Source organism: Leptinotarsa decemlineata, unplaced genomic scaffold, assembly GCF_025532065.1.
Source record: "Leptinotarsa decemlineata unplaced genomic scaffold, Ldec_3_MD MMD2_tig00003335_RagTag_RagTag, whole genome shotgun sequence".
In the NCBI taxonomy this organism is placed as follows: domain Eukaryota; kingdom Metazoa; phylum Arthropoda; class Insecta; order Coleoptera; family Chrysomelidae; genus Leptinotarsa; species Leptinotarsa decemlineata.
The window spans coordinates 6,505,549-6,793,906 of NW_027412587.1; the positions used below are offsets into that span (position 1 = coordinate 6,505,549).

Sequence of the window (288,358 nt, forward strand, 5' to 3'; positions counted from 1 at the left end):
TTTCATACCTATATCAGGTTCATTACAGGTATTCACATTGTTTTTAGTTGCTTTAGATGATTAAATAATTCTGTACGTATTTTACTGCTATGACGACGGTGATAAATGTCCTCAAGCGTACCAATTTCAACTTTTCATTTACCAAGGCCGTTTCCTGAAGAAAATTCTCAAGCAAATCACCTTCATGCACGCCACTGGGTAATATTGACCACTTTCATTGTTGAAATGCAATCTAATCACTCTCTCTTGTGCGGGTCGCGATCGAGGGGTATCCTGAGAAATTCAGAATCTAGTTGGCACGAGAAACAAGACATGTCAGTGCTATGGGCACCAGTGCGTCGCTCAAACTGCTGTTACTCTCCGAAGTGCTGCACTTCTGTGGGTCAATGTCGTCCTCGCACCAAGGTAATCGCTGCGACTTGTGTTACGGTAATCGACCCGTAGGTGATCGCGAGAGTGTAGTGGTTTATGGCTGTGTGTTGCATAAGCAGGAATCGAACTGTAGGCCATAGGGCACGAATTGAGTAGCTTTGTCGCACGATCATATAATGTCACTGGATCAGGTTACTTTTGATTCTGGAAAACACAGTATTTTTGTTTGCTTGAAATCTCTTCTTTGTGGTCCTTATAAGGAAAAATGGACTACTGATTCATCTTTCAATTCGCCCTGAGTTGTATATTTCTCCAAAAGGGCTCTTTAGTTTATCAAGGCAGGTGTTTTTCTCACAGAACTGCAGAATAATATAAAATAATGGTGGAATGATGAATATATTTTTTTTTTTATTTATAAGTCTTCTGAATTATCCTATTTTTCCAAGTCTCCAGAAGACACTGTATCCATAAATACTTAGGTTTTTGAAGCGGGGTCTTTCCTTATTGAAATGTAGATTCAGAAACCACTAGCTCATCAGGTGTTGGAAAAGTTTTTTCTGAAACCAGAATGACAAATGATTCCATAGGAAATTGATATTTTCTACTTGCATCTCTGCTATCTTTTCAGTTCGAGAGCCATCTGACTGATTTATTTCCTTCAGATCCCTGGAGAAACTTCTACCCCAATTGTTTCCTTTTAGTGTATCATAACAACCATTCGAACAACCTTTTCAGGTGTACTACGTTGTCCTTTGCAACAAACTGCGTTTGTCCTTTTGCTGCAGTGTCTGCATTTGAGATTTTGGTTGCACGACTCTATTTCATTCACTATGATCATTCAAATTCTATTCTCATTCTGTTGAAGCAATTTCTTTGTTTTGACCCGCTGTAGATCTCATCAGTGGTGCCAGGCTAAATCACTAATGTATTGCTCTAGTCAATGCTCCCTCAAATGATGAAGTAGAGGCAAAAGTGTCATCTATGATATCGACAGAAGACCCAATCTACAAAAATTGAAGGTGATTAAGGCTCTTCAAGACGATCTGTTTCAAAGTTAAGTGTCGATATCGACCAAAATTTGTCCTCCGTCTTTCACAGCAGCTTTCACTTTAAAACTAGTGAAAACCAGAACCTGAAAACAAAACTTTCGTGATCCAACACCAGACACGATGTATTAGCCCGCCGTCAATGGAACCGACTTGGAGATACTTGTTCATCTTCGTTATTTGTGGATTGAGCCATCTGTCGATCACATAGGTGGGTGTTCGTAAGTCATCACACCTACTTATTTTCAGACTAGTATTTGTATCACTTTGTGTCCGTAAAAGCCTTGGGTATCTTTGGCTAACTTCATCAAAAAAGTGTTACAATAATGGCTTTATTCGAATTTTGAATAGCTGAAAAAGTAACAGAAGTTTTTCACATAAATATTCCAAAAGTGGAGTTATTTTTTGAAATATCAAAAGGAAAAGATGAGTAAGTCCTGCATTTTCGAATCCTATTCCCGAGTTGTGGTTGCGTAGGATACATTTTATTTTTTGTCAAATTTTTGAAGTTGCAGTAAGCCTCAACGCAACCAACATAAATCTTGTGAGTTTTGATATTGCTTCATTCCAGGCATATTTTCTTTTTTCGAATGCCAAGACAAATTTGTTTTTTCTACAATATCCAAATAGAGGTACACAAATTTGGTCACATCTGATTCAACTTTTATTTGGTTTTTGATTCTATTGTTTTTATATTCCGTATAAGGTCATTTCATAAAACATCTATCTTTTGAAACACAATTCGTATCTTGAAGTAATTCATATTGGTATCGAAAAGAAATTAATCAATAGCCAAATTTTCTGACTGGACTCGATGAACTTTTCGTAATGTTAGAGGTGAATTTATTTTATACGTAATGCAGACCATAGAACTATGTATTTTTTCTTCATCATATGTTACATTCACTCTTGACTAAACCACTTTTTCAAAAATGATCATATTAATGTTTTTTAATACTAGCAGTTTCGTAAAAATAGTCATTTTCAGATAGATAATAATAGTTTGATTGATAGCTATCCGCTCTATTCTATTCTTCATATATAATGAAGTAGGCTCTTTGATTTTGTTTGTGATTGACAGGTTGATTTGGGTTTCTTCGAATTAGGGGCGATTGATATTGACTTTGGTTGTTTTGAAATTGGGCTCGAGCTTGATTTTGGTTCGTCTGTGGTCTATTATTACAAACATTTGCATGGAAATTCATTTTGTCTTGGAATTTTTTGCTTTGTCTGAGGGTTTGCCTGACTAACAAAATTTTGATTGAAACATTGGGGACCAATTAGAGGTCGTTGATGTCTCATTCGATATACTGGGTAAACGTGACTTGTATGACAAGTATGGCAAGTCCTTGGGGGTGTCGGTTGATTTTGTCTTATGGTCTGTTGAAGCGAGTTTGTTTAGGTCTTTAAATTTTTTGAAAAATATGAAAGATGCTTTTTTCTCCTGATTATAATCTGGGATTCGAGTGAATCTGCCCGATCGGTGGCGCGGATTACTTGAACTATTGACCTGATAGTGGTGAGATCGTTTACTCACAATTCAACATATATTTTATGAGGTTTCATCATACATAGTGTGAAATTATTCAGTTTTGCACTACATATAACCAAACATTTTAAGCTTCACTCAGATTTTGTAGAAAAACACCCCACCCATCGTTATTTTATGTTGTCAAATGGACGAGCAGGTCCATATGACTGTTTCCCTGGAAGATAAATGAATATTTCGATTTTTCCATCAAGAGATAATCAACCAATTTGAAATAAGAATACTGAAATGCTTTACCTTTATTGGTTCTCAGATATTACTTTCACATTATTCATGCACGATATAATTGAGTGAATGAAATATAGAGTATCTTTTCAAACCGACTAGAATGAGTTTTATTGTGCAGGGTCTATTGCTTGGTCACTTGGTTCACGAAATCTTTATCTTTTAGAATACTCATTTTGTAGACATATATAACGTTTCATATATTGGATCCTATATTATTTCGGAGATGTTCAATGAATTTGAAGGCTGGAATTTATAGTGCTTGAAAATACTGACCCGAAAGATAATCATTCAGATGGCTTGCTACAAAAAGTGAAGTGAAAAAATGTCAATGATGGAAATGAATATTGGAAAAAGTAAACCGAAAAGAAATGAATCATTGCGAACTGACAATAGAGAATATTCAATGTTATGAGTTGAAAAATGGAACTACAATCGCTGATGAGTTATTACTTGCTTGCTTGCCTACAATGGGTTGCTAATTGTTATATTCTCTTCTATCGTTTCAATTATTTGATCAATTGATAGTCCTCCTTTTTTCGGTCAGGGATGCCTTCGATTTAGTGAAACTTTCACATCTACCATCTGTCAACTATTAAATGGACTGAACTATTCGAATATTTATCAATATCAAAGTAGATAGTTGAAATTCTCCGCTGCCAACACTATGTGATGGTCAGAATTTTATTTTATATTAGGAAATAGAGGCTATCAAAACTCGGAGAGAGTTTGGCAATGAATCTCATCGAACAAATGATTTGTTTCGGCAAACTCCAGTGCGAATTTCGTGATGATGAATAATATCCTATAAACTTTCTCCAGTGTTAGCCTCATCGATTTAAAATTTGACCTCTCATGATGGATTCGGCTAGTTCTTACCCTTGGTCCAGATACGCCCATTCGTATTATCAAAATGTTAAGTGATGAATCAACAGAATGGTTACGCTACTGTGTTAAGTGAGAGTGAAATCAATGCAAAGTGGATTTGTAAGAACGCACGAACACACGTATCAATCAACAGGGCCGGCATTAGGCCTCTGAATATGGCATAGAACATTCTCTCATTTGAAACGTGAAAAAAAATATTCATTTTCCACAGTACTATTTGATGCATTGAATATAATGAAAAATAAAACTTGGATTTTCTTCCTGATATTTTGATGAGTCAGTTTACACAATTCTATGAATAAAATTGATATAATTACTGAAAAACTCCATCTGTAAAAGTTGTTGAAAACATTTCCTACAGAATACTCAACTTATTTTTCATAGTTTTTTATATAATCATGTCAAAAGAAATCATTTCGAATAAGTAATTTGATATTGGGACTGTGAAAACACATCCACTTCACTTCTCAGCAGAGTACATTTCTACGTGAAAATCAACTCTTCCACTGAAAAATTTCTGACATCACAACGATAAATGATGTCAGGAAAAAATTGAATCATAACAATGAAAATAATAGAAATAAGAACTCACTGAGTATACAATATTATCCCGAATTTCATCACCAAGTTACTGCTGAAATTGTTGATATTGATGTCAAAATTATTCTGAAATAGTGACTGTCGCCTGTCACTTATAAGAGTTTTTAATTCTTGCCTTGTTTGATCTAGATTATTAGATTGAATCGTGGGTTCATACCATGAACACGAGAAATCAGCAAAATCCACTGATTATATGTTTTCAATAAAATCGTTGCGATTTCTGTCCAATGGAAAATACGTAGTCTTTGAGTAAGTTTTCCCAGGAATCAGGACTAAATCGTACGAACGTTTTCAGAATTCAGCAGTATTGAACACATCAATTTTCTCTTTGTTCTCTTTGTAGTTAAATAAAATCTATCTATAAATTGATGGATGTAGCCGTTAACTATGTGATAGGAGATAATGATGAAAAGAGAAATGAAAATTTCTTTGTTTTTTACCACTTTTATTTTTGTTTAAGTTTGAAAATGTCCATATAGGACGAAACTACAGTAACGTTAGTTACAAATAAAAGTGGCAAAAAACATAGAAATTTTCATTTCTCAAAATCTATCTATCTATCTATCTATGATCCTTGGAAAAAATTATGAATTGGCTCCAAATTATAATATTATTGTTTGCATGTCGTTCTGGTTATACTACCATAATATGAATACTTCGTTTACGATCAAATGAAACACTGCAACCAAATACGTGGTAGGAATCCCATGTTGAAAGGTGGTACTTCGGTTATCCTAGTGGGAATGACAGCTGATTAACATAAAATCCAATTTCAACCCATTGCTAATCCATCTATCATCTGAATTTTGTCGAACTCATTGTAATGTAATATTATATATGTAATATATATATTTTCAGCATAGCCAAATCTCGAAGTTATTTGTGGTATGACAAATCAAGTTGACCCATCTAAAATTGGGTAATACATAGATATTTTATAAATTCTTTTCGTGATGGAGTAATCGGGTGCTAATCCCAAACAGGTAACACCCAATGACAGCTGTCCTTTCCTCCAGTTATGCTACTAATCCGTAGAGGAAATTATTTAATATTCAAGTTTGTATGAATATTCATTGAAATATTTCTTCCGAATGATCTCCATAGTAATCTCTGTCAAACCACGAATTATTGATATGTGATATAGAACTGACCAAGTATCTAACCCTGTGGCACACCGTTCAATATCACTTATATCTGACTGAAAGTTCTAGAGGAAACCGTAGCAAACTTCGTCTATTCTTCAAATCTAGCCTATGGACCCAGAGTTATCCGTGGAGTCGGCTCTGTAAAAATCTTCATGGAAATAAATATCCAATGAATTATTTATTTGTTCATCAAGGTTGTATTTTTGATGGGATAACTGTAAACGGGCTGTTTTGTTATTGACTAGTAGAAATTGAAAATAGGTTCCTATTCTTTTGAAACCGATATCTAGCCCTATAATGATGGAATAATTAATTGATTTTAATTAAATTCACTTGTATCTATAAAGGAATAAATATTTGCCATGAGAGAACTATATTTAACTTCCAATTATTTTATCACGTCACTGGAAAATAATCAGGGTGGGACATCGAAAACGGAACAGATCGAATATCTTCAAAACACATGTTTTCTGAAAAAAAAAAGAGAAAACACGTCGATTTGTAATCCAAGGGGGACATCTTTCTATCATAACCTCAACTGTCATACCTCTCCCCCACTTTTCGGTCACCCAAACAATTTGAATAGGGAAAGTAGTAAGTGTGACACATCATTAAAAAATAATTTCATAAGGAATTCGGCTATGTCAATTTTCCATACCTAACTTTCTATTTTGGCGCCCTCTTGCGGGAAAAAACTGTTCCGTATTCCAAATTATAATACTACATTTGCAAGCTACTTTGACATAAATTCCGTGACAATGCATTATGGAATTTTTACATTGGAAAAAACAAAATGTCGGCTCCACAATAGCGGACAAGATTTGCAATTTAGGTCCGATTTGATTCGAAATTGATAAGTGGTGGTTTCCAGGGTCGAAATGCAAATTGTTTGTCAATGCAAAAAACAATATAGTACCTCCAATATGGCGGACGAAATTTGTAATTATGTTGTGATTTGAATCAAAATCAGTAAGTGGGGATTGTCAGGGTCGAAAATTATGATTTTTTTGTCAATGCAAAAAACAATAAGGCGGGCGAAATTTGTAATTATGGTTCGATTCGACCCGACACCGAAAACGAATTCTTTAAAACACATGTATTGTGAGAATAATGCAAAAACACGTCGATTTTAAATCCAAGGGGAAAAATCTTCCTATCATAACCTCAACTGTACTACCTCTCCCTCCTTCCCTCGGTCACTATCACCCAAACAATTTGAATAGGGGAAGTAATAAGTGTGACACATCATTAAAAAAGTAATTTCATAAGGAATTCGGCCATGTCAATTTTCTCTACCTAATTTTCTATTTTGGCGCCTTCTTGTGGAAAAAAAAACTGTTCCGTATTCCAAATTATGATACTTCATTTTCAAGCTAATCTGACATATATTTGGTATTTTGGAGATATTCGATCTGTTTCGTTTTCGGTGCCCCACCCTGTATGTGAAGCAAAGTTTCCGATACTCTATTCAACACTCAACGAATTTAAAATGTTAGTTTCAATACTCAGGAAAGGTTGGCCCTCAAAATACATTCATGGTACGTGGTTTTGTTGTACAAAAAAGTGATGAGGAGTTTTACTAAAAATGGACAATATTATTATTTTTCGCTGCCTCTTATGTATAGCCATTGTATTTTGACGTTCATTCCTTAATAAACAAAAAGCTTTCGATTGGGATATGCGGGTATATACGAGGGCTTCAAGTTGCAGAAACGGGCGGAGTATTGGGAGAAGCCGACGAGTGAACAAATAAAACGGTGAAATACTTTCAAAGAGTTATGAATGAGTTTAGCTTGCTGCTGGATGAAGAAAACTGTGGGGTAACTTACATAAATGTCTGTCGTATATAATTCAATGTTTATCGCGATATTAGCCAGGAAAGTAGTTGTTTTCTGACAGTCATTTTTCAGTACCTTCCTTGATAATTTTTTTTAAATTCTCATAATCAAAGTGTTGAATTGTATTTCGAGCTGTTATATTTCAGTATGCATATAAATTGCTACTTTACAGAATCCACTTGAATTTAATAACAGTGGTAGGACGTGACATTACTTTGCACAATGGAATTAGTTCAATAAAAAACTTCACATTTTTGTTCCAGAATGTGGTCGGACTTTGAGGAGGTCAAGACAACCCAGACTAGGGATGGTCGGACGAATTATTCATGGCAAGCAGAGTGTTAGAGGAGCTTGGCCTTGGCAAGTAAGAATTTTATGTAACATTCCCATAATGATAAGATTGATAAAATACTCTATTGTCGGTGAAATAAATCATAGTTACAAAGCGCAAGTAATGTAGTAAAATATTCAATGCCGAGTAAAAAACTGTACAAACCCGAAAAATTATTATCAAAAAAATTGTGTGAAAGTCTAGAACTGTTGAAAGTCTTAATAACAAAATTAAAAAATTAATAAAATGAGGAATTTCCAAAATATTCTCCAAGATTATAGTAGACTTTTTTTACCATTTATTCATTGATTTTTAATTCGAATATGAGATTTTATTGACTTGATTTCACGAGGTGAGTAATCATATGCTCGTGTTTTACACCCATTGTAAATTATCAGAGTTGTGAAAAAAATATGGAGTTCAATATTGTTATTTTGGCGGATATTCTAGTGAGTTGGATGAGAGCTAAACCTGTCTATATAGATAATTTTTTGTAATCAGTAAAAGTATTATTTTTGGAATATACAGTGTCATCATTAAAGTGCGCACCATATGGGAAACTTTTTTTTTTGATAAGTTTCAATGAAGTTCAACTTCGGCACTTGTTTGTGCTTTAAATTTAACTTGAAATAATGCGGCCAACTGCGAACCACTGACGTTCAGTGTTTGTCAAATTCAACTTTTTTTTGAAGAAAATTGAAAAAGTGCATTTCTAGATCGAATTTAACAAAAAGTTACTTGAAAAAGTTGTGTCTACGGCAATTTTGTATCCATATGCCATAGGATAAAGTTAACAATTTTATGCAACTAGGATGAAGTTAACGTTTTGCTTATTTTTGACAGATATCCCCTTTAGTTTAAAAAACAAGTTCGGTTAATTATCATCAATTCATGTATACATAACAAACTCATCATGGAGTTTAACTTTTCTGATAAATTTTTAATTATACGAACATTTTTAGAGATAAATTAAAAATGTGCTATAAAAATTTTTATTTCTGACCGGGATATTATAAGCTTATATCGTCATAGTTACGCTATCAATAAAGAGGGTCATAACTCCCTTGGGACATTATAGATTTTATAATTCCCTCTACCTTTCACAAGTAAATATAAATAGAAATGAAAACTGAACCATATTTTATTTATTCACGTCATTACAAATAATAAATGTACAATTTTGAAATGTTCCCTGAAAATTACTTCCGCCACTGGAAACAATTTCTTCTTTTGTATGGCTGGAGCTTCTGTTCACTACAGTCGAGGTACCTGCCTCTTCTGATGACAAAGTAGACAACATACGCGCCGTTTTATTTCTCAATTCGATGCTATCCTCCAAATACCCCTCCGCCACCGTGGAACTTTTCCAACCTCCGTGTCTTTTTAAGTTAGTCATAGTTGCTCCTGCATTGGCTAGAGCAGTAGCAGAAGTGCGACGAAGGCAATGTCCCGTATAGGAAGATGAGTTTGGCAATCCTAAATACATTGCGATTTTGCTGGGGATTTTCCCAAACATGTTTTTTCCAATTGGCTGAGATGTACATTTATTTTGTCGGAAGCTCAAAAAAATCGTTCAATACCTTTAGGACGCAAAGACATATAAAGTCTTAATAAAGGCAAAGCGGAGAACTCTTTTTCATCCACAACTGTAAATTTCTTCGATACACCAGTTTTTCCGGTACGTTCACTACCATAACGGAATCCCGGTCCTCTATATCCGATATCTTCATATTCAAAAGTTCCTCCAAAATAACCCATAATCAAAACAACCTATAACAAAAAAAAGGAAATAAATACACACAAAAAGGAAAATAAGAAAAAAATTACCTTATGCAATAAATGAATATCATTAGGAGCGTCCTTTAGGAATCTGATAACATCTTTAGGAGATAAAACAGCAGACTTTTTCGGCTTATAACTCTTACTCTTCCGTTTAAAAAAAGCCTAGCATTGACCATTTAGTCCATAAAGAATTCGGACTATACATTTCTGACTGAAACGAATAAACACAATTACTACCAAATCTACCGAAAAACATAGAAAATTCCTTACCAGTTCTTGAAAATATGCCAGAAATACAGTTTCAGTGACATCTTTTGGCATAACATTTTTCCGTGTCAGCCAGTCCAGATATATCTTGTATTCTTTTTGGTATACGGCTTCACTTTTCGATGGAATTAATGATTCTCTTGCTTGTTCAGCTTTTTTTCAAAATATCCTCCATTATATTTGGGGTAGAAAACACGTTTTCACCGCACTTGTATTTTATTCCCCAGTAATCATTTTATATAATATTAGACAATGGGAAGTCCGAACTATTGAAATTCATCATGAAACATTGTTAATCACCTTCAAACAAACCTACATTAATTAGTTGATTCTTCAATTTGGAATTCAGATTTTTTGCGATATGTATAATGAATTGCGTTTACAAAAACATCCAAGACACTCTTCGTCACTCAGTTAGAGGTGAATAATTCCGTTGTACTTGTAGAAGTGTAGAGTTTGAAAAGTTTCCAAGAAACATAATCCCTGTTGTTATCCCCAAAGTTGAATTACTAAATATTTGTTGAATAATAGATTCCCTGATTCTCTCTATCTCTCTCTCTCTCTCGTGTATTTGGGAGATATTTGATAACATTCTGCCTACTTTCTGTTCGTTTGATGATTATTTTCTTCACAGATACCGTATAAACTCGTTTAGAGTTCATACGCTTCATAATAGGGTGAACAATTAGAGGTTGCCGGATTCGGCTTGCTGGTATAATGAAATGAGACATTCCAAGAGTTGCTGCTCAAAATACGATCACATAAAACTATTTGGGAAACTTTCACTTTCGGATTTATGAAAATATTCAGTGAAAAAATCTACATAACTTCTCCACAAAAATGTGGGAAACTTCTGAAGAAAGGAAGAACGAGAATAACTGCAATATGTGTATGTAGGGCATACACAGAAGTTTTTTCAGGTAAAAACTCAAAGAAACAACTTCCATGAACATTGAATCACAGAAAAATAATTTTTTTTCATTTATTTTGTACTACAAACATTCGTTATGGATTCGAAGTAGGTATCATTTATAGGAACACTACGTTAAGTAATAGGAGTAAATCAAAGAGTATTGATGTAACATTTTACTCAGATACTGGTAACAGTATCATTATTAATGGTGTACTTCGAAGTTTCGGGACCAAACACTCATTTTATCACTTATCAGCAACGTTCTGGATAACATTAGAAGACGAAGTACTCATTTCTCTCATAACATTACGACATTTTGTCGCCATCAGAAACAAATCTATTCTTGCAACAATGGCATTAGGTATACACATGCATGCGGTTAGTTAATCCCAGCCTTGAGAATTTTATTTGATTGAAAATGAGACTATTTTAATAAGAGATTATTTTTTTGAAAAAAAAATGTATTGGATTTTCACTGCTCCATCATTAAATCTGAAGAACTTTCAAAGAAAGGAAAAAAAAGTGCAACGAAAAACTCTTCATAAAATTATGAAGAGCATACGCGTTCCACCAACCAAGTTGACCTCTTCAGGAGGTAAAGACGCCAACTTGGTAGGTGAACAGGGCATCGAGAGGAGTATTTCATTTCTGGTGACTTGAAAAAATGCTTGATTTTGTATTTATCGTAGGCAAGAAGTTTCAGTTTGGCCTTGTATCAAATATTGGAAATCATTTAAAACTATGTATTATTTTCCATATAAGTGCATTCTCATAAAGCTCAAGATCGAAATGAAATCAATAATTATAGACCTATTTCAATCCTAAACAACTTTCCCAAGCTTCTAGAAGCAATTCTGTATAGTCGTATTTATCAATCCTCTCGACATATAATATCTGATCACCAACATGGTTTTGTGAACTCCAGATCCACCGTAGTGGGCAAATAGATATGGTGTACACGGACTTCTCTAAAGCATTTGTTGGAGTCAGTCATAAATTACTAATTTGTAAACTTTCCTGCATGGGTTTCAATGAAATTCATTGTCAACTTTTGGAGTCATACCTTAGCGGCCGTAATCAATACATATATTATCGCGGCTTTTCTTCAGATGTGTATTTAGCAACCAGCGGAGTCCCGCAAGGATTCAATATTGGTCTCTTATTGTTTTTACTATTTATTAATGATCTGTGCAACTCAATAACTTGCAATAAATTGATGTTTGCTGGTGATTTGAAACTGAATACATCTATAAACAGTTTAGATGATTTAACATTATGCAAAAGGAGACTGATCTGGGAATATGGGTCTATTATTTGGAATCCCATATACCATCAATACACATCAGAAGTTTTTAAAATTTCTTACTTTTAGAATGACCGGAACTTATCCTCGAAGAAACTGTAATTACCCTGATCTGCTATACAGATTTGACTTTGTAGCCTCAGAAAAAAGAAGAAATCAGGCATCTGTTTCATTTCTATATAAGCTATTGAATGGCAAATTGGATTGTCCTGTAATATTATCAGAAATTGATATCTCTGTTCCAAGAATATCTTCTAGGCACATCGATACTTTTGTATGCGAAAGGGCACAAACTAACTTAATGTTGAAATCACCAATCAATCTGATGTGTCGTAATGCGAACAAGCTCTCTACTAATATCGATAGTTTTCGTTGCAGTGTTTGTGAAATTAAAAATAAGTCTCGTGCGTACTTACCTATAAGTCATTTATGTTTTTTATATCAAATAGTATTGATCTTATATCAAATAGTGTTAATCCTTTAAGTATGTTAGTTTTGCTCTATAAATGGGAAACTGTTGGGCAATAAACGCTATTTTTTTTTTTTTTCACCGTAGTGTGCGCTGGTCAGGCCCTATCCCCCAAAGCCCCGATACATTCGGGAGGGCGCGCCAGCATAATCAACCAATGACCACTCCCCACACCGTGGGGTAAGTGATCATTGGGTCCGAGAATCATGTGCCCTGAGCAAACGCAGTGAGCCAAGAATGACAGCCTTCTGCATCTGTGCGGCTGAGATTTCTGCCTTAGTGCGGCAAGCCGGTATGATTTTGAGATTCGAGAGTAGAGAAGACATCATTCCACCAAGGACTCCAATAATCAGAACGACCATCTTGACAGAGTGATCTGGATAGAGTCTGCGGAGTTCGAAGAGAAAATCTCGATATTTCATCCGTTTTTCCTCCTCTTTTCTGACGATATTCGTCTCGCCAGGAGCTGAAAACTCCACGACAAATATCGTTTTGGTCTGGTGGTCGAGAAGGTGTACATCAGGCTTATTAGCTAGTATGAGCCTGAGGGTGGGGAACGAATAGTTCCAATAAATTCGGCACTTCTCGTTCCCCACAACGGATTCAATATCCCCGGAGCGTAGGGCAACACCGGTGTCTCGTCAATACCGTAAGAGTGCCGTAGATGGTAATATAGCACTCTTAGGACCGCGTTATGTCGATGGATATAGGCCGAGACCGCATATGCTGGACATGCTGATAGCAAGTGCATTAGGGTCTCGGGCGCCTCGCGGCAGGCCCTGCACCTTGTGTCAGGAACCTCTATACCCATCACGCGACTGCGGTAGACTAAGGTGTTGAAGACACCATCCTGGCAAGCCATGATGAACCCCTCAGTTTCCGACTTCAGCCCACTCGACCTGAGAAAAGCGAACGTCAGGCGCTTTGATAAGCCAAGGTCTTCGATGTTATTGAAGAAGACCCCATGCATCGGCTTATCCCTGTGTCTCCGCAGAAGTAAGGTGATCTCTGCGGCTTTTATCTGAGCTTTTTGCTGAACGGGTTCCAACTCGGTGACAGAGTTGTAGTCACCTCTATTATTATTATTATTATTATTATTCTGGAAAAAGTCAGCAGACTGACTGAAAAAAATCTAAAAATAATCACCTATTATGAACTGATATATTATTATCAATGTCATCATATCTTATTTAAGTGAATCCGTTGAAGTTTCCAATGTTCTTTTCATATGTTTTCTCAATATAAAAGTTGCATATCTCTAACGGGTCCATATCCTTCTGGTCGGTAGCTAAAGCTGTTAATCATAACTTTACTAAACCCACAATTCCACCACTAACACACACTGGAATTCACAATGCCGGAAATCACTTTTCGAAAGCGTCTTTTGTTACTTTAATAATTCACTTGTTATTAAAATGGCATACACAAATGAGGAAATGGCTGATATGCATTACGTTTACGGTCTGTCGCAGGGGAATGGGTTAGAAGCTTCTAGAAGATATGCTGAAATGTATCCTCAACGGCAGCATTCTTCACATAGAATATTTGCTCGACTTCATCAACGTTTACGAGAATATGGTTCACTTGACAAAAGTACGCAGGATTGTGGTCGCTATCGAGAAGTACGAACACCACAGCTTAAGAAAGCATTACCTAATTTGATTGAAGAACAACCTACTACCAGTATTAAAAAGATCGCTTTCCAGCTAAATGTTGATCATATGACAGTATTTCGAATTTTAAAGGAACAACTCTTATACCCTCACCATCTGCAACGAGTACAGGCATGCACTGTTACCGCGAGACTTTCCGAACCGTCTTGAATTTTGCAATTGGATGCTGGAAATGATTCGAAGAAATTGTGACTTTCTGAAGTTGATAGAATTCACAGACGAATATAGTTTTTCTCGGGAAAAGATTATTAATTTTCATAATCACCACATATAGGCTGATGAAAACCCTCACGCTATTGTCGAAACTAACCATCAAGAACAGTTTTCTCTTAATGTGTGGCTCGGAGTTATTGGGGATGATTCAATTGGGCCTCGTTTTCTACCTCCTTGAATAAATGGTGAGGCATACGTTCAATTTTTAAGAGAAGTGCATCCAGTACTGCTGGAGGAACTTCCGTTGGGCGTTAGAAGGGATATGTTTTTTTATGCATGATGGGGCTCTCGCCCATTTTAGTCAAGTAGCACGTCAGCATTTAACTGAAACATATGCAAATCAGTGGATAGGTCGAGGAGGACCACAGAACTGGCCCGCTCGATCCCCGGATCTCAATCCTCTCGATTTCTCTATTTAGGGCCATTTACAGCATTTGGTTTATCGTACTCCTGTTCGCGATGTAGAGGACTTAAGAAACCGAATGATCGATGCGTGCAGGGTAATCAGAGAGACTCCAGGAATATTTGAGCAAATACGTGGCTCAATGCGCCGACGTCTAGACGCATGCGTAATGTCTGAAGGTAGACATATTGAACATTTACTATGATTTCTACATGTTGTGTGTTTTGTTATTAATAAATTAGTATTGTTCATTACCCTTTAATCGTTTAATGCAGATACTAACTACAAAATAACAATAAATCCAGTTCGCATTTATGACGATGTATCTCTGTAGTTGTTCGTAAAGTAATTTTTTGTTGCGAACTGGTTTATTTTGGGCAAAACTCCCAGAAGGCATTTTTGTTTAGAATGAAACAGGCTATCGGAAATACATTTTCAAATAATAAACAATTACTAAGACAAAAAGTTACATTGGAAATAAATTTTAGGGGTTGCGTTTTCCACCCCTTACAACCATGGGGTAAAACAAATAAATTACTGGCTAAGTGTCTTTTTGGTACTACAAAACGTCAGGTCAATTTCAATAATGTAACTTCTCCAGTGCTTGTGAAAAAAATTGTTATACAGATTTTATGTACCCCCTTTAAGGGGCTGTTTCTTTATATTAAGTTTCTTTATATGAAAGATCCTATCTTTTTCTTCGATGAGGAATCACTTCCTTAAATGTTTTACTCTTATTCAGTTACACCCTGTATGCAGAAGTAATTCAAATGGTAACAATTTAAATACCTGCCAAGAGAAATTCGACAGCTTGCAGCTAGAATTAGTGCTACTGTGTTGGCTGAGCAAGTCGAAATTGAACAAAATAAACGTGAAAAATATGCCTTCTGTAAAGATTGGAAAACAAGATATACATGCCGGTTTTGTAAAAAATATATATGCCTAGAACATTCTGTATCTGTTTTTCAAGCATGTACAGCAAATTTTTCGGAATAATTGTTATACCTGGTGTTTAGTGCAACGATACCAAAAATGCAAACCGTTTTTATTTTGATTCGATATTTTTTTGTTTCAAAAATAGGACATTGTTTTCCGTTCTTTTCATAACTATTTGTCCATATAAATGATTCATGTAACACCTTATCAGAAAAGAAAATTTATTCAGAAAGTTTGATTGATGTAAAATTATTGACACGTCTCCTGCAGGGTTAAGGGTTTTCCTAGTTTAGTACTTGGAAAAAAATTGATCTTTACCACAAACTTCAATAAAATATTGTTATTAAGGAGACTAGTATTCAGTAAACCATAGTACATACAGTGTATTCATCTGTAACTCACTATACAGAATAGTGAATCAAAATCATGAATCCATATTTTGAACAAAGTATATATAATAATCGCATAAATGCGATGACAACATATACATAATACAATGAAATGAAATTATGTGATAGACAGTGAAACACTGAAAAGTAATTAGTCCTGACTAATTTAAAGTGATATTTATTTGCCGATATTTGCATTCTATGGGTGTGAGGTAAGAAATTGATTACATAAATAGGAACTTCAAATGTATTAGTATTTGTATGCGAGATAAGCAGCCGTTTTAAGTAAATCGTGTTCTGAACATTAACAATGATAGAGAGTAATTAGTAGAGAGGTTTTCGCTACTATTAGTAAACATGTAATCATTTTTCACAGAGTTGTCTTGTAAGGCGTTTTTATGAAAAAGTATCATTACATTTACAAACTATTATTACAAACTTCTTGTTTATTTTTAAATATCTCTTACATCTTATAACGGCTACAGATTCAGTTTAAAGCTGAATGGTTGCCTATTCTATTCCAAATCACGTGTTACAGTGAATTGATGAGTAGCAATTTTAAAGTTTCACGGCTCAAAGTCGAACAAGAACATACCTCCAGAAGTAAAATCCTGTTTCCGGCAAAAACTTTACATCAATACGGTTTTTTCAAAAGTTTACAGTAATATTGCCAGTTCTAACCAGGCAAATCCTGGTCATATTTTTGGTTTTTCTTGATCAAAGTGAAGCATTCCACTAAGTAAACTTCAAATTATTGTCAGGTAAACTCAAATTTTGGTGGTAGTCCTTTAGATTGACTAAAAAGTTCTCTTACAGGTAAAGCTCAAAAGGTTGAACTGCTTTGCAATACTAATTTTTCATGAAATTAGTTCAGGTGTACCCTAGGGTAGTATCTTGGGGCCTCTAATATTGTCGCTTTTGATTTTTCAGTAGTGTTATCCCAATGTAACACAGTTCAATAAAATCACCAGTATGAACTTGAATTTGTAGAATACGCTTATATTCTCCACGAATCACGTTCTTTGGATCAATGTAAATGAAATAGTAGATTTATACTTAGGATCCAAATTGCAAAAAGTACCAAGAAATTTTCATTTTTATTTTGATAATATTTCGATCTAGTGGGCGGATTCAGCGAAAATTTAGGCTAATATAATATATCAAATGCTTGCATGTGTGCTGTATAGATAGCCAGATTTCTATTTGATCTCATTATGAAGATACATCTGAGACAAGTCATAATCAGTTGGTACTAATTTGTGTACAAATAGTGTTAACGATATGAAGAATTTATCATTATTATTATTGAAGTGATTTACAATACGGAGTCAAACTACAGATAATTTCGGAAATATATAAATACATGTACCTATATGTAAGAAATGAATGATATCAACAGCCTATCCAGTCTGAATATGTACTTTACATAAAGTAACTACAGAATAAAGAAAATTTCTTAAAATGGACTATTTGACTTTCCTTTAAAAAAACACAAGACTCAATTCAGTAACAATATATGAAAGTTTGTTGAATAATTTACCATACAAAGAATTTTTCAATAACACATCAAGTCTAAGTATAGGCTGTCTGAATTGACCCGCATTTCTAGTCTTATAATTTTGATGATTTGGATACTTGTAGAGCAGTACTTTGTTTTTAAGTATTTCTAACAGTGAGTAGAACGTTAACATAGAGGGTGAAGATATTATTCCTAATTTTATGAAAGTGGTTGACAGTGTGCGTCGAATGGAGCTCCAGCTATAATTCTGATCATGTGACTCCATACCTGTTGAAATTAGAACAACTAGATTTTGAGTTCAGAATTCATCATCTAATATCATTATTGTTATATAATACGTGATGGAATCGCCAGATACTTGATAAAAATCTATAAGGTATTCAAGAAACACTTCATTGTGAGATTTTCACGGGACAAAATATAAGCACTACAAGAAAATCCTTAAGGCGCTCCTAGAGCTGGAGATTAAATCGATTTGGAAAAACGTTCTCAGGAAGTTTATTTCACATAAACGCAGTTCTTCAGATGAAAAAATTCTCAAATAGTGAAGTTCGAGGTGTACTAAGTTGAACCTCAAAACGATGAGCAGCCACAGTTCGTCGCGTATTTCTGATATGTACCGCTCTTGATGAAATCTAATGTGCTGAGTCACTTGAACACTTCCGTGAAAGTATCTATAGGGAAGAGTTGAATCTCCAATCTTTCTTCGGTGTTCCTGGCTATCAAGATCGCACCTGATGTTCGCATCTCCAATTAGGCGTATCGATCTTTTCTGGATGGAATCCAGCAACTTCAGGGTATGTTTAGGGGCAGAGCTCCATACACGAAAACAATACCCAAACAAGATCTGATCTGAGCTTTATGAAGCATCAGCAGTTGCTGAGGTTTGTACGGTTTTCTGGTTCGAAACAGTTTTCCAAGTTTTTGAGAAGCAGCGTTTGCAATTACAGCGACATCATTGTACAAAGACATACTGGTGTCTATTTTAACCTCCAACAAACTCATCGAAGCAGAAAGCAGAATTATCTGACCTGACATTTTTTTATCCGATTAGTAGACATTTATATCCTTGGAGAAAACCGATGCCTGGGTTTCTGTGGCATTGAATTGAACCTGGTTATTCTCACCTCAAATTGAAATCACTTCTAGTTCTTCATTAAGATATGCAACCTCCTGCTGCCGGTGAAGATGTGACTCCGTAGTCGATGTCCTGGAATCCGAAAGGAATGACTACACAAGTATGCTGTTGTCAGCAAAGGAATATATTGAATGCTTGGTTTTTTCCGATGAGTCGTTGATATACAATAAAAAGAGGGTTGGAAACAATATGGATCCCTGGGGAACACCAGCGTTCATGGTGAAAGTATTCAAAAGATATCTATTGACGGCCAATTGCAGGGAACGTTCTTTCAGGAAGCTGAAGAGCTATACACAAACATGAGTCGACAAGCCATAGCATCGAAGTTTGGCAAGCAAACCGTCATGCCCCACACGGTCAAATGCTTTAAAAATATCAAGCACAACATCTCTTGATTCCCCATGTTTCTCGATTGCGTTATTCCAAATATGGGTGACATATCATAGACGGTCGCTTGTTGATCTTTGTTTCAGAAAGCCGTATTAATGATCGCTCAAGATGTTGAAGCCGTCCAAGTATTCAAGGATATAGTTTTAAAAAAATCTGTTTTAAAATCTGTTTTTCCGTTAATCAGCTGTCGCCCCCATACGACAACTCTCAGAAGTTGAGAAATTTGTGTGAGCTAAGGAATAACGAGGTCTTACCTTTCAACGTGTGATTTCTAAAACGTTAGTGTTAGGTTTACAACTTTCTCCATAATTTTTCATATCACTGATAGCAAAGCGACTGGTTTATAGTTATTTGAAAGATTTTTCTTGTCCTTGTTGGGAATAGATTGAACGCGAGCAATCTTCCAACAAGAAGAAGAAACCCCTTTCTTGTAAGACAGGTTGAAAAGTCTGCAAAATACTGGTTCAAGTTCATTTGCGCACTTTTCAAGTACGATGACGGGCACTTCATCAGGGCCAGACGCCTTGTTATATTGGGCTGTTTCAAAATTCGCCTGACTCGACTTTGTCGAAAAGTAATTTCCGGCATTGTGGATTCTAGTATGTTATATATGCTGTTAAAGTTACCTATACAAGTTACCCGCACTCTTGCACAGTTACGCATGGCCAATCATTTTAAAATCAAGTTCACATTGAATGAAATTGTGTATGCGATCGATCCAGGTGTAATATGCACTGTTTGCATTAGTAATATCGCCGAAACTTTATTTCATATCATCTTTGAATGCCCGATTTGCACTGTTATGAAACAAAACAAACAATGCCTTCAGAATTTGGATGAACTTATTCATGCTTTAGAAAATATAACTATCCCGGTAGCCTAAGAAATCTCAGAATATATCTGGAAGATTATCAGGTTACGTTCATTTATATTGAGTGAATGATGGTTAGTTTATTATACTTTTAATATTTTACAATCCACTGTTAGCAGATTGTCATTTGAATAATTTATCTTTAGACGTATATATATATATATATATATATATATATATATATATATATATATATATATATATATATATATATATATATATATATATATATATATATATATATATATATATATATATATATATATGTCCCACATTTTATGTGACAGGCAATATCTGGTTTGTTGAAGGAGATACACAAAAATGTTTCATACAAAAGTTTTAGGAGTTCATGAGAGCTATATTTTGATATAATTTTTAAATATACAGGTTGTTTGGTGTAGGTGCTACAGACCAAAATTCCATTTTTTAAAATAGAACGCCCTGTATATCATTACATATTCAGATGCTACGTTAAATTCTGATATCATTTCATGTTTGGTTTTTGAAATTCCGTTACGGCGTTGTTGAGTTATTGCTTAAAATGTAAAGTCTTGAGAACGACTATTATTTTTAAAAATATGTCATACAATTATTCTCTCTGCATCAGATCACATGAAAATTAGTCAAAATTTTGGGTGTTCGAAGTAATGGTTTCAATTTTGAGTTGTGGAATTCAGTCAGGAATCATTTTGAATATGAAACAATTGCGAAATTGAAAGAGGTGTATTCGAAAACAAATCTTTAATTAATAACAATGTAAATAATATAACTTGATAAATCATTTCATGAAAATGGTAGGTACCTAGAAATAAGTAATAAAAATTGTTCAAAGTGATGCCCATTAGATATTATACAGGCTTCGAAATGTCGAATCACTTCTCTCGTACAAGTCGCTCTTATAATATCAGGCGTAATATCACTGCACGCTAGTCGAATTTTCATTTTCAGATCATCCACATTCAAAGGGGGAGTAGTGAAAACAATATCAGGGGATTTTCTTGAGACCAATAATGACTGTTATGTCGATTCACAACTCCATTATTGTGGAATCGCGATTCATCGCTCCACAAAATTTGACTGAATATGTTAGGACTTTCATGTAATATTACCTGAATACAAGCAATGAATTCAAGTCGTCGGTCAAAGTCCGTGGGTTTCAAACCTTGTACCAACTGAATTTTGAATATCGTATCGTATCGTAGAGGTGAGAATAATGGTTTGTATTCAGTAGTAGTCTAGTTCAATTTAATAAAAGATATAGGCTGGATTCGTGTACAAATAAATAAGTTTTTTTGAAACTTTATATTTAAGGAAAAGTGCAATAACTCAACAACGCCGTAACCGAATTTCAAAAACCAAACATGAAATGATATCAGAATTTAACGTAGCATCTGAATATGTAATGATATACAGGGCGTTCTATTAAAAAATGAAATTTTGGTCTGTAGCACCTACACCAAACACCCTGTATATTTAAAAATTATATCAAAATATAGCTCTCATAAACTCCTAAAACTTTTGTATTAAACATTTTTGTGTATCTCCTTCAACAAACAAGATATTGCCTGTCACATAAAATGTGGGACACCCGGTATATATATATATATATATATATATATATATATATATATATATATATATATATATATATATATATATATGGTATATATGGTATATATATATGGTACTGACGATGCCCAATAGGCTGAAACAGTTGTATACCGGTGAAATCAATATGGGAATGATCAGAAGGTACTTACCTATTTATCTTTTGATTTTCATGGAGTTATTTTCCAGCAGCTTGACTGCTTTAACCTATATATATTGTATTCTCACACACGCATTCTTCTTGCTGCAAACCCGTTTTTTAGAAGCAATAAAATTATTATTATCATTATCATTATTCAATTCATATATGAATTATCAAAGACGAAAATACCAGATTATGTATATAGTTCACACAGAAACAAATCCGATAACCATCCTGGTAACATTAGAAACGACTCATTCCCCATACCAATCATATTACGGCTGAATTTGAGAAATGTTTTTTTAAACTTTGCACCTAACTTTCTGAATAACGTACCCTATATCCATGGCCCCTTATATCAATTCGAAAAACTAACTTCAAAAATTCATTTTTTATACCCAAAAATGTCATTGACTGCTTTCAGTGTAAAGAAGACATCTTTGACTATTTCTTCCTGATGATATTTATTTTATCACTTTTTCTCTCTGTTGTTTATATGTTACTTGTAGTCCACACGATAATTTTTGATTTATCATGGCACAGGTAATATATAGCATCCCGCTAACCCTTCTTTCTTTGTGTACAACGTTATTATTTTCATTATCATTTTTCAGACTAGGTAGCAGCGGTCTAATGGAAAGAATGGCTCCGAACGTTTTCACTGTAACTGAGATGGTGATTCTCAATGGAAGTTAACCAGTTCATTCACGAATGTACTCACCAGGAGGTCGCAACTCATTTATTTGCAAAAGGTTCTCTCCATTAGACCATGGCTACCTAACCCGGAAAATCACAACTCTCATTTGATAAATCTATGACTTCAAGATTTGATTTACCCTAATTCGCTTTCAATTTTATAGGTTTCGCTGCAGCTGCTGCATCCTCAATTCGGATTTTTGGGGCACTGGTGCGGAGGCGTGATGATATCCCCTGAATGGTTATTAACTGCCGCTCATTGTATCAACAAGTAAGTATTGAAGTTATTTTCCATTGTCGGCTCCTGTAGAAAACTAGGACACTTTTGACATTGTAGTGCAAGTTTGATTAAAAAAGGATAATTTTCCAAGAAGAGATTAGTTTCTGGAAAAAAATGTTTGATTTTTCACTTCTCCACTATACAGAAAGAGGAAAAATGAATACAGTAATTGGATACATCCAACAAAGACGTTCAAATCCTACAGTTTTTTTCAGACGGAAATCGGAAGGTAAATACATACGAAACAAAATCCTTTGAAATAGCTTACGAATGAATCAATCAAAAAATGCCAACAACAATTACAGTAGGTGAAGATAAAAAACTGATACAGCAAGTGCCAAACTTGATGGCGAGCCCGCCCCCATACGCACAAACATATGTTCAATGTGACCCCCCTACAGCTCTTGCAAGACGTACAAATTCTCTGTTGTAACAAAAACCAGTCATTAAGAGTCAGGTACGTGAAATAATTTTTAAAGTGTTTAATTATCTTCAAAGTGTTAAATATGACTCGGAAACGTTATCAAATATAAAAAATGAAACATCTCTCGCTGCAAGTAATGGTAAATAAATTTGAAAAATAACTATCTCAACAAAAATCTTTATTTTGTATTGTGAGAGTATCTAGTTAAAGAAGATGAGCAATTAATTTCTGCAAATAAAATTTTCCACCCCAAGAAAGAAGCGGCCTAGAAGAGCACCAGTAACTGATATTCCCGAGTATGAGTATTCCAATATTAAACGGATTATTTACGATTTTCATGAGACGGAATAACGGTAAATGAGTTCCAACACGAAATAATGACGTTTTGGGAATTGTGGTTTCCGAAACATCCCTTCGTAGAATTTTAAAGAAAATAGATTTCTAATGAAGAAGGACTAAAAATAAAATAAAAATTTTAATAGAGAAAATGAACATTAGAACATTGAGGATTAGGTATTTACAAAAAATCAATTATTTTCGTAGCCAACAGCGACCAATTGTGTTTCTTGATGAAACATACCTTCATAGTGGACATACATTTTCCAAAAGCTAGACGGATGAATCAATTAAAGGGTTATTTTAAAATCCTGCGAAGGGACCAAAATTCATTTTTGTCCATGACGAAGGTGACACAGGCTTTATACCTAATTGTCAGCTTATATTGAAATCCAACACATCAGAGGATTATCATCCAGAAATGAATTCTGAAAATTATGGTAAATGGTTATAAGAAACGTTAATCCCAAATTTACCTGTTCATTCATCATGGAATATCATTGAATTCACTGTCTTGCACTGACGAGTAGCTAATGAGTCCGTTGTATCGCTAATTGCATATACAGGAAATTTTTTGAAAATTACTGCATCGACGCCTGTCGGATATAATCCAACGCCCTTCGTGATATTAGCCAGGGGAGTAGTTGTTTTCTGATAGGCGTCAGCCCATTCAACCTACAGTGTAGGTATATCCGAGATTGGCTTGAACGTTTAAAGTTCATTTCTTTAGATTTCTCAAGTTTTTTTCCACGTACTTTCAAAAAATTCAGAACCCATCCTTCACTTCCTCCGCAATGCACAAATATTAGTCGCGATATTTTGTTTGCGGGCATGTCATGCGTACACATTCTGGAACCATCAGTCCACCCTTTCGTAACTGTGTCGTAAGTGTCACACCAAGTTTCGTCCAAATAGAAAAATTGCCGTTGTTCATGTCTTTATTTAGTTATTCGTTATGAGTATTTGTTATGCAATTCCACTTTTCTTCTGCTTTCCATAACTGCTTGACGTTTGTTTATTATTTCAAATCTAAATCCTAGTTTCTTCATCTAAGAGTTTTATTACATCAGCTCACGTTATGGCCGGAAGTATTCAATTTCTTCTTTATGATTTCAGTTGTAGGAATCTTGCTTTTGTAACAGTCGTATGTTGTTTTTTCAATGATTTTGATGTTAATACCATTAGTACTTGTCCAAGGATGCAACATGTTGAACAGATAACAAAAATTTTAAGTAATTATAACTTCACCAATATCGAAGTTCAACACTCAAATCGCGATCAGTTCCTGAACTGAACATTGACGACACAACGGCGATACTCATCCCCACATTCTATTCGTCACTGTAACATGACTTCAATTTTAATTTTATGACTCTTCAGCCAATCATAAAACTCGATTAGTAAAAGTTATCCAATACAAACCGCCAATTCTTCAATCCACGTAGACTAGTTGACAGCGGAATCATTTCTTTGTATTGTTCTTATCCTTTGAGCTCACCCATAGCTTTAACTATTCACAATACCGGTTACTTCGACTATGAATCCAATGATTATAAATTTAAATGACGGTAGCAGCACAAGCAGCAGTGAAGATGAAGAAAATTTGTATTAAGATAGTGACTGATTATAGTTTATGTTTGGGTAAGTGTATCATTATATAACATATCAATGAACTTTTTTGAATTGAAGGGGTTATATTTTTTAAGAGTGATTAATTTTTGGGAAAGAAAGTTTTTGGCTTTCTATCAAGATGACGTATCAAGATGGAGTAGTAGAAAGCCAAAAACTTTCTTTCCCAAAAATCAATAAACTGTACTACCTATAATACTAAATGAAATATGAAAATAAATTACAAAGAAGTCATGTTTCATTTGCTATCCTAATTAAAACTAATTAGAGTAATACAATAGTAATTTAGTTGGGAGAATCTATACCTGCGCGATCGTTCGCCATCAGCCGTGGCGTGTACTGTATTTCAGTTACGCTATATTCTCTGCTTGAGATAAAAGAAGATCGCATATAACAATCGATCACCAAAAAGGATGATGAAATCCGACCCAATGCTGCCAGCTGATGGGAAAAACAACTCAAAAATTTTCGCTTAGCAACTTCAGATATTGAAACCGCCGCTCCCCAGATGTGAATGGCTTCAAAAGTACCCACAGCTTTCTCACTTAGCAATACCTCCATTCAACTCTATGAAAATTTAAAAATTCAAAATTCATGGCAATTATATTTCTTATTATGATTCTCCTTTCCTTTTATTTTCGGAAAATGGTTCTTGAGGTCGCAGCATTAGATCTAGCAATTGTTTCATTCAGTAAAATCCGATTTTCTCTAACAGTGCTGATGATCTCAAATTGAAACAGAAATCACGACATTCTACATTCGATTCTGATTATGAAGAAAATGTGAATATGATTTATGAGATATTTTTTGCAAATACATCCCGGACATTTTTCCCAGTGTACTGATATATAAACTTACTGAAACAATAAATTCAGTAAACTAATTTCAACTGCTTCTTCGAATAATTCTATTCGATTACAGGTTACATTTTGATAGCATCAAATTTCTGCCAGCTTCATATTTTTCCATGTCCCAAGAGGTGTTTCATTACTGCCTAACTCTATTTGGTCTTTTTGTCAACTCTGTCACCGATGGTAATTGAATTAAGCTTGGAAACATATTGAGAATGACACAAACTGAGTTCGTATGAAATTTCGTTGAAATTGAGAATGTCACTGTGATCTTTGTTATTCCAATTGAATTTTATGATTCGGAATAAAAAATACTGAGGTATTATTGGATTATCAATATTATTCTTCGTCGGTAGCTGAAATTATTTATTAGATTTGGCTTTGTGAATAACTGTTGAGGAATTAGGGTTCAACTTTTTCGAAATACCAACATTGTTTGATTGATACAAATATTCTTCATTCGTTATAGATAACATTCCTATGTGGATTTGAAATATTTGTTAATTCCTGTTAATTCCTGTCGAAATCAAGAAGGATACTTTGACTGGCTGCTGAAAATATCATTGAATATGACAAAATCTGGGCTGGTGCGTAGTGGTCAAATGGGACCAAAAGAAATTAACGTTTCGTCTGTTTCTGCGGCACACACCATCAATGGTTTATGCGTTGACTGTGTGGACGAATGTTATACACATATAAAATGTGAAATTCAGTTTTTTCATTTCTTGAGTCTGTTGGTAAAAGTCTTTGAAATAGATTCCCGTTGAAAAAATCATGATATTTTGATGATCAACCTGATTTTTCAACTGTATGATGAATAATCTTCCTTAAATGTTCCCATTTCTGTTGCTGAAAGAATGTTATTAACAAATACATCGTTTGTATTCATATTATTTTCTGAGAATTTAGTCAATAATAAAAATAATGATTTTCTAAAACAATTTCCAAATTTTTTTTATTACTCAAGGAGCCATTTGTCAACTTATTGATAGTGAATATTGAAAATAAAGGATCATTATTGATATTGCTCATTCATCTTCCCTAGAAAAAAATGTGGATTTTTCATTTGTTCATTTAACGAATACACTGATACAGTTATTAATCTTATATGCAATTATATGTTAATATTCTTTCACCAAAATCTGCCTGTTTATACCAAAATTATTCATTTATTTAATTGAGTTTTGTAAGGACATACTGTTATGTAAAAAAATCAATTGATATACCAGTCCAACTTTTTAAGATACTGTAAAGCGAAATGCGCATTAAATAAACATTCTCTGGCAAAAGTTGTATAATTCGTATCATATATAATTTATCAAATTCAACAAGAACTATTATAAACAAAAAAAAATGTGCAATTTTTTCAATTGATAAGTATTTAAAAAAATTATTGATATTCATTATTTCCAGCAATGAATAAATTCTCAGAAAAAAAATTGCCAGCAATACATTAGTTTATAACAATTTCAAAACATTGGCATTGAAAAAAATTAAAGATTATATAAATTGATGGATGTAGCCGTTAATTACTACGTGGTAGGAACTCATCATGAAAGATGGGAAATGAAACTTTCTGTTTTTTACCACTTCTATTTGTAACTAGCGTTACTCTCCCACCACTGTAGGTGAATATTATACTAAACCGTTATTGTAACACCTCGACACGTGTTTCGATCACCAAGTGATCAAGAGGAAGATCAGTTTGATCTTCCTTTCGAAGATGAAGGTAATGACAGTGGTACTTAACTTAATTGAGTACCTGCATTTTATTTACCTTTGCCAATGTGGGTACACTCATTTGAAAACCAGTGAGTAAACTAGATCGATTTGATCTTTCAACAAGTTGTACCCGCAATGCTTTTGCTTACCTATGAATTTCCAAAGATTCCAAATAATTGAGTTTACAACCCTTCCTTGCATAGTGCAGAATTCCCGTATCATTTAGATTCGGGAACTTGTTGTTGCATCCCAACAAATGGTATGAAAATGTCGAATCTGAAACGTCTGAAGGAGCTTTCATATTCAGCATACCGTTTTAAGAAATATCGATCACATTATCCCACATAAATACTACTAAACTCCGAACATAGAAAGTTTCATGTCTCATTTTTCATAAAGATAACATTTATACAGTATACCGTTATTACAAAATGGAACAGAATATTTTTCCAACGTAAAATTTTTACACAATATACTCAAAAAGTATAAAAGAGTGAAAAATTACATGTTTTCTACGTGTATTTTCAAATTGTTCGTTCATGCATCTGAATGAAAAATGAAGTTTTCCATTCCCTATTTATATTTTAGGAGTTGAACATATATTTTTTTGAAAAGGTAGCGGATCAGCCAGCGCGTTCGGGAATGTCGTCACTCTTAGTTAGTTGAATTAATGTTGATATATTGATATAAATACTGATAGTTCAATTTGAGATGTTGTAACTTTCTTATTGAGACTGCCTCTTTCAAGATATTTTTTTCATGTTCCGGATATTCATAACACTTCTCGAGATTAACTTGAAACGGAGAAAGATTAATTTCCGGGAAAGTTTTTGGCTTTCTACTTCTCCCTGTTCAGACAAAAATTATAGAAATCTAGGTATATACAAAAGCCCTCCTGAAACAGCTACTTTCATATAAACTTTGTGATTCAATGGATTTTTTTTTCAGTTTGTGTAGAGTTGATTTTTTGAAATTCAATGCTTCGCTCCTTTCTTTGGAAGATTCCCACTTTTTTTTATAAAGATGGAGTAGAAGTAGAAATCCAAAACCTTTCTTTTCCACTTCTCGAGATAATTTCAACAAAATTCGTTTCATATTTTCTACATAATGACTTTAATCAAGTTAATGAGGAACCTAAACCGATTCTAATGAAGATTAGCGAAAAAGCACAAGAGTCATAGCTGATTTATTCGGGTACAAATAACTCTAAGATTGTAGATAATTTCGTTAGTCAAATAAAATCCACGATGAAGTGCACCACTGTGGACATTCATCTATAACCTTGGGATATGTCACTCCCCATACCACAAAGAACTGGCCAATTGAGTTTATCACAATGCTTGGATTTCTTCACAAGAGAGGAAACTTTGGATGGACATGAAAAACCGACGTGTTTGATTTGCAAGGAAAAAATAAAATGCACAAAGTCTCTATTAATCCATAAGTTTCCCCGTATTTTAATCATTTATTTTGAAAGATTCCCTCTAACAGAAAGATTTAGAGGCAAGTTAAATGTTGCCATTGAATTTCCTCTAGATGAATTAGATATGAACAATTATCCAGCAGACAATGTGACTCTTTGTCGTTATAATCTATATGCACTATCGAATCACAGTGGGTCTACCTACAGCGGACATTATAAAGCATTCTGCAGACATCTCAATACTGGCACGTGGCACAAATACAATGATTTACATGTGTCACTAATTTCACCAAAATCGCTTGTGACTGGAGATGCATACATCCTCTTTTATGAAAAGGAGGAAACGAGTTTGCACCTTTGGGCGTTTTGAAAAGTTATTTTTGAACTGTCAATTTTAATGTTATAATGATTAAACAGGTTTTTCATTATTCGAATGGGTAATCAAAGTCAGATTTCAAGCGAAAGTGATTCATTATATTGATTAAATAATATTATTTACTTGTATGTTTATATATGATGAGCGGTACCTTGAATTTTTCTAAAAGTTCCTAGATTTTATTTTGAATCAAATGACACCTCAGTCATAATTTCTACTGAAGGTGAACAGGAAATCGTTGGAAATGAACTTGTTTCTTGGGCTATTACATTCGCCACAAAACACGTATCACTTTCCCCATCATCCAGATCTGGTTTGGTTCAAACATGGTCAATGTCCATCACAACGGCCTTGATCGGTATGTCAATATCCTATACCGTAGTACCTTATTGACCTCATTAAAAGGAATTACATAAAAATGCAGTAGCAGCGCAACTAGTTTTAAAAGAGGCTTTGGAAGTTTAGAAAAAATATTTTCTCTAAAGTGTAAAACTGAAATTTTCCCGTTAAATTTATCTAGTTTGATAGTTGGAAGTTAATATCACTTTCAAAAACCTAAATGATTATCAGCTTAATTTTCACGTTTACTTTTTTAGAATTTTTAAGAACGGGAAAGAAATATTGAACAAAAGTAATTTTTTGTTTTTCATTGACCTTTCGGAGAATTTCACAATTTTTTTCAGGTTGGAAATGCTGACTATTAAAATAAGTTGAATAATTATTATTGGAATAAAATTTGAATAATTCTGAATTATAATTCCAGAAATAATCTTCATTACTGGAAGATGGGCTGGTGATGGTTCTCATTCAGACTGATATGGAAGGTTTTCATTAAATATCTCTAATATCTTCTAATAGTCCAATCATCGAAATTGAAACAAGGCGATATAAATTTGCCAAACAACAAACACCACCAAAAATTTTGATTGAAGTTCTACTTCAGATTTAACCCTGTTCTGGGGAGACTTCCAACTTGGGGGTGGATGCCTTCCCTGTTTGAGTTTTCATTCTATTCAGTTCAAGCTTGTATGATATTTCAGCTTTATCTTCGATTTGATTGATAGTGGTACGGAGACAACAATATTTTTTGTGATGAGACACCGCATTTGACACCATATCATAATTTAAAAGTTCAGGTCAATAAAATGAACGATGAATAAGACCCCTGTGAATTTTTCTGTATTTTTGATTTGCCGTTCTTTGAAGATAGATAGATATTGTTTCTTATCGGTCAAATATGAAGAGAGTCCATTGTGAAGTGATAATGATTATTATCACTAGGGGAAGATTTTCATATTTCCTTTGTCATAAAAAAACGAACCGACATTATTTCCTTCATAATTCGCTTGGTTTTGATGCTGGGCATTTTTATGAAAAAATCAAAATATAAATTGTTTTTCCATTACTTCACATGGAAACTTTCAAAAATTTGTCATTCTGTCATTGTATACACACTCTTTGTTTTTTACAAACTAAATTACTTATTTTACTTATTTTTGACTTATTCGGAAAAATTATAGGATAAATGGTTGAAAAATTGTCACTTCCACTCGCGAATAAATAATTTTTCCCTCCAGAGAAGGAAATGCATTTACCGTCAGGGTCAACCTCAACACAAGGTCAACTTTTAAGTACAAAATAAATTGAACCTGAATCTGAATTTATATGAACATTGGTGCTGTTCATATAAATCATACGGAAAAATGGTCATTCTCTGAATTATAACTGATTAGTTCGATTTTATAAACAAGTTGTGACAATTACGAAATGACACTCCCTTTGTGAGGATTGAAGGCTTTGGAATATGTTTTTGTCCTGTTCACACATCCTGCTTAGAGGCGTGTCCACTAGCCCCATAATATGTAGGTGTTTCCTTAGTTGACAGTGACCAGTCAGAAATCCTGCTGTTAAGCGTAGGTTTTTCCAGGTTTATCGCCAGATATTTCTTCGGTGCCAGCTTCCCAGGGTCGCCCATAGGATGCAGGATGTGTGAACAAGAAGATGAAACTGTCAAGCATGTCTTATACGAGTGTTCGGAGTTATCGTCAATAAGAGATTGTGTGTTCGGTGAGTCTTGGCCTACACCTGTCGATATAAAGATGTTTCCTAGTGACCTGTTCATCTTCCTGGAAAGGACAGGTTGGACGATGACCTAGGAGGACAACTCCTCGGGAGGATGTACAATGAGTCACATGTGGCCTAAGTGCCTGAATCAGAATTTCTGGTGACCAACATTATGTAAATGTATTTAACTACGAATGAATCATATTAAACAAGCTATGCAGGCATAACTTTTGGTACGATCGCAAAGAAGACGTTTTTTGGGAATTTTCTTTAGTATAATGGTGATAATTGAAATAACGTCACCTTATTGATTGTTGCACTTCTTCTGATTACCCTTCACCTTTTTTCAATTCCAGCGACCTTTTCAATCTCCCCCTGGCCGCCTTGTGGACCGCCGTCGTCGGGGACTGGGACAGAGAAGTCGAGGAAAAATCCGAAGAGAGGATCCCGATCGAAGAAGTGATAATGCATGAACGATTTCACAATTTCCAACATGACATCGGTAAGTGAAATTGCTCTCCATTATTATGGGCATCACGATGTTTATTTATGTTTGTGGCAGGTAATGATACGAATCGGTTTCACTGATATTAATCTCGCGGTTTTTTCTCTTTGTGCGTTGGCGTTGTCTTTGTGGTTTTGTTGAACCGATTTGAAAGTAACCACGAGCTGGAGAGCAGTGGAGTGCGTCATATGAGTATGTATGAAATTAAATCACCATGTCACTGTTGACAAGGTTAATTGCAAGAGGTTATATGTGGGTTGTTCAAATGGTTCGTGTTTTGTAGAGGATATAAACAAACAAATGGAGTATATTATTCATATCAAGGTTTCGCTTACAAACATCAAGTCAATAAATTGAACGAAAGGAACCAGGCCAGAAAATCTGCTCCCATAAACAAAATAGATGACAAACTTTAACATTATGATTATCGAAGATAACATAAGATTTATTCAACATTCGAAAGAATGTTAGTAGAAAGCCATATAAAAGATGCTAATTTTAAATACAAATCTTCAAAATACACAGAGATATGAATAGATATTTGAAATAGTTGAAATGAAAAATTAAAGACATATAAAATATGTTGAGAAACTAATGATATATGTATGTTTCGATGTGAGTATGTTACCGATTAGAATCATTTGGAATGTAATCATTGACCGAGTAAAAGCAGTTACTCAGAAGGAATTCCTTCAAGTGTTTCTTGAACTTCACAATACTCAGTTTTTATAAGTATAAGTTAGTCTACTCTTTGTCTTTCAAAAGTCAATGAAATTATCATTGTTTAAGAAAAGACTGAGTTTGTGTCGATATAACAAATTATACATCCCGACACGGATTTATCGAAGAAAAATTTATAAGAACAAATTTCCATTGGACATTGCGTGATTGAAACTAGTCGCTCTTATACATATACATCTATACTAATATAAATGTGAAAGTTTGTGAGGATGGGAAAATGTATGTAGGTATGTTTGTGGCTCTTTCACGCCTAAACGACTGAACGGATTTAGATGAAACTTCACATAAATACAGCTTATACATCAGTATTACCTATAGGCTAAAATGGGCTTGTTTCATGATTTTTGGTTTATAGTTCACTTGATATAAATTTCAAATTGAAAAACAGTGCACTTTGTTTCAGCTCTCGAATGTGGTAGGGCGGTGACGTCACGACCCTATTCTCGCTTCTTGTTCGATTGACTAATAGGAACCATAGAAATAATCAACATTGCCAAATCGTAAAATTTACGAAGCCTATAATTATCAATTCAATTATGAAAGTGTATGTGAACCCGTTAACGTTTCAATTAATGAAAAATTTTTCACATGGAATAAAATCTACACGAAAAATCATATTTGGAAATGAATTCTATATTTAAAATCAGTACACAAAGTCGAAAGATCACCAAATATTCACCTAAACTATGATTTTATGCATTATTTATACAGTTATGAAAATGAAAAAATTTTGCGAATTGGATTAAAAAATCGTTTCAAATATTCAATTCATTCTAGAATCCTCAATCTTTACAACTACAATTTATTATAAAAAAAGATTCCTACATACATACCTGTGTCTAATATTGCTAGTAAATTCAAGCATTATAGGCTCGCTTGGGTAATCTGTTGAATCTTCCAAAACTTGAGAGGAAGGTTGAATGAGGTCAAGTAAAGACAGAATTGATTGTACTCGAACTGATCCAATAAAAGTTTCTGAGGTAATACCATTTATCATATGATAAAATGAAATGAAATGTATCATACTTTCAGAAACAATATCAACTCCAGATAATACTTTCTGTGGAGGATACTTGGAGTTGAAATAAAAAATTGTGTTATCAAATTCAATATTTTCGTCCACCTTTCATTTATAGTCACTTTTCAAATGATTTCTATAAAGTCTTGGAAGAGTAGAAGGATTGTAGTTCTTTCTTTTCAATACTTTCACCCATTTTTTCTCATCATTTTATCCTTTGGGAACCTCATTATATGAAATAACTCACTTATAAACCAATGCGCTTTCTGTTTCCTTGTGCTCTCCACACAATGAAAATCAGCACAGAAATGCACCATATTAATATTCAAATATATCTCTGAAACACTTTCAAAACATACACAAACTAAACTCGATGAAAAAACGAATTGTCCCTACGCGAGCTGTCAGCTAAGAAAAAGTTGAAACTCAGTGTTGCAAAAACAAGCAGAATGGATCCGATATGACATACATTTTCAATGCCGAATAAACCAATAAATTGTGATATGCGATTATTTTCCTGAGAAAATGAACCATCAATTAAAATTTCCTGTAATTGTTCATTCATTTCTGATAGGAATGCAACCAGATCCCTCGAATCCGCGAATTGAGCATAAAAATGGACAATAATATATGCCTTGATAATTGATATAGTATAAGTTATATCTAAATATGATTCTGAATAGAATCTAACGAGAATCTAACTAATGAAATAAATCAATTATTTATGCATTCATGCCACCCACCAAAAAAAGAAATTCAACGTAACTGGTATATTAGCCATATTGTCATCCAGTCAGCCAGCGCCCCCTGTAGTGTACGCGAAAATGTGCTCTTTCTAATGTCAATGGTTTCTATATATAATTTCGTATTTTTGTCAAAATAATTTCAAAATGAATGTTGAGCCTAGTTTTGTTAAAGCTGACTCCGACAACTTACCAAGAGTCGATTTTGAAGTGATCGATGAATTTTACTTGAAAAATTTGCAATACTTTGGTACCGAAATGAAGAATGAAAAATTTAAACAGTAGGTGGTATATTTAGTAGGTTCCTTTTATTCATATGACATTCATTTCAGACTTTGTATTTTATCGAAGGATGGAAAGTTATGATTTGATTTTTATTTTAGCTCGGCCAAGATAGTAATGGTGAAATTCAATTCAAAAATAGCCTGAGAATATATTTTTCGGAATGTAAACTAATGACACGGAATATGCAGCAAAATAGGCACCCGCCGAGACCTACCTTTCACAAAAAAAACGTTATTTAATTAGATAATTGTAACAGTTGTTTTCACACCCAGTCTGTCTGTCAAATTGGATTGATTGGATAATAAAAACCAATACATTAGGCAACTCCGCTCTAGACACGATCAATTTTATTGGTCAACAGACACGCGGCCGATTTAAATTCTTGCTTTTCGAGTTATTCTTTTTTCTGCAAATATAAAGAGATCATGGGACGGATAAGGCTTGATAAGTATAATATACCCCTAACTCGATCAGTCTATAAGCAAACCAGTATCATTTTCCATAGCATGAAACAAGCCCATTTACAGAGGTTTCGTGTAATTTTGGTAATAATATGACGATAAGTATTGAGTAAATCGGAAAAATTCTTTCTCCCTGAGATCTATCTTGGCATGCCTTGTCTATACCGTTGGAGTAACATGAAGATAATGTGCCGTAAGATTGTTCATCTTAAATATTTCCGAACAAAAGTCCGCGATAGCATATGTGGTTGCCACTATATGCAAAATACTGAGTCATATATGTAATTAAATTGAAGTGTTTCGAACAGATTGCAGCGCAGAAAGCCATTATACGTCGCGTTTACTGTAAGACGACGGGGGACGATGCGCGGTAGAGGGGCGGTCTGAGCAAAGAAGCGCAATCGGCAAGAACGCGAACCGAACGCGGGCAGACACTTGAGGGCAGAAGTCATTGACAGTTGTGTTAGTTTTGTGAATTCCTTTATAGGTCACATTATTTGATTCTCGTAGCTTTTCATATGTTGAGCTGTTTAGACGCGAAAAATTAAAAAACATGAATACATACATTACATTCATCCATCCCCACAAACTGTACGCATTCATAATATTAGTAGGAGTGGGAGTGGAATTAGTAGGATTACCAATATATTTCATTCTAATCCTTTCAGTTCTTTTTGCTGATGCTATTCAATATTGTATAAGTGGGTACCTATTGACTAATACTTATAATAACGTACAGCCGAAGCTACTGAATCTAGAATCTTTAAATATGTAGATAGGTTCTTTGTATAGCGTAAATGAGCATCTCGAAAGGGAATCAAGAATTTCCAACCCCCAAGAGAGATGATGGGGGTTAAAAGGTTGTATTGAATTTCGTCAGATTTGAAGTTGGAAATCTGAAGTTTTGGGCCAATGAAAAATATTGAAACTATTTGTTCAAAATGGTCTGTGACGGAACTTAATGTGACAAATCAAATTTAACGCGAGAGAAGCCGCCAGAAACAACTAATATATACATATTTTGCGAAAGCTTTGGATTCCTAGCAGGAGTCTTTTGTATGAACATAAATTCGTCATTCGATTGAAGCTTCCTTCTTGGTTCACAGACTGTACAAGTAGGCAAATTATTCTCCTCCAACATTACAATCACAAATGGTGTACTACAAGACTCTATCACTGACCCACTTCTTTTCAGAACTCATCTAAGTAAAATGCATGTATCACATGAAACGTTACCGGACTTTCTACGCTGAAAGCACATTTCACTCCAATTCACTAAATAGTTAACACATACCCACTTATAACTAGTGTTTTTTTTCCACTGAACATAGTTAAATGCATCGTTTCATCAAACAATCAAAACCTTCCTCACATACTTCAACACAGTTATTCAAAAAACATATTCTGCTAAAGTTGACTAAGATATCATCATCTCATCAGACTCCACCTGATCAACGTGTGAAAGTAACCACTGATCTTCCTCATTTGCAAGCCTTTCTCCCAATGAAACTGTATAAGACCTATGTTCGTCCTTTTGAATATGTCAAACCTATATGATGTCCTATGACCTATAACTTCGCTGAAAACCAGAACAATTTCCAACATCCAAGATTTCAAGAAGAATTATTATGTCATCTCAGTTCGCTCAGGACAGTCTTCCCTTACCTACACAGTAGGTTTATGGACTCACACCTATCGGAAAACACTATTTTCCTGGCTAATACCACGAAGCGCGTAGGATTCAAGTGAAATTTATTTGCATATATGAGGATTTGGGCCATTAGGATATGCGGTTGGTTAGTACCTTGTCTACAGCCAGATGGGGCGATGGCAGATATGTTGCTTGTCGTTCGCTTCAGCTTTGTTCGAAGTATGATACTCTGAAAGGATTTGATTTTCAATTATAGAAAATCATCGACTTCGTGTGATGTAGGACACATTGCACTGACACTACATTGCAGAATATAAATATCAGAAGTAAGGTTCTGAAATACTTGAATATGTGAAGATAATGACATTATGTTCTACATTCAAAAAGTGATATAAAAAATATTGTGAAATGTACATAGAAATTGGTTCATGAGATTTATATTATCAGATTTCGGTACAACGAACGATTATGAAACACATCAAGGTTACGTTCAAAAGAAAGCAGGTTTGGGTAGAATTGACCGATAATATAATTAGCAAAAAAGAAAACGAATTAGAAAGGGTAATTTATAAAATCATTAAATGGTAAACGTATGAGGAATCATGTCACGAAACTAAATTTGGGAATGAGGGAAACGGGGTGAATTCAGCTGAATGAACTAAGAAAAAGTTTATTAAAAATCTCACAACATCTTGAAATGAAAAAATGAGCTACTAGTTGGGAAAAGCGGAAGAGGAGACACAGAAAAAAAATTGGAATGATATTGAATGAAGTAGCTGAAAACTAACTAACTAAAACTAAAAGTTTTGGTTCCGTCATTAGAGATCCAAATATTACAAAGAATCACTCAAAAAGTCGAAATTTATCCCGACTAAGGGTTAAAGAGGTATTGCGATTCCTAGCTATATAGGTCAACTAGCGTCATATTTTGTTCAATAACAACCGTTCAAACTGGAAAAGAAGTGTTTTCATTTTGTTCTGGAAAGTTTTCGAAGAAATTTCGAATAAAATATCAAAGTGTAACTTTCTTTTTCAATACGAGTATCAATGTATATTTGCAATTATGTCAATTATGTCAATTATGGCCCATTTCAAAGTTCATTTTAATACAAACGCCGTCCACCTTTCTTTCATTAAGTTTTCCATTCATAAAAAAGCATCACTGATGTATTCATATCCCTACAAAATTTTTGGATATTCTTCATGTATTTATGCGATAAATATTTATCTTCAGTCGGTTGAAATAGAAATGTAATGCATGTTCAACTGCGTTATTAACAACATTTTTGTGAATTGATGCTATAGTGAAGAAGAAATTTCTCTTTGACGTCGTTGATTTTTTCCCACATTGCGATTATATTTCCATCAGGCCGCTCTCACTAGTGAAACTTAACATAGTTCGCTTTCAAGGATATACGGAACCAAAAAACAAAGAAGATATATTCCAATGAGTTTCATTTACCTATCTGTACTGTAGTATTTTTAAAACCCGCGGCTTCAACTACTTAAAACAGAACGTAAAATCAGTGTTACTGAATACCACTATTAGGTATAATTACTTTATTTGTGACTCTCAAATATTTTATTATATTTCAAAGAGGAAATTCACACATGGAACTTTATCATCAATAATGGTGAATTTCAAAGTTTCAGGACACCCTTCTTACCTCCTCTTTTCAACTATAAATATCAATCAAACTAATTTGATTTTTTTGGCTTCTATTGATAACTGTCCCATTACTATCAATAAAAGCATTGTCAAGAATAAATTAAGCACTGAATTCTTGGGTATTATCATAGATAATGACTTGATATTTGAAGATCACGTCAGAACACTCACTAAAAATTTTTCTTCAGGTTGTTATGCGGTGAGAATTACTTCTAGTGAATTGGAATCTTCTGCAGCTAAATCTGTATATTAATCACTAGTAGACTTAGACATGAGTTATGGAATTCTGTTCTGGAGAGTATGGTCTAGAACAGGGGTCTCCAAACTACGGCCCGCGGGCCAAATCCGGCCCGCCAGTGTCATCAATCCGGCCCGCGACAGCCAATGATTACCTAATTGTTATTACTATTGCTGTGATAAGTTGAAGAAGAAAACACAGAATGATAATTACTCGGTTTTATTTACTTGCAAGGTAAAACTTAACGACAGAAATGATGACAAAGAAAACTTAACTTAAGTATCTAAGTTTAAGCATATTAATAACTAACAAATAATTGGAATGAATCACAGTAAAACAAAAACACTAATGAGATTTATTCAATTGTGATTTTTCACCGACAATACTTTGTAGTTGTGGATCAATTCTACTTGTACCAATTATCAAAAGAGATTTAAGATGCTTATCGGTTAATTGAGATCTGTAAACATTCTTTGTGTACTTCATATTGGAAAACGTTTTCTCACACAAGTAAGTAGTTCCAAAAACAGAAAAGAACCCACGAGCAAATTTATGCAAAATATCAAATTGTTCCAGTGGAAGACTCTTATAAAATTCCAACAAAGATGAATTTTGATATTTGTTCCTAAGCATACCACTGTAAGGTGCAGTCAATAATTTCTATTTGGACTTCCGGAGCCAGGGTTTCAATGTCAGAATCAAAGGGATTTTGAAAAAGCTTAATTTCATTCGCAATGACATCAAAATCTGAAAAACGAGTATCAAAATTTATCTTCAAAGCACTCAAAGTTTCGATTGCAAAATTGATGGGAAATTCAGTCTCTGTAGTGTGGCTGAATATTTCACATGTTTCAAAATGTGTGAAACATTTTTCACGTAATTGCGATTGGAATAGTATTATTTTCTGCCTGAAGGGTTTGATATTGGTGTATAAATCAGGAAGAAGCTGATTTTTTCCTTGCAATCTCAAATTCAGTTCGTTCATATGATTTGTCAAATCGACATAGAAGGCTAACTTCCACATCCATTCACTATTTTCTAAATCGGCAAAAGGGCGCTGCTTCTCATTTAAAAAAATTTTGATCTCTGCTGGAAGTTCAAAAAAGCGCTTAAGGACTTTTCTGCAACTAAGCCAGCGTACGGCAGTATGATATGGTAAATCATTTTCTCCAATATGTTGAATAAACTCGCGGAATTGTCGATGATTAAGCCCAGTGGATCTGATGAAGTTAACAACTGATATGACTGGTTTTAGAACTTCAGACATATCCAAACATTTTCCGCACAAGGACTGTTGATGAATGATACAATGTAAGACTAATTTTTTGGGAAAGAAAGTTTTTGGCTTTCTACTACTCCATCTGATACAAAAAAAATGGATGAGAGAATCTTCCAAAGAAAGGAAGGATTAATTAATTTGAAAATAAGTAACTCTATACATGGATGTGTAGATCATGCAAAGAAGTAACTTTCAGACACAAACTGAAAGAAAGTCCTCCTGAAACAGCTACTTTCATATAAACATTGAATTACACGAAAGAAAAAATTCTTTCGAAACAAATACTTCTATATGAACACTGAATTATACAGAAGATACTTTTCTCTATTCAGTTTGTATATCGAACATTCGTGGAGGAATAAGAATCAGATATCATTCACATGAGTTCTACTTTGAATGAATGGTAATAAATTGTACTCACATGGAACACTGTCACCCTAACTGGTATACACGTGTTTCGCCTTAAGACACTTGCCCTAAGGCTCTTCAGTACCAAATTGGATAACATTATAGAAAATACACACACTTCATTCATGAATTACGATTTTGAATGTCACGGAATGAGCTTGATCTGCTTATGTCATCGATGACATCGTAATGACATTCATTCACCTATTTGATTCAATCCCAGCCATGAGGAATCTTATTTGATTTCAAAGGGTTATATTTTTAGGAGTGATTAAGTTTTTGGGAAAGAAAGTTTTTGGTTTTCTACTACTCCATCTGATACAAAAAAATGGATGAGAGAATCTTCCAAAGAAAGGAAGGATTAATCAATTTGAAAATGAGTAACTCTATACATGGATGTGTAGATCATGCAAAGAAGTAACTTTCAGACACAAACTGAAAGAAAGTCCTCCTGAAACAGCTACTTTCATATAAACATTGAATTACACGAAAGAAAAAATTCTTTCGAAACAAATACTTCTATATGAACACTGAATTATACAGAAGATACTTTTCCCTATTCAGTTTGTATATCGAAAGTTACTTCTTTGCATGATCTACACATCCATGTATAGAGTTACTTATTTTCAAATTGATTAATCCTTCCTTTCTTTGGAAGATTCTCTCATCCATTTTTTTGTATCAGATGGAGTAGTAGAAAGCCAAAAACTTTCTTTCCCAAAAAATTAATCACTCCCAAAAATATAACCCTTTCAAATCAAGTAAGACTAATGTTTTTGAACCACCATCATTTTCTACAGCCTTTGACACAAGTGCAACCACTTCTTTATTTTTACCATACATATTTTTGCCTCCATCAGTTGTTATAGATTTCAAATTTCTCCATGGAAGGTTCTTTTTATTAATGGCATTTTCAACTCCCTAAAAATATCTGCCCGAGTTGTCGTGCCGTGAATACTATAAATATCAAGAAGTTCTTCATACACTTCATAGCTTTTATCTACTCCGCGAATAAAAATCAACACCTGAGCAGTATCTGACACATCCGTTGACTCATCCAATGCTTGAGAAAACCACTCATGATGTCCATTTTTGTCAGACAGTTGAGATGATATATTTTCTGCGATGATACTTTTAAATAAATTTACCTTTTCGGGGCATATTTCTTCGGCTACTGCAATCAAGCATTCTTTTATCATTTCTCCATCGGTGAATGGTTTGCCACGTTTTTCGATTTCAAGACCCACACGAAAGCTGGTGCGAGTTGCAGACTCTTGTTCAGTATTCGTTTTGGTAAACAAAGATTTCTGCAATTTGAGTTCGCGTTTCAAAGCTTCAAATTTTTCCTTCCGCAAACGTCCTGTATACTTGGAGTAACTTTGAAGATGTTTCGATTCATAGTGTCGTTTAATGTTATAGTCTTTGAGAACAGCTATGGTTTCATTACAAATTAAACATAGCGCCTTATTACTGGACTCAATCACAAAATACTGAAAGTTCCATTTTTCTTGGAACGTTCTGCATTCAGTGTCGATTTTTCGCTTCTTTTCCATACTAACAAACCACACATAAAAACAATAATTCAAATCAAAATACTTTTATTGACGGGTGTTACTTCATTTCACAATAGACAGTTTCGCTTCCTTCGCCTTTCCTACGCAGACTAACTCGCAGTTGCGCCGCTAGCCTTTTTATATGCAATTATTACTGCCATTTCGTGGTGATTGGAATACACTAGCTACAACCAGAACTTTCTCCAACCAACGCGGTAATTCCAAATATTTAATTACGCCTAATGCCATCTATCGGGTAGCTGAAAAATATAGTACATAGTACCACTACTCGCCACAAGATGTCGTTAAGTGTCACAATACACAATAATAATTGAAATGCAAAAAAAGCGTAAGTTTGCTTAGGTCACGCACTTTGCGACTATCCTAGTCTAGAAATATAGTTAAGGGTAGAAATTGGCCCTTGGAACAAACTGAAAAAATCATTGTGGCCCGAAGGCTTCAAAGTTTGGAGACCCTTGGTCTAGAAGATATGAATCCTGTATTTGTACTTGAAAACTCCTGTAGGCCTTTATTCATTACAAATTATATTTCGACAATTTTTGCCATTTTCATATTAGAAACGATTTGTTTTATGAATAAGCGTTGACATACATTTCCTTTGGTCTCCTCTAACTATTCCACTCGTCAGACTGACAATTTCAGGCTACCTATACCCACCTCGACACTTACTGAAAGCTCAGCAATTCACAAACATTACCTGCAAGTGGCCGTCGATGGATATCTCTCAAATACCTTAACCATCGACGCCGGTGTTCCCCAGAGACCCATATTGTCTCCTACCCTTCTTTAATTGCATATCAACGACTTATTGGAAATAACACTTTGCTGACAACAGCATACTTATCTCGTCATTCCATTTGGATTCCAGGACATTAGCTGCGGATGTACATCTTTATCGGCAGCAGAAGGTTGCATATTTTAATGAGCGATTTTGAATTGAGGTGAAACTAACCAGGTTAAATGCAATGCCACAAAAACCCAGGCATTGGTTTTTTCCAAAAAGATAAATGTCCCCGACCCGGATATAATAATGTCAGAACAGAAAAGTCCGCTTTCTGCTTCGATAAGTTTGTTGGGGGTTAAGATGGACATCAATATATCTTGGCACAATCATGTTGCTGGAATTACAAAGGCTACTTCTCAAAAGCTCAGACCACTTTTCCGAACCAGAAACTGTACACACCACAGCAATTTTTGATGCTTAATAAAGCTCAGATCAGACCTTGTTTTAAGATATTGTTCTCACGTTCGAAGCTCCGCCTCCAAACATAACCTGAACCTGCTGGATTCCACCAAGAAAAGAGCCATCCACCTGATTGAAGACGCGAACATCACTTGCAACCTATATGGTCTAGAACATCAAAGAAAGGCTGGGGATTTGTCTCCCTTCTATAGATACTTTCACGGGAAGTGTTTAGGTGATTTGGTACATTTGATTCCAACAAAAGCGTTATACGCGACGGCAGGTGATTGAAAATATTCAATCACCTGCCAAACGACGTTGAATGTATAGAAAGCCCTTCAGAATTTAGAAAAGCCATCAACGTTTCATTTCCTGATAGATAGGTATAGTTTGGACGCATTTTATGTTGATAACTTCTTGTGATGCACTGTTTGGAACCTTTGGTGCAGTAATGAGTATTACTTAGAGTTTTTCCCCAACACCAAACCGTTATTTCAACACATCGACACGTGCTTCGATCACCAAGTGATCATCTTCAAGAGGAAGATTAAACTGGTTCAATCTTCCTCTTCAGGATAATCACTTGGTGATCGAAACACGTGTCGAAGTGTTAAACTGGTTTGATCTTCCTCTTGAAGATGGTCCCTTGGTGATCGAAACACGTGTCAAGGTGTTAAAATAATGGTTTTGTGTTGAAGAAAAAACTCCTGTAATAATCATGTTAACTTCTACTAACACTTACTCTGAAATTCATCGTACCCTAAGTTAATCTTAGTGTCGAATCAAATTATAAGTTTCATTTAGCATCTGAAATAATTCACAGCATTTTTACGTTTTGTTTACGTTTTATTTTACGTTTTCGTATTTTTATTTCTTATTATCACATTTTACACATGTGGGCATTTTGGTAAACAACTTTTTTTAGCTAATTTTCTCATGTATATATGTGGGTAAATAAGTTTTAAATTATATAGGCATAGTATATGCTTGTATACATTTTCATCTTATTCACACACGATTTGCCAATAAGATTCATGCTTCTGACATCCAAGCTTATTTATTTTTATTATTTTTTTATAAGCGCCGTTTTCAAATCAGGAGACGGAGTGGAGGGTTCTAATTTGAAAGTTTTTCACACAATTTTTGTTTGATGATGGTAAAATAGAAAACCAAAGGGCTTTTTAATTTTTTTGTGCTGACGAGATATCTTCTGAAAAACTGTTTTTTTTTAAAAATGTTAGAGGGTTCTGATATCCAATTTTGGAGTAGAACTGAAGTGTATTTGAGTTTTGATCAATTAAGGAACATTTTCGTCATTTTTTTTTAATTACTATCTTCAGTACTACCATCCCTAAAATACTATTTTTACGTAACAGTCTGTTATAAAAAATTATCATACGTAACTGTTCAAAAAATAAGGTGAATTTTAGGGTCCAACAACAATCTTTTGTGATTTGAGTTAGTCATTACGACTTCGTTAATTATCAGAAGTTTTTATTGAAATTGAAATGATTTGGACAGGCTACCATATATAATGAAATCTGTGGAATATATTCTGAACCTTGAAACATAGGTATCGCTGTACTAAAAGGGTCTATTCCGAGCCTAATTCAATTCATTTTGTCTATGAAAAACATACATTATTTTGTAACTTTAATTCGATGTACTCGTACCACTTATTGTAATATTATTATTATTCAAATAATCGTGTCCTGAAATGAAAATTAATTTGATAATAGCTTGAACGATAATTGAAATTTCAATGATATAAAATCAATGAAAAAGCGAAATGAAAATACAATACAATGAATGGAATACAAGAAAGACATTTCAAACCAAATGACTTCCAAGACGTTTCGATTTTCAATATTCACAACCGTCTTCATATAACTTTTTTTTATTTCCATCCCATTGTATTTTTATATCACATTTTGATTTTTTCAATAAATTGACGTATGTAGCCGTTACTACGTGGTAGGATATCATAATGAAAAGAGAAATGAAAATTTCTATGTTTTTTACCACTTTTATTTATAACTTACGTTACTGCAGTTTCGTCCTATATGGACATTCTCAAACTTATACAATAAAGTTTATTGTATAAGTTTGAGAATGTCCATATAGGACGAAACTTCAGTAACGTTAGTTACTGCAGTTTCGTGGTAAAAAACATAGAAATTTTCATTTCTCTTTTCATTTTGATTGTTTGTTTTCAACCTCTGAGAAGAGTCCACCAAACCACCTGATTTGATGAATAAAAAACATATGCTTGCAACAATATCGCCACAGTAACATTTCAAGATGTGAAAAAAAAATATTTACGGATCTCATTATTGACTGAGAGTGAAAAATATACATATTTAATATTCATTGGGATGAACTGGAGTGGGTTTCGAATAATTTAAAATTTCTCCTCAAAATCATTTTTTCTGCAGATTTCTGCAAATTCTTGAAACGAATATAAAACTGGTCATTATTTGGAATCGGATAACTCGATTTCCACTCTTTTCTATATATAAAAAGGTTGTAGTACTGCATGTGATGTTTTCTACTGTTTCTTTGTCGACCCCATCGATGGCGACTCTGTAGATGGTATCAATCGAAATTTTTCCCCTTGAATATGAATACATTCTTGTCATTCGGCATTTTCGGACGCAAGTAGTTCTCAAATGTGCCCATTCATTATTTTCAGACAGATGATGGAAATACAAATTTACGGTTTCACGCTATAACTACTCAACAGATCATCATGAAATTTTGTACACATGTTCCTGTTGGTATTAGAAGTAACATAGGATACTCTTTATTAAAAAAATATCTTTTATGTAAGATAAAAAAAATTGTTTGTCAATGAAATATCAAAATTTAGCTACTTTAACGTCATGTAGCATTCCAGTAATTAAGTTCCAACCCTTAGCCCATTAGTGCATAAGGTTATACATTTTTGAAAACGCTAGTTTTTTAAGTGGAAATCGTATGTTGGGAGGAAACCAAACAACTTTTGTACACAAATTTCTTCAAAAATTTTTCTATTTGAAAAAATACAGAGTGTTCGATTTATCGAACGTCATGCTCACATATCAATATAGGTAAATGACTGTAACAAAAATTATATCCATCTCCATGGAGTATGATACTTCAGGAAACACTCTTTTGGGTGAAGAACTCTTTCGCATTTCATGTATATGAATTTTGCGTTTTTTCCACAGTCAGCACATCTTCTTTCCTTTTCGATATACTGTGGCAGATGGTTGATTTTATCAAACCTGACATTGGCGAGTGTTGCTGGAGTGATTTGCCTTCTTTTTGATGCTTAGCCGTGAGTCTTCAAGAGATTCAGAGCCAAATCTCTCCTGAATTTCAGCAGAGCAGACGACAATTCATGGGAAGGGTGAATTTTACTGAATAGCAGTCAGGCATTGACAACCGATACATCAAATGAGTACGAAAATATTGGCCACCACCATTTTCGCTGCCTCATTCTTGTTCTATAATTCGCTGCTTACCCATCCAATTTATTCACTCTCCCCATGCTTTTATTATATATAATTATCGAATATTTGGGTTGAGGCACGGATATATTCAATCTGCTTGTCCTGGAGTAACAAGTGACACTTTTGATTCCACAAGACTCGAAATTCGAGGCCGCAGTGACAACTTCCATTGAAAGACAATTACTTTCTCACTACTTGAAAAGGAATATTCACCTCGTTTTTCCCTACACATGTCTTTTTGTTGCTTTCTGAGTGGGCAATGGGAAAACTTTGCTATATACTTCTTCTGGTGGTTTTTGTAATTGCACTTTTGTTCTATGTTGAAAATGTGTACTTCATTGGTCCAAACTACTTTTTTCTTCTTTGAAGTGGAAGGTGGGTTATCCTCCGTTGGTCTATCTGCTTCAACATTCGGAAATAACTTTGCCAAAGGTATATCATCATCTTAATCATAATCTGCATCATTACAATCTCTAAGATTGGAGGGTCTAGGCGGAACAAACTGACTTTCCACCTGCAGCATAGCTGGTCCCAGGTGAGAAATATATCCTTCATGATCATCATCCGATAGATCACCATCAATATCAGTATCTTCGCCGTCTTGAGGTGGTGTAATGTTTATATCGCCAGTCTCTGTGTCGCTATGTTCATAATGTTCGATAAAACGAACATGAAATGTAAAGACTGATTTCAAGAAAAATAAAGATAGACGGGAGTTATCTGTGATACTAGTTGATGGTATGTAAGTTCATGTAAAGGGATTTACATTACCCTTCACATCTTTGTCATAAATAATATGGATATTGTATAATAACTTACCCGCCGCAGCGAGTTGAGTTCAATTATGTATCCATCGCTAAACAAATAACCAAAACTAACACGTTTACCCTTCCCACCACTCAAATGACTGAACCAACTGTTAATCCTATATGTTATGAAAACTTTTTCGTGGGAAAAAATTGAAAATATGCGCAGACACTCTCTTTGCCGACCTAAATAGGCATGTTCGATAAAACGAATAATATGCACTAATGGGTTAGTACTGTACTGTACTGTTTTATTCACAGTCACGACAATATCCAATCCAATCCAATTGACTATAGATTCAGCTGTTTGGAATTTTTTTATATTTATCATTATTTTCTTGTGTCATTTTCATTTTTAGGTTAGGTGTTATTTTTGTGCTAAATGCCACTTAATTATTTTAACATTTGTTGTTACAATTCAATAAAACATATTTTAAATTTTCGAAACTTCATCGTTTGTAACAATTTTTAAAAATTGATAATCCCAGCCAAGTATTAAAATATAGTTATCATATTAATTCATTTCTATTGTACTGACACATTTAATGGCATAAATGCGAGCAAATCGGGTAAAAGCTAGTTTTTCATACTTTTATTACGATATTTCCTTCGTTAACATTTTTGCAGCTCTGATGAAATTGGTCCGGCCCATCAAAGTTTCTAGGGAAAGCAGAGTCCGAACAGTTTGTTTACCCTTGAAGAGACTGCTCCACAACCAGACTGACTTCTGTGTTGCTACAGGGTGGGGCAGAGCATCGGAGGACAGCATGCTAGCTGGAAGGTTGGTTATTCTTTCATTTGTGTATTCATTTCAATATTATATAAAATGATTTGAAGCCCCTGAAAGACTAATACAAATGAAAAATCGAAATGAATAGCTGAAAATAACAATTATATTAAGCGAAAAAACCCCTGAAATGAAATCACGGTGAAATAAAATACAAGTAAAAAATAGAACAATTTAACAAAAAATGAAGTAAAGTGAAAAATTAAGAGATTATATTTTTTACTTGTATTTCATTTCACTATAATTTCATTTGAAATATGTTTTTCCGTTAATCAGCTGTCGCCCTCATAAGAACGACATCCAAGGTAATGAAATTCATCATGAAACATAGTCAATCATCTGCGAACAAATGATGAATTGAAAATGAATAGAATTCAAAATACTAATGACTGACAGGCAATAGTGGAAGTGCAGGAGCTACCATAGTAATTATTCGCAAAGGAAAAAAAAAGAAAAGAAAAGTGAAAAATGTTCTGAACTGCACTCTAGCCTGACTTGAGATTGAATTGTCATTCTCTCAACTAGCTCTTCCAACCCTTTCCTTGATATACAATGTCACACATAAAGTTCGCGACAAGTAGAAATTTCTTCTATTGATAGATATAATGAAAATTTGACTTCGCAATTTTGTCATGTGCTACAGTGAACCTGTTAAATTCCACATGTTATTCGAAAATCTTCAAAAAATCTGTTTTTTTGTAAATTTCTGAAATGCAAAAAAATAGCTCGATTTCCAATTTTATACTCTTTCACGAAATTTGTACTCTCTACTGCCACTTCGACTTTTTCCATTTTTTTAAATTTTTCGAATCTTTTGCCCTATCGATTCGAAAGAAACATGATTCAAAATTCATATCTTCGATGTCATATCTTGCCCAGAAAATATCCGCATTGTCCTGTTACCAGAAAAAGGAATACCAGTGAGGATGCCAGTGTTCTATGTAAGTGCAAAGTGTTACCATTCATTTAAAGTAGAACTCATGTGAATGATATCTGATTTTTATTCCACAACGAATGTTTGAAATACAAACTGAGTAGAGAAAAGTAGCTTCTGTATAATTCAGTGTTCATAAAGAAGTATTTGTTTCGAAAGAATTTTTTCCTTTCGTGTAATTCAATGTTTATATGAAAGTAGCTGTTTCAGGAGGACTTTCTTTCAGTTTGTGTTTGAAAGTTACTTCTTTGCATGATCTACACATCCATGTATAGAGTTACTTATTTTCAAATTGATTATCTCTTTCCTTTCTTTGGAAGATTCCCTCATCCTTTTTGGAGTAGTAGAAAGCCAAAAACTTTCTTTCCCAAAAATTAATCACTCCTAAAAATATAACCCCTTCAATTCAAGAAATCAATATACTTTCAGAAATTTGTCTTGGTTGTTGCAAAGTTCATCTAGTTTTTTCAATTCATAGTTAAAATAATTCGGATTTTCAATAATGGACGTTAATATGTCAGTAATCCAATAAACACTTTTTTCATTTTTATTACACTCGTATTTCTTTTTCAATGTATTTTTATCTAATTTGGTTATTTTTCTGACCAATAATTGAGTGAAAACTAACCCGAAATATCATACTTCTCTGTAAACTACACATTGAACTTACAGTTTCATGACTATTCAAAAAAATTTCATTCTAGCGATTTGCACTTAACATGATATGTAATTTCGTGATTTCAAACATTACAAGACTAATGCAACATATCGCAAATAAAATAGTAGATACTGATTAAATCGAAATAAAATTTTCCCTAATATCAGGAATATTAATGAAGATACAGAGGTTGGCAAAGAAACTGCGAGAAGAATTTTGCAAAAAGTAAATTCCATTCCTATAAGCCAAAGTTCATACACACTCTCAAAGAAAGATATTTCGATGTTCGAGTAGGATTTGTTACGTTTTCCGTAAAAAAGGTACCTATTTATTGTCGCTTACCCACCTACTAATAGCTCATTTCGAGATCCTAAACAACCAACCGATAGCTGCTGCCTCTAACGGAAAAATTAGAAACCTTGTTGGTCTTCGACCAAGGTATTTTAATCATTTTCAGTTGGAAATTGACAATGATACTCGAACTGTGAATTTAAATTAGGGATGTTTGTAAAACGCTATAAGCGGTTGTAATTCACATGTTCACAGAAACGGATTCGTAATAGTGCTGATTTGGAAGGTTGAGAATTCCGTTTTCTTATCTCTTCGGAGGATATTTATATCAGTTTTTTTTCAACTATATATGAAAACGTCTTCGAATTATTAGGGTTCGATATTCGGAGGTGAGTTTTCAAGTAGTATTCCTTGTGTCATCACAGGACTACAATTTATCCCATGATACGAGCAATCCAACAATAATTTAATTTCAGGCGATTTTTTTTAATAACTTGTGTATCACCCAGAAAACCCGATATAATTATACAAACAGTCATTTGGGGGCAAGGAAATGAGGAAATGTCACATGGGTTTTCATCCTCTTCCTTGATGGAATAGCGCAATAGTGCCGTATTACAGTTGGCCCTTTGGAATCGATGCTAAGTACCGCATAGCGGCATTAAGGGCTTTCCTTTTGAGTGAAAATCAAATATATATTTTTTATATCAATACCTTCACATTTCACATTACCAATATCATGTCTAGAGAATAAGTGGGTGGTTTTCTTTTTCCCAAACACCTTGTCCAGTTTTATCTGTCGTGCACGACCCCCCTCCGTGGTTGGCTATTATTTATAAGTTACGGTTTTTCTTGCACATTGCCAAACCCTGTGTAGAAATATTTCATTATATCCATTTGCCAAATTTTTAGTTTTATTGGGGCATTAGTGTACCGTGGATAATTTATAGATTTGGATCTGCTTGCTATTACGTTATAAAGGGTTAATAGTAAATCTGTTGGAGCCCTTGGAACATAAATCATTTGTATAACTCACCCCCCCTCTCGCTGTCTGAAAGCTAGCTGTGAGTAAATAACCCTATCCCGTTTATATCTAAAATACCCCACATATGAACTAATGATTGAATAAGTAAGAAGGAAAAAAAATTACGTAACAAATTTCCATTTTGGTTTCAATGTGAGGGAAAAAATGATTTCGCATTCTGCTGCAGGATTTAATGGACAGACGAGGCAACATTTACATTTAATGGAACAGTTAGCTCCCAAAATTGTCGCTGGTGGTCCAACAATAATCCAAATTTTGTAATAACGCCGTGACTAACATTCAATCAAGATAAATGTGTGGTGTGTGTTATTAAATCACCAAATAATTAGACCATAATTTTTTAGGTAAAATTTAAACGCAGAAATTTCATTATAAATCAGTTGTCTGAAGTTTTGGATAATCGCCTCTAAGTGTTAGACGTGGTATCAGCTTGACGGGGCACCGATTAAAAAAATGGTAGAAGTGACGAGTCATCCTGATTTCGTCCAGGTTTGGAGACCAGCTCCCCTACCCTTTTGGCTGATTATTGGCCTTGAGAGGGGCCAATGGGTACACAACTGATAGATGACGACATGAAGTCCTTAGACATCAGTGCCGCCCTTCACGGGATACCCCTACCTGGCTGGGGTGGGATGGATGAAAAAGTTATTCATCCTTTAACGGGGGACATGAGGGCCTCATTCGACAGAGTGTCGGGGCCTTCTATATCGGGAGGGGTCGTCTACAGCATAATCTGTGGCTTCCCTAACTAACGGGTTTTCATGAGTTTCCGTTTTTTCGAAAACTCTCTCAACGATAGAAGTGAAACAGTGTTTCAGTCAGATGTTTAGAGGCAAAGTGATAGGACGAAATTGGTAAGATTATTGGCCACCGAGTTCACGGGACTTATCTCCAATGGATTTTTTCTATGGGGTTATCTGAAACAAAGTGTGTAAGCACAAACCATTCGCAAACGAAAAATATTTAGAGAATACCATTCGGGAGTGTTGTGTTAACATAAATTCCCTATTTTTTTAAAATGCCACAAAGTCTCTGAATGAAAGTACTATAATTTGTATAGAATGGGAAGGATGGCATAATGAATGATGAATTCGGGTTCTTTATAAGATTATTGAGGTACCATCAATGAATGTTATAATGTTTTGTTGTGATTTGATTATACCTAGTTTATTTGGTGTAACGTTATTCTTACATCTAATGGCGAAAAGAAGGAAAATAGGATTTATGGAATTAGCTCAAGAAGCGTTATTATTTGCTCGATAACTATGTCTAACAGATTATATCTAACAGTCACACTTTTGGGTGTAAACTGAATCAAAATATTTCGAACTAATCTGCAGCTAATGGGATACACATCTGCTAAATAAGGAATTCGAGTGTAATAAGAATTAATAGAAAAACTTTTATTCGATTACGGACATTTTAACGTCCAAACATTGAAAATCCGAATCAGTTTAACAATGAATTGAAAAAACTAGATGAACAACAAAGAGGAATTTTCGAAGGTGTATTTTTCTGGTAACAGGCTCTATTCGAATTGATAGAGCGAAATATTCGAAAAATTAAAAAAATTGAAGTAGAAGTGACAGTAGAGAGTCCAACCTGCGAGCAAGGATATGAAATTTGAAATTGGGCAACTTTTTTCTTTGGCATTTTTTGAAAAAAATTTTGACAATTCAAATGTATAATTTATGTATCACACTATATATAATGGCAACATTATTGATTTATTTCTAGGTTACTGGAATCTAGAGTTCCAGTTCACGACAATGCAGTTTGTCGAAAAAAGTACGGGCATGCAGTTCACATAAGATCTGGACACTTGTGTGCGGGACACCTGGATGGATCCAGTGGTACATGTGTGGTGAGGATATTGCATTTTTTATGCTTACATCTATATGAAAAAATAAACCTGATATGATGAGGTTTTGTTTTCCGTATTATTTCTTTTTTTAATGTTCAATCTTCGTTTTCCATCACTTTGATTTGAACAATTTGCCACACTACATAAAAGAAGGGAACTCACATGGGGAAGATCACTATGTCAAAATGGTTGTCCGGCTATTTTGGCCGTGGTTTGCAGAGTTTTATGCCTGAAGTTTCATATACAACAGCAGTTTTTTTTTATTGATTCGGTCGTTACTTGATGAAGATCCATAGTAATTTAAAAAACTACACTTCACGATTTGATCTCCAAAAACTTTATTTGATTGAAATAATGATAAAAAAACTTTTATAACAAGCTTGTATTTAGGTGCCCTAAAAAGATCAAGATAAAATTGTAAATCACATCAACCACATTCATTTATGACTTCACAGAATTGAAATTATAATAAAAGCTTGTCGCGATAATTTCAATTTGTAATTAGGTAGGCATCTACTAAACTTGTAAACAATTCATAATGTTTGTAATTAAATAAAAGTGCCGTGAATGCTTAAAATGTGGAACTTTAACCTTGAATAACTTTTTTGCACACATAGGATTTATCGGATTTGAAATTTATCGCAGTACCTAGTTGATCTGTCAGAATGTTTCTTAATTCAAATTTCATCTGACTGAATATGTAGAGATTTCTTCCAGGCATCGCGACAAGCTTTTATTAAAATTTCAATTCTGGAAACTCATAAATGAATGTGGTTAATGTGATTTAAAATTTCAAAACTATCATTAGGATGAATTATATTCTATAGAAGTAGGTAGGTACCTACTCCTTCGGGATACCTTATAAAAGAATTAGCTTGTTATATTTCTTAGTCTTTTCATTTCATTGATGGCGTCATTATTACATGGCCGAGTCCCAGTTAATTTCGAACAGTCTAATTCTTCTATAAGGAGGCCTTCTATTGATGTGACCCTACTCAAAGCCACGTACGCTTAGCCGACAGCGAACAACTTTGAACCCAAGTATACAACAGCGTGATCATTTTGTGAATTTTGTGAACTGTCCAGCATAAAACAATTGGCAACATTCTACGTTCAGCTATATCATGGCGGAATTTAGCTGGAAATTGCACAGATTTCGGTTGAATAACGTGGATCCCATCTTTGCCGAAGTCGATACGAACTGATGGAATGTCCGTGTCATACATTTGTGCTCTCCGGAAACAGGGCTATATAATTTCTATTTTATGACAGATGACACCATTCACTATACCCTTAGACACATCAACATTGTATCGCAACATCACCCTGGCTCTCACAAATATTTCCAACTCCTTAGGCAACCCCCAGATTTGTTTATATCAGATAGTATAATATTATTTAAATCTATATTTCATTTCTTCCAGTACAATCTATTAGACTATCTCGTGCAATTATTTCATTACAATGCAAATAAAAATGGGTTCTTACAAACTACTACACTATTTATTGTCCTCTTTTTAGAGTCGGGATGTAGGTATTTGAAGGTAAAAGCTTGTTTTAATTTTTTCTCTAGAAATATATCTTTTTATTGAAGCCAATCCTGGTTGTGGCATCTATTTCATGGTTGACCTAACAACGCATTCAATAAATGAATGCGTATACAAAATTTCGTGTCCCTGCTATTTACCGCTGAGGAGATCTCCCGTACGGAGCCGATCCTGGCAGCACCATCAGGTCACGTTTATGATTAGCATGCATTGTCATCGTTTCTGGACCAGCATGCAAAATTTCAGGTCAATCGGATACCATGAAGTGGGTCAAATTAAACTTGCAATATTTGTTAACATACATACAAGTCAAGTTAAATAAAAGCTTTTATCCAAGGCAAGGTTCATTTGAAATGTATTTATTGTTACGTCATTTATCATGCTGAAAATTCACGGACTATCATTTAAGAACAATTTTTTCTCTGCCTATGCTTCAGAAAAGCAAGATAAATCTCACATTTGAGTGTGTTTGTTGAATATACAAGTTAAATGAATGCAATTAGTTTTCTCTACTGACAGTATTGAAAGCCAGATAACATAATCACACTCTACCAATTACATATTCCTTCACTATAATTAACACTCGATTAATTTCAAGGCATGCCATCGATAAAAAAGATGATTTAATGATGCTAAAGCCGGTAGTTCTTTATATGCCAATAAGTAATCTACAACCGTAACACGAATAGACAAATTGCTTCTTTGAGTACAGCATATATATGTATGCATATAAGAAGTATTGATGTTATGTTTCCCAGCGGCTATTCTGCGTTTCTATTATATTTGTTTTCGATTTCAAATCCAATTGACGAGAAATGAGCTTTTGCTGGTCAACGTTTCAAAGATATACAGTGCTTTTCTATAATGTCCCTCCTTCTTTTATTTTTTGAATGGGTCAACTCAAAAAATTGGATGTTTGGATATTGAAATTGATGCATGAATACTTTATTCTGAAACACATACCCAATATCCAGAAAAAATTAACGTTTGGGCAGGAATATTGAGAAACCATATTATAGAACCTCTATTTATTGATGAAAATTTAAGAGGGGAACTCTATTTGAATATGCTGGAAACTACTGTTGGCCCTCTCATCACTGAGATCATCGAAGCGAATCGTAATGAATTCGATATGGATATTGTATCCATATTGTATATGGAGCGCACCACCACATCACTCCAGATAAGTACGATACTATTTGGATACCTACCACTTTTCCCAATCGTTGGATTGGCCGTCGAGGTCCTACAGAATGACTAGCCTGCTCGCCAGATTTTACGAAACTGAACTTGCTTCAATATTGGATATACGGCAGAGAATAAAAAATATTTGTACAGATATTGACGCTACTGTGTTCGAAAATGTTCGGCGTGAAATATCGGATAGGCTGTTCAAATGTCAAGAAGATCAAGGCAACCATTTCGAGCGAACTAACCTCAATTTATTATCTGATATTATGCAGTTAAATGTCAATGTATTCAGATAATTATTAAAAGTTGAAGATATTGATATTATATTCTAGGGTTGTTTCCGTCATGATTTCGCAAAATTCTGTTCTTTGATCAGGGTCATCTTCAGTTAATTCGTGTACCATTTTAATTTTATATGATTGATACCTATTCCTCTTCAAAAGTCTCCACACAGTAGATGGAGACAACTCACAAACATTCGCGACGGAATAAGTAGACTGTTCCGGATTTACTACCATCTCACCAATTATTTGCACTTGCTGTTCTTCCGGAATGGACGGATGACCTGGAGGCTTTTTGTTATGTAAACTACCGGTAGTTGTGAATATGGATACAAGTTCCCTCAAATATTTTCTACAAATAGGACGATTCGGAAAACGTTCATTGAAAATCCTTTCGGTCTCGTGAAAGTTACGCGTCGCACCGTAAATAAAAATAATATATATATATATATATATATATATATATATATATATATATATATATATATATATATATATATATATATATATATATATATATATATATATATATATTATCTGCCATGTGGCAGATGAAAAGGAATATTTCCAGAAATATCTATTTATGTGTTTGTCTTCAGGAACTTATTAAATGTTCCGCCATTTTGTAGTAGGTAGAGATATTGTCTTCATATGTAGGGTTGTGAAGTATTCGTCAGGAGCTTCAAAATGATGTGTCACAAGACCCCCCCTTCCCATTTAATTTTTTTCCCAGATAGTGCCCAGTCGCCATCTTGAAAGTTTCATCAGTTAATTTCACTTCAAAATGAAGTATTCATGCATTGATTTCATTATCCTGAATTTCAATTTTTCGAGTTGACCCGTTCTAAGGGGAGTGACATCAAAGAAATACAATGTATAATGGTTTCTTTGTGTTTAGAATTTTTCCTATCCCTTTTAGGCTATCCAGGTTCGCTTTTAAATGATTTTTTTCAACTTCAGTTTATTCAAATAACAAAGATTCATGCGACTACATGCTTTTTCATGCGATATTTTCATTTCAAAATTGAAACTGTTCATATTTCATATCCTTGCACTACAAGATATTCTTGGAGCAGAGACGATCAGGAATGTGTTACCAAAATACAGGGTGACCACTTGATAACTTTCTATTCTGAAAATGTTAGTTGAGTCGTGCATGAATTTCCGCCTGAAAATTGATCTCGCAAAAAGTGCAAAACAATTGAAAAACGGCACAGAATGTGTTCTGTACTACCAAAACGTGAAATGTTCTCTTGAAGAATAGTCCCCTCCGTAGTTGATGGACCATGCTGATTTTTTTTTCAATCTAGTGAGGTCCTGATCGGTGGTCAGTCAGATTGGTGATCAAGAAAAATTTCTGGCTTGGAAATTAGGTCTCCTTTAATGTATTTTAGGGAAGCGCCCTCTTTTGACTGCAATATATTAACTGCATTCTCAATCAGGAGATGCTCTCCTGACTCTCTTAGTTAACCTTCAGCTATTCAGACCGGACTGTATAGCTATGGAATCGTACTTGAGTACCTGGAATTGTACGTGTCTACCTGTTGAATCCCCTACTGTAGTAATATTGACATACCGTAGACATTCTGGTTGACTGATTGATACGAGGTTGCCGGATATTCAAAGTGCAAGATTTCTACCTTTATGACCACAGTGACCTTCTTCTAAGAGAACAACTTTAAGTCAGCTATGCCTGACGATGCATTACATTCAGACAGACTTTTTTGTCTCTAATTTGGGTCTATCATAGTTTGAGCGTAGTTTTTTGCAGATCTGCGCAAAGACCGTCTGTTTCATCTCTTGATAAACATTTTGTTTCTGTTGCTTCAGAATTTGGTGCAATGCAGGTTCATAAGATATCCTGTTCTTTCAGAAACGTCTAAGTTGCCCCTGTCACAGCATTTTAGATTCCTGAATAGAATCAGGAGAGCTGAGAAGCTCTCGCTCTTGAACCGATGCTACAGAAAAAACAGTTGAGGTTATTTAGCCGACAACCATCTCTTCTGTAGATTCAGGGGCAGATGTTTAGGTTACTTCAGTGTTGATGAAGTTTTCTTCATCTGCTGAGACGCCAAATTGGTTTGTAATGACGTCGAATCATATACTCCACATGCATGAGTGATAAAAATTAAAAATTATCGTCGCATCGTTTTCTGTCGCATATCCTTGTTTCGCTCATTAAATAGGGCTCCGATAATGCATACTGGCCATATATGAATGCATATCCAGATTTTTCAAGTTTAGAATCGAGATAACTCAGAATCGGTGCTTCCCAAGAAAAGAAGTTTTAAAATCATTCTTGTAGGGAATTTGTTACTAACTCCTTTCAACTCGGTAGGAACTTTTGACATTTCATTTATAATAACGTATTTAAGGTTCATGCAAACTGAAATGGATATTTTGTCTGTGCTATTTCAACTGTAGAGTGAAGATCAATGACTGGAAATACTATTATTGACGTAAAATTTGTCATTTTACTGTCGACATGGAATCATGCAATTTTCCATCGCACCCTAGTCAATCACATCTTGATTTCCATCCTTTGCAAAAGTATATTTCCGAACATCACCTTCTTTGAAGTTCGTTCTGAAGGGAATAATCTACTAAGATAATTAGATGATCAAAAAGCAATTAAGTTAGTACGTGTAGATACATATGCAAAAGCTTTCTGTCAGAGACACCGATTAAATTCAGTTGGCAAATTGGGGAAACTGTGTAATTATAATTCAATTCAAACGATTTTTCACCTCCAATAGACAAATCGTAACAATACGTAAGTTGTATTTGAAACACTTGAGGATCGTTTTAGGTAGGAACAGTGAAAGTGAGGTATAAATCATTTCGTAGTTCATTTTGAAATCAGCATAATATACTGGTATAAAATTATGTGAACCATTAGGAATTGATGAAGATTTTGGAGAGTTATGGCGTAAAAGGTATATCATTAAACTGGATTTTATCCTTTTCAACAAAGAGAAAACAAATAGTAACGCTACAGTTTCAACATAATAGCTCGGATAGTAGGAAAATCAAAATGGGCGTTCCACAGGGATCGATCTTGGGTCCAATTCTATTAATTTTGTATGTGAATCATCTTGAAGCGATAATTGGTACTGCTGATTATACTGTTTATGCAGACGACTTTTCATGGTTTCTGTCCTCTACGGATAATGAATACCTACGAACGATATGTATTGGAAGAATTCATGCAGTTTCATCTTTTTTCAATAGTAGGAACCTATTTGTTAACATTCAAAAACCCCAGATGTTAAGATTTCACTGTCGCCAAAAAAATATTGATGATTTTGAAGTCAAAATTGGGGAAATTACAATGTAGAATAGACATGCAGAGGTTAGATTTTTGGGAGTATCTCTGGATGAACATCCTCTTGGACATTCCATTGCCAACAATTGCTATTGCCAATTATCTTCCAAACTGAATTGTTTAAAATATCTCTTTATTAATGTACGATCTGTTCCTGCCAATTGACAATTCCAAAACATGTGAGCCATATAGAAAAAATGGAAATAAATATGGATTGATTGATAAAATGTGGTCAAAATATTTTCTTCGATTTGAAATACAGGGAGAAAAGGAAAGAGACATACTTGCCTGGTTGACAATGGTGCCGTCAGCAGCCATGTAAATGTATTAAACCAACATCTTTCTTGAGAGAGAGACTAAATGGACAACATATAAAATTGTGCGTTAAGGCCTTCCGTTTACTAAAAGCGGAAAGCTACGATGTGCGAAGCAACGAATTCGTGCGAACGTCGTTTCTACGAAATCCTGCAATGCACATCGTCCATTGCCTCAGTTGTCGTCCTGAATCGTAGTAGGTGAGATAGGTTTTTGGAATGGGTTTTCTAGTTGATATGATGAAGAATTTTTCGCTTTGGAATCATCACCTTCGATTCATAGTCGTACAGGCGATATCGACGAAGGCGGAAAAAGAAAAGAGTTCGGTGAATTTTCTCGTTTGTGGAATGATCTTCAAATCGGTTTAAATGTAACACCCTGTAGTTTGCTACATGTTTAGAGTAATAAAAATGAGCTGTTTCCAAACATGTTTGGTACTTGTGGTCTAGCAGACAGAATATGAAAGAAATTATTTCTTATCTACATTTATAAAAAACATAGTCGTATAGTTTTTTGTGAAATATCATTATTTGTTTAGTAATTTATTGATGTTCAGTGACAGTTTAGTACTACAATACTACAATATTTTTGGTATTCGTGAATATTCGAATGATTGCTTAGATTTAATTGGAAGTAGAAATGGAGTTGAGTGTAAAACAAAGAATTGAAATACTTATGATGATTGGGTTTGGAGACAGATCGCGAACTCAGATGGAAGTGTGCAATTTGTTCAATGATAAATATCCAGAAAGACATATAACGCGTTCAACAGTCAGTAAGCTGGAAACGAAATTTCGAGAAACTGGTACGGTTGCAAATGTACGCAAATCAGGCCATCCCCTGCAAATGCTGATACAGCATTAGATGTTTTACTGATTTTTGAAGAAGATGCGCACACTTCTGTTCGTAAAGTTAGTCGCGAAATCGGTGTTGGCAAAACAACGGTACACAAACTATTGAAGCTTGAAAAATGGCATCCTTATAAAATCAAACTTGTGCAAGAATTAAACGAAGATGATCCCGATAGACGACTCCAATTTTGCGAAGAAATGATGGATAAATGTCACCGAGACCCTCTCTTGATACAAAACATTATTTTTTTTGATGAGTCCACTTTCACGTTAAATGGTGAGGTTAACCGTCAGAATTGTAGATACTGGGCAGAAGAAAACCCCCACTGGATGCGTGAGCATCATACACAATACCCTCAAAAGGTAAATGTATGGGCTGGAATTGTACGAAATCGAATCATTGGATCCTACTTTATCGAAGGTAATTTAAACGGGGCAAAGTACCTTGAGTTTTAAAGGGAGTATCTCGTACCTACTTTACGTAATTTATTTCCCAGCAGACGTAATTCTGGAGGTTTTGATGAAAGTTTATGGTTTCAACAGGATGGTGCACCTCCACATTATGCTGTAGATATTAAAAGGTACGTAGATGAAATTTTTCCGAACAGGTGGATTGGTAGACGTGGACCCACTGAATGGCCAGCGAGGTCACCAGATTTAAATCCTTTGGCTTATTTTCTGTGGGGCCATCTGAAGAATGTTATTTATAAAACGAAACCAGCAAATATTGAAGATGTACAAGTGGAAATTCGAACAGAAATAAACAATATTACGCAAGAAACCATACACAAGGTTTAACAAGAATTTGTACACCGTTTGGGTTACTGTCAAATACAGCAAGGGCTGCAGTTCGAACATTTAATATAAAGTCATGTATTCCAGCATATTCTGTCCGCTAGACAATAAGTATTTTTGATAATATTGTTAATTTACCTAATAAAGAAAGTTACGCGTTACTTTATTAGCACACACACAACTACTGTATTTTTGTCCACCTTGTACCAATTGGAATCAACATGTGATACATTTTTGGAATCAGCTCAGCTAGGGTAATCCGAAAATTGAGACAAAATGGGGGTGTTTCATTTAAAAAAAATGACGGTGACGTCATTACTCGAACGTAATTCACCCTGTATATTAGATTATTATTTTGAAATACGGTAAATTAACATCAAAAATCGATTAGGATTATTTCTTAAAATGACCTGTTTAGCTGAAAATGAATTTGTTCCATATTTTACGGACCCAGTGTATAACATGCTTATGCGGAGAGAAACCGACTACTGGTTGACAGTGCATTCTGAAAATGAGCTGCCACTCAATGTCTCCTACAGTCAACTACGACGTACTCATACATTCCTAATCCCCAATAGATCCTTTGGTGAAAATACCTAGGCTCAGTTGTACAATCAGGGTTTGACTGTTATTCATGTTTTAAGGTTGGTTTGAAAGAGATTATAAGTTTCGGAGTTCAAACCGAGCTTTATTCACTTGATAGGGAGTACTGAAACTTCTGACGTGACAATAATCTATTTAAAAAAAATCATACACCAGAATACTGTTTCTCAACGCGCTTTTTGCTAAACAAGCTAGCATCCTCAGAAGATGACAAGAAATTAATTTTATTGGCAATGTTAATTGTTTTATACACATCTGGAGAATCTATCCCCACACCTGATAAAGGTCGATAATGAGGGTTATGAAACGGATAACAAATGAATAAAAATTCATAATGCTTGGAGCTGAGAAAATGGATGACTAATCGAAAAAATATCAACATGGCGAAAAATCTTTCAAAAAAAACTCTGAATTTCAGTTCGACCTCTGCGAGGAAAGTCTTAGAAATCGTGGTTTGTGTTGAGAGTGTAATTCAGCGATCACCGGAGACATCGAAAGGGTTTTTTTGTGAAGCACTCAGAAAACAAATGAAAGGGAAATTTTCAAAATTTTCTGAAAGCAAAAAAAGGCAATGAAGTTGTTAACCTGGAAAAATCGAATTACTATGAGGAAATTGACAAGAATTCAGGGCCTAAGATGATTTCAGATATGAAAACTAAACTCTAAAAGTATGAAAATTTGAATTTACTGGCGTTGAGAAAAGGTCTGTAAGAATTTGATAATAAAGAACCAAAAATATAAGATTTGCTAGGCAAGTCGGCAAGCTATCAGTTATAGTTTTCCTTATGTATAAGATCCCCAAATGGTTAACTAAACAGTTCGACTTCCTATCAATGCCGAAACCCAGTTCGAGTGTTGTTAGTTGACAAGAGTCCATCAAACATATCAAAGATGTGATGTTGTGAACGAGACAGTATGACTTTAGTATCCTGTGACGTATCCTCTTTACTTCAAAGTGTCACCATATCAAAAACAATCGGATATCTGGAAGATGTATGAACACAGAGTACATCTAGCTCACATCAATTTGCATAGAACAGAATTGCTTTCAGCTTGTTAACTGCATTGACAAACACCATGAGGTACAGCAATGGGTATCACTCCTTTCATGACTGATCTCTCCATCAGGAGATTTGAAATGGACGCTAATGAACACTTTGATTACTCTCTCCACGGACTTGGCTTCGATACGTGGATGACGTATTTTCCATTTTCAACACGAATAGAAGTGATTTGGAGAATTTTGCGTTTTGTCTCAACAACATATCTTCAAATATGAAGTTCACTTATGGAATTGAAAATAACGAGGAATTGCCATTCCTGGATTTTCTAGTTATAGGAAATACCGATGAGAATTCCATTATTATAACTTTCAGATATATACCATTGTCTACAATGAAAAAGCAAAGCAATAAATAGGCAAAGAAATATATGATATCAAGGAAAAAGTTATTTAGAAAGTAGCTGAAAGTAACGAACATTCATCATAGATAGTGGATAGGTTGATTAGAAAATTCAGATTCAGAGATCGTTTTCGTAAATCCTGGACTTTTTCATAAAGCCGAACATTTAAAATATATAGTTGTTCCATAACAATCACCAACAATATGCCATCATGATTATAGGAGGTAATGGTTTGCTGAAATGCACAAAGAAGCTTCAAAGTTAGTTGCAAGATTCAGTTGTAGTAATCTTCTGATGATGCTAACTTGGTTAGCGAAATAACCGTTGATAAGAAGTGTTTAAAAATTCTCATAGTTTTTATCATCAAAAGATTTGAGTCTTCATTGTTTTTGTGAAATCAAAAGTATTCCTTATGTGCTATAATATAAAAAACGAACAAATACTCTTGGAGGACATAGCATTTGAAGTTCGACAGTCATCTTTCAAAATTATTTTTTATTGACTGGTGTTTGAAAATTTGGCATTATGAAACTTCGACAATATAATTTGTACGTTAATGAAAAAAAATATGTAGTGCAGTATAACCAATAATTACACCCAAGTTTTGCAAAAATGGTAATGAATTTTTCAACCTTAATGTGGGACGCAAGATGATCAAAACTATAACTGAACGAAGGCCCCATTTTTTGAATCGTCAGGAATATTATATTGCACTCCAACATTTCATGACGAATCATGTTTTATAGAGGATTGTTCTGAATATCCATTGAATCCTTCAAATGTAGATTCGATCTGTGAGAAGAAACGACAGACTCATTCAACTCGAACTGATAGCGGTGAAATCTGACCCAATTTCGTATATTCCAATCCATTTTATACTATTGAATTGATATATTTTTTTAAATAATGACGTGCTTAGAGATTTACTGGAATTCAAAAATTCACAGGATTGCTACACAATATAGGTATCTGAAAGAGGTTTAATTTCACTTACATGAAACGCTGTCATCCTCGATGGTGGACCTCGATGTTTCGGAATGACATTTACCTTATTACCTCTTCAGCATCTCTCTGGATAACATCGCAAAAAGAAGCACTCAATTCATTTATAACAAAACGATTTCATGTTACGAATGACTTGAATTTACTCATGTCATCGGTGACAGTACGTAATGACATTCATTTTTTTATTTGATTCAATCCCAGCCATAGGAATCTCGTTTAAGTTGAAAGGAGTATATTTTTAGGGGAGAACAACTTTTGGGAAAGAGAAGTTTAGGCTTTCTACTTCTCCATCACTGTACTAAATAGGGGAATCTTCCAGAAAAGATGGAGAAGTAGAAAGCCAATAACTTTCTTTTCCATTCTATTTGAGAAATTTATATTTGGTACACATGGTACTTCTTCGAATGCATTGGTCAAATTAAACTATTCATTCAACTTTGTTTTGTACAGGGTGATTCCGGAGGTCCGCTTCAATGTGCCATGGCAGACGGTCGTTGGATTTTAGCCGGAATAACATCCTTTGGATCTGGATGTGCCAAGCCAGGTTTTCCAGATGTGTACACAAGGTTATCCTACTACCTCCCTTGGATTAAATCGAAAATAAAATCTTTGCGGAGGTCCCCAAATACCTGATAAGATTTATGAATTGTAAATATGTGTAAATAAACAGACAGTCGTTAATGATATTATTAAATAAAACAAAAATTTATTGTTATGACTTTTTGCGACTACCTTAGAAATAAATGAGTTTTGAATTTCATAATTGTCAATGAGGATATTGAGACAAGAATTTTCAACACAATAAAAGAGGTGTTATCGAGTCTCAATGATTTAATTAAAAAAGAAAAGATTGGTCGGAACAGCACTCAAAGAAACATTTTTGGCAAACCGCGTACACGTGTTTCTGGCTATTGGCCTCATTAGCGCGGTGTGGTAAAGTGCAGGGATGGGCAACACTTGGTTGCCAATAACCACAGACTCTGTGCCAATAACGGGAGAACACCACAAACGAACGGAGTCACCAACAGGAGCCTGCATTACCACGGAGGCAGCCATAGCTACCTGCGTGACTTTCGAGTCCAGGATATGAATATAAAAGAGAAGGTGTGGTCGAGTGTCTATGATTTAATTCAAAAAGGGAAAAGAATAGCCGAAACAGCACTCAAGAAAAATTATAAAGCTTCAAATCCTTTTTGTGACATATGTTAATATTAAAATACTGAAAATAAAGGAAAATTATTTGAATGATGCAACTAATATTCCTTTATTTTCAGTATTTTAATATTATTGTATGTCACAAAAAGGAATTAAAGCTTTATAACTTCTATTTAATGTATGCGAGCGCTTTCGACAGCTGGTCGTGCTATCATCTTCAAGGCTCTATTCAAACAACGTTTCATCCTCTTGTTTGTTCTTTTATGCGGTCAGAACAGCTTAGTGCAGGTACTGTAGGTAAATTTGACTGTATTTGGGTTACATCAGGTAATATCCTTTGTGTTGGATTTTCTCTAGGTTTACTGTTTCTAGGAGTGTGTATTGTTTTGTGTAGTATATTGAATATTAGGTTTTGATTCAAAACACAACATATATTTTAAATATCATTTTAAATTATGTATTCACTTGTAAATATTAGATTTCTGCATTCTTCAAGTATGAATGTCTCCACAATCTGCAGTGGCAGCTGCAGTCCGAATATCATTCGGTGGTCGATGTCAAAGCTTGGCTTTGCGAAACATCACCACCAATTCCGTTCGTGGATTGAGACCTCTGTCAAGTCCATACATTTCGTTTCGGTAAGGGGAGATGTCAATGCCCTATCCACTCAGGTTTGTCTTTCATGGACAGTTGAGATGCGCAATACATTCATGATTCAGCTTAGCACCATTGATGAGACCTAAAGCGGGTCGAACCAGCACTGTCTGGTTTTGGATCACGGATGAATTGTCTGTGGGCTTTGGTTTCGTCTGCCAATATTTATTTTCCCTCATACAAGTTAATACCATAAGAATTGGTCTGCTATGCATTAGATTGTTTCGAGCAAGAGTTAACGTGAAAGTCCTTAAGTCAACATTTAAGATCTAACTTCTGAAAACTCTTATTTTTCAACCTACCTCTGAGTCTACAAAACCACCCCAGGCACCCCATGATGTGGGTGCCTGATTAAATCGATTGAAAATATATTTTAAATGAAGGCTAACAATGAGTGAATTTGTTGAAGAAGTTTGGTCAGGAGTTCAAAAAAATCTGTACTCGGTAACTACTCCTACAATTCATTTTACCAATGAATATGAAACTTCTGCCATCTATTGAATATCACAGAAAGTGCGAGAAGTATTGATTTCTCAAACTCTCATGCCGATCTTTAGAGAATCCTCTCAACTGTTGGTTTTGAATTTGTGTGTGTCCTTGTTCGTCTCCTCAACGGAAGATGTCACTTTATGACAACATTAAGAAAAAATAAAGTAATAATAATTGTATATTTCCATAAACATGATTTTGTGATTCAATAAATGTATAAATAAATGAAGTTATCACAGAATCAAAATCAAATTGCAAATAGACATATTAATGAAACGAGTGAATTTATTTTCAAGAGATCACTGTCGCACCTAGCTTTTGCTAGGTGCAATTCACACAATCTCTGAAATGCTTTTGAAGATTGGTACTGGAAAAGCAGCTAATTGGCGGTGGGACACGATTTGTATAATAATTGATTTAACTCTTACAAAATTCTATTCGACGTATCACATAATGACCTCAAATTTCTTCCAGTATTCTGATTCCTTTTCAACCGAATGGGACGTAACGAATATAAAAAGCTCTAATGATTTTCCTAGCATACGTTAGAAATAAATTCAATTTCAAATTATATTCTCTGAAATGAATTGTCAAATACTTTTTCAATATCTGTAACCTTTACAACTTTTCAAGTGTTAGTTCATTGAGAGGTGAGGCCAAAATATTTGTTTCAACTCTTAATGACTTATAATTCGACAACCCCTCAAAACCAAAAAGTGAATATTTATGATGTATATGGTTGAAATTAAAAAAAAAAGATTAATGTTATATCAAAATCTATTTGAATGAGATATCAATGTATTGATTGCTGTTACACGTTAGTCATTTCAAATTCCAATAAATTGATGGATGATGCCGCTACTACGACCACACAACGACCAAACGAAATTAATTTTAGCTTTTCATATGGCTTTTCATATGTATGAAGTTACTTGCATTTTATTTCATTTTTCGGTGCGGCATTAACTGGTTTAGTTGTTGTTTTTCCTTTGGCTATCTACCACACGTATCTACAAAATCGTAGGTTCACATGAAAGGCAAGTGGAAGGTACTTTTACCTGAATATGTTTATTATTCGTACTATTTCGGAGTATTTGTTTGTGGAGTTGTTTCCGGACTTTGTCTGCAGGTGGCGCAAAGGTACATCCTACTGAATCAACTGCAGATAGTGCGGAATAGTTGTAATTATTTTGTTTGTTCGGGTTCTACCCGTTAGTTAGGGAAGCCACAGATTATGCTGTAGACGACCCCTCCCGATATAGAAGGCCCCGACACTCTGTCGAATGAGGCCCTCATGTCCCCCGTTAAAGGATGAATAACTTTTTCATCCATCCCACCCCAGCCAGGTAGGGGTATCCCGTGAAGGGCGGCACTGATGTCTAAGGACTTCATGCCGTCATCCATCAGTCATGTACCCATTGGCCCATCTCAAGGCCAATGATCAGCCGAAAGGGTAGGGGAGCTGGTCTCCAAATCCTGAATGAAATGAAGATGATCGTCAAGCGTTCGGGTTCTAAGCGACCTACATAACGCACTGAAAAGGGATGACCCCAGATCCCGAAAGAGGGACAAACACAGGAGGCCAACGAAGCAGAACCAAAGACCACCCCCCAAGAGTCGCTGTCAGGCGACTCCGGTAAGTATAAAATTTTTTTAAACAGACTTCAAATTGATCTCATTTTCAGATTCACTGAGAACCAACACTTGCTCGCGACTAAAGACACTCGTCTCCGGCAAGTTTTTGGGGACCCCATGCAATAATTCAGTTAGGAAAGTTATGAAAAAACAACACAATACATTAGAAAGTAAAAGCACCCAGAGGCTGCCTTTGAACCAAAGGTCAGATGTCAATCTTGCTGAAGTGACCATCAGTAAGTTGATGACCACTTCGGAGGAGCAGGGGTGGATGGCAGAGATGAGATGTTCTGCACACATTGACCGTGTGGTGAGGATTTCAACTCAGGGCACTCAACCCGAAAGGGGTTTGTTCGTGCCATTTGTCCTTCTGACAAACGCCAGTTGAAAGGGTAAGGGAGCCAGGCTCCAACCTGTTTGAAATCATGATGACTGTCGATGTTTGTTCTGGACGTGTATGGAACGAAGGCCTTCTCCACAAGTTAATCGCGTTCCACCTGCCTCGAGGCCTGATCCGGTGGATTGGGTCTTTCCTGAAATGCAGAACATTTCTGGTTAGAATAGAGGGCTCTCTGTCTGATAACAGGGAGATCCTCGCCTGGAGTGCCACAGGGGGATGTGTTCTCTCCCATGCTGTACTCCCTTTACACCAGCGACCTTTCGAGTTCCGAGCGTGTGAAGATATATTTCTACGCCGATGACACGGCTCTTCTCTCATCTTCCTTCGGACGAGAGCTTGGCATCGTCTACATGCAACATGTATTGGACGACCTCGAGCGCTGGTACCTCGAATGGAAGATCCGAGTGAACCCGGACAAGACTCAGGCGATAACTATGGGTAGAATGATATCTTCTCCGGCCAGAAAAGTGAGAATCTCTGGAAGGAAGATCGACTGGCAGGTGCGGGTAAAGTACCTCGGTCTTCTAATAGAGTGTAGGCTCACCTGGAACCCACACTTCGAATCCGTGAAGGCAAAGATCGAGGGTTGGATCAAAAGTCTGTACCCTCGGATCAATAGAAGATCCAAAATGAGCCTCAAAAACAAAATTACGCTGTATAACATGATGTTCAAGTCTGTCATCATGTACGCTTCAGGCGTCTGGGTACACGCAGCTCCAAGCAATATCTCCATTTTGTATTAACTTCAGAATAAGTTAATACGGATGATTGTGAATGCTCCGTGGTTCGTGCAGAGATTTGCAGCTTCCTTCCATTCAGCAGTCCATTCAGTCGAGGAATCGGCCAGTTTTCGATTGCGCGGGAGCTCACGATAATCCATTAGTTAGGGAAGCTATAGATTATGCTGTAGACGACCCCTCCTGATATAGAAGGCACCGACACTCTGTCGAAGAAAACCCTCATGTCCCCCGTTAACGGATTAACAATTTCCTCATCCACTCACCCCAGCCAGGCAGGGGTTCATCGTGAAGGGCGGTACTGATGTCTGAGGACATTCATGCCGTCATCCCATGATCAATTATGACCCTTTTGTCCTTCTGACAAACGCCAGGGTGGGGGTAAGGAAACCTGTTCAAAACCAAGATGGGTGTCGAATGTTTGTTCGGGATATTGACAGTTCACTCCGTCTGAAATGACCCTCCCGGTACTGACGAGAGGCTAGTACCCGAAACCGGTCTATCGGTGATCGCCCCAACCAAAAAAAAATATTTTCAGATTTTCATATATCTATAGGTATATGCGACGAACTTTCCAAATGAAAGACGTTGCATAATCATGCATCAATATATGGACGTCATATGGATCTATATTTTATACGACATACTACATCAATAATGAATGTTTTGCTTTGAGAGTGCTATTCGGAAATCCATAATTATTATTTCTCTCAAATAATTTCATATCCACTCAGAGAACTTTTATACAAAAATATTTCTGTATAAAAAATCTGAAATATGAATATACGAGTGATAATTGTGAATAATATTCTAATGTTGTTCACTTTTTATTTTTGTTTATAGATATGTTCAGAATTCTCAGACCTTCAATAAAAGTACAGATAGCAATTCTTCACAGTTTATTTCAAATTGAGATAATTCAATTGAAAATTGAATATATTATTCTTTTTTGTTTCGAATAGTTCGGAAGAATAAACCAATGAAGATTAACAATCATGGAAAAACTATTTTTTTTCTGTTGATAGAGGAGTCATGATTGGAGATATATGATAAAAACAATATCATTGAATAAAGATTTTTTTTTCAACTCATTACTTAAAACTAGAAAGGACACTTGAAAACCATTTATAAATAATTAATTCTTAAATCTACATTCTCTCACTAATTATGTACAATATACAGACGGTCTAAACACTCACAATATTTTTATAACAATAAAATTCATCCTACAAACCTCTTGGCCAACCCTGTACGAAATAATTTATTTCAGTCTCTAATACGTCACAGACGTAATTACTAATTACTGTAGGCAACTGAATTATCGAATCGCAGATTATTTACATATCCTTAGTTCCTTCTCTCTCAGATACTGCGCTGGAATGCTTATGAGAGGTATGGCTGAGTAGTCTGGGGATATGCTTAGCGACCTTGGTACTGCTTTGGAGAAGAACAAAGTCAACAGAGCAGCTCCTGATATTATAGCTAATCCCACAATCCCCAGGAAGTAGCTGAGTACATCCTGACAGACAGGAAGAACGTCAAAAACCAATGTTAACAACCAGTCAACGAAGGAAGGAAGTTTAGTACAACCGAGTTCAATCCAAAGTAGGGGCAAAGTAAGACCGTTGAAAGGCCTGGTTTTGGAATTAAACCTGGTCTGACTCACTCCAAGATTGACCTGTATTCTCAGCATGGATCCATCCATAGGGATACCTACATCAGGTTGAATCTTGGCAATACTTCCATGTTTTTCCTCAATAGGGTCTATACCATTGAAGGAATTTATCACTGCAGGATCTCCATTCAGGAAATGAGGTTGCGACAGCACAATAGGCAGACCATAGTAGCAGGGTGCGATGTTCTGCAGTCCCTTCTCCGGGCATTTGCCGTTGGAACAGAAACATTCGTTGAATGGATTGATATCGGGAGACGAGAACAAGTCTTCACCCATCTTGTAGTTGTAGACTTTGATCCCTTGTGAATTCACATTTTCGTTAACAAACATCAGAGGGACGGGGCGACAGAAGGCATGTCTGTATATCGTCACGTTTCTGTATTTCCTCAAAGGTGTAGGAAATATCGTACCATCGAATGCTCCTTCGACAAGCTGGCATTTCTTGGTGGATTTGGCAGACTCGTTTTTTTCATCGAAGCCCCACTCTTTGAGGCCATGGAGGCCATTCCATTTGATAATGTGGTATTCTGACATCAGTTCTTCTTGGGTTAGTTGCTGAGCGTATTGAGAAGAGCTCTGCCCTGGTTTGACGCTGATTGTGACTTCGTTGTGGTTATCTCTGTCCATCAGCTGCAACAAAATTCAGTTATTTCACTGACATTTTCACTGAAAGAAGTATTTTTGAGAACTTCAAAATTTGCAGCGATTGAATACTGTGTGACTGTTTTGCAAATGTGAATAAAAACTGGTCAATAAAATCTCTATTGGAAAGAGGATATGTTTATTTTCGTGAGAAAACTGTTTGGTTTTGAATTTCTCCATTAACATAATTGATTGTTTTTTCTTTTTTCGAATGTTTCCATTTTTCTGGTGCAGCCTTTTGTCGAAACAAGACAATGAACCGATTTCATTTTGTCCCTACTAACCGAAAAAAAAATTCTCATCATGAAAAGAATATCATGTGTCCCGACCTGATAAATAATGTATTCGCAAAAAATCGGTCATATATTGATTGATTTTCGAAAGACGTCTGCAGATAGAAGAAAATAGTTTGGAACAATTTCGTTCATAATAAAATGAACACAGAAATGATAGGTAAATAGATAATATTTATTTGAATTGAAGGGGTTATATTTTTAGGAGTGATTAATTTTTTGGGAAAGAAAGTTTTGGCTTTCTACTACTCCATCTGATACAAAAAAAGGGATGAGAGAATCTTTCAAAGAAAGGAAGGAAGTAATCAATTTGAAACTCTATACATGAATGTGTAGATCATGCAAAGAAGTAACTTTCAGTCACAAACTGAAAGAAAGTCCTCCTGAAACAGCTACTTCCATATAAACATTGAATTACACGGAAGAAAATAATTCTTTCGAAACAAATACTTCTATATGAACACTGAATTATACAGAAGATACTTTTCTCTACTCAGTTTGTATTTCAAACATTTGTTGTGGAATAAGAATCAGATATCATTCACATGAGTTCTACTTTGAATGAATGGTAATGAATTGTACTCACATAGAACACTGTCACCCTCACTGGTATACACCGATGTTTCGCCTTAAGACACTTGCCCTAAGGCTCTTCAGTACCAAATTGGATAACATTATAGAAAATACACACACTTCATTCATGAATTACGATTTTGAATGTCACGGAATAAGCTTGATCTGCTTATGTCATCGATGACATCGTAATGACATTCATTCACCTATGTATGTGACTGAAAGTTACTTCTTTGCATGATCTACACATTCATATATAGAGTTTCAAATTGATTACTTCCTTCCTTTCTTTGGAAGATTCTCTCATCCCTTTTTTTGTATCAGATGGAGTAGTAGAAAGCCAAAACTTTCTTTCCCAAAAATAGTTATTTATGTATCAAGGGAATTAGGAGGGCCTTAATTACCGATGGCAAAGTTTGCGTCCCGAGGGCCTCTGGCCCGAGGGACAGCAATTGCCTGAGGTTATTAAGGCTAATTAATTCCCGTGGTACATAGATAATTTTATTTCTGACCGATTTCAATAAAATTTTGTTCATTTTTGAAACGGAAAAATGTACCAATTCATTACCTTCCCGGTATATTTGAATCAGGTACCGTTGATTATAGTAGAGTTTTCTTGTTGCTAGGTTGTTGCTATGTTACTTGTTTATAAACAGAACTTTATCAAGCTGTGTTTACGGTGAAAACGTGTTTTCTACCCCAAATATAATGGATGCTATTTTGAAAAAAGCTGAACAAGCAAGAGAATCATTAATTCCATCGAAAAGTGAAGCCGTATACCAAAAAGAATACAAGATATATCTGGACTGACTGACACGGAAAAATGTTATGCCAAAAGATGTCACTGAAACTGTATTTCTGGCATATTTTCAAGAACTGGTAAGGAATTTTCTATGAGAAATAAAACGGCGCGTATGTTGTCTACTTTGTCATCAGAAGAGGCAGGTACCTCGACTGTAGTGAACAGAAGCTCCAGCCATACAAAAGAAGAAATTGTTTCCAGTGGCGGAAGTAATTTTCAGGGAACATTTCAAAATTGTACATTTATTATTTGTAATGACGTGAATGAATAAAATATGGTTCAGTTTTCATTTCTATTTATTTTTACTTGTGAAAGGTAGAGGGTATTATAAAATCTATAATGTCCCAAGGGAGTTATGACCCTCTTTATTGATAGCGTAACTATGACGATATAAGCTTATAATATCCCGGTCAGAAATAAATAATATTTATATGATCGTCATTTTGGTGACATTTCTTATGGAACACATAGATAGATTTTTTTAGTCCTTTGTGCTGCATTATGTATAATATAAATGTGTAGGATTATAGGATGAGTTATTTTCAATGAAAAAAGCACGTGACATACATTGTAAAACAAGCACATACATATTAAAATATAAATAAAAAACAGAATAGATAAATAAAAATAGAAAGATATCATATATACATTTTTTTTCATGATTGAGATATTTGGTAAAATTTTGTGTGTATATCTTATGTTAAATCATATTCTCTAAGCTGAAGGGTGCACGTATTTTTTCAATGAGAGAAAATCTTTATATCTGCTACTGAATTGAAAATGTTTCACTCTCATATCACTTCAAACAGAGCATGTGAAAATATTTGTAGATTAGTGATTCAAAGTAACTCCATTTCAACTATTATATTTCAACATTTCCATCAAAAACAACATTATTTCAAAACTATATTGAAGATATCATTTTATAAATGGAAAGCTATTCCATTAATCCAGTTATTTGGATGTCTTGTTAAATGGATTTTTTAGTATGTGTGTATTTCTTTCACCTGAAAGACGTTTTTTTCGGGGTGTTATATGTACATTATTTTCATGGAAGAATATCTTGTCCTGGTGGCAACACTGCAGTCGCATACTCAACAATCAAACGATCAATTTTCAAATATTTGTGTCTTTGTCTAATGGTAGATTCAAATATGTCATGGAATCTATGTGATTTCAGATATTTTTTCAAAAGCATATGATTGTGAAACTTCACACCGAAGTTCGTAGTTGTTGAGTAAACATCTGTATTTGAAATATTAGATACCTAATAACCAAATGTTTCAATGTAGAAGAATCATATGATTCGTGGAAGAGGGAAACGAAGAAATATTTCAAATGTAGACCAATTGCTCGAAAACCTGCATTTGGGGAGAAACCACTTTTTAATAGGTTCCAAATTGGTTTTATCAATTTCATAAACATTATCTTTGCCTGTAGAGAATATTTTGAAATAATTTGATCGTCAAAGTCGATTAGTCAATTATCAAGAACATTCTCGTTAAGTTCTGACTCAGTTGAACTGGAAAAATGATTTTCTTTTTTTCGGAACACGTGGAACTAAACTCCTACGTTTTAGACGAAAATTTTTGCCGGAGGGTTTTGTAAGCTCTTTAATCCTGAGTTTCGAAAAAAAAAGAAAACTACATCTGCTTGATATATCAAAACTTCCAGAAAACTTGAAATTTGAAAAAATATCAGTTCACAGCTTTTGTGAAATAGGTTCTCTTCTTTTCCAGGAAAGTTAGCCATGTTCGCTAGAAATTTTCTGAACATGATGATGATCCGGCATATCAATTTGCTATGTAATTTTCAACTTGATTTCTTTTCATTCTGGAGGATCCTGAAGTTCCTCTAAAAAATCGATGAAGATCTCAGACTATTTTGGGTTCAGACATTGAATTTAAAACCGAATTCAGTATGACCAAGGAAGTGACATTCAAGAAAAGTGCTTTTTTTTATAGATATTGCGGTGGAGGTTGTAGATGTAAGTGTTCTAGTGACGAATGTGGTTATATCATTTTCGTTTTTTGGAATTGTCTCATTCACAAAATTTTTGAAATGAACATTATTCGAAGACAACTTTTCCTGCGAAATTTATTGTTGGGAATAAAATCACTTTGGTTCTATTATAAAGTGTTTCAGCGATACCACTTTCTGAACTCCTTTGATGATTTCAACACAATTAAGATATTTTTCTGTATCACACATCTATTATAATTTAGTTCCTTTGATAATAATGAGTAACAACCATTTTGTCAATCTGGAAACTTACCCTCTCGAGTATTCCAAACTTTCCAAAATCGATCCAACTTGGTATGAACTGATTTGCCAATGAAACCAGCTTATCCTCGTAACCCCAAAGATATTCATTGACGGTTAAGTTGACGAAAGATGGTGCACCCATTGATGCTGCCAAGGTTGAGAAGCCTATGTTGGTAACAAATGAACTATCGGTAAGAAAAGATTGTATACCCTGTGAAAAAAAAAATTATGAAACTGTAATCTTGAATCAGCATTTTTCATTGTGATTGTTCATTATGCTAAATCATTTTTGGGACCGTTTTGAGAAAAAAATTGATACAACTAGATAACATAAAGGTCCTAACTTTTGAACTATAGCGTGCTATAGTTTTTTTAAACGAATAAGATAATTTTGGATACCCCTAAAATATCTTGAGAAATGTAGTATATACTTTTCATGCCTCTAATGATATTTTCTGCTGTGCAACTTAATTTTTATTGGTGTCAGTACACGATTTGCATTGAATAATAATAATAAAAATAATAATAATGTTTATTTCCAAAAAAAAACAGTACAAATATATCAATAACAAGTTGCTAGAGTAGAATTTTATATAGTGAGTTGAATAACATTATTCAATACTATACAAAAATTTCATTTTGAAATGAACCAATGAACCACTAAGGCTGGGAAGCCAGCGCGTGGTTATGGTCCGTTTTATGTTTTAACACAATTTAGTGTAATTGTTTGAAAATAAATTTTCACACTTAAACAAACCAACAGAATTATAATGATAATATTCTGTCCTACTTATACAGAATAATAGAATGATAATAACATACAATGAATGATTTGTTAAAAGTTGTACACCAATATGTATGTGCACCATTTATTGTGACAATGTGTATAGTTTTCCCAGCTTTTAATGAATACTACCGCAGATAATTCTATTCGGGCCTATCAGATTATGTATTTCTTTTCCTTTCTGTTTCATGGAGGTACTGCTTTGTTTTTTTTTATATAAAACAAATGATGTTGAGTCTTTGATATTCCTAGGAATATTGTTAAATATTCTCGTGCTTGGATGGGTAGGTATATCCTCTCTGACCAATAGTTTTGGATGAGTACTCAGTTCGCATCATGTTTCCCTTTTTTTGCCCTGGTATTTTTATTTCCAGGTAGGTAATTGAAATCTGGAATGAGAGATGAGTAACAAGCGAAAGGTAGAAATGAAGTTTTTTCAAAGTTCAGTGTTGATTTTTTTATTGAAATAATATATAAATATACTCATATCACGTTCGACTTTCTTTTTCGGATTTTCCCAGGATGTATCTTCATAGAATATTGCCGTGTCATCTGCAAAACTAACGATAGCTCTGTTGGTCTGTGGGGTGAGTATATTATTCATGTAGATAATAAATAATACCGGTCCCAATACTGAACTTTGCGGTACCCCATATTGTACTATTCATTATTCACTCAGTGTATTATCGATTATTACCTGTTGCTTTCCGTTTCCCAGGTAGTTTTTAAATAACTTGTGGACATTTCCCCTAAATACTAGGTCATGCAAATCCTTCACAAGCTGTTTATGGTCAACAGTGTCGAAGGCCTTTGCAAGATCCATAAAAACAGCTAGGGAATGTTTTTTGCTGTCCAGGCTGTTATATATTTTTATGTGAGCGCGCAAATTGCATCATTTGTAGATTTTCCTTTAACGAATCCAAATTGATTTTCAAATAAAATTTTATTTTTATCAAGATAACTGACCATTCTGACTTTCAATAGTTTATCGGAAATTTTTGCGATATTACTGATTAGCGCAATAGGTCGGTTATTGAGAATTTCATCATTCTTTCTACTTTATTATCCTAAGTTTGAGTATTTCAGACCATTTTCCATTCTCCATGATTTTATTTATCAATAATGTGAGAGGTTGTGAAATTTCGTTTCTGATTTCTTTCAGTAACTCTGCTCTCATCCCATCAAATCCGGGAGCTTTTTTGTCTTTCAAATTATGTATAATTGCGTTTGCGTTCCTTTCAGTGGTGGTATTGCAGGCGTCCTAATTTTTCAGCGATTTTTTTTCATAGCAATGTATAATGTTCATTGAATAAGTTTACTATTTCAACTTTATCAGAATTGTTCTATTCTCATGTTGTATTTGGTTAATAATATTTTGTTTTCTGTCAGCTGATAGTTCCTATACTGTATTCCAAATGATTTAACTATTACATTTACTGAGGTCGATTTTTATTCCATAATATGACCACTGAAGCATTTTCAATCAAATGTAGTAGCTTTTCTTTTCGCTTGAGAATGTGAGTTCATTCAATGGTACGTCATCCTGAAATTGGGTATTATTTTGAATAAAAAAAAATCTGTTTGAAATCTGTTTTTCCGTTAACCATCTGTCGCACCCCTACGAACGATAACCCTCAGAAGTAGAATTATGTGCGAGCTAAGGATTAACGAGGTCTTACTTATCAACGTGTGATTCCTAACACGGGTTGGACAATAGCAAGTGAAAATCGATCCTTCAGATTGGGGCTAGAACCACCGACCAACACGGCAGTCAATTCGAGTGAGTGAAAAAAGCAACCACGTCGAACCGCCTGGCTACCAACTGCAAAAAAGCAGTTGTTTCTGTGAATATGACAAATGCTTACCTAGTTTAGCTGTTATGTATTTGAGTCATTAAAATTGACAATATTATTAGGCAGCATGATTTGTTATACGAATTCTGAGTATTCAGATATGCATTGCTTGCATGGGGTTGTAGAAGTGATGATATCTCCTTATGGGAAGACTGAAGAACAAGACTCCCTAATGTAGTCCTTTACAAAGCCAAGCTTCGATATCAAATGCCGAACGAGATTCGTGTTCTGTTTTTTCCTGCAGCTTTCACTGCAAGACAGCTTTTATCACCTACTGATTGAATTTTCCGAGTAGAGTAAAATTAATTTCTTGTAATATTACCATCATAGATAGGAGGAAAAATATATGAGTATGTTTTTATATTTTGATTTACAAACCTGAATTATTCTTTATTCGAAATTCAGATGAAGATATTTCATTCACGACCATTATTTGTTCAAGGTTTATGTTGTTTCTGGAATATTTACCAAATTGTTTTTAACTCAACGTTAAAATTGAACTATTATTCATTTTTGAAACATCCATACAAAAAGCAATATCGGCACATTTGATTCAGTACTCAATGAACTAGCCAAATAGCAGATAATAGGACATATGTATCTATAATTACCAGTGAACGTCAACATAACTTACGTGTTTTCTTGTGATTACCCAACTATTTGTTTCTGAAAAAAAGAAAAATTTGGCAACAGCATTTAACAAAGATCAATGGATCCCAAAAATAAATAGAAATATTGACTATTGACACCTAATAACGATAATAATCATAATAACCGTAGTTTTTTCGCCCAACAGTTTTCCATTCAAAGGGCAATATTGTTGTAGATCATGCCCGAAAGAAATAATGCCGGCCGCCACTGGCAACCATAAACCAAACGCGACGTAGCTAAGAGTGCGGGAATGCCCAATGTTCCCTGCCGCTCGAGAATCAGTGAGAGTTTGCTACCGATGTTGATGGAACAGTCAAGACAGTCAAGTACACAGTCAAGTGAAAGATACAGTGCCATACGCGAAGTGATATAGTAAGGCGATAGACATTAAAATAATAGCTGAATTTTTAGTTGATGTGTTCGTTGTATTTAAAGTGAATTAAAGTTGAATTTGATTATTCAGTGTTGTCAATTATTGGTCTACTTACGGGAAAAAACGTAACAATATACATATTATTTTTCTGATTGACTAGATAAAAATCGATAGTAATTTCACATAATTTATTGGATTTTCACAAAGATAGGGTTTTGAAGATCATAAGTTTGTGAAACTCAAATCATTGGGTGTATTTTGTGAAAAGCAATATACATAGTAACAAGCAAATTTAATTGATAGGATACACAAAGTGGAGCTAAAAATAACTTGAGAAAAATATAAACAATTTTGATGAAATATTTGTTTTAGACTTGGAAAATTTAATTCTCCTCAGATGCAACGTGAAAATTTCTACTAAACTTCCACATAACTCTTTATTGTCTATGCGACGTTCGGGGTATAGGTACCCCATCTATTTCAAACATCAGATATTTGAGGAACTTTCTATGAACATTTTCTATAGTCTCAACAGAAAAGTCACACAAACCATACCAAACCTTGATACAACGTCAGAACAAAAGCGCCTATCAGTCACTACCAGCGTATAGACTTTTCATTCGCGGAAGATTACAGGAATGTAGGATCTTTATAAAATATTAGGGTCCCAATTCACACTGAAGAGGTTAACATTTTTAACATCGTTTTCTGTTAGGAATAATTTTTTGTTGGCATTTCAAAATGTGTTTAAATTATTTGAAATTCATCATTTCACTGTTGGGGAAATATTATTGTTGTAAATCATGCCCGAAAGGAAATAACGCCAGCCGCCACTGGTTACCATAAACCAAACGTGACGTAGCTGAGAGCGTGGGAAAATTCAATGTTACCTGCCGCTCGAGAAGCAGCAATAAACATGCTACCGATGTCGATGGAATTTTGGCAAAAATTCTACGATGTTCCATTGCGATATTTAAACGCTGGCTGCAAGCGTATTCGGACAGACAAGTACACAGTGAAGTGGACGCAACAGTGCGGTGTGCGAAGTGATCTAGTAAGGCGATAGACATTCAAATAATAGTTGACGTTTTAATTGAAGTGGTTGTTGTAACTAAAGTGAAATAAAGTTCAGTTTGATTTTTCAGTGTAATCAATTATACTGATTAACTCACGGGGAAAAACATAACATTATTTTGAACAAATTATTTTTCAAACTTTCATGAATTTTTTTTCGCAGGAATTCAAACGAAATAAATCAAGGGGCCAGATTTGCTTTTTTTTGTAATGTTTCATTGCAAATCCCGCACGAAACGACTCTGATAAAAATGGAAAAATGTGTTGTACAGCGGAAAATAATTCATAATCTAATAATTTTCACAAAGATATCTGGGGTGCTACACAATTTCATAAAATTGACCCAAAAAGGATTTAAGTGTATGTTAGTATGCGATTGTATGACATTGTATTCACAAGTTGTTATTGGAAAGGTGAAGGTACGATAATTGGAGTTATACTTACAATTACAGGTATATTGGGCACAATAATCCTCTCAGTTAACGGATTGGCAACTGAATTGGCTTCATCAGGATGGAAGTCCCTATAGGGTGAATATGTGACTGTACCGTCATCGTGGAATGTTGCATTGTTGTTTGTCAATACCTCCCTGCAAAAAAAAAGATGATATATTCAATTAAGATCTACCGAGGTGGTAGGACAGCTAATCAGAAAGAAATACAGAAAAAACCCGAAAAGAAATCCAACTGCTATATTTCGTGACCCTTCTATGATTCAATAATTAATTTTTGATGACCTTCTCTATATACAATAAGGTAATGAAGTAAAACATAGAACAGGACAAACCTAAATAGTTATGACACGAAAATAATTGAATGAGTCAGATTTGACAAATATTTAGAAAATACGTTAAGTTCAGAATACAGAAAACAAAGCATTCGTGTGTCTTCTGTCGATCCCATTGATGGAGTCCTTTTGAGGGGAAATATCATCCCTTTCTCTCTTTATGCCTTTTCTTTAGGAGCAGTTGAGTCCTACGAGATATTATACCGTGTTCAAATTACAAATTCGACTATTGTCCACCAGATGGCCTACTCTTCATTAACAAGGCTCCTTTTGTGATTGTTTAGTATGTTATTTTCTTAGAAATTGTATAGTTAGGTGTCGTCACTTGTTTTGAGATTTTTGGGCAAAATCGAAGTACTCGAGGTAGCCATGTTTTCTTGCCTTTTCGAGATTAGTGTAATCCGACAGAAAAAGCAAAATTTGTCAGTAAAATTATATCCAGAGTGGATTATTCATGACTTCAAATGTTCCTGCATTAATTGGGCACTGAGTCTAGTGACCATATTTTGTTGTTCGTGTTGAGACCTGCATTTAACCTCGGGACGAGGTGAGTTTTTGCAATTTTTTTTTGTAACCACATTTCTGAATTTTTCGTTCCTTCAAAATGTTTTATGGAGGAGGAATTTCTAGAAAACCTTGATCACATCTAATTTGAGTTAATCTTAAATGTACGAGAAGATTTCCTTTATTTTGTCGATGGCAGTTACTACTTTGTTCCTGTCCGCCATTTTGTCGCCTTGGACTGAAACCATTTCCATGAAAATTTGATAAATTTTCTCAACGAAATGTTTCAAAGATGGATTATTTTTCTGCTCTAATCGTCTCTTGTTATGGAAATATAGGATTTTTATCTCTCCGTTCCTTTTTCAGAGAAGACGAAAGGAAGATTGTTCAACTTTGCTACCCGTTTCAACCACTCAAGATGAACTACTTTTCCCAGATTTTACCTGGTCATGAGAATTGAGAGGGTGGTCCATTTGAAGAGCCTGTCAAAATTATTCAGCCCAAGGATACTTCATCTATTCCCCTAGTTGTATTTCCTTCTGTTACTTGGTTATGACGTACCTACCTGAATGGAGTGGATGGTACAACCTTTGACTTCAACCAACTTCGTGGGACACTTGACTACTGCCTAGTCTCTACAGGATAGTATACATAAATCAATCTCAACATTTTTCATGTTTTACCTGCCACCTTTCTTATTTAGATCATAATTATGTGTAATAGCCCTCGTACAGTACTGGACGATCGATCTCATATTTTCAAAACCTTGAAAAAGGTCCTCACTTGATAAATTGATATTCTATATTGGTTGAACTGATTTGAAATCATTATTTAACATCGCAATGTCATTCCCACTAAATTGCTTGTGTTACTGTAATTTAGCATTTTGTGTATGTCATGATATGTTATGTTATTTTATTGTAACTAAGGAAAGTATTTGTTTGATTCCATATTCCTCCCTTGGTAATCGATGACATATTACACGAAGTATACAACAAGTTTTTCTGCACCTTGTTTTCCTTTTCCAGACAAGATCTGAGTAATATTTTGAAAAGAATTGGGTGGCGTCCAAATTTAACTTCAAACATAGTCATTTAATGAACCTCGACCACATGCTCTACCTATTTCAAAAGCTAACGGCACATACATTTCCTACAAAAGAACGGAAAGGTACAATATTCATGGTTCAGCCTAGCATCTGATGACACCATCGATGGTTCAAAATAGCGCTACCTGGACCAGTTTTTCGGCTCTGGTTTCAATGTTGAGGATATAGGTGATCATATATATTTGAAATACATTTTTGAATATTCAAAAACAATTTATTTACGGAGAATATGCGAAATTCAGAAACGAGCTTTTACATGCATCTCGTTATCAGTTAAAATTTTCAATGAGGGGTTTAATCACGCAAATTTGGTTGAAGAAGTAGGTCTAAAGCTATGAAATTTGATGAATGTGAATGGCGTGAAAAATCAATTTATTCACTATTTCGGTATGATAGAAAAAAAAAAGTTTTATATCTCACTTGTAAGCGTACGGTCCAGATTGAGTGAAATTCAGTTTTTCTTCTCCCCTCAAGAATTCTTCAGCATTTGTCACGTTGAATATGTAGATCTTCATGACGACGTCATAAGGTGGGGTTTCCCAGAGGGAGAAGAACATTGATCCGGGACTCAAGGTAAGAAACTGAAAATAATGTTTGATTCATGATAATTTAATCGAAAAAATGATTCAAAAAATTCTACAGGCTAGGATTCAGTAATTGCCAGCTAGAAACAATTATTTTCCAGCGCACTCCACAACAAATATTGTACAGACAGACATTTCCGCGAGGAAATTTCTTGCGGGTTCTACTGATTCTTCAGCGATGAAATTAAACGAACGTAAGTTGAGGAACATTCTTGCAGGTGCTTCTAATCCTTCAGCGATGGAATGAGTTGAGCAGTTCATGTAACGGGTAAAGACATTCAATGACAAATTTTGAAGCTGTGTATGCCGACTCTCATATAATTTCAACGGTCATCAACAACAACGAAAAGAATAGTAAGTTCAACACAGAGTCTGGAACCTTCACTTGAACATCATTCACTTGATTTGAGGAGTAATCTCAAGTCTGTTGAACAAAACATTTGTTTTTCGAAACCCAATTGTTTGGGGAAAGAAAGTTTTTGGCTTTCTACTACTTCATTTGGATACAGAAAAATGCAGAAATCTTTCAAAGAAAGTAATCAATTTTAAAAGAAGTAACTGTATACATAGATGTGTAGATCATGCAAAGAAGTAAATTTCAGACATAAATCTGAAAAAAAGCCTTCCTGAAACAGCTACTTTCAGATAAACATTGAATTACACGAAAGAAAAATTCTTTCGAAACAAATACTTCCATATGAACACTGAATCATACAGAAAACTCTTGTTTTCTACTCAGTTTGTATTCCAAACAGATATCATTCACAGAGTTTCTACACCATACACTGAATAAAAATAAAAATTTCACCTACATGGAACACTGCCATGCTCACTGGTAGACATCGATGTTTCGCCGTAAGACACTTGCCTTAAGACTCTTCAGTATCAATCTGGGATAACATTATAAGGAAAAACACACCTTTCATTCATAAATTACGATTTTTATGTCACAGAATAAGTTTTGTTTGCACATTGATCGCCACATTGATTTATTTCACCTTAATTTCCCTGCTGTAATGGCGTTTACTACCTAAATGCTTTGTTTCTCCTTGGTATCCATCAGCACGTGCTGAATTTGCTGATTGGCATTTGGTTCATATTTGTTTGAAATTATCAATAGGTCGTTTTGCATAACCAGCAATGAAAATCATTTTGTAGTTATCATCAACATAAAGATCTAGCTTACATTGTTTCAATCCAGATTTTTTCAATTCAAAGTCCAATTCCCCATTCTACTCTCTGCTAGCCATAGCATAAATGACGTTTCTCAGTTTGCAGACATTCGTAAAAATTTAGCTGAAAAAAACTCTCCAAGTTGAATCATGTTGATTCTTCTATAGTTTGTTTTGTCCTTAAAAAAGCTATCGGAAAGATATGTATCTGATACTATGGAAAAAACTTCTTCATAATCGAGCCCAAGCCGTTCTTTGTGGTGTTATATCTTTCCTTTTCTTTCAATGTTGATGTGTTTTCTTCTCGATGGAGAATCTGTTTGAATCCATGTGTGATTTCTCTTTTTTCCAAAGCTCAGCATCTTATTTATATCTCGCCTCTTCAATTATCGGAGAATATAGGTAACAGAGTTTTTTTCGGAGCTTTCCATACAAGAAGCGTTATCACTTTTTGCACCCACTTCAACATCATCAAATCCGTTTTCTACGAAAACTAATAAATCTTCAAAAATTAGGTGATTCAAATTATCAATTGAAATTTTGTTTTTTCTGGAAAACTGTAATTGATGAATACATCTTTGCTATACACAATTTTGTGAACAAATGAAATAATATGATCCAGAATCCTGATAGTATAAATCTTGATCCCACTTTTGACGTTTCTGTTCCTGGACATGCATACAAATATACGGAGATGACTCACATTTTTTTCCGGCGATCTATTCTTGACATAAACATTACTTACCCAACCCGAAATAATAAAGCATGTATATATTCTTTCCAATGATGGTGTAGACGGTGTGGATGGTGGGTTCTGCTACACTATTCTGGAGTTGTGGTTCGATGTTGAATTCCACATTTTCACAGAATTTTTTTTATTCTGAACCATTATCTGTTCGTAAAATTTTGATTCTTATGACTTTCTGAATGTTTTTGGAAAAATCATCTACCTATTAATGTTAAGAAATATCATACTACTTCCATGTGACCACAGATATCATTATGAATTCTTCTCAAAAAGTGTTTGCTCTTTTGCCTCTTCAATCAAATTGAAATGCTACACAAGGCATTGTGTAGATGTTCAGATGGTAGAAATTGATGAGAGCCTTTCTACGATGCCACAAAAAAGCCCCAGAATTAGGGGAAATCACGTATTTGAATTTTTCTTCAGTAAGAGATGTTCAGAGGAGCTGGAGTTGACTAAATGGAAGATGAACAGTTTGTGGAGCGAACATTGAAACTCAATAAGAAAACTTGAACAATAAAACAATATGCAATGTGATGGCTCCACTGCAGGATGATGTTATTGTTTGTAACATTCAGCAGCTGCTAAAACTATACTAATGATCACGTCCAGAGCATTTTTGGAGGATTACTTTCCACTAGTGTGGGGTAGATCTAACCTAAACTGCCATCTAGTTTTCAACTGAATTCTTCAACACAGATAATAATGAAACTCCAGGGATTCGTATCAGAGACTATACTGCTGTCATCTTGATGGAGACCATTCTATTCTGGTGAGACATATCTTGTCAGAGTGATATGTATGTGATCACTTGATGTTTTTCAGAGATATTTTTTAACCGAATGAACCAGAATCATCTGTAAGAATTTTATCTATGAGGGAATTTAAACAAATGCCTATCGCATGTCCAATGTCACTCGTATTGTTATCCAGAAAAGTAGTTGTTCTCCAGTAGGCCTTTGCTATATCCTAGCACGCAGAAGAGGTGAAAGTTTTGAATTTTTGTTTAAAATATTGTTTTTTTGGTGCAACACATAATCACACTTTTCAGTATCAATCAACTCACCTTCCTCAATATCATCTGAAGGGGATTGTACAGGAACACCAGACACGATACGCAAACCATGATGACTCCCACCAATGCCATGGTCATCACCCCTAGAACAAATGTACAAAAATCATACTGAGTTATTTGAAATCATGAACGTAAAACGGCATTTCATCAAAAATACAATTTGATTCAATTATCAAAACAACATTATGATCATAGCAATAAAATCAGTACAGAGGTACAGGTAGACCTTCGTCTAAAAGAAAGATTGTTAACTAGTAACAGCTCCATCTCATGAACAAAGCTTCAAGCGGAAAAGAAACATTTCATGTACCAATACTCTAACAGAGATCAAACAGTGTGTGAAGACTGTATCAAGGAGAGATACAAAAAATGAATATTTTGAAATGAAATCTCTCCCAGCTTCGTACACCTTAGGTTCTGATAAATGACTGCCTGAACATACCTATCCAATAGGCAAGTGATATCAGATATTATATTTTGACAAAAATTGTAACTGGTTTGAATATTACTGGAGTTTTTTCCAATACCAAACCGTTATTTCAAGATTTCAACACGTGTTTCGATCACCAAGTAATCATTTTCAAGATCAAACTAATCATATTTACAAAGCTATTCTCATTTAAACCATAGATACCTGTTCTAGGTACCTGTTCTGCGTCTTGATTATCTTGAATCAATTTCACAATATTGCCTTATCTACTGATCTTAAATTAATTTTACAATGTGTCCCTATGTAATAGCTAGGTGAATCTAATAATTGAAATATTATGAGCTATATAAAATTAATTTCACAATACTGCCCTTTCTACTAGTCTCAAATTAATTTTACAATGTGTTTTTATGTAATAGTCAGGTAAATCTAATGAATAAAATATAATTTTAACAAGCTATGAGGTATACTATTTGGTATTCTTCCGCCATCGTTATTCATAATATAATTATGTTTACTTATTTCTACACTATCATAGGCATCTAGATGCCTTTTGTTAACTTTTCTAACTAATCCTAATGAACTGAAATCTATTTAATGGTTTCGTTGCAATGATGATTATGGACAACTGCTGATTTTTCAGGTCTTCCATGTTTCAAGGATGCAAAGTGTTCTTTATATCTTATTTTATTAGATATTTTTCTGTCCAAATTATTTTGCATCGCAGTCTTTACATTTAATTTCGTGAATTACAGACTTTCCCGAATTCTCGACTTTGTCTTTTGGACTTCCTGAAAGGCTCTGTAGTGTTTGACTTGTTTTAAAAACCACCTTCGTACCTAGTTCCTTGAAAATATTTCCAAAGTCCTTCGTTTATTGGTGGTATGGAACTGAGATATATTTCATTTTAGTTTTTATCCTTTCTAAAAGTCGGGATTTGGGTCATTCTTGATCTAAACTTCTTTTTCCTTATTATGTCATCTATAATAATTCTTAACCTAATCTTCTTTTTTCTTATTGTCATCTATAATGCCCCTCAAGAAACCGTTAGTGGCTGCTATTTCCTGAATTGTACGTTTTTCTTTTGCGAACCTATCATGTGTTAGAGGGAAAGTCAAAAGACGATGTAACCCAGCACGAACATGCTGGGTTGAAAACACTCCAGTAATATTCATTAGTACACCAAAGGTTCCAAACAGTGTATTACAAGTATAAATGGTTTCATAAATAATTACAACTCACTGCACTGAGTTTATATGCAGTCGAATTCAACATTTTACTTACACACACACAAACTTATACAGTTAGTACATTTCTCACCCTTCCTCCTGTCAACAAGATTCAGTATACATATTGTTTATCATTGTCATTTTCATAAATGTCAATTGCTGTCATTATCAGTGGTACAATTGTAAATGTATATTGATATTATATGTTACAATAGTAGTAACTAGAATAGTAAATACTTTATTAGACGTGTTTTTATCTCCACGAATTGAGAAATGCAGGAACAATGAAAATACATTTTTTCAACAAACACATTAGAATTCAATAGCTATTGATGATATTTCGTTTATGTACCAAAGAATTCGACTTCAATATATTTTTATGATCGTGAAGGCTATTAGAGCTTCATAAATTAATAAATTCCACTCCCAGAACAAAGCCAATGGCTGGAATTGTAATAATTTATTATGTTTCACTATCTTGCGATTTTTTCATTTTAATTCATAGTAAACCTTCTCCCTCAATTCTAATAATTTCTAAAAGTTACCTCAATTTCAATATGTTAAAAATCTGATGAATTATGACATCTGCAATCGTGCTTCTGGATTTTACTTCATTGAAAATCAAAAATATTCTGAAAGAAACGAGTGGTTGAATATTTATGAAAAACGGTATATTCACTTGACATGAAGAGTAACAGAAAGTGACACAAAAGGCCATGCAGTTTGGTCACCTCCAGATTGCGTCAGTGACATATGAATTTTGTTTCAGATTTGAAATCCAAGGATATCGAGTATGTTTGGAAATATTGAGTTGAACATGTGATTTTGCGCTTACAAAGAAAGTAGATCTTCTTGTTAGTGTTTCTGGTGAATTTACATTTTGATCAGCATTGCACCCGTGCGGAGAAGGGGCGTGTCGCTAGACGATTACATACATCAACATGTGAATGAAATGTCCAAGCATTAGTTCTGCTTGTCATTCAGCTCAGTCACGAAAGAATATAATACTACAATACGTTGCAAAACATACAGAACAAGTATGAAATAACTGATTCATTGTCGTTTCCACTCGAATAATATGTCTATAAATGTCTATAACTCTATCGATGAATTGACACACGTTGAGTAGAATAGCGTAAGATAAGCTCCGCCAAGATAAAAATAAAGACCGTTTATTTTTATTATTATTTTCACCGTAGGGTGCGCTGGTCAGGCCCTGTCCCCCGAATCCCCGATACATTCGAGAGGGCGCGCCAGCATTATCAACCAATGACCACTCCCCACACCGTGGAGTAAGTGATCATTGGGTCCGAGAATCATGTGCCCTGAGCAAGCGCAGTGAGCCAAGATTCGACAGTAGAGAGGACATCATTCCACCAAGGACTCCAATAATCTTGTTCTGATTATCTTCCACGTTTATGTTCCATCTTGACAGAGTGATCTGGATAGAGTATGCGGAGTTCGAAGAGAAAATCTCGATATTTTATTCGTTTTTCCTCCTCTTTTCGGACGATATTCGTCTAGCCAGGAGCTGAAAACTCCACGACAAATATCGTTTTGCTCTGGTGGTCGAGAAGGACTACATCAGGCTTATTAGCTTGTATGAGCCTGGGGGTGGGGAACTAATAGTTCCAATAAATTAGGCACTTCTGGTTCCCCACAACGGATTCAATATCCCCCGGAGCGAAGGGCAACACCGGTGTTTCGTCAATACCGTAAGAGTTCCGTAGATGGTAATATAGCACTCTTAGGGCCGCGTTATGTTGATGGATATAGACCGCAGTGCTGATAGCAAGTGCATTAGGGTCTTGGACGCCTCGCGGCAGGTCCTGCACCTTGTGTCAGGTACCTCTATACCCATCACGCGACTGCGGTAGACTAAGGTGTTGAAGACACCTTATTATTATTATTATTATCATTTTAAAGTTACCTTTCCATCCTTGTTTCTCCATGCCCTCAAATTTCCGCTGGGTGAATTTAAATTAAGTATCAGCATTGCACCCGTGCGAAGAAGGGGCGTGTCGCTAGTCAATTACAAACATCAACATGTGAATGAAATGCTTAAGCCTTAGTTCTCCTTGTATTTCAGCTCAGACAAAAAAAAAATGGAAAACAATACGTTGCAAAACATACAGAACAAATATAATTTATTCAATCGACCAAGACGCGTCTTTCGAAAAAACAATTCACTAATCGAGGGGGGATTTAAAAAAAAACAATCTTGGAAGATTATTCATAAACTTTGATGAAAGAAAGAGGAAGGGAGGGAATAACAAGTGGCTCGATGTTGATCCTTTCAGATTTCCGATATAACTTAGCAAAGATTTTGATACACTGTTTCTGTTTTGTCGTTGTGACATCGAATATTTATATAATTATTATCAATGGGATTACAAGGATAATTGCTGAATCTGAAGTGTTTGAGGTTTTACAAAACGAAACTATTAATTTCATCGTTGGAATAGAGGAATGGCGTGCTGATAATGATGTATCATTTTCATACGTAGGTATCTGTTTTTCTTTTGAATCGATATTACGTGTGTCCTGTACATGTGTGTCCTACATAAACTTTCACCAGTTTCAAACTAGTCCACAAAGAACTCCAAGGTTTTCAAATTCAACTGTCATTTAAGGTTTTCAATTAGTATTCATCAATTCAGTTCGACAATCCTCATTTCGGTGAACAACCAAGATTGACGACCTTCTCCAATAAAGATACGTATATTCTGAGACTTCTGTGAGATTCATTGCGCTACCTGTTCTATCCACTCTGACAGTATATGTCAAGGTCTCCGAAAAAACTAATTTGGTTAGATATAATTTAGCTCCGTCGGTTTTATGTTAAAATGGTCCATTAAGGAGATGGGTTTCGTTTTTCCTATCTGACAGATTTCATTTCAAGATGTGAATAATTCTGTTTCTCTGCTAATGTATTCGTAGACGAGAATTTTAATTAATGAAACTCTGTGATATGCAATAAACAAATCAATTTACCTGAATGTACAGAGCTGGTTTCATAATTCTGATTCGAAAAATAATTCGAAGAAAACTTGAATATCATAGAGTTCAACGTCCATCAAGCTAATAGGTGAAGAAAAAGTTATATAATCAATGGAATGAAACAAAAATATTAGTGTTCGAACATTTCAGTAAGCTATGCAACTATGTTATTATTGAAGTGGTATTTCCAATTCATAGCGACAAGTCAAATGTTTTTTAAATCTCAAATCATCGGTTGAGTTAAGTACATTCTTTGAGGAAGGAAATGCGGTCTATGAGATCGACAGGAGACTCGATTCACGGATGTCGAAGATAAATGAGAATCACGAAGGCATTGATCAAAGAACAAGATTTGTCCTATGCCTTTCACTGCAAGACACCTAGATGGGTATCGTCTGTGGTGCTAGGCAAACCCACGATTGTATAACTGGACTTGAATCTCTCCTCATGAACACGGCAAGTATGGGATCTCAATTCAATCTCAAAGATCAACGATGCATCCAAAGGTGGTCAGTGGCAAGTTTTGATGTTGACCGTCGAATGAGATTCGGTTGTTGTATTTCACGGTGTCTTCGCAAGGGAAGATGTCATCAACTTTCCTAACTCATGCTTGTCCTTGAAGGAAAGGTGAGTCCTTGAGTGTTGAGCCTAGTACCCCTGATGAGACGAGTCGTAACAGCTCTGTCTGATATTGGATCACAAATTTTTTGGTTTTATCTACATTCTTTGACATTGATCCCTTTTTCAGTATTGTCATTATCATCATCAACTATACAGAACTGTTGGGATGTAAAGTAACTTCTCTGCAATACTGTTTCCTATTAGTTGTCGCATTTTTCAATGTGAGAAAAGTTTTAGAAAATAAACTCAAAAAAAGTAGGAATACTGTTGAAATATTAACGAAATGGTTTTTTCAAGGACAAAACACAAGCAGTACAGAAAAAATTTTGAGGCGCTCTTAGATCGGTGCCTGTGCGAAAGTAGCGATTCACATTGGATTTGGATCGCTGGAGATTAAACCCATTTGGAAAAACGTTCTCAGGAAGTTTATTTCATATAATCGCAGTTCTCCAGATGAAAGAGATCTTAAACAGTGAAGTTCGAGGTGTACTGAGTTGAATCTCAAAACGACGAGCAGCCACAGTACATCCCGTATTTCTGATATGTACCGCTCTTGGTGATATCAAATGTGCCAAGTCACTTGAACACTCCCCGTGAAAGTATCTATAGAAGAGAAACAAATCTCCAACCTTCCTTCGATGTTCCAGACTATCAAGGTTGCAAGGTTCGGAGACATTTATCTTCTTGAAGAAAACCGATGCCTGGGTTTTCGTGGCGTTGAATTGAACCTGGATATTTTCACCTCAATTGGAAATCACTTCTAGATCCCCATTAAGATATGCAACCTGCTGCTGCCGGTGAAGATGTGCCTCCGTAGGTGATGTCCTGAAATCCGAATGGAATGACTAGACAAGTGTGATGTCGTCAGCAAAGCAATCTATTGAATTTTTGTTTTTTTTCAGTAAATCGTTGATACACAATAAAAAGAGGATCGAAGACAATATGGACCCCTGGGGGATACCAGCGTTGATGGTGAAAGTATTCGAGAGATATCCATCGTCTGGAAACGAGAGGAAATATTCTTTCAGAAAGCTTAACAGTCATACACAAAAAAGATCCGACAAGCCATAGCATCGAAGTTTGGCCAGCAAACCCTCATGCCACACATGGTCAAAAGCCTTAGAAATATCAAGCGCAACAGCTCTTGATTTCCATTTTTCTCGATTGCGTTATTCCAAATATGGGTGACATACGATAGAAGGTCGCCTATTGATCTATGTTTCTGAAAGCCATATTGATTATCGCTCAAGATGCTGAAGCCTTCCAAATATTTGAGGATATGGTGGTTTACGACTTTTTTCATGATTTTTGATGTCACTGATAGCAAAGAGACTGGTCTATAGTTATTTGGGAGATTGTTCTTGCCTTTTTTGGAAATAGACTGATCGCAAGCAGTCTTCCAACAAGAAGGTAAAACCCTTTTCCTGTGAGCCAGGTTGAAAATGCTGCAAAATACTGCTGCGAGTTCATTTGCGCACTTTTAAAGTACGATGACGGGCACTTCGTCAGGGCCAGACACCTTGTTGATATTGAGCTGTTTCAAAATTCGCCTGAGGTGACGCTGTCGAAAAGTAATTTCCGGCATTGTGGATTCTAGTGTGGGAATAGTGGGTGGGGCCTGGATAATGAATTTTGTCAAATTGTAGCTAGCCAAATAATTGCAATACTTTTTGTTTTCCCTATTTCTACTTTTTTTTTAAATAAGCTTCAGGTATATTGTTGAAAATTACCTAAAAATACAGCAATTTATTGAAATTATTACCTTTTCAATATTTCGCACTGTCCAGAGAATCATTTTTCCGACAACAAAAAAACAAAATGGAACACTAAAAATGGGAGTGTTACCTCAACCGCTGGTGATGCAAAAAAACACAACGCAACCACCTTGTAAAACTGATATACATTATTCAATGAATAAAAAAACCTTCGACAGTGAGATGCTTATACGGTGTAATTTCTGCAATTATCAGATGACAAACAAAAACTGATATGCCTGCTGGCGAGTGAATTGTTTCCAGTGATGGCGGTCAGTTTTCAAGGAAATTGAAACGATGTTATGTGGTCAAGGCAGTTGAGTGAACTGTTCGATTTCTGCGAAAACTAGATGTAATTGGCTATCAGATATTCAGCGCCAGTGATTGATGCTACTTCCTGTTTTTTCTTGCATTTTGAGCCAAATAATCCAAGGAGTTTCTTGAGTGCCTGTATTTTGTAATTTTTGTGGTGTTGTATCGATCCATTTCTATGTGTCAACGCTGTGTGTCCTTTTAGTCATTTACTGAGGTTTCTCTTCAATAGATACATCATTAGTGCAAATAATTCAACAGCTTCTATATGCGATCTTCGAAGGCCATCTTTATCGATGGATAACTGATTTTTTCATACCTTTTAAAACCTGAACGCCTTCATATTCAATAAAAAATCTATAAAGTGATCTCGACAGACTTCAAATCGAATATAAGTCATCGAAACATTCTTGAATCGGTGGCAAAGTTTTCAGAAATTATTTCAGGAAGGAACCACTGAATGAGAAACCGCATTTTTGCTTTCTCTGCAGATAAAACCAGAAACCGAAACCTAACAATGATGCTTTTTCGACCGGATACATGTCTCATCAGTATAACTAGGTTGAATCATGCATGCTTTGACTGACTCAACTATCCTTGAAAGACAGTACCACGTACTGTAACAAATATTCACTAGAGCCAATTTATCATCTAACACTTACCTGTGGGTATAGGCGTCTCAGATAAAATTGGTCTTCCGTGCATACATTGAAGAAACGTCAGTTTTCCAAAAAAACGATGAAATGAGGATGTTTCCATGATGCATTTCTTTAAGAGGCGATAAGTTCCTACAATGCAAAACCAGCTCAAAGACAATTATGGGATTTCAGATATACTCGAGGATTATTTCCACAACGTTTCGGAAAAGTCCCATTTGCCATCTTCTGGTGATGACTGGAGTTTAGAACTGGACTAATTCACTAGAACTCTTCCTTGATTCAAAGGGTTGCTCTCATCACCTGTGTTGGCCCGATTACCTGTGTTAGCCCGATTACCTGTGCTATCCCGCCTGCCTTTGTCATTATACTTGAATTATCATATGCTAAGTTTCACTTTTGGGGTTGTGCGGACTGTTTGATTCTTTGGAATGATAAGATGGATCTCTATTCTGTTGGTTATCTTTGCGCGTTATAACTCTTGTCCATACCACACGGTCGTATTTCAATTTAGATATCATCTCTGATTGTTCGAGTACAAGTTTTCATTGCTTGCTAGTGTTTTTGTGTTCTCGAAATTGATGTGTTCTGTCGTCTATATGTGTTGAAAAAGAGAAGACGTGGTGACTTTTCTTTTCGCTAATAATTTGTGTTCATCCTGACGTATGTTGATTCGCCTGTTGGTTTGGCCGATTTAAGTCTTATCACAGCCTTCACATGGTACTTCGTATACTCCTTGGGACTCCAGTGGTATCTGATCCTTTGGATTACGGAGCATATTGTACAGTCCGGTACGAATGATGTTGCTATGTTGTGTTGGCGGAGAATTATGCTGATTTCGTCTATGGTCCCTTCAATATATGGTAGTACGGTTGTTATAACCGGTGTATCTTGGTTTTTTTGCTGTTTCTGTGTGATCATGGAAGCCGGTTCTATAATTTTCTCCAATGTTTTTGCCACTACACCTAATGATTTGATCTTCACAAATATTATTTATAAAAATATCACGTGTTTTGCTATCACAGTAACTTTTTCGAAATTACTGTGGATCTTTATCAAGTAACGGCCGAGTCAATCATAAAAAAAAGGTATTTTAAGATTCTGTAGGCAATATATTTCAGATGTTAACTAAAAGTTATAGGATTTTGCCCATTTGAATCAGGTGCATGGGATTTCCCATCAGAAGGATAACAACTGATGAAATTTCTGAATATTATCGGTTTGGACCAGATTTTAAATCTTTGGAAGAAAAATGAATGAATTATATTGGTTAAATTATTGAAAATACTAAAATTAACCAAACTAAACAGAAATAATGTTGACAAGTTTAAAAAATTCGAAAAAATATAATGAAAGTTAAAAATGTCGGAATGCCAATTAGTAAAAAAGAAATAATTGTGACAAGAAATGAACATAAATAAATGAATGGGCCGAGCAATTAGTAGAATTTCAATTAAATTTTTATCTCTTTCATTTTTATTGGTTCACATGAAATTAACATTCAACACAATGTTTATTCCATTCATCAATAAATTTTTACTCCAGGTCTTCATAAATGTGAGATTTCCATTTTATTTTTCAATTTCTCAATTTTTTCTCATTTTGCCACCATTTTTGTTGAATACCACTTAATTTGGCATTTTCAATAATATTTACATTTCATTCATTTCAACTTCATTTTTTCTTCCATAGATTTCAAATCTATCAACACTTTTGTTTCGGGTGGTGGTGTGAATTCATTTTTTGTGCAACAAAAATCGTACCTCCATGTAAATGTAATTTTTCAATGAAGCATGATGATTTGAAAGAAGAATCATAAATTCTGAAGAGAGAGTTATTGAATATTACTGAAGTTTTTCCCAACACCAAACCGTTATTTCAACACCTGGACACGTGTCCAGGTGTTGAAATAACTATTTGATCTTCCTCTTGAAGATGATCACTTGGTGATCGAAACACGTGTCGAGGTGTTAAAATCACGGTTTGGTTTTGAGAAAAAACGTCAGTAATATACATTACTACATCAAAGGTTCTAAACAGTGAATCACAGGAGAGTTATTGATTGATGATGGTGTAGTTCCAGTAAGTTACTATATATGTTGCCGAGATTTTCAATGTCAGTTTCGTTATTAATACAATTGGAAGACGTTTTGATTTCGACCATTTCAAGGAGATGTCGTATGGAAATATTTTTTTCTGTACGTAAAACTTTGATATTGTTTTAATTTTGTTTAAGTATGTCCTGTTTCTATAGTGTTGTGCTGTTGCACATGCTTTCTTTTATGTGACATTATTCGTGATTTTGTTCAGAAATAATATGAGTTACAGTTGATACAAAAACGTTATGAACTACTTTTGACTTTTTGTAATGTATTATATTCTGATCACCAACATAACGCCAGGCCTCATCTACTTGTCAAATGAAACATCCAGTGATTACTTAATATTTTGAAACGATTAATAGCATTTCGATATGGCCAACCAAGCCAGCACGACTGCTATCGACTTCATATACTGATAATAAAATACTTTGTTACATTAATCATTTGATGTGAATCGATTTATTGTGACTTATAGCGTTAATGATCATATTTGTTCGGACTAGTGAACAATTTCCAGTTGATTAGGTTGATAACCCATACAGAAAATGTTATCGAATATCCCCGAGAAGAGACATCAAACAAAAGATCAATAAATGAATGTGTTCATCAGTAGAAAATAATTATAACCCATACAGAAAATGTTATCGAATATCCCTGAGAAGAGACATCAAAAAAAAGATCAATAAATGAATGTGTTTATCAGCAGAAAATAATTATAGTGAGGAGAAGTTCGGAATGAATCAACAATGTGACTCATTTTCGAAGTAACAGAACCGCCAAAGAAATATTTTCAATTGAAATTCTGCATACAAGTGGTTTGACTTGAACGAAGTAATTTTTGACTGATTTGAGAAGCAAACAATGCAATTCATTTGTTCAAGTGAAATTTACAAAACTGATTATTTACTTTCGATGACAATATAATCACCTGTAGAAAAAGTTGACTTGTATCTTCATTATATCAAAAAGTGAATAGTGGACTGTTTACGTCAAGTTCATTATTGATTTTCATACTTTTAATGCCAATTATTCATATTTATTGGGTACCAAAAGCATCTAGAAATACAACGATGAATTAGGCCACTGCAAAATATAAAAAACTTCATCAATAAATTGATGGGTGTAGCCGTTACTAAGCGGTACGCGATCGTCTTGAAAAATGAGAAATGAAACTTTCTATGTCCTTCCTTACAGGACGAAACTGCAGTAACGTTCGTTACAAATGAAAGTGATAAAAAACTCTATCAATCGTCTGATTGAAAATATCAATTGACAGTTCCCGAATCTGTGCTCAGGTGCTATCTTTATGCGGGAGATCTTCCAAGGTTATAGAACCTTGCCAGATTCCCACATTTTTTTGAATGAAGGGAAGAAGTAGGAAACCAGAAACTTTCTGTTCGAAATATCAATAACCTTCAAAATAATTCATTCAACCAAGGTAGAATATCTTTTGAAGTAACATGTATATCGATGCGGATTAATGCCCTGTTGCAATATTCTGCAACTTTAGTGGATCCTTCGATTGATGAAAATATTGGAGAGTTATGGCATAAGTGGTATACCATTGAATTAGATTTCATCCTTTTTAACAAAGAGAAAACAGTTTTAACATAATAGGCAAGTTAAAACCATGCGCTCGGATAGTAGGGAAATCGAAATGGGTGTTCCATTGGGATTGATCTTGGGTCCAATTCTATTGATTTTATATGTGAATCATCTTGATGCGATAATTGGTACTGCTGAATATACTGCGTATACAGACGACTTTTCATTGTTTCTGTCCTTCACGGATAATGAATACCTACGAACGGAATGTATTGGAACAATTCATGCAGTTTCTTTTTTTTTTTTCAATAGTAGGAACCTATTTTTCAACATTCAAAAAAGTCAGATACAGAGATTTCACTGTCGCCAAAGAAATATTGATGATTTTGAAGTCAAAATTGGTGAAATTACAATGCAGAATACACATGCAGAGGTTAGGTTTTTGGGAGTCTCTCTGGATGAACATCTCTCTTGGAAATTCCATTGTCAACAATTATCTTCCAAACTGAATCCGTCAAAATATCTCTTTATTAATTCACGATCTGTGCTAGAAGTGAAACATATGGTGAATATTTATTATGCCCAAGTCAAATAGAGACTCAGATATGGCATTTGCCTATGGGGCAATGCATCAGGTGCGAAAGATATTTCCATTGCACAAAAACGAATTTTGAGATTTATCGCGAGAGTTTCTAACATAGAATCGTGTAGAGCTATTTCCAAAACATTTCGTGTTTTGGCGCTTCCATGTCTCTTCATTTTCGAAACGTGTGTCCATATTTTCAAAAATAAGAACACTTTCTTTCGCAATTCGGATATTCATGGTTATGGAACAAAAAAATGCAAAATTTCCATGTTTTTTTTTGCAAAAAAAAAAAAGAAATTCATCTGCTTCCGATCATTTTGATCAATTAAAAATTCATAATATGTGATTATAGTCTATTTCAAAAGAGTGTAGAGTAATAAATCATGAAGTGTCATAAAATTTGCCTGAATTTCGTTGTCGTCCATGGGCGTAGGCAAATCTTAGGATTATTAAACTTAATAATTAAAGTAAATTAAAAATTACAGACATAGATAATAATAAAAGGCCATTTTTGGGAAGTAATTTGGTCTAAAACTAAGTACCTACATGTATTTAGGTAAGTAAAATTTCTTAAAAAAAGATTAAGATTAATTTTAGTGGTTCTTGTAAACTTATTTAATATGCAATTTGGGTTCATATACTTGAGCATGATTTCTCAAAAAAGGGTTAACACTTAGTTCCGAGGTGCCATGTCATTATAATAATCCCTTTTTGACCCTGCCCACCAATCATGCAATACCTATTAAACCCAGGTAATTAAGAAAAAGGGTTTGAATATATTGTAATGGTGTCTTAAACATTCGAGTTACTACACCAATTAAACGTACAGTGATATTGTGATATAGAAATAGTGAAGAAGTTATAAAATGGGGACATTTACTCCAAAGAAAAGAAGTGTAAAAAATTCTCCGCTATCTGTTTGCGAAAAAGTTATAATTTTAAATGTATATGATTGCATAAAACACGATCACCCTAGTTTGTCTGTGCAAGAAAGTGTTGAGCGATGTGCCCGAATGAATGGAATTGGACAGTCCACGATTTTTAAATTATTGCGAGAAAGAAAGATATGTAGCAGAAAAGTATAAAGTAACTGTGCTGCACCTACCGCCATATCATTGCGAATTAAATCCTATAGAACTTATATGGGCACAAGTTAAAGGATATGTTGCAAGGCACAATACCACATTTAAAATGAAAGATGTCAAGGTATTGTTTGATCAAGCCATTATGGAAATCACATCAGAAAACTGGCAAAAAGCAATCCAGCATGTTTTAAAAGAGGAAGATAAAATGTGGGAACTGGACAACTTGGTCGATCAGGTGGTTGACCCTATAATTATAACACCAGGGGATGATGACAGTTCTTCGGATGAAGACTATACTGATGTAGAATAATTTAATTGAATTGTAAATATACTGTAGCGGGATAAGCAATCTGGACAGAGACCAGTGTATCAGTGACAGTGACACTTTTGCTTAGGTTAGGGTTTAGAATCAAGGGTAGTCTGAATAATTATTTTCTCGGAAGGTTCTCGAAAATTGTACCTAGTAATCTCTAGAACATTCAATTAGGGTATAAATAGAGTGTTGTTAAACGTTAAGGGAAGTTCACAGTTTTAGTATTGTTCAAGTGTCAAATTGTAATAACGTATCCAGTAAAGTTCTTGTCGTTTTTGTGAATAAATTGATTTAAAGTCCCCACAAGTGTTTCAATACGTAAAGTTCGTTCGTGTGTGTTTGTGAGTATTTCCCGATTTCGGTTCGTATATATTTTATTGTTACATTTTATATTTTTTCAATAACACTGTTCTGCTGTATTAAATTTTTATTTCCTTTAATATAATTTTTATGAATGCATATTCTTTTGGCAATTATCCCACTAGCGCGCCTCTGGCTCAGTATTTATCCGTCGATAACAATGGACAAATCCCTTAAAACAGGGTGATACCTACCTGCTCTTTATGAAACGACATAATTTTGCAATGCGGACTAGGGAAGTGACAGAATTTATTGACGGATCACCCTGTAGCGCTTTTGAATACTTAATGAGATTTTATTACTCTACACTCTTTTGAAATAGACTATAGCTAGGTGTAATGTAAATTTCAGTGTTAGTGTATTTTAGCCTTTTTATTTTTCTTTTTTAATGTAAATCTTTATTTTATTTCAATGTACTAATTAACCTGCCAATTGACAATTCCAATACATGTAAGCCATGTCGAAAAATGGAAATAATTATTGATTGATTGATTTCTCTTCCAACGAGCGATGTTATTGGTGAGTTCACCAAAGTTAATGTCCTATGACGTTTACGATATTACCGTTTCTTGAAGTGAAGAAGACCTGGTGGAAGGTAACGTAAATAGATAAAATGAATTGAGTGTTTCAAGTGTTATTGAAATGGAAAGTTCAATTAAAGAAATAAGTGTACTATGTATTGCATTCTGAAACGTTCACGATTTTCTATTAAGAGTATTAGTGAACTTCCAATATGTAGGATTGAAACTAGAAAATTTGCACTTTCGTTAATGGTACATTCAAATGTTAGACTTCAACAATTTTTAGCTCGCCCGAGTTTAGATTTCTAATGGCTGTCGTTCGTGAGAAGACTAGAGCTACTACAGTACAACATCTACCACTGTTCAAGATGGGATCATTATTTCCACGGTCACCACCATGGTCTGCCCCCAGAGCATGTCTCCTTCTGCGGTCACTTCTGAAGGATAGCATGATTACTTGATGACCTTGATAACAGAGAAGAAGATCTGCATGCCTATGCAGGAGACCTTGTACCTTGTCATAGCTGCAGGGAGTACGTCATACAGGTTAGCTAGTAATATCTCCCGAAGAACTCTGGACGATATTCTTAGTTGCCATTTGACAGGAAAAACGTGTGTAAGTCCCAGCTGGACTGTGATACTCTCCACCACCAGAAACAGGAATTTGAATAATTTGAGGAGCAGGTCTCCTATTGCGGTCACTCCTAACGGATAGTCTGACTGCTTGATGCCCTTGATAGCAGAAATGATGATCTGCATGCCTATGCAGATGACCTTGTCATCGCTGCAGGGAATACGTCGTACAGGTTAGCTTGTAATATCTCCCAGAGAAATCTGGACGACATTCATAGTTGCCATTTGACAGGAAGAAAGCCTGTAATTCCCAGCTGGACTGTGATACTCTCCACCACCAGAAACAGAAATCTGAATAATTTGACTCCACTCCATTATTAGCTTGCCAAAGTTTAGATTTCCAATGGTTGTCATTCGTATGAAGACTACAGCTACTATAGTACAACATCTACGACTGTTCCAGATGGGATCATTAATTCCACGATCACCAGCAGGGGCTGCCCCCAGAGCAAGCCTCCTGTTGCGGTCACTCCTAACGGATAGTCTGATTGCTTGATGCCCTTGTTAGCAGAGAAGATCTGCATATATATGCAGATGACCTTGTCATCGCTGCAGGGAATACTTCGTACAGGTTAGCTTGTAATATCTCCCAAAGAACTCTGGACGATATTCATAGTTGGTAGAGAAATCTGAATAATTTGACTCCACTTTTCATGAAGGGTGAAGTTGATTCTTTTGTATAGGAAGCCATACTACTGAGGATATGTCGAAGAATTCAAGGAGAATTCCAGAGCCTAAGCACTAAACGAATTCATTGTGTATATACTTCATTGATTTGTGTGTGAAAAGATTGACAGGAAGCAACCTCACACATAAATCGAAAGAATTGTTTTGTTCGATCGATGACCTATTTATTCTGTAGAAACTTATATTGAATATAAAATAAAGGAAATAACTTTTGTCCTATTCTACTTAGTTTATTATTTGTTATGACCTGTTACGGTTTATTAACCATTTACAGGTAAATAGTAACTAGTCTAGTTACTTTGAAATGGTCTAATAAAGCGAAACCGGTCGTGAAAAATGATAAACTCAGTAGAAATTAGACAAAAGTTATTTTCTTTATTCTATATTCAATGAAATTGTATTTGATAATGCTGAGAATGCCAATAAAGTCATTGAAGATAGGGAAAACACTAAGAGGAAGAGCGATTTCAATCAGTGCTGATTTGAACCGACTTCAAGACTTGGATGGAATTGAAAGAATTGTAAACCAGAAAAAGAGCAGATAATAATGTTATTCTCAGATGTACCAATGGCCTGTCATGTTTTACTAGGAGGTTCGTGAAAAAACTAAATAAAGACCACGTGAGCTTTCCTTTTGATGGATTGCGCATGGAATTATTCAACTTTCATGAAACAGTGCCGTATTTCAAATGTTTGAGTGCAATGTTTCAATTGATTTTAAGCGTTTTATTTCTACCAGTTTGTTAGATACGAATAATAATATTGGGCATAACTATATCAAATTATCTTCTAATAGAGATGTAATTCAGATATCGAATAATGTCAATATAGTTCTGATCACGAATTACTGTAGATTATAATACGATTATACCAAATCCTGAGTAATATACTGATGATCTTGGTCGTAATGTTAACTATCTAGACAACTCTCCTACTCATGTGCTATTGAACTATTCATTCATCTCAACTTGCATCGTGTTAACTATATACCAAACCTCGAAAATATATTTTTGGATTCAATGTTTTCATCAAACCATGAAATTAACAACAAAAATCGAGACAATTTTTTTTTCAAAATATTAAACATTACAATGGAGCTGTTCTTGAACTGAAAAGTAGAAAAAAATGTTGAATTGCGAGTGATAAATGATTCCTCTACTCTGTCCCAATTCATCAATAATGATGTGAATCTGTCATCAACTAAGTTTCACAAGGTATTACGATGGACTATAAATCAATTTGTTATTTGGAAAAGTGTCAGTCTTCAACGTCTCCAGCATAGTTCAATGCCACATTGAAACATGATTTGATCATTGAAGAGAAAAAAAAAAAGAAGAAAATTACGAAGGAAGTCACATTGATGAATTCGAGCAGTCTGAACATATCAGGGCTCGTTATGAATCCTCAAGCGAAGAATGGCATACAAATGGCATTTCCAATAATCCACAATATTTGTGGAGATTTTTATCGACCTTTTTTGGGTAATTGTTACCTTCCACAATCTAAAAAAATATAAAAATTATAATGGAGAACTTTATACAAGTGTAGAAGGGCAAACTTTTTAGTTTACCCCGATAAGTTACTGCGTAAAAATCAAAGTATTTTTCACAAAGAAAAATCTTCAGTAACTTGTCGTATTTAACAATTTTGCCTATCAAAAAAATTATTAACAAAAAGTTTGATCTTCTGCACTTGTATAAAGTTCTCCATTATAATTTTTATATTTTTTCAGATTGTGGAAGGTAACAATTACCCAAAAAAGGTCGATAAAAAACTGATTTTTTCCTCCACAAAAAATGACTTTCGTTGAATATTTGTGGAGAGTTTTACACAAAAGGAATACAATTTCTACAAGAGGATTCATTAACATATCCCACAAGTTTGTGTGATTTTAACAGAAGTAATTTTTTCGGAGAAAATTTGAGGTTTTTGTCGACATTTTTGGGAATTTTCACCTTCCACAATCTGAAATGAATGGAAATCGTAATCCCAAAAAATGATACACCGAAAACTGTTATTTCATCCACGAAAAATGAATTTTGTTCAAATCAAACAATCTTCCGTTTTGTTGAATATATTATAATTTCTCTAGTTGAAATTCTGTTGGAAGAATCAATTTATTTTCTGATTACTTTTCTATACTTAACAGTGAAGTTGATTGAATTTCACCTTCTAACTTCAATTGAACTATTTGCACTCACAAAATTATGGTAAAAGGAAGAATAGATTCAGCACATTCACTTACATTAAAATTGTCAGGCGTTTCAGATGATATTCCTTTACATTTAAATTACATTAAGATTTGCATCTACACTTCATTATCTTCTTCGGTATCTCTTTGCTGGGGATGATACCCGATCTTTGGAAATAACATTCTTATGTAGTTATCCTGTTATCCGCTTTATTAGTGACCGGGAGAATAAAAGTTTTAGAAATTATATTTGACTGCAAAATGACCTTCGAATATCACATAACAGAAATTTCATCAAGAGCTCGATTACATGGCCGACTTGTTTTAATGTTAGATATTGACACAAAAACGGGTATCCGAAATGAATTTTCATAGTTCATGCTATTCGAATGGGATTCAACAGAGAAGATAAAAAGTCAGAAATATTGAATACTAGCTCCACGGCTCCGCACGTGTGCATTGCTGATACTAAATATAAATTCACCCACCGGAAGTTCAAGGACATGTAGAAAAGGTAACGTTGAATACCAAAATATGATACTATCAGCGAAAAGATGTTCATATGATGACTTTATTTTAAATTCAGAAAATAAAGTTAGAGAGAGTTGGAGAGTTATCAATTTTGAAAAGAATGGAGATGGTAATAAACATCGTGAAAGTTACTTCAATACATATTTTGTTAACGTAGGTGTGAGAATATCTGAGGATCTGTCACCCTCAAATTCCCGTTATATTCTTCTATCAATAACGGACAAACCAAATACACCAAAAACTTTTTTCATGGAACCAATTTTGAACAGTGAAGTTGCTGGGGCAATATCTGATCTGAAACACTCAAACTCGTTTGATGCATATGAACTTAATAGTAGAATTGTCAAAGAAACGGCCTCGTATTTTAATTGAACCGCTTGGAATACTCTTTAACGCGTGTATCGAAAAAAGTATATTTCCAAGTGGATTCAAGGTGACCCGAGTTGTCCTAATCTTTAAGAAAGGCAGTGAGGATGAAATTGAAAATTACCGGCCAATATCGATCGTCCCAATTTTCGGCAAATTTGAAATCCTAAAAAATGGGCTTTATGAGTATTTTTATAAGTACAAGCTATTCAACACTAATCAATTCGGATTTAGGAAATCCGAATTGATTAGCCGAACCGCTTGGTAGCCAAGCGGTTCGGCGTGAGTGCTTTGTTCACTCACTCGAATTGACTGCCGTGTTGGTCCGTGGTTCAAGCCCTAGTCTGAACGATCGATCTTCACTTGCTATCGTCCAACCCGTCTTAGGAATCGCACGTTAAAAGGTAAGACCTCGTTAATCCTTAGCTCGGACAAGTTTCGAGTTCTGAGGGTTGTCGTTCGTAGGGGTGCGACAGCTGGTAAACGGAAAAACAGAAACAGAAATAAGTGCGGTAAAGAAAGTAATCGAAAACATAATAACTTGCTTTGAAAAAGGAGAAGACACTATTGCTGCTTTATGTGATCTAACAAAAGCATTCGATTACGTATTCTACTGAAAAGATTAGATGACTATGGCATAAGAGGAACCCCCCTGTCTCTTTTTTCTTCATATTCAACAAATAGATACCAATATGTATCAATTGACTTGAACAATGTATCCGACTTAAAAATCTGTTACATGTGGAGTTCCCCAAGGCTCGGTTTTGGGGCCTTCTTCATTCATAATCTATATAAATGATCTCTTCTTCTTCATGTCACCCCATAATTGTTTTGCCGATGATACTACTCTTAAGGCATCCGGAAAAATTAAGGGTAATTTGGTGCGCGATATAAATCAAATTCAAAAGAATGCTATTTTCAAAAAAAATAATCTAATATTAAACTAAAATAAAACTCAACATATCATTTTTACATCAAACACTTCTTGGGTTGATGGACACAGTGTTAAACTTTTAGGCATACATTTAGATGATAATTTGAACTGGTTAGAGCACATTGAACGACTTAACATTAAACTGTCGAAATACACATTTCTTCTTCGGAAATTGGAAGATATAATCTCTCAACAGGCGTTATTATCAGCTTACTACGCTTTTTTCCATTCTCACATATCATATGGAACAATTCTCTGGGGAAATAGTACTAACGTCTCATTTTCTTTCGATGAAAATAATGACAGTACCCTCTATTTATCTATATCAATTTTTGATAGATATTCATAAAAATCAGTCAACATCAAACAGAAATTGTGATTTCCACGATCATGAGACTAGAGGATGTGATTTGTTGAGGGCCAGTAGATTCAGACGGAAAAAGTCAAGTAGAAACTCTATCGATGTCAACTTATACAATATTCTACCTCCCCATGTCAAAAGTATCTTGTTCGAAAAGTGTCTGAAATATCTATTGATTTCGAATTGTGTTTATTCTACTGACGAATATATAGCTGTCCTATCCAGAGAAATACAAATAAACGGCGAAACAGTATAATATTCATTCTTGGGTAATAATGTATGTGTGTATATGTGACTTATCTTATTTGTATCTAAAAAATCAAAAGATCAATAAATAACTATTGATAATTATTAAAACAACATAAATCTAACCTACATACAAAATTTCAGGATCCGAAAATATAGCGGTACGGAGAAACAGTAATAAAAAGTTACCTTTATTTTTTGAACGAGCCTTAAAGCCCCACGGTTAGCGCCCCAATTAAATTATTTAAAAACCTTTTTTACTGCACCATTACAACATAAAATGAACCTTTTTACAAAATTTCAGCCTTCGAAAATATAGCGGTTCGGAGAAAGAGTCATGAAAAGGTAAATTCATTTTATGAACTCGCCTTTTCCCCCGCAGCTGGCGCCCCTGTTGGAATATTTGAAAATTTTTTCTTATTGCACATCTACAACATAAAACGAACCTACATAAAAAAATTCATTTCTCTAAAATATAGCAGTACGAAAAAATAGTGATGAAAAAGTAAATTTCATATGTAAACGCTCCCCTTTAATCCCCAGGGAGAACCACAGTTGGAATATTCACAAATCCTTCATTTTCACACATCTACAACATAATACGATCCTACATACAAAATTTCAGCCTTCGAAAACATATAAACAAATGTAATTTTCACATGTAAACGCGTTCTTTTCATCCCCACGGGGAGCGCCCTAGTAAGAATATTCTAAAATTCAAATATTAGTCAAATTATATTATACCAAAATTTAGCTTCCTAGGACTTACCAGTATGGAAAAACAGAGATGAATGAGTGTTAAGTGAATTACTTTCACATTCATAAGTATAGATTTTCAAAACAACTGCTTGGAATAGAATGTGAATTGATTTGCTATCCCTTTGAAAATTACTAAATATCAACATTGATAATAATAATAATGATAGTATCGATTTCATTGATGTAGGCCTACATATATTCAATGCAAACAAAATAGTACCAAGGTACAGAAAACAACTGAGTGAAGCATGAAGAGCGAAATAGTAGGAGAAGCGCTCTTCCACTTAACCTTGGAAAAATGATTTAATATATATGCATTCGTATATGTAAATTATATGCAGTGATACATTTTCTCGCATATAAATGCATGTAATACTAATTGTAAAACAGTTTACCAGAAATATTCATAGTAATTATTGATTTCACACTGATGATGACCAAAGAAGAGGAAGAAAAAAAAACATCAATATAATGAACTGAAAATTCATATGCTTGCGTTACTCTTATATGGGGAAAAACGTCTCGGGACGCCCAACAGAAGTGATAACTCAAACTAATCTTGGTTGGACTATTTATTATTGAAATTGTTCAACTTAAAAAAAGTTCAAGTTATTAGTATGATTCGATAAGGTTGTCCATTAATGAAACAATAAGCAAAATAGAGAAGCAGTTTCGCGAGCTTGGTCATGTGGGACAGATAAAAAAAGCAGCTGCCAATGCGATGAGGGATGAACTCAAATTAAATGTGATGCTTGGATTTGAGGAAAACCCACATACAACAAGTAGACAGGCATCCACTACATTCACTGGTAGCCATACATCGATAGTAAACATTAATAGAAAATAAAATGCATCCCTATAAAATGATACCTACTCAAGAGCTCATGAAAGACGATTTCGATAAAAGAACTTATTTTTGTTAGAGAATGATGGTGATGTTGGAAAACAATATTGTTATGTTTTCTGATGAGTGTACTTTGTCTCTTAACGGTCATGCTAATCGGCAAAATTTCCTCTACTGGTCAACGGAAAATCCTCACTGAATAAGAGAATAACACACGCAATACCCTCAAAAGGTAAATTCTGGGCAGGGATTGTAGAAAACCATATTATTGGTCCATTTTTCATTGAGGATAACTTGAATGGCGATAGTTATTTGGCACTACTTCAAAATGGTTTCATTCCAAGTTGAGCAAATTTATATCCTCATCCAGGAAATCTTCAAGTACAGTGAATGCGATATGGTTTCAGCAAGATGGAGCACCATCACATTACCAAGTTTATATCCGGCAATACCTCGATACAACATTTCCCAATCGGTGGATAGGGAGGTGAGGTTAGATTGAATGACCAGCGTGCTCACCTGATATTTCTTCATTATATTTCTCTTCATGGGGAACTGTCAAGAGCAATGTGTACAAAACTAAACCTTCCGATTTGAATGACTCAAAAGAACAAATAACGCCTGCGATTAGGTCGGTCACGCCTGATATGTTTTATTTGTGAATAAGATGTTGTCAAGACGTGCACGGTGAACATTTCGAACGTCTACTTTATCAACATCCATTGTTCTTTTTGGTAATCTACATTTTATTACGTTTTGCATCAGGTACGTTTTAATTTTTGAGTGTATTTTATCGAATTTCGGTAACCACATGATTTAAATTCATTTTATCTTAATTGTTGCAATAATGAGCTGGGATGATTCTGCAACCGTGTTAGGAATCACACTTTAAAAGGTAAGACCTCGTTAGTCCTTAGCTCGCACAAGTTTCTCAACTTCTGAGAATTGTCGTTCGTATGGGGGTGACAGCTGATAACGGAAAAAATGATTTTGAACAGATTTTAAACTGATTTTAAACATATTTAAACTTGAAAGCGGTAACAGTTTTCAATAGAGGATGAAGAGACCTTTCAAACGATATATCACAAACCTATACTTCCTATTTAAAAACTTAGGGGTTGTACCTGTTATTCGAAGAGGGTTGAAGGTGAGGGTGTCACGTTTTTGTTGAAAACTACCAATTGTTTGGGGATTTTTTTGAATATGTACAGTAACCGAAATAATGAATTTATCCTATGTGGCTTTTACACACTTCATGATACTGTTAACAGTACATGTCGTACGCACGCTGAGCACTGATCATCTGTCCGACGAGAGAAAAGGAGCCTGCCTTCCGCTGAAGTATGCGTGAGAGAAATGGAAGCCAGACAATCTCACGCAATTACGCGTTAGATAACGAAGAGGTTTACCCTCCCATAGAAAGTTATCACTTCAAAAAAAGACCAAGAGATATCAAGTAACCCTAAACATTTGGAATGGAAACCACAATAAACCTTCGCAATAAAGAGATGGATCGACACAGTTACTTTTCACCTACCAGTTAGTTAAGAATGGTTACCCACTTTGAACCCATTTTACAAAGTCAAATCAAAAGCTCGAAGCAATTTTCTAAATCGAAAAGACTTGTTATAACTATGAAAAATTGGCACGTGTTCTGTGACAATCGAAACCAGACTTTGCTACGTTTTCGTCCTTCCTTAAAATATAATAACAATGTCAAACCATAAAAAGCGTTGTCAGTTAACATATTAAATCATTCACAAGGAGACACACACGATATGGAAATGATGATCCGTGTCTAGTTGTAATAATTCTCTTTCTATTAGATAACCTTAAATACTGAAAAAACAGCAATGTCATTAACTCATTCTAATGTTTTGATCGAAGGCAAAATTGTTTGTTTGTCTCTTGAACTTGGGCAATTTGTTACTACCGATGTCAGTCGATGATTGTTATCTATCGAGATATGCATATTGAGGTGTGAATCTTTGAAGAAGAGTTTGTGTATAGAACTACGCTAGAATATGTTTTGTGTTCCTTTTTTTTTATTCAAGGATAAGACACAAGCAATACAGGAAAATCCTTAAGGCGCTCTAAGAGCGGTGCCTGTACGAAAGTAACGATTAACATTGGATTTAAATCACTGGATATTGAATCCATTTGGAAAAGCATTTTCAGGAAGTTTATTCCACATGAACGCAGTTCTCCAGATGAAAGAGTTCTTAAACGGTGAAGAACGAGGTGTACCGAGATGAACCTCAAAAGGATGAGCAGCCACAGTACGTCGCGTATTTTTGATATGTACCGCTCTTGGTGGAGTCAAGTGTTTCGAATTACTTGAACATTTCCCGTGAAAGTGTCTATAAAAGAGAAACAAATCTCCAACCTTCGATGTTCCAGACTATCATTAGTCTACCATTAGTCGGGTGGCTCTTTAACGAATGGTTAAAGAGCATACATGAGAACAATACTCCAAAGAAGGTCTGAACTGAGCTTTATATAGCAGCAGAAGTTGCTGAAGTGTGTACAGTTTTCTGGTTCGGGACAGTGTTCCAAACTTTTGAGAAGCAGCCCTTGCAATTCCAACGACATGATTGTGCCAAGACATATTGATATCCATTTTCACCCCCAAAAAACTTATCGAAACGCAACCTGATTACTTTCACCTCAATTCACCCCAATTCACCCCAATGTTCTGCCCTGTCATTTTAAATGGCAACCTATATTTTTCATCGCTTTTTTGGTTTCTACATAGAAAATGAAAGACACTTTATGTATATCTCCACTTCAAAAGTATTGATAGTTTTCGAGATATCTAGCATGACAGGTGTTTTTCCAATATTCGTCACTCAGAATATTTGAAATTATAAAGGTGTGCCAAGTCCAAGCAAATTTTTTTCTCGGTCAAATATTCTACATTGGTAACTCTCTCAAACGATATATCTGAAGTCGACCAGTGATATACAGGGTATGAAAAACCGCTTGCCACATATTGCAAATACAATTTGCAGAATATTCCTTATTTTAAATAGAACACCCTGTATATTATTGATCCATAAGGAGCGCCAAGGAAACCTCTACAAATTTCATTAGGTATTCCCCATGGCTGAGTTCAATAGTTTTTCTTGAATAAGCATTTATTTCGAAAAATGGAATAACATTTTATGGTCGGATGAATCGACATTCTACTAAAATGGATTTTTGAATCGACATAGTTACCATTATTATTCAACAGAAAATCCTCACTCATTGAGACAGGTGGACTATCAACGTAGGTGATCGATAAATATCTGGGGAGGCATCATTGGAGAATATGTAATTTGTACTCTTTTGAGGGACATATGAATGGAACAATGTATCTCAATTTCTAACGAAATTATTTACCAGGTTTGTTAAAAGATATTCCTCTTGACCTTCGCAATAGAATGTCGTCACAATATGATGGTGCACCTGCTCACTATTCGGCAGAAGTGAGAGATCATCTAAATGAAGTATTTCCCAATAAATGGATAGGACAGAATGGGCCTGTACGGTGGCCCGCTAGATCACCAAATTTAACAAAACTGGATTTTTTCTTATGGGAATACAGAAAAAATGATTTACGTCGAGCCACCAACTTCTTCTGAAAATATGCGACTTAGAATAACGAATGCTTTTCGCAGCATTACACCAGCTGTCTTGCGCAGGATAGAACAGTCTTTCAAACATAGACTTCAGCTATGCATTCAAGAAAATAGAAGACATGTTGAACATATTCTATGAAAGTTTCATTATCAACATTTATTACACTTTTCTCTTTGTAGTTTTGTAGTTTGCCAGTTAAAAAATTTAAATATCTAGAACTTAAGCTCTGAATTCATGAATATACACCATAACATGAAAAAAAAATTGTAATATTCATTATGTTTTTCCATTTGATCTTGTTTGGTTTGATATTGCACGATTTATGGGTAAAATTCTGCATCCAATAAAAAAAATGAAAAATGTTTGGATGTTTCAAAATGATATATTGAGATGGACATCTTTTAATTTCTTTCGCAAGGAACTCAATACAATTTATAATTGTTTTTTGTTCAGAATTCACAAATTTTAAAAATAAATCAGAACCCTTTTCTCACAGAAACTACTCAGAATTATTTTCTGAAATTTCTCATATACGAGAGTAAGGCACAAGAAATATTCATTTCGCAGATAAATAACAATCTCATTTTTCCATCAAGCTATTCAAAACATAATTCAAACTATTCAGTTTGGAATAGGTTTGAATATCTTCTAAATTGAGAAAAAATATGATAACATATTTGAAGTTTAAATACAGCTCTTTCATGTCCAGGGTGTTCCTATGGAACATCCTCACATTTTATTTATAGTTTTTGTACTCGTAGTTGTTTCAAGTTATGATTGAGTCAAAATAAAGATCTGAATAAAAAATGTTTCAAATGTCCTCAGTAAGAGTTAACTGTCAGTACTTGTTGGAAATCCATATGAAAACTCACTGAAACAGTTTGAAGCGACCAATCAGATGATCAATTCGAAGCTGGGTTCAACTAACTGAAAAGTGCAAATATAATTCTCAAAACACTAGTGAAAATAGATAGAAATTGATGATTATGACATAGTCAATATACAGAAGGTTGAGTTCAAACCTTCCATCTGCAAATAAAGAGTTTTATACTCATGATTGAATTCATGTCTCTATTCAAGAAGGTGAGCAGTATATCCTGAAATAATTTTTCCATTCTGGAGCTATTTAAACGGTCTTTTGAGCGTGCTTTGAATTTTCTCCCAGTTTGTCCTATATAAAGCATCGAACACGAACCGCATGACAATTTATATACTCCCAATCTATGTGACAACAAACTTTTGTTTTTGTTATATTTGACATGCATACTCAAGTTATCATTAGTTTCATACCATCTTCGGTTTTCAGTGAATTGGAATTTTTCATACTAGGTTGGCTCGAATAACTTAAGGTTCTGTAATTCTTTCCTCGTCTCTTGAAATTTGGTAATTTCCTTCATGACCTGGCTGTATAGTTTCATACCGTAAATACTGCATTAGATTGCTATCATAACAATTGTTTACCTCAATTTGTTTTATAAAATTCAGTTCTTCGTGTAAATTCTCACTCATAGAACCATTAACAAGTATGTGCATCATACTGTTGATGGAATAGGTGATGATATAGGTGTGTGAAAGAATAATGAATGATAATGTCCGTTTGTGCCGCTTTACAAAAAATTGTTCAATTAATTTTTTTGGTCATAGTTCAAATGTAGAAAAAAAAATTTGAAATACAAACATGAAGAATCGTGAAGTGACAAGAGTTTCACAATCAAATTGCTCCTCCTGAAGTTATCATCACCGATTAAGAGTCTTTTATAGAAAACCTTTAACTGTAGAAGCTGTCTAGTTTCATGGGAAGTCAATGCACTCATTATATTCGGTTTAGCACGAAACTTTCGTGTCGAAAACAGGTGAGATTTGGCAAATGGCCTGCTTGATGGAATTCAGTCGACTCGATTGGTGTGTTAACAAACTGACGATTAAATGTCACAATTCGGATTATACGTGATTGTGACATCGAAACATGCTTCATTAAGGAGGTAATTTGGCACGAATCAAAACTGTTATAGTTGGCGAACTTGATATGTTTAATATTTAAATGGTCGCTAAGCGATTCAGCAAATTATGAATTCAAATTTTATCTAAATTTATGCACTAACTTATCGAAGGACCTGACAGACTCTTGGGAAACCATAAATAGGCAAAATGTAATATACATTCTGCAGACCTTCTGGTCATAACACCGTTCACCTTCAACAAAGGTTTCTGGATCAGCACTTCTATTCGTAGGGACTTCAGGGAAATTGTTGGATCCACTCAAACGTAGACTAAGTCGACTATTTGGGTTGAAATAATAAGAGGATATTGTCTGAAATGTTATTTGAGGAGGTACACATACACACACATCCAAAACAGATAAAAACGTAACAGAGGTTTTGTGAAAATATTAAAAAAATATCACATATCATTAGTGTCCGACCGAAAGTTCGGTTTCGGTCGAGTTTCGGCAAAAAAAAGGGTTTCGGTTTAGTTTCGGTTTCGGCGGCAAATCTGCCGAAACAACGACTGAAACCGAAACTACATTCGGGAGTTTCCGCGCTGTGATCGGTAATGTTCGGCGCGTTGAATTTCATACAAGCGACGAAAACATTTTGCCGCGTCCGCGTGCCTAATCATGTCGTGACTCGATACTTACTTTGTGATTTACTTTGTTTATTACATGAATATTAAATACTTATTGTGATATTAGATAACAAATAAGTAATTTATTTATGTTTAATATTTTTGAAAACCCATCAATAATATTCAAAAGAAGGATCTACACCTACTCAAATAATCACCTCAACTATTTAAAGTATTTTTATGTTGATTATCAATAAGTAAAAATATCGAAAATTGGATAACGTTGTGATTCAAAGATAAAAAAATAAAGACTGACTGATTATAATAACGTTTTGTTTATTTTTCCCTCAAAACATAACCCTTGTAAGGAAGTTTCGGTTTCGGTCGTAAAAACCAGTTTCAGTCGGACACTACATATATCAACAGATAGAATATCTGATACCATCACATTTCAGTCCAAAAATACACAAACCACTAGTGACATTGAGACCTAAGATAAGCTCCATTGGATTACCATGAACAGATTTAGTCAAACATATTTTGAAGTTTCCGGGCAGAAAAAAGTTACATGAAAAATACTGAACAATTTCTGGTTAAAGCAAATTTTTCAAATTTGAACCAAAATAATGTGTTGGTGACCTTTGATGTTTTCAGTTTGTTCCCAAAAGTTCTTGTGCAATGCAAATATTCCATCATGTCAATTATGATATCAAACAACAAAGTCAATATTTTTTCGAGGACAAAACACAAACACTACAGTGAAATCCTTAAAAATCTGGTAAAAAAAAATCTGTTTAAAATCCGTTAACCAGCTGTCGCACCCTTACGAACGACAACCCTCAGAAGTCGAAACTTGTGCGAGCTAAGGATTACCAAGGTCTTACCTATTAACGTGTGCTTGTGCGATAAAAGCGATTTACGTTGGATTTAAATCGCTGGAGTTTGAATTCGTTTAGAAAAACGTTCTCAGGAAGATCACTCCACATGAACGCAGTTCTCCAAGTGAAAGAATTTTTGAAATGTGAAGTTCGTGGTGTACTGAGTTGAACCTCAAAACGATGAGCAGTTGCAGTCCGTCGCGTATTTCTGATATATACCGCTCAAATGTGCCAATTCACTTGTACACCTCCCGTGAATGTAGCTATAAAAAAGTAACACATCTTCAACTTTTTTTCTATGTTCCAGACTATCAAGGTTGCAAATGATGTTCGAATCTCCTATCAGGCAAATGGCTCTTTTCTGGATGCAATCCAGCATCTTCATGGTATGCTTAGGGGCGGAGTTCCATACATCAGAACAATATTCTAAATGAAGTTTGAATTGAGCTTTATAAAGCATCAAAAGTTGCTGAGGTATGTATAGTTGCTGGTTCGGAACAGTGGTCCAAGCTTTTGAGATGCGGCTTTTGCAATACCAGCGACATGATTGTGCTAAGACATATTGTTGTCCATTTCAATCCCCAACAAATTTAGCGAAAAGGAACCTAGTTACTTTCGCTACAATTCAAAATCACCCTTAGATCCCTATGGAACGCCGTTTTAATTTTTATTGTCACAAATATTCATTTCTCAATTTATTCAAGTAACAATTTATTTGTTTGAATTTATTCAAGTGACAATTTATTTGTTTGAATTCAATTGATTCATGCATTTGTTCGACACATTATAAACGATTGTTCGCAAAATTTGTTCTATTATAAATGACACTTGATTGAAAATGTTACATGAATTAATTTGTTTGACGAAAAGTTGCGAACAGTTATAATATAGATTCATTGTTTGATGAAATTTTTGGAAGGAAATGTTTGTCATATATACTTTTTTTGTAACTATCGAACAATTTACCACAATTTCTGTGAAACATGAATAAAATTGTTTGTTGATAATTAAAGTTACTTGAAGTAAAACGATCGTTGATAATTTTAATTCGGCGCTAGCGGATTCTTACAAAAGCTGAATTTTTAAATCTGACAACATGATAGTCTAGTGATAGTAACACAATATTCCAAAAAGCAACAATCAAAACAATTCATTTTTACAAAATACCAATAGAACGTTAAATGGCGTGCCATGCCGTTTTACTTTTTATTAATATTCCTTTGAAATGAACTGAATCATTTTGTTTGTTGAATTTCAGTGATACATGAATCAAATTGATTGTTGATAATTTTTATTCGGCGCCACGGTTGAACGGCGTTTTGTCGTACTTTAAATGAACTAGCATGTTGCTATATGTAGCACTTGAAGTTCTTGATAAATCCGCTCGATAGCAGCGCTGAATTAAAATTATCAACAATCGTTTTAAACGTTTCTTTCAAATCTAACAAACTTTTTAAATCATCAAAAAATTTAATTCTTTGCCAGAAATTAGATTTATAAAAAGTTGATAAAATAAAATGATACTTGCTTGAGAATGTTTTGCACAAAAGTTGTAATCAAGTTATGAATGTTGGAAATATTCAACAATTTCAATAAAATTGAAATATAACAATCTTTATTATATGTAGAAAAATATTAAGTATGCAAAGTTAATTTGCTATATTTTCAGACAAACGAAAGTCTATTTTTATTATCAACAATGTTTCATGGGAAAACTTTGACAGTCATTCAAATATATTCATTGGAATTTTATTGCCAAACTTGCTTTTAGAAACAGAATTTAAAGTTTCATTATAATTCAACAGTCATATAAATAACTAACATTTTATTCAGAGATCAAAATTATATGCGGAATTGAAACGTTTGTTGAATTTACTCTAATAATACATTCCATTGACTGTTGAATGAAAATGTTTGTTCATTTCTGAGTAAAACTATAAGTATATAGATTATTTTTCATCATAATATATAGTAAACTGACGTTCCATTTTCCAATACTCTGAAACAATATTTTTCTTCGGAATCAATAAAAGCTTCAAGTTATTTCATTAGCCTTTTTTATTCAAATAACAATTTTATTCATGTAACATTTTAAATCAAGTGCCATTTGAAATAGAACAAATTTTGCGAACAATCGTTTTTAATGTGTCCAATAAATGCATGAATCAATTAAATTCAAACAAATAACTTGTTAGGTGAATAAATTGAGGAATGAATATTTGTGACAATAAAAAGTGAAACGGCGTGGAACTTCCTGCTGTGCCGGTGAAGATGTGCATCCACAGTTGATGTCCTGGAATCCAAATGGAATGACGAGACAAGGGTGGTGTCATCAGCAAAGCATTATATTGGATTCTTGGTTTTTTTCAATAGGTCGTTGATATACAATAAAAAGGGGGTTGGAGACAATATGGATCCTTGGAAAATACCAGCGTTGATGGTGAAAGTATTCGAGATATATCTCGAGATATATCTCGAATACTTCGAACGTTCTTTCAGGAAACTGGAGAGCCCACTGAAACGGAAACTGAAAGACACAACTTGTAGAAATCTGATAAAGACATAAAAAAACATCATCCTCAATCAATATCATTCAAACCTCTTTTGAAAAAAGAAACTGAACTGAGAAGTCTCATTTCAAGTGAAATTAGAAGCATCCAGTGCAATGTGTGAGCAGGAAACTCATAATATTTGAGAGGGTTCGAAGTGTTTTTTGGAAGGATTCGAGAAAGAATAGAAGGAACGTCACTCAAGGGAAGTATATTTTCATTTTAAAAGAGGAGTGTTACCGGTCCCCTCATTTGATGAACTTCGCATTCTGATTCATTCCAGGGGAGTAAATGGAACCCATTACTGCCAGAAATTGTAGAAAGATTCATATTTAATTCAATTTGCAACGTCAAAAGTATATTCTTCACATGAAGCTAAGAACTCTTTCAGTTTCTTTTTACCAATCAGCAAATATGGGATGCTTAAGGAGTGTGATTACTCAAGCCAAAATCACTGAAAAAATCATTGAAAGGAAATCAATTCGATAAGCACTTTGAATAAAGCTGCGTTTCTAGTCAAATATTTTTTTTTGTATATGTCCTCAAAATAAAACTGATTCAAGGAAATAAACCTCTGCTTTAAGATCACCATAATACAGAAACTTCGGATTAAGTATTAGATATCTTCCACTGAATCTAATTTTTTTATACAGTAGTGACCTTGATCGTTAAACATTTTGAGTGAATGTAGTTTTCCAACTAACGAATAATTTGCTGTTTTGCAACTCTCCGAGCGGTTGATGCATTGCCAGAAGAAGTGACATTGAAAAATTCACCAGAAACGACAAAAATGTTGCTTGTGATATACTGTTGGGAACCTTTGGTGTAGTAATGAATATTACTGAAGTTTTTTCCCAACACCAAATCATTATTTTTACACCTCGACACGTGTTTCGATCACCAAGTGATCATCTTCAAGAGGGAGATAAAACTAATAACTACTCAAAACTAAAGCTACTTATACTAATCAGGTACATCATACATCAGTAATACCACCCATACAAGTGTACCACCCCAAATTAATTTTATAATTGGCCTTTCTATTATTTACAATATGTCCTGATGTATGTTTAATTGTTACAGCTATATCTAGAACAATTTTCAGCTATATAAAATTAGTTTCACAATACTGCCTATCTAAATATATTTACAATGTGTCTTTTTGTAGTAATCAGTAAACCCAACAATATTATTTCAACAAGCTATATAGTATGCTACTTGGTATTGGTCCGTTGTCGTTATTCATAATATTATTATGTTTACTTATTTCTACACTCTCATAGGCATCTAGTTGCCTGTTGTTATTAAATTGTCTAACTAATCTTAAAGAACTGAAGTCTATGGAATGGTTTTGTTGCAAAATATGATGGGCGACTGCTGATTTTTCAAATCTTCCATATTTTAAGTGTTCTATGTGTTCCTTATATCTCACTTTGATAACTTTGATACATCTTTTTGTCTGTCCATAATATTTTGTATCGCCGTCCTTACATTCAATTTCGTAAATTCCAGACTTTTCCGAATTCTCGACTTTGTCTTTTGGACTTCCCAAAAGGTTCTGCAGTGTATGACTTGTTTGTTTTAAAAATCACCTTCATACCTAGTTCCTTGAAAATCTTTCCAAAGTTCTTCGTAAATTGGTGGTATGGAACTGAGATGTATTTATCTTGGTTTTTGTCCTTTCTGAAAGTCGAGATTTCGTTCATTCTTAACCTAAACTTCTTTTTCCTAATTATGTCATCTACAATACCCCTCGGGAAACCGTTAATGGCTGCTATGTCCTGTATTGTAAGTTTTTCTTTTGTGAACCTATCATGTGTTAGAGGGAAAGTCAAAAGTCGATGCACCAAAAAATTCAAAATTCACAGTGATGTGAACTGTCAGGAATATACCTGTACGTGCTTGTTTCTTTTCTAAATATATCGTATTCTAACCCTCCATCTTTGCTCCTCATTACCAAAACGTCAAGAAATGGTAGTTGTCCCTTATTTTCTACTTCATACTTGAATTTTATTGATGGACATCTATTATTTAAAAAGGAAACAAAGTCCTCAATATTCGATTTTTTGGTATCGAATACCGCGAAAATATCATCCACATACCTTAGCCAAATCCTAGGAAAATACTTTTCTTTACTTTCCATTTCGAATCTGCTCATGAACAGGTCTGCCAGGTAGGGGGACAGGGGATTTCCCATGGCCGTTCCTTCCTGTTGTTCATAAAAGCAACCTTCTACCTGGAAACGATTTTGTTTCATACACAAATTGGTAAGAGAAACGAATTCATCGATTTCGTTGTTATTGAAATTATTTTTCTCTAGTAGTTCCCTGAGGTATTGCAAGGTCTGTGGAATTGGGAAGGTAGGAAATAATGAACTAATATCAAAAGAAACCAAAATCTCACCTTCCAGGTAGAAGGTTGCTTTTATGAACAACAGGAAGGAACGGCCATGGGAAATCCCCTGTCCCCCTACCTGGCAGAACTGTTCATGAGCAGATTCGAAATGGAAACTAAAGAAAAGTCAAAGTATTTTCCTAGGATTTGGCTAAGGTATGTGGATGATATTTTCGCGGTATTCGATACCAAAAAATCGAATATCGAGGACTTTGTTTCCTTTTCAAATAATAGATGTCCATCAATAAAATTCACGTATGAAGTAGAAAATAAGGGACAACTACCATTTCTTGACGTTTTGGTAATGAGGAGCAAAGATGGAGGGTTAGAATACGATGTATTTAGAAAAGAAACAAGCACGTACAGGTATATTCCTGACAGTTCACATCATTGTGAATTTTGAATTTTTTGGTGCATCTTCTTTTGACTTTCCCTCTAACACATGATAGGTTCACAAAAGAAAAACGTACAATACAGGAAATAGCAGCCACTAACGGTTTCCCGAGGGGTATTTTAGATGACATAATTAGGATAAAGAAGTTTAGGTTAAGAATGAACGAAATCCCGACTTTCAGAAAGGACAAAAACCAAGATAAATACATCTCAGTTCCATACCACCAATTTACGAAGAACTTTGGAAAGATTTTTAAGGAACTAGGTATGAAGGTGATTTTTAAAACTAACAAGTCATACACTGCAGAACCTTTTGGGAAGTCCAAAAGACAAAGTCGAGAATTCGGAAAAGTCTGGAATTTACGAAATTGAATGTAAGGACTGCGATGCAAAATATTATGGACAGACAAAAAGATTTATTAAAGTGAGATATAAGGAACACATAGCACACTTAAAATATGGAAGATTTGAAAAATCAGCAGTCGCCCATCATATTTTGCAACAAAACCATTCCATAGACTTCAGTTCTTTAAGATTAGTTAGACAAGTTAATAACAACAGGCAACTAGATGCCTATGAGAGTGTGGAAATAAGTAAACATAATAATTTTATGAATAACGACAACGGACCAATACCAAGTAGCATACTATATAGCTTGTTGAAATAATATTGTTGGGTTTACTGATTACTACAAAAAGACACATTGTAAATATATTTAGATAGGCAGTATTGTGAAACTAATTTTATATAGCTGAAAATTGTTCTATATATAGCTGTAACAATTAAACATACATCAGGATATATTGTAAATAATAGAAAGACCAATTGTAAAATTAATTTAGGGTGGTACACTTGTATGGGTGGTATTACTGATTACCTACCTGTATGATGTACCTGATTAGTATAAGTAGCTTTAGTTCTGAGTAGTTATTAGTTTTATCTTCCTCTTGAAGATGATCACTTGGTGATCGAAACACGTGTCGAGGTGTGAAAATAACGATTTGGTGTTGGGAAAAAACCCTAGTAATATTCAAAAATGTTGCTGCTTTCTAAATTCTACCTCATTCAGAAAAAAAAGCTAGTCATTAAGCATTTACTGATCTTGTATTCGCTCAGAGGGATGTAAATGAACAGCCGTGACTGAGATATAATAAAAACAGATGTACTGAAAAATTGGAGTACTTTATCTTACCACCAGAATTACAATACTTTTCTTGATATGCGTTTCAGTTTTCCTCATTTCCTGAAGACACCAACTTGGTTGGTGAACTGCGCGTCGAGAAAATCATGGCAATTTTGTTATTCTTCGCCAGAGGTTCCAATTTCACCTCATGCTAATGACAACAATCAAAAAATTCCTTAAAATGATTAAAATCAGTCGTTAACTCGATCCACCTGCGATTCACCTGACAAACTGATCGAATACAACTGTTTACATGAATTCGACATTTCCGTGTACTGAAAAATTAGCAATTTCAATGAAACCCATAAATTTACCAGCCAAACATACGGAATTTTTCGGATTTCACTGACAGTAGGTACGTAAATCACAGCATGGGTTCTTTCATTTATCTCTGCATGCAAATCAGTAATTGATCATCTCGTCGAAATTTTCTGATGTCATTTCAAGGCTTCATTACCTGTCAGACATTCCCAGACTCAGCAAAAACATTTCTTCGGGTCAAAATGTTATTGTCGTATAAGGTTAGATGCCAGCTTGATGAAGTGATAACCTCGAAATGAAAGAGACAATTGACAAGAGCCAGAAATCACGTTTCGAATATAAGGTAAGATACAATCTTACTACTGTTTCAGAATTTTTGTAACAGATTATATCTGGGGTAGATGTTTCGGTAATGACTTGAGTACATTCGTACACATTATATTCATGAAGAAGATAAATGAGCCTACATATTTTTCTGAAAAGCAAACTGTGAAGAATATAGGCATTGTAGAGTGGAGCCAAGAAGGCGTGAGATTTCAATGAATTTCTACGTTAATGGTGATTTCCAATTTCACCATTTCAATGTATTGGCCCTTAGTTCAGTATTTCCAATGAAAATACAATTTGAATAATTTGGTATCATAGTAAATCAAGGATGGCTACAAAATGGCGGATTACCTATTGTTTCACAACTACCACAATATGGGCATCAAATGACGGAGCTTGACTAGTAGAATAGTGGTACACTTTGAAAAAGATGCGAATTCAAGATGGCCGCAACTACAAAATGGCTGATTACATATTATCTTGTAACACTGAGGCACCAAATGAACTAAACAGAATGAGAAGAATTGAGCAACAAAATTAGTAACTAAAAAACTGAAAAATGAAATAATTTTTAAAAAATGGTAAATGTTTTTTTTCAATATGATAATGATGTAGGTAATGAACTAGAACATAATTTGGAAGATTCTTGTGGTAAATATGTAAATACTTCGCCCAACCATTCCATTATTTTTCATCTGATCAATACCGCAGATAGTTGAGGAGAGTGGTATGATGACTGCTACCTAGGACTTTCCGTATTATTTTTTATTTTCTAGTTTAGCTTCTATCTAGATCATTATCACAAAACCGTTCAAGATGAAAAATTACTCATTATATCAATAACTCGTACAGATCGTCATGATATAAATGATTTTGTGAAAAAAAATGAAAATAAAATTACCAAACTGAACACTAGTGCACAGGAGTATCAGAAAAGCAAGAGATGAAATTAATAACAGCATAAAAACACTCAGGAAAGGTGGTCAGAAAAATATCAGTGAGAATACAATTCAATGCAGTTGAAAAGTCAATTCAGCTCTCAGTGGAAATTAGGAAAACGGAAATTCGAATATACTCGTAGTTAGAGTATGTAGTTGACTAAATGACAATTGCAAGTACTAGCAATCAAATCAGTAGGAGAATAGAAGAAAAGAAGAAAATCAAAGTAAAAAGGCAGCTAACCGAAATCAGAGAAAACATTTTGCTTCAGAAGACAGGCTAAAAAATAGGCTAAAAATAAACAAAAGTTTCAAAACCAGCGGATCTAAACTAGATTTTTGTTGAATCTGATGGGTCGAATAAGATTTTTGATAATCGAACTTCGTTCAAAGATTGGGGGAAAGTCATGAAACTTGAAGAATGTTCACTGAAACAACATGTTCCAAAAGCACACAAATGATTATGCAGATGATGGAATTTTTGGTGGATAGCAGATCTTTGAAAGGAATTCACCATTGTAAGGGATATGAACTATTCAAAATGAATATAGAGACAAATTCTTAAAATCCAAAGTAAAAAAAAATAAGTATTATTTCATGATAAAAACTTCTGGTGTGTACTCCATACTAATTCTTATCATGTTCCATTCGGTTGTTGTTTACTTTTTTACTTCTTTTTGTACTTTTAGCTACAAAATCTTTAATATGAAAAATTCTCTATTTACTTTCACTTTACTTTAGTTCGTGACAGGTATTAAATTTAAAAATTTAAACAATGAATGTTGATGTATTGGGTAGAAGGAGGATACGTAGGATGTACCTCGACAAATTTCAAGTTGCTAGAGCAGTGGCATTGATCGAAGTAGGGTATTCAAGGCGTCGTGTAGCTCAACTGCTTAATGTGAGTTATTCTGCGGTTTCCAGAGTTTGTAATCGCTACCAAATTTACGGCATAGTAAAAAGAGCCCCTTATCCCAATCGACAACTCACAGAGAAGATCGTTTGTTACGACTTTGGGCAATTAGGGGTCGCACCGATTCTGCTAGAACACTGCAAAATCGTCTTATAGAAGCTACGGGAACGCGAATTTCGAACCAAACGATACGAAACCGACTTCACGAAGTACAACTCCATGCAAGACGACCTGCAAGAGCCCCTAGATTATAATATATATAATAATAATAAGTTTATTCATCCTGCCAATTCACATGATTTATATAAGATTTATGTATGAATAAACAAGAAATAACAGAAGCTCTAAACGTGCTTGCTAGTGATAAAATAATACTGAAAAATAATGTATATAATGAAAGATAAAAGACAAAAAAACAAAGACAACATACAAAAAAGACAAAGACAACATTGCTAAAATTACATTGGAGAAATATAAACTTAAACCTATTAAATTCAATTCAATATTGTAATACATAAGGTTACATACTAGCGAGTAGTAAATGAGAGGAAATATGATAGAGTATAGAAAGTATTTATCATTCGAGTCGACCAACAATGACTTCACGAAATTTTTTCCGGGGTTCTTTATGTATGAAAGATTTCAGTTCTTTTTTTTTTGATGCGATGCGACTTCTTAATCAATTTGATTTCATGTGGAAGTATGTTGTATAATTTTGGAGCAGAGTATTTATGAACGTTGGAATATTAGTTTTTGCATTTGTGGTGTGATATGTCGATTTCGTTGAAGTGTATCATATTCATGTGTGGGTAATTCCAATTTTTGTTTTTGGTGGTTATACATATTTATTTTCAGGAAAAAGAGTTGGTAGACATCAAATACATGACATTCCGAATAGAGAGCATCAGATGGAAAAGTGGGTTCTTTTTTAAAGATAATTTTAAAAAACCGTCTTTGGAGGACTTCTATAAGATATAAATGAGATTTAAGGGCACCACCCTATACTAATAATCCGTATCAAAGATGGCTTTCTACAAGGACATGATACAGTGTTTTTACTTGCTTTAGTGGTAATGAGGATGTCAGACCTTCAAACTCGTAGAGAATGAATCTCAGCTTTTGGCATAGAGATTGGACATGAATGTTCCACTTGAAATGCATATCTATGTGTACTTCCAAATATTGTTGCTGATTTGATAACGAACTGTTCCTTTGGAATGTTAACTTGGATTTTATCGAAGTTAGGGGAAGTTGTCCTATTGCAGCAAAATGGTAGGAAGTGTGTTTCATCCACATTAATTGTGAGTACTTTATGATTGAGCCATTTCCAGGATATATGAAAGTCTGTTGCAACTATGTCCCTAAGTTCTTCCTAAGAATTACCTTTAAGAAAAATGGCTGTATCATCAGCGAAACCTAGGATATCCCCCCTAGCCTTCAGCAAAAACATATAGTTCACGTAAATATTAAAGAGAAGTGCTCCCAGGATTGTTCCCTGGGGTACTCCATACTGAATAGTGCCGGGATTGCTGCAGTTGTTGTCTATCTTCACGAATTGGTGTCTGTGTTGGAGATAAGATCTGAATAATTTCAAACTATTACTTCTGACTCCAATATTTTGTAGGGTTTCAAGCGGTAATTGATGACTCACCGTATCGAAGGCCTTGGAAAGGTCCACGAAAACACATAAGCATGGTTTACTTTCCTCCATGGACTCATGGATTGATTTCAATATAGCATCTTCAGGTGATTTTTGTTTTCCGAATCCGAACTGTTTTTCGGAAAGTAGATTATATTTCGCAATGTATGAACTGGGACGTTTTTCAAGAATCTTCTCGAAAACCTTCGCCAAGTGAGTTATCAAAGTTATTGGTCGGTAGTTTAACATATTATTTTTGTCCCTTTTTTTATAGATGGGCACCACTATACTTTCTTCGAAAACTTGTGGCCAAATTCCAACTCTCATACATTCATTGATTATATAGGTGAGTGGTTCATTGATATATTCAGAAATACATTTTTAGGTTTCAGCTTGTATGCCGTCTACCCCAGGAGACCTGTATGGTTTGAGCTCATTAATGACACTTTTCATTTTAGATGCATTCGTCGGTACTAGGAAGAACGAGTTCAAAGTGGACGTTCTTTAGGCAACATAGTGTGGATCGTGCCTAATTTTATTTGCTAATGGCAAATCAATTTAATTTCACTAGTTTGGACTTCCATTGTCTACTTTATAAAATGATTTGAAATCCCTGAAACAACTAAAAAAGAAGAATTGAAAATGAATAGCTGAAAATAACAATTATATTAACCAAAATAAACCTGAAATGAAATAATAGTGAAATAAAATACAAGTAAAAATAGAACAATTGAATAAATAAAAATAAAGAAATGAAGAAACAAAATAAAAATAAAAAGTAGAGAGATTCCAAGTCACGTTAGTTCACGACGTTTCTATTGTTAGTATCTACAATCGTCTTCGGGTGATGACCCCAGTCATCAGTCATGAGATAGATAATGAATCAGAAAAAAAATCACTTGTTCATTTACCGACGAAAAAAATATATTAAAAGTCTATCTCGCGTTCAATGTCTCGTGAAATATTATTATATCAAGAAATAGTATACCAAAATTGAAGATAGATTAAATATACAAATGAAATATTGAGATACACTGGTTGAGGGAAAATGAGTACAACCTGCAGGTAGTAATTTTGGGAACTGAATAAAAACTTTACAAAATAGACAAGTCATTTTAAGGATTTTAGGTTTATTGGAAAACATGTTGAAAAAGAAGGGGTAACTTTTGACAATATGATTGACGTGATGAACATATTCATCGATTATACCTCACAACTGATTCGGAAATAGGTGTCTAGTGGATGTGCCGGGCTATGTTGACGCAAATTAGAAACATGATTTGAATAATGATTGTTAGATATATACCGTTGAAGAGCTCCCAATTATGACTATCTCTTCGAAAATATCAATTCACTGTCACATTGTATTTGATAGTGTTAAATTTTGAATTGGCCTTGTTTCAAGGTGAATAAAATCGAGAAAGTTGATTATGTTATCAACCTAAATGACTCCTGATGAAAGACTATTGAGATGTATCTTTCAGAAACAATGAACGTCTTGCTGAGAATGTATCTTGATCAGAAATATACTTAATATCGAAACAGGTTGGATAAACTGAGTAGGTAACACCTAAACGAAAATTGCGGCAGGACATTGATGTGAATAATGAACTTTTGGTTTCATTGTTGAGTATGGAAATGAAATTCTTCATGTAGCACTACTTTCACACATTTGGGACTTTTGAATTATTAGCTATCATCTGATTTATTTCATCTATCCTAAATTTTTGGAAAAGGTTCAATGTCAATTTAATTCACACCTATATTTCATGGCGAATTTTTTCACAACTTCATAGCTCATAAACTAAAACTTTACAACAACTTGAAAATACCTCACATGAGCCTCATACAATATTCATGCATTGTTTTTTGCGTTACATTGTTTATATTTGTCATTCGACGATGTCGTCAAATGAATACTTTAAAGTGCACTTTGGTATGCATTTTTCAACTTTTAGACGGAAACAAAATTACAATCAATTTATTAAATTACCTAATTCGAGGTAAGGAAGCGGAAAAATAACCCATTTCAATAATTGCCATGCTTATCGATTCAATATTCTGGAAAACACACAATTTCCTTATTTGCCTGATATTTTGTCGAATACTGGTTGGATTATAAGATATTTTCAGCAATGATTTGTCAAGCTTGATTTATTTTACACTTCTTCAACTATTGCATCCTAATCTCAACACCTATCTTCAATCTCATGGCTATACATTTTCAGAAAGCTCGGTTTCACGTTGTTTGATGTTTAAAAGAAAACGCATTCAAATGAAATTCTGGCAACAAACTTGGGGTCATTGGAAAATTCTGAATGAAAGAGTAAAATAAAATTACTTCAGTTACCGAGAAAAGTAGATAATTACATATGCACAACTACGAACTGCCTTATAAAGTACTGTTCCCGAGTGGAGACTACTGGATCCTCCGGGAGAAAGAAATATCAAGAGCAGATAGTTGTTGGTTCACCTTCCGGTTCTGGTGTAGGTGTTTTCAGTCGCAGACCCAGGACGGAGTTGTCAACGTGCCTAGGAATCTATGCAACTGTATTTCAAGCGGAAATTTACGCTATGTAATTGTGTGCAGAGAGATTGGAAGAATCCAACCTCATACACAAGTCAATGAAAATATTCTCGGCCAGTCAAGCGGCGCACATTTCATAGAATTTTTCTGTTGAAATTTACAGTTTTAAGTGATATTTTATGAATTGTTACAGATTGTGGACCTTCTGTTATATTCATGACAAGAAAAAAACTAGACGAGCTTGTGAGAGCAAGTCCACAGCGACGGCTTGACAGAAATATCCAGGATTTGGAAAAAAATTGGTTGAAATAACCAAGTGCCCCCGGAAAAAAGTGATGAACTTCAAAAAGTCGTTAAGACTTTTAAAGTGGGATGTAAACGTAAATGGCTTGCTTGTGATAGAACAGAAAGTCGATTCTTAGAAAAAGACCACGAATGGCCTAATGGTGGGATGTCACTACCTACTGGCCCAGTTCCTGAAAGTTCCAAAGTTCGCCCGAGCAAAGAATTCGCGGAATCAAGTGAACGCACAAAACGTCGCAAAACAAAGTATCTTAGAGAAAATCGGCTGTTGATGAACCGACTTATGCAGCACGGATGAGTCATTGAGCTAGTGGAAATTGAAAAAGTCGTGAAAGATGTAACCAACCAGTGCGGAGCAGCTTCGTAAAGCAGCGGCTGTAAGACTGTGGCTCAAAAAAAAAACACACGACCGAAGAAGCTTCAATAATATATATTGAAGCCGATTTGACCTTGAATCAATATGAGGTGATACATCAGGCCAATAAAGATGTATATCATTGCTATCCATTTATACAAGAAGTAAAACAAAATTGTTACACTAATGACAACACTAATGACAGTAACACTTGACGCAGATTCTTCCAAAACGCTAAAAGAGCAGCTTCGATAACGGGCATCGACATATAATCAATAAAAAGAGTCAAAACAATATTGGAGGTTTTGTCATCTGGCTTTGAAATGAACTTATAAAAATGTTCAAGCTTCGCTAAGAGTACAGCAGAAATGTTCATAAATTCATAATCTTGGCAACCTTGTTACCGATTGGACAATTAACGGAAGAAGCTGCGGAAGCTAGAAATAAACACTTTCGACAGTACAGAGAGATTTTCTAGAAAGTTTTCCAGAAGAGAGTGCAATGAAGATATACTCAATCGACTTTTGCTTACCTCAGATCCATATATTAGTAGCATGAGGCGAAAACAAAACAAACCAAAGCAAACATTTAGTGCTGAGGCTAAGCAGTTTTTTAAATTAGATGACAGCCTTCCTCAGGAATGATATTTATTAAAACTCATGTGGAAGTGAAATCTATTGACTATGCTAATAAGATCCATATTTTTTAAAATTTCATTTATTTGTAATAATGTTATTCTTTGCCTTTGTCTCATTTTATGTCTTACATAATGAATCTTTTTTTCAATACAAAATAGTTATTTATTATACAAGGGAAAGAAGTATTAGATTTTAGCTCGAGATTGTGTTGTCTCCCGACACGAAGCGGAGGGAGACAAAAAACCGAACCGCTGAAAGAGTTCAAGGACATACAAAAAAGTGCACGTCAGAACTGCTTCGAGTATTGGAAAGAACGCTGGCATGAGTGTATCATATCTGAATGGTCTACTTTGAAGGAAACAAAATAGAAATTGATGAGTAAATACATATTTTTCTGCAAAAATCAAAAATCACCTTATGTTTTGGACAAACATCTTACATCGACCACTGAACGAGATTCTTTCTCTGTTTCTCACTGCAGCTCCCACTGCAAGGTAACTAGATGTAACCAGAGCCCAAAAAACAAAGTATTCATAATCCAACACCAGACAACGCTACCTGGGACAAACTCATACTATAAGGATAAGAAAATCCAATTGACTTTCCAGTTTCACGGCCCAGATGATGCTAGTTGAGCTTTTTTATTCTGAAATGTTTTTAAAATTATTTCATCGTCTAATCAAATAGGATGCGTACAGATTTTTTTGTATTATAATTGTGTATTGATGCTCAGTTGCTCTATAAAAATATTATATTCTTCATTGCAAACTGTGTAAGTGAACAGAGTGAATAGTTTCAGTAAATGTTTAATTTTTTAGGCGAATCTGCCAGGAGACAAAATTATAATTTTTGAATTATTCTCAGTCTGGATATGAAGTTTCGTATAAAAATAGTTATTATCAACCCTTTTGTAGAATTTTATATAACTTATTATATTAATTATCACCACTTTTATTTTTGAATTTATTTACATTCCTCAAACTTCCGATCTTGTATTTACTCTTCATATTTGTAATTCAATTCGTTAAATAAGTATCAATGATTGTGATAAAAGTTCTAAGTAATTGTATATATACAAACCAACTGAGGGAAACAACAATGTCGATAGTAAAACCTGGCAGAAAAATGCTCATTGACTGACTGTCCTCAATGAAGACAAGATCTGAATTCCTAATGAGTTACAGACATGATATTCAATAATCTGCGATTATTTTCTTTGCCGATTAACGAGTTGGTCGTACTTGGACATTTCTTGAAATTTCAGTATGGGGAAAGTTGCAAGGATGTTTGTTCTCCAGTTCCAAGAGTACTAAAATATATATTTGCATATATTATTTGGAAGAATACTGTCCCCAGTCAGCTTGGTAATTTTTAGGAAAATAACAGTGACCTTAGAGGTGTTTACACTGTTTCCATGTGGATTTCTAAAAATATCATTCAAAGATATAACTCGTATATTGATAACAAATGAGTAGAGTAAAAAATGCTATGAATTATAGTCTGACATTTGACTGGGCTCAATTTTATGCAATTGATCCTATCTTGAATTCGGTATAAAGTCTAAACATTCACCTTTTCAACCTTCAAAGAGAAATGGAATAGAAACAATTTGTTGTTCAAATCGAAAGCACATTTCTTGTCATGTAAAAGCAAATATAATTCAACAAAATGGTTAGGGCTTTCGCGACTGAGGTTTTCAGTGTCATTATAAGTGACACTCATAAACAATTCTCCTGTTACTACGTTTCTCCAAATTAGTCCATTCCCACAAAAAAAAACAGATGCGACGAAAAGACACAATAGCTTAATAGGCAATAGCCTAATGACCAATAACTTCTCCAGAGTTTGGGATAAACTAATTCGGACTGTAAGCGTTATAGAAGAAACTACATATTTAATGACTGATTATTCTGGAGTTAGGGCATGAAATAATAAAAAATTCAAACATTATAAAAGAAATTTCATCAAGTCATCCAATGGACATGTGGATAATTGATGACTAGTTTCCACATTACAAAACAGAATCAACAGAGAGAAGTAATACCGTTCTATTTGGTCATTGGGCGAATTTTTCAAATTCTCGAATCTAGTGAAGGCTCAAAATATTGAATTTTGAGCCTTTCTCTTTCAAATGTGATGCTCCATAGTCATGGTTAAACTCCTGTCCCTCTGCGAAAACCTGGTTTGCGAATGTGGAATAGGTTCTCAAGAAACTACTTCTATTCTATTTCATTCTGTGGCAAAATATTCTTCCCGTTTTGCCAATATAAAGTCAACTTAAATACAGGTGATATTTCTAACACTGAAGTTTTTTCTTCATAGTTTTTGCTCAAAATTTCATTTGTTCTGTAGGCCACGTTCAATTCATTCTTAAAAAAAACGAACGATGTCATCACATTTGATCAGATTGGTGTCGACAAAATAGGAAAAAAACGCAAATGGAAATTATCCCATTTCATTTTCAGATAGGAGAATATTGAACATATTATATATCCCTACATATTATGAAAATAATCGCTTCGTCGGTCACGTATATCTAAACTTGATTAACGGGAAAACTAACGAATGTATTTCCATTGGGTTATTACTGATGGAGAAAAGAAAAATTTTTGTATATAATCCATTGATATTGTGAATGATGCTACCCGTTAGTTTATCGAAAACGATGTTCTCGTCCCATCGATATAAAGCAAAACAATTCACTACATATTTTGTTTTTCACAGGTCTACAGAAAATCCGCAATGAAAAATGTCAACCTTTCAAGGACAGCTGACTAAATCCATTTGGATGTTTTAAATGATGGTCACGTGGTAGTTGGAAACCTATATAGATGAATACGGTAGATCAGTCGCTTTGCTGTTAGTGATATCAAAAGTCATGGAGAAAGCCTTAAATTACAATATCTTCAAATATTTGGAAAGCTTCAACATCTCGAGCGATCATCAATATGGCTTTCGGAAACAAAGATTAACAGGCGATTGATTTTCTATCGTTTGTCACCCATATTTGGAATAACGCATGGGGCACGAGGGTTTGCTGGCCAAACTTTGATGATATGGATTGTCGGATAATTTTTGTATATGGCTCTCCAGCTTCCTGGAAGAACGTTCCCCTGCAAGTGGTCGTCAATGGGTATCTTTCGAATACCGTCCACAAACCCAATTTTCATTGAATATAAATGACTTATTGGTAAAAAACAAGAATCCAATATATTGTCTCCGAACCGGATATAATAATGTCAGGACAGACAGCTTTCTGCTTCGATAAGTTTGTTGGGGCTTGAAATGGGGCTTAAAATAGTACATACCTTAGCAACTTTTAATGCTTCATAAAGCTCAAAGCAGACCTTCTCTTGGATCTTATTATGAAGCTCCGCCCCCAAGCATACCCTGGATTCTATCCAGAAAAGAGCTATACGCCTGATTGGAGACACGAACATCACTTGCAACCTTGATAGTCTGGAACGTCGAAGAAAGGTAGATGTGTTACTCTTTTATAGCTACTTCAACGGAAGATATTCAAGTGACTCAGCACATTTGATTCTACATATCAGAAATACGCGACGGACTGTAACTGTCTTGAGGTTCAACTCAGTACACCTCGAACTTTACTGTTCAAGAACTCTTTCATTTGTAGAACTGCAATTGTGTGGAATAAACTCCCTGGGAACGTTTTTCCAAATGAATTTAGTCTCCAGCGATTCAAATCTAACGTGATTCGCTACTTTCGCACAAGCACCGCTTTCGGAGCGTCTTCAGGATTTTTCTGTAGTGCTTGTGTTTTTTCTTCGAATAAAATCCTGAATACTTTCGTTACTTTAAGCATTTCGTAGACATTATAATTGACTTTCACATCATACAATTTGATTGTATGTCTTTCAAATAAATATTATCGCAAACTTGAATATATTGATCGAGAAAATCAGCTCGAGTTACTACACACATCGATGCAAAACGTGTGATGCAGAAAGGTTGCAATTGCGTGGGTTCTAATTCAGGTAGATAGTGAATCACTTCGGAGGCTCAGGCCCATTTTCATTCTGTGTTGGCTTGAGAGGAATAAGTATTATGACAGAAATATAAATGTAGACATTTATGCTCCGCTACCTGTGCGCAGATGCGTGAGGTCGCTAGTTCACTATAAAACATATGTATGACAAATATATGCAGAAAAAAAAGCACTTTCATGATTTATACATTTCAAAAATTAGGAAATTGTTCAACAAGGTATCATGGGCATCTTTGAGAAGTGAAAAAATTAAATTTGGACATCGGGTAATGAAGCTACTAATGTTTTGATGTTTCAGAACATGTGAAATAACGAAAACGGTTCTACTAGACAAGGAGCGAGAGTATCGTCATTGAAATTATTAAAAATCATATATATTTAAAAAAGGCATCTCATTTCGAAGAAAAATTCTGCTTGAAATGAGAAAAAAAATTATGAAAAATGAGAATGAAAATAAAACTTCTTATGTTTTTTTACCACTTGTATTTGTAACTATATAAGTGGTAAAAAGACACAGGAAGTTTTATTTCTCATTTTTCATGATGATTTCCTACCACGTAGTAACGGCTACACACATCAGTTTATTGAAAAAAAATTATGTGTATATAAACTCGAATTCATGAAATAATATATTTGGAGAATTCGAAGGAAAATAGAAAGGAAGCGGGTGAGGTTTTCAACATCGAGGTCTATGAATTGTATTCATGATAATGAATTTTGGAGAAAGAGTCAAAGTGATAAACATTTATGAAACGTATAGAGCATACGCAATGCATACGCATTGTAATGAAACCGGTATGTTACTAGGCACTCAAAAGCGCTTTCAGTCTCTATTGAATCATGCTTTATTTTTTATTTTATATTTCTGTTTATTTTCATTTATGAAATTTTTGTTTTGTTAAGCTTGAAATATATGTTAGAATAATATTCTAGTAGTTAATGTCAATTTTGGGGAGTAGCTAAACACGAAAAATCACCAATTATTACCAACAGTTTCCTACAAGGTGTATAGTCTTATTCTTTCATATCTTGAAATATATGAAAAAATTGATTGAAAAAATGATTCATTACCTGAAATAATGTATTGGAAGGGTTTTTTTTTTTATAAAAAAATCCAGCTGATTACATTTATCAGCTTTTCGTGTAGGTACTCTGTATGGCTCATTATTAGGACTCTTCTAATATACAATCCATTTTTATTCTTTGAAAAAACTTTTTTTTTCGGTGATGTAGTTGTATTAATTTTTGTGAACGACGGAAACATTGCGACTTCTCGTTTTTTTTTTACCACACTTGACAGATGTAGAATGCTGCCTATTTGAACAAGCTCTACATTGGAGATCAACAGTAGGTAAGTATAACTTAAATTTTATCGGCTGCCTAATCTTTTCAATTGTTGTTCATTCCACTTCTTTCTAGAAGAGCAAGCAATCTAGGGGTAAGCCTTTCAATATTCAGAAATCAGCAGCAATATTTCGTATTTTTCCTTTTCCAAACAACTTGGATATACAAATATTTTTTCAAGAAAATAAATACCTATATCGTACAAGATGTGAAGTTTTGTATAATAAATTAATTTTCAATTTTTTTCATTATTTTTCAACATGACTGATTTTAGTTTTGTTCACAATGTTAATTTATTATTTGTGAATCTTCAGAATCCCTCATAGGAAAAAAGAAATAAGAATATTTCTGCAATTGAGTTGCGTGATGGAAATATCAAGCCAAAACTTCGAGCCGACATTAAAGTTACAAATCAACCCTTAGAATACTCACGTCCGGTAATCCTATATCTGAGTTCCACCTTCATTCTTCACGCCTCCACCCACTCAGCACACAAATAAATTGTTACTAATAAAAACAGTCCGCACTTGTCAGTAAACCGATTTCACAAATATCAACAAACTGAATGTCCAAGAAGTATTAGCGCATAGTAGGCTTTTCTTGAATAATGTATCCAAAACAGTTGCGAACGGTTTTAAACATCGCGCTATGCCGTGCTATCAGCCCGTGGTGGGACAAGAACAGGACAAACGTCAGTATCTTCGCGCTTGATTGGATTATACAGATACCTGTAATTATTGTGTCTACGGGGGAGCGCAAATATACGCATGAATGTGTTTGATGTCAGAGGTCTCAGGGGTAGAAATGTCTGATATTGGACAATATCAGCAGGAGAAAGAGACACAAGTCAACGTATATACTCCTGATTTATTTGACACTGGACTTCTGTAGTTTTTGTTTTCAATATTCAAGCAATTATACAGGGTGATTCAAAAGTACTTTGACAAATTTCACAAACTACACTTAAACGATTTGATCTCCACTAACTTTATTGAAAATAATCATAACATGTTTCGCTAAAACATTAGCTTTTTCAAATGATTAATACATCCAAGCATCCTTACATTCATATTTATATACTACAGGTAACCACAATCGAGACTACCTGTAAGAAATTACCTGAATCTCTACATCACATACCTGCTCGATTATGCTTACCTAAAGCAAATTGCCTACCATCTACATCAATAATAATTCTTTATGGGTTTTTAAGAAAACAAGTTCAATAATGGTGATCTATTCAAATCTAATTGGTCATTCATTAGAATATTTGAATTTTTAAGTTTATTAATTTCCATTGCTTCTAAATGATTCAGTTTGAAACCTTTATTTTCAATGTGCAAAATTTCGAATTCTTCATTAAAGATGTGATTTTCTTCTAGAAGATGATTTGAATACGTTGAATTTGTTTTCTTGTTTACATAGCTCTTATGATGTTCCTGGATTCGATTCCTAAATGTCCTGCCAGTTTGACCAATATATACCTTAGGGCACGTTCCACACTTTAATTTATATACCCCTGATTTCTCGAATTTAGATGTCTTATCTTTATTATTTTTAACTAGCTTTCCCAACGTATTACTTGTTCTATATGCAATTTTAATATCTCTATTTCTCAAAAATGAAGCCACTTTTTCCGTTGGTTGTCCAAAATAGGTTAAAGTCCACAGTTTGGAGAATTATCCACGATCAACAGTTTTATCCATACCATATTCAAAGGGTACAAGCTCTTTTGCCACGAGACTTTCCCCAACGCATTACTATGTGCAATGGTTTTTGAGAAAATTGGCTGGAAATCCTCAATATTTAAGATATGTACTCTTCACGGACGAGGCAAACTTCTCCCGAAATGCTATCACAAACTTTCATAACAACCATGTTTGGGCTCTCGAAAATCCGCACGTAGTTAGTGAAAGGCATTATCATTATCAATTTTCTGTAAATGTATGGGCGGCAATAATTGATAATTACTTGATAGGTCCTTTCTTTCTTCCGCTCCGACTGAATGGCGCAACTTACATACACTTTTTAGAAAATGAATGGCCGGGACTACTTCAGAATGTACCATTAGAAATTCGTATCCGCATGTGGTTTATGCATGATGGGGCTCCGGCCCATTTTAGCGTTGTAGCCAGGGAATTCCTTAACACAGTATATCCAAATCGATGGATCGGTAGGGGTGTAGAAGAACCTAACCAGGCGTGGGCACGAAGGTCCCCAGATCTAAACCCGATAGATTTTATTTTTGGGGACATTTGAAGTCACTAGTTTATAAGACTCCAGTAGTGAACGAGGAAGATCTTAGAAACCGAATAGTAGACGCCTGTGAAACAATAAGAAACACACCAATAATTTTTGAGCGGGTACGAGATTCAATGACTAGACGACTGACTGCCTGTATCTTCGCTGAAGGTGGACACTTCCAACAATTTATTTGAATACAATTTAGTTTCGTTTATTTTAGTTTATTCTACATATTCAAAATTTCCTGAAATAAAATGTTGACATTTCTTGCAAATTTTATTAAAACAAATACTGATTATGCACCCTTGATACAAAAATAACTATTTCGCTTAAGGATGTCATAAAGGAACATACCTCTTCAAACGATGACCTCTTGAAACGAGTAAAACGTCAAATTCATTTCCAAAGCATTCTTGTGAAAAGAGCAAAATATTCGTAATAACTTCAACATGCATCGATTATCAAATAATCGACTTGAAGTTTTCAAGTCCAAACATTTAGAAAACGGTTGCTTACAGCGACTAGTAACAAGGGTAGCTTATTCACGTAAATATGATAGAGGAATCGATTTTTTTACTGAAAATGTGCTAGAAGTACGCCCAAAAAAATTATGAATCTTTAAAAAAGAAAGAGACATGTAGGTGGCGCCCCTACGAGTAAGAGCAATAAGAACATCAGGTTCGAATTCGACACCTCAAAAACCTGCTATTACCAAGTTTCGTTTAATTAAGTTCAGTATTTCAGAAGTTATTTGAGAAAAACGAAAATAAAAATAAAATTTCAACATCCTGTATCTTAGAAACGAAGCGTTTTCGGACATTTATTCATTTGAACAATTCATATTAGAATATTGTGAGGAATCACCTCCTGAAGTTTGTCAAAGTACTTTTGAATCACCCTGTATGGGTGGAGCATCAAAAACGAAACAGATCGAATATCTTCAAAACACATGTGTTCTAAAAAAAATGCAAAAACAAGTCGATTTGTAATCCAAGGGGGACATCTTCCTATCATAACCTCAACTGTCATACCTCATCCCCCACCCCTCGGTGACTATCACCCAAACAATTTGAATAGAGAAAGTAGTAAGTGTGACACATCGTTGAAAAGGTAATTCCATAAGAAATTCAGCCATGTGAATTTCCGCGCCCTCTTGCGAATTATTCTTTTTTCGTGAATTGTTCACATTACCTTTCAAATAAAATGAGAATTGAAAAACGAAACAGTTGTTTTTCCTGCAATAGAGCGCCGAAATTGAAAGTTAAGTAGCGAACACTCACATGTCTGAATTCCTTATGGAATTACCTTTTCAATGCTGTGTCACAGGTAGTACTTTCTCTAATCAAATTGTATGAGTGACCAAGGGGTGGGGAGAGATGTATGACAAATTGACTTGTTTTTGCATTATGTTCACAATAAATGTGTTTTGAAGAATTCGTTTTCGGTGCCGGGTTAAATCGAACCTCAATTACAAATTTCGTCCGCCATTTTAGAGCCACCATCTTGATTTTTTGCACTGGAAAACAATTCATAATTTCCGACCCTGAAAACCACCATTTATCAATTTTGAATCAAATCGGACCATAATTGCAAATCTTGTCCGCCATTGTGAAGCCGCCATCTTGTTTTTTCCCCTAGAAACACTCTATAATGCATTGTCACCGAATTCATGTCAAATTAGCTTGCGAATGAAGTATCATAATTTGAAATTAGGAACAGTTTTTTTCCTGCAAGAGGGCGCCAAAATCGAAAGTTAGGTAGCTAAAATTGACATGGCTGAATTCCTTATAAAATGAAATTTTCAACGATGTGTCACACTTACTACTTTCCTTATTCAAATTGTTTGGGTGATAGTCACCAAGGGGTGGGGGAAGAGGTATGATAGTTGAGGTTATGATAGGAAGATGTCCCCCTTGAAAAATCGACGTGTTTTTGCATTATTCCAGAACACATGTGTTTTGAAGATATTTGATCTGTTTCGTTTTCGGTGCTCCACCCTGTATATTTGTAAACAATAAGGACAACATTTCAGCCTCGAATAGATCAGCAGTTTATGAATTGAATTTTGGTTCTTGCTGAAAACTTTATTGGCCAAACAGGTAGAACATTTTCCCGAAGAATAAAGAACATTGGAGTAGTTTCTTGGATGTGTAATTCCACATTTGCAAACCATCTTTTGACATATTCAAGAATTCTGATAATTCACTGAATGATCGGATAGGATAGAATTCTCTTCTTCTGAATCCGTTTTCCGATAAAATAATAATAATAACAATATATTATTTACCATAACATAAAATATCCATCAGATCGCATAACGAGGTAAATGAATGGATTATGCTAGGTCTTAAAACCAATTCTTCCACATAAACCACAACTAAAATAAATAAACATTTCAGCTATAGTTACATCAGGGTATAAATAGAACTCAAATATAATTTAGGAAGTATTCTAAAAAAAATCTTGTTTCATTACTTCTCAAGCAAATGTTTTTTAGCATTTTTTTAAGTGTAAATTGATGTAGAGGAATCGGGAACATCCAGGAGATTGCCGTAAAGAGATATCTGGTAGGTAAATGACCTTTCATAAATTTCTTCATTGTGTGCAAGAATATAGATCATATTGTTTCTCCGAAGATTGACGTTATGCACATCTGTCCTATATACATATAACTTTTCTATATAAATATTCAGGATTTTTGAGTTTCAGTATTTTATAGTATAAAGTGAAAGCATGTAATTTGCGTCTGTTACACATACTCAACCATCCCGCGTCTTTCAGCTTATGGGAAATTCTTTCTCTCCTCGTAATGTGATACATCATTCGAAGACAAAAATTTTTAACTTTTTGGATTCGACATATGTCACTACAATCTATACATGAACCATACTGACCATACACAATGTCACAGTGATTGAAATGGAACAATATCATAGTATCGCTCAACATTTTCTTCACTTCCAAACTTAAATACATTATCTGCTGATATACCAACTTTAACGACGCGTAGGCCTTTAAAAGTTTTTTCGTAACATGTGCGTCAAAATGTAATTTAGAATATATGAGTAAACCAAAATTTTTGCAGCTGTCTCTGAAAAACAGCATATCAGGCTCTGCCACTCAAAGCTTCATGTTTCTGAGTAATGCTACCAAATAATACAGTAGAAGATTCATTACAATTTATAGATAAAAGATGATCATTAGAAAGATTAAGGAGAAGATCTAAATCACGATAGATGAAAACGCTCGAGAAAGCTTTTATATAGCAGAACACGTGTTGGAGTTTTGTTAACTGTCCAGTGAAAATCTCACAATGAAGTATTACTTCGATTTGGCAATTTAGTTCAGGTTGAGTTCAGAGAAATCGCAACTCAGATATTAACATAGAAATTGATTATTAAAAAAAGTATCAAACTATTTCCTGAAATAATCGTAAAAGTTGATAGTAGGCATGAAGATTTCAACTTGAAATTTATGTCTGTGCAAAGTTCACTATCATTTTCAAAAATACAATTTTTTCAACATCGCGGTAAATCATTGGCCATCTCTTAAACAGCTAGTGAGTTTTCGATCCAAGTGATTAAAAAAGTAAGACTTTCATTAAAAACTATGCAAGATTTTCAATCCATACGCTTGTCTCTGAGTCTTGTGGCAATCAATACTATTATTATTATTTGAAAATCTCTGATTTCATGCCAAGATATAACTGTCACGTGTTCTATTTCAAATAAACAAATATAAAAAATACCACCACAGATTGGAAGTTACGACTGACGTTCAAGTATTTTCACACTCAACTTTATTTTCTCAATTGCGACAAAAATATACCTGAAATATACCGAATCAAATGAGTGTGGAAATATCAAAAAAGCTAAGTTAGATCTTTTAGTGACTTCAAAAATTTGTGGCAAATGGATTAACTTCAATCAGAAAAAAGAAAACCGGTCATGATAATCATGAGAAATGTTCATGAAAACATCTGCCCTTACTAAGTCGCCATCTACAGGATCTACTGAGAACTTAACCCTCGAATATCAAAGATAAACGAGGCTCCCCAAGGCGATCAGTTGCAAAGCCAAGCTCCGACATCGACTGGCAACGAGATTCGTTTTTTGTCTTTTACTGTAGCTTCCACTGCAAGGCAACTTTTGGATAACCATTGATATTCGAGAATTGGATTATCTGTTAATCCCATAGATGGCGTTTTCGTGAAGGGAGATGTCATCTTGCATTCTCAGTCTTCTCTGTCTTCTCTTATAAGGACATATATATATATATATACATATATATATATATATATATATATATATATAATATGAATAGATGAGGACTCTCTGATCATTCCCATATTGATTTCAATTTAAGAGACACCGTTAGACATATGTTTCAGCCTATTGGGCATCGTCAGTACCGGGCAGGCGGTCCTCGATTGAAGACAAAATGTGAAAAACCAAAAAAGTACTTGATAAAAATAGCTGCGTAAACGCAAGCGAAACATAAGTGGACCCACCTATTGGTGTGGCACCCAAGTCAACTTGACAAGTTTTTATGTCAGTGTTGGTGGTTTGAACAATCAACCGACAACTGCGGTAGCAGAAATTTGGGAAGCTAACCTGAAATACCATCGGAAAATGATATATACATATATATATATATATATATATATATATATATATATATATATATATATATATATATATATATACATATATATATATATATATATATATATATATATATATATATATATATATATATATATATATATATATATATATATAACTCAAATATTCTCACGGATGAAGTATGATGAGCTGTTTTCTCGGATTTCGCTCCGTATTCTGTGTGTGACTATTTTCACAACGTTTCGGCAAAGTCTCATTTGCCTTCTTCTGGTGATGTCTGGTTTTTTCAACCAGACTGATTAGTTCGAACTCTGTGTCTCAAACATGCCATTCCGGCAGTATTCAATTTCAAAGAACTCGAAACTCGTCCATCACTTTTTCCGCAATGCACAATGATTATTCCCGATTCTTTGTTTGCAGGCATGTTAGGCGTACACATTCTCTAACCGTCAGTCCACCCTTTCGTAACTGTGTCGTGAGTGTCATGTCAAATTTCGTCCAAATAGAAAATTTGCCGTTGTTCTTGTCTATATTTGATTATCTGTTCCAAATATTTGCTACGCAAGTCCACTATTCTTTTGCTTTCCATAACTGCTTGACGTTTGTTTATTAATTTTAATCTGAATCCTAATTTCTTTATCCAATTCTGAAGAGTTTGTCACAGCAACTCACGTTATGGCCAGAAGTATTCAATTTCTTTCTTATGATTTCAGTTGTAGGAATCTCATTGCTTTTGTAACAGTCGTATATTGTTTTTTTCAATGACTTTATCACATGAACATCTAAAGATTTCCGTAATCCTGTATCACATCGCGTCTTGCGTTAATCAGGTTTGTTTTTGACTATTTTACAAACAGTTGAGAAAGAAATTTTGGTCAAATCTGATGTTGCTTGTAACAGTTCATTTCCTTCAAAACTAAACTTGAGATATAGATTATTATATACATTGGAACATACTTCTTGTATATCCAAATGCATCCGAATCGTATTCACTGGTATCTTTTTTTCGCATTGTTCACCATTGCTATTGGAATCACTACACTGGAGAAAGTCTGCGTTGTTATCACACTCGTTATTACTATTAGTACTTGTCCAAGGACGCCAAATTTTAAGTAATAATAACTGCACCAATATCGAATTTCAACTCTCTAATCACGATCAGTTCCTGAACTGAACACGACGGCAATAACCATCCCCGCATTCCCGATTTCCATTTGTTACCGTGACATGACTATAATTTTATTTTATGACTTTTCAGCCAATAATAAAACTCCAATACGAACCGCTAAGTGTACAGTCCACGTGGACTAGTTCGCTGCCAGTTTATTTCTATGTATTGGTTTTTTGGTCTTTGAGAGTGCCGACAACTTTAAGAGTGCACAATATCGTCACTTCGACTATAAATGCGTTGTGTTTGGGCTCCGGTATACCAATAGTTGTCATGCGGTGAAACTGCAGCGGAAGAGAGTGCGAATTTTGTCGGCGGTTGATGATGAAGTCTTCGAAACAAGTTTTAATGGCTCGTTTAGTCTGACCGGTACACGCAGTACATCTGATTTTGAAGACCGGGAAAGTATAGTGTCGCCTTGGAGACTGGTCATAGAATAAATGGAAGCTGTCTGAAATTGTTGAGATCGGTACATGACACTAGATTTTTTGAATGCTTTCGAAAATCTGGAAACAGCAAAGTGTGGCATCAGAACGATGAATAATGACAAAGGTGCCATTTTAAGAAGCCCATTGTATTCCTTTTCATGAATCACTCTGCGATGACATTTGCGGAAACTTTGAAAAGTAAAAAACCCACAAATTTTCAGACGAAATTATTGACATAATTGAGAGTTGTACAGTCCGCAATTAGCTTGGTTCTACCCCTAAAGACGCCAACTTGGTTGGTGAAACGCACGTCGGAAAGAGTAATTCATTTCAGAAGTTCTAGTTTACCTTTTTATTGTATCTTAAACAAAAACTTTTACCTTCCATTTGGGAAATTTAAATTGTTGAATATTTGAATAGGGTTTTTGAAACATTTGTTAGTAATATTCCATTCGAAAGTTCAATTCGCACTTGTCGGATCATTAATTAAAAAGTTCACATTTTGTCCTCGCGTTTCTTAGCTTATTTATGTTGAACTTCAGAACATGTGCGTTTTTGAAAATGTGACTAAAACACGTGGAGGTGACTTTGAATGAGCAGAATACAGTACGAATGAAAAAAAAAAGTTTGTACAACTGTCAAAAAAACTTGACATTTCTGCATCTCTATTGATGCGTAAATGTTTTATTTTCACTGCCAAAATAATTCACTAGGGGAAAAGGGGGTAATGGGAGTCACTCAAGCAAGATATAGAATTAAACACACAATTTTTACTTCATCTTAATTTCAATCAACTTTTGAAGTATTTTAATCATCATACTATCAGTCTCATATAGTTTCATTATCTTTGGAATCATAAGTGCAGGGCGTATATCTCGACATCACCAAGTGAACGACATATTGAAAAGAGCTATGTTGTCAGCGGATGTTCCTGCAATTCTGGAACCCTTAGGTACCAGTCGAGATGATGGTAAACGACCAGATGGAATGTCTCTCATACCATGGAAATACGGTAAACCTGTGGTATGGGACTTTACTTGCGTTGACACGGTCGCGGCTTCCCATCTAGCCGAAAGTTCCAAGTCTGCTGGAACTGCAGCATTGTCTGGCGAGAAATTGAAAAGGAAAAAATACCTAAATCTTGGAAACAACTATCTGTTCCATCCAATAGCGGTTGAAACTTTTGGTGTTTATGGCCCGGAGTCTCTGTTATTCGTTCATGAACTCGGAAGGAGAATAGGCCAAGCAACGAAAGATCACCGTGCTACCTCTTTTTTGTTAGAAAGAATTAGTATTGCTATTCAACGTGGCAATGCTGCTTCAGTACTTGGAACTATTCCTCCTTCACATAATTTTGATGAGATCATGCATTGCCCTGATTTCAGTACGGAACTGAAACCTCTTCGAAACAAGCCAAAATATGTGGATATTTATCAGTCTCCTATCAAGGTTAATTCACAAGTGATTGATCCACCTTCTTCTTTTTTAGTGCGGTCAGTGGACTCAGGTCATTCTTGGCCCCAAAAAATGAGTTGCATTCCTCGTAGAATTGGTACCATTTCAGTGGAAGCGCTTCTTGAAGCAAGAGCCGAATCGATCCCTCTACGAAACCCTTTTTCACTTGGAAGGATCGATCGCAGCTTGAGAAATGGTTCTTATGGAGATTCTGTGAAACGTGTTCTTCCTTACGAATCAGTAGAGAGTTGTCCTGAAAATCTAGAGAAGAAAATTGGATTGGATAATTTAGGAAACACTTGTTACATGAATAGCATTTTACAAGTGTTGTTCATGACGAAGAATTTCAAGAACGAAGTTTTAATGATGAACGAGAACGAGAATGTTTCCTGCTTATTCATCAAACTCAAACAACTGTTCATGCAGCTGCAGTTTCGTAAGAAGGTATCATCTTTCCCTCCAACCGATTTCCTGGAGTCTTTGAAGTCCACTAGATACTCGTTAGGACAACAAGAGGATTGTTCCGAATTCTTGGGGTTCTTGTTGAATACTCTTCGTGAGCAAAACAATAGCAAAATCAATACTCCCAGCCGCTCTGGACTGAATGATTCCGTACAACCCATCTCGTCTTGTGTTTGTAAATCTTTTGCTGGAAAAATCCTCACTTGTTTACTTTGTGGTAAATGTTCAAGAGGTACTGAAAACTTATGTGAATTTCTGGAACTTCATCTAGCTTTTCCTAATACGACTAATTACCAGTCCGTGCAAAGCTTATTGTTAAATCATCTGAAAATGGAATTTTTAACAGGAGATGATCAACTGTATTGTCAAACATGTGCCAAACTAACTGACTGTTATAAGGAAACAAGTATAGCTGAGGCACCAGTCAATCTAATAATAACACTGATGATTTTCAAACAAGACTCAACCTCTAACGGAAGCAAGACAGTCTTTGGAAGGTTCGAAATAGATGAACATTTCAACCTAGCAGACCACTGTTATAATATTCATGCAGTCATTGTTCACTGTGGTTCTGGCGTTGAATGTGGTCATTATTACGCCTTGGTCAAAGAAGAAACGGACTGGTTTAAGTTTGACGATAGTCGTGTCACGAAGTGTTCTGGCGATGCATTGAATTTATTGGAGCCTCTGGAGACACCCTACATTTTGTTTTATGAGAGAGAGGACATTGTTAGATCAAGATCTTCAGATGATGTGGTGCTGCAGGTTTTTCCGGGTTTTCCTGCAGCTGAAAAAGCAAATGCGCCACTGGAATCAATGAAGTCGCCCCGGAGCGCCAATTAATTTTTATTGTTGTATTTATTTCATTTTTATCGTTGTTTTAACACATTGTAATAATTTTTTATAACTAATACACAATATCAACGATAAACTTCTTCTTTTTCAACAGGGCTATGTTTGACGGGTGTTGATGTCATAATTTTTGCATGTTGCTTCATTCGTCCTTTTCTTATGGGCTTTTCAGGAATCATTTTGATAGGTAATGGAAGCAGATCTTCATTATTGGAAATCAATATTCCAGGAGCTGACGTTGCCAATGAAGTCGATGGTATTGAGTCAACTGCTATGGATGATATTGATAGCAAATGATTTATTTCTGCAGACGATGTAGATGGTGGTAAATTCGTTTTAACCGATGAATTACACGTCATTGGATGTTGAAGATGATATTGGATCTGTTGGAGCAGATGTAGATGGAATGGCGATTGAGGTATCTTGAATAATTACTTCAGGTTGGTTTAAGACTTCAGTTGCGGTAAAATCTTCATAAGAAAAAATATTCGGATTTCATGGGACAATACCTGATGCTCGGAATCCTGATTCACCTTCATTTATAGGTGCCACGGTAGAATATACTCTATTTAAAATAGCCGCCACGTCGTATGGAGATCTAAAGTCTGCACATCCTGTGAAATGTATGTGGAGGCAGTGACAGTATATGAATATTATTTCGTTTACAAAAATCATAAATCATCAAAAAAGTATGACCGGCGTGATTGTCAAGTATTAATAAAAAAGGCGCCTGTGACGATGGCTTGGTGTACATACCAAAGTGTTGTAGCCATTCAAAGAATATATGTTCATTATTCCACCCATTATCTGAACATTTGTATATAGCTCCTGCAGGACCGTCTTTCTCAAGTTGAGGAGTCATTTTTAGGAAGATGAACATTGGTGGGGCAAACTACAACCAGCGCTCATGACACACAAGAGTGTAATATTTTTTCCTCTTTCCCAACTTGTTATGGAGCCAACTCATTTCATGCCTTTGGGAGCTAATATTTCTCCAGGATCTTACATTGTGGAAATACCTGTCTCGTCGCAGTTATAAATATTATCAGCAGTAAATTTATATTTGTCGATTAGATCTCCTAATAGTCTGTAGAACAGTTGGACTTTATTGGAAGCCGCTATTCTGTTGATACTTGTAGCTTCAGGTGTCCGAACAGAGATGCTATTCCTTTTTAAAAAGCAATCTAGCCAATCGCGTCCAGCCATTTTAGCACTCTTGTCATAAAAAAATAGGAGATAAGTATTTTATCCGGTCTGACAAAACTATTTCTACATCGACTGTGAATATAGGAAGTCGTCCAAGACGTGGTTCCGATGAATTGTTCTTCTTTAACCGCCTCTGGAGGCTTGAGAAATGTATAGTCATAGCTTTAGCAGCACTTCTCATACAGTGGCCTTGACTCCTGAGAGCCTTAGCGTTTGACAGTGTTTCAGATGACCACTGAGCCTTATTTGTGGACATGTGACGTATTTTTGGCATTTCTGGAATAGTAATTAATGAAAATCAATTTTTTAGGTATGTTACAATGATTGCGGGCAATGGGAGTCAACTCTCATTGCCCGCACTGCAGTGACTCTCATTACTTGATCGTACTAAATCTGTAAAAATCTAGTAATTTCCAGCCATCGCCACGTTTTGTGGATGTAATGTTGCTCCCTGTGTTGGCCAGAAGAGTTACAGAGCTTCTCTTGAAACAGTGACCTGTGTTGCTCTTATACATGTCTTTTCCAAACCATTTCGCAATCAAGTTGGGCATTTCTTTTATTTTATTCATCCCCACATGTTGGTTAATATATTTTCCTCTTGAATATTTCAAAATAATCTATTATTTTTTGTATGAGGTGAACGTAATGCTCTATACTTGAATAAATACTCCATAACGTAGGAGGTTTTATAGTTTTTGACTTTTCCTCAAAATAGCATAAGAGCACATTCTCAGAAACCTTTCTTACATGTTTCTTGTCGCATCATTCACGAAAATGGTCATATGTTTTATCATATACTAACTTGGATTTGGACGGTAACATATCAGATATTATTGAATTCGCTTTCTCCGATACATCTAATGGGGCATCACTACTACTAATATAATCAAAATACATTTTCTTGAAAATAACTTGAAATTGAAGCAACTACGAGCAAACACATGCAATCAACCACGCGGCCTGTCAATAAACCATTTCTATAGTAACGCCACAGAAAGACCACTGGATGTTGTGAAATTGTATTGGAAATATTGATAACATTGGGGATGAAATGTATTAAAAAGAGTATTATTTAGTTATTTTAGACTTATTGTTCTCAGAAAAAATTTTTTTTGAATACATTGAATTCATTGAAAACATTGAATAATATTATCAAGACAACAGTGTTTTGAAAGCAATAACTTATCGGAAGAAAAAACCACGTCGAAATTATCAGAAGTAAAACGATGGATGCAGCCGTTACTACGTGATAGGTCATGTGGTCTACTTTGGCTTGATCTAATATGTCTAAAGTAAGGGGCTTACACTCATTATACGGTATGTTCGAGAACATACTCATTACATCGAATGAAACTCCAACATACCGTACAACGAGTGTAAGCCCCTCATTTTAGACATATTAGATCAAGCCAAAGTAGACCAGCTTTCGATGTGTGCCTAAATCAGAGCTACCTGAAGTTCAACAACAAATTTTATAAACAGAATTCAGGTTTACCAATGGGCTCACCGATTAGTCCACTTTTAGCAGACATATTTATGAACAGCTTGGAGACCACTACAGTAAATTCCGACATGGGTAAAAAACATATTCATTTTTGGTACAGATATGTAGACGATATTCTCGCCTGTTTCAGAGGTACTACACGACAGCTGAACCAATTTTTGACATTCATGAATAATCTCAATAGCAACATTCAGTTCACACTCAAAACAGAGATAGAGAATCAGATAAATTTCTTAGACCTGACCATTACACAAATCAGAATAAATTTGATTTCAATGTTTTCAGAAAACCTAGCTATACAGACATTACCATCTCAAGCGATTCTTTCCATCCAGACAGTCATAAATTAGCAGCCTACAATTCAATACTGCACAGAGCATTCTCACTGCCTTTGTCTGCTAACAATCTAGCTAGGGAAATTGATATAATTCCACAAATAAGTCATAATAATGGTTTCAACGCAGATACTATCCAGAAATTGGTCAGAAAACAAAGCCGTAAATTCATTTACAGATTAATATACCCTCAGGTCAAACAACCAGAAATCAAAAAATGGGTAACTCTAACATATTTTGGAAAAGAGATAATTGCGGGTTTCTTCAGAAAAAACAATGTGGAAGTGGCATTCAGACCACATCTCATTTCCTTTTCAATACCAAAGAGAACGTGGACAAGTTGGAGAAATCTGGAGTTTATAAGCTTTAGTGTCCGGAGTGTAATAGTGTTTATTTGAGACAATGTGGTCGAAATTTTCAAAAACGGTATACTGAACATGAAAGGTCCTTCAGACTAGGAAAAAACCATTCGTTGGCATGCAACCACAAGTTCCCGAATCTAAACGATATGGAAATTTTGCACTATGCAAGGAAGGGTTACAAATTCAAGTATTTAGAATCCTTGGAAATTCACAAGCATAAACATTGCGGGTGCAACCTGTTCAATGATCAAATCGATTTAGTTCACTCACCGGTTTTCAAATTGGCACATCCGCATTGTGAATTGTAAATTCAGGTACTCAATTAAGCCAAGTACCTCTATTATTACCTACAGGGGTGATATACAAGGGCTAAAGTAATAAATCATCGTTAGTTCAATGTATAAGTTTGAAAATGCAGTAACGTTAGTTACAATTGAATGTGGTTAAAAACAAAAAAGTATTTATTTTCAATATATTTCAGACGACGTAAATTCAGATTCACAGTTTTATTCGTATATAAAATACGTGTTTTCATGTGCCTTTAAAAAACACCCATTTCACGCACCTATTATACAAAATAACTATTTTCAATTTCTTGACGAGTCTTACTTTGTTCTTTATTTCGAACAGGTATCCTTCTAATTAAATTCTCTGAATTTCATCGATGAACGCTATTACTGGATTGGTGGAACCACAATTAACCTTCGCGATGCCATTAACACCACTTGAAAAGTTGTTTTACATTGTATATATTCCCAGAAATAATTGTCTTATCAGTTATTGATAGAATTTCCTTGAGCGAAATTATTAGTACTGAACGAAAATAGTGTTCCGCTTTCATCAATTATTTATTGCATACTTCAAAGGAAAATATACAGGTAGTTTGAACATTTGCCCTAACGGTTTCCATTCTCCAACTGATGGAAAAATAAAAGAATATTATTATTTGAATTCGTTGAAAACAGAGCCTAAAATAAAAGCATTCATGGCTCAACATGAGACAGCGCTGTTTCACCGTAGGTCCTGTTAGTGGTGCTAGGCAGAACAACAAATGGTGTGCTGGACTCAACCGTCGATGACATGTCTTCTCACGAAGTCACAATCACGAATATTTTGATTCCATCTAGACAGTTTGCATCACGAATACTTTGTCTTTGGATTATGACTCCAACTTAAGGCCTCGCAGCGAAACTGCAGCAAAAGACACAAAACGGATCTCATTTGATGGTCTATCGATACCATAGTTGGCATCGGGAGTCTTGATGATTCCTCTTTTAGTCGATTGATGGTGATTAGATTCGTGATTCAGATACTTTTTTTTATATTTATTTTCCTTTTGACATCTAAAATGTATAGGAATAGTCATTAATAAACTGTCTCGCATGAGTGGGTTTTTGGTGTACAGATCGCGGAGGTGGTGGAAGGTTTTTCGCCCTTGTTAATTCCTTTTTTCTCATGATTTCATACTATGAAGGAGTCATCAACGTACCTCAAGTAGATTCGGAGCTTCTTGTGGGCTTCTTCAATGGCCACAGTTTAAAACCACTCCATATATATGTTGGCTATAACTGATGAAAGTGTACGGAACTGCTATTTTCAACGATGAGGGACTAACAATAGGATCGCCTCTTTATAATTTTTTTTTCTAATGTCTTCTTTGATTTTTTGCTCATTTTTGTTTTCCTTTTTTTTATTCCTGTTTACTCTGTGGCTATTTTCAATTTTTATCTTGATTATTTTATTCGTTTTATTGAATTTTAATTTCACGTTTTATTGCTCACTATAATAGCTAATAGAAGTTCCAACGGATAAAATTCATAGTTCGAAACAATTCGCAACTGCTAGTCTGATTTTAGTACTAATTCATCAATCTGTTACTCCATCATATTTGTTGAATGTCCGTTCAACAGTCAGGGGTACCTACTATTTTTTAATATTTTATCCTAAAAATCTGACTTCTAGTTGAACATAAACTGGAAATCATTTCACGAAACATCTATATTCCAATTTATGACGAATGCAATGGAAGCTTACGCAAATAATGATCATATTTGACAGTAACGAATGAGAAGTGAATGGTTATCTAGAAATTCAATGACAATGAAATTCAACAAGTTAATTACTTTTGAAGTATTTGGAATATTGATTTCGTTTGTGTCGATGAAAACTGGGCAAATGTCAAGAGCATTTCAAAAACTTTAATGTTGTTAGTTGTATCAGATGTTTGTCTAAATGAATGTTTTTTCATGGGTCCTCGACCTAATCGAGTTTAAAGAGGAAGGTAGATCCATAAATATATTCAAGTTGCGTCGAAGAATAATAAACATTTGTCTAGTTTTTAATTTCTTTAATGATGATATCTCTTTTTCGAGAATAATAAATTTGAAACCATGAGAAATATCCTTGAAAGGAAATTTAATAAATACATGAGATAATAAATCTGAAGAAATGAACTTTAAACGTTTGAGCCAGTCTTGAATATACCCACACAGTAGGTTGAATGGACTGACGCCTATCAGAAAACAACTACTTCCCTGGCTAATACCATGAAGGGCGTTGGATTATATCCGACAGGCGTCAGTGCAGGAATCTTTACAGAAAATTTGCTGCATATGCAATTGGCAATACAACTGAAGGAGTCGACCTTCAATTTTGGAACGGGCACACTTGCAGATTCCACCCAATTAGTACCTTGTTTCGATAAAGCTTTGTTGATTTCTCAGATTGTGAGGTTGATCAACCTAAAAACACTAAGAAAAATGGATTTATCTACAAAAAATGAAAAGGATGTATATATTTCGAATTGGTATTCCATATATTTGGATTTGAAAAAACAGTTCAATTGGTCACTTTTCGGCTGGACTACGGAAGAAAATTGCCTTCAGTCCCAATTGTTACTGTCAAAAAGTTGATAAACATATTTGCAGTGTGAATATTCGAATGTGAGAGACTGAAGTACTGAAAACTACCATATCCTTGAATATTTGAATGGCTTTCACATCTTGAGCGATTATCAATGGCTTTCGGCAACAAATATCAACAGACGACCTTCTATCGTATGTCACCCTTATTTGGAATGCTGTTGCTGTTGCGCTTAATATTTCTAAGACCTTCGAATGTGTGTGGCATGAGGGTTTGCTGGCTAAACTTCCATGCTATGGCATGTCGGATCATTTTTGTGAATGGCTCTTCAGCTTCCTGAAAGAACGATATCTGCAAATGGCTGTCGATGGATATCTCTCGAATACTTTCACCATCAACGCTGGTTTTCCCCAGGGATCCATATTGTCTCTAAACCAATTTTTGTATAAAGTACTTATTGAAGAGAAACCAATATATTACTTTGCTGACGACAGCACACTTGTCTCGTCATTCCATTTGGAATCCAGGACATCCACTGCGGATGCACATCTTCACCGGCAGCAGAAAGTTACATATCTTGATGAGGACCTAGAAGTGATTTCGAATTGTAGTGAAAGTTACCAGGTTCAGTTTTCTCCAAAAAGATAAATGTCGTTGAACCGGATATAATAATGTCAGAACAGACAATTCCGCTTTCTGCTTTGATGAGTTTGTTGGAGTTTGTAATGGACACTAATATGTCTTGGCACAATCATATCATTGGAATTGCAAAGGCTGCTTCTCAAAAGCATGGAATACTGTTCCGAATCAAAAAACTGTAGACACCTCAGCAACTTTTGATGCTTCATAAAGCTCAGATCAGACCCTAAACATACGCTGAAGCTGCTGGATTCTATACAGAAAACTCCATTCGCCTGATTGGAGACGCGAACATCACTTGCAACCTTGATTGTCTGATACTGATAGTAGATACTTTCAAAGGAAGTGTTCAAGTGATTTGGCAAATTTGATTCCTTCAAAAGCGATTTATATAAGAAATATTCGACGCACTGTGGCTGCTCATCATTTGAGCTTCTACGTAGTGAACCTCGAACCCCCCTATTTGAGAACTCTTTCATTTGGAAAATTGCGTTTATGTGGAATAAACTTCCTGAGAACGTTTTTCCAAATTAATTTAATCTCCAGCGATTCAAATCCAATGTGAATCGCTACTTTTGCACAGGTACCGCTCTTGGAGTGCCTCAAGGATTTTCTTGTAGACTTGTGTATTTGTCCGTGAAAAAATTAAGGCTATGAAGATTCTATTTTCGCCACTCATGCATGGACTTTAGATTCAGGGAAAGATTCAAAACAATTTTTGGATGTTTATAGTACTTTTTGGTAAGAGACGCAATGGTGTTGCATCACTCGTCGCTGAAGGGGTGCTTTCTTTTTAAATAGAAATAAAGGTCTTGTGATACTTGGTTTCATAGGTATTTCAATTCTCCATCCAACACTTCTTCATTTCATAGAATCAAATGAGCCATTCCTAAGTGATGCGACTGGAAATACCTGCACCAGAACCGGACGGTTGTTTTTGATTCATCTGTGAACCAACAACCATCTGCTCATAATATTTCCTTCTCCTGAAGGCTCCAGTCTTCTCTACTGGGGAACAGTACTTTATAAGGCAATTTGTTGTTGACAGTTGGAGGCATAAAGTCAGAGGTCATTTCCAGAATGCTGTGACTTTCAATGTCAACTAACAGCCTGTTGTACTCTACATTTGATTGATTTGTGCAATTGGCAATGTGCACAAGTCTATATGCAGTCCATCTAGCCTTTCTCTCCTGAAAAATGTGGAGAGGAGGTAGATTCAGAAGGATCTTCATGGCTGCTAACGGCGTGGTACTGATGGCACCACTGATGGTCAGACAAGCCTGTCTCTGTTAGCCAGAGAGCTTCGCCTGGGACGTTTTCTGTAAAGCCTTCGGCCACCAGGCAATTGCACCATGAGTAATCATTGATCTGACAATCATCATAAATCCAATGAATTTGTTTGGGACCTAAACGCTAAATTTCACCAGAAATTCTTCGATATGTCCATAGGGACAGTCTGGCTTTGTGTAAAACTTTCTCCAAGTGAGCGTTCCAGGTGATTTTTTCATCAAGAACAATGCCAAGATATTTCACCCCGTTCCAAATGGAATGACCTCACCATTGAGGGAAAGTGTCGTTGGATTATTAAATTCTCTCCCCCTGGTGAAGGAGATCATCACAGTTTTCCTAGGGTTGACAAACATCTGCTACCTCAGGCACCAACTGTGAACAACGTCCATCGTGCTTTGGAGAATATTACAAGTAACTCTTCCCGACGTGGACCTAGCCAAGATGACAAGGTCATCTTCATAAGCTTGCAGTTATTCAGATGAGTCATGATATTATACAGTTACAAAAAATAAATAGTAGGTATTTCAAATAATTGAAATGGAGCAATCTGCAGCTGTTTCTTTGACTACATATCCATAGATGATTTAATAAAGTATAAGTTATATATCTACAATTATTCCAATATACTTCAGTTTAGAATTTATTTGATGAAATATCGTTATTATCATCATTTTCATAATACAGAAAAGTGAAAGATGCCATTTGCAAAAAAAATCACACTTGTTAATGTTGTCAATGACAGCCGCCATAAAAACGTCAATTTTTAGTATAACTGATCAAAAACAACTTAAACATTTGTGCTGTATCTTTCACGCCACTATCTGAGCACTCTTATTATATTTGCATGTTGTTCAAAAATTACAAATGATTCGGGAACATCAAAAACTTTCCATATTATTTCTGAACATTCAGAATATTCTGGAATGTTGTACATTGCTGGGCTATTACGACACATACCAACTTTCATCGTTTCGACAGTTTTTTTCTGAACATTAGGGATGTTAGGAAGTGTTGTGAAGTTATACCGAATACTTTTGAATGTTCTGGACTATTGTAGAACTTTCTAGAGCGAAACTATCAGCTTTCTTATCTTCAAACACACACGTTTCAGGTGAAAACTTTTTGTAGAGGTACTACATCATATATCTTTCCTTATCATATCACAGTGCTTTGGAATGTTTCAGGATTTTACCGGACTTCCTGACTATGGAATGTTGAAGAATGCTATCAAATACTCTCAAATGTTCTGCACTGCTATAAATCTCATTTAATGGACTGGAAAAGTGTGGCTTATGATGCCAATACAATTTGTAATGAATATGCGATTGGACTTCATGGTACCAGAAAAAAAAACGAAAATTGAAATGCTTCCAAAAATTCGACATCCTTCTGAATACACAATAGTTTGAAAACTTGGTGCCCTAGAGGATTTCGGGAAACCTTCTATAGTGATCTAGTATTATTTCTTGTGGAAGAATTGACGAACCTGAAGACACTGCTGAGATATCCAGATACCACAGAAAATGTAGAAGCTGGCAAAATAAAAAAAAAAATTGTCGACCCTAATTATGGTTCAAGTACTGTCAGTAGGTCAATCCAAAAAATCAATATGGTTATTGTGCAGGAGTAAATGAATGATAACATAAAACAATGAAGAGAAAGAGACTGAGACTTTCAGTAACTTGGTAACGAATAATCACAGTACTCACAATGGAATGCCTTTTTGGTTGGAGAAGTGAATAAGAATATTACGGAACCTTAATTAAAATAAATGAAACGAAAAACTGGAAATAGACCTTTTGTGAGGTGTCCGGAAAATACAGTTTGTTAAAAATTTGTGAAATACTTGTCCAATGGAAGGTATCAAGAAACAAGTACACATCAATTTCCATAAGAATGTTTTTTGACTTGATATATCGAATAGATATTCAAAGCAAATTTTTTTGACATAACAGAAATTCAAAATTATATTTCGATGGGTCCAATTGGTAGTTTTGTTTTTACAATTAGAAGAACGCCGTTCTTTGAAAAAAATTCTGAATGAAGTTTATTTTTCACTTGTGATGATTTCCAGTTATTTCTTCATGTTTCAGACAAGGTCACGATATTATAATATAAAACTGAAAGTAAATCAAACAAAACAGAAAGATGAACAGGTACAACAGGGGCAATTTTCACATATTATATCTCTTTTAAATTTTAAGGTGTTCACTGCAAACCGTCATATAAATCTTAGGTTTTTTATTGAGAGGAGATTCGTATTTTTTTGTGTCGACTAGAAATTCGAGTTGCCCGTAAATTATTGCAATGACGTCAATGAAGAACTACTTCTTCAGATATCAACGTACAAAAAGGCGGAGAAACAAGTTGCCTCGAGAAATTCTTCCTTAATTAATGAGTTCGATGTTAATTTGAACGTCGGTGTTTGATTTTGAGTTCAAATAAAAACTATGTTGGTGATACGTGAAGTGAAGAGAGATTAGTAAAAATATTAACAAATAATTAATTCATGAGCAGATAATATGAGTTGAGGCCACTGAAGACATCAAAAGATGTCTCTGCAAATTGTGTTGCCTGTTTTTCTCGAGATGAATTTTTGAATTTTGCTTTTGGTTTTCCATCTCAAACGTTATAAGCCCTTGATGTTGCAGACTTGGAAGAAATGGACTGGTCAGACGGATTTTTCCGCAGCTACATTCGTTTTTTATTGTTCTTCAAATTCAAGGAAATAATAGATCCTTGATATCCATATCAGGGGTTGAGAGACCAACAATTGCCTAATTAATTGTTCAAATATCCTTCATTTTATGATTTGTCTTGCTATTTTCTGTTGGAAGCACTCGTCTAAATGTGTACATTTTTGAAGAATGATCCTCAAAATGCCCTTTGAAGAAAGGTTATCAAATTATCGTATAGAGAAACATATATCACTTATACCCTGGCTACACCAGTATCAGACAGACATTCAGCAGATTGTACTATGTAGAAAGGTAAAGAAATGAACGACAAAGCAAAAATAGCAAATAAAAATAGTCATTTCATATTCAAGAAACACCCTATTGTAAAATTTTCACCAAACAGTTTTACAGAAAGGCAACAAGTGTTTCGCTATACAATATATTCTTTATAAGAGTATCTTTACTCAGAAACATTTTTATAGCGAAACACGTGTTGAGTTTTTGTGAAACTGTTAAGTGTTTCTTTAGTATATTAAAAATTTCCATCAACTATCGCTGGATCCAATATCCAGCAACTCATCCACACAACTCATGGTGTGGCGTTTGGTAACTGCGCCTTCTGAAATGTACCGGGATTTGAAGATCGGGTCCGATCGGCTCAATCTTCGGAAAAAAAAACTATAATCATTGTAACAACAACAATAAAAATAATGATGATAATGATAATAATGATAATAATAATAATAATAATAATAATAATAATAATAATAACGTGTTGTGGATAATCCGCCGACCGCTGATCAGGTGGAATCCTTCTGGAAGGATATCTATGAACACCCGCAGCCACTCAACTTAGACACTCCAGCCCTAGCGCAGTTCGAAGCTTTCAACAGAGAGCTTCGACAGCCTGAGCCCAATGAACTGCGCAACCCGATAACCCCGGATGACGTTCGAAGGGCCCTTGTTGGTTCCAAGAACTTTGCTGCTCCAGGCCCAGATGGGCTGAACACTTATTGGTGGAAAAAACTACCAAGTACCCACCGCCATCTGGCCAGAGTTTTCAACTCATGGCTGGATGGAGAGCAGCCGATTCCGGATTGGTTTGTCGAGGGGCGGACCGTTCTTATCCCCAAAAACGGAGATTTGTCGGTTCCTAAGAATTACAGACCGATAACATGCTTGAATTCGTGTTATGAGTTGTTTACAAGCATCCTATACACACAAATACTCACCACAGTTGACCGAGTGTTCGAACGGATATATGAGTAGAGAGGGTCGAAGAGAGGAGTCGCTGGATGTAAAGAGAACCTGCTGGATGCAAAGAGACGATAGATGTGTAACGCAGGACTCGATACAATATAGGCGTAACCTCTCTATGGCCTGGATCGATTACCGTAAGGCATTTGATACAATTTCACATGAGCTCATCTTGCATTTGCTCAGATGTCTTGCGGTACCCAATAACATAGTGAGATGCATTGAACAACTGATACCACTTTGGCGAACTCGCTTCACCATAACATCTGGTCAAGCAAGAGTCCAAACAGGGTGGGTCACTTTCAGAAGGGGTGTATTTCAGGGTGATTCCCTCAGTCCCCTTCTCTTCTGCATCTCACTATTGCCATTATCCGTTGCGCTCAGAAATACTCGAGGGTATAACTGTGGCACCCCCGGAAACCGGAGGCACAATGTCACCCATTTGTTTTAAATGGATGATCTTAAACTTTATGCCTCTGGAGAGAAGGATCTCCATCAGTTCTTGAGGGTGGTGGAAGAGTACACGCATGCTATCGGTATTAAATTCGGGATAGACAAATGTGCAATGGTTCATCTCAAAAGAGGACGATGCGGAGACTACGGAGAGGATGTGCAGCTCGTAGATGGAAGCATTCTACATCATCTGGATGCCGGAGAGACGTATACTTACCTCGAGGTGGAACAACGCCACTCACAAGAGGTAACTGCAGTGAAAAACTCTCTCCGCGGCAAGTATCAGCACAAACTTCGACAGTTCTGGTCATCGGAACTGTCGGGGAAGAACAAAGTGGCTGCAACAAATATGCTTGCCGTTCCAATCTTACTCTCCTCGTTTGGAGTAGTGAAGTGGACTCGGGAGGAGCTGTATCAACTCGACGTAAGGACCCGAAAAATGATGCATCTCTATAGGAGTTTGCATCCCAAATCGTCCGTTCCACGGTTATACTTCCCCCGACAACAAGGAGGTCGTGGACTTTTGAGTTTGGAGTGTCTACATGACAGAATGGTACTGGATACAGCCTGTAAAGTCGTCAGGAGTTCGGATCCCCTTCTCTACATGGTCCGTGACCATGAGAGAGCAGGAATTGGAGCATTTCTCCTCAGGGCAGCTGCTCGAGCAGCTGATGAACTCGGTATAGTATTCGACTCTGAACGAGGTGACTACAACTCTGTCACCGAGTTGGAACCGGTTCAGCAAAAAGCTCAGATAAAAGCCGCAGAGATCACCTTACTTCTGCGGAGACACAGGGATAAGCCGATGCATGGGGTCTTCTTCAATAACATTGAAGACCTTGGCTTATCAAAGCGCCTGACGTTCGCTTTTCTCAGGTCGAGTGGGCTGAAGTCGGAAACTGAGGGGTTCATCATGGCTTGCCAGGATGGTGTCTTCAACACCTTAGTCTACCGCAGTCGCGTGATGGGTATAGAGGTTCCTGACACAAGGTGCAGGGCCTGCCGCGAGGCGCCCGAGACCCTAATGCACTTGCTATCAGCATGTCCAGCATATGCGGTCTCGGCCTATATCCATCGACATAACGCGGCCCTGAGAGTGCTATATTACCATCTACGGCACTCTTACGGTATTGACGAGACCCCGGTGTTGCCCTACGCTCCGGGGGATATTGAATCCGTTGTGGGGAACGAGAAGTGCCGAATTTATTGGAACTATTCGTTCCCCACCCTCAGGCTCATACAAGCTAATAAGCCTGATGTAGTCCTTCTCGATCACCAGACCAAAACGATATTTGTCGTGGAGTTTTCAGCTCCTGGCGAGACGAATATCGTCAGAAAAGAGGAGGAAAAACGGATAAAATATCGAGATTTTCTCTTCGAACTCCGCAGACTCTATCCAGATCACTCTGTCAAGATGGTCGTTCTGATTATTGGAGTCCTTGGTGGAATGATGTCTTCTCTACTCTCCAATATCAAAATCATACCGGCTTGCCGCACTAAGGCAGAAATCTTAGCCGCACAAATGCAGAAGGCTGTCATTCTTGGCTCACTGCGTTTGCTCAGGGCACATGATTCTCGGACCCAATGATCACTTACCCCACGGTGTGGGGAGTGGTCATTGGTTGATTATGCTGGCGCGCCATCCCGAATGTATCGGGGCTTCGGGGGATAGGGCCTGACCAGCGCACACTACGGTGAAAAAAAAAAAAAAAAAAAAAAAATAAAGAGTGCTATATTACCATCTACGGCACTCTTACGGTATTGACGAGACACCGGTGTTGCCCTACGCTCCGGGGGATATTGAATCCGTTGTGGGGAACGAGAAGTGCCGAATTTATTGGAACTATTCGTTCCCCACCCTCAGGCTCATACAAGCTAATAAGCCTGATGTAGTCCTTCTCGACCACCAGACCAAAACGATATTTGTCGTGGAGTTTTCAGCTCCTGGCGAGACGAATATCGTCAGAAAAGAGGAGGAAAAACGGATAAAATATCGAGATTTTCTCTTCGAACTCCGCAGACTCTATCCAGATCACTCTGTCAAGATGGTCGTTCTGATTATTGGAGTCCTTGGTGGAATGATGTCTTCTCTACTCTCGAATCTCAAAATCATACCGGCTTGCCGCACTAAGGCAGAAATCTTAGCCGCACAGATGCAGAAGGCTGTCATTCTTGGCTCACTGCGTTTGCTCAGGGCACATGATTCTCGGACCCAATGATCACTTACCCCACGGTGTGGGGAGTGGTCATTGGTTGATTATGCTGGCGCGCCCTCCCGAATGTATCGGGGCTTCGGGGGATAGGGCCTGACCAGCGCACACTACGGTGGAAAAAAAAATAATAAATGCTTTTATTGAAAGGTTACTCAGTACAAGGGATACTAATCTAACCTAACAAATGGCAGAATTCAACGTCTGCGCATGACGAATCAAGGCAGAAATTGCTCTTCCATCCAACCAGTAAGAGATAACTTATAATAATACACATTGTTTGCTTAATTAAAACTAGAAAGAAGAAAAAAAAAAGGAAAAAAGGGAGAGAAGCAGAAGAAAAGAGAGGCAATAAACGAATAAATGAAAATTATATGTTCTATGTGTGGAAAATCATGTTACAAATATGATGATAAATTTGATGATTTCTTCATATTTATTGTAAAAACATATGTATAGGTGTCAACTGATAACTGTTATAAAAGAAGAGAACCGGATTGTAGCATGAATCTCTTCAAATTTTTCTTGAAACTAAGTGGTGATAGGGATTTGAATTCAATGGGTAGCCGATTATATAAGTGTGCAATGTTATAAGAAAAAGATCCTCGAAAAAAAGAAGTTTTATGTTTAGGTGCAGTCAAGAGATGTTTAAATCTCAAATTTAGATTATGTACATCGGTTCTAAAGGACAGTTTCGTGAATAGGTAGGCAGGTTTCCCAGTGTATATGACCTTATGGAATAAACTAGCAGAATGTAGTGTGCGCCTAGCATCCATGTTCAGCCACCCGAGTTGTTTCAAGTATTGAGACACATGCTCACGTCTCCTCACGCCCGTACTTGTATTTATAAGAAAAAAATGTTTAAAAAAATGCTCAAAAACATTTCATTTTTTTATATCAATTGATTATTTGATGAATGAAAAAGAAATGAATTTTTCTATGTTTTTACGATTTTTATTTGTAACTAACGTTACTGCAGTTTCATCCAATAATGACATTTTCAAACTTATATATTGTATAAGTTTGAAAATGTCCTTATAGGACGAAACTGCAGTAACCTTAGTTACAAATAAAAGTGGTAAAAAACATATAAAGGTTAATTTCTCTTTCCTTCATTATGATTTCCCACCATGTAGTAACGGTTACATCCATCAATTAATTGATTAATTATTCATCATCTTCATCACGAATGGGTCTCTGTGATCAGATGTGATTGCGTCATGGCAACAGAATTCAGAGTGGGGACGGGGTGAGAGAGTAATAGATAGAGAAAAAGTAAATAGAGAATAAAGGAATAGAAACACGGAAAGGGAAATATAGGTATCACACAGCTGCACGCATTAAACTTTATCGACGAATTTTTGTTATTTCGGCTTGCGGAAATCGTCAGATTATATATTTTTCGTTATCCTTGAATTATTTCTTTCAAAATAAAAAAAATCAGCTACGCTCGAGAATGTCGAAATGACGTATTTTTTTCACAACTTTGCTGCCCTCCCCTTTCTTAACTTCACCCTCAAATTGTCAGATTACTAGAATATACAATTTTTAGCAGGTTAATAACTCACCCTACCTTGATCTGACGAGCTCGAGAATTTCTGATGATCAATTTTTTTTCACTAATCTGATCCTTTATCCCTCACAGGCGGCCTTATATATGGGACTAATATTTGGTGGAGGTACTTAACCGGGTACAAGGTATCCCCCTGTATATTAATCTGCCGCGCGTTAGTAAATCTCGAAATTCCCGCTTGGGCACCCCTATTATAATAAGCCTGATGCAATTCTTCTCGATCAACAGAGACTGTATTTGTCGTGGAGTTTGTAGCTTTTGATTAGACGAATATCGACCGAAAAGAGGAGGAAAAACCGATGGAATATCGAGACTCTCTTTTCGAACTTCACATATTCTATTCAGAACATCATGTTGAGATGGTTGTTCCGATTATTATTGGTGTCATTGATAGAGTGATGCCCCTTCTGCTGTTGAATCTCAAGGTCATGCCCGTTTGTCGCAGTAAGGCGGAAATGGGGATAGTGATAATAATAATAATAATAATAACAATAACCATGAGATTTATTGATTTCTAGGAACAAAAGGTTTATCGACAAGACGAAATGAATAACGCACCAGAAAAAGTAACAAGTACATTAGCATATATATTTAAAATGAAGTTAGTGTAAACAACTGAATAACTCGCAGGAACATCACAGAAACTATATAAAAATATTTTATTATTTCAACCTCGACAGTAATAAACGTAACCCAAAAAATTTTGTCACGTTATTCGCACCATCTATCAATTTTTGTCCAAACATAATTCCTGAAATGGGTTGATTCCCAAAGGATTGAAAAAAGTAATTGATATAGTTTTTTATGCAAGAGTTCTTAAACAGTAAAGTTCGATGTGTACTGAACCTAAATAAAAACGATGAGCAGCCACAGTCCATCGCGTTTTTCTGATATATACCGCTCTTGTATAACCCCTTCGATTCTCTTGGCTGGGATTAAATCAAATATGTGAATGAATGTCATTACGATGTCATCGATGACATAAGCAGATCAAGCCTATTCCGTGACATTAAAAAATCGTAGTTCATGAATGAAGTGTGTGTATTTTCTATAATGTTATCCAATTTGGTACTGAAGAGCCTTAGGGCAAGTGTCTTAAGGCGAAACATCGGTGTATACCAGTGAGGGTGACAGTGTTCTATGTGAGTACAATTTATTACCATTCATTCAAAGTAGAACTCATGTGAATGATATCTGATTCTGATTCCACAACGAATGTTTGAAATACAAACTGAGTAGAGAAAAGTATCTTTTGTATAATTCAGTGTTCATATAGAAGTATTTGTTTCGAAAGAATTTTTTTCTTTCGTGTAATTCAATGTTTATATGAAAGTAGCTGTTTCACGAGGACTTTCTTTCAGTTTGTGTCAGAAAGTTACTTCTTTGCATGATCTACACATTCATGTATAGAGTTACTTATTTTCAAATTGATTACTTCCTACCTTTCTTTGTAAGATTCTCTCATCCCCTTTTTTTGTATCAAATGGAATAGTACAAAGCCAAAAGCTTTTTTCCCAAAAATTAATCACTCCTAAAAATATAACCCCTTCAATTGATATAAATTTATTCGAGAACGAAATAGTTTTTCAGCAGGATGGTGCGCCTCCTCATTATGCAAATCCAGTGCGACAATTTTTGAATGATCATTTTCCTGGTCGCTGGATTAGCAGAATGGTCTACAGAGTGGCCGCCAAGGTCTTTGGATCTCACTCTTGTAGATTTCTTTCTATGGAATCATTCGAAGTCTAAAGAGATAGAATCAACAACATTAGAAGATTTGAGAGAGAATATCATGGGGCATTGCAGAGAAATAACTCCCATGAATCTCAACCATGTGAGGGTGGCAATGGAAGCTCGTTTGTACCATTGTATGGAAGTTGGTGGAAACGTTTTTGAACATTTACTATTGAAATTTTTCTTCTTCTCATTGTCCAGTTATAAGATTTTGATTCAAGAATTAATAATATATCTCTCTAATTTATTGCTTCCATATTTGTCTCTAGAACGAGTATTTCAAAATGAGGCCTCCTGTATAATTGTTGACCTGTTTTTTTATTTTTCCTGCAAATCATTGTTTCAAAAGTTATTCAGGGTGTCTCGTTTTCAACTCAAATGATTTGTAGCTCCTGAACCATAAGCTTCAGACAATATGTTTTATTCTTTGTTGAAATCTGTTCGTCATGGAGCATCTGATAATTCGAAACAATATAGGGTGATCTGTTGAATGAATACTGTTTTCAATTATGGTAATTTTTGAAAATTCTTGAGAATTTTCTGCTTCGTTTCAGATCGTGATATTGCGATTGAGATGAGGATAGGCCATGGCGAAATGAATACTGAGTAGAGCAGATTAAACTTGACCCAATCGCGACAAATTTGACTCAAAATTTGGCGTACAATGAATTCCAACAAGCAGAACTGGTTTCACCAACCAAGTTGGCATCTTCAGGAGATGAAGTGGACTGATGTAGTCTTCTTTTGATTGAACATAGGTAATCAATATGCTGATGGCGTTTTGAATTTGCATTCGGATGAATGTCGAGAATTTTAAGTTGATTTTCTCGTTGAAGTTCACCAAGTACATGAATGTCTTTTGTTACAACTTTTCCGAAATTGAAATTTACTAAAATTGATTTGGTAATGTTGGGAACGAGTTTATTTGGGGTAATAAAGTTATTTTTACTCTTATTTCGAGAATGCAAAAAGACCGGTCAATTTAAATTACTGTTATCTTCAAATATTTGTTCATTTTATGTTTGCAACGATATGTTAATGAAATAATCCCTTTTTGTCTTTTATAAAATTCATCGAAAAGTATACAGATTCTCATTGATAGAGAAAAAAAAAACAAATAATTATATCCGTCATCAACATAACTCTCATATATGTATATTATTTATAAATTAATTCTATGATCATCTCGTTATGAACGTAATCGTTCAGAAATAATTTGGTCTTCTAACGAAAACCATAATCTGGCCAATATTTTGCAAAGAAAACATTTTATCGCTGGGAGTTCAAAAATAAAAAACTCCATTAGATAATCCAAAACACATTATGAATAGTTTTTATTGTTTGTTTTCCTTTTTGGATGTAATTGACAATATTATCTGGCCATAAATTTGTTATTAAGATTTGGTGCTATTAACGCTACATGCTTGTCACTCATAATTGTTTGATATTTGACCAATTTTCTAATCATAAAAAAGTCATTCAGTGAGTTTGCAGAAATGAAAATTATTATTGCTTGTCTTTCTTTGCCATTCATCACTCGTAATTATATAAAACAAATCATTGATTGATGTCATTCACAGAAACAATGGGCAAAGCAATTCATCATTAATGCAGTGGTAGTAAAGTGTAAATTGATCTGACATGTATAGAAATGAAAGTACTCATTAAATAGCTATTTTGTCACTTGAAGATGAACTTTATAACAATCCAAATTATAGTTCCGAGACCTTCAACTTAAGAATTTGTTCCGTTTGCAAAACTGTGTGAGTACTTGAACCAGCCAGAACTCTTTCAAATATCGTTCTTCTTCTATAAAGTTTTTCACACTACTACGTAGAGAAGGTAATAAGTATACCGTGATCTCGGAAATATATTTTTCTGTCTGTATATCTGTCGTGTGCATGAAAGTTTCCGCCGATTACAGAAACAGATATCAAAGAATGTAAACTATCACGTCCGGAGATAACTGTGTGAAATAGTCCGGATTTTTTGGTCTGCAGATTTTTAAAATTAGTATAATTAATAAACTTATTGATGAGTGTTTGGAACAGTTATGGATAAGAATAACATATAGTAAGAAATATAAGGCAGTTGGAATATTATATAGACCAGGTTCTACATCAAAATTTGGCGAATTTTTCAATATTCTAGAGAGAAATCGTTCCTGACTCTGATGAAATAATATGTGGAGGTGACATTAATATCGATCTCTTGTGTCTTGCTGAAAATAATACAGAAAAATTTTTAGACTGCATTGATAGCTTCAATTTGAAACAATTAATTGATACGCCAATGTTACTTCAACTTTAGTTGACGTTATTATAGTATCCAATGAAGCAACAGTTAATCACTACGGCACTCAGGACATATCTCACATTTCTGATTATAATTTAGTGTTCGGTGCAATTCATCATGAAAATTATAGAAATGATTTTAAGCGAATCGACAGAGATCATTTGCTGCAGCTGCTGTTACTATCACCCTTTGATGACATTTTGTTTTTTCAGGATGTTAATGACAAGGTTAAATATTTTACTGATTTGATGCTTCTCATATTTGATACTGTTTCGCCTTCAAAAAAGTAAAAGTGAGGAAGGTTAAACAACCATGGCTCTCTGATAATGTGAAACTGATAATAGGTCTGAGGGATAAAGCTTTTAAAAATTAAAAAAAAAACTCAGAACGTTACTGATTGGAACTATTATAAATTACTAAAAAACCAAACCAATATCATGATAAGAAATGGGAAAAGAGCATATCTCAATCAGGTTATAAGTGGTAACCATGAGAGTGAATTATTATTGAATAAACTTAAAAACCTTAACATATACCTATACTAAAAAAAATAATTTCCCAGAAAGACTTAATGATTCTATTAAAATCAATAAATGTTTTTTGAGTAATTCCGACCACCATTTTGTACCTAGTAATGAGTTATTGAATTATTATAACAGTAATTAAAAAAATAATATATATTATCTTCTGACAAATTCCGCTATGAGCCGGTAACAGAAAATATTGCTTATAAATGTATTTTAGAAATAGAAACAAGAGCCATAGGTTCAGATGAAATTAATATAGATATGCTACTTCTTTGCTCTCATATGATACTACCATATCTCACTAATATAATGAATTCATGTTTGCAAAATAATATATTTCCTGAAATGTGGAAGATTTCTAAAATACTGGCTCTTCCTAAAATATATAATCCAAATTCTCTTAACGATCTGCGCCCCATTAGTCTGCTACCTACTTGTTCAAAAGTACTGGAAAAAATAATGAGTTTTCAAATCGAATGCTTTTCAAATTCCTTTAATATTTTAACAATCAACCAGTCAGGATTTCGTAAAGAACACAGCTGTGCAACTGGTCTTTCGAAAATAACTGATGATATTTTCGAGCTGCTGACAAAGGTAACGAGACTGCTTTGATACCTGTAGACTTCCCCAAAGCTTTCGATACTATTAGTTATCCAATTTTATTTTCAATTTTGAACTTCATCGGGTTCTCTGAACCTGCTTTAAATTTAATTAAATGATCAAATGATAAGTATTTCAAAGATCGTTTACAGTTTGTAGAAACTTCGAAGGGAAAATCAAGCAGTGAATTCATTAAATTTGGAGTGCCTCAGGGATCTATACTTGGACCTTATTATTTTGCATATACACTTGTGATTTAGTTTCTGTTTTAGGACATTGTAATTCACATATGTATGCGGATGGCACTCAACTATATGTATCATTCAACCCTAATGACGTTGCTACTGCTAATCGAAAATTGAATAAAGATCTAGCTCGTCTTATTTCAGCATCTGAAGCTCATAACCCCAAAATCAATTCAAACAAAACTAATCTGCTTGTTTTTGGTACTAATCGTAGCTTGGTGGAAAGACATATCAATATTGTTATTGGTGATACAGTAATATACCCCACGAACGTGGCAAAAAATTTAGGTATCGAAATGGACGTGAATTTAGGGTTTACAAAACATGTCACAAAATGTGTTCAAAGAAGTTACATGAGTTTGAAAATGCTTTAGCCTCATCGTCATTTATTACCAATAAGTTTGAAAATAAAATTAACAAATGCGCTTGTGTTGAGTCAGTTTGCATATTGTGATGTTGTGTATGGTTCATGCCTGGATGAAAAAGACATTTTAAGAATTGAGAGAGTTCAAAAATCATATCTTAGGTATATATATATATATATATATATATATATATATATATATATATATATATATATATATATATATATATATATATATATATATATATATATATATATATATATAGAAACAGAAGTTAATATTGGACATAGCACTCATGAAAGTGGCAAACCATAGACACGTGTTTCGGGCTTTTGGCCCATCATCAGTATGGTGCAGCCAAGTGTAAGGATGGGCAACACTTGGTTACCAAAAGATAGAAATACAAATGCACGGAGCCACCAACAGGAGCCAACCGCACATTTGTGGTTTCAGTTGATAGATCTCGTGTTCACAAGAAAACTATCAAAATCACCACGGAGGCAGCTATAGCTACCTGCGTGACATCCGGGTCCAGGAAATTATACAAATATGAAAGTTATTGAGTGTCTTGATATAGAAACAGAAGTTAATATTGGACATAGCACTCATGAAAGTGGCAAACCATAGACACGTGCATTTGTATTTCTATCTTTTGGTAACCAAGTGTTGCCCATCCTTACACTTGGCTGCACCATACTGATGATGAGCCAAAAGCCCGAAACACGTGTCTATGGTTTGCCACTTTCATGAGTGCTATGTCCAATATTAACTTCTGTTTCTATATCAAGACACTCAATAACTTTCATATTTGTATATATATATATATATATATATATATATATATATATATATATATATATATATATATATATATATATATATAAAATCTAGAAAGGTTAATGCAGTCAAGCTGCATATTGATTTCAATTTAAGAGCCACCGGTATACAGCTGTTTCAGCCTATTGGGCATCGTCAGTACCGGGCAGGCGGTCCTCGATTGAAGACAAAATGAGAAAAAACCAAGAAAGTACTTGATAAAAATAGCTGCGTAAATGCAAGCGAAACATAAGTGGAACCACCTATTGGTGTGACACCCAAGTCAACTTGCCAAGTTTTTATGTCAGTGTTGGTGGTTTGACCAATCAACCGACAACTGCGGTAGCAGAAATTTGGGAAGCTAACCTGAAATGCCATCGGAAAACGAATCCACATGTTTCTAGAAATGATATGAAATCTAGAAAGGTTAATGCAGTCAAGCTGCTGGAAAATAATTCCATGAAAATCAAAAAATAAATAAATAAGTACTCTTTGATCATGCCCGGTACTGACGATGCCCAATAGGCTGAAACAGCTGTATACCGGTGGCTCTTAAATTGAAACCAATATGGGAATGATCAAAGAGTACTTATTTATTTATTTTTTGATTTTCATGGAATTATTTTCCAGCAGCTTGACTGCATTAACCTTTCTAGATTTCATATCATTTCTAGAAACATGTGGATTCGTTTTCCGATGGCATTTCAGGTTAGCTTCCCAAATTTCTGCTACCGCAGTTGTCGGTTGATTGGTCAAACCACCAACACTGACATAAAAACTTGGCAAGTTGACTTGGGTGTCACACCAATAGGTGGTTCCACTTATGTTTCGCTTGCATTTACGCAGCTATTTTCATCAAGTACTTTCTTGGTTTTTTCTCATTTTGTCTTCAATCGAGGACCGCCTGCCCGGTACTGACGATGCCCAATAGGCTGAAACAGCTGTATACCGGTGGCTCTTAAATTGAAATCAATATGGGAATGATCAAAGAGTACTTATTTATTTATTTTTTGATTTTCATGGAATTATTTTCCAGCAGCTTGACTGCATTAACCTTTCTAGATTTCATATCATTTCTAGAAACATGTGGATTCGTTTTCCGATGGCATTTCAGGTTAGCTTCCCAAATTTCTGCTACCGCAGTTGTCGGTTGATTGGTCAAACCACCAACACTGACATAAAAACTTGGCAAGTTGACTTGGGTGTCACACCAATAGGTGGTTCCACTTATGTTTCGCTTGCATTTACGCAGCTATTTTTATCAAGTACTTTCTTGGTTTTTTCTCATTTTGTCTTCAATCGAGGACCGCCTGCCCGGTACTGACGATGCCCAATAGGCTGAAACAGCTGTATACCGGTGGCTCTTAAATTGAAATCAATATGGGAATGATCAAAGAGTACTTATTTATTTATATATATATATATATATATATATATATATATATATATATATATATATATATATATATATACACTCGGCTACCCTCTTTCATAAAATATTGATTACCAAATGTCCATCATATTTGCATAACAAAATGAGATTTCGTAGCGATGTACATACTTTGAATTTGAGGTTTAAAGAGTTACTTTCTCCTCCGCCCCATCAAACCACTCTATATCGACGATCCTTCACTTATAATATAAATAGTTTGTATAATAATATTCCACAAAAATATAAAGTTAGTAAAGTTTCTTTATCTTAGTGCTGTTACAAAAAATATCTCATCGCTGCTCAATCAGAAAGCGATTGATTTCATAGATTTTATACTCCTGAAAAATTTTCAGTAATAACATTCAACATGTTTTCCCTCCCTCTTCCCTCTCTCTCCTTTCCCTTTTTTTTCTCTTCTTTTTTCTTTGTTTTTTCTTTAGTTTAGTTTTCTTTTCTTCAAGGCTAGAACTAAGATCCACAGTACCCTTCCGGTATATGTTGTTTCTAGCCTTATTTGTAGTTTTTTTTATAATTTTTATAGATTGAGTATTTATTGTATTTATATGTGATAAGAAACTACAAATAAATATTATTATTATTATATTATCAGAGCCGATAAGGTAGAGGTTGCAGTGCTCGAGGGATAACTACAATAGGAAATAAGAAGCAATGAACAATAATAAAATTTGGCTACCTGTTCAAAATTGTACACAAACAAGGCCAGGTAGTCCAATTTAGAGAAACCAGAGCACACCCATCAATAATAAAATCGGAGTCAAATATCAGCAAAAACTCGAGCAGCAACTTGAGCAATGCGACCATTTCCTCATCGTCTATGATAATGTCTACCGCAGAAGTAGACGAAACGTCAGGCAGAAAAACCTGCAAACTGCGGCCAAAAAACCCGGAAAATAGCTCTCACACAAAAGGGATATCATTCTGAAATTTCTATTAGAACTCTAATGTTCCATGAAATTGTAACCATTAGAATTTGAGCGAAATAGAAATATGTGAAAATGTATTTCTGGACGATTTTTTGAAAAATTTTCAAATCGAACAATTTGAAAACTACTGAAGATATAAAAAATCATATAGAACAAATTCAGTATATGTTCAAATATACTTTTCACTTACTATGATGGTACAGGAAATATGGATAATTTTTTTTCGATTATTTCTCAAAAAACTGGAAATATAAATATCAGTGAATTCCACAAAAAAAATCTGAGAATATTTTTTATGACTTCAGGAAAATGTTAAAGGAAAACGAACTTTTTTGTTGTCATTGAAAAGGAAAACATTTCATGATAGTGTTTTCGTAATCGCTATGGTTCAGGAATTATTTCAGTGAGTGTGAGTGGCTTTTATCTTTCGATCGATCTCTATATGGAACGATGGTTCGATACTGATGGTCAGACGATCCATTTTCATCGCATATCAAACTTGCTAGGAATTGTATGTTGGAAAGTAAGACGTCGTTAATCCTTCACTCGAACAGGTTTCGACTTCTGAGGGTTATATTTCGTAAGGGTTATCTTTCGTAAAAGGGTGACTGTTGATTGAGGTAGAAACAGATTTCAAATGGAAAAAGGAATAAAAGGTTTTTTTGTAGTATAGAAATCAGCTTTCAGTAAATTTTACCTTCATACTTGTATTTGTGGTGACGGTTTCATGAGGAGTCATTATCAAACTTGAACCTTTTGAAATCATACTTGGATAATAAAAACCTATATCTAATACATTGATTTTGCTCACTAAACTATATTGCATCCAGTAGATTCCCCCAAGGTTCCAACTTGGGGCCAATGTTATTCTTGGTATTCAATAATAATCTTTGCGATACATTAGATTGCAGATGATTCAAAATTTTTTGTTTTTGTTTCTGATTTAGATGATTGTATTATACTACAGGAACAAATTAACTCTTTACATAATTAGTGTTTGAAAAATTACCTTCTCTTGAATATTTCTGAATGTAAAGTTTTGACTTTCACTAGAAAATCCAATACCGTTTTTTACCTATACACAATTGATAATACAATTCTTGAACATATTGATAATATTAGAGACTTAGGAGTTCACTTCGACAATCAGCTCACATTTAACTTGCATATAAACGAAATTACTGAATCAGAATATCGTATATATGGTTTCATCTTTAGAAATTGTAGGAACTTCAATGATATCACTGCACTCTCAACTCTTTTTTTCAGTCTAGTAAGGTCTAAATATGGAGTCCCATTTATAGTCAATGGTCAATAACCATCAAGAGATAATTTTTTTTTTGAAATTTCTATGCTATGATGGAGTTTATCCTTCATGAGAATCTGAATATACCACGCAGATTCGATTACGTATGTTTATAAAAGCGCAGAAATCGAGCTATTGAGCTACATAAGTTATTGAATGGTGAAGTTGACTCCCCTGTACTTTACCACAAATAGATTTACATGTATCGAGATTGGAGTCTAGATCAAATATCACTTATAAGTGCGAAAGAACTCAAACAAATATTATGTCAGAAGCATCAATGAATGTGATGTGTTCTAATGCTAACAAATTGTCAAATATGTGTGATATTTTTAAATGCAGTAAGAGTGAATCGAGAAACAGATCTCGTGCATATCTATAAGCAATTTGGGAATCAATCATAGATGTAATTTCCTTTTTCTTTTTATGTTATATCCATGTATATTGTATATTGTATTTTCTATCCTTTTAAAATTGCCTGGTAAATGGTTCCTGTTGGTTTCTGTTATTATTTTTATTATTATTATCAAGAGATTATCTGTATCAATATCTATTCAAATTGATACATTTCAGAGATCAAGAGAGTTGGAGTTCAGAAATGAGTAAAGTGGTATTACATATGGCAAACATTCATCTCCTCACAATTATCGAAAGTAAAATTCGTTTTCACTATTGAATAGTTCACCAATAATGGAAAGTACATTTAATTATCAATGGATAAAACTTGTGAACCTCTCACTGTAAGAAAATGAGAAAAAATTTACAAAATTATTTATAATATTTTGCCTGCAAATACTCACTTTTCATTCTTCACAGAATTCTTCCATTCATTTATGACCTCATTCACTTACCATTCTTGGCTTCCTACTACTTTTTTTATAACTTAGTGTTTTACAAGTAGACCGTAGTTTCGAAATACTCAATTCATTCAATAATTCACTTCCATTATCGTTCCAATGCAATATCTCATTAATATATTACGACAAAGGTCGACAACCTTTGTAACTGCGATTATTATTAAATATCAGCTATATTGAAAAAACTGCTCTCATTTGTTTGTTCATATTCAGAAGGATATCATCACAATGTAACTCCAAGGAATGTATAAGTATCTGATCTATACACGTTTTTAATGTTGTTATTCACATAACATTGTATTAAAAATATAAGATGCCTTCTCTGCCGTTCACAAATTATCTCAACTGAGGATGAACGTGGGTGCATTCAAAACCATTGGTATTTGGAAATAATCTTCAACTACTTGATTCAAACTCTGTGTTATAAATTCACTACCTACTCTAAGTTATGTTATTCATGACTTCATTCAAATACCTGAACACCATTTGATAGTTATTTATCTGATCTAATTCCCTTCCTATTGTCGTCGCCGTCAAACTGACACTTTTCTGTACTACTACGTGCCAAAGTAAGTGAAGCAAAGCTTTCAGTAAAATCTCATTTTTTTTCTAAAGTTTTTATATAGTTTCCGAAAATTACGATCAAGGTGTCATTCGCTTCGTATTGTCACGCAGAAAATTCAGAGAGAAGTTCGAAAAGGCGCTGAAAAAAATTACAAAAGTTATAAACAAATCAGTAAAAAGAATTCGAGGTTTCGTTTCTTTCCAATATCTCGATAAATATTTAAAAACTATCGAATTTTCACAGAGCCCTGAAACTAGAGCCAAAAACGGGCAGTCTGGCTTTCGCGCGCGATGCACCGCGCGCGACCTAGCAACAAAAAAAGTATTTAAACATATCAAATATGAAAATTAAGGAATGAAAAATTTCATGTAGTTTTGGAATACATCAATGAACAATAATCTGCGGTTAAAATATTTTATTTTGATTTTTCCGATAAATATGCATTTGTTAATTGATACTTTTTTATAAAATGAAAGTTAACATAAAAATTCTGACGATCAACAAACTGAAACCCTAGAGTTTTGTTTCACTTCCTGAAATTATTCTCAATAGGCTAATGAATAGGTCGCTGTTGCAAAAATTACAAAATTTCGATTTTTCACTTTTTTATTAACAATTGGAAATAAAAATGAAAAAAAGGGAATGATTTTTTTTTCTGAATCTTGATTATCTCGATGTCGAACGGTTGAAAAATTGTTACAAATACATTGTTTGAGTGAATCAAAAATTTCTTTTTTCGCAATATGTTTATTGAAGGAAATTATGATTTTCAGAAAAAAAAAGATTAATTGAAAAAAATTATTTGTTGCTAAAAAATGCGTTCATTCATTAACAATCATTTTTTGCGACCAAATATCAAAATTGTGGAATAATTTTCTTCTAAAACTCATAAATTCTATTGTTTTTTGAGATAAAAAAAATTTTTTTTCGTATTTTATTTGAAAAACAATTTATTATAGATGAATAAATTATGTAATGAAAGTAGCCACGTTTTATTTTTCTATTTTTTTTTCTATTTTTTATGTAGCTTTCAATATTATTATGCTTTGAAAGTTGTCTTTTTCATCCGCGCTTTTTTTTTAATTTGAATAACTCTCAAACTATTGCAGATATGACAATAATGCTTCAAGTCTTTATTGTTTATTATCAATTCGTTAACAATTTCAAATTTTCATTCAACTTCTAGCTCTATGGCATTGAAACCCGAAAAATTAAATATTACAATGTAGAAAACGCGAACTTCAACGAAACAGCTAGATGTTATTTACGAAATTTATCATAATCAACACTTGAACAATATTGTTCTGTGGGCGCATGATTTCACAGGATGCGATACAACGAGCACTAATTACGGCAAGGGAAAAAAAGATTTTTGAATATAATTAATAAAAATGATTAGCTGATGCAATACGTGGAAGTCTTCTACAATCCCGATGCATCCTTTGGAGATATCAAAGTTGCCGGAGAACAAATTATCTTGACCTCATACGGTCAATTTGGTACAAATTTACTTTTAAGCCAGTGTCGTGTTTTCCGATTTTCAAGCACCATCAGTAAATCTAAAACAGCAATCAACTCAGCAACTTCACCTCCAACATCAAGAGCAGCCTATTTACACTCATTCAGGACGTATCAGCAAGTTCAGCTTTAGCTGGAAGAAGAAAACAACGGAAAAATTGGCACCTACTTCATTGTATCTGAACAAAAGAGTGTATTAATCGATGTGGGTGCGAAAGAGCTGGACTTCCATGCTCATCGTTATGCAAAAATTGTGACGGTGAAACCTGCTCTAAGCCATCAATTGATGAAGACAATGATGATACTGATGGCTTGATCGGTCGATTACATGCAATCGATCAAAATGAAGACGACATTGAAAATTATCAAGAATCCAATGGGTGTTTGAAAATACTGCCAACCAACACTGGAAGACAACAATGAGGTAGTTCAAGAAACATCAGGACTAGAAGATATAGCAGAAAAAGTAGATGATGAGCCGCCGGTACAAAAACTATCCAAAAGATTGCAAAAAAGTAGTCAAAAATAATTGGGAACATTTGTTAACTGTACATATAATTATTAAACAAAAATTTGAAAATAATATTCTTTTAATTTTCGATTTTCTCAATATAATTCTTTATTATAATTTCATAAGATCTATGAGACTATATTTCTGAAAAAAACTTCATTACAATTGTAAATTAAACAGTTAATAAAAAATACTACTTTTTTCAGCCGATAATGAAAGATGAAAATGAAATGAAAATATAAACAATAGTCAATAACAGAATGAATAATAGATCTAGAACTCAAATAAGAAGCTGAAATTGTCAATGAATTAATAATAAACAAAAAAGACTGGAAGCATTATTGTTATATCTGCAATACTCTAGTTAATATAATTTTAAAAACAGAAGAGCAGATGAAAAAGACAAGTTTCAAAGCATAATAATATTGAAACCTAAATTAAAAATAAAAAAAACATACATAGCTACTTTCATTACATAATTAAATTGAAAAAAATAGAAAAAATTGATTTATATATGACAAATTGTTTTTTAAACAAACAAATAAAAAAAGGAAAAAAATTATTATTCTTTATTCCAAACAACAACGGAATTTTTGATTTTCATTAAAAAAATCGTTCCTTAATTTCAATATTTGGTTGCAAAAAACGATTGGTTATAAATGAACGCATTTTTAGCAACGAATACATTTTTTCAAGGAACCGTTTTCTCTCTGTAGATCATAACTTCCATCAATAAGTATATTACGAAATTTTTTTTTCAGATTTACTCATAAACAATATATTTGTTTGTAACAATATTTCAAACAATAGCAGTGAAATATGAAAAAAATATTCTCAAGTAACTTTTAACTGTTAGACATCGAAAATCGAAAAATATTCACTTTTTTTAATTTTTAATTTTCAATTGTTATTAAGAAAATGGAAAATCAAAATTTTTGTAGTTATTGCAACGGCAATATATTCATTGGCCTATTGAGAATAACTGCACGAAGCAAAAAAAATCTAGGGTTTCAGTTTGTTGTTATAAACTTTCAGTTTATAAAATATTATTAATTAACAAATGATTAATTAATGGGAAAATTGGAATAAAATTTTCTACCCGCGGATTATTGTTCATTGATGTATTCCAAAACTAAATGAATGTTTTCATTCCTCAATTTTCATTATTTGAAGTGAACACTTGGTAAATTTCCTTGAAGGAAATTAATTTCCACATAAAGATAGAGATTAGTTTTTGTTAATATAACCTTATGATACAGACATGAACAGTCTAATGTTCATATTTTCAGCATATTTTCATCAGAACTGATCCTTATGTAGTGAGAATAGTTTTGAATCCGTTAATATGTAATGTAATTTCTTGGAGATCGCAGAATGACTTCCAAATTACGGGGTAGAATGGAGTGTTTTCTACACAGAATTGTGAATCTTAATGATGATCATGCAATTTTTCTTAATGACTCAAATAAATTTCTAAAGAGTGTACTTCTTCTGAATCATCCGGTATATCAATATGTCCATATCACAATCTCACGATTGAAACCCTCCTTGCGAACACACATCGCAAAATATCAAAACTGAAACAATGAGGTTAATCTTAAAACGAATTCAGCCAACAAGAGGGAAACAAAAAATAAGAACAAAAAAAGTAAAAGTTGAACTGACATTCAATTCAGAAAAGAATTAGTACACATAGATTAGATGCGAGTTCAATAATATCGATACCAAGAAATAGAAAAAGGTTCGGAGAAAGGCGATAGTAGTGAAGAGAATAGGATATTCAATGTCGAAGGAAACAGGTAACAGAATAGTAATCAAGTGACAGAAGTTGCAGAGCTGGATCACAAGTATAGATGTCAGAAGGAATGTAATAAACCAAAACCCCAAGAAAAAGTTCAATACATGCTATTGGATATTAAAGTCATATTTTGGAGATCCTCACAAGAAATAAACTCTCTGCAAATCATTCACCATCAGTTGAAAAACCAGCAGTAATACTTTCCCTGTAACCTGTTGATCTCACGGTGAGCCACCTCCAATGATTCCTCTGGCCTGAAGTAAGATTATTATCAGTGTTCTTTCAAATAACATTAGAACTTATTGGAATAACATTAATGCAAATCAATGAATTCAAAATCTATATTATATCCATGCCAATACGAATACTTATCGCTACCATTCCAGCCTGTTAGCCTGTTTAAAATGCCATTTACAACTCAATCTAAACTAGTTATTATGCTACTTTACTGGCGTTCTGAGATTTGGTGTGACCTTCAATATTTTTGGAATCAATTCATGAAAACTAGAAATGGATATTTTACGCTCACTTACTACTTATACAAGAATACGAGTATTCTGAGAACTATTTTTCTCGGAAATTTTGGTGCGATTTGAATGCACTTTGTCCAACATGTTGTCATTATCATTGAATATATCACTTCATTTCTGAATTTTTTGCTCACTAACAAGCAAGTTCTCCGAACTTTATTTAAAAAAAAAAACTAGAGGTTTGGTAAATGTTTCATAATTTTTGATAATCCGGTAAATGTTTGTGAATATTTCACATTTGAGATTCTGTATTTGAATATTTAAAATTAATTTCATAAGTACAAAGTTTTATAAAATTTCAATGTCAGGTTATCTGAAACATGCAAACTGTGAAAAGTTTTCAAACTAGCATAATGAAAATGTTTCTGATTTTTTTATAGAATCGAGATGTTAACTCAATACCAGTGCATTACAGGTTTCTTCTTCATAAAAATTCAGGACCTTATCGTTTGAAGAACACGAATTATCGTGAGCAATAGGTAAACTGGGTACGGTTGTGACAATTTTCATTTGATCACCCATAATTTTGTTAGTACGCCAGTTAGATGCAGCCAGCCTTTAAAATTCCAGCGACATGATTGTGCCAGAACATATTGGTGTCCATTTTAACCCCCAACAAAATTATCGAAGCAGAAAGCGGAATTGTCTGATATCCGGTTCAGAGACATTCATCTTCTTGGAGAAAACCGATGCCTGGATTTTTGTGGCATTGAATTGAACCTGGTTAGTGAACATTTTGAAATCACTTATAGATCCTCATTAGGATATGCAACTTCCTGTTGCCGCTCAAGATGTGCCTCCGTAGCCGATGTCCTGGAATCCAAATGGAATGACGAAACGAGTGTGCTGTCGTCAGCAAAGCAATATTCTGGATTCTCGGTTTTTTCCAATGAGTCATTGATATATAATAAAAAGAGGGTTGAAGACAATATGGATCCCTGAAGAGCACCAGCGTTGATGGTGAAAGTATTCGAGAGATATCCATTGATGGCCACTTCCAGGGAACGTTCTTTCAGGAAGCTGAAGAGACACACAGAAATGATCCAAGCCGTAGCATCGAAGTTTGGCCAGCAAACCCTCATGCCACACATGGTGAAGTTCTGATTGACATCTTTAGCTACCGACCAGAAGGATCTAGACCCGTTGGGATTGACAAGCAGTTCATCCTTAATTCTCAGATTGTGAAGTTCTTTGCTTTCATTTATCCTAAGTTTGCAGCTGTTGCGAGCATTAACAAACCTAGTTTAGTTTTTGGCACTGAGATTTTTGCGCCACTGGAGGCGACAGCTTGCTCGCAATTTTTGTTGAACCAAGGTTCGCCGTTAGAAGGTAGTTCTATTGAAAAAGGAATATATGTATCCATGGATGATAGAATAAGTTCCGTGACTCCAGAAGCACAAGTTGATGATTCTTTAGAGCTGAAATAAACATTCAGCCAGGGGAAATTTCGGAAATGGTCTTGAAAATCCTTCAATTGAACTGGTCTGTAATGCCAAACTTTGCGCGGCTTAGATTGTTCCCCAACGATCATCGATAATTCACTCAACACTGAAATGAGTTTGTGGTCAGAAGATCCCAATGGACTGTGTTAATTTCTGGATTGGTTGTTAGGTATAGATCCAGAAGACTAGCATATTCTCCATCATGGTCAGGAATCCTGGTTGGCTTATTTATAATCTGAGTAAGTCCGCTGCTTATTGCAAAAGCCTCAGCTTCGCGACCTTGTTCGTCGTTGATATATGAAAATTTGAGCCATTCGATATTGTGGACATTGAAGTCACCGAAATTTTAGCACTGGATAATTGATTTGCAGAAAGTCAATGGTGTTTGTATTTGAAGAGAATAGTGCTCTATATTGTGTATCGCTAGGTCGATAAACGCAGCATTAGAATTTGACGATCTTCTGTGATATGATTTTGAACCACATAATATCAGTTTCGAAGTTTCAGCATTTCCTCTCGTTGACAGGAGAGATTGCTTCTGATGAAAAGAGATATTCCAATGTTACGTCTGAATCGGGAGTGGAAATCATAGCCGGGATATAGAAAATTGACGAGGTTTGTTGGAGCACTGACTTTGGTTTCGGTGAGTGCAAGGATATGAGAACTATCTGATTGCAGATGTTAGTGCACTGAGTTTATATTTCAGTTGAGTCCTCTGATGTTGCAAAAATAGATTTTGAAGTTGCTAGTGAGCCTCTTAGCAACTGAAGTTACCATGCTATTTCCCTGTGGACTGATGTTAGGAAGACCCCGCTGACTGTCAGACATAGTGGTTTTTGAATTACGTCTGCAGGATGATGCCCTTGAATCAGCCCCCACCCGGAGATCCGATCGGGGTGTTATTTTACCTCCGGAGTATTTTGACCCTAGGAGCGCCATATTGCATTTTTCCTTATATTCCACTCTTGAAACCAGAAACAGCGGCACAGCAACGAAACGTTAGCACGAAAGCAACTTCACACTGCCCAAGCCGTTATCATAGTATCTCACCGCATCTACCATCTGTGGTTCAACTTGGCAGATCGAAACAGCGTTGTTTGGTGTTAAATCATGAATGCCTCTGATTTCATCTTGTTGCTCTGCGGTGGAAGCTGCAGTGGAAAACAGTCCGTTAACAAGTCTCGTTCATTTTTGATATTCTTGGATTGAGTCATCTATCGATCCCATGTATGACGTCTTTCCACACTCTGTATTTATTTATAGAGTCCACAGTCCCAATTCCTCCGATGATTATAGTAACGCAACGATGATTCTATTAACACAGAGTGAATGAATCACGCAAATACCCAACAAATAATTGACCTCATCAATATCGGCAAGTCGTGTTTCTTTGATTTGTGACACTCGAACTCGTACTTATCTACGTATGTCGTGTTTTAGTAACTCATGCAAAAAATTAATGCGATTGTTCCACTCACAGAAACATATCTAACCTTAGTGATAAGAAAATGTGAGCTGGCATTGTATACGTCAATTTTTCCGTGGAACATTCATGTTTGAATACTGCAGGAAATCCTGCTTCATTGAGAAAAGTTGAAAATATGTAAACATGCGTCACTGAGTGTTCACTTCGAGGTAGTTCTTCTATAACATCAATATGTCGTAGGTTATCATCTTATTCATTATTTGGGGTGTTCATTCGAAAATTTCTTCACTCAATATATTCCTTTCATAAAATAAAAAAAAAATTGACAGAAAATTATCCATATAAAAACTAAATAAGGGCGTATAATCAACGAACTGAAATGAATTGACAAATGCTACTTCATTTATATTCGAACTGAATGTCCTGCTTGAAGGAACTCCAATTATTAGAATTCTGTGTATCTTGAAGTGTCGGTATCCATACATTATTGATATTTGAGTACTCTTTCTTATGATTGGAAATATTTTTATATTTAAGAATTTCTATGGCCTGTATAGCGGCTGATATTACCTCAAGGATTTATCCAGAACTTGCGTTCGGTTAAAGACAATGTCATGAATCCCAGCCGGCTCCAGGACTTAGACTTAGTGACAAATTGCCAACACCGCACAATCCTGATTCGGAGGTCCTACATTATCGAATGAAGAGCTAGTAAATGGCGTGTATTTTTCAGATCATTCAAAAATTTTTGACGAAATCGCAAGGAGTAAGAGTCGTAGAAAAAAAAACGAGAAATAGTGTACGGCCTATAAACAAAAAAATCTTGACTAAAGGGGCCAGCTCATTTCCAATAAAACCTCTTTGACAAATTATAATTTTATGGAAGCTAAGAAGATTATGCTAGCTAAAATGTGACATCATCAATCTTGAAAAACATATCTCATTATATAATAGCTTCCTCGAGATGTTTTAATGAAATGAATAAAAACACTTTTGTTTAATTTCCATTAGTTATTTTATTCTTACGACCGGTTTCGGGTTTTACCTGAAGGAAGTTTTCTGGTAAGCTTGAAGGCGAGGTAGTTGAATGAACATATGGGTGACAACTATGAAATTCATCACTGAAGATTACAGGGGTTGTCAAACTTATAAATTAAAGAGTGGATACCTATATACAGTAAATGTTCACATTTATTCAGTAAATGTTCACATTTATTTATTGTATGATTATGGGAATAAAGACCTATTATTATTATTATTATTATAAATCAAGTTGCTTGTTTACGGATGAATATTTTGGGTTTTTAATTGATTTTTTAATTCCGATGGCTTTCAACAAATTCAGTTCCTTCTATCCATCACCATATGTGTAGGATTTTGAGGTTATCTTCACTTATCTTCTAGTTTAATTCTTGTAGATGTTCACGGAGCCTAACGTCAAAATTTCTACCGGTTTGGCCTGTATATATTGCAGAGCATTCGCCACACTCTATTTTATAAATGTACCTACCTCATTTTTTCATTCTATCTCGTTTTGGTTTTGCATTGAACAGAGTTATGACCAAATTAGTATTACTTATGGAAGCTGTTATTATTTTGTATTTCTAAAAGTAATTTAGAATGATTTGAAAGTAATTTAGAATATTTTACATGTATTGTATTCTCTGCTGTTTGGGTATAATTTACGTATGAGTTTTATATGATATTATATTTTCTATTAGAAAAACTGGTTCCTGATTGTTTATTCTTAGTTCATCCTGGAAATTCCTTTCAGGTAAAAGGACTGTGTACCATCGACCTAAACGCGAATAATTTATGTGAAAGTCGGCTGAAAGAGTCAAAGGGAATTGTACAGTCTGTGAATGTGTTTTTCCGGTAGATAATAAATTGAGAACCATTATTGACTTCTGAAATATTGGAATCTAGGAAGTTGCGCTCATTAGTCTGTTCGATTTCTACTGTGAATTCAATTTCGTTATGCAGACTATTGAGAAAGTTTAAAAATCGAATACTGTGTCTGTTTGATCCATCAAAACCAACCAGTACGTCATCAATGTATCTGAACCAAAACACAATATGTTTCTGAAAAATAAGGTTATTAAGGATGCGGGTATTTTCTAGTGTGTCCATGAAAATGTCTGCCAAAATGAGATTCAATTGTGAGCCCATACGGAGACCTGAGTTTTGTTGATAAAAATTATTGTTATATTTGAAGAAATTTTGTTTCATATATGGATTTATATTAGACTTATCTGATATGTCTTTCACTAGAGAAGGGCATTCGTCTGTTGAAATGTTAGGAAACAAGTTTTTTTACGTCGAATGATACTAGTTTGATATTATTTTTGATATTCAAATTTGATAATTTGCCAGTTAGGTCTACTGAATTTAGAACTGTGTTGAAACGATTACATTTTGTGAGGTCTCTGAATCATATATATGGGATAAAGGGAAGAAAATGAATTTGTTGGATGCCATGGAAATTCACAAATCAATTGAAAACCCGAAATATATAACTCCGTTGAATTTGTGAGTTTGACAATCCCTATAATCTTCAGTGATGAATTTCGCAGTTGGCACTCTTGTTCATTCAACTACCCCGCTATCTAACTTATCTAAAAACTTGGTATATGAACTAGTTTTCAAATTCCACATGTTAGTTTTATACTTGATAATGGAATAAAACCCGAAACTGGTCGTTAAACTAAAATAGTTATTCATTTCATTAAAGTAATCATGAATTTTCACAAAATCAGCTTCCACAGGTTTGTTCATAGTCAGTAATACAAACAAGCCTGGGAAAGCTATTGTTCAGTGAAAGACGTGTTGCGGTTTTGTAAACCGTTCAGTGAAAATCTTAAATCTCCTGATTCAACTCTCCTGAATCCAGCTCTTCGCTTCTTGGCATGTTCATTGATGATAATTTTAAAGATGGACAATCATGTGGATGTGAATAGTCTGAAACCTAAGCAACTGCCGATCCAAGCAATAAAGTTTCCGATTGATTTGGCCTTATACGATCAAGATCCATAGTAATTTCACAGACTACAGCTACACCTTCAAAAACTTCATTTTCAAAAAATATATCACGACATATTTCGGTATCGCAGTAACTTTTTCGTAGTGAATGACATACTAAATGTATATTTTTATATACCCCACGTAATCATAATAAGTCAGATAACCAAAATGATCAAACTTCAACATATTTTGGACAAACAACAGAAAATGTGGCTTCATTTAGAAAAAAACAATATATTAAACTTGCATATAGAACAGGTAATTCGTTGGGAAAGTTAGTTGAGAACAATAAAGACAAAACATCCAAATTCGAGAAATCAGTAATATACGAATTGAAGTGTGGAACTTATCCTACGGTATACAGGGTTCTGCAACAGTGGCGCGGTGTTCCATATCTCAATTTAGGAAACAGATAGGAATCTAAATTTGTATAATATCACCTCATTGCATGAGCTAGACAAAATGAAAATATTGGCGGTCACACATGGTGTTCAATTTTTTCTGGGCGGATCCCAACTGTGTTTTTTTAAATAGCAACCTATAGTTTTTATTGCTTTTTCGTTTTCTACATAAAAAAAAAGAAGACACTTTATGCATATCTTCACTTCGAAAATATTGACGGTTTTCGAGATATCTAGCATGACAGGTTTTTTTCCAATATTCGTCACTCAGAATATTTGAAATTATAAAGTTGTGCCAAGTCCAATTGTATTTTTTGTATCAAATATTCTACAGTGGTAACTCTCTCAAACGGTATATCTGAAATCGACCTGTGATATACAGGATATGAAAAACCGCTTGCCACATATTGTAAATAAAAATTTGCAGAATCTTCCTTGTTTTGAATGGAACACCCTGTATATCATTGATCCATAAGGAGCGTCAACGAAACCTCTACAAATTTCATTGAGTATTCCCTGTGGCTAAGTTCAATAGTTTTTCTTAAAAAAGCATTTTTTTTTTTCGAAAAATGGTCGTTCTTCCTATTTCTACGCTATCAACTCGATGAAAGACTTTTTTCAAAGCGTAATCCATTTGACGATTGATAAGAATGTACGAAAGATATCTTGGTTCAATTTTGAACATTATAGCGTGTCCAAACAAATATTTTTTTACGAAATAAATTTTTGTACCTATCACATTTTTCTAAATGGAAAATTATTTTTTTCATTGGATCAGAATTTTTTCCATAAATCGTGCAATATTAAACCAAACAAGATTAAATGAAAAAACATTGTGAATATTACTAATTTTTTTTTTCATGTTATGGTGTATATTTATGAATTCAGAGCTTAAGTTCTAGATATTTAAATTTGTCAACTGATAAACTACAAAACTAAAAAAGAAAGAGTTTAATGAAGGTTGATAATGAAACTTTTATAAAATATGTTCGACATGTCTTCCATTTTCTTGAACGCAGAGCTGAAGTCTATGTTTGAAAGACTGTTCTATCTTGCGCAAGACAGCTGGTGTAATGCTGCCAAAAGCATTCGTTATTCTAAGTCGCATATTTTCGGAAGAAGCTGGTGGCTACGTGGCTCGGTGGCTCGACGAAAACCATATTTTTTTATGTATCATCATAAGAAAAAATCCAGTTTTGTTAAATCTGGTGATCTAGTGGGTCACCGTACAGGCCCATACCGTCCTATACATTTATTGGGAAATACTTCATTTAGATGATCTCTCTCACTTCTGCCGAATAGTGAGCAGGTGCACATGCATTGTTCCATTCATACAGGCTGATTCACGGTGGATGGCACATTAGACGTTTCTGGTGAACCAGACAACGGATCACTTTGAAAATTTAATGGAGGGCATATTCGGACATTCTCTAGCCAACTAAAATATTTTCGACAATGCGGTGTTGCCGCTTCTATTAGAAAGCAGTAGCAACTTTGATTTTTCAAATGGAACACTCTGTATATAATATTATTTTTGGGATCTCCAACAATTGCCCGACAACTTTTCTGTTACCGTTTTCGAAATAAAAATTAATTTCAATTTTTTTCTTCGAAAATCTTGACTTCTAAAAATGCCGATATCTTTTAGTTAAGAAGTACTATGATATCGAAATTTGGTTTAGAGTTAGGTGATACTTGGACACTTCCCACACGTCAGCCTAATCTCCGTTACTTCAATACAGGGTGGTAAAAAAATACAGTTTTTTCGTTTGCTTGAAAAAGTTGCTGAAATTTGATTATTTCAAATGGAACTTCCTGTATATTATTGAAAATTCGGAAAGCTGCTGAAATTTGCTTTCTTTCTATGTATATCATACCTATACCTAACTAGTCAAGTTTCGGACTTATGAACATTTATTTGTGAAAATGTCCCTTCAGAATGGTATTTCCATTCGGTATTTGGTAAGCAGGCCATGATTACTATTTGACAGTAGCGTTGTGACATTCTCCTAATAATATCGACATTTTCGTCACTTCAGAAGTTGCAAATACCTTCAAAACGATGGAACAAAACTATTCAAACGAAGTTCTCATGAATTTGTTTATTATTTTTGGACAGTGTGACAAAATTATCAGCAGAACATGTAGAAAGTTCAATGAAATGTATCCGAATCTACCGCCAATGAACCTCAAGAAATTAATACGAATTCAGAACAATTTCAATGCATTTGGATCAACTTTAAAAGCACCAAGAAACTTGCCTCGACCCGTAACTTTCGAAGACAACCAGATTAATGTCTTAGCATATTTTCACGCATTTCCCGAGTCATCGATAAGAAGTGCTGAAGAAGATTTGGGTATAAAATATTCATCGGTTCAAAGAATCTTGCGAAGACATAAAATGCATGATTATAAATTCACCAAAATTCAAGCAATGAAGCCTCAAGATCCTCAACAGAAAGTAGAATTTTGTGAAATGTTGTTGACACGCATTCAAGAAGATCCACTTTTTTTAAATAAAATTATTTGGACTGATGAATCGAAATTTTCGAGAGAAGGGATTTTCAATAGAAAAAATCGTCATTATTGGTCCAGTGAAAATCCTCACGTCACAAAAGAAGCCGGATTTCAAGAAAAATTTAGTTTTAATGTCTTCTGCATGTTGATGGACAACAAATTGAGGTACGTGATATACGAGGAGTCATTAACATCCAGAAGCTACCTGAATATTTTGGAGAATACTGTAGACAGTTTCGTGGATAATCTGCCACTCGAAGATTATCGAAACTGTTGGTACCAACTAGACGGAGCTCCTGCACACTGCACAAGAGAAGTGAGCGCAAAACTGGATAGACTATTTGACGATCGGTGGATGAGGCGCTTGGGACCATGGAATTGGCCAGCGAGATCACCCGATCTCAATCCATTAGATTTTTATTTGTGGGGAATGTTTAAAGAAAAAGTTTACAAAATACCCGTGCGTTCGAGAGATGAATTGTTAGAAAGGATTGCCCAAACATTTGAATATTTGGATCCCAATGAAATCAGATCTGCCACCACGAAAGCAGTCAACACCCGCATTTTAAAGTGCTTGTAAGTGAACGGCCAGCGATTCGAACATATTTTGAGATATTCCACATGATTGTTTTACTTTTTTATAATTATTCATATCAATATTTCCAATTTCAAGTTTCTTGGTGCTTTTAAAGTTGATCCAAATGCATTGAAATTGTTCTGAATTCGTATAAATTTCTTGAGGTTCATTGGCGGTAGATTCGGATACATTTCATTGAACTTTCTACATGTTCTGCTGATAATTTTGTCACACAATAATAAACAAATTCATAAGAACTTCGTTTGAATAGTTTTGTTCCATCGTTTTGAAGGTATTTGCAACTTCTGAAGTGACGAAAATGTCGATATTATTAGGAGAATGTCACAACGCTACTGTCAAATAGTAATCATGGCCTGCTTACCAAATACCGAATGGAAATACCATTCTGAAGGGACATTTTCACAAATAAATGTTCATCAGTCCGAAACTTGACTAGTTAGGTATAGGTATGATATACATAGAAATGAAGCAAATTTCAGCAGCTTTCCGAATTATCAATATACAGGATGTTCCATTTAAAATAATCAAATTTCAGCAACTTTTTCAAGCAAACGAAAAAACTGTATTTTTTTACCACCCTTGAAGTAACGGAGATTAGGCTGACGTGTGGGAAGTGTCCAAGTATCACCTAACTCCAAACCAAATTTCGATATCATAGTACTTCTTAACTAAAAGATATCGGCATTTTTAGAAGTCATGATTTTCGAAGAAAAAAATTGAAATTAATTTTTATTTCGAAAACGGTAACAGAAAAGTTGTCGAGCAATTGTTGGAGATTCCAAAACTAATATTATATACAGAGTGTTCCATTTGAAAAATCAAAGTTGCTACTGCTTTCTAATAGAAGCGGCAACACCGCATTGTCGAAAATATTTCAGTTGGCTAGAGAATGTCCGAATATGCCCTCCATTAAATTTTCAAAGTGATCCGTTGTCTGGTTCACCAGAAACGTCTAATGTGCCATCCACCGTGAATCAGCCTGTATGTACCTTAAAAAAGTATGGACCAATTACATATTCTCCAATGATGCCTCCCCAGACATTTATTCACCACCTATATTGATAGTCCACCTGTCTCAATAAGTGGGGATTTTCTGTCGAATAATAATGGTAATTATGTCGATTCACAAATCCATTTTTATGGAATGTCGATTCATCCGACCATAAAATGGTCGGATGAAAAAATATTCGTTTTGACGAATTTTTCCCATGGCCCAATTGCAAAATCTCACTCTTTTCTCAAAATCGGTATACAGTAGTTTGAGATGGATGAAAGCGATGTTTCTTCAAAACTCGTTGCACTGATCTCTCACTTATATCTACTATTTCACCAATTTGTCGTTGACTCCCACTAGGATCTTCTTCAACAGCAAGAAGAACTCATTCATTATCTTCATTAGTAGCTGGCTTGATGCGCTCATGTTTAGAATAACACAACACAACAAAAAAATATTTTTTGAATGTTTCCTACACTAAATTTGTCAATTTATACTAATTTTGGGGTGATAAAAACGAAAATAACAATGAAAAATTTTTATTAGCTCTGGTTTTTGAGATACACAGTACTTAATCTTAAAGAGTAATTATACTATACGTGAAAAGTGAAAGTACATAAAACAATATTGTTATGTTTCTTTTAGAATATTTTAAGTACGAAATTAATAAAAAAAAACATTATTCTTAGTGTTTTGACAAATTTGACAAATAAAAGAAGTTTGTACCACCAAATTTCAATCAAGTCCATCCGATTCATTGTAAGATCGCTGTCGTTTAGCTTGTCTTCAATAAAACACTTCTGGAGCATCCCTACACACAGACCAGCAGTAGTCTGCAAGCATTGCTTCATTCCAACGGCCCTGATATCTCTGTTCCATTAAGGCAATGTCTTCATGGAATCTTTCTCCGTGTTCGTCACTCACAGCTCCACAGTTTTGTGGGAAGAAATTAAGATGAGAGTGAAGAAAATGAATTTTTAAGGACATGTTGCATCCAAGTTGGTGGTAAGCTTGAAGAAGCTCTTTAACCAATGCTGTGAAGTTATCATCTCTTTTGTTACCTAAAAACCCATGTACAACCCCCTTAAAAGCTTCCCAGGCTCTTTTTTCATTTCCTGTTAAAATCATGTCAAAAGCAGGATCATTTACGATTTCACGGATTTGAGGCCCGATAAAGATGCCTTCCTTGACTTTAGCATCACTCAACCTGGGAAACTTTGCTCTCAAGTACTTAAAAGCTTGTCCTTCCTGGTCCATGGCCTTCACAAAGTTTTTCATTAGTCCCAACTTAATATGTAATGGGGGAAGGAGAACATCCTTAGGATCTACAAGAGGCTCGTAAACTACATTTTTCTCATTAGGGTTTAGGTCTCGTGTAGGCCAGTTCAATTTTTTATAGTGAGATTTTCTATCCCGACTGTCCCACAGACACAAAAAACAACAGTACTTGGTGAACCCTAATTGCATTCCTAGGAGTATAGCAATGACTTTCAGATCACCACAGATGTGCCACTTGTGTTGTTCATATTTGATTGATTGGAGAAGTGTTTTCATATTTATATACGTTTCCTTCATGTGGACTGCATGACCTATAGGAATAGAGGGTAGCTGATTTCCATTATGCAGAAGTACAGCTTTTAAGCTTAGTTTTGAAGAGTCTATAAACAGTCTCCATTCAGATGGAGTGTGATCCAAATTCAAGCAGTCCATCAACCCATTAACATCAGAACAAACTACGAGGTTTTCTTTTTTCTCAAAAAAAGGAAGCAAATCTTTTTGACGCTGTCTGTACTGAGATATTTTCACATCATGTTTTAGAAGATTCCACTGTTGTAGTCTTGACCCTAACAGCTCAGCCTTTTCCTTAGACAAGCGAAGATCTCTTATAAGGTCACTCAACTCTGCTTGACTAATTCTGTGCGGATCACTAGACCTATCGCTTACCTCAAAATCCGGGTCATAGGTTGTAGAAGGATGGGTTGCTCCTTCTAAACAGTCTTCATCACCTTCCTCTAAAATTTCATAGTTTTGGGGTGGAGAAGGGACTGGCAAATTGTCTGAGTGTGGTACAGGCCGAAGAGCAGATGGGAGATTAGGGTATTTAACCGTTCCTCTTTTCTTCATAGATGAACCTTGCTTAATGGGAGGAGTTAAGCAGAAATAACAGTCGTCTGTATGATTGGTAGGCTCACGCCAAACCATAGGTACTGCAAAAGCCATTGCCCGGTTTTTATTTTTCAGCCACTCTCGCAATATGACGGAATAAGAATTACAACATATATGAGGAGCCCATGATTTATCTTGGTCCCCAACTTTCACACCAAAATAATGTTCATAGGCTGTCTTATCGATAGGTGTCATTTTACGTTTCTGAGCCTTAAATGTTATTTCACCACATATATAGCAAAAGCTATCGACAGAATTCACACACTTTCGAAGCATTTCAGATCAGCACTTAAATTAATTTAAAAATCAAATTCACACGATAATTTCAATAGCAACCACGTGCGTACAATTGACAAACTCACATAGGTTATGTTTACTACTTAAGAACAGCTGATGAGAGGGGTGTTATGTAAACAAACATGTGTACCAACTGTTGGTGATGAAATATTTCATTTGTTGAAAACTCAATATACATATATATATATATATATATATATATATATATATATATATATATATATATATATATATATATATATATATATATATATATATAATTTTTATGATCACTTTCGGTTTTAACACGTGGAAATACATTAAAATCATCTAATTTCAACCCCGAAACAAAAACTTTGTTGTGTTGTGATAATTGATACATCCAGTTTCAACAAATCTTTAATTTTATTTTATTCGCTGAAGGTTGTTTTAGACCGAAGAAATATGACACAAACTTCGAGATTATTGAAATTATTGTAATTATTCAAGAACGTACATTTTCGGTGTAATTCAAAACTTGTTTATCTAGCAACAGGTAATTTTAGGCATGGGGCGATATTTTGAGGAATGGCTTGGACAAAAACTATGCATCAAATGAAGAAATTGCACTTTGTTCTATTTAGAGAATAAAGGTGTTATAAACATAATATATATCTCGATCACAGCCGTCACATATGGATTTCACAGTAAAAAAATCATTGATATTATGGCGATTCAATAAAGTTGTCATTTTTAGAAAAAAAAATAAGAAAAACTATAGGACACGCTATAATGTACAAAATTGAAACAAGATATCTTTCGTACATTCTTATCAGTCGTCGAATGGATTTTCGAAAAAAATGCTTTTTTAAGAAAAACTATTGAACCTAGCCATAGGAAATACTCAATGAAATGTGTAGAGGTTTTGTTGACGCTCCTTATGGATTAATAATATACGGGGTGTTCCATTTGAAATAAGGAAGAGTCTGCAAATTTTTATTTACAATATGTGGCAAGCGGTTTTTCATACCCTGTATATCACAGGTCGACTTCAGATACATCGTTTGACAGAGTTACCACTGTAGAATATTTGACCAAAAAAAATACAATTGGACTTGGCACAACTTTATAATTTCAAATATTCTGAGTGACGAGTATTGGAAAAAAAATACCTGTCATGCTAGGCATCTCGAAAACCGTCAATATTTTTGAAGTGAAGATATACATAAAGTGTCTTTCATTTTCTATGTAGACCGCCAATATTTTTATTTAGTCAGCTCGAGTAAATAAGGTGATATTATAGAAATTTAGATTTTTATCTGTTTCCTAAATAGAGATATGGAACACCGCGCCACTGTTGCAGGACCCTGTATATTGGTCAAACTGGCAGGACATTTAGAAATCGCTTGCAAGAAGATCATATGAGCTATGTAAATAAGAAAACAAGTTCAACATATTCAAATCATCTTTTAGATGAAAATCATATTTTCATCGTAGATTTTGAAATGTTACACACAGAAAATAAAGGTTTGAAGCTCAATTATTTGGAAGCAATTTGAAAATACACAGTTGGGATCCCCCCAGAAAAAATTGAACACCTTGTGTGACCGCCAATATTTTTATTTTGTCGAGCTCAAGTAATAAGGTAATATCATAAAAATTTAGATATCTATCTGTTTCCTAAATAGAGATATGGAACACCGCGCCACTGTTGCAGGACCCTGTATTTTGGTCAAACTGGCAGGACATTTAGAAATCGCTTGCAAGAAGATCATATGAGCTATGTAAATAAGAAAACAAGTTCAACATATTCAAATCATCTTTTAGATGAAAATCATATTTTCATCGGAGATTTTGAAATTTTACACACAGAAAATAAAGGTTTGAAGCTCAATTATTTGGAAGCAATGGAAATTAATAAACTTGAAAATTCAAACATTTTACTGAATCACCAATTGAATTTTAATAGATCACCATTACACATTACTGAACTCGGTTTCCTTGAAACCGACATTGTACTATTGTTATAATATGCTCTAGGTAAGCACAATTTGTGAATGTACCTTAGGTATGAAACTTGAGCAGGTGCTTCAGGTAAATATGATTGAATAAGTACCTAAGTAGGTGTCTCTCACTCATGATCACGTGGGGTATATAAAATGAGAGCATATAATACTATGATTTTTTTAAATTAAGTTTGTGAAGATCAAACCGTTAAATGTAGTTTGTGAAACAGACAATAAAGCTTGAATAGTCAGTAGTTAGAATGGTTTTTGGGAAAGAGAGGTTTTGGCTATATACTACATGTCTTCAATAAGAACTAGTATCACGAAAACTTGTTCAACGATGCATATGTAAAGTTATTCCTGGAATCTCTAGTCGATCTCTTTTTGTTTTTATCAGACTCTCATCAGTGATATACTTGTTTATTATGAAACGATTCGCTTTCTGTCTAAAGATAGAAACTGTTTCAACAACTTCGCCGAGTCAATATATTAGATCAGGCAAAGAATCAACTTAAAATTACCGCTGCCTACTTCAACCCTAGTTGGAGGGTCATCTTTTGTCATCTCCCAAAAACCATATCTCTCAAAAGAGACTTGAAGGACCTGCTTTCGGTGAGACTTCAATATAACTCAGCAGATTATATGGTGATTATTTCAACTGAAAATGACTTACTGTAATAGTTACTGAATTTTATTTTGTTGAGTTTGTTCTGTATTTGAAAAACATTTTTATAGTTATATGATTATATCTTTGATCACAATGTATTTTTTGTACATTTTGTCCCAGTTTGTTCACTTCTCATTTATAATTTCCCAATGCTTTTTCATCATGAATTCATTTTCCAGAAAATAAAGTTTATTTTGAATTGAAATAAATGAAGGTGAAGACCTACTTATACTAGAACTTCTTACAAAAAGCAGATTCAATTATTTATTTGAATTTCGATTTTTTCGACACTCTACTCCAAATAATCATGTTGAATTTTGAGTTATAATGCAAATGAAAGATTTTGAGAGTTTGAGCAGATTTTCATCATTTTTCGTAAATAAATCTATTACACGCCCAACCGTAGATTGTTCGTTGTTCAATGTCATCTGGTGTTTACAAAATCGTTGAAAAATTGTTATAAACATCCGATAAATATTTCTACTCGTGCACGTAAATCGCTTTCACTAATTTCCGAGATCAAGTACAAGGATAGAATATTATTCGTTTGGTATTTTGAATCCGATTTGAAACAAAGCAGGATCTTGATTTCTTGTGACCTCCTTAACAAAATTAACAAATTTTAAAGTCTACACAGAACCCGTAAAGTATGGAATTTAAAATTTGTTTTCGTTTCCTGATTAAATCATTATCAAAGAATCGGTAGGCCTTGTCCAATTCAGGTTCAATTATTGAATACCATAAATTGTCAAAGCTAGTCATGATTTCAGTTTTCCTGGAATACTTTTTGAATATGTTTTTTATCTTTCTTTGTTTCATTTCATTATGTATAAAAGTGAATAATATTTGATCAGGTTCTGTATTGATCTCGTTGTTTTTTTGCTACAGTTCAAATCAGCGAAGATTGTGAAAAAATATGTATATAAACAGAAAAATTATATCAACAAGTTTTCTTGGTATGCAGATTTCGTTACATTTCAGAGTTTAAAAGACCCACAGATTAGACACTTGGTAAGTGAGTTATACAGGAAATACAGGCCGAGTAACCGGACTGAGCAATATTCCTGGTGGGGTAATAGCGTGTCCTGGGGTGAAAACCCAGAGCTTGCTTGGTCATCAGGAAATGTTTCAACTATTTTTTGACTTGACATCGATCTTATCGCTATATTTTGGCAAGACTCAAACTTTATACCAATTAGAGAGATTAAAATCTACTATTATCAACAATCCTGGTATCAAAGTTATGTTTTGATACACCCTCAACCTGAGTTAACCCATTGGAAGTGGTCATGTTGAGGTCCTTATGTTTATTATCATATTATTTTTTGGCAGCTCTTGCCGAATTGTTAACCATTCGAACATTTTTTTTCGAAGACCACATCCACTTGACATCGATCTTATTGCCTTATTTTGGCAATATTCAAATTGTATATGAATTAAATAATAGCTTCTATTACACTGGTCTACAGTGGTTTTGTTGCCCTAGATATAAGATTGATTTTGGGTGTATTTATACTCACAATTCATGAAATTATCAATGGTTTTGTAAGATTTGCTCTCGTTTTCTTTCAAATATTTATTTTCATTTTACATTACAAAAATTCGAAAACAAGAAACAAAATAACAGATATATTTATAATCTCAGTTTTATTTGGAAAAAAATATGATACTTTGAAGTAAATAGAGAGGAAAATTTCGAAAACATGTTATATTTCCATGAAACGCCTTTTAAGAGCTTTTCTTTTATAATTTTTCAGAGGACAATCTCTTTTTAAAGACCAGCAGTAATCGGCCATCATGTGACAATTCCATCGACTCTGATATCTTTCTTCCATTACTTTTAGATTCTGGTGGAACCGCTCTCCCTGTTCCTCACTATAATTTCCTAAATTACCTGGAAATGTATCCAAATGGTTGCGAAGATAGTGTTACTTGATACTCATATTTGCTCCTAGAATCTGAAAGTTTGTCAGCATATTTTGTACAATTTCTTCATAATTTGGTGCTTTATGGTTACCTAGGAAATTTTCAACTACCAACACAAAACTTTCCCAAGCTTTACTTTCCGGAACAGTCATAACTTTAATAAAATCAGTGTCTTTCATCAATTGCCGTATTTGAGGACCACAAAATATTCCACCTTTCAACTTTTCCATACTTAGTTTTGAAAATTTTCTACAAATATATTTAAAACAATCTCATTCCTTGTCCAAAGCTTTTACGAATTGCTTTATCATTCCTAACTTAATATGCAATGGTGGAAGTATAATTTTGTCTCCACTCACCAACGGCTCTCTTATTACATTAGCTTTACCGACAGTTAAAGAATTTCTTTCATGCCAAACATCTTGTTCCCAATGACGTTGTTTTGCTCTACTGCCCCACATACAAATGAAACAAGGGTATTTTGTGTATCCACTTTGTTGACCCAGTAAAAAATTAACCATTTTTAAATCGACACAGATCGACCATTGATGCTCCGAGTAATTGATTTTCTCTGAAACTAATTTGACATTTTCATATTTTTCTTTGAGTTTTGTAAAATGGGCAATTGGAATTGATGCAAATTTATTTCCATTATGCAGTAAGACGCATTTTAAACTTCTTTTACAGCTATCAATAAAAAGACGCCACTCAGTAGGTTTGAATTCTTTCAAACCCATGTCCAGAAGCATCTTCGCAATATTATTGCAGTATACCAATCCTTCATTTTCATCAAAAAATTGTAATAGCTCACTTTCTCGCGTTCTGTACGTTGTAATTGTAACTGTCGGTGCCAATAAATTTTTTTCATTCAATCTTGAAGCTAGCAGTTCTGTCCTTGTTTTGATAAATTTAGATCACGTATTAAATCACTGAGTTCATTTTGAGAAAAGAACTTTGGCGTAGATGTTTCACCCTCCCATTCACTTCCACTGGTAGACTGATTGGATTTCTGTGAATTTGGCAACATCAATTTTTCTGAGGGCATGCGAATCACTTTTGAAACATAAATAGGCCGAGGGAGATTTTCACTGTGTAAAACAGGACATTTTGTAGACTGTAAGTCTGGATATCTCCACGTTTGATTTCGATTAAAACCTTTAGCATCTACTACGCAAAAGTAACAATCATCAAAATGATTCTTAGGCTCCATCCAGATCATACGAATACCAAAGCCTAATCCAGAACGTTCTCCTTTTTTCCACAACCGCAAAGACTCAACGCAAGACTTACAAACTTTATTAGGAACCCATGATTTATCTAATTTATCCATTTTAAAATCGAAATATTCAGCACAAGTTTCCTTAACGAAGTCTGTGATATTTCTTTTTTGTTTTTTTTGATATATAAATACCACAAATATAACAGAATAAATCACTACTATATTTGCACTTCCTTCGTGACAAACTCATGTTTAAAAAGACAAGATAAATATATTAGAACGGATACTCAACAATTGAAACAAAATATTAACATATAACAACTTATCCAGATTTCCGTGTTAGTACTTCAATATTATCAAATAACTGAGTTCTCAGCCGTTTTGCAGAGCAAGGAGCCCGAGACGTGGGGATCACGTGATGTTTGTACGCGCAAAGAAGTTGCGCAGAAGCCTAATCGTGACTGAGAAAATAAAATTTTTTCCACTAACAAGCCGATTATTATTAAAAATACAAGATACGTAAAAATCATAAAAAATAGAGCACATTCAGTACTTTCATAAATATATTCGTGATTTAGGCACTCGAAAACATAAAAATTTTCAAAAATATCCAGGGCAATAAAAATTTGCAAAAATATCCAGGGCAACACAAATTTTTTTTTTTTTGTAGAGCTGTGTTATTACCAATCCAGATACTGAAGTTATGTTTTGATATATAAAAACACATCCTCAACCTAAGTTAACCCATTGAAATTGTAGTAAATATATACTAAAATGGAGTTTTTTATTTCTCATTCATGTTGAGATCCTTATGTTTGTTGTCATAACATTTTTGTCATAACTGTAATTTTTACTCAACAAATCAAAAACTTCCAGTTCAGTTTTAGAAAATTTGATAGGAAAGATAAGAGAAATCAAATACAATTCGTTTCCAAAGATTTGTTCAATTGGTAATTGACAACAGCCAAAATACTGTGAATAGATTCTCAATCAAAACGTTTCCTCCAATTCCTGACTTTTTTCACTTTATTGAAGATAACTTCTCTTGATGATTCGCAGAGGTGTTGACACATCGTTGATACATCTTATTAAAAATCGTGAATTTTTATAGTACATAGAGTGGATTACATTAAAACTTTTTTAATTTCGATTAAAAAATTTTTCTGTTCGGACAGTCCAGCAACGCATTCGTGTTTCAGCCTAGAATCTCTGAGGAGACCTATAGCGGGTCGAAACAGCGTAGTCTGGTATTGAATCATAAATGTGTTGTGATTTCCAACTTGTTTCCTGGCAGTGAAAGACATAGAACGCATCTTGTTGCCGGTCGATGTCAATGATTGAATTTGCAATTGACCGCCTTTGGGAGACTCGTTCATCTTTGATATTTGAGGATTGAGTTCTCTGTCGGTCCTATAGAGCGCATCCGCAAGGGAAAATGTCTTCGCTACTTATTTTGTAACGTAAATATCCAAAAATTTGTTTTACTTATTTTAATTTTTTGAAGAAAGAATGTAGATTATGGAACTGCATTGTCTTGCGACATTGACTTCCATATTATTTGTTGATATTCGATTTGAATTTTCCATCATTATCGAAACAATCAGATTTGAATATATGCCATACACAAATAAATTTTTCCAACTTAAGAATTTTCACTATACAGATCCCAGTCTGATAGCACACACTGTACCTACAGCGAAACCTGTACTTCCTATAACTTGTAACATGTCATGTACAAGTATCAATATTTGTTATACTAAGTGGTATTCAAATCGAAATAACAAATTCATTATTCTTGGAAAAAATTCCAACCTTTTTTTATTATTTGTTCTAGTGTGTAAAAAATAACGTTCTCTCACACGTTATGTTCAATTAGTTCTCTAACAAAATAATTATTCCTGTTGCTTTGAAACAAATAGTTTCAACCAGTACAAAGGACAATATTTACCATGTCAGTGATAAAAATTGAACTTTGCTTTTTGTCAGAAAATATATGTAACTAAGCGAAAGATTATCACTAGCGGGCAGGCGTGATATATATATATATATATATATATATATATATATATATATATATATATATATATATATATATATATATATATATATATATGCATATATATATATTTAATAATAATAATAAATCTATTTCCAAAGTCACATTTATCTGCTATTTACACACACACATATATATATATATATATATATATATATATATATATATATATATATATATATATATATATATATATATATATATATATATCGTCGACTTTTCGACAAAAAGTTATTTTGGTTAAAAGTTTGTGCATTCCCTTAAATTACACATGCACCAACAAAATATAGTGAAACATACGTAATATACGAGGAGCCTTCAAATATTTGATTTTAAGACAGGAGTAAAGTATTCTTATTTTGAAAAATCTCGGGAAATGTTATTCGAAAAAGTTGTTTAGCATTAAAAAATAGATTGAGATTTGAAGTTATGCCTATATAAGTGAAGTTTCATTCTTCACCCATTTGATTTTGAATGAGGACAACAAAAAAATGAATTTGTTAATATTGACAGCATCCTGTATACGACGGTTTATTTCAAAAGCATGTAATATTACAAATTATACAACTATGGTGTTAACCATGTTCAATTTTTTTGAGAAGTAAAATAATTTTCAAAGTTTTTGGTGCAAAGTTATCTTTATTTTTTGTAACACCGAAAATTACTCATTATTATACAATATTGTAACAAAAACTTAATATTCAATAATATGAAAGCACAAAACATCAAAATAAAATAGGTATTTCGAAACAAACTCATTAATATTCTGGGGATTCAACTTAAAATACTTATTTTGGACAAGAAAATCTCCAGAAAATCTAGTCCCCATTTTAAAAAAATTGGTAAAAACTAAAAATCTACTTAGATGGCCATGACTTCAAATATAAACATATTTTTTAATGCTGAACAACTTTTCCAATCAACATTTCCCGAATTTAAAAAAAATAAGAGTACTTTACTCTTGTCTCAAAATCAAAAATTTGAAGGGTCCTCGTATATTACGTGTGTTTTACTGTATTCTGTTAGTGCATGTTCAGTTTTAGGGGGTGCACGAACTTCTATCAGAAATAACTTTTTGTCGAAAAACCCTTAATAAATAAGTTTCCCATATGGTGCATACTTTGGTGATGACACTGTATGTATATATATATATATATATATATATATATATATATATATATATATATATATATATATATATATATATATATATATATATATATATATATATATATATAAACTATTGCAGCAAGTAAATGAATACTCTTTCAAGTTAGTCCAAGCTTTCGAAAATTTTATTTCCATCATCAGGGAAACTACAATAATATAAGTTTTAAGGTAAGATCGAAAATATTAATTGTTCATGACTTACATCTTATGTGAGGATGGTTACATTGATGTTGAAGAAAAAATGTTGATACATTGGAGAAGATGAAACTTGATATACAATTCTAAATGCTTGAGATTATTTTTTATAAAATATTGTTATTCGTCAGACCCTTATTCACATCATGCGTGCAGGATTCAAATGAACGAGTCTGAGAATAGAACGTTAAAATGCCAGAGTGACATCTGTCAATTGATAAAACTTATATATTCTCACTAGGAGTACCAAGTGTACTCTAGTGAATAATGTAAAATTTATGTTTGAGTAAAATTATTATGAAAGATTAAATTTAAGATATATTATACAATGGAATTGTTTAAATTGATATTGTTTTTGTAAAAGCTTTTATCTAGAGTCAATAAGTAGGAATAAATTTCACTCAAGTGATTAATGTCTGTTTTTTTATTCATACAATTGTTATTTTCAAAAATGTAAGACATTTCTAGAAAGGACATCTTAACTGAGGTTGATTCAGTGGTTAATACTTTCATTGAGTTATAATTCATATGGTGGTCAAACTTATTCACATGGTCTGCTAAAGAGCATCTTTCTGGATGTTATCTACAGTCACTTTTGTGCGAAGTAATTTAAAGGCATATTAAAGATCGCTCAAGTATCCCAAATATATAAGGATATGGTGGTTTAGGGCTTCCTCTATGATTTTTGATACCACTGATAGCAAAGCGACTGATCTATAGTTGTTTGGAAGATTTTTCATGACTTTGTTGGAAACAGGTTGAACGCGAGCAATCTTCCAACAAGAAGGAAAAACCCTTTCCTTGTAATACAGCTTGAAAAGTCTGCAAAATACTGGTGCGAGTTCATGTTGATTTCAAAAAACGCCATCAAAGAGTTTTTACCAAATGTAAGAGTTCTCAAAGAATTGAGAGGAACTTTCTAGTCAATCGACCACCCAGTTTCAAATTGCCAGGTTACAATTCCCCTCAAGCAAAACGGTAGTGTCATGTCAGACCCAGGTGAAATTTACTGAAATTCAGGCTGAGCAGTTTTCAAATGCAGCAAATTTTGCTTCATCTGCCTCACAGTCTTAACAAATGCATCTACTTCTATCCCTGCCACTTTCTGGAATCGAGATTCAAATAATTTCTCTATTAGAACAAAAAGTCAGTTGGACATGATGAACTGTCCGTAATCACATTGTGAAAGATATCACCAGTCATCAATAAGGCTTCAACTTATTTTATGAACCAATCTTTAATCCAGTCCTGCTTTTCTGGAGTTCCACGAAAGGCGCTAATGATACCTACTAGATTTCCTTGGCAGATTCAGTCGATATGGAAATAACATTAGGAATACAATATATTCATTTTCAATTATACAATCACGACGTTCGTTTTAGCATTTTTGCCATCTTCATTTAGTTTTCCGAATTTTAATCGTACACTGATTATGATACGTAGTGTTATCACTTTTTTTAATATTTATTGTAAGTGAAGTTATTCATTGTAGATTTCTGTGTTTGTAATTTATTGATATTTTGAAACCTGAAGATGGCAGAAATAACGAAACGTAAGGTGGCATTGTACCATTAAAAATGAATATATACTATTTCTGATTTCATTTCTATGTATATCGACCAAATCTGCAAAAGGAATCTACTGACCTAATAACACCGTTATATAAAAAAGGTAATCCTGAAGATGTAGACTATAGGTAAATTTCTTTAACATGCGGTTTATTCACAATATTTGAAAAAAATTTGTCGGCTGAATATTTGGATATCTAGAGGTGACTGGCTTTAGAGAACATACGAGGATGGTCTAAAAAGTTTCCGACCTAACAAAGATAGAAAACATTTTTTATTTTTTTTTACCATAGTCTCCTTTCAACACACTTCTCCCAGCGATACTCGGGGTTTTTCTCTGTGAAATAATTGTTCACGAAGGTAATTGCCCCTTCATTTAACGGGAATCTCTGTCGTCCGAGCGCAATTTTCAGATGAGAAAACAAAAAGAAGTCGCTTGGGGCTAAATCTGGTGAGTAAAGCGGATGGTCAAGCAGTTCAAACCGTAATTGGTGGATTTTCGACATGGCAACCGCTGAAGTGTGTAACGGTGCGTTGTCTTGGTGAAACAGGATTTTCTTCCTGCAAATGTGGCCGCGATTTCTGCCTTCAGCTTGTCAAGTAACGATGCGTAGTATACTCCTGTGATGGTTTTCCCTTTCTGAATATAATCGACTGGGATAACTCCATGACTATCCCAAAAAACAATCGGTTTCACTATCCCAGCCGAAAAAACAGATTTTGCTTTTCATGAAGCCGGTTTCCCCTATGCAGTCCCCTGTTTGGACTGTATTTTTCTTTCGGGCGTATAATGATGTATCCAAATTTCATCTACAGTAAATAACTTGTTCCAAAACTTGGATTTTTCGCGCCTAAACCGCACTAAAATAGAATTGGAAATATTCATTTGAACACGGTTTTGGTCTAACGTGAGCAAACGCGGCATCCAACGCGCGGTCAGCTTTCTCAAGCTAAGATGTTGATTTGATATGTGACAAACATGTTTTTTTGACATGTTCATTACCTCTGCTATCTCTCTCACTTCAATTCGGCGGTCGTCTAGCACATTTGGTAAACTTCGGCGATGTTTTTGTCGGTAGTTGCAGTTTTGCGACGTCCCGAACGTTCATCGTCTCCCAAGCTCTTTTTTTGTACCTTGGGAGCTGTCTGACTTATCCATTCAATCCAAGTCTTCAGAAAACACTGCAGCCTCTTGGGCTTATTGCGTTTATTCTCCCATCAGTCTCGTTCCCTATACTAGTTTGTACAGGTTCCGTGTTGGATGTTCGTCATATTCTTCTGGGCGTAATTTTGTACGTCTATATATTGCCTGCCTCCTGTGATTCAGTGCCTCACATTCGCATAAGATGTGTAGAGCTGTTTCTATTCCTTCGTTGCATAATCTGCAGCTGAGGTCTCGGTTGTACAGCCTCATTGTACAGCGGACAATAACCGGTTAATAACCCTGTAATTATTCTGAGCCGATCCCTACTATATTGAAGTAGTTCTTCGGTTCTTTTCTCGGACGGTTATCTAATGAAGGTTCTACTGTGTTTGTTTCCAGGTACTTTTGTCCATTACTCTGTATGCTTCTTATTGGTCCATGTCCTAATCTGGTTTCATACCAATGATTTTGGTACCCCCAGAGCTTGGTCAGGTCCTATATATGAAGTTGATGATCCGCGTCTAGCGCATTCACCAGCTTTATCATTACCTGTGATTCCTAAATGCCCTGGCACCTAGTACAAAGTTGATTTGTTCCGGTTTGCAAATTCATTCAGTTCTTCAAGGCATTTCCAGACTTGATGTTACCTTCGGGTTTGTCAGAGCCCCTAGTGCGCTCTTGCTGTCTGTAAAAATATTGATCCCTTCTTTTCTTTGAGGTCTCAATTTAATAAGCCTTGCACACTGCAAGATAGCATACACTTCCGCCTGAAAGACGGATGTGTATAGTCCTAGCGGATAGCGGTAGTTTAGATTTTTATCCGCTCGGTATATTCCAGATCTCGTTCCATGTTTGGTCTTCGATCCATCTGTATACCTGGTGTTTTTTCTAAACATGTTTTTGGGATCACTAATGGTCTTCCACTCTTCACCGCTTATGATTTTGGCCGTGAAGTTTGTGTTAAAGGTGTACTTTGGTGTCATGTGGTCCCTGCACATATTCAATATGTGCTCCTCCACTTGTTCCGAAATTTCTGTTCGGTCCGGTCTTTTGTAGTTCGGTGAGTTTTCCAGTCTGAATTAGCCCATCCTGGCCTCCCCCATTATCACAAAGTGTAAAGGAGGTAGATTCAGGAGTGTCTCAAATGTAGCTGTTGTGGTAGTTCTCATTGCTCCCGTCATTCCCAAACATGCAAGTCTTTGCACCTAGTTTGCCTAGTTTGTTGATGGCTTTCGCCTGCTTCATCTTTGGCCACCAGACCAGAGATGCGTATGTTATCATGGGTTTGATCACCATCGTGTATAGCCAATATACCATGTCTGGTTTTAGCCCCCATGTTTTTCCATAGGTGCGTCTGGTGAGCAGCAGTGCTACCTCCGCTTGCCTTTTCATCATGTTCAAGTGTTTGTTCCAGGTCAGTTTGGAATCTAGGATAACTCCCAGATATTTAACCTTCCCCAACACTTGTATTTCTTCACCTCGAATTTTTAGCGGTCCGAGACCCTCCGTTTTAGTCCTCTTGGTGAATGCTACTATGGTTGATTTGGATGGGCTTATGTTAAGCCCTTTTCCTTCGGTCCATCTTGTTATAATGTTAAGGTCTGCTGCATGCATCCCTTCACTAATAAAGCATCTGATTAATTTCATTTTACCAAAATTCTTCTTTGATATTGATGATTCATTTTATGTGGAAGCTGAAAAAATATGGATGGAAAAATCAAATGCACCAATACCTGATAACAAAGGCTGTCAAAAATCTTGGGATCTTCCTTTATTGCAGATGTTATCTACAGAACTCATGGCTGCAGCTAAGGACTCCCTTACAGATCAAGCTCGCCTCAAAGCTGTAATAACTAAGGAATCTGGCGCCTGGCTCAACGCACTTCCCGTTGCATCGTTGGGAACATTATTAGACGACGAAAGTTTCAGAATTTCAATAGCTTTTCGTTCAGGATGTTTAATTTGTGTTAATCACCAATGTCGATGCGGTTTCGTTGTTGATGAAAATGTACTCATGGCCTCAGTTATAAATTTAGTGCAGGTCGCTTCTCCCGACATTATGCAGTGAGTGACATAATTGAACGAGCATTGTCAACAGCCAATATCCCTTCTGTGATTGAATCTCTTGGAATTAGCCGAGATGATGGAAAACGTCCTGATGGAATGTCTCTCATTCCTTGGAGACATGGAAAACCTTTGGTTTGGGACTTCACCTGTGTTGATACCTTGGCTCGCTCTCATCTCAATTCAACTTCGCAATCATCTGGTGGGGCCGCTGAATATGCTGAGAAAATGAAACAGTGGAAATACATTTGTCTGGAAGATCGATATATTTTCTATCCAATTGCCATTGAAACATTTGGTAGCTTTGGTTCCTTTGCTTCCGATTTTTTCAGAGATATAGGTCAAAAACTAATTACGGCACCATTTCTCCTTCTCAAAATCTTGATGAAATTTTCTTTAGCCCACTAAACTGGTATGATACTGCGGATTTCTCCCCAGCTTCTTCTGTTAAAAATTATCCAAACGTTAATGAGAGTAAATCAGACTTCAGTTCTAAAAAAATTGTAGAAGAGGACTTAACAGGCAAACCCAACACTAGCAGTTTCAACATCATAAAAGGACAAATGCAGAAGAGAAAAAATGTTCAAATCCAGGAAAATTTTGCAGTGATTCAACAAACTGCCGAATCTCCACCTTTTGCCAACAACCCGCACACTATGATCTTCCCGACGATGAACCACCATCATTCGCCTATGTCTGAACCCGTCAACAATTTTGACGAAATCGCTACTGACCAGGATGCCGAAAATCTGTTCAACGACAATTTTCCCTTATGCCCCTCAACGGTAGGGCAGTGAACTTGCAGCCAAGGGGTCTGCTCAATCAAAACAATCACTGGTATGTCAACTCTATTTTGCAAGCCCTGATCGCATGTCCACCACTCTACAACTTACTAAACAGTGTGAGTAAAAACATCTCTTCGAAGGAGAGAATGTCATCTACCCTGGTTATATTTGGAATGTGCCGTTTTGTGGAACAGTTTGTTCACCTACCTTCCTACTTTTTGACGAAAGACGGGAGAGTAGATAAAAATTCCAAGAATGGCCAAAAAGTTTCAATCAACACTGGCATCCCATTCAGTCCGACTTGGATTTATAAAATGTTGCATAACATGCGGACTGACTGGATCGATGGTAGACAACAAGATGCAGAAGAGTTTCTAGGTTTTCTTTTGAATGGACTCAATGATGAAATGTTTGAGCTGAATGAGTTGGTTAAAAATTATATTAAAGATGAAAAACCTCTCGTTGACTCTGCTTTGAGCAATTATTCAAATAATTTATGGAACATAATAGAGTCGAAAAATAAAGGACATTCAACCAGAAGGATCGACTTCACCAATACACCGATAAGTGACATCTTCGGGGGGCAACTAAAGTCGAGCATTCATCGCAACGTGGACCATATTACTGAGAATACCCAGCCTTTCCTCACCCTGCCACTCAACATTGAGAAAGTGAAGACCGTCAGAGAAGCGCTTAAGGTACTTGTCTCCAAGAACATTTTAGAGGGAGTGACTTCGTCGAAAACAAACGAGAAGGTCGAAGCGTGGGAACAAATTACGCTCTGCAAACTTCCCGTTATCCTTATTTTGCATCTGAAGTTTTTCAAATACAGTACCTACCATGAAAGCAAAAATGCCAATATTGGACAGTACGTGACCGATGCCTTCCACGTCGGCTACAATTGCTGGATTAGGTACGACGATTCTTCGGTCAAGACCGTGCAAAATGAAGACGTATTGAAACCCCAGGGAACGCGAGTTCCTTATTTGCTGTTCTACAGGAAAAGCGATATTTTCCTATCTAAATAAGGTTGCGTAGAGTTACGTAGAATTCAGCGTCTGGAATCTTATGGAATTTCTCGTTTAAATTTTTATTGAAACTGATATGTTTTTTGGTTTTAATGAATTATTTTATTCTTTCATTAGTGATAGGTATTGTTCAAATTTTAATGTTATATGTAGTTTTGATGATATTCAGAATAATTTTATCTTTATTCAGCTGTACACTTCTGACAATTAAAATGAAAATTTTCTTGTGTTATTTATTCAAATATGTAATTATCACACTATTACTCAGTAGTAATTTAATTGAAATCAAACGTCAATAACGTAACTTCTACACTACAATGACAATCACAACATAGGCATAATTTTAATGGGAGGGATAGATTGACAGCAAATTATCAATATTCAGCTTCAGTTTTGTTAGGAATTATCCCAAATATCCCCTTTCTGTGATATTTAATCTGGAAATTTTTACATGTAACAGTCGCTGAGCTCCTCAAAATATTACCTGCCTACATTGATAAATGAAGTCAAGGCAACATTTTGGTTTTTCACTATAGAAGACCAGATTAATTTTCGTGGACCCCTTACAAATTGTAAACCTTCATTTTTTGGTCACGCCAACGTACACTCTCGTCGAGTCTCTCATGGAACCCTGGAAGTCCATCTGGACCACTTTGGAAATCACTGTTGTAGACGCTGAAAATATCGAAGAGGAAACTTCCAATGACTGCTTTAGTAAATGAAACCTCAACCAAAGAATTTGAAAATGTCAATCACAATGACCACATATGACCTAGTTTTTCTCAATTGCATTATTACAAAAGTGAACATACGAAAGAAGGTCACCTGTTGACCCTGATGCCAAAACGATATTCATGGTTGATGAGATGGTGAATTGTTCAGGTCCTATTCACCCAGGTTGGACAAACTCAAGCGGCTCCTAAAATATGTCGGAGTTGTGGTTTCAGACCTGAATAAAATAACCATATTAACCGCGTTCTGTTCGGGACGACTCGAAATTTCTTATTTCGCAGCATCTGAAAAAAAATCAATTGGGTTTTTCGAATAGTGTGGGAGTTTATTTTGAAAATAACTCGGATTTGGTTTCGAATCTTCATGTTCATCAAAAATCATTAACATTTTTAGATGCTTTTGAAAAACGATTCTTCCAGTTGTTGATTAATTAAACGACTATTCGACACTAAAAAAGACATAGAAGTTTTGTCACTATGATACTTCGTAAAAATCATTCACACAACTACCTAATCAATTTAGTTGGTGATATTCGTTGAGGATTGCATTGTTGGCCAATGGTTAATATTTGTTGATAATTTAGTTATCACCCCAAGACGATTGTGGCTACAAAAAATCTAAACTTTCTGATGTAGCTTGGTTTAAAATCTGTTTTCTTCTTTTTTTCCATTCTTCCATTGATTCAGTCATTATTTTATAATTATTTCTTTATTTTGCATACTTATTTTTTATATATTATCGATGTTGCATTCATTGTTCGAAGTGTTCAATTCATTCCTATTCCAGGTCATAATGAAAGTTTTTTTTGCAAACTGGCCTTCTTATATTTTTGATATCCATTGTAAATTATTGCCTTTCTAACATTATTCCACTTTTCTAGCTAACTCATCCGAATATTTCGATTCTGATGTTTTCAGTAATTTATTCTTCTTTCCCATGATTATCAAATCTGTGAATGACATTTAGGACAAAGAAAAAACGAAATTCAACAGAAAAAAAGGTTTTTTTAAACAAGATGCACTTTGAAAAATATAATTTCTCGAAGATACGATCTGTACAGAAAACGATTTTTTCAAGGAAATATAAATTTTTGTTTTTCGAATATCTTATTGCAATTACATTCAGAATTCAACGAAATGATAACATATTTTGCACTGGTTTTCCATTAGAGAAAATAAGTCCATTTTAGTGCAGTATTTTTCACAAAACACTTCTCTCTATATTAGAGTCCACGAATTTTCATTGACTGTTATATAATTTCGAAGACGGCAAAACATAACAAAATCAATAAAAAAAATATAATTTACTGAAAACCTAAGTGGAACTATGAATAAAAATGAGTACTAGTGATCTCACCTTACAACAAACCATTAATATTTCATCAATTGACGTTAGTGCTCTGACGTTACATATGTTCATTAGATTTCTACAATAACAATATTGGTAAATATCCTGATGTATTCATAAATATTCATCAAATCTTATTTTTTTGATAGGAAAATTCTTTTAAATCACAGAATAATTTGGGTTTTTCATATAATGTGACAGAAACTAATATCCTGTTGTTACTTATGAAGTTTCAATTTGCATGCGAATAAACAATGATGACATATCATGCCCTAACAACTTGTTTGTAGATGCTGTTTAATATTTAGTGAGTTTCAGAAGATTTTCTAGAAATACTCTTGGCCAAAACCCTTAAAAATCCAAACCATGATACGTGTTTCCAGAATTTTGACAGTTATCAGTATAATGTAATCATCAGTGATACAAATTAGTAAAAACATCTGACATGATGGGGAAACATTGACCTCCGGAAGACTTTGACCATATGAATACTTGAAAAAACAACTTAGCTTGTTAAATTGTTTGTTGATTAATATGGAATGAACAGGATATCAGTCAATAATATTTCAAATTGAAGCTAGAAATAGTTGAAATATTTGATAACATTTACTACTGTTTTTGGGTGTATAAATCTAAATGAACGAAGCTATATCAATTGAGAATTTATCAAACTGAATAGTTCACCCCGGAAATATGCTCCTGCGTAATATAAACCACTGACAAGTATATATATATATATATATATATATATATATATATATATATATATATATATATATATATATATATATATATATATATATATATATATATATATATATATATATATATGGTATCCCAGAGCTTCTAGGCCAGCAGATATCTCAGTCACCTGCAGAAAAAAATTGAAAAAAAATATGTATATCATAGAAGACCACCAGCACTTTCATGTAGCAGAGCAAAATCCACCCCCTCGCGAGCAACCCCTGCGAAACCACCCCTAACTTTTGTTTTTCAAATGGCAACCCCATGTTGTTTGTCGTTCAACTGACAGCTCTTGTTATTTCTCAACCAACGATATATCATAATTGTTCGAGAAAATTGAATACGTTAGTGGGTACTATTAACTGGACTGATCGAATTGTTCTGCATTGTAGACACCAGAAAAAGTGGACGCTACGCAGAAAAAGAGGCGATAAAATGGTAGAACTTTTTGTGCTTCCTTTCATTCCTCTGATATCTGGATGACACATTGCCATCAGTCGTGATATTGTTGTTATATATCAAAATGCCTTTTACCTTCACTCCCAACGAATACGTTGATATGCTTTTAATTTTTGGTGAATGCCGAAAGAATAAACGTGCTGCGGAGAGGCTGTATGGGCAGCGCTTTCCTGATCGTCGACAACCAGGTCGTAATACGTTTTCGTATGTAGAAAATACCATGCGAACGGGATCATTTCCAGGAAAAACAGATCAAGTACATCCTACTCCCGTGCGAACTGAGGAAAATTGCATAAATGTGTCGGCCTACGCCGAAGTACATCCTCATATTTCGGTTCGTGCATTGGCGGTAGAGATTGGGATCAGTAAGTCATCTGTGCAAAGAATTTTCAAACAGTATAGTATCATCCCTTCAAAATTCATTTACACCAAGGACTCAGACCTACCGATTTCGAAAGACGAACGGCATTCATTGCTCACATTCAAGTTTTAGTCCATGACAATCCAAACATCCTCAATCAAATCTTGTGGAGTGACGAATCCCGCTTCCATAATAATGGTACGGTTAATCGACATAACATGCACTATTGGTCAGAGGACAACCCTCACTGGATTAGAGAAACCAATTTCCAAACAATGTGGGGTGTGAACGTGTGGTGTGGTTTACATAATGGACGACTCATCGGGCCCCATTTTTTCCAAGACACTTTGACGGGCCACCGATATTTACATTTCTTGGAAAATTGTTTACCTGCCCTCATGGAAGATATTCCACTTGAAGAACGACAACAAATGTGGTGGCAACAAGATGGTGCTCCTGCACATAACCATAATGTAGTTACTACATTCCTCAATGATACTTTTCGAGACCGTTGGATTGGAAATAGTGGACCTGTGCGATGGCCTGCACGTTCTCCAGATCTCACGCCACTGGACTTTTTCCTGTGGGGATATCTGAAACGAGTTGCCTTCGAAACACAACCAATGAATATTGACGATTTAACCCAAAAAATTTGTCATACCGTTACTCCGGAAATGATTAGGGCTTCCTGTACTCGCGCGCTGATTCGGCGACTTGAAGCATGTGTGGCAAGTGCTGGCCAACATTTTGAACATTTTCTGTAGTATCATGTATCAAAATACAGATGACCTTAAACATTAATATTTCATTTGTGTTTTTATTTTCTATGATTCTGCATGTCATTCTACCTACCATGATACATCATTGACCGAGAAATGAAAAAGACTGTAAGTTGAACCAAAACAAACATGGGCGTGCCATTTGAAAAACAAAAGTTAGGGGTGCTTTCTTGGGGGTTGAGATATCTGCTGGCCTAAAAGCTCTGGGACACCCGGTATATATAAATATATATATATATATATATATATATATATATATATATATATATATATATATATACAAAACTTGAAATTTGTTGGTAGCCGGTTTTACAAAATGGCCTTCTCAACTGAAATATTTTCAACTTCCGGTCTCTTTCTTTTATACCGGAAGTTGAGGGTAACTTCCTTATTTCAAATAGAACCCCCTGTATTTTAACGTTTGTTTCAAGGTAATTGACAATGTTTCATGATGAATTTCAGTAGTTCGGACTTCCACTGTCTACTATATGAAATGATTTGAAATCCCTGAAACAACTAAAAAAGAAGAATTAAAAATGAATAGCTGAAAATAACAATTATATTAAGCAAAATGAACCTGAAACGCGATAATAGTGAAATAAAATACGAGTAAAAATAGAACAATTGAATAAATAAAAAATAAAGAAATGAAAAGAAGAAAATAAAAATAAAAAGTGGAGAGATTCCAAATCACGTTAGTTCACGACGTTTCGATTGTTAGTATCTACAATCGTCTTCGGGTGATGACTGGACTGACTTCTCGGAGAGATGACTATTTATAGGTCGTTCGAGTACTTTCACTTATCCCCGCTTTCCATTTTCCGCTTCACTGGTTCCATGGGAGATGACCGTTTTGGCGGGAGTTGGCCATTTTTCGCTTGATGATAGGTTTCCATATGTTGCGTATTTCTACGCTGGCTTGGCTGAATATGTTGTTGGACAACATGTATGCGGCTTCCTTGAATTTTCTCCTAAACCAATGTTCCTCTCTGTGCAAGATCTCAGCTTGGGACCACTCGATGTTGTGTTGATGGGTCCAAACATGGTCTGTTATTCCTGATTTGCTGGTTTCACCTCGCTCTGTGTGTTTCTTGTGCTCGGCAATGCGAACATTCAATGGTCTCTTAGTTTCACCAATATAGGATTTTCCGCACTCACAGGGTATCCGGTAAATGCAATTCTTGAAATCACAGTCCACGTTTGGTGGCCTGGTTTTCGTGAGGCTGCTACGGATAGTGTTACCGGATTTGAAGCAGGTTCTGATGTTGTATTTGGAACCAATTATTCTTATCCTCTCCGATAATCTTCTGATGTAGGGAAGTGCAAGCACTGGTTGTGACGGCTTCTCTTCCTTGAAGATAATTTTTGATGATGTCTAGTTTTTTCTCGAGACCTTCCTCCGTATAACAGAGCCCAAAAGCACGGTCTAATGGAGTCTTGATGATTTCTCTTTCAGTCGATTGATGACGGTTGGATTCAAAGTTCAGATACTGTCCCGTGTGAGTGGGTTTTCGGTATACAGATGTTTCCCACTTAGTGTCGGTCCTCTTCACCAAAACGTCTAAGAATGGCAATTCGTTGTGGATTTCCTTCTCCGTTGTGAAAGTGATGGAAGGTCTCACGCTGTTGATGTGTTTCAGGAAGGTATTCCATATTATGAAGGTGTCGTCAACATATCTCAACCAGACTTGAGGTTTCTTGTGGGCTTCTTCAATGGCCAGTGTTTCAAACCACTCCATATATATGTTGGCTATGACTGGTGAAAGTGGCGATCCCATTGGCAGTCCCTCATCTTGTGTAAAGATTTCGTTCTTCAGTTGGAAATAACAGTGTCGTACACAGCATCCTAGTAATTCCTTAATCATTATGTTCTCTCTTTCAGGTTCCCGTCTTCAGATAGCTTTCTCTGTATGATTTGGAGTGCTTCTTCTACCGGAACGTTGATGTAAAGGCGTTCCACGTCGAAACTAATTAGTTGATCTTCCTGTGTAACCTCAATTGACCCTAGTAGTTCAACAAATTGCCTTGAATTCTTCACAAAAGACGATGTTTCTCCTTGTAATGGTTGTATTGAGGAAAGTAAAAATCTAGACAAGTTTTGAGTAGCCGAATCTCTGGAGCTCATGATCGGTCGAAGCGGAACGTTCTTCTTGTGGATTTTGGATAGTTCATACACGTGACGGGGCTTACTGTGGTTCAGTGTTAGCGATGATATTTCCTTGTCCGAAAAATAGGCTTGGTGTTTTTTCAAAATTTGGTACAACTTCCTTTCGATTGATGCAGTATGGGCCCGTACGATCTTTGTGTATCGTCCCTTCTGAAGAACCTCATCGATCTTCTGTTCGTAGAGAAAGGTATCCATCACCACAGTAGCGTTTCCTCAATCTGCAGGTAGGATCTTGATGGTGTTGTCTCTACGTAGGCCGTTCAGAGCTCTACATTCTTCATTGCTGATGTCAGATGTATCCAGCTGTTCTCTAATTTTCCATCCGAACTCTTCTGCCTCGGTCTGGTCGATAAGGGAACTGGTGGATTTCACTGCAGTAATTATCTCCAAAGTGGGCACAACATTATCTATCCATATACCAATTTACACTTCAATCCGTTGGGGTGTTTAGGCATGAAAAAGTAAAAAACGTAAATACATATATTATATTCATTCAACCTCATGAACTTTTCGCATTTATAATATTAGTGGGAGTTGGATCAGTAGGATTATCAATGTATTTCATTCTAATTCTTTCAGTTCTTTTTGCAGTTTTGCAGTTGGACACCTGAAGTTTTGGATAATGAAAAAATATTCAAACTATTTCTTCGAAATGGTCTGTCACGGAACTAAATATGACAAACCAAATTCTACGCGGGCGAAGCCGCGGGCATATATACAATATCCATAGATTTGTTGGTGATAGCAGGGGAGCCCACGATGCAAAATGGGGATTTACTGGACCGTCATTGAGACATATTAGGTTGCAAAGCTTAGATGATAAGAAGAAGAAAATGTTACAATATATACCTTTTCATCGGTGGGGAAAGCGGCTATAGATTTTTAAATATGTAAAAAAATACTGTTGCATGGACATACTCGAGCGCGTTATATATTGATAGCATCAATGTCCTACGAATTTTCAATGATGTGGGTGGTTGTATGTAAGGGTTGAAAGTGAAAAGAAAAAAAATTCAATCGAGCGCGTCAGATTTTCTAAGGGGGTGTTGAGTGCAACTAAAAAAAGCTCTCATTCAATAATCTGACGATTTCGATCTGACACAAACTCACGGCCATTATTATAATGTGCAAAAAAAACTCGCCATTTTGAAATACTCAAGCGCGTCAGATTGACATATATATATATATATATATATATATATATATATATATATATATATATATATATATATATATATATATATATATATGGTTCATTTTTATGTTTTAGACGTGCTGTCTCATAATCTGACAATTATCTAGAGGGATTCGCTTAATCTGACAAAAACAATATCTTTTTTAATTTCCTTTTTAATTCATTGTACTCAGTTAATTGAAAAGCTCAGGAAATAGCATGCAAATGAATAAGTGTATGTTTTTTAAGTAGAAAACTTGTATTTATAAAAAAAATATTTTAAAAAAATGTTCAAAAAAATAAAATTTTTCATAATCAATTGATTAATTAATGAAGAAGAGATAAATTGAACTTCCTATGTTTTTACCACTTTTATTTGTAACTAACGTTACTGCAGTTTCGTTCCATAAGGACATTTTCAAACTTATACAAATAAAAGTAGTAGAAAACATTGGAAATTTAATTTCTCTTTTCTTCATTATGATTTTCTACCACGTAGTAACGGTTACATCCATCAATTATTTGATTTATTAATCATCATCTTCATCACGAACGAGTCTCTGTGATCAACTGTGATGGCGTCATGGCAACAGAATTCAGAGTGGGGACGAAGTGAGAGAGTAATAGATAGAGAAAGAGTGAATAGAGAAAAGAGGAAATCGGAAATCGTCAGATTTTCGTTTTCCTTGAATTATTTCCTTCAAAATGAAAAAAAAAATAAGCTACGCTCGAAAATATCGAAATGACGTTATTTTTTTACAACTTTGCTGCCCTCTCCTTTCTTTACGTCACTCTCAAATTGTCAGATTACTGGAATATACAATGTATAGCAGGTAATTAACTCACCCTACCTTAATCTGATGCGCTCGAGAATTTCTGATGATCAATTCTTTTTATTAATCTGATTCTTTATCCTTCACGGGCGGTCTTATATATGGCGCTCATATTTGATGGAGGTACTTACCCGGGTACAACGTATCCCCCCTGTATATTAATCTGCCGCGCTTCAGTTAATCCCGAAATCCCCGCTTGGGCTCCCCTATTATGAGCATTCAGTTGCTACGCTACTGTAACAGTATCCTGAACTGCGAGTTCGCCATACCAAGTATGTGGAAAAAGTATTCTTTTCAATTCACAAATTCTAAAAAGCAATAATAGATCCAATAATCAAAGGTAGAACTGGATACCCTGGCGACAAAAAAATCCAAAGCGAGTACTTACTTTTTCCAAACACAAGAACTGGAACACTCTCCTTGACGCACGTTTCACCAACAAGGAAATGAATACGATGAAAACGCCATCTTAGTTGGTGAAACTCGCATCGATAAGCGTGTTGCAGTTCTGATATTTGGGAACCGTACTTGTTTTATATTGAAAAATAATATTATGAGTTTTTTTCAATCTTTTTATTTTTCACTTCTCTGTCAACAAACAAATAATTTTTTTTCGATGGTGGAGTAGTAGAAGGCCAATAAGCCATTTTCCTCAGAAAACTGGTCTCTTCTAAAAATATCTCCTTTTCGAACATCATTTATGTTTATTGTCAGTTTATTATAATGAACTAATTTGGGGACACATTCACGAAGTTTTCTTCTTCATTTTTATGTAGTTTAGTATCGAAAATTTGAATAGATACAGGTATTCAAGACAATAAATGCCAGATTAGAATGAGTATTTCAACTTGCCTTTGTCATTTTTATTATAGTGTTCTGAACTGATACCCAACAACATATATCCAGATGAAAATCGAGCAATTGATGAATTTGTTACTGTCTTTGAGGAAAAAAATGGTTATTTTGTTTTCTGAAAATATTTTATTGGGTGGAGAATTTACTCTGAGGTGGTGTGAAATTCCCATTGAAAACTTGGTGTATCAACTTGGCATGAGAGTCGGAAATATTTATATTCAAATTAAAGGAAAAATAATATGCTTATCAATTTGAATTTTCGTTATAGATAGAGAGAGCAACAGTCTTATATGAAGCTGAAACATTGAAGACTAATGAAAGTTAGTTGAATTGAAATTTTTTAGATATTATATTGTACTTGCTGAAAAAAATTAAAATATATTTTTAAGGTTCTAGGTATATGGATTTCAAATCTAAGAAACCACTTCCATTGTTTACTGCGATGGATACTCGTATACTTGAGAATAAATGAAATAGCATGAATTTATAAACTCGTTTTCAGATATTTCCTGATGGAACAAAAAAAAAACAAAACAAGACAAAATGGTCAAGGCTTACGAAGCCGAGGTTTCTACATTTTAAGTTAATATCTCCAACGATTGGATATTACGGATATTACTGGATGTTACGCGTATTTATCCAGTCATCGGAGATATAAACACGGGATGCATAAACCTCTGAAGAACATAGCCACTCGCGCTAGCGAAACGTGAGGATTTTTTTAAAGACAAAACACAAGCACTAAAGGAAAATCCTCAAGGCGCTCTCATAGCGGTGCTTATGCAAAAGTGGCAATTCACATTGGATTTGAATCGCTGGAGATTAAATCCATTTGGAAAAGAGTTCTCAGGAAGTTTATTCCATATAAACGCAGTTTTCAAGATGGAAGATTACTCAAATAGTGGAGTTGAGGTGTACTAAGTTGAACCTCAGAACGATAAGCAGCCACAGTCCGTCGTGTATTTCTGATATATGCCGCTCTTTGTGGAATCAAATGTGCCAAATCACTCCAACACCTCCAGTGAAAATATCTGAAGAAGAGAGAAAAATTACCAACCTTTCTTCGATGTTTCAGGCTATGTGAACCATTCTGTTTTATAACAAAAGTTGTGTCATCATGGTATCAGGGGTAAAGCTTTAGATCTCATGGAATCGTATCCTAGCAACAGAAAATGAAAAATTTGCATTAAACATCAAACAGAAGTTTTTTACTTTGACATAGCTGATATGCATAAAGGTGTTCCACAAGGAAGTGTACTAGGTCCTTTGTTGTTTATCATTTATATAAACGATTTTTCGGAAATTTAAAAAAATACTAGCACCAAACTTGTCAGTTATGCTAATGATTCCAATCTTGTTATACCTCTTGACTGCCATATGAATTTGGAAAGTGATGTATTGAATGTTGTTTTTACATCCTCAACATATATCATTCAAAATTAACTTCTTTTGAATACAGCCAAAACTAATTGTATAGTTTTCAGAACAGTTAATACTTCCATCATTATTCCTGAGTAAGTGAGCATGAGCCCTGAAAAGTTGAAATTTTCGTCATGCACAAAAATGTTGGGTGTCTATCTAGATGACAAATTAAACTTTGACGTACATATTGAGCATCTGGCAAAAAAAGTGGCTAGCAAATGTTACGCAATTAGATTTTTGAGAATTCACTTAAATACTGCTGCACTAAAAACAGCATACTGTGGAACCTTATATCCTTTCCTCATTCACGGAGTTATGTTTTGGGGTGGAAGCACTAACTTGGAACGCATTTTCATTATGCAAAAACGTATAATAAAGAATATGCTTAATATGAACTTAACAGACTCCTGTGGCGGAATTTTTAAAAGTAATAAATTACTTACTTTATATGGGATCTATATTTATGTTTGTGTTATTTTCGTTTATGACAAAGAAAAAAAATTCGAACCTCTTTCTACCTAAACATAGACTAAAAACTAAACAAAGAGGTCCACGCTATATGGCCATCAAACTATACAATCATTTACCACTGACAATCAGAGAAGGCAGACAGCATACTTTCAAAATTCTAGTTTTCGATTTGTTGTGTAATATGGAACCGTATTCGATGCAAGAATTTTTTATGGCAACTTCATGACGTTTGCAGAAAACAGAAGAAGGAAAGATATTAGTATTAGCCATCAACATTTTTATAATCCTAACAAATATAGACATGATATACGTGAGAGTATATTTTCATTTTCATTATATTTTGATATCTATATATTGTAGACAAATGCGTTTATATCTGTGACACTTATCTTTTTTTTTTCTCTTTTTTTTTTCAATATTGAGTTATACCAAAATGTACTCCCACGAATTTATAAACATGTGATGATCATTTGTTATCTTTTGTTGTATTCTAGTTACCTTACTGACTTAAGTTTACATATGTTCAATTCGGAAACTTCAATAAATCTATCTATCTATCTATCTATCGAGGTTGCACGTGATGTTCACGTTTCTAATCTGGCGGATGTCTCTTTTCTGAATGGAATTCAGCAACATCAGGGTATGTTTGGGGGCAGCATGGGGGTATGTTTGCTGAATGCGAGCAATCTTCCAACAAGAAGGAAAAACCCCTTTCTGGTAAGACAGGTTGGAAAGTTTGAAAATTACTGGTCCAGTGCATTTGCGCGCTTTTTAGGTACGATGCCGGGCACTTCATCAGGGCCAGACGCCTTGTTGATATTGAACTGTTTCAAAATTCGCCTGACTAGGCGCTGTCGGCATTATGGATTCTAGTGTAGGAATAGTGGGTGGTGCCTTTCCCAGAAAATCGACTGTGGAGTGTGACGCAAATTGTTCAAAATCAAATCAAATCAAAATTTATTCAATTCAGATTATTATAGAATATAAACCATTACAACTTATTTTACAGAACTATCTTTTACATCAATGGAGGATCGTAGCAATCTAAGCCAAGCTTGTGTTACAGCCACGAATCCAATACAAACAATACATTTACAAACTAAGATGATCCTAGTGATTAGTTCTGGAAAGTCCTTGAAGGAAGACCAAAATGATGAGCATCAAATGAAGAGTATCAAATACGAAAGAAGATACAGAAACAACAGCTTGTGACATTGTTTGGAGTGATTGCAGTATGGTGAATTAGTCAACTATTCCGTATTGTTTTCAATCTGTGGTAGTGTTCAGCTAGTAGATTTGTTTTTTCTATGGCTGTTGTTGCAATTGAACCATACTCTTGTGTTAGTAGTGGAATTGTGGATTTTGTAAAGTTCTGATTCAAAAAATAGTAGAACTGAAACCCAACAGGAGTTTTTACTTCATGCACTGCTTTAGCTACCCTGTATCATTGAAGTAAACCCATTATATGCGATGTTAAGTATATTTCCTTCGGAAAATAATAGCAATAAATTGTTTTCGTGTAATGAAGCAATAATTTTTCCATAATGATAATAATCTCCAACTATTTGTTGAATCAGTAAATTGAAAAAAAAAATAACCAAATGACTTTCGGTGATAACTGCACCGGATGACAACGAAACCATTGTACATGGCCTCATTCAGTTGTCTCTGGGGTAAGAAATTCGAAACCAATATTCTCTGAAACCAATATTCATAAAAGAAAAAAAATTGAGAAGTTGTATCGATTCAACTGGAAAAGAATCCATGTCAAAATTTTAAATAGATGTTTTTTATATTTCTCCTGGCTAGTTCGTACTGAAAACTTTGGCGAAAAAGGAATCTATTGAAAACATTTTCCTAACACCAGAAAAAAATTACGGTCTCTCGACGCGCGTTTGGTTTCGTGGCTTTCAAAACTGCACGTACACTTCAGCATATGTTGTACAAAAGTCTGGAATTTATAATAATGATAACTTCATTCACAGTGAAAATATATAAATAATAAAAATGCATGAAGTGAACAAGGTGGTTTTCCATAAAATTGACGAATGTATAAAATTTATCGAATGTTAAAATATAAAATTTTAGAATTTATAACTATTTAGCTCTAAAATATAATATCTGAAGTCAGTTAAAATGGCATTGAATGAAAGGTACACAATTCAATTAATGCATGAAAGTACTATGATACAATGATTGTATTTCATTAGGGTTCAAATAGTTGGGACAACAATTCTCTTTCATTTTCATCAATGTATTTCCTTATTTTTTTGAAGTCTTGTTTATTTTTACTTTTTTTTGTATCTGTATGTTGTATCTGAGATTTTTTCGTAAAATTAATTTCATGAACCGTCTCTGTATTACCTCTAATTGATTGTGATGAGTTTTGAGGGCACCACCTCAAGCTATAAATTCGTAGCGGATACGAGGGCGAGGTAGATTACTTTCATTTCTTTGATGGGTAAGTAAGTATTTTATTATTTAAATTTATATAGAATGGTTTGAAGTTACGAAATGAGCTGCAAGGATTGTGATAAGAAATATGTTGGTCAAACCAAACGGATTATATCAGCTCGCTACAAGGAACATATTTCATATGTTCGGTTCCATAGACCGCAGAAATCTAGCCCTTCGTTTGGTCTTATACGTAATGATTCTGCATAAAAAATAGGTGAATATTAGAGATAGTCACAAACATAGGGAAATACATAACAAATTGTGTGTGAGGTTGGATTTATCCAATCCGCACAATAGCGTAAATTTCCGCTTGAAATACAGTCAAATAAGTTCCAATGCAGATATATATCTCTGTCCTGGGTCTGCGACTGAAAACACCTGCACCACAACCGGAAGGTGTTTTTGATCCATCTGTGAACCAACAACTATCTGCTCTAAATATTTCCTTCTCCCGGAGGATCCAATCCTCTCTACTCGGGAATAGTACTTTTTAAGGCAATTTGTAGTTGACAGTTGGAGGCATAAAGTAGGAGGTCATTTCCAGAATGCTGTGACTTTCAGTATCAACTAACAGCCTGTTGTACTCTATATTAAATTGATTTGTGCAATTGGCAATGTGCACAAGTCTATATGCAGTCCATCTAGCCTTTCTCTCCTGAAAAATGTGGAGAGGAGGTAGATTCAGAAGGATCTCCATGGCTGCTGACGGTGTGATGCTGATGGCGCCACTGATCAGACCAGCCTGTCTCTGTTAGCCAGAGAGCTTCGCATGGGACGTTTTATGTAAAGCCTTCGGCCACCAAGCAATTGCACCATTAGTGATCATTGGTCTGACAATCATCACATAAATCCAATGGATTTGTTTGGGACCTAAACCCCAAATTTTATCACAAATCCTTCGACATGTCCATAGAGACAGTCTGGTTTTATGTAAAACTTCCAGTGTCAACCAATAGTCTGTTGTACTCTTCATTCAAATGTTTTGTGCAATTGGTAATGTGCACAAGTCTGTAGGCAGTCCATCTAGCTTTTTTCTTCAGAAAAATGTGGAGAAGAGGTAGATCTAGAAGGATCTCCATGGCCGCTGACGGTGTGGAACTGATGGCACCAGTAATAGAAAGACAAGCCTGTCTTTGTAAGCCAGAGAGCTTCGCTTGGGCCGTTTTCTGTAAAGCCTTCGGCTACCAAGCAACGGCACAATAAGTGATCATTGGTCTGACAATCATCACATAAATCCAATGGATTTGTTTGGCACATATGCCCCAAGTTTTACCACAAATTTCTCAACATGTCCATAAAGACAGTCTGGTTTTATGTAAAACTTGTTCCAAGTGAGCGTTCCAGGTGAGTCTTTTATCAAGGACAATGTCAAGATATTTCACCTCCGTTCCAAATAGAATGACCTCACCATTGAGGGAAATTGGCGTTAGATCGTCCATTTTTCTCCTCTTGGTGAAGGGGATTAACACAGTTTTGCTGGGGTTGACAGACCCCTGCTCCATCAGGCACCAACTGTGAACAACGTTCAACATTATTTGGAGGATATTACAAGCTACCCTTCCCGACGTGGACCTTGCCAGGATGACAAGGTCATCTGCATAAGCTTGCAAATCAACTTTTCTTCTGTCAAGGGCATCAATCAGATTTTCCGTCAGAAGCGACCACAGAAGGGGAGATAGTACCCCACCTTGAGGCCAGTCCCTGGTGACCCTGAACCTGATGGCCTCGCGTTGAAAAATCGTAGTTGCATTTCTGTTTACTAGCGTGGCATAGATCCAGCCAGTTATGGTCGATTTTATACCCTTCCTAGCCAGAGACAAGCCTGTAGATTTAGATAGTGCATTGTCAAATACTCCTTCAATATCAAGAAATACAGCAGAAATAGTGCTGAAGAGGCAAAAAAGCAAATGTCTTATTCCGAAACATCTATGTCCGCCACTGAGGATGACAGTGTTTCTTGTTTCATACTATATTGTGTATCAATTTTGTGATTAATATCTGATTCGATTCCATAACAAATGTTTGGCGCACAAACTGAACAGGAAACATTTTTTTTTTAGTATAACTCATTGTTCACACGGAAGTATTAGCAGGGGAGCCCACAATGCAAAATGGGGATTTACTCGAGCGTCATTGAGACATATTAGGTTGCAAAGCTTAGATGATAAGTTGAAAAAAATGTTATATAATATATACCTTTTCATCGGTGGGGGAAGCGGCTATAGATTTTTAAATATGTAAAAAAACACTGTTGCATGGACATACTCGAGCGCGTCAGATATTGATAGCATCAGTGTCCTACGTATTTTTAATAATGTTGGTATGTTATTCTGATCGTTTGCATGATGTGGGTGGTTGTACGTAAGGGGTTAAAAGTGAAAAGAAAAAAAAATGAATCAAGCGTATAAGTTTGAAAATGTCCTTATAGGACGAAACTGCAGTAACGTTAGTTACAAATAAAAGTGGTAAAAACATAGGAAGTTTTATTTATCTTTTCTTTTTTATGATTTTCTACCACGTAGTAACGGCTACATCCAGCAATTAAATGATTAATTAATCATCATCTTCATCACGAACGAGTCTCTGTGTGATCAGCTGTGATGGCGTCATGGCAACAGAATTCAGAGTGGGAACGAAGTGAAAGAGTAATAGACAGACAAAAAGTAAATAGAGAATAGAGGAATAGAAACTCGGAGAGGGAAATATGGGTATCACACAGCTGCACGTATTAAACTTTATCGACGAATTTTTGTTATTTCGGCTTGCGCAAATCGTCAGATTATATATTTTTTGTTATCCTTGAATCATTTCCTTCAAAATAAAAAAAAACAGCTACGCTCGAGAATGTCGAAATGACGTTATTTTTTTACAACTTTGCTGCCCTCCCCTTTCTTTACGTCACTCTCAAATTGTCAGATTATTACACTTTTCAGCAGGTTATTAACTCACCCTACCTTAATCTGACGCGCTCGAGAATTTCTGATGATCACATTTTTTTAATAATCTGATCCTTTATCTTAACCGGGTACAAGGTATCCCCCTGTATAATAATCTGCCGCGCTTTAGTAAATCCCAAAATCCCCGCTTGGGCTCCCCCATTATATGTAGTTGTTTGAAAAAATGGTCTTTCTTTCAGTTTGTATCTGAAAGCCACTTCTTTGCATGATCTACATATTTTTGCGAAGATTTTATTCTTGACCTGAGTTTATTTCCTGTCGAGCCAATTACATCAGAATCAATTGAATGGAGCCATGCATCATGCTCTCATCACCAAAAATGCCAGGTTTCAAAGCATCTGAACATCGTATTTCCTTATTGAAAACATATGTAAGAATTTTGATAGTAATAAATACCAACGTCAACAAAACAGGTGTGTTGATGCTTGAAATCAGTCATTTATGTAAATTGCCAACCAGTAATAATGTCGATAGAAAATTATCCATTCTAATAATAATTGATTCACTCGGAAAAATTTCAAATATATTCTTGCTCATTTGAATCCGGTATTCAATGTTTAATTTGTAAGTGACCCGATAAGAAAACCAATAAATTCAGTCTGTTTACTTAAAAAAACGTTATCGCTTCATTTTAATTGAAGTAATCAATTCCGGAATCGGTTAGTATGGTATTTAAAAATAATGGAAATATCAAGTGTGGCGACACTTCACTGTAATTACAAGAATGTTCAAATGAAAATATATTTTATTGAAGAGCAAATTATCCTGTGGTTTTGAGACTTCTTATGTTTCTACAATTACAATCCTATTATATTTCCTATAGAATTTTGATAATCATATGATTCACTTTTTTTCTCATTTCTAACTGTTTTACGTAATTCACTTCAATTTGTTTCATGAATAAGAGCTTATCTTTACCTTGATGAAAAAAAAACAATTGACAAGTAAGTGACTCATAATTAGTATATTAAAATAGCGACAATGTAACATTGTACTGGAAGGAACCATACCAATCAAGCGATTGTCATAATGTCTAGAAGTTCAGCTCAATGAAAACACACTCAAACTTTAATTACTATAAATTCAACCATTACAATACATGTAAACTGACTCATATCATACCCCTTCTCAAAACAAATTACCTTCTCAACATGAATGATGTAAAACCCATGTATGAGAATATTACAATCTCCAAAGTTGTTGAGAAAACTCATGAAGTACAAATGAAAAAATGTCATTAGAAAAAAAACATGTTCTACAGTCTACTCAATCAAGTTTTCGTTCGAAATATAGCTGTCACTGCATTCACGAAAATCACGGAAGATATTTTTCGTCTTTATGATGATGGTTGAGTAACTGAATCATAAATTGATGCATGTAATTCAGCATTTCATTGGTCTCACTAGGAATTCCATGAAAATATTGTATTACTGTTTTGATGATGGAACACTGTTTTGATGATGGTTACATCCTGGGACTACTGCTTCTTCCTATATATGAATTTCTGGTTTTCTCATGGCGTTTATCCACTGCCTGCAAGATTATTATGCAGATGAATCGAATGAAGCTGTTCATGCACTGATTTCAATTTGAATAATTCACGACATTATTCAGACTTGCATTGTCACAAACTGAACACTTTCAAAACGACTGAGTTTTTATTCGACAAATAGCTTGAAGAGCAAGAGTAATGCTAGGCACTCACATATGCTATATTTCTGAATAGAACAAGAATTATAGTGAGGCGCTGAATCAATTCATTGAATGTATGAAATTGCAAATATGTTCAAGACCCCATTAATTCTATTTAGTGTGAAAAGTTTTGCAGCAATCAATAGTTCACACAATCGGCTTGTTTCATGCTATGGAAAATGATACTGGTTTGCTTATAGACTGACTGATCGAGTTAGGGGTATATTATACTCAACAAGCCGGTCCCAAGATCTGTTTGTATTTGCAGAAAAAAGAACAATTCGGAAAGCAAGAATTTAAATCGGCCGCGTGTCTGTTGACCAATAAAATTGATCGTGTCTAGAGCGGAGTTGTCAAGTGTATCGGTTTTTAATATCCAATCACGGATCTGATGATCTAATTTGACAGACGCCATTTTTGTTGTTATTGTTGTCAACTCTGTGTGAAAACAACTGTTACAATTATCTGATTGAAGACTGTATTTTTTGTGAAAGGTAGGTCTCGGCGGGTGCCTATTTTGCTGCATATTCCGTGTCATTAGTTTACATTCCGAAAAATTTTTTTTCAGGTTATTTTTGGATTGAATTTTACCATCACTACCTTGGCCGAGCTAAAATAAAAATTAAATCAAAACTTTCTATCCTTCGATAAAAGACAAAGTCTTTGTCATATAAATGGAAGGGACCTACTAAATATACCACCTAGCGTTTCAATTTTTCATTTTTCATTTCGGTACCAAAGTATTGCAAATTTTTCAAGTAAAATTCATCGATCACTTCAAAATCGACTCTTCGTAAGTTGTCGGAGTCAGCTTTAACAAAACTAGGCTCAACATTCATTTTGAAATTATTTTAACAAAAATACGAAATTATGTGTAGAAACCATTAACATTAAAAAGAGCACATTTTCGCATACACTACAGAGGGCGCTGGCTGACTGGATGACAATATGGCTAATATACCAGTAACGCTGAATTTTTTATTTTTGGTGGGTGGCATGAATGCATAATTGATTTATTTTATTAGGGTTCGTGAACATTCGAAAACCATTTGAAAATACAGCTTGTTAAATTCTATTTACAATCATATTTAGATATAATTGGTACAATATCAGTTATCAAGGCAAATATCATTGTCCATTTTTATGCCTAATTCGTGGATTCGAGCGATCTTATCATTGTATAATCATTTGTTTGCTGGCTTCATTCCTAACAAGAATTAATGAATAATTGCAGAAAATTTTAATTCATCGTTCATTTTCTCAGGAAAATGGAGTACCCATATCACAATTTATTGGTTCATTCGCCATTGAAAATGTATGTCATGTCGGATCCATTCTGCTTGTTTTTGCAACATTGAGTTTCAACTATTTCTTAGCTGACAGCTCGCGCGGAATAATTCGTTTTTTTATCGAGTTTAGTTTGTGTGTGTTTTAAAAGTGTTTTAGATATATTTGAATAATAATATGGTGCATTCTTGTGCTGATTTTAATTGTGCGGAAAGGCACAAGAAAACAGATGAGTTATTTCATATACTGAGTTTAGGTTCCGAAGGGATGGAATGATGAGAAAAAAAATTGGTGGAAGTATTGAAAAGAAAGAAGTACAATCCTTCTACTCTTCCAAGACTTCATAAAAATCATTTAAAAAGTGACTATTGATGAAAGAGGGACGACAATATTGAATTTGATGACACAGTTTTTCATTTCAACTTGAAGTATTCTCCACAGAAAGTATTATCTAGAGTTGATACTGTTGCTGGAAGTATGATACATTTTAATTCATTAAATTTTATCATATGGTTAATGGTATTACCTCAGAAGCTTTGGTTGGATCAGTGCGAGTACAATCAATTCTGTCTACAGCGTGACTCACGGTCGATGGTAGGTTAGACGTTTCTGGAAAACGCAAAGCATGATTTTTCTGAAAATTTCACCTCTCACATTTCCTTACCTGTTCTACCGACCTAGAATATTTCCAGCATTGCGGCGTTGCCACTTCAATCAAAAAATCCTAGCAATTATATTTTTTTAAATGGAACATCCCGTATATTATTACATTTTTGGAATTGCTCTAGTATTTTAATACTTTTTTGTTGATAATGTCCTATAGCTGTCTTCATCTGTTTTCGAGATAAAAAATAAATTGTGCTAAATATGGTCGAAAACATAGCCTTAATTGAAATTAAGTACATCAGTACTCTCGAATCATGAAAAGTTGATATTCTGATGATAGTTTAGACAAACTCGAAATATTCAAATAACACCAAGAAATCGACTCCATATCATACAGGGCGTGCTAAAATTACTATTATTTCCATTGTGTATAAAAGTAGTCAAAAGTTCATTTTTTCAAACGAAACCCCCTGTATATTACCCGGTAAATTGAAAGACGGTGAGAAATGCTTCAACATGATATATCATGTCCCTATACCTAAATCATCAAGTTTTCTTAATAACGCCGTTTTTGTGGAACAATAGTTATTCACGTTTTACCTAGAAGTGTTGAAAGTGGCATTTCATTTTGTGAGTGGGGATTATTGCAAAACGAGCGTCAGCAAATGGAGCAAACTCACGAGCAAAATAAAATCACTTTTAACAAATGTATCATACAAATTTTTTTGTATAACGTTACTGCTGATAATAAAAAAAATTATAGGGTCCATGGGATTTGAACACACGATCTTTGGATTACAAGGCATATGTTACAACTACATACGCCAACTCACGTTATTTTAAGGAGAATTATCGGTTAGTCATGAAGGACTTTCTACAGTTGGACTGAATACTACTTCGTCATCGTCAGTAACTTCACAGGGATTTAATATTACCAATAGCACGAACTGCATGTGTGAACTTTTCTAAATGATTTTTTGGTATGTGTTCTGATTGAAGTGTTTCTATCAAATAGATTTTCAATAACAGTTGTATAAAAAATAATTTTTAAAGAATTTGATTTCTAGGTAGCCGTGGAAATATCAAGCTTATAACAGTTTGGTGACTTTTATAAGTAATTGATAAATGGTTATTGACGGTGTTTCAAAAAATCGCCAAAATGAATGCAAATATTGATTATCCAATTCTTATGAAATTATTTATCATACACGGACATTGTGATCAAATCATTGACAGAACTTGTAGAAAATTCAACCAAATGTATCCTGAATTAACACCAATGAACGAGAGGTAGTTTGTAAGATTACAAAATAATTTCCTTAACTATGGCTCCATGTTAAAAGCGCCTTCAACATTACCAAAACCTGTTACTTCAAATGAGGACAATACTGTTAACGTTTTGGCATATTTTTATGCATATCCAGAAGCTTCCATTTGCAGTACAGAAAAAGATTTAGGTGTATCACATGCTTCAGTACAACGAATTTTGAAAAATCACGGAATGCATCCGTATAAATTTACCCAAGTTCAAGCTCTTAAAGCAGAAGACTTCGAACGTAGAATGAACTTTTGTGAATCCCTTTTGATTCATACACAGGAAGATCGGGAATTTTTGTCAAAAATAATTTGGAGCGACGAATCAAAATTTATGAGGGATGATATTTTCAATAGAAGGAATAAACATTTTTGGGCTGATTATAATCCTCATGTTACAAAAGAAATGGGTTTTCAAGAAAAATTTGACCTGAATGTTTTCTGTATTCTGAAGAACAATAAAATTAGCTTTTTCATTTATGAAGACACACTAAATATTAAGGACGACTGTAACCGATTTTCTTGAAAATTTGCCTTTAGAGGAATATAGGATTTCGTGGTTTCAACTGGACGGAGCGCCAGCTCATTTCACCCAGGAAGCTTCCAGGAAACTTCTTGACGAACTCTTCGACGATCGTTGGTTTAGGCGTTTAAGCCCGTGGGATTGGCCACCGAGATCACACGATCTCACGCCACTTGACTTTTTTTATGGGGTGTTTTGAAAGAAAGGCTATACAGAACTCCAGTGCCTACCAAAGAAGAATTGCGACGGCTAATAGTGCGGAGTATTGAAGATCTGGATCCTCAGGAAAATGAAAAAACAACCACAAGTCGCGTATAAAAAAATATTTTGAAGTGTTTAGAATGTAATGGACAACATTTCCAGCATTTATTGCGAAAATGTGATATTTTGTTTACAATTTTGTTATTTTGAATCATCCTATTCTGTTATTGTCTGTATGACTGATTTTTGGTACAGTTGTTCCCTGGACACTTTGAGCCATAGTTAAGGAAATTGTTTTGTAACCTTACAAATTTCTTCTCGTTCATTGGTGTTAATTCAGGATACATCTGGTTGAATTTTTTACACGTTCTGACAATGATTTGATCACTTTATTCATGTGTATAATAAATAATTTCATAAAAACTTCGTTTGAATAATCGATATTTGCATTCATTTTGGAAGATGATTCGAAACACAGTCCATAACTCTTTGTAAGTAACCGAACTTCTATGAGCTTGATAATTCCATTGCTACCTAAATCCAAATTCTAAAAAAAATTATGTTTCTAGAAGAAAACTTGACGCTTTAGGTATAGGGACATATATATCATCTTGAAGCATTTCTCACCATCTTTCAATTTATCGAATAATATACAGGGGGTTTCATTTGAAAAAATGAACTTTAGACTACTTTTATGCACAATGGAAATAATAGTAATTTTTCCACGCCCTGTATGATATGGAGTCTTTTTCTTGGTGTTATTTGAATATTTCGAGTTTTTCCAAACTATCATCAAAATATCAACTTTTCATGAATTGAGAGTACTGATGTACTTAATTTCAATTAAGGCTATGTTTTCGACCATATTTAGCACAATTTATTTTTTATCTCGAAAACAGATAGAGATAGGTATAGGACATTATCAACAAAAAAATATTAAAATACCAGAGCGATTCCAAAAATGTATTAATATACGGAGTATTCCGAATAAAAAAATAAAGTTGTTAAGACTTTTTGATGGAAGTGGCAACGCCGCAATGCTGAAAATATTTTAGATCGATAGAACAGGTAAGGAAATGTAAGAGGTGAAATTTTCAGAAAAATTATGCTTTGTGTTTTCCAGAAACGTCTAACCTACCATCGACCGTGAGTCACGCTGTATATTTGACCTCATTCAACCTTTCTCTCAAGTTTTGGAAGATTCAACAGATTACCCAAGCGAGCCTATAATGCTTGAATTCAGTAGCAATATTAGAAGTAGGTATGTATATAGAAACTTTTTTTTCTATAATAAATTGCAGTTGTACAGATTGAGGATTGTAGAATAAATTGAATTTCTGAAATGATTCTTTCGACTTTTTGTACTGATTTCAGGTATAGAACTCATTTCCAAACATGATTTTTCGTGTACATTTTATTCCATGTGGAAAAATTTTCATTAATTGAAACGTTAACGGGTTCATATACACTTCCATCATTGAATTGATAATTATAAGCTTCGTAAATTTCACGATTTGGCAATGTTGATTATTTCTATTGTTCCTATTGGTCAATCGAACAAGAAGCGGGAATAGGGCCTTGACGTCACTGCCCTATCACATTCGATTTTTAATAATTGATTACGGGAAAACTACGGTTCTTAGAAAGCTGAAACAAAGTGCACTGTTTTTCAATTTGAAATTTCTATCAAGTGAATTATAAACTGAAAATCACGAAACAAACCCATTCTATGGGTGACTTATTTCTGAATTGTGAGTTAGGTTAGGTTAGGTCCGAAGTGGGTGGGTTTATTCGACCATCAACCGCAACTTACAAGGGTTTATTGTGGCTCAGGCCTATTCACCCTCGACCAAATGAACCCAGCTTCTCAACGAAGCCGATTAATTTGTATGGTGAGTGGTTTTTCAGGTCAGATGGTGAAAGTACGGCTCTGTCGAACTCTAAAAACCTGATTCGTTCCCCAGCGGGGCAGGCAAAAAGTATGTGCTCTGATGTGTCATCATTTTCCAAACACAAGCGACACACACTGTCTTCCGATAGTCCGATTCTCTGCATATGATGATTCGAATGACAGTGACCTGTAAGAAGGCCTGTTAGACATTGTGAGTAATCAGAGATTGAAAATTCCATATCACAATCTATCCAATTTCGGGTTTTCTCAGTCGGGTCAAAAATGCGGCAATACTTGCCGCTCAGCTTTAGCTTTCTGCGCGGCATTAGCTGGGTTAGTTGTTGTTTTTCCGTCTAGTATCTACAACGTCCTAGGTCTACATGGAAGGCAAGGGATAACGTGTTTTTCACCTGAACCTGGAGCATGTCATATGCACCTCTCCGGAATATAATTATTATTATGACTCCAATCTCGGAGTATGTGTTTGTGGAGTTGTTTCCTGGCTTTGTCTGCAGGTGTCGCAGTGGACATTCCACTGAAACAACTGCAGAAAGAGTTCATGACTAGCTGGAATTATATTTGCTTGGTTGGGATACTCAGATGGTTCACTCCATTCTGAAGTGACCATGCCCGGCACTGATGATGAGGCAAGTACCCCGAAACCGATCTATCAGTTGGTATGGTTTTACTTTAGCTTTTTAAGCGTCATTAGCTGGGTTAGTTGTTGTTTTTTCCGTTGGATATTTGCCACACGTACCTACAAAGTTGTAGGTCTACATGAGAGGCAAGGGGTAAGGTGTTTTTCACCTAAACCTGTAAGAAACTTAACACACACGAAAACCTAACACTTTTACATGTCTCATTATCTGAATGATGACATCACACCTTTATGTTTGAAGGTAATTGACAATGTTTTATGATGAATTTCATTAGTTCGGACTTCGATTGTCTGATATTATATAAAATGATTTGAAAGTGGAAGACATCTGTATACCGAAAAGCCACTCACACGGGACAGTATCTGAATCACGAATCCAGCCACCATCAATCGATTAAAAGAGGAATCATCAAAATTCTATTAGACCCTACTTTCGGACTTTGTAATACGAAGGAAGGTATCGAGAAAGGACTAGACATCATCAAAAATGATCTTCAACGAAATGGCTACTCCAAAGCGATGGTGGAACATACTTTGGTTAAAAGGCAGCAGAAGCCCCGAAAGGAAGAGAAGCCGTCACAACTAGTGCTTGCACTTCCCTACATCAGAGGATTATCGGAAAAGATACGAAGAATTGGACCCAAGTACAATATCAGAACCTGCTTCAGACCCGGGAACACTATCCGTAGCAGCCTCACGAAAACCAGGCCACCAAACGAGAACTGCGATTCCAAGAATTGCATTTACTGGATACCCTGTGAGTGCGGAAAATCCTATATCGGTGAAACCAAGGCACCATTGATGTTCGCATTGCCGAACACAAGAAACACACACAGCGAGCAGGAACAGCAAATCAGGAATAACAAAGCATATTTGAACCCATCAACATAACATCGAATGGTCTCAAGCTGAGATCATACACAAAGAGGAACATTGGGTTAGGAGGAAATTCAAAGAAGCCGCATACATGTTATCCAACAATGTATTCAGCCAAGTTAGCGTAGAGATACACAACATCCTGAAACCCATAATCATGCGAAAAATGGCCAACTCCCGCTAAACAGTCATCTCCCACTAAACCAGTGAAGCGGAAAAAAAAGAAAGCAGAGATAAGTGAAAGTACTCAAATAACCTATAAATAGTCAGCTCACGGATGAATCGGTCCAGTCATCACCCGAAGACGATTGTGGATTCTAACAATCGAAACGTCGTGAACTAACTTGACTTGGAATCTCTTAACTTTTTAATTTTATTTTTATTCCATTTTTATTTTTTGTGGCATTTGTTCAATTTTACTTGCATTTTATTTCACATTGTATTCATTTCAGGTTTTTTGCTTCATATAATTGTTTTTTTTTCAGCTATTCATTTTTATTATTCTTCTTTAATTTTTGATTCTTCTTTTTTAGTTATTTCAGGGATTTCAAATTATTTTATATAATATCAGACAATGGAGGTCCGAACTAATGAAATTCATCACACCTATAATTGAAATGAAATTCCTGGTGGAATTGAAATCGGTGAACATCAATTGATACTAAAAGCTATTCTAGCCTCATTCGACCTAGAAATCCCACAAGTGAGCAACTCTGAAAATACACGGTTCTTCATATTTTTGTTCATTCATCGACTTCCCAGTCAAGCAAGTTAACTTGTCTTTTTCGCAAGAGATAACCAACATTAATAAACCTACAAAAGTTGACCGTAAACTTGTTATGTGTTAAGTCCTTGCAATTCCATTTGGATAATGATGGTTATGATATGCATCTAAAGAAACTGATAAATATGTGGGGAAGTACAGAAACCTGCACGCAACATCTTGGTCAATAAACTCTTGATTGAATCGCACAAGAGGACATGATTTCATGATCATCTGTTGTGAGATTTAACCTTGAAATATCGAAGTTACAAGTTCAACTGTTTCAATACCGTCATGTCTGATTATTTATTTCACGTTTTTTGTTTATGTCAGTTTTATGTCACTTGAAAAAAAGTTAGGTTATACCTACAAAAGTCTTCGAGTGAAATTAGTACTTTTACTTTATTTCTCATCCATATTCGTCCTACATTCGACGTATTCAGTCACCGGGTAAGTGAATTTAGAATATATTTAACATTTGGCGACCGTGACAAGACTTCGAATATGGAGATGGTGAAGAAAGTATCAAATATCCAACGAAGTTCATTTGATCAAGTTTTCTATTTGTTTGGTAAAGAGGAAACCGAGAAAATTAGCATACTTAGCAAGATTAATCTACTGGAACTGAAAATCGAAATTTTGTCTGATTTACATAAACAAGTTGTTGATTTTATATCATACGATGAATATACACTGACATTGGAAATATCTACTGCTGATGAATATTCTACTAAGTTTTATAAAGTCAAACTCAAGACAGGAAGTCTTTCAAAACAGGATTTGCTTGCTGATTCACTTTCTCAATATTCTAGTAGTATGAAGAAAATACTCGAATTACCAAATATTGACTTCAGAAAGTTCGGTGGCGAAATTGAAGATTGATTTTTCTTTTGGAGTCAGTTGCGAAGGGTCAATGATGATGAAGATAAATTCCAGTATTATATTCAAGCAACTCTACTTGATTGAAGAGCTCGTCAACTTATAGATAACTATCCTCCCAGAGCAGAAAATCGCCAAAAAGTAATTGAAAGCTTGAAGAAACGATCCGGGAGGAAAGATATCCTAGTGGAATTTTATGTGCGAGAATTGTTGAAGCTGATATTAAACAATATTTCGAACCATAATGTTTTGAGTTTCCTTTATGATAAAATGGAATCTCGGTTAACGTGCGTTAGAAACCCTCGATGTTACGGTAATGCTATATCCTTTAATGAAATCTTGTCTTACCGAAAATCTTATAAGAGTATATAGGCCGGGACACACCTGTCATACACCCTTCAGATCTTTAAATCAAATTTAAAAAATGACATTAAAACCGGAGGATGTTATTGAACAAGTCAGAAAATATCCAGTTCTGTATGACCTGAAGAGATGTACCGCTGTTTTCTATGAGAGCTCTCCGATTTTCTTCATCTTCTTCTTCCAAACAGAGTACCTTAATGGCTAAATCGTAGTTGCTAAAATTCTTGAATATTTTGCTTAGAGGACCTTGCTAGATATTGTTTGAATCGACACTGGCGAGAGTGGCAAGTGTATCAAGCCGGAGCGGTAAATCGGGAGGAAGTCGGAAGCGTGTGTGACAAATGTGATTATCCACTGGCGATCCTGCACCAATCCGGTTTTGGAGCAAAATCAAATCGGAGTCGCTTCGTAGAGGTGTATGCAGAAGTGTGTCCCGGTCTTATGGCAGCGAAGAGAATGGAAGCATTACCCAAATTTCTCCATGCACCGTAAGTGATTTCGGAGCTAGAAAGATCATAACACCACATTTTCGCTAGTTACTATAATACTCACCTATAAGTTGCTGACCGATTAAATATCAGTAGACTATGTGAACACTTTACGATAATACATTTGTCATATTTGTTGTATATGTTTGAGTTTATTGGTGTAAAAATGAAGTTTTCCGCTGAAGAAGAACGGGACATAATGAAAATTTACTATGAAAACCATAGAAACAGTTATGCTACAGCCCAACGGTATATTAAAATTAATTCCGAAAGGCGTCAAATGCATGAAACTTTGTTCCAGAAATTAGACAAAAACCTCAGCGAATTTGAATCTTTCAATAAGCCTCGCAAAAGTTATGGTAACAGAACTCCGGCCGAAATAGAGGAAGGTATTGTTGAAAAAGTAAGTTTTTTAAAATTTCAATGAAACTTCAGTAATATCACTGAATTTTATATCAATGAAAATTCATCGAAATCATCGGTACAAATTGCAGATGAATTGAATTTGCCACAAACAACAGTTTGGCGCACTCTCAGGAAGCATAATTTTAAATGTTACAAAATTAAAACGGTTCATAAATTATATCCAGGAGATTTCGAAAGAAGAACTTTCTGCAACTGGTTGCGCAGAAAAATCGTTAGAGATGGGACTTTTTTTGAATAACATCATTTGGACCGATGAGAGTCGTTTCACAAATTGCGGTGTCTTCAATAGAAATTATTTACATGTCTGGTCTCAAGCCAATGAAAATAATTTCGGAGAAGTTCGTCCTCGAGTGCGATTTGGATTTAATGGATGGGCAGGAATTTTTGATAATAAAATTCTTGGGCCATATATTTTCCAGGAGACATTGAATGGCGAACGTTATTTGCAATTCTTAAGGACCAACTTCACTGAATACTTCGAAGATATTTCAATAGGTAGGTTGAATGGAATCTGGTTTCAACATGATGGAGCTCTCCCTCATCGCATAAGAGAAGTTAATCAGTTTCTGAATATTACATTCAACAACAGATGGATTGCAAATAATGAAACAATAAGGTGCAAGATCACGAGATCTTACTATTTTGGACTATTTTTTATGAGGGACATTGAAAAATAGGATTTACGCTGGCAGAGAGATAGAGAAGGTGGAAGACTTGAGATTGAGGATTTTGAATGCTTCCGCAACGATTCAGCAAAGGAGTGTATCAAGGGCAATAAATAATATGAAAAAACGAGTTCAAAAATGTCTCGAAATGGAAGGACTCCACTTCGAACATTTATTGCGTCATTAATTTTTCCAGTATATAAATTACTTCATTTCAATTTTCATTACAATTATAGTGTTCGTTTAGGATGTTATAATTGCATTTTTTTTTCTGCTTATCGAAATACTATGATATATTTTTGTTGTAGATATATATATATATATATATATATATATATATATATATATATATATATATATATATATATATATATATATATATATATAAATATATATATATATATATCGTCGACGATTCAGAAACTACAACAAAAGACAGCTTCATGAACATATTCTGATAGCCCACATCAAGTGCATAAAGAACTTCGCCTTTCATCGATTGTTACACTGTGTTTAATTTGTAATTATTCGATGAATAAAGCCGATTATTATTATTATTATTATTATATAGGCAAAAAAATAATCAGGTATTTTTTGGTTTTTCCTGTATATCTCCAGAACCAAAAGAGCTATATTCGATTTTTTTTACATCATTGAATAGGTCTCTGAAATACGCAACTTTGACATACTTTAATCGATACTCTATCTCGTACCGTTCACGAGATCCCCATGTACAGAAACGAATTTGAATAGCCCTGTATAATGAATATTTCTTCAAAAGCTTCTGATGATTCCTCTTCCATATTCTCTGTTTCACTATCACTGTCGTCATTAAAATCAATATTGGATTTATTTCCACCATCAATATGGAAGTTTCCACTCTCCATATAGTCTTCTTCGACTAAAATCACTTTTTCAATCCTATCCTCTCAAATTTTGTTTGCAGGCATATTAGGCGTACACATTTTCGAACCATCAGTCCACCCTTTCGTAACTGTGTCGTGAGTATCATACCAAGTTTCGTCCAAATAGAAAAATTCCTTTTGTTATTGTCTATATTTAGTTTTTTAAGTACTTGTTATGCAATTCCGCTATTTTTCTGCTTTCCATAACTGCTTGATGTTTGTTTATTAATTTGAATCTAAATCCTAATTTCTTTATCCAATTCTGAAAAGTTTTGTCACAGCAGCTCACGTTATGGCCTGAAGTATTGAATTTGTTTCTTATGAATTCAGTTGCAGGAATCTCATTGCTTTTGTAACATTCGTATATTGTTTTTCTGATGATATTTTCAGATAAACATCTGAAGGTTTTGGTAATCCTGTATCACATCGCGTCTTGCCTTCATAAGGTTTGTTTTTGACTATTTTACGTATATATGGAAGGAATTTCGGTCAAATCTTATGTTGCTTGTAATAGTTTGTTTACCTGGAAACCAAACTCAAGATGTATATTCTTGTATATATTGAAACATACTCTATCTGTTTCCATATTCGAAAAAAGTGTGCGTTGTTATCACATTCGTTATTACTTATAGTACTTGTCCAAGGACGCCACATTTTGAACAGATAACAAAAATTGTGAGTAACTATAACTGCACCAATACCAAACACTCAAATCGCGATCAGTTCCTGAACTGAACATTGATGGCACGTCGGCGATAACCATCCTCGCATTCCCCGATATTTATTCGTCAACGTAACATGACTTCAAATTCAATTTTATGACCCTTCAACCAATCATAAAACTCGGTTAGTGGTTTTTTGGCCTTTTAGAGAGCCGCCAACTTCAATAGTGCACAATATTGTTTACTTCGACTATAAACAGGGAGCTCATCGATTCTAAGTATAACATCATTCTACGTCAGACACTATGAAAAACAAATCAAGACATTTGATGGAATCGGCAGATATTTGATGAAAATCCATAACGTATTCAAGAATCACTTTATTGTGAGATTTTCACCAAACAGTTTTACAAAAACGCAACACGTGTTTTGCCACACAATGGCGAAATGGAATGGTGAAGACACGCCTGAAGAAGCCATTGTATGACAAAACACGTGTTGCGTTTTTGTAAAACAGTTTAGTAAAAATCTCACGATAAAGTGTTTTCGAAAACGTTATAGATTCTCATCAAGTATTGGCCGATTCCATCAAATGTCTCAAGAAAGCCCCTAGGGTTTTTTGCACATTTGGTATTTCAGTAAAGACACGCCTGAAGAAGCCATTGAATAGTAAAACACGTGTTGCATTTTTGTGAAACTGTTTAGTGAAAATCTCACAATGAAGTATTTTTTGGATAAAATCAAGATATATTTGGTCTCTATACTGTGTTTCTGTCAAGAATGTTCTCAGGATGACTATTGTTAGATTTTTAATTTCTGACCAGAAGTGCGTTTAAAGTGCGCGTAAATGCGCTTTTATAGTCTCTCCTGTTTTTGTGTTATCCCCGGTATGTGTTCAGAGGTTATTCATTGAAAGCTAAGAGATTATCTTATAGAGTCTGGTACATACTCAAGTCTGTTCGACCTCCTCGTTTTGTCGTCTTCATGGATCTCCCCTGGATTTCCTCAAAGCTTTGTTGTATTCAGTCAAGGACTTTTGGTATCGATCTAAGCGAGTTACTCTGTGACTTTTGAACTCGAGGAAAGCAAATTTTATATAATGTTGATCATTTTCAAACTTGACGAACTTTAAAAACATTCCAACTTGAACGAATTTTTCCAGAAAAGCGGTGGAAAACTATTGACAAAATTCTTAGGAGTCTTGTTTTCGAAAGAATTTATGACAGCCGAAGAAACTTGTTCTTTCATACAAAACATCTTTGTCATATGTTGCATTCGACCAAACTACAGGAACTGACTCTCACATTCTGTGGCAGGCTCTTAGACCTAACTTCCATTTTATCTTCCCATGAAAATCATTGGAAACATTCATATACTATTATACATTCACTTTTTCTCTTGCCCTAACAACAGATCTTTGGGCTGGAAATTTCACAAAGGTTTTTTCAAGGTAAAATAGTTTTACATTTTCAGCATATGTTGGCCAATAATGACGCTTTGAATAAATTTGAAGAGATGGTTTTTTCCTTCTAGAGCGTTGAATGTAACGGAAGTTACTTCTGAAAGGATTTGATTCTTTTTAAATTTTGAATTTGAATTGGAATGTTTGTGAAATTGAAAAAATGTACAGAAAGTGTGAATGTAAACGTTGAATTATTTCTCATCTATTTCTTCAACAACAATCCTATAGCCTCATCATCATTATTGAAACAAATTAGAATTTGGTGTACGGATCTAGCATCAGCTGTTGAATTTTGGAACTCCCTAATGAAGGTTTCTAAGGTAAGATTTTCACGATAGAAGAATTTTATATTTTCAACGTATGTTGGCCAAGCAGGAGTAAAGTTCAAAATTAATAATAGTGAATGTTCTGAAATTTGCCTGAAACATGGAGATGATTTTCACCAGTTCTGATAAAAGAAGCGTAGTTTCCTGAGATGAATTCAATTCAGAGTTTCTCGTTTTGCTTAATATATCAATGATTATTTGAAACAAAAATTGAAAAAGTAATGCGGTGAAATTTTTCATAACATGTAAATTCAACAGACTTTCTGATCAACTTCCTCAAATAATTGCGTATTTTAGTCTGAGTAAACATTTAGTGGATCATCTAGCCTTAAGCACATTTTTTCGTCGAGAAATTCTTTTGCCCCAAGCATATCTACACCCATCTTTCATGTTTCCGCTAATGGAAATTTGTATAATTTTTGCTGCAATATGATTTCATCCATAAAACTAAGTGCCGAATGAATTCAACTAATTAGACTGTCAATTCTGAACAGACCGAAACATTATTTATCCATTATGTTTAACCTGTCATTGATATTTTTGTAATACTTTTTGTCGTTGTAATGGTATCAAATGGATATGTTTAGTGGCTATAATTTGGTATTGTCATTCATACATCGGTTTTTACAAATTTGACTGTAATATGTCGAAATGTACCCTATACTATGGTAACAAACAAAGAAAATGAATTAGTAAAATCAGTTTGATTGATGAATGAACAATAACAAATAAATGTGTGTTTGTTTATTTTTCCAAAAATCTATATTCATTTCCAAAAAAATTGAGAAAATGTAAAGTGAAATCTATTCACTAACTTTGCTGATGGATAAACAGTTGCTAAAAATTAACAATCTATAATTCTTAACTATAATGTTTTGGGTAGGTGTGTTAACCTGATGTGCCCAATGTCCTGTATGTAGTACACCTCAAACTTGTCCTCTTGTCTAAACTTAAAATAAAAACCTCTAGTATCTATTTCCTTTCATTAGTACACGTCTGCCTTCCGTGCATTGAGTTATAAGGAAGAAGACGAACAATTTGAGGAGTTACCTTCACAAGACAAGTTATTATTTTCAGATTTTGCATGAATGTAAAATAATTTCCTATACGTTTACTTCTTTGAAAGGAATATATAATATACAGGGTTCCAGGGGAGAATTTAGCGAAGTAGACTGAAGTCCTTCTTTTGATTGGCTACGTTCCATTTTCCAGGGGAAAAATGTTTTGAGAACAAGCACTAGATACTAATAGTGCTTCAGTTTCCCAATCAATATGTAGAAACGAATTTGAACATATTCTCTCAAATATTTATTTCGAAAATACTTATACTTTGGATCAAATCAGACAAGTTTGCCAAAGTCAGACAGACCTCTTTTCATATATTTGAAGGAGAAGTTTCTTAAGCATGATTACATCGAAGAGGACTGTAACACTGATGAAGCCATAGTTCCGTATAAGGGAAGAGATGGCTTCAAACAATATATCCATGAAAAGCCCATCCGATATGGATTCAAGTTATGCGTCAAAATCACTCGTCAGGGATATACAAATTGGTTTGAGCCCTATCAAGATGTTGCAACAAATATCAGCAGAATATATAAAGAGTTGGATATTGGAACTTCGGTGGTACTTGATTATGCTAATACTATTCAGACAAAATGAAGAGATTTGAAATTTCATCTATATTTCGATAGAACAATGCGTGAAAACCATATACCAGGCAGTATTTTCCGTAACTGATAACTAGTAAAGGAAACTCCACGTAGAACCTATGACTATAACAAAATTAATGGTCAGAATATATTTGTTAAGTGAAATGATAATAATATTCGCTTTCAATATAGTTGAAGTAAACCTGTTACATACCGTTTAACGATACTATCGAACGAAAAGGAGTATATTCAAGTTGAACAACCTCATGTCGTCAAAACGTATAATAAAAGTATGGGAGGAGTTGATCGTTCAGATCAAAACATAATTTTATATCGCACATCTGTGGGACGTGAAAAGTGATACTTCCCTTTAAATTTTACTAGAGTTTTTTCCCCAGTTTTAATCTTCCTCTTTGAAGATGATCACTAGGTGATCGAAACACGTGTCGAGGTGTTAAAAATAACGGTTTGGTGTTGGGACTAAACTCCAGTAATATTCATTACTTCACCAAAGGTTCCAAACAGTGCATCATTGTTTCAAAAATATGACTAGATGTGGTTCATGTCACAAGAAAAGTACCACCGGGTGTTAAAAGTGTGACATTGGTTTGCATGTTGAGTGTTTCAAATAAATAGATGGTTACTATTTCAAAATATTCATAGGTCAATATTACTGGAGTTTTTTCCCAACACCAAATCGTTATTTTTAATACCTCGACACGTGTTTCGATCACCAAGTGATCATCTTCATCATCGTCATCTCCAGTAATATTCATTACTACACCAAAGGTTCCAAACAGTGCATAATAAATTCATAGGTCAGCTCATGCACATTGTCCAATATATAGAAAACCCTGAAAGACGTCTTTGGGTCATTATTTTCATGCTGAATCACTTCTCATTCATAACCGCCTTTTAATTGGCCCACATTGCTTTGGGCATATCTATATTCCACATTTTACCTGCGTCTTCTGAATTACCCTGAAATAGATCAGAAACCGCTATTAATCGTTGGAAAGATATGTTCGTGGAGTAAATATGATATGAGATGGAAATAGATGACACTCATACTGGTATTAGTATGAACACGTCTGATGAGCTATTATATGGCGAAACACATGTTGCGGTTTTTCAAATTGTTCAGTTCATGTCTCACAATATGTTATTTGAATGAGTTCATGTGAAATCATGAGATTCATGAGAATTACGTCTCGAAAGAAATTCAACTAAATTCAATCCTAACAGAGTATTGAAGAGGAAATTCCAACTTTTCACCATTACTCAAGTTTGTATCGCTAGAGAGCGCTATCAACTTCTTTTTAAAGCAATAGGAAAGTCTGTTGTTACCTCGTTCAATAGATTTTTCACTTCTGCATTCAGAACTGGTTATTTTCTCGAAATGAGATCAGACGTATCTGAGAAATCGTCAGTGTTTTATTCTTCATAAGAACCTGGAAGCAAACGTTTAAAATAATCAATCAAATGAAAAATTAATGTAAAACCCAGTTAATGTTCGCACATTCACTTCCTGACAGTAATGTAGTCTGTTCACAAATTCTTTCAATACATTATGGAATATATTTGAGATAATTTCGATGCGAACACTTTTTTTGTACAACCGGGATGGAATGTTCACTTCAGATTTCAGAAATATCCACAACAGACTTTGATTCAGTGGGCGACTTTAAGGGATACTCCTGCCAATCCACCGATTCAAATAATTGTTATCGAGATGCACTTGAATTACCTGGTCATCTTACTGAAATATTACATTGGTTGGAAACGTAATTGGGTTTGTCAATTATCCAAACCGGTAGAGTGACATGTTTCCTTAGGCCCAATTCATACGGACGTCTGGCAGAGACGAGGTGCGTACCTTTGTTTAGTCAGTCTAGTCCAATGTTCACAGAAGTGACGTGGCGCGAACGGTCGCCCGCATTGCATCCGTGCGGAGCCGGGGCGGTTTGCCGTTCAAACGATATCATCTTCTCCATTAGATAAATGAGGAATTATGCCTGCATAAAATGCAGTTTTCTATTCTAATTCTATTCTAATTCTAATTCTATCCTAAGCTACGAAAAATCATTCTGGAGTACATAACTGTTCTAATACCCTCAAAATCATCATTGTTCAGAAGCGTGTCATCAGAATAATTTTGGGCATTGGTTTAAAATATAATTGCCGTTCGAATGAACCATTTTTTATAAAACCAAAGATAATCAACAAAATATGTATCTGAGTTCAAACAAAACAATAATTATATACTCTAAAGGCAGATTCCCACCAAACGGACTCGCTTGCAACTCGTTTCGTTTTTAAAAATGGGAACAAAAATCTTGTTTCAGATTCGGAAACAAACTCGAAACTCGAACTCCATCCAAACAGAGGAAAACTAGTCTGAGTCGGGTGTTCTGATGTGAAATGTTTTTTGCCGTTTTTATCATGCCTTCTCTAGACGATATTTTAATAATGGCCTGCGGTGTTTTTGAATTCGAATTTTTTGAGCGAAAGGAGCAACGAAGGAGAAGACTAATAGATAATGAAAGCGATAAAATTTTGGTAGATTTGATAAAAGATGATATAGCTATAAATAGAACTGAGATCATCGACTCACGAATTTGAGAACCTGTTGAATGTACTGGGACCAAAAATTTTCAAACAGAATACAAATTACAGATTTGTTGCTTTTTTTTGAAGATGATAACTTGGTGATTGAAACATCTGTCGAAGTGTAAAAATTACGGTTTAGTGTTGGGATTAAACTTCAGTAATATTCATAGCAAACGCTGTTTACAAATTACAGACAAAACACCAAAACCTTTTGATCTTTCCGCTTGTCGACGAGACATTCCATTGTTGACGAAAACAGTCGCCGGCGACAAAAAATCTTCAAAATGTTTCTTATTTTGTCAACTTGAGTTTTTGTTTTGTTGAAATCAACACAGTTGCTGTTTTGTTGTGGTTTGGTCATTTTGTTGGAAATCCGTTTCAAAAGTTAAACTGAGTTTGACAGTCTAATTTTTTTAGAAACAGCAGTAACTTCAGCAGTAACTGGGTAATTAAATTCATTTCCCTTTGTACAATTATAGAAAAAATCCATTTTGTGTTTTTATTTCTGTTTTCATAAGTGTTATTCAATAATGCTCAGTATGAACATTTCAAAGAGTAGAATTGTATGTTCAAATTGACCTTCTAGTTTCGAGTTGAATAAAAACTCAAAAATGGGTATTCAATTTTTTTTACGATACTTGTAATGCCAAACACTCGACTATTCTTTTCGTTTGAAATAGTTGACATAGGGTTGTTGTGGAGAGGGTGGATAACAGGTGTTGATTTTTGAGGTGGAATTGTGGTACCCTGAAAACCAAAGTAGATATGTTTTATAATTTTTTTCATAGTTTCGATATCAACTAACTCATTCAGGGTGGTTCGTATGTTCATTGAACTCCTGTACTTCAAATATTACAATACTGATCTGAAATGAAGATATAAATCTTGAGTCTTTGTCAATATTCGATTGATTTTAATGGTCCACTAATTGACTTTTATAATCTCACTGAAACCGTTCATAATTTGATTTATTCAAATATATTTTTTATGAATAATAAAATCAGTAATAAAAACAAATTCACTAGCATGCGAAATATTTTAATTGGGTTCAACCTTGATGGAAATATGTTCGAAATACGCCTCGATTAGATTTTGATGGTGGGTTCGATTAAAGATTTTTTCTCTCAGTGACGTTTTCATCAGAGGCAAACAAGTTTCGGATAGATTTCAACAAAGTGGCTATTATCATAATTACAGTTTTCATTCACAGAGACGATGTATTTGTCACAGATTACAAATGAAACTTTTTATTGATTTATGATTATAGGGTGAATTAAAACCTCATTTTTTCATTCAACCACACCAAGCCGCCTCATCTTCATTGTAGTTTGAAAAAAAATATGAAATTATCTGTGACACAGACAAAATTTTTCTTTCAATTATCTGGGGAAAAGTATCATTTTACAGACTCAAAAATAAGAAAGTAATTATTTCAACACGTTTGTATTTCATATAATTGAAACCGCAACATTTACAAATATAATGATTTGTAAAGGTTCCAAAACAAATGAATAAAATGTATATTTGTATGTATGTATGTTTGTCTACGCGTTTCTCTAAAACAATGAGTTCAATTGAGGCCGTTTTTATATAAAGTCTGCCTATGATAGAAACCAAAGAGATCTCACGATAAAAATACTCGACAAAAACAAAAAAATTGATTATGAAATTTGCCACGTCATACCAATTATATGTATTTCACCATTCATATAAGGCGGCATGTTGATATTAATTTTAATGATGGTCAAGTCATGAACATTTATTGACATATTGTCCTCAGTCTCACTGGTGAGTTTATTCAAAAGTGGTGGTTTGGAAAAATCCTGAATAATAACTTAACTGCCTTCTTGTACCTGTGAACAGTCTAACATACTAACTGCCTATCTGTATCAGTATAAAACATTATTGAAAAATTATTGGAAAAATTCTGTTTCACGTAATGGATTTTGATATCAAATTAGTCATTTGTCATAGAAATAGTCATCCATCGATTAGTACATAATAATGTTGTAAATTATCGGTAGAAAAAAAATAACGCCGGCCGCCGCTGGTATTTGTCAATCGACCGTGACTTGACCAAGGTCGCGCTCAACACTGATTGAATTTCTTGATTGTTCTAGATCGCTTCGATTGTCGCTTCGAGAACAATTCTATCAGATTTCTAAGACTTCCTTATGCATATCCAAGCACTACCAATAGGCAGAAGTTAGTCTAATTGAAAGTACGATTAGTTTAGGCTAGGTTAGGTCCAGAATGATCCCTATACGACCCTCCACCGCAATCCGCGAGGATTCATTGTGGCTCATACCTATTCACACTCAACCAAATGAACCCAGATTCTCAACGAATCCAGTTAGTTTGTATGGTGAGAGGTCATTCAGGTCAGATGGTGAGAGTCTCTGCCGAACTCTGAAAACCTGATTCGATCCCCAGCGGGGCAGGCACAAAGTATATGCTCTGCTCTTCCACCAGTTTCCAAGCAGATATGACACACACTGTCTTCTGTTTCTGCGTATGATGCTTCAAATGACAGTGACCTGTAAGAAGGTATGTTAGACATCGTAATTCATCCCTACTGTAGTCCAACAACTGTTTGGTATCAAGTTTCGAAGGGTAAATAAACGCCTTGGAGTGAGCCAATCCTGAAAGATTCTGCCAAAAGTCCATAAATATTCTTGCCAATCTTTGTTTGGCAAAGCCTAAAGCGATGCCAAAGCAGGTTCTGGTTCGATGAAGCTGCTTGTTGCACCCTCTTCTGCAAAGGAGTCAGCAGCCTCATTGCCTTCCAGGCCAGTATGGCCAGGAATCCAGACTAGAGACAATCTTTCAAGTCTTTCTAGTGAGGAAAGTCGTTTCTGGCAATTTGCTACCAATTTAGACGTTACTCGGTAGGAGCCAAGAACTTTCAACGCCGATTGACTGTCTGAGAATATTTTTATTGACTTGTGTATAAGGTTGGATTCTTCCAATCGCTCCTCACACAGTTCAATAGTGTAAATTTCCGCTTGAAATACAGTCGCATAGGTTCCTGAGCAGGTTGATATTTCTGTCCTGGGTCTGCGACTGAAAACACCTGCACCATAAACGGAAAGTGTTTTTGAATCATCTGTGAACTAACAACTCTCTGCTCCTAAAATTTCCTTCTCTCGGAGGATCCAGTCCTGTATACTCGGGAACAGTACTTTATAAGGCAGTTCGTAGTTGACATATGGATACATAAAGTCAGAGGTCATTTCCAGAATGCTATGACTTCCAGTGTCAACGAACAATATGTTGCACTCTGCATTAAATTGATTTGTGCAATTGGCAATGTACATAAGTCTATATGCAGTCCATCTAGCCCTTCTCTCCAGAAAAATGTAGAGATGAGGTAAATCTAGAAGGATCTCCATGGCCGCTGACGGTCACTAATGGTCAGACAAGCCTGTCTCTGTAAGTCAGAGAGCTTTGCCCTAGCCGTTTTCTGTAAAGCCTTCGGCTACCAGGCGATTGCATGTTCGGTCTGACAATCATCACATGAATCCAATTGATTTGTTTGGGCGATAGATATTTGTGTATCAGTCTATTTTATTGGCAGTGAAGTAGTGAAATAGAGTTGAGTTTAACTGTATAGTGTAGTCAATTATTGTCGAATCTACAGGGAAAATGTAATAATATTTGAACTAAATCGCGATTTGAAGTTATTATATCTTTCGAATGATTTTACGAGCATTTATTAAATTTTTGTACTTTCAAACACTTCTTATTGAACAATCAGTTTCTTGTAATACAGTAAGGAAATGAAACTGAAAAGTTTGTAGATTCGTAATAATCGCCTTGTCTTCATTACTTCCATCTACCAGTTCCAGCGATTTTAGAATTTCTGTCATCAGTTTTGATGAACGATCATCCTTTAAAATATCGTAGTATTTTTCACGTATAATTTCTTGTTATCAGTTACGATTTCATGATTTCCATCTATCCCAGTGGGATTGAAACAATAATTTTATTATAATAAATACAGCTCTGAATGATGTAACATCACTACAATATTATTGTTTTTTGGAAAAATTACTTCGTGTCTCTCAAAAACTTCTATGGATATACTTGATAATCGGTTTTCGCTCAACTTGTCGTTTTAATATTTTAATAATTTGTATGTCTGTGTGGGATACATCAATATTTCAATATATATTTGCCTGAAATAACAAACAACAAAAAACTTAAAAAATTATAATTGAACGAAAAACCTTGTTGCAAATTTGTTATCTTGGACGAGCCACTTCAAAATGGCAATTTTCATCGAACGTAGGTAGACATGTTATGACAGGTTGAGTATTGTGTTTGGCAAATAAATTACTTGCTACAGATGGCTCGAAAAGGTTGCGTTCATTAGTCCGGATTGACCTGTGAAATCTTTGAATACTGCGAATGGATCGCGGAGTTGTACTTCTGTATGTGTCTGATTGATGACTTGTTTATTTTGTGGTAATTCTTGATAATGGGATTAAACCCGAATCCAGTCGTATTAATGAAATCAACCAATGGTAAATAATTAGACAAATTGGACAAAAGTATTTTTATTCATTTCATTGAAGTGACTTCTGTATGTACTTCAAACGTACGTTACCCGTGGAAGTATTTTCAGATGACACATTCAAACCTTCCTGGATGTGTTGGTTTTTTGCAGTCTCTTTGTGATTTTTGAGTTTTTGGAAAATCTGATAGTATGTTCGGAGTGCTGCTTCAAACATGCGAGTATTATTCCAAACAGCCCGGGATAGTACAATACATGACTTTACACTTTTGTATTTTTTCAAGGACAGAACACAAGCACAATCAGAACAAGTGCCTTAAAGCGCTACAAGATCGGTGTTTGTGTGAAAGTAGCGATTCACGTTGGATGTGCCCAGTTACTTGAACACTTTCCGTGAAAGTATCTATAGAGTGAGAGGATATACAAAAAGAGACAAATCTCCTACGTTTCTTTGATGTTCCAGACCATCCAGGTTGTAAGTGATATTCGAATCTCCAACCAGGCGGACGAATCTTTTCTGCAGCTTCCGGGTATGCTTAGGGGCGGAGCTCCATACATGAGAACAAAACCCAAAAAAAGGCCTGATCTAAGCTTTATAAAGCATCAAATGTTGCTAACGTGTGTACAGTTATCTGATTCGGAACAGTGTTCCAGGCTTTAGAGAAGCAGCCTTTGCAATTCCAGTGACATGTTTGTGTAAAGCCATATTGGTGTCCATTTTAACTCCCAACAAACTTATCGAATCAGAAAGCGGAATTGTCTGTTCTGACATTATTATATCCGGTTCGGAAACATTTATCTTTTTGTTGAAAACTGATACCTGGGTTTTTGTGGCATTGAATTGAACCTGATTACTTTCACTACAATTCAGAATCAACTCTAGATCCTCATTAAGATACGCAGCCTATTGATGCCGGTGACGATATGCATCTGCAGCCGACTTCCTGGACAAGATTTCCAGTGACGAGACAAGTGTGCTGTCGTCAGTAAAGCAATATATTGGATTCTTGTTTTTTTCCAACAAGTCGTCGATATACAATAAAATGAGGGTTGGAGACATTTTGGATCACTGGGGAACACCAGCGTTGACGGTAAAAGTATTCGAGAGATATCCATCGATGACAACTTACGCGTTGCACGTTCTTTCAGGAAGCTTGAGAGTCATACACTGAAATGCGACAAGCTATGGCATCGAAGTTTGGCTAGCACACCCTCATGCCACACACGGACAAAGGCCTTAGGATTATCTAGCTCAATAGCTCTTGACTCTCCATGTTTCTAGATTGCGTTTTTCCATGCATGGTTGACATACGATAAAAGGTCGCCTGTTGATCTTTGTTTCTAAAAGCCTTATTGATGATCGCTCAAGATGTTGATGCTTTTCAAATATTTGATGGATATGGTGGTTCACGGCTTTCTCCATTTTTGATATAACTGATAGCAAAACGACTGGTCTATAGTTGTTTGGAATATTTTTCTTGCTCTTTTTGGAAATAGACTTAACGCGAGCAATTTTCCAATAAGAAGGAAAACCCCCTTCCTTGTGAGACAGGATAAAAATACTGGTGTGAGTTCTTTGGCGCAATTTTTAAGTACGATGACGGGAACTTCATCAGAACTAGACGCCTTGTTGATATTGAGCTGTTTCAAAATTCGCTCGACTGGAAGAATAATTTTCGGCATTGTGGCTTCTAGTGTGGATGGTGCCTTTTCCAGAAAATCGACTGTAGAGTTGAACGCAAGTTGATCAGCTAGTATATTTGCTTTTTCTATGGCTGTTGTTGCAATTGAACCATTCGCTCGTATTAGTGGTGGAATTGTGGATTTTTTAAAGTTTCGATCAACAGCTTCAGCTACCGACCAGGATAATTCAGACCCGTTGAGATTGGCAAGCACTTTATTCCTTATTATCTGATTGTGAAGTTCGCAGCTGTTGCCAGCATTAATAAACCTATATTTAAGCAATGGTAACATCTTTTCCGTGAAAATATTTGATTCCTGGTTTTAACTTTTCCTCTATCAGTGTGTATCCCACAAGAAAAACTTCCAATCTCTAGAAGGAATTCCAGAAATTTCAGGTGAATGCTTTAGTCTCCAGTTATCATCAGCATCTTTTTGGACACCTTCGAAAGTTGATTCCACTGAAATAATAGTCATTACTTCATGTCAGAAACAACTCGTTATAACGACAGTTCGTTACTCAATCAGTTATTATAATTTCAATCATAACAATGAATCGAAGTGTATTCAGCTTTCCTAATTTGTTCATCAATCATAAGAATTTATTTGATTGAAAAATGAATATTTGTTCAAGAGAACTGATTGTGCTTGAACAATCTATTTGGTTTTTCACTCTCCCATAAACGTATTCAAAATGGAAAACTTATAATAATAACCTCTGGTGCTGTAACAAAATTTTCAACCTCAAATTTTGCATTACACTTTTGGTTTTATGTTTGGATATATATATATATATATATATATATATATATATACATATATATATATATATATATATATATATATATATATATATATATATATATATATATATATATATATATATACATATATATATATATATATATATATATATATATATATATATATATAATATATATTATTAATCAGACATAGCACTCAAGAAAGTGGCAAACCATAGACATGTTTTGGGCTATCAAAATCACCACCACGGAGGGAGTTATAGCTACCTGCGTGACATCCGGGTCACCACCATCTACCTGCTAGGCACGATAATTTTCGGCCCATTATACCCTGTGAAATATCTTTCATAAATGACTGTCGGATGAAGGTGATGTACTTCAGCGTTACCTTACTGCTGGATGAATGAGAAGCCTATATGCAAGACTATGCTCCTGAGAGGCATCTCTTTATGAGAAATGGTCTAGTTGTGAGGTACCTCACAGAGGAAGATTCTTGCTGTATGTTGAATTATATCCGTATCAGAACCTACTGTGTAGGTGCGTTGAGATAGATGAGTGTTTCGAGATTTCATTTCATAATAATAATGTTCTCATACTCTTTTCATATGTAGATATAACTATCTAAGTTGCTGAAACATTGATTGCGGTATGATTTGATTCATTGGCACAGTTAACCTTGTTTTTTCCACCTAAGTGGCAATAATTGGTATCGTAAATCTATAAACACAATGAACAACGCCGTTAAAGTGGAAATAGTTTTTTAATGAATCTATCATCCATCATATAGTCATGCTGAAGATAAATAGAAATATCAGTCACTCAAGTAAGTCAAGGTGGAATGTCTAACTTCATTGCCATGATGATTTTGATTGAGTTATTCGTTTCTCCATGAGCAAATTGTCTATTTTTACACTCAATAAAAGCGAGTGAGGGCAAAAAAATGTATTCAAAAATATCTCAGAAGTTGTAAAACTTAGTTTTATGGTTGATATGACATTGAAAAAAATTAAATACTGAGTATAAGTGGGTATGAAAACAGGTTGAAAGAAGTAGTGAGAGAATTAATAAAAATTATAAAAATTATAAAAATTATATCCGTTCACTCGGTTCACTTACAAATTGGAATTGAAATTTCATTAATTGTATTAATGAATAATATTGCCACTATTCTAACCATCTACATATCAAGATTTTATGATTAGGTCTCATTGAAAAAATTTTTTTGAGCGTTTTCTAATTTTATTCATAAAAATGATCTTACTTACTCTGGATTCTTACTTTCGAGCAAGTTCAATTTCACAAGTACAACTTTTTTTAAAGGAGAGAAAAACTATTCTTTTTATTTCAGACAAAGAGATATACAGGGTGTTTCCTAACTACGGTGCGAAATTTCAAAGGGGGATTTTTAGGCCGGTTTAAAAAAAGTTCCTATGAACATATGTTCGGAGTCGCTTCGTTGAAGTTAAAAAAACCGTATTTATAAAATATCATAAACATCCTTACACCGATTTGGTTGAAATTTGCTACAGTTATTTAGAATAATAGACAATATTGGGAGAAAACACTACTAGAATAATCAATTGGAAATGCAACTCTTCCGTCGCCTGTGTTTTCTTCATATGTAGCTTCGTTTTCGAGAAAAAAAAAATTGAAACCACTCAGCAAATCATGACTACCTGCTTTGGAGACCAGATGATAGCGATAGTGTTTTCATACTAGTGAAAGTCAGAGTTGTCAGTCAGCAATGATTTCATCATGAGTAATTTCACTGGCGCTGCAAAGGCTGACATGCACTTTATTTATGGATTAGCAAATGAAAATGCGGAGGAAGCATGGAGAATCCACCAGGACGAATATTTCAATAGAGTAATGTGTGTGTGCTGCCTAATAGTGTGAACATCAGCGAAACATTGTGCTCAAAAAACATTAAATTTTGGTATGTAACAGACCACAAACAATTCTGAAAGTCAAACATTTATGAAATAACACTGTAAGCAGATATTTCGATAATAAATTGATAGTATCTAACACTCAAAACGAACGTTAGAAGGGAGAAAAACACAGGGAAACACCTATCATATTAGTCCTTGAGAGGCATTCCTGTACCATGCATTAATAGAGTCTAGATTGTCGTATGGAATCCTAGGTTGGGGTGGTGTCGCCAGCAGTTATTTGAATCATCTAGATATTTTGCAGAAAAAGTTCCTAAAGATTTGTTTTAATAAATGTCAAACGTATTCATCGACCCTACTATATTCGGAAAGTAGAATACTGGACCTCAGACAAATCTACTTTCTACGTGTAGCCGTAGATCAATACAAAAATAAAAGTCGTTTGAGAAATATTGACCACAATTATGATACAAGGGCAAAAAAAGAAAACATGATGCGCACTGAGTACTCATCCAAAACTATTGGTCAGAGAGGATATACTCATCTGAGCACTAGAATATTTAACAATATCCCTAAGAACATCAAAGACTTAACATCAATTGTTTTATTCAAAAAAAAAACAAAGCAGTACCTCCACGAAATAGAGAGGAAAAAAATACATAATCTGATAGACCCGAATTCCCTGCGGTAATATTCATTGAAAGATAGGAAAACTATACAAAAATGACATTGTCACAAAAAATGGTTCTCATACACATTGGCGCGCAACTTTTAAAAAATTATTCATGTTATGATCATTTAATTATTTTGTTTATGTAGTATAGAATATCATTATTACAATAGTTTGTTTAAATATAGAAATTATTTTCAAACAATTACACTAAATTGCGTTACAAAATATAACGTACCATAACCACGCGCTGGCTTCTTAGCCTTAGTGGTTCGTTTGTTTATTTCAAAATGCAATTTTTGTAGAGTATTGAATGATGTTATTTAACTTAGTACATTTGAATTTAATTAAGCAATTTGTTATTGATATAATTGTAACTTTTTTCTTTGGAAATAAACATTATTTTATTATTATTATTATTATTAATTATATGTGCTAAAACATTTAGAACCCAACATGCAAGATTATGTGAGCGGGAGTGGAAGATTATGGGAGTTTCAATAAAAATGCAGGTGGTGGAAAACTAGAAACTGTAACAACGCCTGAACTAGAAGAAGCTATACTTGATTGCACTGCAGCTGGAAATCAGTCCAAAAACCGTATGGACAGTTTTGAAAAGAAACCACCTATACCCATATCACATACAGCGGGTCTAAGCTCTACTGCTTTGGGATTTTCACCCACATTTTTGTATAGAGTTAATTCATTGAAACTGATTGCTTTCATAATTTCTTTGAAAGGTTCCCACATTTCTTTGTATCAAGATAGACAAGTAGAAAACACACCTTTCTTTCCCAAAAGTTAATCTCTCCTTAAAAACAAGATTCAAATGACTGAGATTTAATCAAATGAGCGAATGAATGTTATTCAAGTACTGTTAACGATTCCATGGGTGGATTCAACACATTCCGTGATAAAAGGTCGTAAACGACGGAAGTGTTTTTTTCATAATATTATCCGTATTTGCTACTGAAGTGCCAATAAAGCAGTGATGTGTAGCAGTGAGGATGACATTGTTCCATATAAGTGAAATTTTACTCCTTTTATTGATTATATTATGTAGGGATCTTGTGATTGATATCTGATTCGATTCCATTACTAATGTTTGAAATACAAACGGAATAAAGAAAAGTGTTTTTCAAATAATTCAGCGTTCATAGCAGAATTTTGTTTCAAAATTATCTTTTTTCCGTGTATTTCAATGTTGATATGAAAATAGCTCTTTCGGAAAGTCTCTTTCTTCCAATTTGTGTCTGAAAGTTACTTCTTCACATGATCTACACACCTTTGTATAGAGTTAGTTTTTTTAAATTTATTTCTTCCTTCCTTTCTTTGAAAGATTCCCACATTATTTTGTATCGAGATAGAGAAGTAGAAAGCCAAAACCTTTCTTTCCCCCAAAAAAAAAACCATTATGAACTTTCACAATGTCCATTTTTGGGCCGACGAAAATCTCCACGTTATTAGAGAATATCATTTTCAGCAACAAATTTCGCTGAACGTTTGGGTGGGAATGATTGGTGACTACTTATTTGTCCCATTTCTATCAGCAGCAAGATCAACAGGTGGATCCTAAACGGAATTTTTGCGATATCATATACCCATTTTGTTCAAAGAAGTGCCGGTACTTATAAGATGTGGTTTATGGACGATGGATGAGGCTCTAGCTCATTTTGGTGTTCTTGCTTGTCAGTATCCCGATATCACCTACACTAATCGCTGGATTGGCCAGCTTGCAGTCCTGATTTGAATCCTCTAGATTTCTCTTCATGGGGTCTCTGAAGGCTCTTATTTATGAAACTCCTGTACTAGATGTGAATGACTTGAGGAATCGAATAATTGACAATAGGTATGTCAAAAGGAATTCTCCAAGTATTTTTGAACGTGTCAGACAATCAATGACAAAACGAATGCTGTCGTGTATTTTATCAGAAAATGGACATTTTGCTCATTTACTTTGAGGTTGAAATTGTTTATTATTTACTATTGGTTTTTATTTTACGTTTATCCGTGTCCATGGATAGTTTTTAAAAGTGATTGTTTTTTCTCGAAAACGAAGCTTCATGAACACAAGCGACGACAAAATTATATTTTCAGTTGCTTAATCTAAAATAATTAAAAACCACAAAAAAATTTGGGGGGTTCTTTTCATTCTCAATATTGTTCGCTGTGATGCCAACTATATAAGCGCATGCATTTCATTAGTTAGGATTCCATTGTCTAATATGATACAAATTGATTTGAAATTCCTGAAATAATCTGTGAAACAATCAAAAAGTTTAGCTGAAAAATAACAGTTATATTAAGCAAAAAAAACTGAAATTACAATGGAATAAAATATAAGTAATAAGACAAAAATGAAAAAAAAATTTAATATGAGATGAGAATTGAAGAATTTTTAACAAAAAATGAAAATTGAAAAAATCAATAGATTCCAAACTAAGTTACTTCACGACGTTTCGATTGTTGGTATCCACAATCGTCTTCGGGTGATAACTGGACTTATTTCTTCGAGATCTGACTATTTATAGGTCATTCGAGTTCTTTCACCTATTCCCTCTTCCCTTTCTCTGCTTCATCGGTTGTAGCGGGAGTTGACCGTTTGGCTTGATTAGAAGTTTCCATATGTAGCTTATATCTACGCTAGCTTCGCTGAATGCGTTGTTGGACAGCATATATGCGGCTTCTTTGAATTTTCTCCTAAACCAGTGTTCTTCCTTGTGGATGATTTCAACTTGAGCCCACTTGATGATATGTTGATAAGTCCAAACATGCTCTGCTCTCCCTGATTTGCTGGTTTCTTTCAATGGCCTCTCAGTTTCATCGATGTATGATTCTCCACACTCGCAGGGTATCCGGTAAATGCAGTTCTTGGAATCGCAGTCCGCGTTTGGTGGCCTGGCTTTCGTGATGCTGTTACGGATAGTGTTCCTAGATCTGAAGCAGGTTCTGATAATACACGTGGACCCAATTGTTCTTATCATTTCCGACAATCCTCTAATGTAGGGAAGAACACGTACTGGTTGTGGCGGCTTCTCTTCCTTGTGAGGCTCTTGCTGTCTTCTAGCAGAAGTCTGTTCCATCATCACTTTGGAGTAACCATTCCGTTGAAGGTCATTTTTGATGATGCCTAGTTCCTTTTCGAGACCTTCCTCTGTATTACAGAGCAATCAGTTGTGGACTTCCTTTTCTATTGTGAAATTGATGGAAGGACTTACGTTGTTGATGTGCTTCAGGAAGGTGTCTAGTTCTGCATTCCCTTGGTTCCATATTATGAAGGTGTCGTCCACGTATCTCAACCAGACTTGGGGCTTCTTGTGGGATTCTTCAATGGCCAGAGTTTCAAACCACTCCATATATTCATATATATGTTGACTATAACCGGTGAAAGTGGCGATCCTATTGGCAATCTCTCATCTTGCGTAAAGAATTCGTCCTTCAGTTGGAAGTAGCAGTTTCGTACACAGCATCCTAGTAATTCCATGATTACTTGCATCGGTAAGTTTGTTCTATCTTTCAGGTTCCCATCATCTTGACATAGCTTCCTTTGTATGATTTGAAGTGCTTCTTCGACAGGAACGTAGGAGTAGAGGCTTTCCACGTCGAAACTTTCGACGATGATGTTTTTCCTTGCAGTTCACCACGAAACATTGTCAACCACCTTCAAACAAATATATAAGTGCATTATTACTTCAAATAACTCTAGCGAATTTGAACCAAATCGTTGAAGGGATATTCATAGATATTTTATAGATAGTTCCAAAGAAACTTTTTTCTTGAAACGACCTAACGAATCACCCTCTGAAGTTTCGTACCGAAGTAAGGAAACAATCTGTATGAATGCAAACAAGAATTGAGATTTCTGAATCAGAAGATAAAGTTTCTTCTGTTGAGTGAAGTTGAATATACAATTTGTATGAGATGATAGTTTCTATAACACGATATAGATATTCTCTCAGATACCTATCAATTTCGTTATTTCTGAATTTAAGTTGTTTCTTGGAAAGTAGAACTGGTCACAACCTTCAGAAACATCGTTGAATCTAAGAAAGAGCGATATTTTTTATTTATAATAGATTTATTGATGATTATACAATAACCAGCTATCAGCAAAATTTATTCGTTCTATTCATACTTTCCGTCAGAAAAAATTTAATTTACATATTTTACGAAATATTCTGAATTCGATGACATAAATTATGTAAAACAGAATAAAATTTCGCGGTATCCTTGAAGACGATCCCAAACCATTATAAAAATGCTCCCGCTTCCTTCATGATTAGGGTGACACTGATTAAAGAAATCAGCAATGCATCGATTGATAAAAATATGGTATATATTTTTGTTCAATTACCATTTCTTTCTTCGAAGAACTAATATTGGCGGCGCACTTTTCCAGAAAACTTTGTCATCACTACATGCAGTGTAGGTATTGAGTTTCTGAACTTTTCAAGATACGATATGGATTTGGTACAATTACAAGGACGGGAATTACATTTTCCAAAAGCAGTTTTACCATATGCTTTGTGCTATCAAAATACTAAGCTTTCTTTGCGGATTGACGGTCTCGCAGTCAAAAAATTAAAATCAAATCTCTGTTCTAGTTTGCCAAGCTTTCGCTTTTAATGGGAAGCTTTTTCAGGGCAGTAAAAATGAGTTAAAACATTAAATTGAACATATTAACTGACGGAGAAGGTTGAACATGTATAATGTATGTATGAACATGTATCTTATACATGTTCAACCTTCTCCGTCAGTTTATATGTTCAATTTAATGTTTTTAACTCATTTTTACTGCCCTGAAGAAGCTTCCTGTTAGAAGCGAAAGCTTGGCAAAGTAGAACAGAGATTTGATTTTTGATTTTTTCACTGATTTTTTGCTGATATATATATATATATATATATATATATATATATATATATATATATATATATATATATATATATATATATATATATATATATATATACAGCAAAATGGATTTACAGGAGTGAAAAAATCAAAAATCAAATCTCTGTTCTACTTTGCCAAGCTTTCGCTTCTAATAGGAAGCTTCTTCAGGGCAGTAAAAATGAGTTAAAACATTAAATTGAACATATAAACTGACGGAGAAGGTTGAACATGTATAAGATACATGTTCATACATACATTATAAGATACATGTTCATACATACATTATACATGTTCAACCTTCTCCGTCAGTTAATATGTTCATTTTAATGTTTTAACTCATTTTTACTGCCCTGAAAAAGCTTCCCATTAGGAGCGAAAGCTTGGCAAACTAGAACAGAGATTTGATTTTAATTTTTTGACTGAGAGACCGTCAATCCATTTTGCTGTATATATATATATATATATATATATATATATATATATATATATATATATATATATATATATATATATATATATATATATATATATATATCGACATTTTCGTCACTTCAGTACTTGCAAATACCTTCAAAACGATGCAACAAAACTATTCAAACGAAGTTCTTATGAATTTGTTTATTATTTTTGAACAGTGTGACAAAATTATCAGCAGAACATGTAGAAAGTTCAATGAAATGTATCCGAATCTACCGCCAATGAACCTCAAGAAATTTATACGAATTCAGAACGATTTCAATGCATTTGGATCAACTTTGAAAGCACCAAGAAACATGCCTCGACCCGTAACTTTCGAAGACAACCAGATTGATGTCTTAGCATATTTTCACGCATTTCCCGAGTCATCGATAAGAAGTGATGAAGAAGATTTGGGTATAAAATATTCATCGGTTCAAAGAATCTTGCGAAGACATAAAATGCATGATTATAAATTCACCAAAATTCAAGCAATGAAGCCTCAAGATCCTCAACAGAGAGTAGAATTTTGTGAAATGTTGTTGACACGCATTCAAGAAGATCCACTTTTTTTAAATAAAATTATTTGGACTGATGAATCGAAATTTTCGAGAGAAGGGATTTTCAATGGAAAAAATCGTCATTATTGGTCCAGTGAAAATCCTCACGTCACAAAAGAAGTCGGATTTCAAGAAAAATTTAGTTTTAATGTCTTCTGCATGTTGATGGACAACAAATTGAGGTACGTGATATACGAGGAGTCATTAACATCCAGAAGCTACCTGAATATTTTGGAGAATACTGTAGACAGTTTCGTGGATAATCTGCCACTCGAAGATTATCGAAACTGTTGGTACCAACTAGACGGAGCTCCTGCACATTGCACAAGAGAAGTGAGCGCAGAACTGGATAGACTATTTGACGATCGGTGGATGAGGCGCTTGGGACCATGGAATTGGCCAGCGAGATCACCCGATCTTAATCCATTAGATTTTTATTTGTGGGGAATGTTTAAAGAAAAAGTTTACAAAATACCCGTGCGTTCGAGAGATGAATTGTTAGAAAGGATTGCCCAAACATTTGAAGATTTGGATCCCAATGAAATCAGATCTGCCACCACGAAAGCAGTCAACACCCGCATTTTAAAGTGCTTGGAAGTGAACGGCCAGCGATTCGAACATATTTTGAAATATTCCACATGATTGTTTTACTTTTTTATAATTATTCATATCAATATTTCCAATTTCAAGTTTCTTGATGCTTTTTTAAAGTTTATCCAAACATATTGAAATTGTTCTGAATTCGTATAAATTTCTTGAGGTTCATTGGCGGTAGATTCGGATACATTTCATTGAACTTTCTACATGTTCTGCTGATAATTTTGTCACACTGTCCAAAAATAATAAACAAATTCATAAGAACTTCGTTTGAATAGTTTTGTTCCATCGTTTTGAAGGTATTTGCAACTTCTGAAGTGACGAAAATGTCGATATTATTAGGAGAATGCCACAACGCTACTACTGTCAAATAGTAATCATGGCCTGCTTACCAAATACCGAATGGAAATACCATTCTGAAGGGACATTTTCACAAATAAATGTTCATAAGTCCGAAACTTGACTAGTTAGGTATAGGTACGATATACATAGAAAGAAAGCAAATTTCAGCAGCTTTCCGAATTTTCAATAATATACAGGGTGTTCCATTTAAAATAATCAAATTTCAGCAACTTTTTCAAGCAAACGAAAAAACTGTATTTTTTTACCACCCTGTATTGAAGTAACGGAGATTAGGCTGACGTGTGGGAAGTGTCCAAGTATCACCTAACTCCAAACCAAATTTCGATATCATAGTCTTAACTAAAAGATATCGGCATTTTTGGAAGTCATGATTTTCGAAGAAAAAAATTGAAATTCATTTTTATTTCGAAAACGGTAACAGATAGGTATAGGGAAATTGTTGGAGATTCCAAAAATAATATTATATACAGAGTGTTCCATTTGAAAAATCAAAGTTGCTACTGCTTTCTAATAGAAGCGGCAACACCGCATTGTCGAAAATATTTTAGTTGGCTAGAGAATGTCCGAATATGCCCTCCATTAAATTTTCAAAGTGATCCGTTGTCTGGTTCACCAGAAACGTCTAATGTGCCATCCACCGTGAATCAGCCTGTATATATATTGACTTTGCAAGTTGACTTGGGTGTCACACCAATAGGTGGTTCCACTTATGTTTCGCTTGCATTTACGCAGCTATTTTTATTAAGTACTTTCTTGGTTTTTCTCATTTTGTCTTCATTCGAGGATCGCCTGCCCGGTACTGGACGATTCCCAATAGGCTGAAACAGCTGTTTACCGGTGGCTCTTAAATTGAAATCAATATGGGAGTGATCAAAAAGTACTTATTTATTTATTCATTTATATATATATATATATATATATATATATATATATATATATATATATATATATATATATATATATATATAGAAACAGAAGTTAATATTGGACATAGCACTCATGAAAGTGGCAAACCATAGACACGTGTTTCGGGCTTTTGGCCCATCATCAGTATGGTGCAGCCAAGTGTAAGGATGGGCAACACTTGGTTACCAAAAGATAGAAATACAAATGCACGGAGCCACCAACAGGAGCCAACCGCACATTTGTGGTTTCAGTTGATAGATCTCGTGTTCACAAGAAAACTATCAAAATCACCACGGAGGCAGCTATAGCTACCTGCGTGACATCCGGGTCCAGGAAATTATACAAATATGAAAGTTATTGAGTGTCTTGATATAGAAACAGAAGTTAATATTGGACATAGCACTCATGAAAGTGGCAAACCATAGACACGTGTTTCGGGCTTTTGGCCCATCATCAGTATGGTGCAGCCAAGTGTATGGATGGGCAACACTTGGTTACCAAAAGATAGAAATACAAATGCACGGAGCCACCAACAGGAGCCAACCGCACATTTGTGGTTTCAGTTGATAGATCTCGTGTTCACAAGAAAACTATCAAAATCACCACGGAGGCAGCTATAGCTACCTGCGTGATTTTGATAGTTTTCTTGTGAACACGAGATCTATCAACTGAAACCACAATTGTGCGGTTGGCTCCTGTTGGTGGCTCCGTGCATTTGTATTTCTATCTTTTGGTAACCAAGTGTTGCCCATCCTTACACTTGGCTGCACCATACTGATGATGGGCCAAAAGCCCGAAACACGTGTCTATGGTTTGCCACTTTCATGAGTGCTATGTCCAATATTAACTTCTGTTTCTATATCAAGACACTCAATAACTTTCATATTTGTATATATATATATATATATATATATATATATATATATATATATATATATATATATATATATATATATATATAAAAATATTTGTTCTGCATCAGGTACTCTTCTTCGTGTTAGATCTTCTCTAGGAATGTGTATGGTTTTGTTTAATATATTGAATGTGAGATCTTGTTGTGTTTTGATTTGCACTTGTTCCTCGATAAGTGATTTATGACTGTTGAATTTATGGATGTTCAAGTTTTCCCAAATGTCCATGCGGTTTCCCTTGTTGATTTGTTTCATTAGTTTTATGTTCTCTGGTGGGGGGGAACTATGTTTGTTTTGTATGGCGTGTGTTGCAAGGTTTGATTTATATACTGTTGGATTTGTGTATGCCTTTTTGTGCTCATTGTACCTTTGGATCAGTTTTTTCATGGTTTGGCCGATATAGAATTTGTTGCAGTTCGAGCATTGTATACTGTGTATCCCGTTTTGGTCTTTGTCTTCTTCTTTTTCATATTTGTTTATTTTTTGTGTTATCTTCGTGTTCGGCTTGTATGTGATGTTGATGTTCAGTGGTTTGAGGATGTTTGTTAGTTTTTTGGTTTGGTGTCCTACGTACGTGAATGTTGTCCATCGTTGTGTTGTTTTGTCTGTTGGTTTTTTTTGTTTGATTCTGTTTTCTAGTTTATCTATTGTCTTTTGGGTGTAACCGTTTTCGTTCGCTATTTGGTATATGATTTTCCGTTCTTTGTTTCGGGCTTCATTGCTGAGTGGTATCCTTAACATTCTATATATGAATGCGTTATAGGCAGCCATTTTGTGTGATGGTGGACCCACACAAACAAGCTCCACCATACCCGCAAATTCAAACCATCCACCATCACCTTCAGGTATTCATCTAATGAAATCATTAAAAATAAACAATATACGACTGTTACAGAAGCAATGAGATTCCTACAATTGAAATCATAAGGAAGAAATTTAATACTTCCGGCCATAACCTGAGCTGCTCTAACAAAACTCTTCAGAATTGTATAAAGAAACTAGGATTTAGATTTAAAATAATAAACAAACGTCAAGAAGTTATGGAAAGCAGAAAAATAGTGGAATTATGTAACAAATGCATAGAACAAATAACTGAATATAGACAAGAACAACGGCAAATTTTCTATTTGGACGAAACTTGGTATGACACTCACGACACAGTTACGAAAGGGTGGACTGATGGTTCGAAAATGTGTACGTCTAATATGCCTGCAAACAAAGGATCGCGACTAATCATTGTGCATCGCGGAGGAAGTAAAGGATGGCTTCCGAATTTTTTGAAGTTATGTGGAAAAAAACTTGAGGACTGCAATGTTGACTATCATAAGAACATGGAAGCTAATATTTTTGAGGAATGGTTTGAAAACACATTGATCCCAAATTTGAATACGCATAGTGTAATTGTTCTTGACAACGCTTCCTATCATTCGCGACAGCTCATCAAAGTACCGAATAAAAATTCGAGGAAAGATGAAATACAAAGTTTTTTAATGAATAACAATTTGTATTTTGAAGATAACTAAATTGGTTTTGCATACAAAAAACATGATCCACGAATTGGTTTGATGGAGCTGCCTAGTATTGCATTGAAACGTATACACTGCTTACATGATTATATGGAACTTAAGAAAGAGGGTTTACGCCAGTTTGTATTCTTGGATGAAACTTGGGTATTCAAAGAAGGTACCATTGGGCGATCCTGGCAAAATTCCAACGCGAAAAGTGTCAAAAAGGCTAAGGTTGGTGGTGCAAGGTAAATACAACCATAAAATGAAAACAACATACACAAGATGATTTTCTTTATTTCAAGTTATATTGTACTTCATGTTGGATTCAGTACCGAGTTTATTCATGGAGCAGACCTAAATATTTGTTGAAAAACAAGGAATTGTATTTACCACGGAAAAATTAACCAACAAACTTTCCTGTATTCGTTTCAATATCAACTGTTAATAAATTCAGAAGAGCCTTCAGTTATAGTCATGGATAATGCAAGTTATCACAGCACTCTTATTAATAAAGCCCCAATAACAGCATCGAAGGAAGCTGATATCCAAGAATGGTTATCAAACAATAACATTCCCTTCGAAATATTTTGCTAAAACCACAGTTGGTGGATTCAGTTGCAAAGTAGATGAGATTGTTATTCAAACTGAATCAATACATTATAAATTTACGTTGTAGGAATAAACCACCACATATATATGAAGCTGATACGCTTGCACAAAAATATGGGCATCAAGTGCTTCGTTTTCCACCACAGGTACTAGTGCATGTATCCCATCGAACATATTTGGCGATTAACAAAAAATTTTTATATGGATAATGTGGGCACTTCAGATGACAAATCCCGGGCTATATGGAAAGAAGCTTCAGACAAACCTATATGATGACGAATTGTAATAAAAAAATATATAATTGAACGAATTTATATTTCATTACTTATTATGAAAAAAAAGGTGGAGTGCCAGTCTAGTTGTATTTCAACTAAGTGAGTTGATAGTAAGTAAGGTTAATAGTAATAAAAGAAATCAACAATACAGAAACATTTTAAATTTCGAAAAGTGCACATGCTGGCAACGCTGTAACTTGTCATTTTTAGACGTCATTTTCTTCTTCTTATCCATGATAATTAGTTACTGGTACAAATTGGTGAGTTTTTCTTTCCAATACGACCGAGTCAATCGGATCTCCTAAAGGTATAATTTCTATATTCCTTAAACCGAAAGTCAGTAATTATTTGGGTGAATTCCACAGAATAGACTTTCGCGGTAGGTGATGCTTGATCATGAGAACGACAACGAGATGGGGCGATTTTTAGGAGAGAGTGGTGAACGAGAATCTCGAGAAGGAATTTGTTTAGTAGTGTGCTTCGTGGTTCAATTTCAAGAATTTGAACGAAATAGTTTCGGATATAGCTTCATATACAGGGTGTCCCTGGACTTCCTCTTTTCCTCTGGGGAATGTATAGATGGGATCAAAATATCACCAGTACTTCATATAACATTTTTTCCTAAAATCCTTCGTTACCAAGTAACGGGCCCTCGAAGTTACAAAATGAAAAATGTTTTTCTTTGATAACTTTTCAAGTGAATATTCAAAATCATCCAAATTTTGGTAATTGACTAAACAAATGAATTTCTTCGATGAGCTTTCATGCAGGAGTCAGTTGTTTTGCTAGAAAGTCAGGAACGGACTACCCCCGATGGTCCACACCCCAAAACTTTGAAATGACAGATATTTTTCAATATTTTTCAACAAATTAAGGTTACTTGGACAATTTTATGAATAAAAGTACTCGTGTGGAAAGTCGATCGGAGCAACGAGTCTTGATAAAAATGTAGTTTCACTCGACGACATCAAACCCGCTCGTCCACCATTATTTGAAATGAATAATTATCAAAGCAGAAATAATAATGATAACGTTAATTCAACAACATTTATCCTGAGATGTCTACCATTATTCGAAAATATTAGTTTTCAAGGAAAATGGAAATGATAGGTAAAATGTTCATAACGAATTTTTATAATGCAAACACGTTTAACTAACGAAACTCAAGAGCCTCAAGAGCAAACAGAAATGAAAAATCCGCTACAGAAACTGATCGATATGACCACCTTCTCTCTTCACAATGTAATGTTATTCTATTCAACAATGCATCTCTTGTGTGAATAGGTGTAGCGTAAACAAGGCTTTTTAGATGCCCCCACAAAAAGAAATCCAATGGATTTAAATCCGGAGACCGCGATGACCATGAATATGGCCCACCTCTACCAATCCATCTATTGTGGAAAATATGGTTCAGATGGTCACGCACAATCAAACTAAAATGAGGAGGAGCGCCATCATGCATAAACCACATATCTCTTCGGGTTTGCAATGGAACATGTTCCAAAAGTCCATTCAAATCGTTCTGAATGAACTCCAAATAACGTTCTCCATTCAATCGGTCCTGTAGAACGAATGGTCCTATAAGATGGTTTCCTATGATACCAGCCCAAACATTCACGTTGAATTTCCGTTGGTGTTTGGTTTGCAATATCCCATGGGGATTTTTTTCGGCCCATATATGAAGATTATGAGAGTTGATAACTCCATCTCTACTGGAACCTGCTTCATCAGTGAATAAAACTCGATTAATAAAAGTCATATCCTCTCTTTGCCTATCCATGAACCAATTGGCATATTCCAGTCGTGCTGGAAAATCTTGAGGTGTCATGGCATGTACCTTCTGGATGTCAAATGGGTGGAGCAGTTGTTCCCTAATTATTCTATGAATAGTGGACTTGGATGTATGGAACTGTTCTGATAGATTTCTGATGCTCATTGAAGAATCATCAGCGACGGCTTCCAAAATATTTTCCTCCAATACAACGGTACGTACAGTCCTAGGAGCGCCCTCACCACCTCGTTTTGGCAAAACTGTACCTACAATAATATCGAAATAAAACAACGTGCTCAAATTAATTATCAATTATTACATACCTGTCTCCCTCAAGCTGCGATCGACACGCTCGAATGTTTCTCTTGACGGTACCGTTCGATTGGGAAAATGCTCGGAATACAGACGACGAGCTTCTGCAGCATTACAAAATGCTCGTCCATAAAATACATGCATATCTGCATATTCATTGAATGTAAACTGTTCGGCCATATCAAAAAAATTCAAAATATCCTATAGAATATTGACAATACAATGATAGTCATATAACAACGCACCACTCAACAAAACAAAATCGCATTCCAGTTTCTCATTTTTTATCAAAACTTTCTAAAAGGTTTTTTTGTCAACATCTGTGAAAGAAATGGAACATAATTATTTCCTGGATATTTTTCACCTGATCATGTGCAGCCGTTTTTGTAGTTCATTCGTGCTTTTTATTAGTATAGTAAATATTTTTTCCGATGTACGTTTTTTCAGCTAAATTTAGATTCGTGTTAAAGAATTTCTCCCATAAAATTATAATTATCAGTGAAACTCCTCAACAGTTTAGCTGTGAAGAAGAATTTGAAACATTCGAATGTTGAGTTTCATGAGATTCAGATAACTGATCAACACGAAACGTGATTATTCCACACGTATTATGTACATACAAAATATGGAATGAATTCGATATTTCATAGTAGAGTAGCTTGTTAGTTTAAATACACCACGAATCTACAGAACTTGATATTTCTTTTGAAAAAATATCTGCTATCACAATTGTAACTTAAACTTCCATATAGGTACTGTACTTTTTGTTTACGACTTCATTTTAGCATACTTTGTATTATTCCTGTTATAAATGTTGTTGAATTAACGTTATCATTATTATTTCTGCTTTGATAATTATTCATTTCAAATAATGGTGGACGAGCGGGTTTGATGTCGTCGAGTAGAACTACATTTTTATCAAGACTCGTTGCTCCGATCGACTTTCCACACGAGTACTTTTATTCATAAAATTGTTCAAGTAACCTTATTTTGTTGAAAAATATTGAAAAATATCTGTCATTTCAAAGTTTTGGGGTGTGGACCATCGGGGGTAGTCCGTTCCTGACTTTGTAGCAAAACAACTGACTCCTGCATGAAAGCTCATCGACGGAATTCATTTGTTTAGTCAATTACCAAAATTTGGATGATTTTGAATATTTATATGAAGTACTGGTGATATTTTGACCCCATCTATACATTCCCGAGAGGAAAAGAGGAAGTCCAGGGACACCGTGTATAGTTTTTGAAAGTTCCATGAAAGGTTTCCTTTCCTGAGGATTCTACTGAGTCACAAATACTTTCCTAGAATGAGTGACGTCATCTCATTGAAAACGTTTTCTTAAAACCCTTCGTTTGAGAAGATATGAGAACTCATTTTGATCCTTTCATTTGCATATGAGATTGACCTTTCAGTGAATCGAACTTTTGAATGTCCATTTCGTCCATTTCGATGAATGTCATTGTCCACGTCCATAAGATAGTCCATGTCCATTTTATCAATTAGAAAAGTACGTGCTCCCAGTCTGTCCTACTCCTGGTAGTAGAAGACCACAGCTACAGCTCGACAAGAAACTAACAGGCAAATTTTACTTACACTTGACTCATTTCTCTGAATATTACAATTTTTTTAAATATCAGAAATAATAATTCATCGACATGATACAATTATTGCATTTTGAGTTGATCTCCATTTATAGTGTGAACTTGAAATGAGTATACTCTGGTGAGGTAATTTTAATTCAACTCCTAATATTTTTTTTTCAATGACATGAATCTTATAAGTAATATTTTTCCTGATATTTTTTACCAGAACTTAAGGCGTACTTTTATCTACGATCATTATTAAGTTATTACACATTTTTACATACGATTTAATGACAAATTTGGAGCATATTCAGATTTTTATTTCGACCCTTGTTCAATTTACTAGCCAGTATTTTGTGCCTATCAAGTATCTTCAGAATATATTGATTTTCATAGATTCACTTCATTGATGTGATTTGAAGAACTCAATTTGATTACATCTTTATAAGAGGATACTAAAAAGCTGCCGTGAAGATAAGGTCACAATACTTTCAGGGGCTGTACCAAAAATCGGACATATCTCGTGACGTCACACCAGCTTCTAACAAACGCGCAGTTTTGAAGTCGCTTATTTTGATGACGGTGAATGGAGATAATTTTTCTAAATTATCTCCAAAAAGTAAAATATAATGGTTGGAAAGTTTCCATGTTGACTCTCTGTACTCTGAAACAATGTCATCAATTGTAACGGTGTAAAACACACTTACATTATCGCCAAGTCAATAGTGACGAATTGACGTTAATTTATTTTTGAAACTAATATTTCGTTGACTCACAAAAACAACAGATACATCATCAAGGAATAAAATGATGTACGATTCCGGGGATCACTTATATTTGTTTTGTCAGTTAGACTTCAAGGTTAATTAAAAAGTATGTCGTAAGAAAAACGACAGATCATTTCGTTTTGAATTTCATTCAACGAAGTTTACATCGACATAAAAAAATCATTATGTCGTATCGTTAGTTGAAGGACGAGGAAAGAAAAACATAATCATATATTTTGTTGAGTTGAAATTATAGCCTGAAATGAATATTTTAATTGACATCAAACTCTGTCCTAAACATTCTAAATCGTTTATAGGTTTTGTAATATATCTGTGGTAGTTTCGTCAAATAACTTCACGGTTATCCTGAAATTTCATGCATAAACGAAAGTTTTCAGTATCTTCAAGCTTTGAAAAGACGAACACTCAGGTTTATGATTTCATTTATTCGTTTCAATTAAAATAGAGGCTTTCAACTGATTAGTCATTTGGCCTAGATCTATTCATGAACTTATGAACATCATTTTTACAAATATTTGTATTTCTAGATGCGTTTTGCCAACACCGTGCTTCATCGGTAGAAATATGTTAGCGAAAAGCGTCTAGAAAAAAAAAACCTGTGCGTCTCGGGACGCCCGACACAAGTGATGATTCAAACTAATTGAAGTTGAACTATTAAATATTGAAATTGTTCAACTTGAGAAAAGCTTAGGTAATTTTGTATATTAATATGATAATGTAAGGCAAGGTTATTTAATAATAAAATATGTTATTGATTATTTTGTGTATGTACATATATTATAGCTACCATGAGCCAATTGTTACTTTTGTAGGATTGAATAATGATACTTATAATGTGCATATACAAAAGTAGTATCATTATTTGTGAGCAGTGACGGTAAAGATATATTGAAATTCAAAATATAGACGCTGCGGCGGTAGACCGGTTGAATGTTATTGATAAATTGTATTATATTATATTATTGTAATTGGGAGGTCGTCAAAAAGGTCATCACAGCACCGGCAGTTGAATGGGCTATCGAATCGGTTCAGCCCTTCAAATCTCCTGGAGAGGATGGTTTATTTCCAGCTCTTATTCAAAACGGACTGGAAATAATTTTACCTATTCTCATAAAATTGCACAGAGCTGGTCTGGCGTGAAACTATATATCACCCAGTTGGTTGGCAGCAAGGGTGGTATATATACCTAAAGTGGATCGGAAAGACGCACACCCTAAATCGGTACGACCAATCAGCCTTACATCCTTCCGGTTGAAAGGACTTGAGAGGATACTGGATGGACACATCAGAAGGGTAGCATTCCCCCTGAATAACCACCAGTATGCTTATTAAACCGGCGAATCGACAGATTCAGCATTATACAACCTTGAGAAAATCTTCCCATCCCTTGACAACAAGGAGATAGCGGTTGCTGTATTTCTTGATATTGACGGAGCATTTGGCAATGCACTACCTCAATCTATAGGATCGTCTCTGGCTAGGAAATGTATAGAATCGATCACGACTGGCTGGATCTATGCCATGCTGGTGAACAGAACTTCAACAACGACTCTTCAAGGCGAGGTGAGAGGCTGCCCTCAAGGTGGGGTATTATCCCTCTTTCTGTGGTCGCTCATGATGGGATAGTCTGGTGATGATGGAATGGAGGTGAAATATATCGGCATTGTCCTTGATGAAAAACTCACCTGGAACTCTCGCTTTGAAAAAGTTTTACAGAAAACCATACTGTCCCTATTGACATGTGGAAGGATTTGTGGGGTTGAAGTCTCAAAAAAATTCATTGAATTTATGTAATGATTGTCAGACCAATGGTTACTTATGGTGCAATTGTCTGGTGGCCGGAGGCTTTACAGAAAACTGCTTAGGCGAAGCTCTCTTTTTAATAGTCGTCTCTGGCCTACAGAGACAGGCTTGTCTGGCATGTGGTGCCATCAGTTACACAGCGTCAGCGGCCATGGAGATCCTTCTGGATCTACCTCCTCTCCACATTTTCCTGGAGAGAGGGGCTAAATGGACTGCACATTGCCAATTGCACAAACCAATTCACTACAGAGTGCAACAGACTGTTGGTTGACCCTGACACAGCATTCTGAAAATGACCTCTGACTTCATGCCTCCAACTATACTACGAAATGCCTTATAAAGTACTGTTCCCGAGCAGAGAGGACTGGATTCTCCGGGAGGAGGAAATGTTAAGAGCAGATAGTTGTTGGTTCACAGATGGATCAAAAACACCTTCCGGTTCTGGTGCAGGTGTTTTCAGTCGCAGACCCAGGACAGAGATGTCAACCTGCCTAGGAACCTATTCGACTGTATTTCAATCGAAAATTTACTCTATTGTATTGTGTGCGGAGAAGTTGAAAGAATCCAACTTCATACACAAGGCAATGAAAATATTCTCGGACAGTCATGCGGTGTTGGAAGCTCTTGGTTCCTATCGAGCAACGTCTATATTGCCAAAAACGACTCTCCTCGATAGAAAGACTTGCCTCTGCCTCTGGTCTGGCATCCTGGTCATATTGGCCTGGAAGGCAATGAGGCTCCTGACTTCCTTGCAAAGGAGAGTGCTTCAAGCAGCTTCAGTGGACCAGAACCTGTCATTGGCATCGCTTTAGGCTTTGCCAAACAAAGATTGAACACCTGAATGGCAAAAAGATTCAGATTCATGGACTCCTGTGAGAATCTTCTAAGATTGGCTCACTACAAGGCGTTAATACACCCTTCGAAGTTTGATACCAAACAGTTGTTGGATCACAGTAGGGATGACCTACGATGACAGACAGGCCTTCTTACATTTCACTGTCATTTGAATCTTCATATGCAGAGACTCGGACTGTCGGAAGACAGTGTGTGTCGCCTCTTTTTGGAAAATGGTGGAACAGTCGAGTACATACTTTGTGCCTGCCCCGCTGGGGACCAAATAAGGTTTTCGGAGTTCGGCAGAGCCATGCTCTTACCATCTGACCTGAAAGACCACTCACCATACAAACTAATCGGCTTCGTTCAGGAGTCGGGTTTATTTGTTCGAATTGTGAATAGGTGTCAGCCACAATAAGCGAAGAGAACCGTTTGTTCGAAATACGGCTAGCGCAGTGTGTTGGAATTAGGAGAAAGGGAAGCCAAACATACTGGCGCCGTTATGCGTTATGTTATTAAGCAGTTTACTGTCCCATCAAAATTGAGGTATCATTATCATGGGTGATTTGCCATATTCCCTCATGTAGTTTGAATGTGCTGTCGTCTGCTGGACAGGGTTGTATTATAGCTTAGAGTATATATAATCTCTACATCAGTTCAACTTGTATATGTTTCAGTGTTGGTTTTCTTATATGTATATAGCATATATCTGAGTTGTTCTTCCCCAGTGAACATAAAACCATTGGTGGGCCACTGGTCATTCCATTTCCAATATACCTTATAATATATTATCTAAACGAGTGTTGATTATGTGTATTTATGTGTCAATGTTTGCAGAAAAGGTAATGAATTGGTGTCAATGAGGTAGGCATTAATTTTGGATACCACAAGGCATGCAAATAGTTCTGGCATGAATACAGAAACCTCTTCTGGCAAGCTCCAGGAAAGAGTCTCTCTCAAGTAAACGGTACGGTACTTTTATGATACAGTGTCTGAATTGCAAGAGTTTCAACAAAAATAGTTAATTCGGAATAATTCCATTTACGAATACGTAAGTACTCATCAACAGCAGATCTGGTATACCTACCTAGTACATTCACTATTGCGCGAGAGTGAAAAAATTTAAAGAATGCTAACATGCCGGTGCATCGAAGAAAGTAACGTAGGAATCAAGTGGCATTGCAATTCATCCACAAAGTCACTGAGATATTTCTTCCCACTATGCACCTTGGGGACGCCGCTAAGGAGTTATTAAAATAGTGACTTGCGACAAAGAACTTCAAAACAGGCGGCCGATGCTGTTTATCATATTGCGTTAAATTTAGTATTAATAGGCGTCAGACTAGGGGTATTGAAATAGATTTTCTAATGATGTATTTTGTATGATGCAAAGATAATTGAAATATCGTGAAAACTAATTTTGTTTGAATATTTTATTTTGAGGACAATTTATATTTGAAATAGTTTTCTATTCAGGATTGTTTCCTTCTACAGATCTGAAAATTATTCAGAATATTGAATTTAAAAATAAATACAAATGTAGAAAGGACAAAAAATTATTGCATTTGATAAATTAACTTTTTGAAAAAAAAATCTAATTTGTTAGTAGCTTGAATTTATAAAATTTTGCACATTGAAACAAATATGTATCATCTGGTGACGTTTTGGAGACTATCCCTTTTCTTTTTTCAACCTATTCAAATCAAAACATTGTAATTTGTAGTTTTGATTCTTCTTTTGATGTGTAGGTATCAATTCGATATTATTATTGGTACTGATGATATCAAAGTGGTCGTAGGTTTTATAATGAAGATGGTTGAAGTCTTTGAAACATCACCAGATAAGTATACAAATAGAATAGGTTTCCGCGGTTGGAAATTTGAACATCTGAATTTCGGGTTGAACCGCGCTAAAAGTAGAAAAGTGAGGCTGTACTGGGAGACACACTTTGGGGTTTTGATGTTCTGGTCTTGCCAAACCTTCAAGATGGTATGACCCTCATTGACCCATGTTTCAACCAAATGAAAAATTGATCTAGCTAGTGTTCTGGTTTTCTTTATTTTTCTTGAATAGTTTCTTTCCCATTCTACAATCTCTAATTTTTCTATTAATATGCTTAATATCTTTATGTTAAAAGAGTGTACTGTTTTCCTTATCGAATTCTTGACTTCTTCGTCGATAACGAAACACTTTCTTTTCATTTCGGGCGAAGAATACAAATTCTTAAAGAATTACACAGTCATAACAATTGTTTTTTGATTTATATTCAATGTTGACAGTTTCGGACGCTTCCCGAACAACTAACTTTCATGTTGTATATCTTTCTATTCATCACGTTTGGTGGGTAAAATGAAGAATATCACTGAGACTAAGACTAATACTAAGACTGACACTAACCCCTCTACCATAGCCTTTGAACACCCAACAGAAAAAGCCAAGTCGGTTCTATTGATGTGTGCACCGTCTGTTGACGGTATAATTCAAGGGAATATATATTTATACCGCCTTTGAAAAAACAATGTTTTTTCAATTCCCTTCATCTAAATACTCAACTGTTGGAGGTTTTCTGAGTGATAGACCATACTATAATATACCAGAATTTTATTATGATATCAAAAAAAAATTCTTATTTGTTCATTATTTATCATCATCCCGAACGACTTTATTTCCCAGTATTCTGTATGACCCATATGTTTTTATACATACAAACTGTTTTTTTTTTAATTTATTATTTGCCAGTACCCTCTGTATGACTTACATGTTTTTATATATACTAACTGATTTTATGTATTGAGTGAAAATTGATCATTAATTGAAATTATCTTGGAATTATTCTGAAAATGGAGGGGTTCGTATTCATGATTGAACTCATGTCCCTCTGAGATTAGATGACTGGCAAAATCAGGATTGTATAAATTATCGTGTGGTCATGTCCGATGTTTTATATAGGTCAAACTGGAAGAACGTTCAATACCCGCATAAAGAAACACAAATATAGTTTTCAGAACGGAAAAATAAATTCCACATATGCCAGTCATCTAATCTCAGAGGGACATGAGTTCAACCATGAATACAAACCCCTCCATTTCCAGAAGGAAGGTTTGAAACTCAACCTGTTGAGAGTATGGAAATAAACAAATTCAAAAACTCTCAACATCTTATGTTCATTCACAGGTATAAATAGTTAGGTATATTTACAGATAGACTTTGGAGATACCTGACTTTTTAAGGTATATTTTTTCAGGTAGATTTATTAGTTAGGTAGACGAATAGGTACTGGGTTATAGTATATAAGGTTGTAATTTAGGAGTAACCCTCAGTTACGCTTGAAGAAGCTATTGTACTTGTAGCGAAACACGTGTTACGTGAAAATCATACAATGAACTCTATTGATTAGTTTTTTTTGAAAATTGATCAATTTAAATGAACTTTGTTTCTACATTAAAACTGTACTATAGATTAAGTGAAACTTTGTTCACAAAATTACTCTTATGAAAATAGAGTATATTGTCTCTCACTCTCTCTCTCTCTCATATTTCCACATCTGTCGTAGTTGATTTGTTATCTTGTTTGTTATGAACGAAAATTTTCTTGTAAATTTAAACTTTGTATATTCATTCAATTTGTTGAGAGTAAATGATTGAATGCAGTGCGCCTATGGCACTAATATATACAGGGTGATTCAAAAGTACTTTGACAAACTTTAGAAGGTGATTCCTCACAATATTCTAATATGAATTGTCCAAATAAATAAATGTCCGGAAACGTTTTGTTTTCAAGATACAGGATGTTGAAGTTTTATTTTAATTTTCGTTTTTTTCAAATAACTTTTGAAATACTGAACTTAATTGAACGAAACTTGGTACTTCTAGCACATTTTTCAGTTACTAGTTGCTGTGAGCAACCGTTTTCTAAATATTTGGACTTGAAAACTTCAAGTCGATAAATAAATTTTGAATTTCACATCATTCCTAAATGATAACAATTAGTTCATTATGCCTTTTTCGTTTTTTCATCACAGATGTTAATTTAATGCTAGGAATCACACGTTAAAAGGGTAAGACCTCGTTAGTCCTTAGCTCGCACAAGTTTCTCCACTTCTTAGAGTTGTCGTTCGTATGGGGGCGGCAGCTAATTAACGGAAAAACAGATTTTAAACATATATATATATATATATATATATATATATATATATATATATATATATATATATATATATATATATATACACACACACACACACACACATATATATATATATATATATATATATATATATATATATATATATATATATATATATATATAAATGAAAAAATGATTTTCATGGAATTATTTTCCAGCAGCTTGACTGCATTAACCTACTAGAGATTATATATATATATATATATATATATATATATATATATATATATATATATATATATATATATGTATATATATATATATATATATATATATATATATATATATATATATATATATTGTCGCATTCTCGTCTTATATAGAGAAATAAGTCCGTTCATTTCATCAATTCCTCCCATATTTTTTGAGTGTTGTGTCCACGAATTATTTCATTCTTGATTTGTATCATACGCACTCGATAAAATCTCTATCTGTATATATATATATATATATATATATATATATATATATATATATATATATATATATATATATGTATATATATAAATGAAAAAATGATTTTCATGGAATTATTTTCCAGCAGCTTGACTGCATTAACCTACTAGAGATTATATATATATATATATATATATATATATATATATATATATATATATATATATATATATATATATATATATATATATATATATATATATATATATTTCATTTATTTGTTTTTGAGTGTCCCTTTAAAGGGACTCTATGCTAATTGAACAGATGAGAATATTATTTATTACATTACACAAAGAAAGAGACCTTCAATTTTGATGTTAAAGTTCAAAACAAAATTTAGTATGCAATCCACATTCGCATTTTATATAAAGTCGCATTTTATACAAATGAAGTTTTTTTTTTCTTTTTTTCTTGAACATTCGACACCTCCTGTCTCTTTCGTTGTAAGAAATTATGTGATCTATATTGTCAAATCTGGAAGCAAGTGAAAATGGCGGTGTCGTTTTTCCTCTGCTTGATTTTTTGCCATGAGATTGAAGCAAACTGAGAGCTATATATCTTCAAAAAACAAGCAGTGAAGAACAGTTTGGGTCATTAGGCATTCGTTTATTCATTAAAATCCAAGCATTTGTCACACTAGCATCGACCAAGTATGAAATTATTGGCCAATATCATTTTCATTGTCGCATTCTCGTCTTATATAGAGAAATAAGTCCGTTCATTTCATCAATTCCTCCCATATTTTTGTTATAGTTTGCAATCATTTTGGGTTGGGGAACTGGCCTTTCAGATTTGGATTCCTTGTACCATCTTGAGGTTGTTAAAATATCGGTGGAATCAAAATTCGTTCCAACAGTAACGACTCTATTATCCTTCCATTGCAAAAAAGAAGCGTTTTCACAATGTATAAAGTGAGAAGTTCCTCTTGATTTATTTTTCCAAAACTTCGCAGGATACACTTCGCAGTTCAAGTAGAGCATATGTTTTTTTCAGACAGATGATGCAATAAACTGAGACTCGTAAAGTAGTTATCAAAAAAAATTTGTAGCCACTGTTTTCCGGTGTAAATCTCAAAATAAATCATATACCTCTTGCTACTACAAATGGCCCATTATGCTAAACAATATTTAAAAGGTTTTCCTTTTAAATATTGTTTAGCATAATGCTTTCCATAATGAGGAGTCATACCTTCATCAATAGATAAAGTTTCCTCTAATCCTCCATGGTATTTAAAATTTTTATTGAGGGCATCTATCAGAGGACGAATCTTGTAGAATCTATCATTGCGATCAAGCTCAGCGTTATCGTTGAAATGTATGTGCCTCAGTAAAGTTTCAAATCGATTCAAACGCATACTATTACTCAATATTTTTGGAACATCTTCTTTTTTGAATTGTAAATCTTTATTTTTTTGTTTTGTCTATATATCAGATCTATCTCAGATCTATCTATCTATCAGATAACAGATAAACGGAAACATTCAATAAACAACGATAAAAACCAAAAGAAACTTATTAAACGATTGAAAGACAAGGACGTTTTTTATTTGAAAGCCGACAAAGGTAACAAAGTAGTGATTCTGGATAAAACGGATTACTACGAAAGGGTCAATATTCTCATTACTATGCGAAATTGTCCAGGAACCAGTTACCAAAGATGATTGCCGAAGTAAAAGACGTCCTCAAGAAATGCGACAACATACTTACCCCTCAACTGAAACGGAAGTTACAAGTTTCCAACCCAACGGTGTCGAAACTATATTGCTTCCCAAAAATCCACAAACCGGAAAAATCAATGCGCTCCATCGTGTCAGCTATTGGAGCTCCTACCTACCAAATAGCAAAGTGGCTCACTGAGATATTTGAAACCTTGTCTATTGCGGAACCAAGTTTTAGTATAAAAAAAACTCTTTAGAGTTCATACAACATACAAAAAATGTGGTTCTGAAAAAAGGTGAGATTTTGGTTTCTTTTGATGTTAGTTCCTTATTTCTTAGCGTCCCAATTCCGCAGACCTTGCAATACCTCAGGGAATTACCAGAGAAAAATAATTTCATTAATAACGAAATTGATGAATTCGTTTCTCTTACTAATTTGTGTATGAAACAAAATCGGTTCCAGGTAGAAGGTTGCTTTTATGAACAACAGGAAGAAACGGCTATGGGAAACCCCTTGTCCCCCTACCTCGCAGACCTGTTCATGAGCAGATTCGAAATGGAAACCAAAGAAAAATTGAATTATTTTCCTAGGGTTTGGTTAAGATATGTGCATGATATTTTCCCGATATTCGATACCAAAATATCGAATATTGACGACTTTGTTTCCATTTAAAATAATAGATGTCCATCAATAAAGTTCATATATGAGTTAGAAAATAAGGGACAACTACCATTTCTTGACGTTTTGGTAATGAGGAGCCAATATGGAGGGTTAGAATACGATATATCTAGAAAAGAAACAAGCACGTACACCTGTAGTTCACATCACTGACAGTTCACTGTGGACAGCACAAACGTGCTGGGTTGAATTATTTAGTGCATCGTCTTTTGACTTTCCCTCTAACACATGATAGGTTCACAAAAGAAAGACGTACAATACAGAAAATAGCAGCCACTATCGGTTTCTCGAGGGGTATTGTAGATGACATAATAAGAAAGAAGAGGATTAAATAAGAAAGAAGAGGTTTAGGTTAAGAATGAACAAAATCTCGACTTTCAGAAAGGAAAAAACCAAGATAAATACATCTCAGTTTCATACCACTAATATACGAAGAACTTTGGGAAGATTTTCAAGGAACTAGGTATGAAGGTGGTTTTTAAAATAAGTTATACACTACAGAGCCTTATGGTAAGTCCAAAAGACAAAGTCGAGAATTCGGAAAAGTCTGGAATTTACGAAATTGAATGTAGCCTTTAACTGTAGCCTTTAGCCTTTACTGTTTAAAGCACGCACTTTGATGGTATATATATACACGAATGCTTGTATTTATTTAAACAAAAACTACACGTGACTATAGGGTGTCGTTCTAATTACTCAAGGAGAATGAATCAATTAGTTATCAGATGTGAGAATCATTGTTGATAAGTTTCTGGTAGGATACTACCAAATGACATGTTTTCTATGAGGTATCATTATCGACAGAGATTAAGGTGGAAAGCGAAGAAAAGTTAAAACAAATCTTGTAACACCTAGCTAGTCAGGCGTACTTTGAAATTGCAACAATAGCTATATCAACAAGGCGTCTGGTCCTGATAAAGTGTCCGTCATCGTACTTCAAAAGTGCTCAAATAAACTCGCAACAGTATTTTGTAGACTTTTCAACCTGTCTTACAAGAAATGAGTTTTTGCTAATTATTGGAAGATTGCTCGTGTTCAGCCTATTCCCAAACAGTGCAAGTAAAATCTTTCAAATACCAATAGACCAGTCGCTATCAGTCATATCAAAAAACAAAGAAAAAAAGCCGTGAACCAATATATCCTTGAATATATCCTTAAATCTTGAGCGATCATCAATACGGCTTTCGGAAACAAATATCAACAGACGACCTGCTATCGTATGTCACTGGAATAACGCCAACTAGCAACATGGAGAGTCAAGAGCTCTTGCGCTTGATATTCCCAAGGCCTTTGACCGTGTGTGGCATGCGGGTTTGATAGCCAAACTTTGATGCTATGGCTTGTTGGATCATTTTTTGCATGGCTCTTCAGCTTCCTGAAAGAACGTTTCCTGCAAGTGGCCATAAATGGATATATCTCGAATACTTTCAGCATCAACGCAGGTGTTCCTCTCTTCATTGTATATCACACACTTATTGAAAATAACCAATAATCCAATACATTGCTCTGCTGATGACAGCACACTTGCCCCGTCATTCCATTTGGATTGCAGGACATCGGCTGAACATCTTTAACGGCAGGAGGAGGTTGCATAACTTGATGAGGATCTTGAAGTGATTTCGAATTGGGGTGAAAGTAACTAGGTTCAAATCAAAACCACAAAAACCCAGGCATCCGTTTTCTCCAAAAAGATAAATATCTCGCAACCGAATAAAATAATGACAGAACAGACAATTCCGCTTTCTGCTTCGATAAGTTTGTTGGGGGTTAAAATGGACATCAATATGTCTTGGCACAATCATGTCGCTGAAATTGCAAAGGCTGCTTCTCAAAAGTTTGGAACACTATTCTGAACCAGGAAACTGCTTTATAAAGCTCAGATCAGACCTTCTTTGGAGTATTGTTCTCATATATGGAGCTCCGCCCGTAAGCATAACCTGAAGCTGCTGGATTCCATGAATAAAAGGGCCAACTACCTGATAGGAGATGCGAATATCACTTGAAACCTTGATAGTCTGGAACAATGGAAAACGTTTGGAGATTTGGTTCTCTTCTATAGATACCTTCCCGGTAAGTGTTTAAGTGACTTGGCACATTTGATTCCACCAAGAGCGGCCCATACCAAAAATATCTGACGGACTGTGGCTGCTCATCGTTTTGAGGTTCAACTCAGTACACCTTGAACTTCACTGTTTAATAACTCTCTCATTTGAAGAACTGTGTTTATGTAAAATAAACTTCCTGAGAACATTGAGTCAGTCAGTAACTTTTAAGGCTTGTTTCAGCAACAAAAGCCCCATTGTTCGTATTTTGCAAATTTGGGGTTAGAAAAAAATTGGAAATGACTGAGCAACTGTGTGATACTTTATAAGGAATTTCGATTCAAATGTTGAAACTCTGTTTAGCCGAAAATTCTCATAAACACATTGAAATATCTTTCACTCTGAAACAATACTGAACCTGTACCTATAAACATGAATCTGAGCTATTCTATCCAAAAGAAATGGACGTTTTCATTTGGGTCACCCTGTATATCATGATATTCGTGAGATAGAATGTAATGGTGTATACAACGACTCTGAAGGGTTGAATGTGAATTTGCGATTTAGATTCTTCCTAAGTGGGTTTCACATCTTATGATTCGGAAAAAAATATTTTTGTCGATTAGGGAATTCTCATTTCCCAAAATGAGAAACAAATCATATGTAATTACGTTAACGTGCAATCAACGAAATGAATAATAAATTGGTGGCGGTACCGAAATATATTATAAGTTTAGTCACGTAAATCTAATTTAATAGCAATTATTTTCGAACCGAAGCAAGTGATAATTCATTTAAAAAGTGGTACCACAAAATATTTATCTTAAGATAAGCTAGGTGAGTATTAGGCTCAGTTTTTGTGTCTGCATTCTGAAACGGGAAAAACTACCTAATATTTGTTTGAAGGTAGTTGACAATGATTCTTGATGCATTTCATTAGTTCGGACTTCCATCGTCTAATATGATATAAATTGATTTAAAATACCTGAAAAAATCTGTAAAAACTTAAAAGATAGAACAAACTTACCGATACAAGTAATCATGGAATTACGAGGATGCTGAGTACGAAACTGCTACTTCCAACTGAAGAACGAATTCTTTACGCAAAGTGAGGGACTATATATATATATATATATATATATATATATATATATATATATATATATATATATATATATATATATCTATGAGTCGAAAACCTATTCACACAGGACAGTATCTGAACCAGGAATCCAACTACCATCAATTGACTAAGAGGGGAATCATCAAGACCGTGCTTTTGGGCTCTGTAATACAAAAGAAACTAGGCATCATCAAAAATGACCTTCAACAAAATGGTTACTTCAAAATGATGGTAGAACAGGCTTTAGCTAGAAGACAGCAAGAGCTCCACAAGGAAGAGAAGCCGCCACAACCAGTACTTGTACTTCCCTGCATCAGAGGATTGTCGGAAAGGATAAGAAGAATTGGTTCCAAGTATAACATCAAACCTGCTTTAGATCTGGGAACACTATCTGTAGCAGCCTCACAAAAACCAGGTCACCAAACGCAGACTGCGATTCCAAGAATTGGAATCGCACATAGCGAGGAGAAACCAGCAAATCAGGAATAGCAGAGCACGTTAGGACTCATCAACATAACATCAAGTGGGCTCAAGCTGAATTCATCTACAAGGAAGAACACTGGTTTGGGAGCCGCATATATGCTGTCCAACAACGCATTCAGCCAAGCTAGCGTAGAGATACGCAACATATGGAAACCACTGAATCAAGCGGAACACGACCAACTCCCGCCAAACGGTCAGCTTCCGCTAAAACCAATGAAGCGGCGAGAGGGAAGAGGGGATAGGTGAAAGCACTCGAATGACCTATAAATAGTCAGATCTCGCAGAAATTAGTCCAGTTATCACCCAGTAATTTCCATTTTTTTGCTCAATATAATTGTTATTTTTTAGATAATCTTTTTTTAACTTTTCACAGATTTTTTCATGTATTTTGAATCAATTTAAATCATATTAGACAATGGAAGTCCGGACTAATGAAAAACTACCTAATATACTACATACAAAGGACGGTATTAAAGGACAAAAAAAAATTTATATGGAGATATATGGAGAGAATTTTTTCAAAAGATTATTTAAAGTTCTGGGTGAATGTGTGCAAACGGGTATTGATATATATTTTTACGAAATATTGAAAATCTGTTCAAAGTTTTCCACGAAAACTTTCAGTTAATCATCTCAATTAGTTTATACATTTAAGCCACTCTCAACTTTTAAATTTGAACGGGAATCTGTATTTTTGTCACAACATCGTACAATTAATCATTTCCGGATATTCCTGAGAGTCATCAGAGCAATTTTTTGTAGAAATGAATGAAGCAACGGTAGCCGGGTGGTTCGACGTGGGTGCTTTGTTCATTCAGTCAATCGGCCAATGTGTGAGTCGATGGTTCAAGCCCCAGGCTGAACGCTCGATTCTCAGTTGCTATCGTTCAACCCTTGTTAGGAATCACACGTTAAAAGGTAAAACCTCGTTACTCCTTAGCTCGCACAAGTTTCGTCTTCTGAGGATTGTCGTTCGTGCGACAAGGGGAGCGATAGCTGATTGACGGACAAACTTTCCAATTACCTACATATTTTAGTATTCTAACCCTCTTTGTCAGTTTGGAAATTTTTATCCTACACCAATTCCACTTATCGTGACGCTCAATGATTATTATGAACTGTAAAACAATACAGTCCTTAAGACCGTTGGGAAATGAGGAAAAATTATAATTACTGTTTAGTGTAACGGAAATGAAACATTTTTTTTCTCCAGTATCCTTTGAACGTAAAATATTTTGGAATTTTCATCAACATGATTGAAAACAGTCTTCTCTTCATAGAACTGAATGTGTTTTTTGGTAATTTTTTGGTTCACATGTAAATTATAATCCACCTGATAATAATTTTAATAAATTGATGAATGAAGCTATTACTACGTGGTGGGGGATCATTATGAAAAATGAAGAATAAAACCGTCTATGTTTTTATACCCCTTGTATTTGTAACTACCTTACTGCAGTTTCGTCCTACCAGAACATTTTGTAACTGATGTAATTAACTTGTATTATTTTTTTTTCATACATCAAAATATTCTACATGGTGTCTATAAAACATACGGCAAAAAATTAAGAGACTATTCCTTGGACTATTGTGAGGATATTTTGTTCTTTGATGATTTTTGATAGGGCGCTTTGTTTCAAAGATGAGGGGCGAAAAAAATTTCGATAATAAAAATTTTGGTAATTTTAAAGTTATTAACGTAGCCGAAATAAAGGTATAGACCTAATACCAAGTAATCTAACAATTCCGTTGGTATACTTATCAACATTTCGATTACAGTGGAAGATGTGCAAGATTTGAGAAATCTGATAATTGCTGGGTGTAATGCAATCAGAAACTATCCTGGTGTTTTTGAAAAAGTTCGGGGCTCGATAAGGAGAAGATTGGATTCTTGCATCCGAGCGGGGAGTAGTTCTTGTAGATAAGAAAAAAATACATGTAAGTTTTGGTAATTAATTGTTATTGTCGAAATTCTTTTTCACGCCGTATGTTCGGAACAAATCGCCCTATCAAAAGACAAAATATCCTTAGAATACTCCGAAGAATAGTCCCTTAAATTATTGCCGTATGTTTGATAAACGTTCTGTATATGAAATGAACTCAATATGAAATTGAATTATTCCCAGGTAGAATCCCAAACAAAAATATTAAAAATATTAAAATATTACTTCTAGTTCTAGTGAGAGATTGTTTCAGAATGTTTTCAAAACCATAAACTGTGATTTTCAGTAATGTTTCAAATGCATCTATTTTTCCAGAAACATGGAAGTGTCAGTATCTACCTAAATTGAAACTATGTATGAACAGATAATGCCAGGAGTGCTGAGAACTTTCATATCACCTCATCAACAGGTCAATTATATCTAATTAAATTGACATCAAATAAGTCATTTCCGATTGTGTTGATAATAGAGGTGAGGTTGAACTTTTCTAAAGCGTTTGACCGTATTTACTAAATTAGATGAATTACTCCAAATCGTTTATAGTTACATACTTATACAGAAAGATCATTACTTTTCAATAAAGTTTTGTGTTACTCCCCATTTTCTTCGTCTTCAGAAATACCGCAAGGTTCATATTTCGTACCTATGATATTTAATGACCTGAGAAATAACTTGGAATGTGGTCATCTACTATGGCGTTAAACTGGTATGCATTCACGCGAGAATAGCCATTTTGTTTATCAGTAGACAGATCTATTGCGCAATACGCCAGTCGCTTCAAAACACATAAATCATGTAAGTAAAACTGAATTATCTCACAATAGTACGTTTTTGTTGGTACCCAGATATGCCGTATTGGCAGATAATCCGGTTTGCACTTAACATTATTGCGTTTATAGCAACCTGAACTAAAACAAACCGGCATATAAGCCAAAATGTCGGTTTCCGGATAAATCTTCTCATGGCAAATAAAACAAAAATATGTTTAAATAATTCAGTTTCAATTCTATCAAAACAAAGTTTCGTGTAATGTTTTAAGATATGCAGGTTTATTTTACAAGCCCTTGCAACTTAAACTGAAAAATTAAAAATCTAGTAGTAAAAAATATTTTTAAAAACACGCTTTCATTTAATAAATGTACTGAAAAGAAGAAAATACACTTTAAATTGAATAAAAGGTCTATCTGTGGATATCAAGAATCCAATATGTAATTTGATAGATGATAAATTAATTATTTATAAAAATTATAGATGAATTTCCTGACAAGCTTTTATATCATATGCATTGTGTAAAATATTGAATTGGTTATTTTTATTCAATTCAAAGTTTATTTTCTTCTTTTCAGTGCATTTATTGAATAGAAGATTATTTTTGAAAATAAATTTTTACTACAATTTATTATTCTTACGTACCATTTTGCAAGGTGTTTTACGGCTTACTAGGTTCAAAATCGACACTTGTAGGTAGATACTTGAACTAACTACTACATAGCATTAATATTTTTCGTCAGATTATTCTTAATATATTGTTGTTTTCGTTTGTTGAAGGCAAAAGCTACAGCTTTGATATTATAACTTGCGGCAAAAAGTCAAAGGCGGTGGCAAGTGATTGCGCCAGTGTTGCCTGCCACAAGAGTCAATTTAGAACGCAGTACTGAAGATGTTCCTGAAACCAGTGAGACTGATGAGACTGAAAACCACTTTTCCCCTTTTGCTGGTGAGTTTAGGTTTTGTCGTTTGATTTAAATAAATCAATATTGTTGGTCCTTTGCATAAGCATTGGTGTAATCAATTGTCCAGTTGCGTCGTAAATAGTGTGGACAGGTATCTGCTCTAGGTACATAACCTAACACGTTACCAATATTACAATATGCCACGATTACCAACTATTGGATGGATCCTAAAATTCCTAAATTCAAAAGGGGCGAGCTGCATAGATCTAGTTGATCGTTGAGCGTTATGAACTTGGGGTCCTTGTACAATTTATTTATTTCCAACGCTTCCAATAAATTCATCTCCCTTCCTTTTTTACATGTATGAAGAATTTTCATGTTTCCGTTATTTATTGTATGGTTTGTTTCTTTTAGATGTCCATATATGGCTGATTTTTGGACAGTTTGTGGTAGTTACTTGAAAATGGCCTTAGAAGCCGAAACCGGTCGTAACGAATAAATAAACACAGTAGAAACTAGACAAAAGTGTTTTCTTTATTCTATATTTAAGATAGGAAGAACTCACTCACTCATTGCTTATTATTTTCAAACTTCAGTATAATCTTGGGTTAATACCTGATCCATTTCTTCCAACATTACTTATGGATACAGAAAGCCTAACTAAAAATGTTCCTAAAACCAGCACGACTGATTTGATTGAAGTACAAGTACTCTCTAATGATAAATGGGTGGAATGTGAACCTATACAAACCCACACACAAAACGAGGAGAATTCGGCTCACTCAACCATCGAAAAAGAAGTTAAATGGGCACTCCGAAGCGGACCGATATACTTACCTTCCCAATACGTCATGGCCATGAAAACTAGCGAGCCTTACCTGGTTCATGAGTTGAGTCATGAGGACTTTTTTGACATAAAATCTCTGAAGGATTCCCACGTAATTTTACCCGTATTGGACATTCGAATGTTTAAAGTTATTAAAGACGACAGCAACTTTTACTTTAAAACATCCTACGGATCACATGCCTGGGAGGAGGCGAAGAAAAGGAATAAACGGAGAAATGGGAACATGAATCCTGTTCTGGAGCAAGCTTATTCTAAGGGACTTGCCATTGATGAGAAGAAAAAGGGTATCCTGAACTTAGTTACCAACGGGATAATACCGTCAATTTATTCAGATTTTTATAAAAATTTTCAAAACTTTGAAATAACCAGCAAAAAAAAGAACGTTATTTTGTTAATTATTGTAAAAAAAAATTTGTGGAACAATATATTTTTTAATTGACAAAATCATCTTTTTTTTCTACCTGAAATAGGTCACAAACAAAAAAGAGCCATTGTGACACAAAAGCAAATATTACACTGATTCTAAAGTTATACTGACATATCTGCATATTTCTCTTAATTTAGGCAATTTTCGATTTA

General features: G+C 34.7%; 3 protein-coding genes across 3 annotated transcripts; 2 read left to right on the forward strand and 1 right to left on the reverse strand.

Annotated features, from left to right (window-relative positions):
• The first annotated feature begins 246 nt into the window (after positions 1-246).
• LOC111503766 (trypsin-1) lies at positions 247-65,472 on the forward strand. The gene is made up of 7 exons (XM_074178033.1): positions 247-405; positions 7,927-8,027; positions 22,871-22,977; positions 32,168-32,313; positions 48,494-48,647; positions 53,319-53,445; positions 65,213-65,472. Exons 1-7 carry the CDS (start codon positions 324-326, stop codon positions 65,393-65,395), a joined length of 900 nt encoding a protein of 299 aa, XP_074034134.1. The 5' UTR covers positions 247-323; the 3' UTR covers positions 65,396-65,472.
• A 5,428-nt stretch (positions 65,473-70,900) lies between these two features.
• On the reverse strand, positions 70,901-136,317 carry LOC111508908 (scavenger receptor class B member 1). Its single transcript, XM_023164547.2, has 6 exons — positions 136,130-136,317; positions 86,783-86,874; positions 83,636-83,796; positions 81,262-81,406; positions 76,093-76,293; positions 70,901-72,137 (listed from the first exon to the last, which is right to left on the reverse strand). The coding sequence occupies exons 1-6, from the start codon at positions 136,161-136,163 to the stop codon at positions 71,166-71,168; spliced, it is 1,605 nt and encodes a 534-aa protein (XP_023020315.1). The 5' UTR covers positions 136,164-136,317; the 3' UTR covers positions 70,901-71,165.
• A 70,972-nt stretch (positions 136,318-207,289) lies between these two features.
• Positions 207,290-207,991, forward strand: LOC111514966 (ubiquitin carboxyl-terminal hydrolase 10-like). The gene has a single exon (XM_074177895.1). It carries the CDS (start codon positions 207,290-207,292, stop codon positions 207,989-207,991), a length of 702 nt encoding a protein of 233 aa, XP_074033996.1.
• Positions 207,992-288,358: the final 80,367 nt, after the last annotated feature.

Excerpts from the sequence above, each read along its gene's own strand:
- LOC111503766 (XM_074178033.1), top strand. The coding sequence starts at position 324 with ATGGGCACCAGTGCGTCGCTCAAACTGCTGTTACTCTCCGAAGTGCTG. Across the intron at positions 32,314-48,493 it reads CAATTTCCAACATGACATCG|CTCTGATGAAATTGGTCCGG; the intron begins GTAAGTGAAATT and ends ACATTTTTGCAG. Across the intron at positions 48,648-53,318 it reads GACAGCATGCTAGCTGGAAG|GTTACTGGAATCTAGAGTTC; the intron begins GTTGGTTATTCT and ends ATTTATTTCTAG.
- LOC111508908 (XM_023164547.2), bottom strand. The coding sequence starts at position 136,163 with ATGAAGGTGGAACTCAGATATAGGATTACCGGAC. Across the intron at positions 83,797-86,782 it reads TTCAGATGATATTGAGGAAG|TTTCTTACCTTGAGTCCCGG; the intron begins GTGAGTTGATTG and ends CATTATTTTCAG. Across the intron at positions 81,407-83,635 it reads TCTGGACCGTACGCTTACAA|GGAGGTATTGACAAACAACA; the intron begins GTGAGATATAAA and ends TTTTTTTTGCAG.
- LOC111514966 (XM_074177895.1), top strand. The coding sequence starts at position 207,290 with ATGCGGACTGACTGGATCGATGGTAGACAACAAGATGCAGAAGAGTTT.